The 288,358-nt window shown below is 39.9% G+C and overlaps 1 protein-coding gene and 1 long non-coding RNA gene across 4 annotated transcripts; both read left to right on the top strand.

Moving 5' to 3' along the window:
- Positions 1-66,810: 66,810 nt before the first annotated feature.
- LOC149251347 (pyridoxin (pyrodoxamine) 5'-phosphate oxidase) lies at positions 66,811-239,160 on the top strand. 3 transcript variants are annotated; one of them, XR_016266872.1, is made up of 16 exons: positions 66,811-67,032; positions 67,148-67,281; positions 106,916-107,149; positions 107,381-107,419; positions 135,960-136,127; positions 136,267-136,372; positions 137,036-137,202; positions 137,412-137,654; positions 137,889-137,977; positions 138,216-138,266; positions 138,504-138,594; positions 194,754-194,858; positions 195,002-195,072; positions 238,273-238,368; positions 238,514-238,654; positions 238,813-239,160. XR_016266872.1 is itself a non-coding variant. In XM_089459362.1 (15 exons), exons 1-15 carry the CDS (start codon positions 66,939-66,941, stop codon positions 238,578-238,580), a joined length of 1,755 nt encoding a protein of 584 aa, XP_089315488.1. In that variant the 5' UTR covers positions 66,811-66,938; the 3' UTR covers positions 238,581-238,800. The 3 variants fall into 3 exon arrangements, 2 of the variants coding, with proteins under 2 accessions (XP_089315488.1, XP_089315489.1); XM_089459362.1 differs by lacking the exon at positions 238,813-239,160 and having other exon boundaries at positions 238,514-238,800; XM_089459363.1 differs by lacking the exon at positions 238,813-239,160 and having other exon boundaries at positions 66,880-67,032; positions 67,155-67,281; positions 238,514-238,800.
- An 809-nt stretch (positions 239,161-239,969) lies between these two features.
- LOC149251346 (uncharacterized) lies at positions 239,970-241,384 on the top strand. Its single transcript, XR_016265980.1, has 2 exons — positions 239,970-240,819; positions 241,049-241,384. It is a non-coding gene; the product is annotated as an uncharacterized LOC149251346 (long non-coding RNA).
- Positions 241,385-288,358: the final 46,974 nt, after the last annotated feature.

Raw genomic sequence — 288,358 nt, 5'->3', positions numbered from 1 at the left:
AAGAAAGCCCCTGACAACCTGCAAAATAAATGCTAGTCTATCTTGCGTTTTAATCTCATCAATAAATGAAATCCTGCACTAAAGAGAATTCAAGAAAACATCAATCCACACAATTAAATCATGCGGGAAATAAAAGGCAATTAACAATGCGAAAGGAAATTCTAATTACAAGCGAACAAAAGGAAAACTGAACTAGAAATCAAGCAGTGTTGGCATAATAACAAAAAGACTGTAAATGCTGGAATAAATTCAAAAGCAATTCAAAACCATTCTGCTTGCACTAATTCTACCTGCACTAATTCTGTGTAAGGTTAACTTGAAAGCATCGTTAAGTAAATATGTTGCATAAATAACTTATGAAAGCAATTAAATTAATGTAAATCTCTCGCCTTCCTTGCCCTAAAAATAAATCTTGCAAACTCTCCAGAAGTTTAATGGAAAGTAAATGACACAATTTACTTTCATTAATATTGGCTCCGCGACATCCAAATAATATATGGTTTTTGTAAGCAGAGTTTTAAATGGATCTATCAATGCCTCAAAACCACACCCACTCACATCGTTTTCATATTCCAGAGTATAAATCAATTGCAGCTCATCAACGCATAAGCAGATCTTGTCAATAAGAACAACTGGAGGAATATCCCAAGCGTAAGCACAAATAGGAATAATTTCTTAATGCAGCAAATCAATGAAGTTTAAAGCTGAAGGGAAACGCTGCAACAATTTAAATAACGTTAACTTGAAGAAGGAAAAGAGACTTGAAATAGTTAAGTCTTTCACACGGCAAATAATAATTTAGATGCTATTTAATCTAAAAGATGAGAGCAGTGTCAAGCTGGTCTGGTGGCCAACCCAGCCAACTCGCACCCTCTTTGAGTGCCTGGTTCACACAGAAATCGAAGTCATTAGATGCAATAGATAATTAAATAGAACATGCTGGGAAATTGCTTCAATTGATTACTGAAAACAGTGTTACATTATGCAGACATCACTCAACTGCAGCAAGACCAGAGGAGCGATCCATAACTGATGAATTGCGTGAGGCTACATTGGGACAACTCCTCTTCCCTTCTGCGCCTTCCTCTGATGCGCACTATCCTTGGCTGGGTCGATTTCCTTCCTTACTGTAATTAATTGATTAATTTTTGACTATTGCTCCAGACAGTTTATATAGGCATTGATTTACAAATTGGGGCTTTTCAACATCCAATTAAAATACATGAAGATTATTAACAATTTGCCAAATTAGGAATTAATTTGAAACTGAGTGTTGAAAGATTGGAACAATTCTGGTGAATCGTTCCTCTTTTCCTGGAGTCGTTGTTGCTGGAAGGTGCGATTAACTGAGAGACGTGATCTTCAAATATGGTGCTGGAAGATTCGGGAATGAGAGAAATATCTAAGTTGTTATGCTATTGATTGATGCGCTGGGGCTCGATTCATGTTATAAGTCATTGCATTTATTAGCACACCAATTACAGATGTCACCATGTATAACCAAATTGTATATTTGTTGCCAGCCACTGCAGATCCTATTGTCCTTGTTGGATTTGTTGAAGCTCCTGAGATTGGTCGGGATATTGTTGCATTCATTGTGATGGTGGCTCCAATTGTTAATCCCCCCAATTCACCACCACTTTTGTATCAATGCCCACGCGGAAACCACAAACACCAAAAATTTGAAAGTGAAGGACTGCCCAAGGTTGTCTTTCCACTTCGAAAAGTGTGTCAAGGCATGTCTTTGTGCCATCTGCAGTGAGCGAAAGATGTAAACGTGGATGCCCAGGATGTGTTGAACATAGTGGTTTTATTGTTAAGATTATACACGATTTGATGCTTCTAGTTGCAATTCAGTTGAACATCATTCAAAACTAGAGATAATTCTCTTGGTTATTTCACAGATATCAACATTGTCGTGAACCTCTTGGTACGTTTGCCCATGGTAATTACAATCAACTGTCTTGCCCAAAATACAAGATGTACTCCCAACACTCTATCTAACAATCCAAGAATTGTATGCTTCACAATCTTCCTCTTCGAGTAGGGCCCTGGTGAAGCAATTAAGAGCAACAACACAGAATCATTGGACTCATAGTGAAAGAACGTGAATGTAGTTCAGGAATCCCAATGCATGGTGCAGGCAGGTAAGTGCAATGGTGCAGGCATGTGAATGCACTGATGTAGGCACGTCACAAAGTATAATAAAACCAGCTTTAATCCTGCAACATGCAAACCTTAACTAAACTCACATTAATACTATTTTAATCCTGTTAAAACAAAGAAGTAGAAAATACTCTTAAAAAATAATCATTTAGCCAATTGACAACATGAGAGAAATAGATAAAAAAAAATAGGACAAAACGGAGACCTAACATTGTTGTGCTAGGCCGTAGGCCATAGCAAGGAGCTGAAGGTATTCTAGGATTGCGTTGAGGTGGACAGAACCTTCAGAGGTTAGCGTGGCATGGGAGGAGCCTCTCCAAGGTAGGTCGCAGCCCTTGAGGAATAGTTTTGTTGACTGTGTGTTGAGTTAAGGGCTGCATATTGTGCCCTAACCAGAATTGCAGGAGCAGCAAGCAAATAGTGGAGGACAACAGCATTTTGTGGAGGATTGTTGGGTCAAAGTGTTGACTGGATTGGATCGTGATACAGCAACCGGTGAGAGCCAATTAGAAAGGATGACTTGGAGATTTAGAAGCCTTTCTTAGGAGCAGATCTCACAGTGATGTGACTGGGTGACATTGATTTTATTAGAGGGTACTGTGTTGGCTACCCAAAGTATCCCTAGAGCAGAAGACAAGAAGGACATTGTTGGTGCGTGATTGGGTGAATTTTTGTAGCCTTATGAGTAGCTCTTTGATGGACAAAAGAGGCTACCAGAAAGCAGATTGGAGCTCAGGTATTCGCCAGCCTAGAGCAGTTTGATGAGCCTGTGTACATGCAGCAAAAGTGACTTGCAACATTGTTAGGAGGCAGCCCTCTTGGAGTCTCGATGTGTAGTGGCCTTGATGGACTAAGGCACTACTAGTGAGCAGTACGGGAGCGAAGGACCGACAGGACAAGATACAACATCGAATTTGCGAAACAAATTTTGTCATTGTATCTTATATACCATATATTGTTGTATTATTTAGATTTGGTTTAATATAACGAAGATTGGGATTGTACATATTGTACAATTTTGTTAAAAATCATGTATATTTGTGCATACATGATTTACTGCTTTATATTTCCATTGTGAAAAGTAGTTTATGGTTGAGATTCTTGGTTTGGTAGCGTTAGTGATTTTAAGACTCTAACCTAGATCCAAGGTCGTGGAAATTCAACATGGTATCAGAGCGTGTCTGAGCTAATTTGGAAGCAAGTAAATCAGAGTTATGTGCAACGAAGTACAGCGTGAGAGGGAGTTGGTCACATTGTGAGTGAAGGGTTCACTATAATGTCGAAGTTGCAGGCATGGCTATGGTATGAGAACAAGATAGAGGGGTTTTCCAACTATATTCCTTGGAGGGAAAGGATAAAGTTGGTCTTACAGGTCAACATGCTCTGAGAGTTCCCCGAGAAAGAGATATAGAAGCCAACTAACCCTAAGGAGCTGGAAATATATGAAGATTTGGATGCGAGGACGAGATTGATCATCCTAGATGGTGTGAAGGATGCCCTAATACCTCTTTTGTCGAGGAAGAACAATGCACATGAGATGTGGATGGCTCTTAAGAATTTGTTCCAGAATAAGAACGAGAATCGAATACTGGTATTAGAGGATAAGTTGAAGTCCATCAAGATGATAAAGGGTGAAAGTGTGACCTCATATCTGACGAAATTGTCTCAAGTCAAGGATGAGCTTGTTGCCATCGGTGTGTCTACCTCAAATGGAGATATGGTAAGGATTGCCTTGAAAGCATTCGCCGAGGATTGGAAGCCCTTCATCAAAGGGATCGTTTCCAGGGAGAAGCTGCTAGATTGGGATAGGTTGTGGGATGACTTCATTCAAGAAGAGTTGTGAGATGAGGATCTTCATCTGAAGAATAAGGTTTCAGACGACAACATGGCTCTTGCGACACGAATGAAGGGTAAGAAAAAGAAGGACTTGAGTAAAGTAAAGTGTTTCAACTGTGGCGAGATGGATCATTTTTCGTCGATATGTTCAATGAAGAAGAAGGGAAATGATTAAAAGAAGAAAGGAAAGTAGTTCGTCGTTGTTTCCACTTCAGCTGAGATAGATGATCTCTCCAGAAGATTTGAAGAGGAGGACTTTGATATTATTTCTCATTTCTCGTAGGGTGCCATCAATGAGGATGGATGGTACGTGGGCAGTGGAGGGGCGAAGCATATGAAAGGGTCATAGGAGGTTTTTAAGACTCGAGTTGAATGGGACTCAACGTTGCACATGGTGTTGGGTGACAAGAGTCAGTTGGAGATCCAAGGATCGAGTGTTGTGCCATTTAGGATTGAGATAGGATGTATGACACGGGTCCAAGATGTATTATTTGTACCAGGACTCAGATATAGCATGATTTTCGTCTCAATGATTGAGATAAAGGGGTTTGAGGTCTTGTTCCAGGATGGGAAGGCAAGACTCAGGCCTAGAGGCTCTAAGTCTGATGGGATTGTACTTGGAGTTAGAGAGTATGGTATCTACAAGTTGACGAGAAATCATGTGGATCATGGAAAGAAGTAGGTGGAGCAGGTACAGGTTCCAGAGAAGAAAGAGCAAGTGCGGGTGCAAGCTTCAAAGGATCAGGTACAAGTTCTTGAGAAGAAGGTACACCTTCCAGAGAAGGTCCAAGTTCCAGAGACTTAGAGGGAATTTAGTTCGAGAGGGAGACTTTGCAACCCAAGAAGAGCGCGTGGTCAGTGGGGAGAAAGGGTGCTCCTACAACTTCCAAGAAGGAATCATGGAGAGAGTGAAAGACGTTACGGGATAAGAAGAGGAAGCAAGTTGCTTCCAATAGTGATAATGACACTTTCGAGAAGGGCGTAGTTCACTGTACAGGGATTGCTGCGATTGTGAGCACCGGGAGTTGGGAAAGTGTTGCGAGCAATGATGATGATGAAGAGAGGCTTCCTAGTCTTGCAAGTACCTCTCTCACTAAGAAGGAGTGTTTATTTGTGTAGCTTGGGAGGTACCCTAAGCCCTAGGGTTCAGGGTTTGGAGGGCAAAGTACCACAAGGGTCACTTATGGGCTTGGAACCCAAGTATGGGGTTTCGTACCCAATTATGTTTGCGAAAATTTTGAAAGCACATTTCTACATGTGATGGCATAAGATGATAGAGGGCAGAAAGGAGAATCCAACGCTTCGAGAATCGTCAAATTCCAAGTTGTAGAAGTGGAGATACGAATTTTTGAAGTTGACAATTAATTATTGGTTTTCAAGTCATGTAGGCTTGATGTAAAAGTTAGCCAATAGATGTGTCTCTTCATCTATTCGATGGAGCCTATTTATTGGCTATAAATAAAGGGTGATAATGGATTTGTTCAGTCATCCACTTGTGTAACATTCATCCAATATAGCTCTGAAATTTGGAGGTCAGCCGCAACAAGGAGAGGTCAAGGGACAGCGTGGACAAGTTTGTTTCTACGCCGAGTGCTGGACAAGATTGTGGACTGGGTTGAGGGACTATTTTTTGGTCAAAACAAGTCCGAAGTTGGTTGTGTTGAGGGAAAAAGTGTTGGGCTACTAGGCCGAGGAGCTAGGAGGTAATACGTTATTATTTGGGGTTATTGTTTGGTACATTTTGGAGGAGGTTGAAAGCTACAGCAAGTTCTTGTACTAGGCTGCATGCCATAGCAAGCAACTGAAGGTATTCTAGAACTGCATTGAGGTGGACAAAACCTTCAAAGGATAGCTTGGCATGGGAGGAACCTCTCCAAGATAGGCCACAACCCTTGAGGGCTAGTTTTATTGATTGTGTGTTGAGTCAAGGGCTGCATATTGTGCCCTAACTAGAATTGTAGGAGCAGTAAGAAAAGAGTGGAGGACAACAACATTTTGTGGAGTGTTGGGTCAAAGAGTCGACTGGATTGGATCATGTTATAGTGGAATGTGGGGGCCAATTAAAAAGGTTGACATGGAGATTTAGAAGCCTTTCTTAGGAGCAAATCTCGTAGTGACGTGATTAGGTGACATTGATCTAATTAGAGGGCAGTGTGTTAGCTACCCAAAGTAGCCCTAGAGCAGTAGATAAGAAGGACATTGTTGGTGCGTGATTGGGTGAAGTTTTGCAGCCTTATGAGTAGCTCTTTAATGAACGAAAGAGACTACTTGTTATAGACATTTTTGTGCCTTGCAGCTCCAAGCATGAAATGTCCATAAACCAAGGGCTCCTAACTCCCTAAAAGTGTTGTTCTAACCCCTAAAGGAACAAGGTCAACCAATTACAGCTTCTCCCAGAAGTTCTCCACCAGAAACTGCTCAGAATAAGTCAAAACAGGATCATTTCAGCTGCTCCACTGGCTAACTGTGTTGCATAGCACCTAAACACACTAGCTAGGTTCGTTGCAATGCAGTTAAATGCACTATCAGGGTGCGTTGAGCGGGAAATGACAAATGGCAGTGTCATTCCGCGAGGTGGAGAGACAATGGAAGCTTCTAGAATCTTCTCCTATGACACTTGCCTCACTGAATTCGACCAAGGATGAGTCAGAGGCCTTCAGTCTCCAAGTGGAAGCAAGAACTGACAGAGAGAAGCCACTAATCAAATCATAAGCTGACTCATCCTCCTTGCATACATCTATATATGGATCCCTCATCCCAAAGATCCGGAGGCTGGAATTTTGCACATTGTAAGGAATTGTTGTTGGTTTTGAGATAGATATGAGAGTATTGGGTGATTTATGCTTTGTTGGAGGTGAAGAGGGGATTCTTTGCTGGGAGGTTGATGTTGGGTCAGGAATCATCGGTTGTAACTCCTCCTGGATCTTCTTGTTATATCAATAAAAACTATTAGAGTTTTTCCTCCATCCCTGTGTATCATTGATGCTTGTTACATTTGTATGGTTAGCTTAAATCTGATCCTAAGTTGTTTATGAATATAGATCCATGTCTTTGTATAGTTTTCTTCTTCTGTGATCTTACAGGTACTTGGTGAAGCTGGGCAAGTAAGAGAGCAAGTAGCTGGAAGCTGTCAAAGAAGAGAGGGAATGGATCAAAGGATTAGCGCAAGACACAGGTCGGTTCTTTCTATCCCCCTCTATCTTTAATTCATAAAGGAAATACAAAAGTAGTTTTCTCTGTTTGTTTCTAAGGCAGTTGTCACACCTTATTGGGATAGAGCAGTTCTAAATAGACACTTTTCCTGGTAACACTACTAGAAGGCAGATTGGAGCTCAGGTATTGGCCATCCTAGAGAGTAGTTTGACGAGCCCATGCACATGCAGCAGAAGTGACTTGCAACATTGTTAGGAGGCAGCCCTCTTGGAGTCTCGATGTCTAGTGGCCTTGATGGACTAAGGCACTACTAGTGACCAGTATGGGAGTGAAGGACCGACAAATCTGTTATCACCTAGATTGACCTCGGGCTAAAGGAAGGCAATCCTAGGATAACCACAAACCAAGATTAACCTAGTAGCTAGCCCTACCAGGTCGGGAGAGGGCTCTCTCCTTGTGAATCTCAGTCAAGATGATTGGATCAAATTTGGATTTTAGGCTAGGTATAGTAGCTCTAGGGTTTTTGATTGATTTTGTTGGTTTTGTTGCTGGATCAAATGGAGCAAGCAGCTTTGGGTCTGGGAAATCAAGTCAGGATGTAGGGTGTTCTATGGGGCGAGGTAGGTAGGTGCTTTAGCACTTGAAATTGAGTGAGATGGTAGTTCTAAGACTGGTGAGGAGCTGAGGAGGACATGCAAAGATTATGTATCCTTCTCAAATAGTAGAAAACATCAAAAAAACTAAATGGTTTCCCAAGGCAGAGCACTGTAAACAATGTATTCTACCTATTTATCTTGATATCATTCAGCTAGAAGCAATGAATTAGATTGTGGCATACATAAAACATGAGAAAAACTGATAACAGAAGAAGGAACTATGCAAAAACACCATACCACAAGTATCCCATAAAAATAGCTGCAAATCCTGGTTTATTTCCTTGCCAAACTACTGATAAAGGTGTACAATGTAGCTCAGAGCATCCAAGAGAGTCCAACCCTTGTTAATGACAGAAAAAATACATAATATAGACATCAAACCACCTATGCTAGCCATCAGGGTTCGAAACCAAGGGAAAAGGAGTTGTTACAACCATTTCCAAAGAGGGAATAGGAATATAGGCAGTGGAATAGCTTGCCTCTATAAGCATGGAAACTGATTCAATAACCCCCAAACTACCTCAAACTGATGAATCTACCCTCTAATATCATTTCATTATTACATTTACATACCAAGGCATTAATTACAATCATAAATTCATCCATGAAGAGAGAAAAAGTCAACTTGCAGTGAAAATAGGCGAAAACTGGATTTTTTGGCAAACTAGCTCAATGCGCAGCGCCACTGGCCAAATGCGCAATGCCACTTCAGACCCACTTTTGGAGGCCTTCCCCTTAGCCAAATTGAGCCCAAGATAGCTCATTGGAAAGGCCTTCTTGTCTAATTTCCGTAACATCATGAATTTTTGGATTTGGAGGTCATTTGCCCCCTCAAAAGTGAAATCTCCCAAGGCTGCTTCTTTGTGTCCAAAACGAGGCTAAGAGGTCATTTTTTGGTAGTTTTTTTACCTTCTGGTGACCTAGTTTTGCTCCAAAATTGATGAAATTTTATGGGTTTGATGCTCTCATCATGTTGAATCCAAATATGTAAGCCTTTCCTCCAACAAGCTCCCTAGGGAAAAGCGCAGCGCCGCATCTAGGCCAATTTTCTGTTTTCAAAATTTTAAAATTTTAAAAAGACAAAAAATCATCAAAACTTGCCCAGATTTGGCACAAGGCACCACTATTAGTTGCTTTGATGGGCTAGTGAGGCTTCAGCCAAGATTTTCAACTTATCTTGCTCCTTTTTGCTGCTTTAAGGCCTTCCTCAACCTAGCCTTAAGCTTCCTCATCCTTATGTTGCAAATTTTGTTCCGTGTCCTATAGCGATAGGCCATGTGCCTCATCATTTGGTTATCTCTGCTAGCCCTCTGAAATAATAGCTGGTGATATTTCGAAGGTTACTCCGAAAATGATTACTTCATTACTGTGCAAATGAGTCACAAACAACCTAGCCAACTCATGGTGAAACCTGACTCTTTCTATCATTTCACAAAAATCAAAGCATGCCTGATGTTTAAAGCAAGAAATGGCAAGTGGGCAAGCTTGTAACTCCCTCAAACTAGTGGGATCTTCTCTGATAATTCTTCCTCCTTTATGAGGTTTCCTCTGTTGCTTATGTCTCTCCATGGAACTATCACTGAGTGTCTCTTCTTCATAGTCATATTCACTGTCTCTTTCCATTGCTTTTCTGTGGCTGTGAACACTTATGGACAATGATGGGATAGGGTGGATGAATGAAATGAAGATGATGGAATATGTGAGAGTATGTTGTATGAACAAGTTTTAGGGATGAGTAGGGTTTCAGAGAGAGTGGGTAGGGTTTGTAGGGAGAGTGGGTAGGGTTTGAAGGGTTGATAGAGAGTGTAAGTAGGAATTAGGGAAAATGTATGAGGGGAAAGGGATTTGGGAAATGTGGTATGTAGGAATTGGGTTTAGTGAACAATGGAAAGTAGATAGGGTATATAAACACTAGTGATATGAGGAAAACTAGGGTTTCACCCTAGAAGCTAGGGTTTTAGATTTGAAAAATACAAAACTCCAAACTTGGCAACAAAACCCTAAAACATAAGATGTGATAGATGAACTTACTTGTAAGAGAGAGAAACTGAATATTTTAAGGTGAATTAGGAGTTCTAGAGCAATTTGGGTGATTTGGGTTTTAGCTGGGCAGATGCGCAGCGCCTGTGCAAATTTACAAAGGAAAACACTGCCAAGTGCGCAGTGCCTTTTTGTAGACCACCTTTGAAGGCCTTCCCGGTGTCCAAATTGGGCACAGGATAGCTCGTTGGAAAGCTTGTGGAGTCTACTTTCTAGAACATCTTGAATTTTTCAGTTTGGAGTTCATTTTCCCTGTTAAAAGCTCAATATTCCAAGACTAGTCAAAATGTGCAGAATGAGGCTACCAAAATGCATAGTGTTGTTGCAATCAAATTTTGAAGGTCTTCATCAACTCCAAATTGAGCTAATGATAGCTCATTAGAAATATATTTGTGTCTACTTATCAGTAGACTCATCAAGAAAGTCATTTGGCCATTCCATCTAGGAGAGAAATTGATTTTACCAAGGTCACTCCAGAGGTGCAGCAACCCTCCTGAGGCGAATGATGTTTTTGACATTTCTCCCAAACCATGAAACTTGTGTAAAAACTGAAAGATGTTTTCTTCTTGGGTCAATTATGGACAAAAACCTCTCTCACTTTTGTCAAATTCATCTTCTATTTCTCATAAACATAATTTGAAAAAAACTTATCCTGATATGTGGAACAAGGGATTTGTAGAAATGAAGGGAAATGAAGGGGATAAGGGGCTTCTAAATTCTTGAGAAAATTTTGGAAAATAGGGAGGGATGTTAGGAAGCAGGGGAAAGTGGAATTTCAAATATTGAGTGAGGGGAAGGGGTCCAAAAGGGAAAAACACAGGCCTAACCTAGAAAATTGTCAAATTGTAGCAATAAGCTAGGGTTTGTGGAAAAATGATGAATTTGAGGGATATTAGTGATGGGAAGTTCTTAAGAAGGTATATTAAGTATAGGGGAAGGTGTATGAGCATCAAGATACAAGCTTTGTTTATGATTTGACCATCCAAGAAAAATTACCTTCAAAACCCTAGGAGAGGGAAATGAGCCTTACCTAAGCACAACTGAAGCACAAACAAGGTGTAAAATGACCCATTGGAACCTGAAATGATGATGACAACTCTTTGAATGATGGTACACTCAGCTGAATGGTGACATGGACCGACACTTAGAAAACTTTGGAAGGAGTGAAAACAAATCCTAGACCTAATACCTAGTGACCAAATTTTACTTGAAGACTCACTGAAATGACAAAATTTGACTTTGACACCCTAAGACCACTTTGTAAGAGCATGTTTGATCGTTGGTGGAAGGCTTCAAAGACTGACACTAGTTCTTTTTATTGTGTGTTGAGTCAAGGGCTGCATATTGTGCCCTAACCAGAATTGCAGGAGCAGTAAGAAAAGAGTGGAGGACAACAACATTTTGTGGAGTGTTGGGTCAAAGCGTTGACTGGATTGGATCATGTTATAGTGGCATGTGGGAGCCAATTAGAAAGGTTGACATTGAGATTTAGAAGCCTTTCTTAGGAGCAAATCTCGTAGTGACGTGATTGGGTGACATTGATCTAATTAGAGGGTAGTGTGTTAGCTACCCAAAGTAGCCCTAGAGCAGTAGATAAGAAGGACATTGTTGGTGCATGATTGGGCGAACTTTTGCAGTCTTATGAGTAGCTCTTTAATGGAAGAAAGAGGCTACTAGAAGGCAGATTGGAGCTCAGGTATTTTCCAGACTAGAGAGTAGTTTGATGAGCCCATGCACATGCAGCAGAAGTGACTTGCAACATTGTTAGGGGGCAGCCCTCTTGGAGTCTCGATGTGTAGTGGCCTTGATGGACTAAGGCACTACTAGTGAGCAATACGGGAGCGAAGGACCGATAGGACAAGATATGACATCGAAGTTGTGCAACAAAGTTTCTTATTATATATTGTACACCACAGATTGTTGTATTCAAATTTGGTTTAATATAACAAAGATTGGGATTGTACATATTGTACAATTTTGTTAAAAACCGTGTATATTTGTGCATGTGTGATTTACTGCTTTATATTTCCGTTGTGCAAAGTAGTTTATGGTTGAGATTCTTAGTTTGGTAATGTCGGTGATTTTAAGACTCTAACCTAGACCCAAGGTCACAGAAATTCAACACTTGGTAGACGTTCTTCTTATCTATGTCCACAATGTTCTTTGGCAACATTTCTCATGCCTCATAGGCAAAGAATGAGTTGCAGAAGGGGTGGTAGTATTAATATTAGGCACAAGAGGGCTTGTCATTTTGCCTGCGACTCTTTTGCAACGTTTTTCGATGATTCTCCTTTGGAGGTATTGTTGAGGCAAATTAATTACCTATCATTTAATTGTCAACCCGAGGGTTTCGTAAAACTTGCAAAGCGTGTGTGCACTATATATGCTAGAAATTAACTTTCAATTTAGATCAACCTAACTACAAAACCAACTAACGACAAACCAAATTCTCCTATTCTAATTCAACAATCAACTTCAAAAGAAATTATAGTACAACATGCAGGATCGAAATCTTAATCTTTAAATCTTGCAGTAATTGAAAAGCACACCACTCTTTCATAAATGAAAGCAAAAACAATTATTCATAACCTCTCACACAAGAAAAGATATGAAAGCAAATAAAAACAAATGATCTTAACTTCTACGTAGAAAGAAAATAAAGATAATCACTCTTAACCTCTCACACATGAAAAGATATGAAAGAAATAAATCTTAATCTATGAAAGCAATAAATATAAATCTATGAAAAACAATAAATCTCACACATTATAGGTGGCCAATCCAAAAGCATGAGAGATGGCAAGTTGAGAGGCTCCAAATGCAAGCATAACCAAATCAAGGTGAACATCACTCATGAGCATGGTGCCAAATCCAAATTCTATATTCAAAACATGAGCATTTCCCCAACTTTACACATGCCTTTCAAAGGAGAAGGCTCTCCTATTTATACAAAAACATAAGAAGCTACCTCATTAATGGAGGTCCATTATTCTCTCCCTAGATCCCTAGAAAATCTCATAGAGTTACAACTCAAATAGTTAATGATGAGACACATATCCTCTTATCCAAATCTTCTTCCATATCTTGAAGATAATTCGAATTTGAGTATTGGAGGCCACATAAGAGTGCCTTGGAAGCTTCCAAATGACCTAAACATGTCATGAAACTCAAGCCACTTTTAAGTATTAGCAAGTATATGTCATTTTTCTAAATTTTAACCATTTAATTCACTTATAATACTAGAAATAATTAACTTTTGGAAAACACAAAGGTAACCCATATAATTATGAAAATGGAAGCTAATGAAAGGTTATATGGTCATGGAGTTGTGACATGTGAGTGAAATGGTGCTGATAAAGGTGAAAGTGGATGATATTTTGAATACATTTCGGAGACTCTACAGGTATGAAAGGAAATCCTATTACTGGCGATAAAAGAATCTGGGGACTGACCGTATCACTCAGATTCTAAATTAGTATGAGAGGATATGCAATGGGTCCCTAACCCTGGTCTGTTCCAGAAAAGCAGTCTCCATTTTTGAGTTCTTTGGCGCTTCACCAACAAATGGCCACTCTCTTGTGCCTTATTTTTAAGGACAAACAAGTGGAGACCTATGATATTTTTTTCTTCTTTGGAGGACATTAAGTGTATGTTGAGAAACCAACACTTCTGCCTAGATAGTGTAGATCAACGTTTGGCTCATGTGGAAATTTGTTTGGTGAGTGAGTCTGCCTCTGGTGATCTTACAAATTGTTCGGATGATAGCACTCAAACACATGCCTTAGTTTCTTCAGATCATGACTAACGATGGAGGTTTCAGGTATTTTTGTCCTCAATTTTCATATATACTCTACAACTTGGTTTCTTCAGGGCGGTATGCATCTTATCTCTGTTCTGGGGCATGGAGCGATGGTATGTTTTGTTTGCATGTTTGCTCCATCTCTTTTGCATTCTTTGGGAGCCATGTATCTTTGAATTTTTCTATGGGATGTCTCTGGAGGGATTTTAGTCCTTATATCCGTTGGTTTCTCTTAGTAGATGAAGAATTTTATTTTAATATCTATGAAAACTTAAATTATTCTGGCTCTCTTTGGTGATCTAGATATAGTGATTTTGGTGTGAATTTTGGTTTAGTTACAGTGTATGGACTTGGTTTCATTTGCAAAATTATATGTCCTTGATGGAGGTCGTTTTATTGGAGTTGCAGAGATAAAAACTATAGGTATTTTCAAGGAGGGTTGTCTTTTCCCTATGATTATGTGACTGTTGATATATTGTGAACACTCTTCAGGACCCGGGTTTGGTTTTGGATGCCCTCGAGCTAATATGGAGGATAAACCAATGCATCTTTTTCTATCTATTGGTGTCGGTGTGCCCACTATGTGATGTATTGGGCTATAAGTTTTGTGGCAATGTTGAATTGTCTTTTGTAGATCAATTTGTTATTTGTTTGGTCTTGGGCTTTTGCTCTACTATTGTTTGTTTGGGTTAGTTGGTCTAGTCATGATCAATCTTGCTCTGCTACTATTGGATTGGATTTGTGGATCTATATGTGAACTCTGGAAACTAATGTAAACTTCTTTTGATTAGGAATACAATTTGCAGTAGTTTACAAAAAAAACTATCATTTCTATATAGAGTTACATGTTCCTCTACAATGAATGATTTAGCCAAGGCATGACATCATTATACCAACTCCTCTATTTCAATGCCAGTTGCCACATTGGTTCAATAAGGATTTGGCATCTTTGTGTGAATCTTGCTTGAGCCACAAGTGATTTGGTTTAAATTTGTAGCAACATTAGGAAACCTCTTTCTTCTATGTTATTTATCTTTTTCTTGCACATTTAGTATGTAGTCATAACCATGCTCTAAATGGAGTAAATACTAACTTCTATAAAGAGGATAGAATAAGATGTATTGCTTTTAATTTTAAAATATAAATTATAAAACAATTTTGTATTAGTTTTCAATAGATAACTCTAATCTAAATAAAAAAGATAATAATAATTCCTACCAATTATTTAAAATAAATCAATTATATATATATATATATATATATATATATATATATATAAACCATTATTTTGTACATATAATTAAAAAATATAAAAATAAAATATTTCATAATTTTGTATTATTTATAATCTATCATTAGATTTTCTCGAATTAGAATGAAATAGAACATTGTTATATAATGATAATCGAAATAAATAATTGTAAAAATTTATTGATATTTTATAAATTCTACATTATAAAATTTAAAAATACAATTAATTTAAAAATAAAATATATATTTTTTTTCACTAAATTACTTATAATTTATCATTATATTATTTTGTAGTTAAATTAATAATGAGACAGAATATTATTATGTTATACTTAAGTTGGTAATTGTAAGTTATATACATGGTGGTCACGGCGAGAGCTTGACTTAGAATGAAATAGAACATTGTTATATAATGATAATCGAAATAAATAATTGTAAAAATTTATTGATATTTTATAAAATTCTACATTATAAAATTTAAAAATACAATTAATTTAAAAATGAAATATATTTTATTTTTTCACTAAATTACTTATAATTTATCATTATATTATTTTGTAGTTAAATTAATAATGAGACAGAATATTATTATGTTATACTTAAGTTGGTAATTGTAAGTTATATACATGGTGGTCACGGCAAGAGCTTGACTTTTCTTTGAGGTTCTATATTGTTGATGTGTTAGATTATATACACTTATTCATTTTAATCAAAATTCAAAAACTTTGATAGTCTAGTTTTAATTCGTTAACGAAAATATTTCATGCTTTATTAAAATGTTATTTTTGCTCATTTCATATATTCAGATATTCATGGCAAACCTCATTTATGCCTGCTACGTACAACTATTATTTCAAATTATTTATTGAACATTGAAAAAATTATAAGATTAATGCTTTACTTTTCCAACATTGTGAATAGCATCATATAATTTGATCATAACTTTAACGCCTTGTTGTTAAGGAGCTGTAGTGTAATGATTATGTTTTCTTGAATTGATCCATGAATGGGGAGCATGAGCTGACGCCGAAGCCGAAGCTGAAGACAACTGTGGCGAGCATATGCGCACGGCTATGGAGCTGAAACAGCAACAAAATGGAGGTCGACAGATGGCAACTGCATGATACAGGAAGGTCACGTACCCTATTTTGAGACTACCACCTATAGACCATCTGCATTCTTCTCACCCTACACGAATATGTGACACCTATCATTACATCAACCCTATGTCACCTTGCTACTAGATGCGTCATATGCTGCCAAGCACATCCCATGCCCATGAATAGGTAACTAGTTTAGAATTTACGTTTCTTTTCAGAAGGTCCCTGTCCAGGCGGGACGTCACAGTATTCATCTCGGGCTTATTACTCACTGAGACCTCACTACCCAACGTTCCCTGGTTTTTCTGGACTTAACTCTCATCTACTGTCTGATAAAATTTTTGGGTTGCCTTCATATACTAGATTCTGGAGAAGTGAAGTGGAACGTTACTATTTTCACTCGGGAACGTAATGTTTTTCGCTTGGGGTAACTGTGTTAGTATTTTAGTTTTTACCAGAAGGCCCCAGTCCCGAAAGATTGTCGCAATTTCCATCTCAGCCTCATTACTCAACAAGACCTCACTACCTAGTTCTCATATTCTTCCTGACAAAACTTTGGGTCGTCTTCACATTCTGGATTTCGGAGAAGGGAACTGGACGTGGTTGTTTTTGCTCGGGAGACTTGTGTTCAATTCGGAGGAGGCTCAGCTCAGGTGACCATGAAGTGCTCCAATGAGGTAAGGAGACTAACCTGAACCATATTCATCCCTTTGTTTACGATAAGTTTTAAGAATACAAGGAAATTCAGCTCCATATTTTCAAAGATCTTCTGTCTTCTATAGTATGGATTTCTGAATGGATTTTACATACATCATTAGATAATGTTTAAGGGTGTTGTATTCCTCATACGAATTTGATTTTTTAGAGGCTAAGGTCCCGACGTAGAAGTAGCAAATGTCCACTATTGACCTCAACAGTTTTCTGGGGAGTCTTCTCTCTTTCATACTCAAGGTTTCCAGTAATTGCACCTACATCCCATCCAACATCTGCATTATCTCTAGACCATGTGTAGACTTTAGTTTCAGAATTGGTCAATGGTGGTGCACTTGTAAGGGATGCATATGCTGTTGCATAAATTTTCCATAATTTCTCTCAAAGACTGTAGTTTTCCCGGAATATAGTTTTCAAAATCTCAGCCTTCCGAGTGTCGTGTGTTCGCTCTCTTCTGTTACCTAGTTATTCCGGGCCGGAAAACTTTCCCGACACACATTTCTATTATTCCGAGACCAGATTCTGCATTGGATCGGGATTCAAATCTTACGGGTTTTAGTGATGATTGTACCTTAGGAGATTATGTCAGACCTTTTTGATCTGTAGCAGCCGTCGTTTTTTTGAATTTCCTCATTTCTGACTTATCCTTTCCCATGTAAACGTCACTGATCTTTATTACCTAAAGACTGTTGGCTACATTGGAACTCGTTTTTCCTCTTGGAAAGAGAGTTTTCTTATTCTCGAGGCTTCTTTTGTCAATCTTCACGTTATGTGGGACTTTCCCTCCCTCTCTGTGCCATAACTTCTCTGGGTATTATGTTCAGTGGGTGTCAGTTTCTATTTATAACCAGATCCGGAAAAAATCAGTGTTGGATTTCTCAATTCACCAACTAAAACGGGGGGTGGCATGGACTTTTCCCTGGATGCATCGGCCACGAAGTCTATGATATGTGCCACTATACAAGCCGAAGCCTGCCAAGGTGCCGCTATCCTATCAAGTGATTGGCATTCCACGCTAGCAGATGTGGTAGTCCGACCCTATCTGCCAACCAATGACCTGGGCGGTGATGACCTATCACAAGCGCGGAAAGTGCGGGAAGGTAGTCAAAATGATTATCTACAGATGGAAAACATAGATGGTGAACCATCGAACCGCTATAAAAAAAAACTTGAAACCTGTAAAAACCATTCCTCCGCCCGCGACAATCAAACTAGATAGTTCCTATCTGACTGACCGCATTGCGAGTCTTCAGGAGAATGCCCTGGTTGGTCGATGGCACTTTCCAGAGATGGATGACACCAAGATGCGAAAGTGGCTTGGAATTCAATGGAAACCACTGCTGGTTTATATTCCTATAATAGCAAAACTCATGAAAGACTGGTATTGTTTTCATTTTTTGAGTGCTGGAGATTTGGATATCATTCAGAATCTCCCATTGGTATACGAAAAGAGTTTTCTTGCGCTTTACAAGTGGTACATTGGCTACAATCTGTTGAAGAACACTCCTTCAAATAACTTGATATGGATCAAGCTCCCTGGCCTTCCCCTTGAATTGTGGTCAAAGGAAACTCTAACCGAGATAGGAAACGCTATAGGAAGATGTGTCTATGTTGATCCAAAATGTCTCGGGGAAAAAGACAAGCGTGTGGCATGGATCCTCATAGAAAAAAGCTTATAGGGGTGGGTTTCCTGATCACATCGAGCTATCCTGGAGAGACCAAAAGATAAATCAGAGATTGGACTTTTGGGGAGTCCCATTCAGATGCTCGGCATGCCATAGGACAGGCCACTCAATAAAAAACTGCCCTCGACGACCTGTCAATTTTAATGGCCGAATGCATAAAGGAAAATTCCAGCCAACAACAAACAGGCATAAGATGAAGTCTCATATATCAGGCATGTCAAAGATATCACCTTCAAACAGTTTATCTCCAACAAAATTTGGCGGACTGGCAAGGGAAACTATTCTTGGAGAGAAATCCAACCAGACTCCACCTTCTCTATATAAGTTAAATTCACAAGAAATTTCTTTTTCATCATTAAATCCCCCAAGTCACTGTATTTTGCCAAAATTCTCTCTAAGGTCAGCGTCCCCACTCGATAAGAAGGCTTATAATCAGTTTTTCATGCCCCCCCCCGGAAACCCCTGTTGATAAAGAACTTCCTCCTCCTAATCCACTCCCCCATCCATACAATGATTTTATTGCGGGCTCCCACGTTACATTTATTCCATCATCCTCTCCATCACCAAAAAAAATGATGACTCCATCTGAGAAAGGAAAAGAGACTTATGTATCAGCTACTCCTCTAAATTCCCCTGCCTCTTCTCCCACTAACTCGGTAGGTAGCAGAATAGGAGTAAAGTGTTCTCCAAGTCGGGATTTTGGAGCTGGCTGCGCGCGCGATTCAAACTCTCTCCCGCCCTCGCCTGGTTCTGCCCCCCAGGCCTGACTGGCAGGGCTGCCGACAGCCCCTGCCCTCCCTTCTGCCTGCTCCTGACACGGGCCTCCTGCCGGTGCTGCTCTGGGGCCCCTGTGCCTTTGTTTCCTCCATCCTGGCTTCGCAGTTCTAAATGGCTGGGAACGCCATCCCCTCCCCTCCGGACCCTGAAAACCATGAAGTCCTTTTCGCCTCTCTGCTTCCTGAGAGAGCTGCATCAAGACCGCGACCCTCTGAATCGAAGTTTATCAAGCGTCTCGATGAAATTCCTGAGGTATCGCTCCCTCCATCCCTTCCACGAAAATCGGCAATAACACTCGCTGAAAGAGGCCTGGTTGGCCAGTTTACAGGTTTATGGCCATCTCCAAGAACAGTGCAGAAATGGGTGGAGCGCAACTGGAACGCCATGATCCAAGGGAAAATAGCTATCAGATTCTGCGGAAGGGGCTATTACACCTTCATATTCGAATCCAAGGAAGACAGGAACCTCATATTCAGAAATGGACCTTACTTTATGGACTCGAGAGGCCTCTATCTAAACAGATGGACTCCAGACTTCGATCCGGAAATGGACATCCCAAACGCAGTCCCGGTCTGGGTCCGCCTCCCACATTTGCCGCTCCACTGCTGGGGCGACGAATCAGTCAAGGCAATAGGGAATGCAGTAGGTAAATTCATTGACAGATCTGAGCCAAGGGAGAACATGCATGCATGCGCCAGGATTTGCGTTGAAGTAGACCTCGGGAAAGGCCTGCCGGAAGCCATCAAGATTAAAGTCGATCAATGGACGCACATCCAACAACTTGACTACGAACAGCTCCCCTTCAAATGCAAGGTATGTCACGAATATGGACATTTTGCAAATAGATGTAGCAAGCTAAAAATAAATGAATCCACTGAAAATGAAGAACAATCAGAAGGTCAATGGGAACAAGTCAAGAGGAAAAAACCCTCAGTCAACCCAGGAACATCCTCACAGCCCCCTTCAGGAAACCTCCCTCCTCCTCCTCCCCCTCCCCCCTCCACCTCTCCATCCTTCCCATCCTCCTCCAACCCTTTCGAATCTCTGGAAGTCGAAAACCTCCCCTCCCCTCCTCCATCCCCCCGACCTACTCTCGCTGTAATTCCCTCGCCCTCAATCCCTCCTCCCTCCCCCCCTCCAACTATTGAGAGAATTCTCACCAGAAACAAATTGAAAGAAACCAATATTCCATCAGACCCGCCAAGAAAAGTAGGCAGAAAATCAAATAAAGAGCTCAGAGATGAGGCAGCAGTGAAAGACATGGCAACTGGAGCACAGCAACCAATGGATTCCTACTTAGGTCAGCAAAAAGGAAGTGGAGAAAAATCAAAGGAGCGGATCGGGACTCATCCAAAGTCTGGGAAATGATGAATCTGGTCTCTTGGAATTGTAGGGGGATGGGCTCCTCCCCAAAAATAAACGCAGTCCGAGATCTAATAAGCCAGGAGCAGCCAGAAATTTTCCTCATCCAGGAGACCAAGTTATCAGACCAAGAATTCCAAAATCAAATAAAAAGATTCAAAAATTTTGAAGGTTTCTCTACAGGCTCAGAAGGTGCCTCAGGAGGCATAGGAACACTTTGGAACAAAAATAAATGGATCCCCACCAACTTTCAGTCTTGCAACTGGTGGATCAAAACTGATCTCAAAAACAAAGTCTCACAAGAAGTCTTCAGCATCTACAACATCTACGCACCTAATCACTACCGGGACAAAGCATCCTGCTGGGACTCTTTATCCTCTGAATTACTAACCTCTCCGAATAGGAACATAATCCTGGGAGGAGACTTAAACCTCATAAGAAACACGGATGAAAAGTTTGGAGGAAATTTTCATTCGGATCCCTCAAGAGAAGCGCTGGAAGTCATAATACAGACTCACAACCTCATCGACATCCCTCTCTGCAACGGGAAATACACATGGAGTAATAAAAGAACAGGCAGTCATAACATAAAAGAAAGGCTTGACAGATTTCTAATACAGGAAGGAATAGCAGCAAGTCACGCTCTCATTAAAAGCAAAATAATTCAGGCCTCGGCCTCTGACCATGTTGACACCTAATCTGAAACGGATGAGGTGAAGCTGGACAGTCATCTAGAAGATGAACTGATCCGTTTTGTATATGTATAAATAATAATTGTCTAATGAATAAAATCACAAGCTCTGTCTTGCGCTCAATAACCTCTGGAGTTAACCTGGCCTGACATGGTATCAGAGCCCAGGTCCCAGTCCCTAAATAGTTGTAACTCCTCTGCCAGGTTTCTGCTGCCTCATGAAACCTCTGTCCTGAGAGACTGCGCATCCGTTTTCTCTGAGAGACTGCGCATTTTTTCTTTCCCTGAATTCGCTGCCCCTCTCTGCGCTGCCTCTGACTGCCAGAGACTGCACATTATTTTTTATAACGTTTCTACTGTCCCTCTCTGCGCATGAATCCATGAATGCATCCGTTATGAGAACGTTTGTCTGAGCTACCTCTGCGTAATTCTCTGCAGAATCCCTGAAGCTCTGTCACGGCTTTCTCTAAGAGATTCTGGTGCGAAGAATTGGTGAAGTGTTTTTGTGGTTCACACTCGTTCAGCCATCCCTCTGATGCCTCTTCAGACTTGCACATATTTTCAGGCATAAACGTATTGTCATCTGAATCTGAATTTATTACCTGTGTCATTCGAATCTCTCCTGCGTCGTTACGAGATTCGAAAGTAGGGTCTCCTGAATTGCAGAGTTTACTTTCTTGACGGAAAGAAATCTAGATTCATCGTTTGTGAAGAAGGAATGGTGATTGAATCCGATGCCGCTGTGGAGGAATGGTGATTGAATCCGATGCCGCTGTGGAGGAATGGTGATTGAATCCAATGCCGCTGTGGAGGAATGGTGATTGAATCCGGTGCCGCTGTGGAGGAATTTTGGGGGGACTCGCGCCGGGAGACGAAAATAAGGCCATTCAAGAAGGGAGATCCGCATAAGATTGTATGTGGCTCGGTACAGTGAGAGATATTTTTTTCAAAAAAAAAAATTGTGCTTTATTTTATGATCTGTACGTTCCCAATCTTATCGGATATGCAAGGATATTAGCCAACATTGTTGCATTTGGAGAGTGCTTTCCAACAAGAAGCTCTTCACTGCACTTTATTTTGTTAGCTTGTATGTGATGAATTGGATGGACGTTTTGCACGCATGCTGAATCAAGCATCTACTTTTGGAGCTGTCGGTGACCTGGCTGCAAGTGGCCTTTTGAAATTGCGGGAATTGAAATAATAATACAGTGAAGTGAATGCATTTTTTTTCAATTGCATTGATAATATTGTAGCAGTGATATATGAGCGCCCTCTTTTTCAAAACAATATTGTAGCAGTGATATATGAGCGCCCTCTTTTTCAAAACAATATTGTAGCAGTGATATATGAGCGCCCTCTTTTTTCAAAACAATAATGTAGTTGTGATATAGGTTGAAGAGATACCTTGAGCGCCCTTTTTTTTCTCAAAACATAATATTGTGGAAGTGATATAAAGAAATGGTGATATAAGAAATGCTGATGATATGCTGATGAAATGTTAGAAGAAAAATAAAATGCATAAGGCTATCATATAAGGATTTTTTTTTTCTCTCAACAGAAGTTTTTTTGGCAGAGATATTTTTTTACAGAATGCATTCAATCATTTCTATGGTAGGAATAGTTCTCACTGGCAAGGAGAACTATTCAGAATGGTCTCGGATGGTAAAACACACCCTCATCTACAATGAGCTGTGGAAAGGAGTGTGTGTCGGAGAAGAAGACAAAGACCCTGTGAAGCCTACATCAGATAAAGAACTTGTTATTTGGGAAAACAAGAACAGCAAAGCCTATGCATTGATCGCAGAATCTGTAAATGAGGAAGTAAGTCGTCATATTTCATCCTATTCCACTGCCTTTGAAGCTTTACAAAAGCTGAAAGAACTCTATGATACACATTCTGCACTTGAAGTTGTTCAGCTCATGATTAAACTCTTCACTCTTGAACTGAAAAATAATGATCCTCTTGCTCTTGCATCTGAAATAAAGTCTATAATGCATGATATTAAATCCACTAAGGTTGAGCTGGATATCTCTCTTATTGCCTTTCTCAAAGCACTCTATCCTACCTACTCTAATTATCTTGAGTCTTTACAAGCAAATGGAAATCTTAAAGATATAACCTTTGACACTCTTGTGAAAAAGTTTGCTGAAAGAGAGAAAGCCTTTGGAAAGAAAACAGTCCCTGAATCTTCTGAAGAGACAGTTTGCCTTGCTCATAAAGAAAAGCATCCTGCTCAAGATTCTACAAGAGGAAGAGGTGGACGAAGAGGAAGAGGAAGATACTTCAGAGGCAGGGGGGGCAGACATCCTCAAACAGAAAAGGCAGATCTGCATTGCATTCGCTGCAAACGAAATGGATCACATGATGCTTCTACATGCAAGCTACCATGGGACAAAGTTGAGCAGAGAAGAAATCAGCAGAAAGGTAAAACTGATGACACAGACAAAGGTAAAGCACCTGAATCCGCTCACTATATTGAGGCACAATGTAACATTGGAGTAAATGAAGATTTGTTTAATGCTTCACTTGCTTCTTCGAAAAATGACTGGTTGCTTGATTCAGGAGCAACCTGTCATATGACTCATAGGAAAGATTTCTTTGAAGATTTCACTGACAATGTTGATGGAGCAGTATACTTTGCAGATCAGTCAAAAATCAAGCCATCAGGGCTTGGCACAATCAGGCTTAAACTGCCTGGTCTTCCAGACTTTCTTCTGGATCATGTTCTATATCTCCCACAGCTCAAGAGAAACTTGCTATCCCTGGTCCACATCCGCCAGCAAGGTCACTCCATTCATATGTTTGATGGAAAGCTTGAGGTAAGAAAGGCATCTGACCATTCACTTGTCATGAGGGGTATAGAAGAAGAAAGACTTCTTAAACTGCAAGGAACCTCTGCTCATGCACAACATTTTTCATATGTTTCTCATCATGATGAAGGTACACTTCCATCAAGTCTATTATGGCATGCTAGATTTGGACATTTAAACTATGATAGTCTCCGCTTGTTGAAGAAAAATGGTGTTGTTGGTTTGCCTACAATTCCTAGAAAACATAAACAATGTGATGCCTGCATTCTAGGAAAGCACAGCAAACAGTCTTTTCATGATTCACATTCAAGAGCACATAGGAAGCTTGAACTTATTCATTCAGATTTATGTGGTCCAATGCCTGTTCCTTCTGCAAATGGAAATAAATATATCATGACATTTATTGATGATTACACCAGAATGTGTTGGGTTTATTTTTTGAAGAACAAATCTGATGCTTTTCAAACATTCAAGAATTTTCATAAATGGATTGAAAATGATGCACAATCTCATATTGGGTCTATTCGCACTGATAATGGAAAAGAATATACATCAAATGAATTTGAACACTATCTTCGCCAACATGGGATTAAACATCAAACAACTGTGCCTTATAATCCTCAACAGAATGGTGTAGCTGAAAGAATGAACAGAACAATTTTGAATATGGTACGATCCATGCTTTTCTTCAAAAATGTAAAGACAATGTTTTGGGCTGATGCTGTTCTATGTGCTGCATATATAAAGAATAGATGTCCATCTAGTGCTATAAGAAACAAGACTCCTTATGAATTGTGGTATGGACATGTTCCTTCGGTAAAACATCTCAGGATATTTGGTTCCACCTGTTATGCTTTAATACCAAAGGTACATAGAAACAAACTTGGTGCTAGAAGTTGTAAGTGTATATTCCTGGGGTATTCAAACACATCTAAAGCATACCGCCTTTATGATGAAGTAAATAAAAAGTTTGTTTTATCTAGAGATGTCATTTTTCTTGAATCATCCAAATTTGACAGTGTTGTTGAGTGGCAACTTGATCGCTTGGATAGATTCACAAAACCGAAATCATTCCAAGAGTTTGATAATCAGATTCCACATCTTGAAGGGGGGATTCCTATACTAGATCAACATGTGGAATCTCCTTCTGAAGAACAATCTCCCCTGCATGACACTCCAACAACGGATGATGCTTTAAGTGATGTAATTGATAGAATTGGGAGACTTAATCTTGATTCAGTCCCAACTCAATCAACAGAACAGCCTGGACCATCTCAGAAAGGTCCCCCAAAGTGGCTGACAAAGACACTTGAAAGTGTTCATCCCGATGAAATTGGAAAAACAGGAACCAGAAATACAAACCGACAAGATGGAGGTGATGTAGATAACTCTAATTCACCTGTTGATATGGATGTTACTTATGATTGTGAATTGAACTTGTCTACAGATTTTGAACCAACTTCCTTCAAAGAAGTTGCTTCTCATGATGAATGGAAAGAAGCGATGCAGAAGGAGTATGATGCCCTCATAAAGAATGGCACTTGGAAGCTGGTTGATCCTCCATTTGGAACCAAACCAATTGGCTACAAGTGGGTCTACAAGAACAAGTACAAAGCTGATGGCTCACTTGACAAGCACAAAGCTAGGCTTGTGGCAAAAGGTTTTGCACAGAAGGAAGGGGTCGATTATGAGGAAACTTTTGCTCCCACAGCAAAATGGGCCACCATCCGGACACTCTTTGCACTAGCTGCTCAGAACGGTTGGAAAGTCCATCAAATGGATGTAAAAACTACATTCTTGAATGGAGATCTAAAAGAGAATGTTTTTATGTCCCAGCCTGAAGGATTTGCTGTGAAAGGACATGAACACAAAGTATGCAAACTTGTGAAGTCCTTGTATGGCCTCAAACAAGCACCACGAGCCTGGTATGAAAAACTAACTGAGCATCTTCTGAAACTCAACTTCAAACTTTTTGATCTTGATGATGCAACTTTATTTGTCAAGAAAGTTGGCAAAACAGTTGTATATCTTGTGGTATATGTAGATGATCTTTTAATGACAGGGAACAATGAAAGCTATATTGCATCCATAAAGAAAGAATTAGGAAAAATTTTTGAAATGACTGATTTGGGCTATGTTCATTACTATCTTGGCATTGAAGTAACCCAACATCCAAAGTCCATATTTCTTTCTCAAAAGAAATACATTGGAGATTTGTTAAACAGATTTGGCATGACAGAGTGAAATCCCCTTTCTACTCCAATGGAACAAAACTTGAAGCTCACATCTATTGAAGGAAAGGAATTTGAGGATGCAACAAAGTATAGACAGCTTGTAGGAAGTCTCATCTACCTCACTACTACCAGACCAGACATTTCATTTGTTGTTGGAATCCTCTCCAGGTTTATGCAAAAGCCTTGTGAGGGACATTGGTCTGCTGCAAAAAGAATTCTAAGGTACTTGAAGGGAACTCAAGACCTTGGAATCAAGTATACACAGGTGGACGACTTCAACTTGATTGGATACTCTGATTCAGACTTCGATGGAGACAAAGAAACTGGGGTATCTACTTCAGGATATGCTATGAGTCTTGGATCAGGAGCTGTCTCCTGGAGATCACGCAAACAATCAGTACCAGCAAATTCCACAATAGAAGCAGAATACGTGGCAGCAGCTGAAGCAACAAAAGAAATTGTGTGGCTCAGGAAAATTCTTGAAGATTTGCAAGTAAAACAAATACAATCTACTCCACTCATGATTGATAACACATCTGCAATAAAGTTGGCCAAGAATCCAAAGTTCCATGATCGTACTAAGCACATCAATACTAAATATCATCTGATCCGACATCATGTTGAGGCCAAAACAATCCATCTCCGTCATTGTTCCACAAATGAGCAAATTGCAGACATCTTCACCAAAGCGCTTGGAAGAGAAAAGCTTGAAAGATTCAGAACGATGCTTGGACTCACCAACATCCCTTCAGATTAAGGGGGGGAATGTTGACACCTAATCCGAAACGGATGAGGTGAAGCTGGACAGTCATCTAGAAGATGAACTGATCCGTTTTGTATATGTATAAATAATAATTGTCTAATGAATAAAATCACAAGCTCTGTCTTGCGCTCAATAACCTCTGGAGTTAACCTGGCCTGACAGACCACAAACCTGTGGTTTTGTATATGGAAAAAGGGAGAAACCTGGGTCCTCTCCCATTCAAATACAACAAATCGTGGGACCAGAATGAAAAATTCAGTTCTCTCATTCAAACTCAGTGGGCAAAGGAAGTTGTGGGATCCCCAAGCTATGTCTGGGAAACCAAACTAAAAAATCTGAGAACAGTCATTAAAAAGTGGGCCAAGGAAAATGCTGCAATGGAAAAGAAGAAAAAGGAGGATCTCAAAGAGCAGATGGAACAGTGGAACAAAGCAAAAGAAAACAGCCAGCCTACAGCTGAAGACATAAACCATGAAAATGCAATGTACAGAGAATTATACAGGCAAAATAGACTTGAGGAAGAAGATCAAAGGCAGAAATCAAGATGCCTATGGTTAAAGGCTGGAGACAAAAATACATCCTTCTTCCATAATAGCATAAAGCTCAGGCGTGCAAGAAATCAGATTGACAAAATTGTGGTCGATGGGAGAGAGATCAATGAGCAAGAAGAAATCAAAGAGGCAGCTTTCTCCCACTTCAACTCCCTTCTAACAGCAGCCCCTCAGCAGTCGGACAGCTCAGATTTTCTCAATGCGGTAGAGAACAAAATCTCCGACCTTCAAAACCAAGAGCTGGATAAGGAGATCACAGAAGAAGAAATCAGACTCGCAGCATTTAGCATGCAACAGGATAAAGCCCCGGGGCCGGATGGCTTCACGGTGGCCTTCTTTCGAAATCATTGGAACACCATTAAGAAAGATTTTGTAAGGATGGTCAAGAATGTCTTCAAAAACTTCAAGATGGGAGACAACACTAAATCCTCCCACCTTGCCCTTATCCCTAAGGACCCTAATCCCCACTCCTTTGACCGCTTTAGACCAATTTCCCTTTGCAATGTCTCTTACAAGATTGTAACCAAAATCCTAGCCAACAGACTTAAAAAGCTCCTCCCCCATCTTATCTCTGAGAACCAAGGAGGTTTTGTCCCCCACAGGCAGATCACTGACAATGTCATCCTCATCCAAGAGGCAATTCACAGCAGTATCAGCAGAGAGGAAAGAGGCATGATAATTAAACTAGACATGGCAAATGCCTTCGACAGAGTCGATCATCACTTCCTATCAGCTGTCCTCAAAAAATTTGGGATCTCAAACAATTTCATAAATATCATTCTTGGTTGCATCTCCAATCCATGGACTGCCCCACTGATTAATGGCCGCCCGAGCAGATCTTTCAGAAGCACCCGGGGGTTGAGGCAAGGCTGCCCTCTCTCCCCGTTCTTGTACATCATCATGGCAGAAACTTTGAGCGCACAACTGGAAAAACTCCGCAAACAAAAACTGATCACTGGAATCAGCATAGAAAGAGGGACTAAAGAGATTAATCACTCTCTCTTTGCGGATGACACCCTCCTCATCGGGGGTGCCTCAAGCATAATGGCCAAAAGATTTAAGAATATCCTGAACGCCTTCCTAGAGGCCTCAGGAGGATTATTGAATAACAAAAAATGCAAGATTTACACTTGGAATGTCCCTGACCAAATCAAGAAAAGAATCTCCAATATCCTGGACATTCCAATTCAAGGGAACTGGAGCTATTTTTCATATCTTGGCTTGCCTTTAGCCAAAGCAACAATCAAGGCAGAGATCTGGACCAGTCACATTGAAAAAATGAGAGGCTTACTTCTGAGCTGGGGAGTTTCATGGCTCAACCTAGCGGGCAGATCAACCTTAATAAAGGCAATCCTTTCGGCCCTCCCCATCTATCAGTATGCGGTCACCTTGGCTCCAGCTAGCATTCACAAGCATATGGAACTGCTCATGAGAAGTTTTCTGTGGCAAGGGGGGAGGCAAGAATCAAAAAAATTCAGTCTAGTCAAATGGGAGCAGGTCACTCTGCCTTATGAAAAGGGAGGCCTAGCCATAAAAATTCCAAGCCTCTCCAACCGCGCCATGGGACTCAAACTGACCTGGAGATTACTCACTGACAAAGGCGCCTGGTGGGTGGATGTGCTATCAAAGAAATACCTCAATGGAGCAAATTCAAATCTTCTCTCAGAAACAATTGCTGAGCGGCCTTGCACCTCAGTCTGGAAGCTCATTAAAAAGGTCCTCCCTCAGTTCAGGGACAACATATCCAAAGTGCCGGGCAATGGCAAGGAGATTAATATATGGAAGGATAAAATCATGGGCACAAAACCGAGAAACCTCAACCAAAATCTCAGGCCCTTGCAGACTTGGATGGAAACCAAAAACTTACACACTTTGTACGATATTTCTACCTGGGAGCACAATGTTTGGCAGGGCTGGAAGGATATAAAGCCCCCCATAGATATTGAAGATTTGTGGCTCAACCTCAAGGCCTCGCTCTCAGGTGCCGCTCCTACCAATTTAGGGGCTGTTGACAGGTATATATGGGAACCAAGTGGAGGTAAATTCACGGTCAGAGATGGATACAAATTCCTTCAGACTCTCAATCCAACAGAGAATTGGAATCTCTCCACAACGGTATGGAAAACAGAATGCATTCCTAAGGTCAAGCATTTCAACTGGACACTCCTCAAAGGTAAAGTGCTCACAGCTGAAAACTTAAGGAAAAGAGGCATTGTAGGGCCTTCAATCTGTTGTTTCTGTAGAATCGAGGAGGAAAGTAGTCATCACTTGTTCTTCCAATGCCCTCTTGCTCAAAATTGCTGGAAACAGATGACCAGCCCTTTGGAAATCGAAGAAACAAACAACCAGCTTCCATCCCTGCAAAAAAATTGGGCAAGACTCTACCCCTTCTCCAAGAAAGGCAAAGGCATCATTACCCGAGTTTGGAAATGCATCCCAGCCACTCTTTGCTGGCAAATATGGCTTGCCAGAAACAACTGCATCTTCAACGACAAAAAGCCCAATCCTGCCCGAATTTTGGCCAAAACAATTGCCCTCATCTCTGAAACAGTAAGTGCAAATTTAGCAGCTCCCCCAGAGCGAACCAACTGGCACAAAGAAGAGGAGGAATGGCTCAGCAAATTCCATATCAAATTCAGCAAAGTATGCTCAGATTATCCCAAAGGCAGCATGAGAAGAACCCAATGGAAGATCAGGGGCAAAAAGGAAGAAGTAAGTCAGTGGATCTGTGATAAAAAACGCCACACTCTGTTCTTCGACGGTGCCTCCAAGAACAACCCAGGGAAAGCAGGAGCTGGGGGGATCATAAAGGATTGCCAAGGGAAAACCTTAGTGAGCTATGAATGGGGATTGGGACAAATGTCCAACAATTTGGCAGAAGCATACAGTCTTTATATAGGCACCTCCATTTTGAGCAGGTTAAATTTCAGGAACCCTTTAATAATTGGAGATTCGGCCATTGTTATCGCAGCCATGGTGTCGGGGACTCAGTTCAAAAAAGAGGCTCTTAACAACGTGAAAACCAGAATCCTAGACAATCTCAAGGAACTGGGGGATACATTATTCAAACATGTTCTGAGAGACAATAATAAGGAAGCAGATCACTTCGCCTCCATGGCAACATTCAGGCAAATCGGTCAAGTCAAGGAAAACGAGCTCATCTATGGCAAAGCAATCCCGTGATCAATCCAGAGGTCAGTCAAATCCTCAGACAAGTCTAATCAGCCCCTCGGTAAATTCCGACGCAATCTTTCTCTGCAATCCTCCTCGTGATCCCAGGTCTCACTTAATCATGCTGCAAGTAATCCGTCCCGCCTCGAACCAAGCTCCTCCTCCTGCATCGAGCCTCTCCCGAAGGTACTGGTACGCAATCAGGATCCATATCTCTCAAGATTCCCGTGATTTATCCAAGCCATCTCCTGACTTCAGTCATTTCACGATCTTCACAATCTATGACAAAAATCCTTCCCTCGATCTTCATTCAGTGCAAATCCACTCCTTCACATCTCTCCCATCACCCCCCTCCACCTCCGCTCTGATTTATACCCCCCTTAACCCTCCCAACATTGCGCACCTCAGCATTTCGATTGTCTTCTTCCCGGTGATCAGAGATCTTTCTTCACACAGTCGGATCCAGAAGCTCTGCAACAGGCGAGGCAGTTCCCTGAGCATCACTGAAGCGCGCTTCCACTCTAAAGGATACAGGTATAACTTTTGTTATCTTCAGGTTTTTTTGTCGCTGACTCTCCTCTCCTCCACGACTGTCCTCTTCTCTTTTAGCTCCCTAGTCATGGCGGAGACTTCAGAAAACAGAATGCAGAACGAGAACCAGGAAGGCAGAGACCAACCTGAGAATCCGCTGGACCGTGTGCTTGGCAACAACACCTGCACGCTCTGCAAACAGCATTGCTTCATGATTGCTAGGTTCATCAAACATTTCAATGAACTAAAAGAAGACTTCCTGGCTGACAGTCGATCTAAGAGAAAGAAACTGGAAAAGCAAAGAGCTGAGATCGAGAGCCTGAAAGAAAAATGTAATCACATGGAAGAGGCCATATCTCACATCAAAAATATCACTCAGAGTATGCAAGCTGAGGCATCAACCAAAGCAAGCATCAAGAAGGAACCTCAGATCGAAGACTCTGTCAACCAGTTTTGGTAATCAATCAAATGTCCAGTAAATTTTGCTTACTCGCAGGCCTCTTTGTAAGGCAATACAGCCGCTTCTTATTTCAATCTTTCCTTTTTAAGTTTACTCTCAAGAAGTCAGGGTCTGCGCACCCATTTTGGACTTCGCTTCTTCTTCCTCCTTCACTCTCTGTAACAGCACTTGCTATTAGCAGTTTTTTATAATAGAAAAGTATCCGATCGTGTTAAAAAAAAACTCGGTAGGTAGCGACCTAGACTACCTCTTGAGCAAGAAATCGCTTGAACTTCGACCCCTCTATTCATAAACCCCGAAAGCCTTCCCCTCCTCATATTAGCCCAAACTCTACAAATAACATCACTGTGAGGAGAATAAATAACAGGGGTGGCAGACACTTCAGGGGAAGGATGGATTCTGCAGGCAAAGGAGTACGTAATCTTTCTCTTATAGATGTTCCTATCATTGATCTGCCTGAGAATGGGCCTCTTAGAGCAAGTCTACCCGAGAAGAACCCTCAATGACTTTCATCCTTTCTATGAATATAAGAGGTCTCGGGGCAGACCAAAAAAATTTGGCCCTGAAGAATCTATTTTATTCGGCCGAGCCTAAAATCATCTTAATCCAGGAAACCATGCATAGTACTCCTGTCTCTATTTCCTACTTCAGGAAAATGTTCCCTACCTGGCATATAGCTGCTTCTGAGGCCAATGGACTATCTGGGGGTCTGGCGGTATTATGGGACCCCGATTGGATTAGGGCTAAAGCATATAAATGTTTTGTTGGCATACTCATCTTTGCTTCTATTCGGGGCAAGGACTGTCCTATTAACATTTTGAACATTTACGCCCCTTACAAGAACAGGCTCCCATTCTGGGAAAAATTATTTACATCAGAAATTTTTGACATTGAGTCTTTGATGATCGCGGGGGATCTAAATGTTACTCTAAATTCTGAAGAAATCTGGGGGAATAGCAGGAAAAAATACCCACTTGCTGATCACATCAGATATGAGCTGTTACACAGAAATCTTGTTGACATAAACCCACCCAGAATGCAACCTACATGGGACAATGGAAGGATAGAAGGGGCATATATTGCTAAAATACTTGATCGATTTATCCTACATGTTAGCATCATCAACAGACTGGGTATGCCGACATCAACCATTGGAAATTGCTTTACATCGGACCATAGACCAATATTTCTTAGTTGGAGAGAAAAGGGTTTTAGAAAAGGGTACCTGTTTAAGTTTAACAGGTCATGGTTAGAATATCCATAATTCAATGAACTTATAATAAGTTCCTAGAATGATTTATCTTCTAGAGATAACATGACCCCCTTATATGACTTGTAGGGATAAGCTTTCTTCCATTAGAAAGATTGTTAAAGAATGGCAATACAAGAAAAGACAACTTAACAGGATGGCTCTCCGGGAAATACAAATGGAACTGGACAGCTTTTCTGGAGTTTTGGCTGCTCACTTACTTCCATTTAATATGAGATGCCGTATAAAGGAGCTTGAAAGGAAAAAGCAAAGATTCTGGACCAGGAAGAAGCATCATGGAGACTGAAAAGCAGGGCTATTTGGCTGAAAGAAGGTGACAGAAACACTAAATTTTTTCACGGGTTTGCAAATTCCAGACGTGAGAAAAACACTATATGGAAGATAAAAGACAGTTAGGGAGGCTTTCTATACTCACAACAAGACATCTCAAATGAAGCTATGAAATTTTTTGAAAATCAATATAAGCGATCAGGAGATAGCAGGATACAGGAAATTTTATGGGGCATTGATCTTTTCCCACAAATGTTTGATGATGCGCAAAATGAATGCCTTTTCCAGCCAATAACAGAGGAAGAACTGTTAGAATTCATGAAATCCTTCAAGAAGGATAAGTGTCCAGGCCCGGATGGCTGGACGATTGAATTCTTCATCCACTTCTTTGATCTTATTAAACATGATTTGTGAGGATGGTTGAAGGCTCTCGAATATCAGGTAGCATACATCAGCTCACTTCATCCACTCTAATAACACTCATTCCAAAGAAATCGGAAGTTGAATCCTTTCAGGATTTCAGGCCTATATCCCTCTGTAATATTTCCTTCAAATTCATTGCTGAAATAATTAAAGGTACTTTATCTAGATTTTTAACTAAGGATCAACATGGTTTTTCAAAAGGAAGGAATATATTGGATGTTGTTGCGAACACACAGGAAAGCTTGTTCACCATGCATACCAGAAAAGTGAAGCAGTCATATCGAAAATTGATCTTCGAAAGGCATATGATTGCTTAGACTAGGGTTTCATCAGATGTTTACTTGCAAAAATTGGTTTGAACTCTAATATGATAAGTTGGATCATGGAATGCGTTGAGCAAGTTAATTATGCCATCATTATGAATGGGCTTCCTTCCTCTTATTTCTTAGCTGCCAGAGGACTGCATTAAGGTTGTTCCCTATCCCCCTTATTATTTATCTTGGCAATGAATTCATTAAGTCTCAGACCATATTAACAAGGGAGTTAGTGAAAACAGGTGTCGTCCATTAAAGATTTGCATAAACAATTATATATCACATAATTTTTTTGTAGACGACATACTTATATTTGGAATGTTATGCAGAATCACCTGGATATGTTTTCATGACATCCTGAAAAGGTTTCAAAAAGCTACAGGATTACAAATAAATGAATCCAAATCAGCTTTCTACCATAATGATGTTAATTTGAAACTTATAGAATGTATATCCTCTCTGTTCGGGATAGAGGCGTGGTCCATCAAGGATGGAATGAAATATTTAGGATTTTAGTTAAAAGCGAAGGGATATTCTAAATTGGACTGGCAATGGATACTAGACAGATACTATAAAAGGATTTCAGCGTGGGTATACAAATGCCTTTCCTTGGCAGGCAGAGTTATTTTAGCTCAATCAATTCTAACTCAACTTGTTGTATACTAGGCTCACTTATTTTTTCTTCCTGCAAGTATCATTCAGATGATGAACAAGTTAACTGCAAACTTTATATGGGGTGGTCAGTCGGAACAAAGAAAATATCACCTATCTAGACTATCAGATATCTCTTTGCCAAAGAATTTTGGAGGATGGGACGTTCTGAATCTGCGGACCTTTGAAAAGGCATTATTATGCAAGTCTCTTTGGAGAGGGTCCCTGGAGCAATACAATAAAAAAGAAATATATGGCCAAAAAGGATATTTCATACTGGTACAGGTTGGCAAAGATTGGATCCGCTTATGGATCGGCAATATGGATGAGTTTCCGCAAGGTAGAAGCTTATTTCTTAAAAAATTTGGTTTGGAGTTTCCAGTCTGGTAATAGGATACTCATTGGGATTGATCCATTCTTGAGCGGGGGGGAGGATATCATTTTGCCTGAGATGCTTCTAAATTTCTTTCATAGGAATGGTTATTTATCTTGGGACAAACTCATTGCAGCATGGCAGGGCCCTTTCCCTCTTTGGAAAGACGCTGACAATATGGGGATGCCTGATGTATTGGCTCAGCAGTGGAAGAAGATCAAAGACTATTTGAGGAGTTGTGGCATTTTTCGTTCTTTGGAAGATGACGTCCTCATCTGGAAAGACACAAAAGGAATTGTCCCTGTATGTGTAAAGGACATTTACTCAAACCTAATAAGTTTAAAGGCTACTCTTACTAGCCCAATTTTTCCAATAATATTTTGGAAATTGGGATGTCCTTCCAAAACAATATATTTCTCATGGTTGGTCTTCCACAACAAAAACCTGTCATGGGATAATTTGCAGAAGAGGAGTTGGCACGGGCCTGGGTACTGTTTAATGTGCAATTCTGTTGAGGAAAGCAACTACCACATGTTTTTTCAATGTCATAAAACTCGGCAACTATGGCGTGCCCTGGCTAATTTATATGTTTTCCCTCATATTGCTTATACCTCTACAAAAGAGACCTTCAAATGGTGGAGTGGTCAGAAAGGATCCTGGCGGCCTTTAGTTATTATTACCCTCTGGTGCATATGGAGATGGAGGAATCATACAATTTTCAAGAATAGAAAAGATCCTTTCATGGGTATCCTCGATAGTATTGTATCCCTCTATAATACTTTGCCTGCAAAATCTTCCAAGAGAAAAAAGTCCAATCAAAAACAACAAACACATGATCATATAATGCTTCCAAGAGCGTATTTTGACGGAGCAGCTCAAAATAGCTCTTGTGGTTGTGGGGTTCACATCTTTATGGAGGCAAATTTACAATATCTGATTTCCTGGAATGGGGGGAAGGGTACCAATTGCAAAGCCGAGGCGATGGCTCTTGCGGGTCTTCTCTCTTTTTGCCATTTCCTCAACATTCATTCCCTTGCAATTTATGGAGACTCCAAATCATTGTTGATTATGTATCGGGAAAGAACCATATCAATAAAGCACATCTTGCAGGCTGGATGGACAGAGTCATGTATTTTTGGAGGAGGATGGAAGGATGCACCATTCAGCATATCTACAGATCTCAGAACCAGCAAGCTAACATTTTATCCAAGGAAGGTCTTCTATCGGAATCAGGTATCTGGAACATGAAGGTAATATCTGATGCGGAAATTTTCTCCATCCAGGAATTTTCCATCCTTGGTACTTGACTTCAATTTTGCTAAATCCAGGTATGCTCTGTTTTTTGGTTTTTTTGATCTCTACAGTCTACTGAAATTTTCTGTTTATGTTCTGGTCGAAGTTAAAGTGACAAATTTGAACATTGTTGATTATCACATAGGATCCTATATTCCTTCATGAACTGTGTTCTCTCTTCTATCTGCAAGCTAAAATGGCTGACTATCTTGATGGACAAGTTTCCTTTTGTGGAATACCATGTTTCCCATTTTATCTAGATGATTTTGTACATATTGCTCCAGCTTCTTCAAGCTCTCATGATGTACTATATGTTTATTATATATCTTATATAATATAATTAAGCTTTTTTCGCTCTGAAAAAACTTTAACGCTTTACTTTTCCACTATGTTAATACATAGCATGGCATCATATAACCTTTTCTTTTCAGAGCATTCAAATTTTATTTTATTGATGTCTCTTGGGTATGCACATAAGCCCAATATAGAACATTCTTGTCTGCTACACAATTTTCATATTATATAGAAAAAGGTTAACCTGTAAGAGAGGTCAAAAGAATACTAATACATAAAATTCAAAAAGTCGAGTGCATATTAATGTGCATACCACTGTATGCTTCTTTCATAAGTCAATAATAAAAAGTATTTAAGGGTGGCCATGAATTTTTCCTAACTCTTTGAAAAAAGAAAGTCTATAATATTTTTAAAATATAATAATAATAATATAACATTTTAAAATATAATAATAATAGTGTTTAATCTCTTCTATAAAACAATAACAACATAAGTCAATGATCAAAAGTAATTTAAGTATGACAAAGAATGTATGACAAAGAATATTTGTCTTGCTATTGAGAAAAGAAAGTCTATAACATTATAAGAGATATTTCAAATATATATACACAATTTTGATGTTTATTTTATTTATATATATTATATTATATTATATTATAGTATAGTATAGTATAGTATAGTATAGTATAGTGTAGTGTAGTGGGTAAACATTTTAGAGCATTTGAATGGGTGATTTTTTAGTATCGAGTGTTTTAACATAATATTTATTCACTATCAATTCATAAAATGAGGAAAATATATAATATAATAAAAATAATATGTATTAATATAAAATATAGAAAAATATCTTAACTTTATTATTATGTAGATAAGAATTCAAAAGAAAAGATGTGATTTGATAAAAGTTTAAAAATTTTAAAATTAAGAATTTCATTATAAAATATAATATGTATGTTTTAGAATCTCATATATAAAAAATAAAACTAATAATATTTTTTTGGTAGATATGTATATAAACATATTTATTTGTGTATAGTTTATTAATAATGAGTATGTGGATTATATTTAAAAATGAAGATAAAAACGGGGAGTTGAAAAAATGGATGTCTTTTTTTTATGTAGTTTAAACTACTAGGATTATGAATTGAGGTTTTTGTTATCCATATTGTGTATATTGGAATTTTTTTCGATAAAAATCACACGAAAATTTTCGAGTCGACGCGTTTCGAACCATCCAGTGTGATTCATTATTAGCACTAGGTTTTTTAATCCAAACTTAAAACCAAAGCAACCATCTCATTTAACCCATAGAGGAAAAGGGAAAGTCTCTCCAAATCCTTTTGGTGCACATGAAAGGAAACATAAAATATGTTCATATTCTCTTCAAATTGTTTCGATGCACTTGAAAGGAAAGATATGCCTCCTATAATAATCCATGAGAGAAGAATGTGGAGACTCTTATAAAAAGAACACTTGTAAACAAATGGAATAAACAATTAACCATTCATAACATAATATGATGGTGAAACTGTTAGGCCCCTATACTACTAGTGTAACCCCCTATTGCTGTTAGTATAACCCACTTATTATATTGATGTACCCATGTAGTGCCCATATTGTTACTATTGTGCCACATAGAAGCCCACTATTGTTATTATTGTGCCCTTACATTATTATTGTTATGTCGGCTCTGATTATGTTATAACCCCTTAGACTCCTATATATAGAAAGGAGGTCTTTTCATTTGTATCATCCAAGAATTGTTCATTTATGTAATGTAAAGGAGGTTTCCCCTCGAAGAGGCTAAATTCTAAGGCGTTGATCTATCTTTTCTATCTTTTCTTGAGCTGGTTTTATAACATTTGGTATCAGAGCTTTGGATTCTAGGGTTTCGCTGCTCCAAACAGGTCATCATGGCATTTTCGCTATAACTTTTTTTCTGTGACGTTTCAGAAGTCGAAAAAAAAACTCATTTGAGAAGAAATCGTTCTGAACGTTGGGTCCGAATTTTAGATCTTTTCGCGCAATATTTGCGGAGATATGCTCTGAGGAAGTTGGTCTTTTTGCAGACTTCTGAATTACATTCAAAACAGGTGACCTGGGGAAAATCGTCATAACTTTCTCTCTGGGGATCAGATTGAAGTTTCGTAAGAAGGTACAGAAAGAGGACAGATTGTAGTTTCTTGTGGGTGTTTTTCAGATCCAAAGGTCGAAACAGTGACTCGTGGCACGTCGTACAAGTTCGCTCTACTGAACTAGTCTATAATCAAGTCACTGTGGGAGATTTCACATAACTCTTCCTTGGAGAATCCAATTTGGGTCAGACTTGTGGCATTGGAAAGAGGACACAGAGGGCTACTGCAGGTCACAAATTCAGAACTATCTGATTGAAAAGTACAGAGTTACAGTCGTTTCAAGGTCGATCTCCTAAAATCAAGAAAAAGAAAGATGAGGAAGTTTGATGGCAAGGATCCGGTAAATTGGATACTTCAAATGGAGCAATATTTTGATCTACATGGTGTACAACTGTTACAAAAGGTATCTATTGCATCTTCATATTTAGAACCAGATCAATTTTTATGGTATGAAGGGCTTTGTTCTCGTAAAAAACTTGTTACGTGGTCAATTTTCACGGAGGAAATGATAGCACATTATGAGGATACAAAGAGCAACACCTTCTTTAGAGCAACACCACAACAATTGGAAAGAGTAAAAGGGCTTTGTGACATAATGGAAAGAAAAATTATGGAAACCAGGAAGCATACCCCTCACAGCTATAAAGATGGAAGTGTTGTTTCTCCCAGCCTTCCACAACCTACAAGGGTTACACCACAACAATTGGAAGAAAAAAGAGAAAAAGGGCTTTGTTACAATTGTGATAGCAAATGCACTAAAGGTCATAGGTGTGCTGAGAAGAAATTATTTTACATAGAATATGAAGAGGAGGAAGAAAAGGATCAAGAAATATCAAAAGAAGAGGATATACGCCAGGACACCACCCCAGAGAAAGAAGAAATGAATCAGACCATATCTTGTAAAGCATTGGAAAGAATTACCACTCCTCAAATTCTCAAGATAGAAGGACATATCAAGAAGAAAAAGGTGCAAGTAGTGAAATATCACATCGAGAAAGAAGAAATGAATCCAACCATATCTTGTAAGTCAATGGACGAAATTACCACTCCTCAAACTATCAAGATAGAAGGACACATCAAGAAGAAAAATGTTCAAGAAGTGAAAGATCACATTGAGCATCAAGAAATGAATCCGACCATATCTTGTAAAGGACGGGAAGAAATTACCACTTCTCAAAAGATAGAAGGACATATCAAGAAGAAAAAGGTTCAAGCAGAGAAAGATCACATCGAGCATCAACAACAAGTTCTCCAACTTTTAAAGGATAACGCCACTTCGGTGCAAAATCAAACGAAACAACAGGTAGATCAACATCATAGTGAAAAATGTTTTGATGTAGGTGATTGGGTATTTTTACTGCTACATCTCAAGCAAGCTATTTATGAGAAGGAAATGTTGGCAATACTACATGCACTTAAAATATGGCGACCTTACCGAATGAGAATACTCTTCAAGGATGAGGATGTGGAAGCATTGTTTTTTGCTATTTATATTATCCAACCAAATTGGATAAACGAAGCAAGGGATGAATGGAAGAAGGACGAAGAAGTATGGCCACTTATTCAAAAGTTGCAAAAGATCCCAATTCAAGCAATATTGTCAGAAATTGAAGAGGAAGGAAAAATCATATTGGAACCTGGAGCATTCACAGAAACAAGAACCCGACAGCTACGAAATCGATCAATTTCAGAGTATTTCATCAAGTGGAAGAACTTACCCGCTGAATATTCCACATGGGAGGAAAGAATTTTATACAGAAGCATCAAGAACTACTCAAGCGTTGAGGACAACGCTTTTTGAAGGAGAGGGGCATGTTAGGCCCCTATACTACTAGTGTAACCCCCTATTGTTGTTAGTATAACCCACTTATTATATTGATGTACCCATGTAGTGCCCATATTGTTACTATTGTGCCACATAGAAGCCCACTATTGTTATTATTGTGCCCTTACATTATTATTGTTATGTCGGCTCCGATTATGTTATAACCCCTTAGACTCCTATATATAGAAAGGAGGTCTTTTCATTTGTATCATCCAAGAATTGTTCATTTATGTAATGTAAAGGAGGTTTCCCCCTCGAAGAGGCTAAATTCTAAGGCGTTGATCTATCTTTTCTATCTTTTCTTGAGCTGGTTTCATAACAGAAACACACTCTAAAAACACTCAATGTATTATTCAACAACTAAATGGTTACAGTACATAGTGTTTGTGCTCTCAACAATAATATTCAGTGGCAAACACATTTTAGAGAAATCATAATAATAAGTTAAAACTTACACTATTTTTCTCCATTCATAGCATTAAATATATAGGCATAAAAAACCATAAAATATTTATGGTTTCCCAATTCTACAAGACTAGAACCACTAGTAAGTTATTAGCCAACTATGATTGTTTAGCATCGATTGGGTAGTAGTGCTTTATAATTATTCCCTACCACTAGTGATCATTTACTCCCTATATTGCTATGCATTTATTCACTACCAATGTTGTGCATTTATTCCATGGTATGACTAGCAATCATTACCTACACCAATGTATGAATGCATCATGTGTGATACACCTATCCTAACATCACACATAATTTTATTACATAAATTGGTAAATTTTCAAAGCACCCTCATGAGTAACATTAGCACTAGTTTATGATCTATGCTTTGTATGGAGCCACAACACCACTTGAATTGGCCTATGCTCATTGGTTTTGTCACTAAACCTATAACATTCTACAAAGTTTCAAGTTTTTCCAATATAATTGTTCCATTCTCTACCATGTCCCTAACAAAATGTTATTGCATATCTATATGTTTTATCTCTACGTGAAATGTTGGGTTCTTAGTTAGACAAGTAGCATTGTCGGTATCATAGCTATAATATCTCTCTAATGTAGCCCTACTTATGAACATAATTTCATAATTCTTGTAACAAATTAACCTTTTTACCCCTATTTTTATATATGTGATCATAACCATGAAATCCACTATGGAAGCTACGATTGGTTAGGGAAAATCCTATAAACAATTTAAGTATTAAATTATTTTTATTGAAAATAATAGAATGATGTCATGAAGGGAGGGAAACATGGATCCAAGTCTAAAGGAGAGAAGAGAAGTGGGAGAGTGGAGAAGTGAGGAAAGTGCACTCACCCTCGAAGATGGAGAAGGTGGCATAACATATTGAACAACCACCTGACAAATGGAAAAGACGTGATTGGATGGGGTAAAGTGCCCACGTTTTCTTGTTCGGCAATATGAGGGAAGAGCAGGCTTTGGATTCTTGCAAGAAGATGAAGGGATGCAAATAAAAACAGTAAGAGAGAGGAAAAAGAGGAAATAAAAAGGAAGGCTCGTGAAAGGAAGGGTGTTAGTGGAGAAAGATTTGGCTCAGACACTGAGCATGGAGTGCTTGGAGAAATGCTAGAGTTGTAACTTAACTAGGTGGTCTAAAATTGGGGTGTTATCCCCTATATTGATGTCATTGAGACTGTTGGACTATGTGTGTCCAAGCTTGACTAGTTAGTGAGAGCCTTAGTGGATGAAAAAACCACTGTGGTGTTAGTTGTATAGATGTTTACCACCCAGACAAGGAAATCTAAGTCATTGTGGTGCTTGTCGGAGAGAGTTGTTCACCACCTAGACAGTGGACGAAAAACCCCTATGGTGCCTGCTATGAAAAGACAGTTAAGAGATCACCTGGATAGTTGATTCAACTTCTTAAACTGAGCAATGCCCCATTTGGACCTTAGGCAGAGACTTGTAATTAGACTTAAAGAATTAAGTGAGTCATTTTGGTGTTTATTGCGAGAGGGAAGTTGAGGAACCACCTGGACGATGAACTCCATCTCCTGAGTTCCTACCAGGCTTGGAGTGAAATTCTCCTTGACCAAGCATCCCCTCAAACTTTCGATCCAACTCGGGGGTGGTTAGTTATAAGAAAGTTGCAATGTTGTTAACCTATGCTTGGGTGGAGAGTTGAAGTTCGTCCTTCAGTTTCCAACCATCTTTAGACACTCCAATAAGTCAAATGCATTGATATATTGAGTTATGGATTGTGATGTTCGATGAATTTCATATCTTTGTATGAGCTCTTATATGTCCCTGAATGTTAATGAATTCTCGAGCAATAAAGATGGTTGGAATCTTATATTTTATGTTATGGATTTAATGAATGTTTTGTCTGCGTTGTGCAATAAAATTTTCATGGTTGATAAGATAAACTGTGTATTTATGCTCATTCACTCGACTGCTATGGCTAAGAAATGTAATGGTCTAATTTCTCCCTTCCCTTTTCCTTCGTGCATTGTCGAAATCCGAGAGTTTGGGGATCTAAGGGTGGTAAGTGATTGCATAAATGTGCAAGCCCATATCTAACTAAGTCTCGATACACTCGTAGTGTATAGAAGGTTTTGTGGACCCTACATTGTGTTGGCATGGAAGTGCCACGGTAGCTAGGCATGGTACATGTGGATGCTAAGTGATAATATAAGGAGGTATGTGGAACTTGGAGTACCAAAAAATTACCATTGGCTACTGGACCTCAAAACTCAGATTTCGACACTTTTAATAGAGGGAGGTGAGTAACAAACTCTTGGTCTCGAGACCCCAATATCACACGGGCCAGTGGACTCCAATTCGAGATCTCGATGTAGTAGATTGATGCCATAGGAATTAGACCTCGAATCTCGACACTTTTAATAAAGGGAGGCAAGCAGGAAACCCCGATGTTGAGACCACAAGATGGCGTGGCGGGTGATGTGGTGATGATGTGGCAGGTGATGTGGCGAGTGATGTGGCAAGGACATAGAAGGTGACATGGTGATGATGTGGAACTGATGTGGTGATGATGCGGCAGGTGACACATCGATGATGTGTCGATAATATGGAAAGTGGTATCATGTTAGTGGTTTTGCCCCACCCTTGAATCAGGTTAGATATCTTTTCAATAGGGGGAAAATCACTCTGATTAGCCAATAAATATGGAGAATGGTACCACCTTTTCACTTATGGAGTGGGTGTTAAACTTCCTGGAAGTTAATTGGGCAAAGTCCTTGCTCGATCAAGATTGGCAGTCGAGATCGATTGACGGGGGCCCCCTCATATTTGATGTTTAATGAGTAGGGGGGGCACGATTGGGATTAGTGCCAAACCACCCTCCTACGATTGAAATTTTAGATTCATTGTGGATCTCTCCCCTTCCCCAGGTTCAAACCCACCATTGGGGGGGTCCATGTTACTAGTTGTTTTTAGTTAAGATGGAAACATAATGAGCACATGCAAGAAGGAAGAGAGTGGGACAATTATGAAACCCTGGTTATGCCATGCCATTAAGTCATCAGACTTATGGGAGAGGCATAGGAGTCAACCTTTGAAGGGGGTCGATGTCAATGGGACAATATAGGACCTTGTCCATTGGTCATAAGGTTCTCAAGCACGAAGAAGCAAGGAACCTTAATGTAGATCATGGATCTCAAACCTTTGGCTTTAACTTGAGGCCGGAGCAGAGGGAGTTGAGAAGGAAACCCTCGATACTGAGGCATCGACATGATGTAGGCCAATGGGCTCCACCTCAGGCACGTGGGTGCTACATAGCATCCTTGTGATGACATGGCCTTTGTTAATAAGCCAAAACTTCTAATGGGCATAAGTTTTGATCCAAAACTCAGATTGAGGTAAATTTTATATAATTAGAAAGTTATTGACATGTTGGTTGTCATTGTGGTATTAGAATTAAATTATGTAGACTTGCAAAAAAATAATTTTTTGTTACCCCCATATCTATAACAAACCTTGGGGATCGGGTCAAATAGGTAATACCTTCCTCAACCTGAGAATCATTGAGGGGGTGGAAGGGAGGTGTTTACAAGCCCAATGGTCACCTTACATTCATTGGTCATTTCCATATATTTTACCTTTGCAACAGAAAAAGTAACTACATATTTTTGTTTGCTCGTCCAACTTATTACCCAAAAAACGATCAAAATATGAATCTACTAGTATATATATTTCTATCTGCAACCCCTAGTCAATGAAAATCCACATAATCCTCCATATACATTATGTGTATGTCACTTTGAGCATCATTATGATATAAAATTGAATATTAAGAAGTAATTTGCAATTAACTAAAGCCCCTCTTCACTACATCATAATGTTCATCTCCAAGATTAGCCATGGTTCAACTGAAGATTCCCACTACTTGGGTAAAGTATAGTTTAGTACTTATGATAACATACATCAAACTAATAGTTGCACTAGCATAAAGAACATAAGTTTTATCCTCCATCCTTGCTAGTGTTGTAGGACATTGCTCAATTAATGGTCTATAATTTTTCATGGAAAATTTATATAGCATAGAGTTCACATACTTTAGCTCAAACAAAGTTTTTTGTTTCCTTTATCTCTCTTAATCATTCCTAACATATATTTTCTAGCTCTCCAGGTCCTTCCTATGAAAATTGTGTTGAAATATAAGAGATCATATCACAAATCATATCTTTATGATTACCAAAAGATAACATACAATCTACATATAGGATGATATTAAGGAAATGCCCACCATCTTTCTTGTAATACACATAGTGATCTAATTTGATTCTCATAAATCCCAATCCCATCATAAAGGAATGAAGCTTTCAATGCCACACTCTAAGAAATTATTTGATACCATATAAGAACTTTCTTTCCTTATAAATCATTGACATACCACTTTTTTTCAATATAGTGCTTTGATTGTGCCATATAGATCTTCTCATTTAAGTCACCATATAGGAATGTTGTTTTCACATCCATATTTTCTATCTATAAATCATAAGCTACTACTATAAATAATAGGAACCAAATAGATGTTAACTTAGCAACTAGGAAAGATATGTCACCAAAGTCTACCCCTTTAACCGAGTAATATCATTTTACAATGAACCTTGCCTTATGCTTTTCAATATTTCCATCTAAACTTATATTTTTTTTTAATTCCCATTTACAACCAATGGGATTTTGTTCATCAATGAACAATACCATGTCTCATATACCATTCTTTCTGACTAAAAACATTTCGCCATCGATGGAAAATCTTTGGGACTCGATATCTTCCATATCCATTTTGGCCATCTTTCATATTTTTAGGCTAATCAATATTAGAAAATGTAGGAAATAAATATTTGAAATAAAATGAACTATAATTATACCTATTTAGTTGCCTTCTTCACCAAGTGTACCTCCTTAAAGTTTTAGGTGTATTTTCTTCCTCCTCTTCAAAACTCTTTGAATCTTACTCTTCATTATGTCCTTCATGAACTTCTTGTTCATATTTTAGTTAAAATTTCTCATTGTTTTGTAGTAGCTAAAGCATTGACTTATTTTCATCCTTTTATGGTTGCGGCACTATGGGAGAAGACTTAACATCTCCATAAATTACATTTCTAGCCATAGGTTCTCAATGCTCATACCATTTTACTCATTATTGTAGCAAATGAAAATATATTCCACATCCTAGTTCATCAAATTCGATGTCTTCTCCTTAGGCACATGAGCATATGGCATCCAACCAAGACAAAGATGTTGAAGTGTAGAATTTTTTCCATCTAGACCTCCATAGGGGTATTATCCACAAGAGATAATGTTGGATGCCTAATAATCAAGTAACATGTCATAATAATTTATTTTTCTCATAACTTGTTCTATAATGTGACTCCACTAATTGTTTCTTTAATCCATATAGGCCAAAGTGTCTGGATGACAAAGTCTAGAGCTTCCTTCAAAAGGACTTCCCATCCACACTAAATTTTAGTGTTTGGGAAATATATGGTGGGATCATGTGCATCAATGGTGACTCTCCTCTTAACATAGTTAGCTATGGTAAAGTCTTGATTTGATTCCCTAATGGTAGAGTGAAGGGGATTAATGGATGCATATTTGAAGTCTCATATGGATACTATTACGAGTAAGAAAACTTAATGATGTGGATGGGTAGGTTATTTTCTCTATTAGATGGTGTAACATTGTAGAGTTGTCCAAATAGCTATGGTTCTTACTAACAATATTTTTGTGGGCACTTTGTTCCAACTTGATGCATTCAAGTTTTAGTGTAATAGTTCTTCAATTTTTGCTGTGGAGAGATGTTAGAATCGACATGTTTATAATCAAAACCTATATGTGATTTTAATGGTAATTATTTATGGGTACTTGAACAAGAGCTTCCATTGGAAAGAAATTTAATTATAGAGAAGACACTTCTATGGAACCAAATATTGAGCCATATAAGTGAGAAGAACTTACAAATCCTTAAAAAACAAAAATAATGTTTAAAAACCCTTTCATTGGTCACTTTGTTTCTACAAAATATACGATCATATTAGCTCATGGAAAAAGATGACATCGTTTTCCATTTTGTAATATAACAAATCCTCTACTAAATCCAACATGAATTGCTAACCATGCAAGCAAGAAAAGTTATTTGTAAAATTATCTTTGACATTTATCTTAGTATTTACCCATAAATCTAAATCTAAATCTTTTGAATTGGAGCCCTAGATACTCTATTCATCACAATTCTCCCAAAGCGTCACCAAATACATCCATAAGAAAACTATTCACATGGGTTAGGAAACTACTATGAACTACTGAACATGTAAAATATCAGTCTTTACATGCCTTAGTACAAATTTTGAAAACCAGGTGACTTCCTACAATTATTTTTTAAACTAAAGTCCTCAACTTAGAGACAAGTGTATACTTTCTAGATGATATTCAAGTCCTCAACTTAGGGACAAACATATACTTTCTATGTGCTATTGATGTTCTTTCAAAATTTTACTAAGAGGCAATTGTTATTGTTATAGAAAATATTGATTCATTTAAACACATTTATTTATTTCGAATATTTGATCCAACTAATCTCACCTAACCTCATATCAATGCATTATTTTCCCTACAAAACATCATAATATCTAAGAAACATAATTGTTGTCTATAATATCTATTAGTTTGCTTTGAACAATTCCAAATATCAAATTAAAAGAAAAAAAATCACAAAAAATATACTTCAAAAACCTATTTCAGAGGAACATATTTTCTCGATTGTTACATTAGTATGTTAATTAATTATATAAATGGATATATTTCATTTGAAAACCTATTTCATGGGAGAAAATTTCCTTGATAATTTAATTATCATGTGCATTAATTGTATAAATGGATATATTTAACAAAATTATATCATAAATACACTTTATCGTTGTTTGAATACCTATCACACTATAGTGTTTTATTTATTCCGTGAATGGTGTTAAGACATTTTATTAGTCCTTGCCCATACAGAACTCTAGCAACTGATTTGTGGTTTGATTGTTATTAGTTTAACTTTGACTTATGCAAAACCTAATGTATTTTTTATTATAATTAAAAAAATAATAATAATTTGTAAACACTTTCAGACCAAAATTGTGATGCCTTGTTTTAGCCTTAAAACCATATGTTTCAGTCTCACCAATAAAATTTGCTAACTTTGAGAAGTCGTCGATATTCATGACCATCGTATGCCATCATGCTTTGAGATTGAATCTAAGGCAACTGGTGCACTAATTGAAGGCGGCTGGTACGCAACAATTGTTCGAGATTCTCACAGAAAGAACATCCAGGGTCAGATCGATTTCACCTTTGTTCTGCCGAGGGAGGATGTTTTTTTTTTTAAATGGGAGGGGCTAGTTCCCTTTTGACCTTATCATCATGGGCCCTCTTTTTTTTTTCATATATTACATATATTGTACAAATACAAGTCAGCAAGCTGACAGTCAACACATCATATCGAAATCGCCATCATATACGCTGCAGAACGCAGCCTTGCAGGAATCGAACGCGGTCCGCGGGGGAGCAATCAAGCCGCCCACACCGCTGCATCATGCACATCACGCTCATCGCATAGTGCACAAGTGCTCTTGCAACCTCGCCCGGAAGCCATTGTTGGTCATGCTCAACCCCATCATATGAAGGCGAAGAAGAGGTGCGACTTAGTAAAATGTAATCCTTGATTCTTGAGCTATCCCTCTTGCGCCGACAAATCTGGAATGGGACGAAGGCAACTGTCGCGACAATTATTGGCACTAAACTCGTTACAACCCACAAACTAACTGAGAGTGGAAGCCTCTTATTATTCTTCAATGGATTTAATCAACTTAGTTGTGCTGGGTTGTACTGGCTCACTATTGGAAAGCCAATCAACACTATCTTTTGTTTGCATAGGTTGTAAATTTATTTTTGGTTTGTCGACGAGCAATAAGCACTGACACATAGCAAACGATTGTGAGGGTATATGCCTTATCCACCCTCTAATGCAAAGTATGCAGACATATACATTCATATTTCTAGAGGTCGTGTAAGGTTCAATACATATTGTTTTGCTCCTGTATCAAGGAATCTTTCCAAACGCCAAGAGCATTAATTTTACGATAAGTTTTCTACCTTTCTAAATTGATGGGTAATTTCACAATTATGTACCTAATAAGCCTCGACCATTTCAACTAAACAATAGTTTATGTAATATTTTGATTTTTTGCATAGAAAAATCTAGATGCAAATTTATGTGTTATGGTATTTCTTTGACGGACACAGGATTCTTTTACGCTGACTTTATGTTCAAGAATATTGAAAATTGGGTTGCCAAACAATGGAAACAACACAACTAAATAAATTCTAATGTTCCTACTCATATCAAATTTAACAATTTTTGTTTGACTTTTACTTATATATATATGGAGAGAGAGAGATTAATTTTGACTATTCAACTACTTTGCAACACTTTTTTATAAATATTATAATTAATTATAATCTTGGTATGGGAGAGATGTTGTAGTGGCACATTAAATATTAAAAAGATAAAATAAAGCATAATATCAACTCAATTAAAAAGTAATAAAAAAATAAAAATAATAATCGATTCAATTTAATTTATTATATCGTAATTTTGTTTTTATTAATAAAATTCCAAGCAAATCTTTAAAAATAAATCATAACATGTATATCACATTAAAATAAATTCAAATAATAATAATTCATATTCATAACCATGATATTTTAAAACAAATAGTATTTTTTAAACGAGAAAGAGTATTTGTATTTCGCAAGTACATTAGGCATTGCAGAGTTAATTCATCAAATTTTTCCAATTGTTTTCTTCTTTCCAATAGAAATACATGATTTTCCCAAGGAGAATATATTTGAGCAACAAAAAAAGGTTTTGTAAATGAATACCTTAAAAAACTACCCCAATAAAACACAAAAATTACAACACATAATGCTACTAGGGAAAAATTTTAATAGACTTCATTCGCCATTAGGGAATTATGGTAGGCTTGATTTGACCATTAATCTTTAATTCAGCTATCTTCAATTTACACCCCTCATTAGCATACTTGTTTGTTTCTTTGTTGAAATCTATCAGGCTATGGAAATATGCTTTGGATGTGTTATCTTCTACAATTTTCCTAATTTTTTCATGATGTTTTCCATAGATTTCTCCTTTGGGAGGGACCCTTTGACTAGATGATGCAAGGTTAAGAGAGAATCTCCCATAAATGTAATTGTGTTCACCTGATATTATTTGAATAACAAGAGTTCCTAATAGAGAACATATATCTCTAATTGATTATTTATCATATAATCAAGACCTCGTGTGTACCTGAATGCTTTCTCCTCATCGGGGCCATAAAGTTACCTTCCCCCTCCTTCCACCCTTATTTAAAAACACACACACACACAAATATTTAAACAAGAACCAAGGATATTTTGCATTAAAAAATCCCTGAACATATAGCTCAGATATAGTACATACCAAAATTATTTAGAGAGAAAGTTTTGAGAGTTACTATTTCCCTTTTGACCCAATCTATGTTTTCTAGATACATCATGCTTAAACATTCAGTGTTATTGATCTCCTTAAATCGCATATAACAACGCCATAAATGATCTAACAAAAAACAAAAATTGCAATTCATCAAGATGGTTGTGCCTAGTTAGGTGGTTGACAATCCTTGGAGACACTTTTGTCTTCATAATTTACATGGTGTAGCTTCTCCATCTGAGTTTGCATTTGATCCAGTTGAGGGAGCATGACATTCACTTCAATCTTTAGTCTGTAGATGCAAAATTGATTGGGTTTGGGTTGCATTCCTTCCATTGTGGGGGAGCTTTCTTGTTGGACTGTACTGATAGGATTTTCAATGGAGTTACCCATTAGGGTCGTAACCTTCTAGGATACAACTGAAAGTTGAATGTAGTCAACTAAAAGCACACCAAATCTGGTATCTGATACTTTCTCAGCCTTGTGGGAGTTGATACTAAGATCCAACAGAGGTACCATCAATATCACCTCCCCATCAATTAGAGAACTAAGAAGAAACTTCAAAGACTTCAATGAGGCCATGTCAACTCTGGTTCTAAGGTGACTTAAGAGAAAGGGAATAACAAGAGGCACATAGGGAATAAGCAGACACGACAAAGCCTCTAGAGAGTGGTTCCTAATAAGTAGTGAACCTGGGGAGTCGCATACCAAACCATTAAGGGGATACATTAAGAAGTAGCAAACATTTGAATCAAACAGCTTCAAGACGTAGGGAAAATAATACAAGCCGAGAGAAAATTAACCAAACGAATTAAAGCAAGGGATTTACCTATGAAATTGTCTCTCTAAGAGGCGAGCCACATACCTAGGATAGAATGAATCACTATCGAGGATTGAGAGAGATGGCATTCGATTATAGGGACTTCGTAATCCAAGCTAAGCATCTAGGAGGGACTTTCAACCCTCATACTCCACTCACAGGCATAAATTTCATTTGTACCATCCCCAACAGTTGAAATCATGGGTAAGGAATTTCTCCTCCATGAAATACCATCCCACTTCTCTTGTTGATCCGGGCATTTCCCCATGTACGCAATCTACCCTGAAGTCATCACAATCCTCATATGCATGCCCATGATGGCCATGAGCAAGGGATTGAGTACATAAGGAACCTCCTCTAAACATGATTCCCATGTGTCAATTGTGTTTCAAGGCAAAGGTTCTAAAAGTTAACATATGCAAGAGGGGGCATGTGTACACCACACAAAGAAGTGTGAGGTGCATAAGGAGGGGTCTCCATTTTAATAACTGAAGATATTACAAATCCACATAATGCAATTCATATAAAACATTAAGGAAGAAGGGCCTTTTTTATCTGGCCTTGACAAATTAAGTCTCCTTTGGGGAGTGAAGAGCCCAAATTGGCCATTTCATCTGCTACCGAGTTGTTCAACCTTGGGACATGAAAACATTGATTTTTGGGGATAAGGCAGAGTAAATTAAGAGCGTGTTTGATGATTTGACCTAGGTTAAGCTCATTGGAGAGTGTTCTATTTATAATTCTGGAGAGAATGAGGAGTGAACCTCCAATCACAATGATCTCTTGAATTTTTAATTGCACTACTTGTTTTATTCCCTCATAAAGAGCACTAGCTTCCGCAACATTGTTGGTCGCCTCTCCCAATCCCCAAGAAAATTTGAATTCTTGATTATCCTTAGGGTTTATAATCACCCCTCACTCCTACCACACCTATTTTAAAACATATAATTAATAAATATATAATTCAAAATAAGGATATTTCTATATATATATACATATATATATATATATATATATACATATATATATATATATATATATATAATATAAACAATAATTATAAATTAAAATATATTTCACCACATAAATTAAAATAATGACTCATATTAGTAATATTATAAACATGAATCATTATTTTAATTTATATGATAAAATGAATATTATTTTTTATATATATGTAGGATATTTCTAATCATATGTTTATTAATAATATATATATATATATACACACACACACACACAATTTTTTTATTTCTTTTTAAGACATGGGTAATTTGCCTTGATCAATATGGTAAATAGACCAGTACCCTTACATACATGGATTGTTCATCATCTATTGTATTCCAAAATTGTTTAAAAAGATGTCTGCTACTACCCTGCCTATGCCCAATTATGCCTCTGACATGATTTATCTTATATAATCTCCAAAATATGCCACTATATATTATTGTTTTACATAACATTTAATCAAAAAGAGAGTTTCTAACAAAGATCTACATTCTTGGTGGTCTGTTGTCTGCCGACGCATTTCCATTTTCCTCCAGTGACTACATTAGAATTTATGGATTCATTTGCTTCTCAAGCTTGCCTAGAAGATCTGCATCGGGAGAGGATCCTGTAGTCCGAAGACCTCCTTGAGGATGCCTACAATAGTCGATTCAACTATCACCTCTATTCCATCCAACTTCGAACTAAGATTGTCAAATTTGGGGGCCAAATTTTCCACCGTTAACCAGAGTCACTCCACATCCTCCCTCGGTGCCTCATCTCCTGCATTGTGAGAGAGAAATGTGACCGTGCTTCCACCACCATTTACTCCATGACTCTATCCAATTTGGCAAGGTTGTCCTCTAGCATGATCCCAAACTAAACCGACCTAAAATTTTCACCACCTTTAGGGTCTAGAGGCGCCATGCTTGTTGACAGACGAAATTTCCCTGTAATTCTAAGCAGTTCCATCCATATCGCTCACAATTTATAACTAGGAATGTTTCCATTTCCTTTCCCCACTGTCATTGAATTGCATTGAATGTCTTTGAATCACATTTGCCCTCTGATTTCACCTAAGTTTTGCAGCATATTCTCTACCCATTGTTCAGGCACTCTGCATTTACTCCGCAAATAGGGGAACGAGGTACTGAGCTGAAAGGTTTTATATCCCAAGGTGAATTTGCATGTTGGATGACAATATTTGTGTAACACCCTCCTCCCACGTCTACCCAAGTAACCCACCAACTAGGGTAAACATGTGACGAGAAGTTACTATGATATGATTCGACTCCCTATGTGTTAGTTAAGGAAGTGGAACCGACATAAAACATCACACAGACCTTCCACATCAGCAACAAAACTTCGAGGAGCCATCCCAACCACTTAAGTAACCAACCCCTGAGACCAACTGAATTTTTAGTGCATCAAACCTCTGGACGCTCCCTTAATATGGACAAGGGTGCGCTTGGGAGGCTCCAAGATCTCCCACAAAAAGGACAAGGGAGCTTTCGAGCCCTTTTTCCCCAGTGTTGTGCTTATGACTCCGGAATTTATGCCATTTTTTAGGCCCAGAGCCCAAGTCACTGCCCATAACTCAATGATAGGTTTAGAAATGAAATTTCACAACAAAACAAAGATACATTTGAAAAAACATCAACAAGGGCTAGACTAGACCCCTATTAGCCATGATAGGCATTTTGTCAAACATGTCACAAACATGAAAGCTACAAGTCTTAACAACATAAATGAGCATAGGGGTCTCATACTTATCTGAGAATCACTAAGAAGCATTGATGCCTCAACACATTAGCTGCAATTTCATCTATTAAGCCATAGATACATTTTTCATTCATTTACAAGTAAAAACATGATGAGATCCATACATAGCCACTGTCATAATACATGTTCATAACCAACATAATAACAACAAAAATACCAAGGAAACAACAACCATATAATCCACATATAAACCAATATAATACTCATGAATTAACAAGGAGAAATAACCTCATATTAATGAATGCAACGACCAACCAGGTTTGGGACTTCCACGAACCACCCGACCATAGATTGGCTTAACCAAATCTTTCTTTTAGCCAACCATCCTCGTGCCAAATTCCAAGCATGAATATAGGATCTCATGGAACAATCCATCAAAACCGAACCAGGGCTTCCAGATGCCAAACCACCTCAACCCATCAAACACTGATTCCACCTCACGGTCATACAACAAAAACCATCACCAGATTAGTCTCTACCCAAGCCTTCCAGGGCTCCAGAGTGTTTGTTCCAACTAAGGCTTCCAGAGCATTTGTCTAACTAGGGATTCTAGGATTAGTAACTCAACCCACCAAGGGATTTTAGAGCGTTTGTCCAACCAAGGCTTCCAGGACTAGTAACTCAACCCAAATTGTTACAAGGCTTCTAGAGCATTTGTCCAAGCAAGGCTTCCAGGAACTAGTAACTCAACCCAAGCTAAAGGAAACACGAGAACCAACCAGAGAAATTAAGAAATGTACCCACAACACCATGGATATCCCGAAATGGCAAGGCTAGAAAAATCCATTGTCAATCTAGGCATATCCTCCATGCCAATGACATATCATAACCAAGAAACCACATGCATATGCCATGCATGCCAAAAATGAGGAAAACATACATGCAACTCAGTACCAGCAAGCAAAACCCTCTGTAGTTGTTGATCCCTATGTCCTCTTGCACTTTCCTGGTCTTCCTTTACCTACTTTCCCTAAGCATCCAAGCATACCACACTCTCTAAGAGTGCTCCAAGAAAACTCTAAGTGTCCAAGAGTATGAGAGAAAGAATAGAATGAGAGCTCCAAAACTAAACTGACAAAAGCTTACAATGACCAAGCCTGAGCAAAATATTGAGCCAAAAGATTGCCAACTAATCCTCAGAAACCTTTTTATTAATGAGGCCTCTATTTCTTTCATTTTCGATTATTTTCCTTCGATTTCCTCCTCACATGCAACCTGTGACCTTTCACCTTCCTTTTCTCCTAGTTTCCTTTATTTTCATAAATAAAATACCAATAAATGCCTCATGCCTTTCCAAAGCCTTTGCCAATTTTTCTTAGCCATAATAAATCGAAGTGACACCCCACTAGGATGTTTTTTCCCACCATTCAGCTTGGAATACGTGTCCCATGACCATGGTCTTATATTTTTATATTTACATGGATTTTTTTAACCAGGGCTGTTACAAGTTGTCCTTGGAAGTGACGAGATCCTTCTCCGTTAACCACCTAAAGGTGCATTTTTCCCATGTTACCGATATCGAGAGTCATCGCTCCAAGAATATTAATGATGGATCGACTATATTATTAATTATGACCATGACAGGTCTTGGGTCCCATTCATTCCAACTTATCTTGAGGATTAATATATCCCCTGCCTCCATTTTATTATACCATCCAGGCTTCATGGAATATAATGAAATGATGGGTCTCCTCGATCCAGGAGAAGAACACCTTGTTCAAGACATGCCCCTTTGTTGGCTTGCTCATCTGCAATTTTGTTATTCTCTCTTTTAATGTGGAAAAAGGATATGGATTCAAATTTTTGAATTTGTTTCCTAATCCGAGTATCCAAGGGAAGTGAATCTTTCTCAATGGAGTCTTTGAATTTGTGAAATTTTTGAATGATTAACATTGAATCTCCCATTACAAATATTTGGTGAGTGCCTCTTGCTAGTGCTAACTTTAGGCCTTGTCAAAGTGCTATTGCTTTTACTTGGTTATTGGAAGATTTCCCCAACCCCATGCAAATTTGATCTCTATTTCTTCATCGAGGTAATAAATTACCCCTCCCACTCCTGCCTCCCCTGGATTTCCTTTCTATGCTCCATCAAAAAATAACTAATACCTTCCCAAAGTGCTTCGCCATTTTCTAAATTGTTCTTCCTCTAACTTGATTAGAAACGAAGGGACGAAGCTTTGCGACTTGAAGCCACCAACATGATGTTTGGACTTAATAGATTTTGACCATTCCATTTCTTCAAAAGATAGTTCTTCCAGGTTAGCAAGATCAAAACCTCTGGACGATGTTACCTCAAAAAGCAACTAAGATGCCTTCACAGTTGATGATATTGGGTTAGGTTTGATGTTCTGGAAAATGACTTGATTATGCGATAGCCAGATGGAATAACATATATACTTCGACAAGGAAACCCAACTTCGAACCATTACTGAGTCAACTTTGCATTTCCACTGATATTAGTGCCTCCAATTTTCAAACATGTCTATCCAATTATGTGGGATAGATTGGATAAGTTTGATTGGATTTATTGCATAATTCCATACATCAATAGGGAAGGGTCACCTGAAGAAGACATGTTGTATATCCTCCTTTGCTACCTAACATAATACACATCTTAAGGGGCCTTATATCTTCGTTGATTTTAAATTTTCTGTCGGCAATATCTTCTGATGAACTAGCTCCCAACAAAAGGTGTTAACTTTGGGCAATCCATCCTTATACCATATTCCCCCCTAAGGGTAGATGGGGAAGTTGTGAGATTAGTATTTCATATCCTTCCTTCACTGAGTAATATGGCTTCTTTCCCCCAATCCATATTCTATGATCAATTTTGTTAGTTGCCACTGGCCCTAATCCCTTTAAATATTTGGTTAGTTCCTTCCATTTGTTATATAAATGAGCCAAAACGTTAAGACGCTGCCATGTTATCCATGAGCCATCTTGATCCCATTTTGATATGTCTGCTAGCCTTTATATTCCTTGTTCCTCCATTCAAGTTGCCAGTTCTCGACATTCAATTTCATCATAGATATAGGTGGAAGATGGGATATGATCCTTCCATATTTGGATCTGCCTTCCATTAACCCGAGTGCCATCCTAGGAGTTGCAACACAATTGGGGCTGTTGCTTTACATAAATTTCATATTTTGGAGCTATTAGACTCCCAGGTTTTGTCCTTCGGTCTAAGAAGTTTGTTTTTATGCAAGTATTTTCTCAGAAACACAAGCTTCCATGCCACTCTTTGGATTCAATAATAAGTCTCCATACTAAGTTTGCTCCTAATGTGAAATTCATGTATTCTAGATCTTTGATTGCCAACCCTCCATGTTTCTTTAGAAGCCTCACTATATTCCAATTTACTAGATGAAAGCATTTCTCATTCCCTTTCTTCACTTGCCATAAAAACTTTCAAAGCATACTGCTTATTCGTTGAGAGATTCCTTTGGGGGATAACAAACCAGATCTGATATACAGAGGGAGGGAGGATAAGCCTAATTTGATGAGGACTATCTTTCCTACCACATTCAACCATTGTGCTCCCCACGGGAAGATTATTTTCCTAATCTTTTAGATAACTAATTCCCAATCTTCACCACTCGTCAGTCCCAAGGATATTGGGATACCTAAATATGTAAATGATTTCCAATTCCTGACCACTGAGAAATCTAATGTTCGCGAGATCTCTTGCAAAACAACTTTGGAGTTGTTCCATCCAAACAATTGACTCTTTCTTTATTTACTAGCCCTCCAGATAGGAATAAGTAAGAATCCATTTATTTTAAACCTAGTTGCTATAATTTTTAAGGTTCCACCAAGCAAGATCATATCATCTGCAAATTGCGAATGATTTATTTCCTTAACCTTCCTTGCTATGGTCAAGCCCGGAAGGCATCCTTCATTCCTTATTGCTTCCAAGTTTCTGCTAAGACTTTTTGCCATGATGATATATTGAAGGGGAGAAAGCGGGCAACCTTGTCTCAAACCTCGCGATGTTGAGAAGAAAGGGGGGGTCTTCCATTGACTAGCAACACTATCCATGGAGCACCAATACATGCTTGAATCCATTGGATAAACCATTGGAAAAAACCCAAATTCTCAAGAATGAGAATAAAAAAGGAGTGGTTTACTCTGTCAAAGGCATTGTCCATGTCTAGCTTTATAACCATTCCTTCTTCACCTGCTTCTTTACTTGAATGAACCGCCTCTTACACTAGAAGAAAATTATCCATAATATTTCTTTGTTGCATAAATCCTCCTTGATTCTCAGCTATGAAGGAGGGGAGCAACTTCTTCAACCAGTTTTCCATCACCTTTGCTAATATCTTGGATGTCGCATTACATAAGGAGATAGGTCAAAAACAGGATAAATTGACCGAGTTTGAGTCCTTCAGAATGAGGGATAGAAAGGAGGAATTTATACCTCCACCTAGTTTCTTCTTCAGCCTAGAGTTTGTTAGCATTCAATGTAATCCTTTTTATCAAGACCTAGAAGGATCGATAAAAATTGATTATGAATCCATTAGGACTAGGAGTTTTGTCTGGGTCTAGAGCCTAGATTACTTCCAACACTTCTTCTTCTATTAGCTTGATTAACTCCATATTCTTCGAGTGCGTAACTACCCTGGGGATAACTTGGAGGAATTCATTTGCCTAATATATAGGGATTGAATCAAAACTATACAAGGAATGAAAATTATTTGTAGGCCTCCTCTTTGATGTCCTCAAAAGTGGCAATCGTTAGTTTGCCTTCAAGAGCTATTTCCTTGACTCGATTTCTTGTTTCTAGGGCCCGAGCTTGCTTATGAAAGAAGTTGGTGTTCATGTCACCAACCTTCAACAACAAACTTCTTAACTCAAGCTGTCATAATTCTTTTTTTTTTAATTTGTTGAGAATATGTCCTTGGTTAGTTCTAGTTCTTTTTTTTAGATGCTCTTCTTCCACCTTTACCGAGTCCATGAGCCTATGATGCTCTTCTAAATGGCTCACCAACTCTCTTATTTTCTGCCTCGTGGTTTGAATTATTCCTTTAGCCATTTCCGGAGAGCATCTTTGACTAGGCAAAGTTTTCTCTCCCATAAATAAGTCATTGAGCCCCTTACCGTGGAAAGTCAGGCCTGCTTAATCAAGTCCACAACTCCTTCCTCTTGTATCCACATTGGGTTAAATCTGAAGGGAATAGGGCCCCAGTTTTCTAATTTCTCCACATGCAACATGATTGGATGATGGTTTGATTCTCCTTGAGCTTTAATGAATGATAAGCACTCTAATCCTTTTAAGAGTCAACTGTTGTGAACTAGGAATCTATTCAATCGAGTGGTGATATGATTATCCCTTGTTCAATGATTAGACCATGTATATTTTCCAACTTTGGGAACTACATAAAACATATCCCATTCAACTATTACATCCTCCAATCGTTCTCAGAAGGGGTCTCTTACATTGCTTCCTCCTCTCTTTTCATCCATACTTAAAATAGTATTGAAGTTACCCCCGATCACAACATTTTGATGCATTCCTTTGTTTTTGTTTCATCTGTAGAATCCCAAAATTCTACTTCTCACTGTACAAAACTGGGGCATAGACATTTATCACTGGGATGCGGTCTCCAGTTTCCTTAGATTCCAAGAGGACCATTATCCAATGCTAAGTTTTAAAACTATCACTACAAGAGAAGTGTTTCTCTGACCAGAAGGTACATAAACTTCAAGACTCACCTCTTGAGCTTTGGGTTATTCCAACACTTCCTTTCCAAATTGTTTCCACCATCTTTAGAGCCTCAATTTTGTTGAACTTAGTTTCTTGAATAAACAACACCCACGGATTTTCGTGCTTAACAAGATATTTTACTACTAGGGATTTTATGGGACTCCCCAAGCCCCTTACATTCCATGATAATACTTTCATCTGGAAGTAGGGTTTTGCATCCCTCTCCCTTCTATTCCTTTACCCCCTTTCCCTTTAAGATCTCTGAAATTACTAGTTGGCTGCCCAATTTCTTATTCAATTCTGCTTCTCTTTCTCATACAATTTTCCTGAGTGACCTTCCCGACTTTTTTCTTTGTACTATCTTTGTATTTCCCTTCATCATTGCTGCCTTCATCCACCCACACTAGATTTTGGGCCATATGGCGAGTGATCACTCATGTTATTTCTTCTGCAACATTGACACTTGGGGATTTTGTATGTTGGGTTGTGTTATATTCTTTCCACGACTAGCCCACGTAGTTAATCGGGGGGTTAGAGGGGGGGCGGAGCCCCCCTTTGTTGCGTCGATTATGTAGCTGGGGGGGCGATCACAGGGGGTTTGAGGCGTAACCGTAACCCCACTTTATGGGGAAAATTTTGGTTTTGGACCCTATTCTAGGATGGGCGGACCCACCTATGGTTTTGTGCATGATTTTCGCACATGTTTTTGGACGCGATGGTTTTCGGTCCATGGTATTGGACGTGATGGTTTTCGATCCATGGTATTGGATGCTTCGACATGTATAAATATGTATTATAACATTGAAAGGAATATAATGAAAAATCAAGCTGGTACTCCTGGTTTTGGGATCCAGGGGGGAAATCTTTGTGTATATGTGTTTTATGTGTTATGCTCTTGCTATTGTTTATTTTCTGTGTTTTAGAATTCGTATGCAAGTAATTTCTGTATGGGGTTAAAACCTACATTTGGTATCAGAGCAGTTTTGGCTTCAAGGGGATGCCTTTGTTGCTGAGGGGTTTCGCTTGGGCCTGTGGTAGATCCTGTTCAGTGGGAGATCTGCGAGATCGATTTTGGTGGTGAAAGAAGATGGCAAGCAGTGGAAAGATAGAGATCGAGAAATTTAATGGTTAGAGTTTTGAGTTGCGGAAACTCAAGATGGAGCATCTGTTGGTGGATAAAGATCAGCGGATCGTGGTAGATCCAGGTACTAAACCAATGGTAGTGTCCAATGAAGAATGGAAGAAGTTGGATCGGAAGGCAAAAAGCACAATATGATTGTGTGTCTCGGATTCAGTATTGTTGAATGTATCAGGGGAAGCTATGGCGAAGGCTTTGTGGGACAAGTTAGGGACTTTGTACCAATCTAAGTCTCTGGTGAATAAACGGTTCCTACGGAAAAAGCTGTATAACCTGAGGATGAAAGATGGAGACTTGGTGACAGAGCATATGAACGCATTAAATACTGTGGTAAGTCAATTAGCATATGTTGATATTAAAATTTCAGATGAAGATAAGTGCATCAGTTTGTTGTATTCTCTACCAGATTCGTGGGATAGTCTGGTTATTGCAATAGGTAGCAATGCAACTGCCTTGCAGATGAAATAGTCTCATCCTTGTTGACGGAGGAGATGAGATGGAAAAATATGGAAAGCCAGAATGGTGATGCATTGTCTGTACGAGGATGGTCCCAGAATGGAAACAAAAATAAGTCATCGAGTGGGAGATCTAAATCTCCAGGAAAACCTGTAAAGGTGGTCTACTGGAAATGTGGAAAGGAAGGGCACTACAAAAGGGACTGTAAATCTAAAGCTCCTGACAAAGGAAAGGGATCTGATGGTGCTCCTTCTGCAGAGGTGAAAACCACCTCAGATGAAGGTGGGGATGTGTACTTGGCTTCTTCAAGTACACATGTAGATCATGAGGCATGGTTGATTGACTCAGGTGCATCCTTTCAGTTCACTCCCCATAGAGAGTGGTTCTGCGAGTATGAGAAATACGATGGTGGTGATGTCTTCTTGGGGGATGACAGGAAGGCTAGAATCATTGGTCGTGGAAAAGTAAAATTGAAGTTGCAAGGTGGAAGGGTTAGAACACTTCCGGGTGTTTTGCATATTCCTGCATTGGCCAGAAATCTGATTTCTGTAAGCAAGTTGGATGATGTAAGTGTAAAAACAGTGTTCGAGAAGGATACCTGCAATATGGTTCGGGAAGCACTGGTATTGATGCGGGGAGTTCGGATTGGAACTCTGTACAAGCTGCAAGGTAACACAATTATTGATGGGTGCAACAGTTCTGTGGTTCCTGAAAATGGAGCAGAAAATCTAGTGGTCTCTAGAGAAAAGACCATGTTGTGGCATCAAAGGCATGGACATATTGGTGAGAAAGGCCTTCGAATACTTCATGGTAAATGTATGGTAGAAGGTATGAGTAATAGCTCTCTGGATTTTGATTTCTGTGAAAATTGTGTATATGAGAAGCAAAATCGAGTGAGTTTCCCCTCTGGTGGTAAGAGGGCGAAACAAATATTAGACCTTGTGCATAGTGATGTGTTTGGACCTGTGAAGGTTCCATCACTGGGTAAGTCTGTGTACTATGTAGCATTTATAGATGATTTCTCAAGGAATACATGGATATATTTCCTTAAGAAGAAATCTAAAGCCTTTGACAGGTTTAAAGAATTTAAGGCTCTCGTGGAAAATCAGACAGAGAAGAAGATAAAGGTGTTGAGGACAGATAATGGTGGAGAGTTTTGTAGCAAGGAATTTGAAAAATTCTGTAAGAAGTGTGGTATATCAGGGCAGAAGACTACCCCATACACACCTCAGCAAAATGGATTTGCAGAAAGAATGAACAAGACGTTGGTGGAAAGGGCAAGAAGCATGCTCAGCGGTGTCGGGTTAGGACAGGAATTCTGGGCATGGGCAGTGGATACTGCATGTTACTTGGTCAATAGGTCACCTTCATTAGCGTTGGAGGATAAAACTCCACAAGAGGTATGGACTAGTAAGAAACCCTCTCTTTCACATCTAAGGGTATTTGGATGTGATGCATGTGTACATGTTCCAAAGGAAAAACGAACCAAGTTGGATAGTAAATCTGAAAAGTGCATCTTTATTGGGTATAAGGATGGTTTAAAGGGTTATAAGCTTTGGAACCCAGTAACAAAGAAGGTTGTGTACAACCGAGATGTGGTGTTCAGAAAGGTGAAAGATGTTATTAAACATGAAGTCCAACTAAAGGAACTTGAGAAAATAGAGTTTGAGCTAAAGGAGGAAGAATCAGACTCTACAACAGAGGAGGAATCAGAAGACGAAGAGCCACAAACTTTGGTTGTGAGAAGATCAGTTCGAGAAAGAAGGTAGCCAGAAAGGTATAGTCCATCTGCTTTTTGTTCAAATTTTGCTTTGTCTGTTACCGATGATGATCCCAGAACTGTGAAGGAAGCAGTGGATTCAGAGGATGGAAAACTCTAGAAAGAGGCCATGGTTGATGAAATGGCATCTTTGCACAAAAATGAGGCTTGGGATCTAGTGGAGTTGCCGGCTGGAAGGAAACCCATTGGCAGCAAATGGGTGTTCAAGAAGAAGACAAATGCAAGAGGAAAGGTGGAGAAATACAAAGCTTGGTTGGTAGCAAAAGGTTATTCCCAGATGCCGGGAATTGATTTTGGTGATATTTTTTCTCCTGTTGCCAAGACAACTTCTATTAGATTACTTTTATCTGTTGCTGTTGCTTTTGATTTTGAGGTAGAACAGATGGATGTGAAGACAACATTTCTTCATGGGGATCTAGAAGAGGAGATCTACATGAAGCAACCTGAAGGCTTTGCAATGAAGGGTAAGAAAGAACTGGTATGCAAGTTAAAGAAGTCTCTGTATGGGTTAAAACAGTCACCAAGGATGTGGTATCAGAAATTGGATACATTTATATGGGGACTTGGCTTCACCAGAAGCAAAGCAAATCACTATGTGTATTTTAAATTAATTAGCGACCGTGTTATTTATCTGGTCTTGTATGTGGATGATATGTTGCTGGTGGGAAATGGCAAAGAAATTATCCAGGATTTGAAGACCAAATTGTCCTCCAAATTCGACGTGAAAGATCTTGGGGCTGTAAACTATATTTTGGGCATGGAAATTAAAAGAGATCAGGCAAAGAGGAAGCTCTGGTTAAACCAGAGGAAGTATGTCGAGACAATACTGCAGAGGTTTAATATGCAGGATAGTAAACCAATGAAGGTTCCTATCCCTGTAGGTGTAAAGTTATCTGCTGAACAGTGTCCGAAGACACAAGAAGAGGAAGAGGACATGCCCTGTGTTCCATATGCAAGTGCAGTCGATAGCCTGATGTATGCAATGGTCTGTACTAGAGCAGACATTGCACATGCAGTGGGAGTATTGAGCAGGTTTATGTCAAAACTAGGAAAGAAGCATTGGACAATAGTGAAGCGGGTTTTCAGGTATTTGCGTGGCACTGGTGATTATGGTTTGTGCTACCAAGGAAGACCAGGATTGGAGAGAGTGTTGGATATCCGTGGCTTTGTTGATGCAGACTGGGCTGGAGATCTGGATCAGAGAAGATCTGCAAGTGGGTATGTGTTTAACCTATTGGAGGTGCAGTCAATTGGATGAGTAAGAAACAATCTGTAGTGGCACTACCAACTACAGAGGCAGAATACATGGCAGCCACTCATGCAAGAAAGGAAGCAGTTTGGTTGCAGAGATTGTGTTCAAGTATGGGGTTAGTGTAGGAAGCTATAAGGATAGACTGTGACAGCCAAAGTGCAATTTTCTTGGCAAAGAACCCCACATATTATTCAAAGATAAAGCACATTGATGTTCAATATCACTTTGTGAGGGATATGATAGAAGACAAAAAGGTGTTGCTTTTAAAGGTGGACACTTTGAAGAATACTGCAGATGCATTGACAAAATCTGTGAGCTCTGAGAAGTTCTCTTGGTGTAGAGAGACAATGGGTGTTTAAGGACTGGAAAAATGACTAAGCTCTCTTGTGGCCCCCTGTGGAAAGAAAACAACAAGTGGGAGAATGTTGGGTTGTGTTATATTCTTTCCACGACTAGCCCACGTAGTTAACCGGGGGGTTAGAGGGGGGGGGGGGGGGGGGGGGGGCGGAGCCCCCTTTCGTTGTGCCGATTGTGTAGCACGAGGGGGGGGGGGGGTCGCAGGGGGTTTGAGGCATACCCGTAACCCCACTTTATGGGGTCTGGGGCAGCGCCCCGAAAATTTTTGGTTTTGGACCCTATGTTAGGATGGACAGACCCACCTATGGTTTTGTGCATGATTTTCGCACATGTTTTTGGACGTGATGGTTTTCGGTCCATGGTATTGGACGTGATGGTTTTCGGTCCATGGTATTGGACGTGATGGTTTTCGGTCCATGGTATTGGATGCTTCGGCATGTATAAATATGTATTATAACATTGAAAGGAATATAATGAAAAATCAAGCTGGTAATCCCAGTTTTGGGATCCAGGGGAAAATCTCTTTGTATATGTGTTTTATGTGTTATGCTCTTGCTATTGTTTATTTTATGTGTTTTAGAATTCGTATGCAGGTAATTTCTGTACGGGGTTAAAACCTACATTGTAGGGATTCGAGGCTGCGAAGGGCCCAAAATCCCTTTTGGGGAAGCCGATCTTGGCAGGTCTGATCCTTGAGGAGGGATTCCTTCCTTAATCACCGCTTCTTCAGATTCCTTGTTCTCTTCTTCGTTCCCTTGTTCTTCATTATTTTCCACAACAATTGGATCGACTATTCATTCCTCGTCTTGATTTCTTAAAGTGTTGAAAGGATTTGAAGAGGTTGAAGCCACATTATTGCCACAACTGGGTTGGGGTTTTGAAGATGCATTTTTTCCTTTTCCACCTTTCTTTTGTGTTTGCCATTGTTCCTCAGAAGGGCCAGATGGATCTGGACCTTTGTTGCTTGGAATCTTACTGTAGTCACAAGCAAAGTGACCATATTCATGACAATATCAACATTTGAAGGGGATCTGCTCATAGTCTAGGATTTGTCGATGCTTCCAATCTCCTAGGGTTAGATTTATTTCCACAGGTAACCCTTTTTCTAGATCCACTTCCACACAGATTTTCACACAAGCAAACTGGGAACCTTTGGGCTTTGCTTTATCAATGTAGCGTCTTACTCCATTTCTAATTGTCTGAAGACAATTGTCGCTCCAACAGGACAATGGAAGGTTGAACAACTCAACCCGCACTGTGATTTCTATTGGGACATCCTCATCTGGGTTGAAATCCAACGTCCATATGTTCAAATACATTTCCCGCAAGCCAAAAAAATACGACCCATTACGAAAGACCACATCCCTATCCTCTTTTAACTCAAATAAGAAAGTAAAGAAACCATTTCCCACTGCATACATGGCAATATTTCCCTTCATCATTGACCTCTAGTGTTTTTCAATCCATATTTCCATGGATCTCGGGGAGGGACACATACTTGTAAATTTTTCGATTAGCGCTCTTTCAGAATACGCGAGGGAAGTTCTTTGAGCTCCAACCGGAAGAGCAATATCACAGATTTCATCATTATGTTTAATGAATCTCGTTTGCGGTGCTATAGTCTTCGCACATTTTGGCAACAAAGCCACCGATGCTTGAAAGGCAATCACTTCTTACTCATACAAAGGAGGAGAGGATAATAACCATATCTAACTTATATTTAAATTCACCATATTTTTAATTTAATATTAACATTATCCACCCCCTCCATCTTATTTGCAAATATCCTTTTACATTGGCGTTACCCAAAAAACATTTCAAAACAAAACAAACAACTTAAAACATATTTTTGACCGAACAATACTTAACTACCATTTCCAATCAAAATAAAACGTACAACTTAAATAAAGTATTTTAGGTGCTATTGAATACTGGTCGGCCAATATGGCGCTTATATGATAAAAATAAATGACGCGGAAGCGAGTGAAGGATCGCTGGGGAAACGCACATACAGGCGCAGGGTAGGGAAGGAAGGCATGAGTATTGTGTGGGTATGGCTATTGGAGGGCTCATCGGTTCCCACAGCCTTCCCTGTCTTCTACGTGCTCCACACCGACTCCTAGTCTTCTCTTCTTCCATTATTATCGGTAAGTATTATTAACATTAAAAATAACCAGCTCTCTTCTCTGCTGCTTGGTCCTCCAATTTGAGTTGTATTCACTCTAGTGTTTTCCCATTTGCAAACCAACAATGGGTCATAAGGACGCAGGTGCGATTGCAATATCATTGGAACGCGAGATCGTCCTTCAGTATCAGCAGGGACTGGGCCTCCGAGTTCAGGACCCTCATCAACAAATCATCATCTATATGCTATTCAAGACCACCTATCTCTAAAGGTGGGTGTGTAAGAAAGATATGGTTTCACTGCTATTTTTTCATTTTGTTCTTAGATGTTTTTCTGGCTGTCGATGAACATTTGTTCAAATGGATCAAATAGGAAATTAAACATTTGTTCAAATGGATCAATATCTGTAAACTTTGCTTTATGTGGATGATTTACGCGCCTTGGATTTTTTATTGCTATAGTGGAGCGTATTTGGACCATGAATTCCTGCGAGGGTTTTCAAGTGTGATCGCAATGGCACATACTAACATTAATACAAAAACTGGGCTTTAGGATGGATCATGTCAAGCTGCACAATTAAGTGTTAAGCATTCACAAGTAATATGCCCCAGTGTTTCGAGAACCAAATTGACATTGTGTTTTTCAGGCCTTTATAAATTAGATATTTGTCAGTTGGTCATTAAGAGACAATCTACTTTCAAAAACAAAATGCACTCCTGAATCCTTATTCTATGATGCTTAGTTGGGTATGATGGCTGTAAGGCAAATATGCTTCTGAAATAGTTCAACATTACGGAATGTTGTTTCCCCGTTGAATCTTGGGAGGTAGTGATCATACCAGTGATCTGACATTGAACTAACCTAGTTCCAATTTCTGGTCACACAGTCAGTGAGCAGTACACCATATTGTAATATAGAAGAAATATTAATAGTCTTCGTGTCGTACGGAGCGAAAATGCATTTCAATTTTCCATAACTGGGGGTCATATGATTGCATGCAAGCTCTCACTATGCAGCAGGGACCTTTTGTGGTTTGTTGACATAAATTATGATACTGTCCATACAACAGTTAGTATAAGTCAACATCTGAAACCTAGTATATCGATATACTAACTTCCTTTCCCACTCTTCATATTTTTTCTCTTAGAAATTCTGCAACCAGGGAAGGCACATTTAACTTTAAGGTGGTTTTCTTTTTGAATTATGAAATAGACATATCTTCAGTTTATTTGCAAGTGACTTATGCCAACTGCAAGTTTTTGCAATCACGTGGTCTGTGCACTGTCTTCTCTGGAAACTTCAGCATTATTGCTTAAATTCCTCTCCCCCAACTCAATTTTTTGTAAAATAACTTTTTAACTGAGAAAAGTAACATACAGACAAGGGATTCTCTTGGCTTCTCTTAGTAGAAAACTATGTGGCTGCCATTTCTGTTTTTCTGCTCATCATTGCTCAGTAGGCATTTCTGGTATGGAACCGTGGGAAGAACTCCATGGAAATGTCTCTAAGGCGTTTCTGTTTCTCCTTTTTTTTTTCTTTTTGTTTTTCATTGTTAGGGCACTAGATAAGTAGAAATAATTCCAAAAAGGAAAAATTTCCTTTTAATTAAAGGCTTATTGGTCTGTGCAGACCTTATATACATAAAAAATTTACAGATCTGTACAGCCATGTGCAGATCCATATGTGTGTCTGCGTCTGCTGTTTCCTCATTTCCTGAAAATTTGAAAGTTCCATTTCCAGAACCTGTACCGTTTCAGAAACTCATATCCATTTCCCTGTTTCAGTGACACAGGTAGAAAAACATCAATTAAAGAAACTAGTACAATTTCTCAATTTTTCATAACATAATGAGTCATTTCATTTTTTTAAAGTCCTTTTGCTTGATAAAAGTGGAATTTAGTTCAAATTCTGTGGTGATCTCTTAAACCACCAAATTACCATACTCAAATATTCTCACTCTATTTTTTGTAAATATTATGATTTCACACATATGGCATTCCCATTCTGCACTGAGCACCGACCAAATGGCATCTAGTAGCGGACTAATAAGCTTCCTGGATGAGTATTGAGAGTTTGTACAGGTAGAAGTGCGGATGTTAACAGGTTTTTCCTTCCGACACATGTTATGTTAGGGTCCCACCCTAATTCCCCTAGTCTCTTAATGTACTGGGCCATCTTTATTAATAAAGATAAGATAATTTTATTAATGTTAGACAAATGACCATAAATAGGTCAATGGAACTGCTAAGTACATCCGTTAGAATAGAAAGTGGGAGCGCCAAAGCAACTCTTGTTAAATGATGATATGTCTAGCTGATGCTGAGATTCAAGAAAGATCCAAAGTCTAAGACCTAACAACACAGAGTAGTGAATAAAGCAATGATGCAGATACATGCAGGTACTGTGGAGAACCAAAGGTCCAAGAAGCATTAGATTTCCGGGGGTGATGTCTTGCATGGGGGAGATCAACATCCCATTATGTTCTCACTTAAATTTTTAACATTACCATGAAATGACTCAGGATGTTTGAGAGTGGTTCCGGCCTCATTGGATTTCATATGGAGAAAGTAGAATTTTAGATTTCATTCAAAATCCAGCAGACTTATCAGTTTTTCAGGATTTTAGGATTGGGGGATTGCAATGTTTCCATTGAATTTTGTCATGTATTAGGGTATGGAACTCGTATTTAATCAAGAGCACCAATCCCTTTATGTACCTTGATGTTAGTGACATTGGTTGTCGAACTCCTGTATCATGACCCTCCTAAAAATGTACGCATCACTCAAACAAAATCTTGACTTGACATGTTATGCTTGTTCTATCTTATGTTAATGCTTAAAGGGTGATATTAATGACAAAGATCCCTATACAGATACAGAGGGAATGACAAAGATACCTCTGGATATTAATGCTTAGAAGGTGATATTAATGACAAAGATCCTGATTTTCCAACAAGACTAAAAAATTAGACATTTCTCGTGGTGGCAAGAGGGCCAAGCATAAGAAATAGGTAATAGATTGACATGTATTTGAATTTTGTATGTACTATGCATGCTAATAGCTATAGATGAAGATCTATGTTTGAAATCAATAAATTTGTATCATTAGAAAAAAGCTGTGTAAGAAATATGCTAATATCTAATTTTTAATATATATATATATATATTTTTTAATAAAATAATATATAACATGTCCTAACGTGTCCTGTTCCGGGGGGTCAGCGTGTCTGAATCCGACACCACGAATCTCGAATCCTACGTGTCCCGAATCCCCGTGTCAGGTGACTTAGCATTTGAGGCTGAAGGGAAGACACTCTTGATAGATGACTTGTCGGTCTGATGCTCTCGAAAAGTAGGAAAATATGGTATGAGAAATGTCTTGTATATTGGATTCTGAGCCCTTGGTCGAGACTTGGATGAAGTACCCTGACTGCTTGTTGTGGCGTGAACTGTCTTGGGATTTAAGAAGACATTCACATGACCACAAAAGGTCTACCTGGTTGAGTGCTGATCACGTTCAGGGACTCATAGATTAGATATCTGACGTAATGCTCCTATATACTTGCCTATTGATGCTTCTATATGCTGAAGCACCAAAAGAAATCTGTAATTTGTTGGACTAGGTCTAGATGGGATTGGGAAGGGCAAACTGAGTGAGATCTAATCCAAGGGCCAACCTCTTGACCAAATATCTCCGGTCCAAGAAATGGAAGAACCTAGATAGAGAGTTCTAAGACTCCTTGAAAAAGCAGTAAAATTGTCCTCTAATCTTATACCTGAATTTGAAGTGCATGGAAGAAGAAGAACCTAGGTAGAGAGTTCTAAGACTCCTTGAAAAAGCAGTAAAATTGTCCTCTAATATTATACCTGAATTTGAAGTGCTCCTTTGTCTCGATCTCATGAATATGGTAGAGCTGGTAGACTGTGTCCTCTTGGACAATGTGTCGTTGGTTTGGACTCAAAGACAATAAGAACCAACTCAAAATTGTCGAAAGGGGTTCTAGAGAGCGTGCATAAGGTGTTGAAGGCTTGAAACATGGGGGGCATACAATAAGTTTTTCTCCCAGCCCTAGAAGGTGCTCTGCATAGAAGGTCATCTTGGGGCTTCACCCATTCGAGGATCGATCCAAATAATATGAATAAATTATGTGATGATGTCCTCTTTGATGATCCCATTCAACTCCTGCTTATCCATAGAATATCTGAATGTGGAGAGGTGGTTGATCGAGATACCAATTGACTGAAGTAGATAGTTGATCTCCGCAAACCAACAATGAGCCTGACCAAAAATACTAGAAGTGGCTATGATTTCCGAAGAGTAGTAGGTGACATAAGGGTGGCTGTCATTGGCTGTTGAAGAGTCCATACAACGTTTAACTTGGTGAAAATGGGAAACCAATCCAAAGATGGTGTCAATCCTAATGAGGGGGGAACAAACTTTGCTTAAATAATTGCCTAGGGAGTTGTCCTATTAAATCAAGCTTGAACTTTCTCTATCATGGCCTAGTCTGACTGTTAATTTTAGTTAACAATGGTATTTCTATGCTTAGCACAATTACTTCAATGTTCTTTAGCAGCCCAATGACAATTGCCAATTTAGTATTCCAATAGCAATCACATTAACCATAAATCACATTGACAATAACTATAGATAGAACATGAGTAACAAAAATACAGAAGACAAGTGAAGACAAGAGGACACCAGATTTCGCGGATGCAAGGGAAAAACCCTTTGATCAAATCTTCTTATTATTATATCAAAATTTCAGAAGAGAGAGAGAGAGTACAAAAAGTCAAAGTTGACTTGCCAAATCAAAGTTGAAACAACCCAGTCAAATTTGTAGTCAACTGCAGTAAATTTAGCCCTAACCAGAAAGTCAAAGATGGTCAACGGAGCAACAAAACTTCCCCTTTGAATCTCGGTCAAAGGCAGTCAAACTCGGCCTCTTTAGCTGGTCAAATAGCAGTCAAAATAGTCCACAAAACAACAGTGAACTTGGTCAACTGATGTCAACTTTTGCGGTCAAACATGCCTGTTGTCAACACAGGTCAAAGTGCTTAGAATTTCTCGATTCCTGTGCCAATCTGTACGGCCTGCCAAAAGCGAATTTTTCCCACCAAAATTGCAGTCAAATGATGAGTCAAAGTGTCTGGTCAACGCTGGTCAAATCCCTTGTCCCAATGTGAGAGAGAAGATCTGCCCAATAGTTGTACGAACCAATGAAGGAAGGAGAGAGAATAAAATGTGTTGAGTGATGATGCCAAATGAGGTGAGAGGTCACTTATATTTATACAAGTTGTTGAGAGTGAAGTGACATGTCCATTGGGCTTCATGAGCCTACACGATGATGTGGCCGACCTTGACATTTTACATATGTGTGGGCATAAATTCAAAAACACATTTTTGCTCGTCCAAATTTGATGATCTTTAGATCAATTTTGGTCCTCTCGAAAAGAGGAATTCAATGCAATCATCATCTTCATCAAATGAGCTGTCTAAAGTGGAATTTGGCCCTAGTTGCCAATTTTAACACTCCCTCTCAACTAGGGAGAATTCCACCTACCAAAACTTCCATCATCATTGATCATAATGCCATCTTGTTGTCATATACCGTCTCTCTATCTCATCTAATCTTTGCTCTGCTGAAAACTGATATGAATAATGAAGAAGAATCGATTGAGAGTGAGTCACAAGACTTTACCACTCTCCATTGACAAAAATTAGTCCAGAGGTAGAACCTATTTGAAATAGGGCCTCTCTGGGGACAGAGTCAAGTGCCTTTTGAAAGTCAAAAAAGCAACAAAAGACTCTCAAAGTGTAATGTCTTGCCTCTTTAATAATGTATAGGACCCCTCTACAGGTGGCCTCAAAATTTTCACTCAATAATATATATATGTTTTTTTCCTTGGAAAACATTATAATTTTATTGCAACTTAAAAAGGAATGAAATTACATTTTGTAGATGCTTGAAAACATTCAAGACATGCAAGACCAAAGTCTTCTGAGAGTAGATAACAACCTCTCGGCTCTAAAAGTAAAATAATATGGAAGAGAAGTTAAGTGTTATAATAGTCACTTAACCTCTCTTTCTTTCCTTTCTTTCTTTTCTTTCTTTGGAGCTTTTGCCGTACCCCTTTAGATGAGTCAACAAGAAGAACTGCCAGCTTAGACATAGTCACCACAGGGGGGGTGCCTTTATCAGAATATGAACTTTCCGATACATGGACTCTCTTTGTTCCCTCCAACTCCTCCTCTTTTAGCGCCCTAGTTCCAGTGTATTTAGATGCATGGATTGGTTTTGTTTCTTGTACATTTTGCATGGGTTGTGCATGCTCATCGGGATTTTGAGTGTTCACAAAATTTTGTATTGGAGGGTCCTCCTTGATTTCCTCTTCTTCATCCTCCAAAAAAGTGGGATCAAAAGGCTACCAACCATATGTTTTTTGGGCCTGCCCCTTTTTCTTTTTTGGGGTTTTTTTTAGCCCGTGAACAAGAATCTCATAAATGTCCTGTTTGAAAGCATGTACAACATCTAAAGGCCCTATTTTCATAATCCAAAGTTTGGATCCATTGGAAGGATCTATGTTTTCTACCATCGTTTCATAGGGTTGGATTTAAGGGCTACGTGGCAAATGACATATGAAAGATGAAGGGATAATTACACCAATAGAAAGAACCTTAACGATGTAACTAACATTCATCCATGATGTTATGCCTTTCCCTTTCTTACTTTTTGTAGAAATTTGTAACTAGGGTGCAACAAATAACGTCATAGAACCTCTAAAAGGCATACTAAGATGACATACAAATAATAATTTTCACACCCACCAACTAAGATCGGTCCAAACATAATTGCTAATGCATAGGTTGGCTCTAAAAAGGTGTCAAAACAGGATGACCCTTCATGAAATATGGTTGTTTTTGACACTAAGGTGTTGAGTTAGGGCTTCTCCTTAGTAAAATTTGTTGAGAAATCAATATGGGTAGAAATTAGGGTTTTGATTCCTCTTTTCTTGATAATTACTTGTGATTTTGTGTTGGCCTTTAATTCTTTATTATTTCTTCTTTCATCAAGCAATTACCAAATCATAAATGTATGAAGATCACAAGAACAAAAGACACAAGATGTAGGCTCTCAGTTAGGGAAAAACCCCTCTCCTAGGGGAAAACCCAGTCAAACTCTTCTTCTTCTTATAGAACCAAGTCAAAATGAGACATCCAAGACCTCTAGACCAAGACCAAGACCAAGAACTTCTCCAATCACCAAGTCAGCCCTCCAAAAGATCCTCCTTCAAATGAGTCAAAGTCTCCAGTCAAGGTTTTGACCCTCTTGAACAGGTCTTCAACCTGGCCTACAATTCTCGGCCACACAACTCGCACAGCAACCCCAAAAACTTCGCATGTGGGAGAGAGAGGAGGCTAAAAAAAACTTGGATTTCTTCTTCTCCTTAACTTTTGCTCTTTTTCTTCACCTTTGCACTTGTCTTTCTCTTCTTCTTGTTGTAGATTGAACTTGTGATAGATGGATGCCAAAGAGGTCGAAGTCATCATCAATATATAGCCTTTTCATGGGGTCGAATAGCCCTCCACAAGGCCGACTTGGTGATGGAGGTCTTTTTGACTTCTTGACTCAAAATAAATTTTCTTTCATGATACAAATGCCCAAGAAGGGTCTTATACATATGATAAGGACTCTTTTGACTCAAGTAAACCCTAGAAGCATGAAGAACATGCTTGACCTAGTTGACAAATAAAAAGAGCATGAAACCCATGCTTCAAAAATAATTTTCTTTTTCTTCTTTTTTCACTTTTACAATAAATATATAATGATATAAGTACAATAACAATTATGAAGACCGAGCATAGTTACATTTTCAAAAAAATTAGCATGTTAAACTAGCACACTTCCCAACTATAGATAATAAGGCGAATTAGGGTCACATCAAACATGCAAAGGAGGTCAAAATAGCTTTTTTGTTTGACAATTTTAGCAAAGCAATTTGTCTTAAGTTTTTTTACTTGGTAGAATTAGCATGATTTGCCAATAATGGAATGGGAGTCGATTAAAGCTGTTTGGAATAACCCCCATGTGAATATGGGAAAAAACATTGGATAGGATTAGTTATATTTCAATTATGAAAAGGGGGTCAAATTGGGCTTCGAGAAGTATAAAGCTAGTAAGTAGAATAAGAGCTTGCAGTTGGAAAAGATGGTAAGAGGAATTAAGATATTAAGAAAGTCAAAATTTGGAGGAAGTGGCATGTCAACCTAGTAATAAAGGTACGCCAACCTAGCAATGTGAATTATAAGCAATTTTATAACCTTATGCTAATGGAAACCCTCTGACTGTTGATTTTTCAAGTTTTTCTAGACTGATAATTACTTCACTAATTTGTCTTGTATCACATTCATCTTTAAGCAATTACACATAGAAAATCTCAACAATAAAACAATAAAGACAGTAGGATGATGAAGAGACAACCAATCACAAGAGACACAAATTATCTTGGGAAAACCCCAAAACCAGGGGAAAAACCCAACAACCTTTTCTTAGAGAAATTTGTCCAATTCAACAAGGAATACAATTCTGAAATTTCCAGTCAAATCAAGTCAAACGGTTTAGTAACTGTTGATTTGGGGTAGCATCGGATGTGCTCTAGCCACAAAATTTGGTGGAGAGGTTGGGGCACATGAGATCTCCAATACTCAGAAAGGGTTTGGGCGGATTCTAAACAGTTCAAGAGATATTAAAATAATTAATATTTTTAATGGAGTCCCTAAGTCTAAATTTAGGGAAAATAAAATATTAATGTGTATTAATATGAAACTGTGTTAGAATGGTCCAAAAGACATGGATCAAGCCAGATCTAATCTTAGTCGTTGATTAGGGACTTAATCTCGGCCGTTGATATGTCAACGAGAAAGGTATAAGAGGGGGCTTGAGGGTCACTTGGAGAGTACACCAGATGATCAGTGATTCTATTCTCTAGAGCAGGGTTTGCTAAGAGAGATAGAATCAGTGATCGGAGTTGCAGTTGAGGGGCATTGAGTACAGAGAGACAGAGAGGCAGAGATAGTGCCGGGAGAGCAGCGCAGGAGCCAGAGAGAGTGACGCAGTAGTAGGCAGGGCTCATGCAGGGTCACGCAGAGGCAACCAGGAGTTGCGTAGTGCTTTAGAGAGGCCAGCGTTGCTGACGTAGAGGGCCAGAAGGCTGACGTAGGGCCTCCTGAGGCTGATGCAGACCCATTTAGGGTGATGCAGGGCTAGCGCTGGGCAGAGAGGGGCTGACGCAGTCCAAAAAGGTAGACGCTGGGGTTTCTGGGGCAGATTGGAGCTGAGGAGCTGCCAGAAGGATTATCCGGGGTTTCAGCCGGGAAATTTGTCTCAAACTAAGAGGTATTACTGCCAAGGAAATTCTTTGACACCCAGATTGTACTCTGATATTGCTTAATAAGAAAACCCTCAGATTGCTGCACTAGTTTTCCCACACTGGGTTTTTCTGGGGACATTGGTCCAAAAATAACGGTGTCATTTGGTGTGATTGTTTCCGTTTCCTTCAGTTGTTGATCTGTAATATGTTGAGCATGCACTAGTGTTTATTTTCAGTATTTACATTGTAAATAACTTGTTAAGTAACAGAACAAGTAGGTAGGAATAAATCAGATAAAGTACATGGAGGGTTTCTAACTGGTAGACTTAGAAACTTCAACAGTAACCAAACCTAGGTCAAACCTAGTCAAACTGCCCTCAATTAGCCTTAGAAATTCGGTTTGCTGCACCACAGAGATTTCGGTCTGCCTCAGAGAATTCGACCTTCAGATCTCCCATAGATTCATCCGTTATGCCTCAAAAATCTCTCTCTCACATGTGTGGACAAAGACAAATGATGATCTGAATTGGATGCCCAAATGGAGAGGTCGAATGCCAATATATAGATGTTGAATGAGCCAAATTGGTGTGTCCCTTCACTGGGGCTTACTTGACAAATTTTGGAGGTAATATTTAAATTTATTTAAAGTTCAGAATTTGACTTTCCCTCTTTTGAAGCCGACTTGAAACACAATTTATGTTTGTCATTTTCTTTTATTTCGAAGGGCTAAAACTAGTTATGAAGACTGGCCATAGCTACAAAAATTCAACACTGACAAATAGACACGTGTCACATTGAGAGGACAATCCTCTTGTGTAATACTTTACTTGCGCCATCATTTGTCACCTATTAGAATCTCAGAACCATTCCACCACTGTGTCCTTGGAACCATATCATCGCCACCTTTACCTACTGCAATTAGAAACTATTAAATATAGACATGCCCATAAAAGTAGTGGAGTTGAAAAATTGCAAAAGAGAAAAATGGAAGGGAAGACAAAAAATGAAGGTAACATCAGTGAAACTATTGCAAAATATAAAAAATCTAAAATTAGATGTTGCTAAATATAACAACATCTCTCATGGGGTTGAAAGAAGTCTCATTTGACTCACTTTTTTATAAGGATTTCAAATATGTTTTAGAAATTATATGCAAGTGTTGAAAAGAAAATTGCTAAAAATAGAAAGTGTTGTGAAAATATTTGCATGTCACCAAAAAAAAGGCTCATTGACATCGTGAGGATCAATAATATGTGAAATCTTTTACATGCAAGCCCTATTGTTGCACATATTAGCAGACTTGCAAAGGTCTGGCAAGGTGTTAGAGTGGCATGACACTGGACAAGTGCCCACTATCACCTTGGCATGAGTCCCCATTCTTTAGGCCAACTCCTAAAATGCCACGGAGGCTTCCCAACACAATCAAAACATTCCACCACAAGATTAGTGGACTAGTACCTCTAAATCTCTATTAGGTGATGGGGTTTAGGAGTTAGTTTAGAATCTAGATTAGTGTAGCACCACTCGTAGAGGACACGCAGGTCTTGGCGGGTTTTATAGCGAGACAGGTCACTCGCATAGAACCCGTGACCTAAACCCGTACCTGTGCAAACTCGTATTGAACATGCCTACTCATATAGGACCCACGAGTTTTTCATTCGACATGTGTCAGACCCTTATTCGACCTGTCGAGACCCTCAATTTTCATTTTTTTTGGAGATGAGGTGGAAGGAAAGGGAAATTGGAGGGAAAAAATGCTTTATAAGCACCTCTCTCCCTTCCATTTGTCATTCACTTGTCATTTGAGTGTTTGACTCATTTCTATGAGTGTTGAGTGACTCCATTGCACAGTGAAGGAGCTCTTGGAGGAGGCTAAAGGAGGCTTCATCAGATCAGACCTAGCTTCATCACAAATAGGGAGGCTTCATTAACAAACTTTTGATTGCTTGTTTGAATGTTTTTGGGTTTCCATGTAATTTTTTTTTTTTGGTTTTTTATTTTATTTTACAATTTACAAATGTTTTTGGGCTGTCAATTATTTATTTATTTATTTTGCTAGATTCTGTCACCATGCCACCAAAGGGTACTAGAAAGTCTCATGATCTGGCATGGGCACATGGTCAACGACTCATTGCCGATAATGACCACCATGTCAAGTACAATTATTGCAATGCCACAATGCATGCATGCATAAACAGACTAAAATACTACCTAGCTAGAATTCCTGGGAATGTTGTGGGATGTTGTGAACATTTCCCTGATGAAGTCACTGCTGAAATGGTAGCTGCTTTGGAAGCCATTAAAGAAGAAAGTTTTAAGAGGGCAAAAACGAAGGTTGCGATTGTTGGGATATGTAGATCTTCATCTTAGAGTGAACCACAAATTCAAAGTGCAGGTATTGGTAACTCCTCTTCAAGTGTTGTGGCAAACAGGAGTATAACCTCTTCTTTCTTCAGTCCTTGTACAACTCCAGGATCTCAACCAACCTTGGAGAGTTTTAATGAAAAAAAGAGGAAGGAGGCAGATACAGTGAGGAGCTTTTGGTACCATAACAGTGTTTCATTCAATTATGCAAAGCCTTATTTTTATTAACCCATGGTGTATGCCATTGCAAGTGCTGCCCCTAGATACAAAGCCCCATCTTATAATGCACGTAGGGGGAAAGAGCTAGATGAAGAGCTTGAGTGTGTCAAGGAACAATTGGATAGCATTAAAAGCACATGGGAATTTACAGGTTGTACAATTATATCTGATGGGTGGACAAATTAGAGGGGTAGAACAATATTGAATTGTTGTAGGTTGCCCTAAAGGAACCATGTTCCTAAAATCCATTGATGCATCTGCACATGTAAAAGATACACATTTGGTTTTTACATTGATGTGGTGGAGGAAGTTGGGGTTGCAAATGTTGTCCAAATAATCATGGACAATGCAATAAATTATGTAGCAGCTGGAAGGTTGCTTTGTGTCAATTATCCCACCAGTTTTTGGACTCCATGCGCTGCCCATTGCATAGACTTGATACTAGAGGACATTGGGAAGTTGGAGTGGGTGTGTCATGTCCCCATTTTTATTCTTCTTCATAGTACAACCAGGGTGGATTTCTAGGGCAGGGGATGGCCAGGTCCGTGGAGCAGGTTATGTCATTAGGGGTCCCGATGGAGTTTTGAGGAGTTTCTATGAGGTCCGACGACATTCGCTTGGTATATTCCATCATCCGCACAGTTTGCTTTTCGTTCCGGCGCATTTTGACAACTTTCAAAAAACTGAATTATTAGTGCAGTTGACTCAATTAATTACGCTTAAGGTGGCATTCTGGGAGGAATACGTGGCAGAACACCTTAGTGTAATAGCTTGTTGGAATCGGAACGAGAAGATCTACATGATGGGATGGTTAGATGAGAGTTTTCGTGACTTGGGAAGAAATGATAGCCAATTTACCATTTTCCCACATTAAAAAGAATATTTTAATTGAAATAAAAGAGGAAAAAGTGCTCCATGATTAAAATAATAATAAAATAGAAGGTTCTAAAGGAGTCCATCAAATCTATAAAAGAGGAGGAGGAGACCATTGGAGGACATCTTGGTTTTGATATTGTTTCTTGTATGAGAGGTTGAGAACCCGATTCTCTACTCCATTGGTAGCCCTAGGACGAAAACCCTCGGGTGATATAGAGAGATTGGGCGAGCACCCATCTCTTCCCTTGGTGAATCCATTCAGGGTTCACAGGTTGCAGTGTATTGTTTTTCAGTTGTTTGGAGGCCGATTTGTGGCATTGTTGTAGATCTGTTTGAGGCTAGATTATCTCAGCTGTATGGGTTGTATGTGCATGTAAAACCCTAGTTATCTAATATAATAAAGCTGAGAGTTTTCTTATTTATTATGTTATGAGATTGTAGTGCTCTATTTGTCTATTTTTACATGGCAATCTTCTGTTAAATGCATGATTAGTTTATGTGAAGTGTTTGTTCCAAATTTTCTGCATTTGGGACATTACAGTGGTATGAGAGCATCAAGCTTGGCTCAACATGCGGGTTTGGGTTTTTCAGTTTATTTTAGTTGCAGCTATTATGATTTGAGGGTTTTTAGGTCATTTGCAGTGATTCTGCGAAGTATAAAACTCTTGCTTGATTATCTCGACAATTTGGGAGAAATTTTCTTGGCCATCCCACAAAAAGTTCTTTTATTAAGGATCAAAGAAGTTTTGTCGAATTTGTCTCTCACTTAAACGATGAGTTGATAGAAGCTGTCAGTCAAAATTTGTCAAATCTTAAAGGGCCCATTGTTAAATTGCAGGTTGATGAAAATTTAATTTGAGAGCCGTGAAAATACTTTGGAAGCCACAGGTCAAAGTTGATGTTGCTGTGCCTATGCCTAGGATCTGAAGCGTACGTGTTGCTTGGGTGCGACGATTGTGAAGATCAAACACTGTTCATTCTTGTTGTGTAGCAAATTGGTCAATTGCAAGGGCCGAGAGAAAATGTGACAGGGACAAACTTCGACTCATTTCGTGGCTACGTAGACCATTCTCATCAACGCTAAATTCAAAGCGCATATCACTCATTTTGAAGATCATCGAGTGGGTAGTGACGTAGTTTGGGCAGAGTTCATAGCTCAGAATCTCAATCAGCAGAGTTAAATTAGATGGAAGCCCGATTTTGAATTATATGCAGGGCTGATATTTTTATTAACGCAGTCACACAAATTCTGTGTTGTCACAAGCCAGTCGGAGGGCCAGTTCGTGAGCTAGGGTCATCCTCAGGTGATAAGAATCCGACTGTCGAGCCCGCAAATTTATTTTGAGAAAATCAGTGAAGCAGACTTGTGAGGTTAAAGCCGCCATTGTCTCGTTTGTGAAGTGTATGTGCTTGGCTGAAGAGAATCGTGCATTCGTCAAGTGGCTTACACTGATTGGAAGGGCAATATCAAGGGGCTGACTACTCTCGGCAACTCACTACATGACAGAGGGGCATTTATCGATCGGGTGAATGTGATTGAGCCATAGGTTGTTGTTCGATCATGGTGCAATTATCAGAAACATGGCTCACGGTGCGCATGAAGAAAGGGGCCCTGTACACATGAAGAACGTGTGATCTGTTGCACCATCATTTGCATGTGGAAGCTTGAAGCGGTTGACGCATGCGGCCGAGTCAGTTTGGTACCTATAGCAACACATTCAGGGAGAACGAGATTGGTTTTAGAGTGTCTTCAAATCAAGACTACCATCACCTGCGGAAGTCCACGGAAATGGAAGCATAAATGATGTCGTTCGTATTACTACGGTAGAGGACAGGGATTTTGGTGGTCGGAACGATTACGTGAAGAATCTTGTGGAGACAGTGTATTAGTAAAAACAATCCAGTCGCAAGAGCCGCATACCCGTGCAGGGGCCGAGTGAATTAATAAGCTCGTGCCTAATGACTTGGCGTATTTATGGTCCGCAGGGTGTGCCTCTGCCCACATATATTTGGCGTTCATTCTGTCAATTCTTTTTGCCATGAATTCTTTGACTGGAGAACGAGTCATGACCGAATATTTCTTGTGCATTGGCGGTGCATTTTATAAGTCAAATCATGAGGTATTGTCAATGGTTCGATATCCCTAGTTTATAAAGTCAAATTATTGCAATTTTGGAAGGGCCGAATATTTACAATCGATTCCAAATTTAATACACTGTGAGCTGCAGCGGACTGTTGATCTCCATCTCGGTCTTTTGAAAAGGGAAGAATTTATGGTGTCTTCGACACTTGTTTCTCAGGAAAATCAAATAATTTTGCTGCTTGTAGCTCACTGTTCAATTCTAGAAGGAGGTTGTTTAGTCAGTTCCTATCAGAAGAGAGGTCGTATGCCATTACTAGCAGTATCATTGGGTTGAAATCACCTCATCAATAACTGGTTAAGTGGAAAGGCATTGCTAAAAGCACCTGGGAGCTGGTCCATGTCTTAAAAAATGCCTTGCAGACTTGAATATCAGGTTCCTTAGTATTGTGTCATTATTGTTTTTCAATTAATGGAATAACTACACGCTAGTTTTAAATGTCCAGTTGCTGCCAATATATCATTGTACTTGTTGCCTGTCACAGAGGATAGGTTGAGAGGTTTTTCATTGGCTATGTACTGTTAAGTTATGGTATGTTGTATGCTTATAACAATTACTTCTTTTTCTTATTATATTCCACAGATTAGCAATCACATGTACATAAAGTAAAGCGCAGATAGAACATTAAACGATCGACAGAAAACAAGCCAAGACAAGAGACACAAGATGTTTCCCCCTTGTGATGTAAAAATATGAAAATTATGATGTAAAGTGTCTTGAGGGTTGGAAAAAATAATTTATCCCCTCATAGGTTAATTAATTAAATTTTCTGGCCAAAAAATTAATTAAAATCTTAAGCCAGAAATTTAATTAATTCTAGGTCCTAGGTAAATTTAAATTCTCCAAAGGCAAAATTCGTCGGTCCTTAAAAATTAATTTTCAAGAGATCTTGGGACTAAAGTAAATTAATTATTTTGCTAAATTTTAAGCCTTTGGTCTCCGGGGTTAAGTCAAAGTCAAAATTTTGAGGAAATTAATTCAAAAATTTAATTTTTGAATTAATTAAAATGCATTTAATTGAAAAATTCGAATTTCCTCAAGAATTTAAAATTTCGACAGATGAGATTAAAATAAATTTTGATCCTCATCAACGGTCGAGATTGCTTTGACAAGGATCACTCGAACTAGCCGTTGGAGGATTTATCTTTAAATAGGAAGTCATTTGTCAGTGAATTCATTCGATCTTTGAATCGTGTACTAAGCTCTCAAGCTCTCTTGTATACTTTTTTGAATTAATGCAAAAGTCTTTGGGATTTCAATGTGCTGTAGTGTTCCTCTTCATGAATTTACGGTAACATTGTTTTAATTTCTGCTTAATATTATGTGAAAACTATCAATCAGTAACTCTCTTAGAATAATCTGAATATAGGTATCTTATTCAGTTTGTTGGATCTAGGGTAACATTTTTAATTTTGATTGAAGTAGCAGGTATCTCTATTTCTTCAGAATTTTATTGTTGTTCTATTTCTCTACTTGATTTGATGGTTGATCTAGTGTTTGCAGAAGATCTCTCAGGTTCTCATTGAGCGTTTGAGGATAGTCTTTGGTTGGACCAGCCAACTCTCAACACATATTTTTCTGAAGAACCTACTTCATATAAGCCTCAGGATTTATCTAATGATAATCCTTTTTTCTGCAGGGTGTTTTTGGGCTAGTAGCTCTCTAAAATTTCAAAATCTTTTAAATATTTTGTGGAAATTTTGATAGATCTGGCTATTAAGAGCCTTAGATAATCAGATCTGGGAGCGGATTTGAACTCATACTCCTCAAATCTGATAGATTTGTAAATTATTTGTATAGATCTGTAAATTATTTGTATAGATCTGTTATTTGCTTTTGTAGATCTGAAATTTTGTAACATAATTTTGAATTTTAACACTTGGGTTTTTGAGATTTTCTCTATTTTTGTAGATATTGGGTATTGGGTTTTTCTCTTATCACCTGTGCAGGAATAGATTTGAGAAATCAGCCAAGAAAATTTTCATATTTGAGCTAAATTTAGACCCTGGAGAGCAAGATCTGGGCTCAAAATTTGTTTGCAGGAATAGATATGAGAAATCAGCCAATAAAATCTTGAGATCTGAGCTAGATCTAGACTCTGGAGGGCAAGATCTGGGCTCAAAGACTGTTTGCAGGGATAAATCTAAAATTTTATCCAAAGAGATCTTCAGATCTAGGCCAGATCTAGACCTTGGAGGGCAAGGTCTGGATTTAGAAATTTGTTTGCAGGGCTAGCCATTAAATATTTTGCAATAAATTTGAAGATCTGAAGCAAAATGATTTTTTTTCAGAACAAGGGTTTCAAGTTTTGGGGCTCCTAAGCCTAGATTTGCCTTCTCCTAGCCCAACGCTAGTTCTATTAGCCCTGTGCTAGCTCTCATTGGCCCTAGATTCCCCTTGCTCCATTTCTGATTTGAATATTTAATTTTCTGAAGCTAATCATTGGTGGGTTTTTGCAGAAAATTTGGTAAAAATTTGTGTTTTAGGTATTGAATTTTTTTTTGGGCAACTTGGGCAAGTGATCTTCAAGGCCTAGGGCCTAAGGGTTTGATCTCTAAACCATCTTTTTCCTCACTGTTTGCTACAACAGTCATATACCTTTCTAATAGTGGTGAAAACACATCTAAGTGGTTTGAAATTAACTAAAAAAATTGCTAAATACATTAATAAGTCATTTATGTTTGATGTGTATCAAAAATTTGGCCTAGATCTACATTTTGGGTGACTGTTATCTCTGAATAATTCTGTTTCTGAAGTCTGAAATATAATAGTGGCAAAATTTCATGTGGGTTAGCCTAAAATCAGTTCCTAAGTTGTCTAATACATTAAGGAATTATTTTCTTGAGTTGGGCATTCATCATTAGACTTATTTTATGTTTTAATTGCTGGTTGTAATCTATGTCAAAGGGTTCGGCGAACCTGAAGGTTTAGGTTCGAAATTCGGCGAACCTGATTTTTTTTTTTGAAATTCATTCAGGTTCGCCGAACTTGAAATTTGAACCTCAAGTCGAACCTGAACGCGAATCTAAACAAATTTTTTAAGGTTCGATTTAGGGTTCACCGGTTTTCTTGACGGTTTTATTTTGCTGTTTAGAAGAAAAGCAGGGGCCGCATACCGCTTTTCTACAACGCTTCCCGCCAAATAATTCTTTATAAACAATGGCTATCTAACGTTTTGGCACACGCTGTCGGGACCAGGGAGTATTGAGTGAGCGTTTGTTTGTATTGAGTTGATTGCGTTGTGCAGTTTACAGACGTGCAGGCACGCAGTGTGAGCCTGAGGGCCGAGGCTTGTCGCTTGAGCAATGAGCGTTGATGTAGTGTTGTGAATCGTGATTCAACACCCTCACCATTCACACAGTCGCAGGCCACCGACGCACTAGTGTGCACGCAGCACCCGTAGCCTTCAAGTATGTATGTTAATGTAGTTGCTTTCATAGTTTTGCTTTCAAGTATAAGTCAGTATCCTTTTATAAATTTGGCAGGAGAAAAATGCCTACATCTTTTCAATGACGATTATAGATCACACTTAGTGCAGCTCTGTAGTCTTTATGAATTATTCCTGGTTAAATTTATTAATCCATTTGCAAATCAACATTGGCAGAAAAAATTATTCAAGGGCCCACTAACTTCCACGACTTATAAACTAGCAAAAAATATAGTATTCCTTCGTTTGACTTTGATGGTCACCTTGGTTTAAACTTAGCACGGATAATGCTTTTCAAAAATTACAATTTCTGCAGCAGTTTCGTCTTATCTTCTCCTTTTTTAATTCAAAACTATTAAATAGAAGAGGACACTGAACATCACCCTGTGTTAGATCCCGGTTTAGATCTGGAAAATGATTATCTTATTAAAAATTAAAAATCATGTCGGAGTCTCGTCTTATCATCTCTACTTTTAGAATCTGTAAAGGATTCGTAGTCATATATCTTCCATATTTCCATAGGTCTTCCATATTTACAAGATTTATGTGCTTTTAGTAAAATATAGTGCTTCCTTATGTGCCGTATTTCATTATTCTTAAGGTATCTTGGATAACAAACTTTGCCCGTAGGGTTCCATGCTTTTGCTAGTTTTGGAATTCCAGGTTTTAAATTTAATGGTTTTATTGTTAGGTTTTAGATTTAAAATTCCAGGCTTTAATAGATTCGCATGAAGCAAAATTACCAAACATAGCTTATAACGTGAATCACAATTCATAGACAAAAAGGAAGAACTGAGATAATGTCTTTTGTGATTCCTGAGTTATTGTCGAGTTTGTCGAGTTGTTGCTGAGTTTTTGTTTGATTTTATGTTCCCTGATTTTTTAAGTTTATGTTTCTTAATTTGTTAATAAGCCTATTATTGGTGAGTTTTGCCAACTCGTCTAGGTGAATCCATTTTGGCTTTATTAAGTTGTTGAATCTGAGTTGTGTGAGTTTGAGGTGAACAATGTTAGACGTTCAGTGTTTGTTTTAAACTTTTACTGAATATCCTCCTCATCAAGTTGTTTTGAATCCTTTGCATCAATATCCCTATAAGTTGCTGGGCCTTGCAAAGTGCAAACAATAGTCGTAGGTTTCTTTGTATTTAAAGTTATGACATATCACTTTCAAAGTTTCACTGGAACTATCCACATGTGACATCTCTATCACTTTGCAAATTATCAGGTTGTTTGCTTGCTTGTGTAGAGAAGTGATCCATATTAAAAGATAAGTCAAACACCCTATCAGGGTTCTAGGACCTAGTATGATTCAATAGATTTTTTTACTTCTTACTTTTTAATCAAAATATAAAGTTTTATTTGTATTTGAAAATTGAATTTCACTATTTTATCATTTATTTAAATTCGAATCTTAATATGCTATTGCCAACAAAAATGCAGACATATTTGTCATGGCACCTCCAAAGTCAATCGCAGAAGGATGGAAATATGTGGAGAAATTGGACGGGCCTCATGGGAGGCATTTGAAATGCAAGTTATGTAATAATGAGTTTTTTGGATCTTTAACTAGAGTCATGGACCACTTATTTTCTGTCACTAATGGCAAAGGGGGTGGGGTTGAAGGTTGCAAGAATGTGTCTGCAGAGCTCAAGGAGACACTTCAGAAAGATTATGACAATATACAAAAGGCTAAGAAAGTGAATGAAAACAAAAGACAACGTGTTCAAACAGAAATTGCAATGAATTACAATTCATTATTTGCACTTTCTTCAAGCACGGTTGGTGTTGGGAGTTCATTTCAGTCAAAGATTGGTAAATCAGGTGGGACAACTACATTAAATACTCTTTGGAAGCCCATGCAGAAACAAGAAGTTGATGATGCTGTAGCTGATATGTTTTTTGAATCTGCAATTCCATTTAATGTGGCAAGAAGCCCTTACTTCATCAATGCGTGTAAGATGATGGCAGGTTTTGGTAAAGGATATGTCCCTCCTAGTTCTGAGACTATAAGGACCACTCTTTTGAAGAGGTCAAAAGAAAGAGTTACAAACAATTTGCAGAAGATCAAAGACTCTTGGAAGGAAACAGGGTGCACAATTTTATCAGATGGCTGGTCAGATATGAATCATAGACCTCTTATTAATGTGTTGGTTTCTTGCCCTAAAGGGGTGCTTTTTCTGAAAGTAGTTGATGCATCAGGGAATAAGAAGACCTCTGAATTTATTTTCAAGATTTTAGAGGAAGCTATTCTTGAGGTTGGAGAAGAAAATGTGGTCCAGGTTATAACTGATAGTGCTTCAAATTGTGTCGGAGCAGGAAAAATGATCATGGATAAATACAGAAAAATATATTGGACACCTTGTGCTGCTCATTGTCTTGACTTATTGTTACATGACTTGGCAAAGTTTCCATGGATTAACGAGACAGTTCGGAGGGGGAAACAAATTTCTCACTTAATATTTAACCATCAACTCACATTGAGCTTGTACAGGAATAATGCATCTGGAGAGTTGCTCAGGGCTTGTGACACCAGGTTTGCCACATATTATATTACTATCAAAAGGCTAGTTGAAGAAAAAGGAAGTTTAAGAGGTGTTTTTGCAACAATGAGTGGGAAAAGTCTCATCTTTCAAAGGAAGCTAAAGGAAAGGAGTTGGAACAGGTGATTTTAGGGAATGCTTTTTGGGACAATGCTCAGAAGGTCTTAAAAGTATGTGAACCAATTGTTGATATGCTTCACATGGTTGATAGTGATACCCCTTCCATGGGTTTTGTTTATGAGGGCATGGATCATGCTAAAGAAGCCATTGCAAAATCTTTTAATAATGAGGAAAATGAGTACATTGCAATATGGGAGATGATTGATGAAAGATGGAAGATGTTGCATAGTCCTTTACATGCAGCAGCTTGTTATTTGGATCCTAGACTCTTTGGGATAGAAAGAACAAATGGTGCAGAAGTCATGAATGGCCTTTATGATGCAGTTGAACGGTTGGTCCTTGATCTAGAAGAATGCAGGAGAATTAGAGAGTAGCTCCGAGCATACAGGTTGGAAGAGGGAATATTTGCAAGGTCTAGTGCAATACAAGATAGGCCCAATATTCCTCCAGGGAGATGGTGGCAGTTTTAAGGATCAGAGACTCCTAAATTGCAACGTTTTGCAGTTCGTATTTTGAGCCAGGAGTGTCTCTACTTGTGAAAGGAACTGGAGTAGCTTTAACCATATCCAGTCCAAGAAAAGAAACAAATTATTGTCTACAAGGTTGGAAGACCTTGTTTATGTTCGCAGTAATTTGAAGTTGGCCTTGAGTAGTGTGGCCAAAGATGCATCTAGTTCCTCCCAGCCATGGTTTGATGTTGATCTAGAGCCAAAAGAAGATGATATTAGCACTGATGGTGACTCACTAGATGAGCCAAATGTTGGAATTCCATCTATTGATGACTTTGATGATCACCATTCTAGTGCCTTTACTATGCCATCTGCACATGATGATTGAGAGCTTTTTGATCATACTAGTAGGCCATAAGTATAGATTATCTATGTTTTTTGAATTTCCTAGAACAATTTTATGGATTATAACTACTTGGCAATGGTCCTTATGACTTCCTTATTATATTAGCATTGATGATGACTCACTAGATGAGCCAAATGATGGAATTCCATGTGTTGATGACTTTGATGATATTTAATATTTTGAAATTTGAAGATGTCCTACAATGATGTGTATGTTTAAATTTTGATCATGTTTTGGTTATGTGATTTTTTAAAAGATTACTGTATTTGACATTCATTTAAATTTTGAAGATTGAAAATTATGTCTTTTCTTTTTGCAAACTATTATTGTGTATGTTTACATTTAACTAGATGTTAGGATGATTACATTATTCATGTATGTTTACTAATAAGAATTTGTATTCATGTGTTTATGGATTGATTTTGAATTTTCTATTATTTTGTCATATATATATATATATTGAAAAATATGTATAGTCGAACCTTATGCCGAACCTCATTCGAACCTGATCGGAAAATTCGAATTCGAATCGAACTTAATCGTTGTCGAACTCGAACCATGTGACATAGGTTGTAATAAGTATATCAGATCTGATATAATTATGGAAATCACATCATAACAGACTGAAATTTTTTGATAATTCATGTGGGCAAGTTTGGAAAAAATTCGGTAAATTTTTGACATAAAGATATCATTGATAGTTTACTGTTTTCATTGTCATATTGTTGCTGTCATAAAGTTTTTTTTACTGCTATCCTAAAAACTAAATTCTGAAAATTAAGTACTCTGTCATGGAATTGTGATAAAATGCATATCTTTTGTTTCATAAACTGAGTTTTTGAGCATCTGATATTAATTTGTGAAGACGCTTTTGTTCTCTTTGAGCTATAATTGCATTTGAAAGAATCTAAAAGATTTGAAGTAAGCTTGCGGTTTAATTATGATATTGCTAAGAAGTTTATCTTTCAATCTTTGTCTAGTGAAGTGAACATTCATTTTGACAATTAAGGGCTTTGATATATAACTCTGATTCTAGAAGATTTGAAGTAAGCTTGTGGTCTAATTATGATATTGCTAAGAAGTTTATCTTTCAATCTTTGTCTAGTGAAGTGAACATTCATTTTGACAATTAAGGGCTTTGATATATAACTCTGAATCAGATCGTAGCATAAACACTTTTCATCCTTGAATCTAACTTCATCTCATTTTCTAATCATCTCGTACGTTTGCATATTAAGTTAGTTCTGCATAACTAAAATTTACTTCCAAGCATAAGCTTGGTCGGTAAAGAGATAGATACCCATCAATATTTGCTTGAGAAGCTTTTTTTAATAGTACTTAAAATGGTGACCTTGCAGTGGTCAGAGCCACAGGTCTCTGTAGTGCCGAAGGCACCGGGTATGTTAGATTTTTAGGAGAGGTATCGTTAATCACACCTAGTGTGCTTCACCTTATCTTCTTTCTGCCAATTACTACGAAATCAGGCTCGATATACAAAGGATCGAAGGCTTAAAACTTAGATAGGCATTTAACTAAAATTAACCAAGATTCTTGCATCTCATATTATCTTTAGGATCTGCACTTCATTTAAGATAGTCATTCATCCAAGCAGCAGTTGCAAATCAATTACTTGGTCCTAAATTTCCTAGCAAGTTGACTCCATAAGGCACTGACATCAATTGCTTAAAATCTAATCAAATCCTATAAGTCTTGCTAAATCTTAATCAAGTACTTGATCGCTTCACTATGTTTCCCGAATTTGGTTCCCAACTAGTTCTTCTTCATTCCATTTTTCCATACAGTCTACTCCCTTTAGCCTGCTGTATGGAGACAATTTAAACAGAGAGATTGGGATCAGGGTGACAGCTCTCGATCTGAGCTGTTGTCGCGGTTCCTAGACATTCTGTGCGACAACAGTGTCAAAACACATCTAAGACTCATGCCAAGTATGCTACTAGTAAATATGAGAGGTCGATAGTCAGCTGGTCATTATTGTATGGTGTTGTTATGCTGTTAGTCTAAGTCTTGTATGAGTCAGCTTGACATATTTTGCATCATTGAGCAAAACATGGATCAAACTTTTACTCAATCCCTTAATAAACTAGTAGCAGAAATCAGCAGACCCTTCTTAAAGGGACTCTATGCCAACCTTCTGAAAGAACAACCAAGAGATATGCAGGAAGGGCAGGAAATAGGACACAAGATTTTCACACTTGGGACAGATTTAAAACACATGAGGGTCACATGGAAGATTCTCTTCAAACTTGAAGAACTCGATGCCCTCCTTTCCAAAGTGAGTCAGTTAGAAGGGAAGAAATTAACTTGGGCCCTAAAACCATCTATGCTTGCTCTCATACAACACAAGTTCTTGGAGGAACTTTGTGGAGGGGTTAGACTTCCAGTTGCATCTTGTCTCAGTCACATCATGAGACTAATTGCTCCTAGAGCTCCTTACAATGATGATATTATGAGGAGAGTTTTCAAGCTGATAGTGGATACTTTCCAAGATTTGGACAACCTTTGGAAAGAAGCTTGAGATTTTAGGAGTTATGGCCATGACTAAGACTAATGAAGTCATGTTTGATCTAGACTGTGATGGTTTGATCTTGTAGAGGTTCCAATGCTTCTTCAGCATTAGGAAACATCATCTTGACAGAGTCATAGCACACATGCAGTCCATCTTGTCCTCATGTATGAGAGGCCGTGATGCCATCTGTCGGGAGTTGCAGTCTCGATTGTTGTCTATTTGGAGGAGAGAGCAGTTGGTCTCACCTGTCGCTTATGGTCTAGTTGAGGGGTTGGTTGAGCAGAACATTTGGTTGTTTAGGAGACAGTTGACTAGGGAGGAGCAACTCAGGTTTGAGGGCTCATGTAGCAGGAATGAGATGAGGAGGAAGGGACTTTGCTTCATCTGCAAAGGACCTTGGGGATCTGACCACTCATGCTTGAGTGACACTGAGGAGATGACAGCGGTAGAACAGGGAGATATTCTTCATGTCTGTCAGGATGAGGACTCTTCGTTGGACGAGTCCATGGGTTCATACGATGATATCTTAGAGGAGCACGAGCAGTCATATGGAGTTGATGACAGTAGCCCAGATCTACATCCATGTGTGGTAGAGGAGTATGAGGAGCAGCTGATTGTTCCCATGTGGGAAAGAGATCAAGGCGCAGATAAGTGACTAATGATTCAACATAGAGAGCACATAGAGGAGCAAGAGTCATGGCTAGTGATTGACGTCAGGCTAGATTCATATGATGAGCAATCCGTGGGTCCTAGGAGAGACATTTAGGATAGTGCGTTACCGGTTATGAGTCAACATGAGCAGCATATGATGGAGCGTGAGTTAGCTGAGGAGGATGAGGCACACAGTATGCATGATGAGCATTTTTTGGAGAGCTAATTGGAGGTTCATATTGAACCCATGATGATGGAGGATGAGCAACCACCCTTGGGGTTAGTCGTTGATGAGGAGTAGATAGATGTTCAGGCAGCCTCCAGGGAGGTAGTATTCGCAGACATCTGTCGTCAGGAGGTTTTGGAGGTTGACGGGGTAGTTTTGCAGGACGTTAGTAGGTGGCAGGAGTTGTTGGAGATGGCGGTGCATCCATCTTTGGGTCTACCCATTAATGAGGTGCAAACAAATATGGTGGCAACTAGCAAAGCTGCAACATATTCAGGCAACAACCCTCTCCAGGAGTTCATAGACAGGGCTTGCAACACAGTTTGCCCACTTTTTCCCATTAGAGGGAGAGAGGCAGGATTTCTTGGACATGTTTTGATTGTCCAAGTGGAGCATTAGGAGTTGAGCATGGATCAATATCAGCATAGCAGATGTATTCCTTGCACAAGAATCCATGCATTGGATTGGCGAGAGATCATGAGCTGGTACCCTACTGATGGAGTATCATTTTTAGTCAGAGGCATTGTATTGCAGGAGCCCTTAGAGGTGAGGGATGTTACATGCTTCAGTTGGCAGCAGGATGTAGGTTGGCCACTCATCAGTATCTCAGCACAGCATCAACATGATGAGATTGACCTTGGTTTATGCCGAGAGTTGGATTGGAGAGAAGTGATGAGCTAGTACGCAATTGGTGGGGCAACATTCATAGCCGAAGCTATTGCACAACAGGAGCTAGGGAGCATTGATTCTCCTTCTTGGTGGCATTGGGATCCTGGTGGATCTAGTAGTAGCAGGTTGAGTCAGAGACGAACATGGGATCCAGGTATTGGAGGATCCAGTCATGTTTCGATAGCTTGGAGGCGTGATGTGGACCAGTGGTTCGTATGGGATCCAGGCATTGAGTCTCAGTTGCGTTGGGCCACCAGATTGGTCCACATGTTTGGATTGCTTGAGGGCAACCAATCTTGGGGTGGGAGGACTGTCATGTCCCCATTTTTATTCTTCTTCATAGTACAACCAGGGTGGATTTCCAGGGCAGAGGATGGCCAGGTCCGTGGAGCAGGTTATGTCATCAGGGGTCCCGATGGAGTTTTGAGGAGTTTCTATGAGGTCCAACGACATTCGCTTGGTATATTCCATCATCTGCACAGTTTGCCTTTCGTTCCGGCACATTTTGACAACTTTCAGAAAACTGAGTTATTAGTGGGCTTGACTCAATTAATTACGCTTAAGGTGGCATTCTGGGAGGAATACGTGGCATAACACCTTAGTGTAATAGCTCGTTGGAATTAGAACGAGAAGATCTACATGATGGGATGGTTAGATGAGAGTTTCAGTGACCTGGGGAGACATGATGGCCAATTTACCATTTTCCCACATTAAAAATAATATTTTAATTGAAATAAAAGAGGGAAAAGTGCTCCATGATTAAAATAATAATAAAATAGAAGGTTCTAGAGGAGTCCATCAAATCTATAAAAGAGGAGGAGACCATTGGAGGACATCTTGGTTTTGATATTGTTTCTTGTATGAGAGGTTGAGAACCCGGTTCTCTACTCCATTGGTAGCCCCAGGACGAAAACCCTCAGGTGATATAGAGAGATTGGTCAAGCACCCATCTCTTCCCTTGGTGAATCCATTCAGGGTTCACAGGTTGCAGTGTATTGTTTTTCAATTGTTTGGAGGCCGATTTGTGGCATTGTTGTAGATCTGTTTGAGGCCAAATTATCTCAGCTGGATGGGTTGTATGTGCATGTAAAACCCCAGTTATCTAATATAATAAAGCTGAGAGTTTTCTTATTTATTATGTTACGAGATTGTGTTGCTCATCATCATCTGTTAAATGCATGATTAGTTTATGTGAAGTGTTTGTTCCAAATTTTCTGCATTTGGGACATTACAAGGTGAAAGATGTTGTGCAAGAGTGCAAGCAAATTACCAAGTATATTTATAACCAGGCTTGGGTGTTGAACCTTATGAGGAAATTCACACAGGGTGAGCTTAGTCTCCCAGCTGTCACATGGTTTGTTACAAACTTTCTTTCCCTCCAAAGCCTTTTGTATGAGTACCAAGCTTTGAGAAGAATGTTTTGTAGCCAGCAATGGGTATTTTGGAAATATAGCACAAAACCAGAAGCATTGTTTGTGAAAGCATTTGTCTTTGGTGATATTTTGTGGGACAAAGTCATTGAGATTGTCAGCTTCACTGAGCCCCTTGTGAAAGTCTTGAGATTGATGGATGGAGAGAAACCTGCAATGGGATATATTTATGAGGGCATGGGCAGGGTCAAAAAGGTGAAATGAATCTAAATATCTTCTTTTATGGCAAATTATTAGTTCCAGGTGGGATAGGAAACTACGTTCACCATTGCATGCAGTAGGATCATATCCCAATCCGAGCATATTCTATAATGAGGGGTCTAACATTCAAAGAGATCCGAGGTGATGAGAGGTGCCATGATATGCTTTGAGAAGATGTTCCCCGATCAAGATATTCAAGACAAGATTAACATACAACGAGATATGTACAAGGAAGCATATGGCATGTTTGGATTCAAATCAAGCCAACGTCTCAAGGACAAGAAAATGCCTTGTAAGTGAAAATTGTTAGAACTTAGCTTGTAATTTTGTTAGTTCTCTTTTATATGTTTGGCATTGCAAATTGATAATCTTTGTTGTTATTTTTTTACAGCTCATTGGTGGATAGAGTGTGGCACTGAGGCACCACTATTACAAGAATTCGCCATCAGAGTTTTGAGTCAACCCTGCAGCGCTTCTTCTTGTGAGCACACTTGGTCAGTGTTTGAGCACATCCACAACAAAAATAGAAACAAGTTGGAGCATGAGAGGTTGGAGAAGTTGGTTTTCATCTACTACAACCTTCGAATACTCACAAAACAAGTGCAGCCAAAGGATACAGATCCAATTTTATTGGATACTATTGATTTAGAGTGATGTGTCATCAGAGACAACATGTTGTAGACATAGAGGGCTTTCAACAACCAACTACATGATAGCTTTTGATGCCTTTTTGATGTATCTTTTTAAACAAAATAGGAAACTTTGTATCTTGGTAGGATATTTTAATAGTCGTGTTTTCTTACTTTCATAGCTTGGAATTGAATTTTTCTAGCTACTTGATGATTTGTGACCATAAAAGCCATCCTTGAGCTAATCCTTGCCTTTAGATAGGTCATTGTTCCTATGTGCATAGTTTGGTCTAAAGCATCTCCCACTGCTTTTTTGCAGCTATGGAGCTCAAAATTATATTCTGTCAGCTCCATGATGCCTAATGAGCCCCAAACTCCATTTAAGCCTCTCTCTGTGTACCCAACTTCCTCATTTGGCTAGTAAGCATAATTGCACCCAAGGTAGGCCCCACAAGGAAAAGCTAATTTTAATATTTTGGAGCTCAGAATTGGATTTTGTCAGCTCCATGATGCTCTATGACCCATTAAACATGTCTTATCCACTTCTTGCATTCCAATGTGTCTTTTGGCCGGCTTGCATAATTTGGCCCAGGGTGGGTCCTATGGGCAAAAAACAGATTTTGGTAATGAGCTTTTTTATGCGACAACAAACCCCAAAAACCAGAACCAGTAAATAACTAGAGACAAAAGTGGTTGACAAAAAATACTTAAAGTATCTAAAGTTTTATTAAAAATATATTCATGTACATCCATTCAAGCTCAACCACTTAGACACATAATATGTGAAGTTCCTTATGTATATAGCAAGGGTAAATATAAATAAATAGCACCAAGTGCAATCTATATCTTAAGTTCTTATCCTAAAATACATAAACAAAGAGTCTTTAATTAGCCTATACAGTCCAAAAATAATCATAATAAAACTATCAATTATAGCCTAGACACTGGAGCCTAGACTCTACAATCTAGCCCAAGAAACTCTTTGTTTTAAAACACCAAATCAGCCCAAGACTCACTTCAAATCAACAAATAAGAATGATGCCGAATGACGCTGAGTACTTGTCAAGTTTTTCACAAGCTGAAAAATTCAAACTCCTTCAAGTGAAGGGTGTAAGAAAAATGGTAGGGGCATCATTAAATAGATAGGGGAGGGTTTAGAATTAGGTTTAGGGTTCTAGTTTTTCTTATGTTTTCTCTGAATTTGAGTTATTTTAATAGGCCAACATCATGCTTGTATGGAATTAGCTGGTTTAGACGGTTCTATATGGAATTGGTGATTTCTTGTGTGAGGGGCCACTTACACCCAAAAAACCTCCTAGAATTGGTTTAGCTGGATGGTTTATCCTGGTTTTGATAACATTGTTAGTGACAACTTGGATTACTTTGTCTTCTCATATGGATTGGATGGTGTTCCTCAATATCTCAAACAAATATTTCGCTGTCTTGTCTTGTTCATAAAATCAATGCCCTACAAATGAATAACTCCCTCAAGACAATAAGAAAGGGTATTCACAAGGGGTCTATACTGACAATTGGTCCAATTATCACTCACTATAGTGCATCTAGTGATGGCCTACATTTGTCTTATATGTTTAACTCTATGTTGCAGGAAATGGATCCAAAGTTGGTGTACCCATATAGGAAATGTCGTCAAAACGCAACCGAATTGGGTCCGAAAAACCTTGGTAGTGTTTCTTGATTTGGAAATGCAATCAAAACGCCATTGAAACATGATTGAACTATGGCCAAAATGCTTGGGTTGCGTTTCTTGATTTGGAAACACCATTGAAATGCTGCTAAATTGTTTCAGTGGCGTTCGAGCCAAATTTGCCTTGTTTTTGTCTAATTTTGCCTTGTTTCCATGACATTTTTGCTTTTGCGGGCTCGCTCAAGCACCCAAGAAGGGTGTCGGGCCGTTCTATGTCCAAAAAAATGTTAATCTACCACTAAAATTTATCTCTAATCACTCTACAAACTAATTTATCTCTAATCAATCTGTGCACTAGTTCTGCTAAAAAAGCACCGTGTTCTATTTTTGTTAATCAATATGATTATAAGATTTGTAATTGTACTTGTCATTATCTCATGTTTTATTTCATTTTCAGCACATATAGCCATAAATAAAGGCTGGTTTTGGATGTAAAGCCTCATGTATAAAGGCTGATTTTCAAATCTTGGATGTACAACCTCATCTATAAAGGATAATTTCGGATTTTGAATCATGTAATCATTTAGGAGAGTTAATATAGACCGGGTTTTCCTTCTGAAATGTTATTTATGTGTCTCATTCTTTTTTTCTTGCAAGATAATGCATTATTAACTAATTTGAAAAAAAATGACATACATACATACATATCTGCCGAGTTTTCCATTGGGGGGGGCTCGTGTTTCCATTCATACCTATTTCAAAAACTTCTAGACATTCTGGCATTTCATGCAACTTAGGATTAACTCTTTCCTACATGCTAAGTTTGCTCCTCTCAACTCCTGTGGTCCTAAGCGTTTCATAGCTAGGAGGATCATATGTCGGACCAAAAATTGCATCCTTAACGTGTATTAAAATAAATGGTTTCTAATGATATTAAATGAGGTATTAGGGTTGATGAAGTAATAAAAAACAACATCAACTACCTCCTTTTGCTCCAATCGTTGATGAAATGATAAAAGAGCATCATCTACCTGCTTTTGCTCGAATTGTTTACAAACTTTCCATAATGCTTGTTGGGTCACATCTGGATCTAGCAATGAAGGATTTCCTTGCAAATGTGGCGTAGATGACCCTCTTGATGCCATGCCTAATGGGGTGGAACTGAATGTTCGTGATGAACTCAAGAAAGCCTCTTATCCCATGAGTGTATCTTGCACTCTCGAGTCTTTTCCTTTCTGCTTCATTGGCTTCATTTCATTATGAGATTCAGATTCTTTGCTAAATTCTTCCTCATTTTCGACTCTTATCTTTTTGCTTTTCACTCTGACTCCACCAACAATATTCAGTAAATGATTTCTTCCTCTTGTTAATCTCACCCCACAATTATCATTGCATAGTTTGAAAAACATTTTGACATCCCCTTTTAAAAGGATATTTTTACTCAGGAGCTTTTGATTAAGAGGTTGGGAAGTCATTAAGTTTCACTGGAGGGCTGTGGCATTTCTCTTGGAGGAAAGTGTTGAAAATGTAGTGAGCAAGGTCTTTTGGCTTGTGCCTTAGCTAGTGAAGTCCTCGAGTTGTCCTCATCTATAAAGGATAATTTCAGATTTTGAATCATGTAATCATCTAGGAGAGTTAATATAGACTGGGTTTTCCTTTTGAAATGTCATTTATGTGTCTCATTTTTTTTCTTGCAAGATAATGCGTTATTAGCTTATTTGAAAAAATGACATACATACATACATATCAGCCGAGTTTTCCATTTTCGGGCGGGGGGGGGGGGAGGGGTGTCGTGTTTCCATTCATACCTATTTCGAAAACTTCTAGACATTTTGGCGTTTCCTGATCGTGTAACATTGCCTTTACACTTTCTTCAATGGATCTATTCTTTCTTTCTGCAACTCCATTTTGTTCGGGATTATATGGGACTATCAACTCCCTCTTAATCCCAGATTCCTTACAAAATGCTATAATCTCTTTGGATGTATATTCTCCTTCATTATTAGATCTTAGAATCTTGATTCTTCTTTCAGTAAGGTTCTCTAATTCAACTTAGAATTCGTGAAATTTTGTGAATACTTCATCCTTGGTTTTCATTAAGTAAACCTAGGTCTTCCTTGAATGATCATCTATGAATGTCACATAATATAGATGTTCTCCAAGAGATTTAGGAGTCATATGGTCACATACATCGGAATGAATGAGATCCAAGATTTCTTTTTGACCGCAAAGCACTGCTTCCAAATGGTCTCTTGGTATTCTTACCCAATGCACATCCCTTGCAGACACCTTCATGATCTTCCTTCAAATTAGGAATTCCATCTACTATGGAGCTTAGAGTTGGAAGGATTTTGAAATGTAGATGACCAAATCTTCGATGCCAAAGTTCACATGGGCTAATTTCAATGTGAACTAGGGCTTGGGCCACAGGAGATATTAATTTGTAGAGTCTTCCTTCTCGGATGCCAATGACCTTGGCTTGATTTATATTTGAGTCTTTTCCCCAAACAACGACCTTTCCATCAATGAAGGCTATTCTATCACCCTTATCTTCTAGACTTGAAATAGAAAGTAAATTCTTATGCAAACCTGGAACAAATAGAATGTTGTTGAGGTGTATGTTGCTTCCATCTTCTAGCTTTATGGAGGTTGATCCAATGCCTTTCACGGGATAGCTTTTGTTATCTCCAAGTTCCATCGAGTAAGCGGATTTTCCTTTTGATAAGGTCTTCAATCGATTTGAATGGCCAGTGATGTGCCTTGATGCACCACTGTCGATTACACAAATGTCTTCATCTTGAAATGTGCTAGAGAGAGTTGAGAAGAGACCTTCATTTGTTTCTTTGATTGATACCTTCTTTGTAGAGAATAAGAGACTCCATGTTTTCTTGATACCTTCCTTGAGATGGATTTCTATCTTGGAACACTTCTTGATGAGCTTCTTCATTGTAGAGGAGATCTTCATGATGCCCTTTGCTAATGTTAGCTTTGATACCACGTTGAGAATTCAACTTTGTTCCTTATTATTATAGTGTGAGATACATCAAACAACTACCAAAACAATAAGAACAGTGACATAGTATATAGGTTGCAGGCTAGGGCCAAAAATCTTCCTCTTGAGGGGAAAACCATTAAATCTCTTCTCTGCTTATAGATCTTTCAATTGACGAATACCATGACCTAGAGACTCAAACAAATACCCTCCAAGATCAAGATCAATTCGACCTCCTGCTACACTAACTTCGACCTCCCACTGTAGATTCGAAATTTTATCTCTCGACAATTGTTGCTGCTTCTCTTGGAGAAATATCCTTCTCCTCCCTTCGCTTGCTTTTCCTCGAGTCTTAGGGCTAATGGGACACCCTAAGAGACCTTAGCTTGCCTTCCCTTCTCTTCTTCTTCCAAGATCGAACTGTTGAAATTTCTATGTCTATCCGTTAGAAATTTAATTTGTATTCTTCTGGTTTATTTCTTCTACTTGTTAATTTGAACAAGTTATTTAAAATATATAAATAGCGAAATAAACACAATACAGTCTCAACATCTACATATCATCAGCTGAAGGAAAACAAACACACAAGTGACAACGTTATTTTTGGACAAATGTCCCTGGGAAAACCCATTGTGGAAAAACCGATGCAGCTATTCTGAGGGATTATTATTATGAAGTATTTCCTTGAGTACAACTGTGTGCCAAACTGGTCCACCCGACAGAAAAAAACAACCGATAGTAATACCTCTCTATTTGGAAACAGGTATTTAGAAAACCTGTCCCACGAAACCCTCTCTAGAAACTCTGAAGCACAGCATCAGCCTCCTGCTGCTATGTGTCACCCTCAGAACCCTCTGCGTCAGCCCTCTGAGGCATTGCGTAGCCTCTGGGACCCTCTGCGCCACTCCTGCTGCCCTCTGCGTGGATGACGCAGGCCCTTTGGCCTCTGTGCTGTCTCTGCTGGGCTCTGCGTGGCCTGCGCTGGCTGCTGCTTCTCGCTCTCTGCTTTTGTGCTGGTCTCTCGACACTATCTCTGCCTCTCTGCCCAATACTAACTGCCTTTTGTGCTGGTCTCTTGGCACTATCTCTGCCTCTCTGCCCAATACCCACTGCCCCTCGCTTCTGATCACTGATTCGATTTTGCTTAGCAACCCCGCTCTAGCAAATCGAATGACTGATCACTTTGGTGTGTTCTCCAACTGACCCTTAAGCCTCCTCTTATACTTTTCCTGTTGGTCCTTCAATGACCAAGATTACATCTCTAATCAACGACTAAGATTAGGTTTGGCTTGATCCATGACTTTTGGAACCTTCTAACCTAGTTTTATATTAATACCCATTAATATTTTATTTTTCCTAAGTTTAGACTTAGGAACTCCATTAAAAATATTAATTATTTTAATATCTCCCAAACCTGTTAGAATCTGCCCAAACCATTTCTGGGTCTTGGAGATCTCATGTGCTTTAGCCTCTCCACCAATTTTCATGGCTAGAGCACATCTGATGCTACCCCAAATCAACACTCCCTCTTAGCGAGGACTGTGCTCTAGTAATACTCCTCACTGAGCATCACTTTGATTATCCGGCACTGGTACTTGTGCTGATGCTAGGCCTTCCCGCCCAACATCCTCTGCACTATTGCATCCTGTACGGCTGCCCATGGCTCTGCCACTGCCACTGCTACATCCGTACGACAACTCCCTCTGCATTCGTGCTGCTGCTGGTCCATCATCCAAACACTGCATCTGCACTGCATCCCCCTCTCATTATGCTGCATCGTGCTACTGCCAACTGCTACTGCACTACAACTCAGTGATTGAGAAGTAAGTAACTGATCCACCCAACTTCTGACATCCCTGTCAGGCTAGAAACACTCCCGATGCTGAAGCTCTCTCTGTCACTAACAAGTGCTCCCTCTACTGACCTCTGCGCTGCTGCAACAACTTCCTGCATCTCGAACCGCTGCAAACCTCTCCGTGCCATCCTGCACTGTTGCAAAACTCTTCGTGTCTCTCGCATTGCTGCAGCTTGCTAGCCTCGCGCTGCTCGCGGACTCCGACACTGTAGCACTCTCTGCCGCTTCATCTGCATTTGTCTCTACCGACATCTGCCAGTCTTGCTACTTCTCTCTTCGGGACTCCCGTGGCAAGGTATAATCCAAGAGGTTGGGTACCTCAAGGATCCTGCCCCTCATCGCCTGTAGTCATTCTGACTACAACTCGATGTCTCCCCACCTCTTTTCTAGAGGTACATGATTACTCATGGCACAATCGTCATCCTCCTCTACCTCCTCCTTTGTCTTCGCTGGCGCTGCCTTAGAGTCAGACGCCTCTCCCTTGTTCTTCTTCCTCAGACACTGGTTCGCATAATGACCAAGTTCCCCATAGTTGAAGCACTTGACTTGGAGAGGTCCTTTTTCTTCCTCTTCTCCTGCTTTCCTGTAGATGCTAAAGCTGCATCCTCTTCCTCTTCCTTCTTGATCAAGACTCCTTTGCTCCTACTTCCCGTCTTGCTCAACCGCCTGATCTCCTCTTGGCGAAGAGCCACCCACAATTCTTCTCAATTTGGAAGATCCGCCCTGCCTAGTATGCTCTGGGCAAATGTCTCCCACTCCTCGTAGATTGCGTTAAGTGCGGTCCTTACCAACATCTCCTCATCCGGCGTGGCCCCTATGGAAGTCAGCTGGTCCTGGATCTCATTCAACCGACCGAGGAAGTGATCTATATGCTCCCCCTTCTACATCTGGTATGGCCACAACTAATTTTACATTTCATTTGCCGTGTCCTTCTCGGCAATATGTTGGACCACATGATCCTTGACCCCATCAAGGATTATGCACTTCGCCCTGGCCATTGCCTCCTCGTACTTTTCATTTTCAGCTGGGTCAACTGGGATCGCCACTATTCTCAAGGCGAAGGCCTTGATGCGATGTCTATCTAGAATGGACAGGATCCTGGCCTTCCAGACCACAAAGTTGGACGCCCTGTCCAGCCTGTCCTGATCCCTTCGCCCATTCATGGCCATCCCTCTGCTCTTTCTGCTGACTCCTCCGAGTCTCTCTACTTCCCTCTGGAAGTTCTCGTTTCGACTCCTGCTGAGTCTCTCTACTTCCCGCCTGGAAGTTCTCCTTTCGACTCCTGCTAAGTCTCTCTACTTCCCGCTTGGAAGTTTTCTACTAGACTCCCTTTGAGTCCCGATTTCCCTTCTGGAAATCCTCCTGCCAATCATCAAGTTGCACCTCTACGATCCTTTGTGCACCCACAACGCTGATCCAGATTCCTTGGCTAGAAATCCGCCTGGGTAGCAACTCCCTCTACCTTGGTTTTGCCTTGTTAGGTACTGTTTTGCCCACAGTACCCCACCAGCTTCGTTCTCGTAAACTGCCCACAACTTCCTATGCCCTAGCAACTGAAGGACTGAGCCTCTAGGCTCTGTGCAATCTCGGCACTGGCAAAACAACTCCCTCAACCAACTGCGTCAACCCTCCTGGTCTTTGCGTGGCTCTGCGTGAGCCTCTTTCTGCCCTCCTCAGCCTCTGTGCTGGCCTCTCTCTGGCTCGGACTGATGACGCAGTCCCTCTGCGTCAACCCTTCCTCTGTCACTTTCTGCAAGGATCAACTTCTGTCACTTGGGACAACTGATTCTGCTGCAAATGCTCTGCTTAGCTGATGCCTTCAGCTCTCCTGTGATCTGCAACCACGCTCTGATACCATGTTGAAATTTCTAAGTCTATCCGTTAGAAATTTAATCTGTATTCTTCTGGTTTTTTTCTTCTACTTGTTAATTTCAAACAAGTTATTTTAAACATATAAATAACGAAGTAAACACAATATAGTCTCAACATCTACAGATCATCAGCTGAAAGAAAACAAACACACTAGTGACACCATTATTTTTGGACAAATGTCCCCAGAAAAACCCAATGCAGGAAAACCGATGCAGCTATTCTGAGGGTTTATTATTATGCAGTTTTTCCTTGAGTACAACTGGGTGTCAAATTGGCTCACCCGACAGAGGAAAACAACTGGTAGTAATACGTCTATATTCGGAAACAGGTATTCAGAAAACTTGTCCCAGGAAACCCTCTCCAACAACTCTGAAGCACTGCGTTAGCCTCCTGTTGCTCTACGTCAGCCTCAGAATCCTCTGCGTCAGCCCTCTGAGGCGCTGCGCAGCCTATGGAACCCTCTGCGTCACTCCTGCTGCCCTCTGCGTGGATGACGTGGGCACTCTAGCCTCTATGCTGTCTGTGCTGCGATTTGTGTAGCTTGCTCTAGCTGCTGCTTCTTGATCTCTGCCTCTGTGCTAGTCTCTCGATACTATCTCTCCCTCTCTGCCCAATACTCACTGCCCCTCGCTGTTGATCACTGATTCGACTTTGCTTAGCAACTCTGCTTTAGCGAATTGAATGACCGATCACTCTGGTGTGTTCTCCAACTAACCCTCAAGCCTCCTCTTATACTTTTCCTGTTGGTCCTTCAACGATTGAGATTACATCTCTAATCAATGGCTAAGATTAGATTTGTCTTGATCCATGACTTTTGGAACCTTCTAACTCAGTTTTATATTAATACCCATTAATATTTTATTTTTCCTAAAGTTAGACTTAGGAGCTCTATTAAAAATATTAACTATTTTAATATCTCCCAAACTAGTTAGAATCTGCCCAAACCATTTATGGGTCTTTGTGATCTCATATGCTTTAGCCTCTCGAGTCTCCACCAATTTTCATGGCTAGAGCACATCCGATGCTACCCCAAATCAACATGAACTAGAGATAGTCCCAACGCAGAAACCCTAACTTCGACCTTCACAAGAGAGAGAGAACTAGCTCAATCACTTCAACGTCTTCGACTTCCTCTTCGTTGCTCTTTCTTTGGCCTTCTTTCTTCCTTTTCTTCACATAGAGAATGAGATGAGTGAGTATGTCTAATGAAGGACAAGTTCCTCTCTATATATAGGCTCTTCCAAGGGTGATCGTGGCTCTTCATGTAGGCCGACTTGACAACTCTTTTAGGCCGACTTGATCTTGGAGGTATTTCGACACTTTAAAGACAATAAATTTTTCTTTACAATATACAATGTGCCCATAGGGTCTTCAATATATGACAATGACTCTTTAAACCTAGGGCAAACCCTAGAAGCACTCAATGGGTGCTTGAATAATAATAATTCCTTTTTCATTATATTATTTACAAGAGTACATTTCATACTTACGAAGACGGAACCTGGTTACACATTTTTCAACACACGGGTGGCAAGATGTCAGCCATAATGCAAACCAGGGAGTTGGGGGCAAAACGCAGGCGCAGGGACTGATAAGACTGTGAAAGATAGGCATGAGCAGGTCGTGTTATAGAGGTGGCTGAAAGTTGCAGAGCCAACAGAGTAGTAGGTAGGCCTGCACTAGTAGAACCACGTTTGGGGCTTGCGAATTCGTGGCAGGTGGAGAGCGCAGAGAGCTTGTGTCCTAAGTAATAGGAGATCATAAGTGCGCAAGTATTTAGGAGCTGGGATCAAGGGTTGGCAGGGAAAGTCTAGGCTGGATCAGCAGGAGAACAACTTTGTTCTCAAGAGACAGATTGCTTTGTATTTGATCTATTTTCTCAATCAATAAATACCACATCAAGAAGAGGGTTTTCCCAAGAAAAATAATTGTGTGACTGTTCTTTATCTCTGTGATTATTCCACTGCTTAAATTTCTGTGTCTTGATGAAAAGAAACTAGTTTTCATGTTTCAGATTTTTCATTATAGCGGTTGCAGAATTTCAAGGAAATTCTACAGAAAGAAAACTTTAAAATGAATAATTAAAAAATTAGCCTCTCGTACAACATAAAATTGGATAATCAAGTTTGAAGAATCAAAACTGAATTGAAAACAGAAAACAGAAAGAGAAAAAGAAGAATGGAAGATCTCTGTATGATTAAAAACAAAATATGCCATTTCATTTAATATAAGGCAAAATAGTCTTAAATTTTATTTTATATGAAGGTACAATGAGATTGAAACATAGATAAACAGAAGTTTTATAGAAAAAAACGCTAGCACAGAAGAAAAATGAAGATCGACTCATGAGAACGAGGGCTGAGGCTTTTCATTAGCAACCTCCAGCAATCTATGTTTCTCATCAAAGGAGAAGAATGGAGACAGAAAAATGCCTCAAGGATCATGTACACAGGAATGAGCTTGAGCCTTGCCTCACGGGTAGAAAAATGGCTGACAATGGTCAAATTGATGCTTTGGTTCTTGGAAACAGAAATGGCAAGGAGCACACACTTTCGCAGCATGCAGCAAAATACCCCATTCAGGTAGGAATGAACTTGCCTCGCAGAGGAACTTCAATGCAGGTGTATGACAGGATTTGTGGGACCTTAGAAAGGACTTGGATAAACTAGGGAAAAATGAAAAATTATTGCCTTCTGCGGGGGTTAAGTTTTTTACCATATCGGATGAAGTTTTGGCTGTTATATTTAACTTGCTTTTGTATGCCTCTAATGCCTGTGAAAAAAATTGCAATACATTTTCTGATTATGTCAGATACATTATATTAAATGTTGTATCCCTAAATATTTGATCCCATTGTTTTTGTATCTTTCAAAACACTGCAATTCAACTCTGTTATGGTGAGTGGTTCACATATTCTAAAAAGCATTTTTTGCTAGGGATGAAAGCCATACCCATACAATTCAAAAGTAACTGGACAGCAGTAAAAATCTATGCTTAAAAATGTTATTAGCATGTGATCCATTAGTTTTCCTTGCTTGCTAATGGACTAATGGCAGAATTCTACAATTATGGATGGCTTCTTGAATCTGTGGATAAGTAGCACTGTCTTTTTGTAAATATAAATTTTCTTTCTCTGCTAATGCCAAAATTCTACAATTGTATGGACACCTCCTTGAATCTGGGGTTATATTGCACTGCCTTTTTGAAACTATGAATTTTCTTTCTCAGTTATAGAGAGGGTATTGAGGCACTCTTCAAGGAATTCTTTCCTAATTCATTGTGGTCTTTGTAGTCATCTAGCTGTCTCTGGAACTCTGAGGTGCAACACATATTCTCAAAATTTTCCTTTATCAAAAGTAGGAGTCATCAAAGAATCAGAGGATCAGAAGCAATGGGTACCGATGTTGTTCATCCTCTAGAGCATATGCATGATCCAGAAACTATATCATATCTTTCGCAGGAAGATGCAATAGCTATAGATGAACTTCTTATGGGTCCTCTTGGATTTAGTGTGGACCAATTGATGGTAATTGCTTTTTATTATTGTTGTTGCACAGTGGTGCTGATAAATTTCTATTGGGTCTGACTAAAGTTTAGTGTATATATTTTGGTACCTACTGTTTAGTTATTTACCCTTTGTCTCAAGGTTATATATTGCTCCTTGTGTAATACTAGGGTAAACAAATGGACGTTAGCCAATGAAAGATTGCAATCAAGGGTGATACTAATTATCTCACAGAAATATTTTTGAATGCAGGAGCTTGCTGGCCTTAGTGTTGCAACCTCCATAGCAGAGGTATGTTAGCATGAGTAGGTACTAGGGATTGATCAAATATATTGTTGATTGTATTAATTTGTTATGTACTCGTGAGGCTGTTGTCACCTCTAGTAATGTTTGTAAAATTTTAATTTGGCCCAATCACCAGTTTTCAATTTCAATAAGTTTTTCACAGCTTAATGCTTATTCATAAGTGCATATTCATCGGAACTTATAAATGAAAAAACATTGAATTATTTACTTAGAAAATCAATCACACAAAAGACAAATTTTTGGGCAATGCCCTGGAAAAACCAGCAGAGAGACTAAATTTTATTACGAGCTCACAAAAAAAAATGAGTTTACAGCAAACTTTTTCCAGCAATAAATGACTGTACTTATCTAAAAAAACTGCGCCTTTTCACCACATCAAAAACTGTGACAAGACCCTTGAAATCTGTGCCTGATTTCTGCTGCATGGCTGTACTGTCTGACAGCAATAAATGCTCTTCTTTTTCTGTGCCCATTTTCCTGTAATGACTGTACAGTTCTGAGTCTCAAAACCCGTGCAAACAGTGCCTCAATTTCTGTGCAGGTTTCTGTACTGTCTGTACAGTTCTGTGCCTTGAAATCTGTGCAAATGGTGCCTCAGTTTCTGTGCAGATTAAGTTTTAACAGCTATAGTGCCTGCAATAAATGCTGAAACTTTTCTTGGTTTGCGTGCAACTGAATGCCCTTGGTAAATGTGCTATCTTGCTGCACCTTCTCTCCTCATTCTCCAGCTCTTCTCATCTCTCTCTCCCCTCAATAAGTGAGTAATAATAAATGGTGCCTTTTCCCTAGAATCTCCTTTTATGTCTCATTATAATGGTTGTAACTTAAACTTAAGATCTAATGGCTCAGATTAAATCTTTGGCCAATAGGATCTACAGTTGTGATATAGTTTCTCATTATCGCAACTAAAATTACTTAAGTCACTTTATTCATTAATAATGCACAAAAGTCACTTTAACTTTATAAAATAAAGTTATTGTTCTAGAGACCACTTTTGGACATTCTCCCACATGCTAGACAAGAAGGCATTGTGGAAGACACTTGCTAAAATTTCAACAATATCTTCATATTGAAATTATGCATTATTCTAAATTTTTGTGTATAGTCTGTGATATTAATGCATAATGTAAAGATTATAAACAGCAGGGCCTATATGCTAAAGTTTATAAAACAACATGTCTGTCATGTTTGGTGCTCTGTGATTAAAGGTGAGCAAATTTTGGAAAAATAATGTTATGACCTCTGTTAATTTTAGATAACAATGGTTTGTTCTATGCTTTAGCACAATTTACTTCAATGTTTCTTAAGCATCCCAATGACAATTTCCAATTATATCTAGTAGCAATCACAATATCTTAAATACATTGATAGTAAATGCAGATAGAACATAAAAACATGTGCAAAAGACAAGCCAAGACAAGAGGACACAAGATATGGCGGATGGCAGAGAAAAACCCCAATGTGGGGAAGCCCTTTGATCAAATCTTCTTATTATTCTTCAATAGTTCAGCAGAGAGAGAGAGAGAGTACAAATATCAAATTAACTTGCCCAAAGCAGTCCTGTCAAATCAACAGTCAACAGCAGTCAACTGCATCCCTAAACAGAAAGTCAACGCTGGTCAAAGCAGCTCCAAAATGTCATCCAAGCAGCTTGGTCAACAGCAGATAAATTCAGCCTTTCAAGAGAGTCAAAGTCAGCCCAAAACAGTTCGGTCAAACCAATCAAAGGAGAGAGAAAACACAGCTGTAAATTCTGCAGTGAAATCTGAAGTCAATGCTGAAGTCAACCCTGGTAAAACTATCCCAAACTCCTAAAAAATTGTTCCAAAAATACGGCCTTCAAAAATCGGATTTCTGCCCACAAAAACAAAGTCAACTCTAATCAAAAGCACCCTGGTCAACACTGTTATGTTTTCCTGAAATTTTCGGCCAGCAAACAAACCGAGAAATTCGTCCTCCTTTCACACGTGCGAAGTAGAGAACGTTGCCTCCAAGTTGTACGGACCAATCAAGAGAGGAGAGAGAGAGATACGTGATGAGATGAGTGATGTCGAAATAAGAGAGAGATCACTCCTATTTTTCCACTTTGTTGAGGGTGAGGAGACATGTCTATTGGGCTTCATGAGCCTACATTTGACTGAGGCCGACCTTGACAATTTGTGCATGAGAGAGAATAAATTCAAAATTCCATTTCTGCTTGTCAGAATGAGATGATCTTTATCTCAAAATTGGAAAGAGGAATCCAATGCAATAATCATCTCCATCATATGAGCTGTCCTAAGGTGGAATTTGGCCCTAGTTGCCAATTTTAACAACCTCACTAAAGATGGCCTTAGCTTGTGATTGCAAAATCATTAGAAGGCTAGAAGACACATGGTTCCGTCATACTCCGTGGTTTTGAGAATTAGAAAATAGAAAGTTGCAATAAGAGGGTCATAGAAAACTGTAAGTTGGAGTGAATTAAATTATTGTAGTTTGTAGAGGTGAACCTTAAAAAGATGCACTTTAAATATTTAAGAGAAAGGGTCAAGGAAGATTTAGTTTCCTTGACCTTACATTAAATTTTCTTTGTAGAAATTGAAAGCTATGTGATAAGAAGTTTTATATACTTTGTGTTTGTGCTAGCGTTATCCATGTAGATATGCATTAATTTTTTTATTGATGCATTGAAACCTACTTTTTTGCCTGGGAAAGAATTCAGCCTCCCTCTCAGCTCCAATAAAAGATAGAGGTTGCTGGTACATGGCCACCCCACAGTATATACTCAATTAAGAGCACCACATAGTTATTCTATTCTAGAACTTAAACATGTCAACTTACGAGACTTGAACTGGGGTGGTGAAGATTACAATGATTCTGCCCAACCACCTAGGCTAAACTCAATTCATGCATAGAAACCTACATATTCTTCTGCATTTTTATTAATTCTCAATCTCAAGCTACACATATAGGGAATCAGGATACACAAACTTTACACAAAAGAGCGACAAACTAGGAAATGATTCATTCATTGGCAACTGAAGTCAGAATGATCTATTTCTGTTGGTAATTGTATCTCAGTTATTAGAGGTTTGCATTAAATAAGTCTCATCCTAATTGCATACAGATTCTGCAAATAGGTTGCTTGCCAGTGCATCGGCCTTATGATCTAGAAAAGGATGGTTCCTGTAAGAGTGGAAGCACTGCTCTACAGCTTGTTAGTTTTGGGTAGCAACAAACATGTGTTCTAGTCTCTATGGTGTCTAAGAGGCCAAGGAATACGAGATCTCCGAAACCCATAAAAGGTTTTGCAAGAAACACCTTAGAAACACCTCAATTTGATTAATTACCCAATAATTAAATATTTCCTAAGTCTAACTTAGGAAAACTGATCAATTAAATTAGAGTAATTGACGGAAGTCGACTTTGCTCTAGAAACTTCTGGAAAATTAACTTGATGGAATCAAGATGATCTTAGCCATTGATTGAGATGTGATCATGGCCGTTGGTTGGCTAACAAGAGATTATAAGAGCAAGTCGATGGGGTTTGGAGAAGACAACACAAAGTGCTTGAGTAGTTCGACTTACCCATGTTAGTTTTTGTAGCATCGAATGGTTTTCTAGTCTCGACAGTTGTTAAACAGGCTAAGAAACACTAGAACTTAAAAACCCATAAAAGTTTTCAGGAAAATCCACCTAGAAATACCTTAATTAAGTTAATTAATTGGTACTTAAATTTTTACTAAGTCTAACTTAGGGAAAATGATTAATTAACAACAATTAATTGAGGAAGGTTTCTTTAGAAACTCACTTGGATCGAATAGGAAATGATCTCAACCATTGATTAAGGTTTAATCTTGGCAGTTGGAGTCCCAACTGGAGGTTATAAGAAGTTGACGGGTAAATGGAGAAACACTCTTGAGGTCGAGTTTCCTTGGGCAGTTCAACTTTTCAGAGAGCAGCAACATTCTTCCAGAAGAGTTCAAGCCAGAGAGGGGACACAGGGACAGAGAAGGGCAAAGACAGTGAGTCTGAAGGAAGTCTTCCAGTTCTGGACAGTTAGCTACAGGAGGGTCGAGTTTCCTCAGTGACGTTGTGCAGTGCTGGCGCAGAAGCTTTAGATGCAAAGCTCGATCTGGCCAATCAGAGGGTTGATTTAGTTGCTGGAGACCAAGAGAATTTCCGAAGAGGGTCGGTGAGTCATTCTCATAGGTCGAGTTGGGCAGACGACTTGATCAGTTGCAGTTTTTAGGTAGAGTGTACCAGTGCTTGTGTAGGAGTGACGCAGAGGTTGATGCAAGGGTTTTGTGGAGCCTAGTATTTGCCAGCTTTGGAGATGGATTAGTGCCATGTGAGACAATTTGTCTCACTAATTTTTGTGGCCAATTTCTTTTGTAGAGGATTGCCAGTTTGGGCATCTAGTTGTATTCATAATTTTCTCACTGTTGCTTAATAATAAAAAACCTCAACTGTTGCATCGTTTTTCCCACATTGGGGTTTTTTGGGGACTTATGTCCAAAAATAACGGTGTTATATTTTTGTGTGTGTGTGTTAGTATTTTCTCAGTTTCGGGTATATCTTCTGCAGTATTTATTTTTGGTGAAAATTGCAGTTGTGAATTATTCGTTGTTTGCTGTAGCAAATAAACTGCAAAATTAATTTACAATTAGAAGAATATTTCCAGTTGCTGCAACAGTTGAAAATTTTCAGATGGTATCATAGCAAATTTGATTAGACAAGAAGCTCGGAAGTGGAAGGAAGAAATCTTCCAGATTCAGAGGGAGTCTGGCAGATCGATTTCCATATTTGTGCAGAGGCTGGCTAGGTAGTTCGAACTGCGGGGCAAAAGGTTCGATTTTTATAGTGTAGGTGGCAAGAAAAATTCGTAGAGCCTAGTAGTAGTTCCAATAGACAGTAGTGAAGCCGGGAAGTAATTCCGGTGAAGCAAATCAATATTTTTGCTGACCAGATTTCTTGTTTGGGCGAAAAAGGGTTTTGTAGCAGATTTGCTAGTGCAGAATCAATGCAGGGTGGAAGAGAAAGTGCACACACAGAGGGAGAAATTTCTAGATTTTCCTAGCGGGTTTCTAGTTCTAGTTTTCTGGAGGAAATCCATACTTTTCCAGTTGCAGAAGACCATACAAATTTGCCAGACTAGCCAGTTCGAGTTGTGTTGTGCTCTACAACAACCCCCCATTTCATATCATTATTTATTTAGGAAAACTATCATATGAAATGGGTCCCTTTAGTTTTGATTGGTATCAACATTGTATTATTCAAAAAAGGTCCGAAAACAAAATGAAAAACATTATGAAAACCTTTTCGATAAACCCATTTTGATCTTAATAATACAAATAATCAATCTTTTATCATTGCGATAAAGCGATCGCAAGATCGCATATCGCAATGACATAGGAAGCATACTTTAACGGCCCATTGGTTTTCCCCGATGCGAAATCGCTATCGGCGATCGGCAATATACTATGCATATTCTTAAAAGCACCCCAGGTAATTCACCCCGATGCGATATCGCTATCGGCGATATGCTATCCATGTTTTCGTAGAGTGCCCATACCCCGATGCGATGCGATATCGCTATCGGCGATCGGGGATTTCAAAAGGTGTCAACATAAGGAGTTAAGTTTTCCCGGACGCTCGATTGCGATAAAGCCAAAAGCGCAGATTTCAAAAAAAGCCGTTAAAACGGAGGGATATTACGATCAATTCATATTAAAAGCTTGATCTGCCGAACAATGATTTATCTGCGTTCAACCGCCAAAACATCCAAGGCACGCTTAAATAAATCATTCGGCCGATTAATAATATGATGGGCATTTAAAGGATTGGCATGTTTTAAACGGCCATTTAATGTAATAATAAGTCCTAAAATCTTCCCATAGATTGTATCCGCGGCCACTTTAAAAGTTAATCCCTCATCATGCACTGATCAATATATCTTTCTCATATTGGATTTTCATTACCAATTCTCTGCGTTACGTTTATTTTCACTCCTGTGCAGAATTCATCCAAAGCAGAAAACTCAAGCAGAATGGGGAAGAAATCTAAGAAAACCATAGTCGCTTCCACTGCGCCAGCCACAGGACAAGCCGTCGCGGATCCAACAAATAAAAAGAAAGGATTGATATCTGATACTACATGTTCTGGTCTCGGCAAAACTACTTGGCAAAGTACTTACAATTTGATTGAAGCCGAAGAACCCGAAGTGACAACAGTACAAGCCTCTGCAGATTCAACTCGGAAATCTGATGGTACTTTGAAGGACTTAGCTGACTCCTTCCTTCATCGGATAGCAGCTCGGGAACAAATTCTTCCGTATACGGATGTAGTGCGGTGGGCAATTGAGGAAATCCCAATCATGGACAGAACCTTCTGCACCAGAGACGGGAGAATTTTCGGGTCATTCAAGGCTGATGATTTAAGGCAAATGTATCATTTGCCTGAGCCAGAGAAGAAGTACAATAAGGCGTTCTTGGAGAAATTCCGAAAAGAGAATGAAATTGAATCCGAACCCATCCGGGATTGGAGACAAAATCCGGCAAAACACAAACATGAATCTTCCGGTAAGTACTCGGTTGATTCCCTATGTTCTCCTTATTGTTATGCTGGAATAATGATGTGTAGATTGTGGGGGTTACACGATTCCGCTAATTTCACTATAGAAATGGTTCCCTTGATGGAAGCGGCGTGTAACAGTGAAATAATGGATTGGGCAACTATACTCTCAGATAAACTAGCAACAACTGTTCTTGAGTTTAGAAATAAGACCCGTGTTACTGAAAGGTTAATTCCCCCATTCTACTATAGTGCCTATATTTTAGATACCTTGTGTTTTAATTCTGAATTTCCTGTGCTCGGCTGGAGGTGGACATCACAAGACCCCATGCCTATTCACATATACCATCAGAAATTATGGAAATCCTCTTATAAGCACCATTTATACCAAGTCTGCAATGGCTTTATGTTACCCATTCATTACTCTATTTTTGATAAACCTGCTCCCAAGATTTCCTACCAAGCCGGGATTGACTTAACATCAGTAGGAAGATGGTTCGGGGAGGAAAAGTTCACTTATATAAGATTTTTCGGTAGCCAAGCCGAACCTCATGTCCTTCCCTTGTACATACCTGACAAACTGCTGGCGAGGGAAATAGCTTATCAGATCATTGCGGAGGGAGTCACACAGACCCTCAAGAAAAACAAGAAGCAGGGCTGGCCCTCTTTTCCTTTTAGATGCGGTGTCTACACGTTGCATGATTTCAAACATGCAGAGAAGGAAGCTACAAAGATAAAATCATTAACTCTAGCAACTCTCCCTAATAGGCAATTTGATCCCAACAAAGTTGCCTACAATGCACTTGAACAGGCCAAATTGGCAAAGTTTGATCATAAAGAAGATATGTTCGATGACCTGTTCTCCTCAGCCGAGTCAATAATGCAGGTTAAGGCATTTGCCCGAATGAAATATCAAGATGAAGGGTTGGTTGAATTCAACAGGCTTAGAGAACAGAGGTTGCAAACTCTGCCTCTAGATTTGTTAGCAACAACCCCAACAACATCATCAAGCGAGCCTGAACGGGAACAGTCAAAGGAACCTCCAGTTACAACAAAAGAACAAGAAAAACCACAGGAGGAAACTCAGACTAAAGAGCAGGAGAAAGTGCGGGAGGAGACCCAGACTCAAGAGCAAAAACAGACCAACATTGAAGTAAATGTGGATACTCATATTGATCCTAAATTGCTCCAGGAATGGCAGCAATTTGATTCTATTATCAGCAGTCTGGAATGTTCAAAGAACACTGAAACTTCGAAAGCAGCAGACACACAGGAAACCACTTCACAACAGGTTCAAAGTGGAACCAGCGGCCCACCCATTTCAAAGGAAGTAGAAATAATACCAAAGGACCCCTCCGATCAAATTATTTTGCAGGTAGAAGAGATTCCTCCCTTGGATGTCTTCTACAGCCCAAGGCATAAAGCTGTAGTAAAACGACAGAGGAAGAGAAGAAGGACTGATCAACCTTCCCTTTTCCCAGAACAGACGGTCACGGGCAATGTGGTTTGGAAGGAGGAATTTGACCCCTCTGATGACCTGACAAAACTGTCACAATATGCTGGAGCCTATTCAGCAGCAACAATAGACAAGGCATCAGAGGTGAGTCTTTTATTGAAAACAAAAGACCAGGAAATCTTCTTATTACAGGCACAGCTAACTGAAGCAAAGCAGAAAGCGGAGCAGGCAGAACAGCAATTGTTGACACAACAACAAGTGAACAATCAACTAACTCAACAATTGCAGGCAGAGAAACAAAGGATTGACCACAGCGCAATCCAAAAGCAGAAAGAATTGTCAGAGGCCTTGGCACAACTGAAGGCAGCAAATGAGAAAATGCTGAAAACAAAAGATGAGCAGATTGCTCAACTATCAGCACAGCTTGAGAAGACAAAGGGCGTTCCACAAATAACTGAATTCAGAGTAGAAGCACTACAGATAAATACTGCATTGATAGCCCAAATTAAGCTTCTATGTCAACAAATCGCCCAGGCGGAGCCACTATGTGAATTAACGGCATCAATAAGTGAGAAAATAGAAAAGGCTAGGACGGAATTGGATCAAGCTGAAGAAACGATAGCTGCATTTCTTGACTGGCAAGATACTGATCAGGGACAAGCGGCGAATTTACCAAGAATTTTAGAGTCACATAAAGATATACTATTTACAGAATGGCAGTCCCAGTTAATGAAAGCGGAGAGGGCAGTTTCAAGATGCAAATCAACTTCAAGCAATTTGGTTGAATTAGTTAATAACACTCTCTACTTGTCAAACATGATTTCCCAATGCACACCAGGAAAATTGACAGCGATGAAAACATTGGAGCAGTCATGCTATCCAGATCTAGAGGAAAAGGGGAGATTAATTGCTGGAATTAACAGTTTAACATGGGACACCTATTGGTTCTTCTTGGTAAAACCACACACTCAAAGAGCCGCCCTCAAGTGCCTTACAGATGCAATCGAGTATATCATCCCCGATATTCAGGATGCCACCTATGCCGCTCAGCTTAGCTCGCGCCTCAACAGACCACCCGAAGTGGAGCCGATGCTCGCGATAAGTCAACTCAGATTTAAAGGCAAACAACCTACTTGATGATTCATGCCGCCGACTGCCAGGTTGCTGAGGAAATTATAATCAAAATTAATTGATACCAATTAAGTAGGATTTCAGTTTCATAGATAGTTAGCTTAATTAGGTATTTATAGACCCTTTCATGTTTTTAGAAAGGGTTGTAAAGTTTTGTACTTGACTTAAAGACTGAAGTTGCACTATTGTGCTTCATCCATATTCTTTTATAAAACTGGACCAGTTATTCTAATTTTGACAAGGAAACTTTTATGCAAATGTGCACTACTGTCTTTGTTTGAAAGTATTCCTGCGTTGGAAGAAGAATCTCAAATAGCGATTGATATTGGGAGTGTTTAGCAGCTCATATGGTACTATTATCTATGTCTGAATCCATTCTTTTCATATGAATTGTTATTTGATTGCCTTTGCTATTATCGAATATATGTATGTGTTTTAACAGCATTTCTCTATTCCTTCCACTATTGGATGTTTATGGGATGCTTTTCCTTTGATCATATATGTATCGATGATATATGAAGTGTAGCAATATTGCGCTAATCCTTTGTTTAACGATTTAAGCAGAGTAATTCCTGAATGAATAAAAGTCCATGTTTATTGAATAGAGTCATCTACATGCCTGTTTATAAACATAGATCATCAAGCGCTACACTTTAAAAAATACAATAGTTCCCGGGATTAGTAGTATTTCTTTTACTTCGCCGATAGATTAAGTTATTCGCCTATCATTAGATTAGTCAACCAATCATTCATTCATCCCGTTTATCCATTACTGGGAAACTGGTCCCATTATCCCCAGTCGGAGCCACCATTCCAAACGGAAAAGGAGCTGTACTAAGGTCCGGACTGGGTGGTTATCCCCCAATGTTGATACAACGATTTTCGGGGTATCAACAAGTTGTTGAGGTTACAATTCGTGTGCTAGTTTTTCAGAGAAGGGCAGTCGAAAAAGCTGAGTGAATAGTTCTAGGAAGAATCTAAAGGAAGTGCAAGGTAGACAAAGTAGTTCTATGCATTCAGAAAGGAGTGCGAGTTTCAAAACAGGCAACCAAGCAGGAAAACAGGAGGAGATTTCGAGTTTTTGAGTTATTGTACAGATGGCCATAATCGGGCTAAGAGATCAAGTTAGATTGGACAGTGCCTCCAACGATGTCATTTGGAAAGCTAGGATGTCCTTTCTCCTTGATGAGCATGGTCTAAAGACTTATGCAAAGAACGCTGTGGCAGAACCTACTGATGCATATCATCTGAAGAAATTCAAGAAGGAGATGGCTAAGGCGAAGCAGATGATCCTGGATGGAGTCTGGGACCATATAGTCTCACATATATTGGCCAAGAATACAACCAAGGAGATGTGGGATGCTCTTGCACAACTATACCATAATCCTTCTGAGCAGTGGAAGATGTTTTTGAAAGAGAAGCTAAGGAACATCAGGATGCATAAGGGTGATGACATTGATCCCTTTCTCACCAGAATTCAGGAAATCTAGGATCAACTTGTCGCTGTTGGGGAAGCACCTCAAGATACAGAGCTTGTGCGTTTGGCCCTGAACAATGTCTTAAAGGATTGGGAAATCTTTGTCCAAGACATTTTGGGACGATATACTCAGGTGGGACAGGATGTGGTAGGACATACAACAGGAGGAGATGAGGCGAGCACTTGTGAAGACCTCCATCAACGGAAGCAACAGTAAGGGATCGAAAGGTGAGAAGGAGGAAGATAATGTGGTCCTTGCATCAAAGGGCCCCGTTACCCTCAGCGCAACTCTGATCACTCCTTCGATTTCCTTAGCAAGCCCTGCCCCAGAAAATCAAATTCTTGATCAACTCCATGTATTCTCCAAGTGACCCTCAAGCCTCCTATACTTTTCTTGTTGAGAATTCAACGACCGAGATTAAGCCCCTAATCAACGACTAAGATTAGATCTGGCTTGATACATGACTTTTGGACCATTCTAACTCAGTTTTATATTAATTCACATTAATATTTTATTTTACCTAAGTTTAGACTTAGGGATTCCATTAAAAATATTAATTATTTTAATATCTCCCAAATTAGTTAGATTCTGCCCAAACCATTTTTGGGTATTGGAGATTTCATGTGCTTTAGCCTCTCCACCAATTTTTGTGGCTAGAGCACATTCGATGCTACCCCAAATCAACAATACGGAGAAGGAGGGAGCTTGAAATGGTCCATTTGTCTGAATTTTTACACATTAGAATTGAAAATGTAGTCGTCGGGGTGAATGTAGGTGTCATATAGATGCTTGCTTCACCCTACAAGCATTAACATTGAAGTTGAATGAAGAACCAAGGCTTCGTTCTTCCAATGGAGTCGCCAATAAGAATATGTCAATGTGTCATATGGGGAACAAAACACACGTTTCGTGTCCTCGACAATAGCGCCAAAATGTTATCGCTCAACCTAGCAGGGGTCAGAAAAGGGATTCCTAAAGGGCAACTGCTAGATCAAAGGGAAACGATGGAGGCTTAGCCCACTGTCACCTCAGCTAATACTCCCTAGTCTTTATGAACTTTCACTGATGGGAGGAGACCCGGTATATATAGAAGGTCACTTGTAAAGGATAAATCGACCAATGGATATGAAGTGACACTTATAATCCTTTTCCTAGAGGGGGCTTTAAGAATAGAGCTTTCTTGCTTGTCAAGCAAGGTACGAAGATTTCTAGGAGAATGAGGTGATGACTCGAGGGTTAGGTTTAGAGGAATATGCCCTATCAAGGAATCTCCAAGTCCTCCTAGAGTAGTCATCAATGAATGTAACATAATATTCATAACCACCCAAAGACACATGAGACGTATGGCCACTAACATCAGTATGAATCAAGTCTAGTATACCTATAGATCTACTGTCGCTCGCTGGGAATGGGAACTTGGTCTACTTGCCCAAAGCACACCCTCTGCAGACCTCATAATGCTCGACACTGAAATTAGGAACTCCAGTAGTGATCTCCCTCAGTACTCTCAAAGCTCCATGATGCATATGCGCCATCCTCCGGTGCCATAACTCGCACAAGTCTCTACAATTGGTCGTACTAGTGTGAGTGCCACCAGATGTGCTACCCACCAATGCTCCTACTGACTGAAAAGTGAACCTGTATAGTTTCCCAGAGCGGACTCCAATCACTTTGGCTGAAGTGATGGAAGCTCCCCTGATATGCATCAATACCTGCCCTCCTAAGAAGGTGACGTCAAACCCCTTCTCCTCCATAGCAGACACTGAAATCAAGTTCTTCTTCATCCCCAGAACATACAAAACATCCATGACCTTCAAAGGAGGCAAAGGCTCCCTTTCAAAGGTCACAGTCCCCACACCAACAACTCTCACAGTGTGGTCATCTCCTAGTACAATCTCAATATCAAGTGGCCTCTCTGCAAGCTCTGAAAAGAACTCCCGTGCACTTGTCATATGGCAGGAAGCCCTGCTATTTGTGTACCACACATCAGATGATGTACTCCTACTAAATGTGGAAGTAATAAATGAAAAGTCCTGGTCAAACTGTGAAGCAAACTGCTCCAACTCTGCTGAAGCTGCAATGCCCTTCTTCCCCTTGTTCTTCCTCTCAGGAGACGTAGCAGCATAGTGTCCCATCTTCTGACATGCCTAACATTTGAGTTTGGACATATCCATATCTTTTTTCTTCTTCTTCTCTTTTCCCTTAGTCCCATATGATGAGGACCCTTTCTTGGCCTTCCCTTTGTTCTTCCCCCTGGCTGTCAAGGCTACATCCTCCTCATCTGCTATCTTCACCCCACCACTGCTAGTCTTCCATATCTCATGTTGCACACAATCATTCTAGAATCTGTCCCAATTGGGAAGATTCTCCCTAGAGGTAACAACATCTCCAAAGACCTCCCAAGACTTAGGAAGTCCCACTACAGCGATCTTGACTAACTCTGTGGGTGCAACTGCCTCACCAATAGCAGTGAAATCATCACGTACTTGTTTGACCCTGCCAAGATAATGAACTACACTTTCAACTTTTGTCATCCTGATGTTCTTCAATTGTTCTTTGAGTACCATCTCCTTGCTCTCATTGGTACTTTGATAGAGAGTGGTTAGAGCTGTCCACATCTGATATGCATATGTGTTTCCTCCCACCTGAGGAACCACATGATCCTTTAGACTGTCCATCAACCTTAACATTATTTTTTGTGAATTCAACAAGTGGGACATCTTGGATTGAGTATTGTTTCTTGTATGAGAAGTTGAGAACCCGATTTTCTACTCCAACAATAGCCCTAGGACGGAAACCTAGGTTGCACGAAACGGGGAAACGGGTACGAGTTTCCGAAACGGAAACTGATACAAAACGCGACCTCCCCAAATTTTGGAAACGGGGAAACGCGAATATATATATATATATATATATATATATATATATATATAGATAAGGATATTTAAGAAATATGTGCAATCATAAAGCATATATGATACATTCTAATTTATTACATTATGATAAAATTGTCAATTGTCAATGCATAAACTATAAGTCTCTAAATTTATATCACATTTACTTATGAATGATCACATAATGAAAATAGAAATATCCAAAATCAGGCACGAGAAATTTCTAATTTCTTGTCTCGTGCTTGATTGGGAGTCTCCTCCTACATAGTCGAACGACCTTAGTGCTCTTGATTAAATACAAGTTTCATACCCTAGTACCCTACATGATCTTCATTATTGGGAGTCTACCCTGCATAGAGGGCTTGATTCTCTTGATTAAATACAAGTTCCATACCCTAGTACATGATAAAATCCAATGGAAACATTGCAATCCTGAAATTCTGAAAAACAGATAAGTTTGCTGGATTTTGAGTGAGATCTAAAATTCTACTTTCTCCATATGAAATCCAATGAGGGCAAAACCACTTTCAAACATCTTGAGTCATTTCATGGTAATGTTAAAATTTAAATAAAATGATGAAAATGAAAAATAAAGGAGAATATCACTTTTACTTTTATAACTTTAGATAGGCATCTAGAAGCAACTAGAAGTCACTAGGATAACCTAAAAAAAAAACACTAGTAAAACGCTGAAATGTGAGTCGTACGGCCCTGAAACGCGTTTCAGGCCGTACTGGCCACGTTTCAGTTTTGTGAAACGTGGCAGTATGGCGTGAAACACGTTTCAGGGCCGTACTACACGCGTTTCAGCGTTTCGTACCCGTTTCTGTACGGAAACACCCCCTTGCCCTATGTTTCCTGCAACATAGACGGAAACCCTCGGGTGATTCAGTGAGAGTGGGCGAGCACCCATCTCTACCCCTTTGGTGGATCCATTCAGGGTTCACAGGTTGCAGGGTATTGTTTTTCAGTTTGTTTTTGGAGGCCCATTTTGGCATTATTCCAGATCTGTTGAGGCCAGCTATCTCAACTATTTTTCTAGTATTTAAAACTCCAATTCTGATATTATAATAAAGTTGAGATTGTTTCTGCTTATCATATTATCAAATTTTATGCCTTTTATATGTTATATTTTACATGGCAATCTTATGTTTATGAGTAGAAATTTTATGTGAAGGGAATGTTCCAAATTTATTTTGTTTGGGACAATACAATGGTATCAGAGCTTTGAACTTGGGTCAACCTGCGGGTTTTTCAAGTTTTAATTGAGGATGTTCGAAGGTTTCTTTGGTAAATCGATAGCCAGATTCATCAGCGACAGAACCAAATTATTGACACCAAGTTGATATTTGTTGTTGTTGGAATCACCATTGCATATAGAGGCTGAAAGATCAAAGGATCCGACTATATTAAGTAAGGGCCAACTGTGTTCTTAGAGAGACCAAACATTTCATTCAAATTTGAAATGTGCTAACGGCATCGTCTACGGTTGTATTAGAATATTCCTAATTAGTATTTAATACTCATTCTTTTAGCTGTTGCTATTTTTTCGTTTAAGCAGTTTCTTAGATGAAACTGAGTGTTTCCATATTCTACATAGAAACTTGATGTTTCTATTATTGTAAATATCTCTGTATTATCATTGAGCTTCTTGCTCATTCTGAATGAATTCATTCGACATTCTTTTATGGTATCAGAGCGAGGTTAAGAGATTTCTTGAACAGTTATTCTCTCTGCATTCTAATCTCTTGAGTTCTTTCTTTCAATCCTTTCTAAGGTCGAGCCCTCTGTAAGCCAGGTAGCCTTCACTGAGTCTTAGCCTCGGCTTTGCTCACTGTGATAAAAGCTTACAGTCGTCTATCTCGATACAGAAATGGATTCTTCTCCTGCATTATCATTTCTCTGAGGAATTAAAAGTTGAAGAAACTCTTGGATCTGATTTAGAACAAAATTCCCTTGCTGGTATACCGATTCTGTTTGGATACTCGCTACAGTTCTTTGTGGCGGTGACCGTCTAGTGGGCGCGGGATTCACTGCATCTTCCTCACACTTCCAACGCAGCATCACCAGTTTGCATCACAACCCCAGGAGCTGGATCGTGGTGTTATGAGCAGCAGTCTATTTGTCGTTTGAAGCCTTGTGTCGCTGGACGTGAAAATTTGAGACGACGGCATTCTCCGACAGTGGAACCACAAAACAACGGCAGCGTGGATTTATCAAAAACGACAGCTCACGTGACGGCATTCTCCGACCGAAAAGGTTTTGGCCCTTCGTTGATATGATACAATCGTGGACGGCTCACGTGGTTTCATTTTTTAAGTCTACGTATTTATTTGGCAACTGACCGCAGCGAGCTGGAATTTAATCGTCGCATCAAGGTTTCGGGACCCTATGCCCTCTCATTTGCGTCAGAAATTACCGTTTTTTTTTTTTAGTTCAATTTTGGACGAGATCCAAGATCGCGTCGGAGCTTCAGCTGGAGGGGCGTGAACAGCCGTTCGGAAGAACGGATTTGAAAGGTTTCGAAATCTGGAATTTGTTGGAATCGAAATCCCCGTCTTAGATTCGGAGTCACTGGTGCGTAAATTATCAGGGGGCAGCTGCCACGTCGGTCTGACATTTGCACATACTCTTTCAAGGCAGAATTTGTTAAAGTTCTGTGTCTCATACAGTCATCTTGATATTTTCTTGGAATTTATTTGCGGTTTCTTCATTTGAAAAGGCATCACCTGAAACTTGATCTCTGAAGTTTGGCATTTGTTTGCTCAAGGCTGCCTGTGGAGAATTTGTTCTGCAGCCTGTGTTAAATCAGCAGCTGTATAGTCAATACAATCACTTCAAGCAGACTTGTGAAAGAAGCGTACAACTACAGCAGTGGAATCTGCTCTATTGCTATTTTTTTAGACTGTGGAGATATATTTTTGCTTATTGTAGATGATTTCAGTAGAAAGATGTGGGTGTATTTTCTAAAAAATAAATCTGATGCTCTTAGTACCTTTCAGAAATTTAAAACCTTAGTTGAAAAAGAATCTGGTTGTAACATCATGACCCTTAGGACCGACAATGGGGGGGAATTTTGTTCCTCAGCTTTTGCCAACTTCTGTGATATTCATGGCATCAAACGTCAATTAACCACTCCTTACACTCCTCAGCAGAACAGTGTTGTCGAGCGTCGCAACCGCATGGTTGTTGAAATGGCTCGTTCCATGTTACAACACAGGAGTGTTCCAAAAAAATTCTGGGCTGAAGCAGTATTTACTGCTGTTTATCTTCTTAACCGATCACCTACTCAGGCTGTTAAAGGGAAGACTCCTGAAGAGGTTTGGTCTGGCCGTAAGCCTAAGATCAGTGACCTCAAAGTATTTGGCTCAGTTGCATATGTTTGGATTCCACCTGCTAAGCGCTCTAAGTTGGATTCCAAAAGCCAGAAACTCATGATGACAGGTTACAATGATCATCACAAGGCCTATAGGCTGATAGATATAGCCACCGGTCGTCTTAGCTTCAGTCGGGATGTAGTATTTGATGAAGACAGAGGATTCTTTCAGTCTTCTTCTTCTGAGCAGTGTTCTGAGGATCAACCTCACAGTGTTCTTCTTCCGGTCGGTCCACCTGATGGGAGGGATGATATAGCATCGGTATTTGATAATACTCTATCTGAGCTTCCTCCAGAAAACAACCCTCCTCTTGATGCCCCTATTGCTCTTGAGTCTTCTTCACCTCCTCCTGATATTGGTTCCTCTACTCTTCGGCCTAAATGGTGGGCTAAAACCATTGGTGATCTCCGAGATGATGAGCTTCTTGAAGGTAGAACTTCTAGACATAAGAACAAACAACAGTCTACAGTCAATTTTGCTCTTATGGCTAACCTTCACAGTATTTTTGAGCCTCAAACCTATTCAGAGGCTAAGGGTACATCTGAGTGGGAACAGGCTAAGGAAGCCGAATTCCAGAGTCTTCTGAAGAATCACACCTGGACACTTTCTGATCTTCCTGCAGGGAAAAAGCCCATAGGCTGCAAATGGGTGTATAAAGTGAAATACAAAGCTGATGGAACCATAGACAAGTATAAAGCTCGTCTTGTGGCTCGAGGGTTCTCACAGAAGGAAGGCATCGACTATGAAGAGACTTTTGCTCCTACAACCAAGATGAGTACCATAAGGCTTGTCCTTGCCCTAGCAACTCAGTTCAATTGGAAAGTTCATCAGATGGATGTAAAGAGTGCTTTCCTAAATGGTGATCTCCAAGAAGAAGTCTACATGACGCAGCCTTCAGGATTCAAGGTTGCTGGTCAAGAACAGAAAGTGTGTCGATTAGCTAAAGCCATTTATGGATTGAAGCAAGCTCCTCGGGCTTGGTACATGAAAATTGATCAGTACCTGACAGATCAGGGTTTTCAGCGGAGCCCATCTGATGCAAACCTGTATATCAAGCATACTGCTGATGATATCTTGCTTGTGGTTGTCTATGTGGATGACCTTATCATTACTGGCAGCTCTGCACATTTGATCCATGGGATCAAACAAGATTTATGCAGAACTTTTGAGATGACAGACTTGGGACTTCTTCATTACTGTCTGGGGATTGAAGTTTGGCAGACTGAAAATCATATTTTTCTCTCTCAGTCCAAGTATGCAAAAAATCTTGTGGATAGGTTCAGAATGCAGGATTGCAAACCAGCCACGACTCCTATGGAACCAGGGCTCAAATTTTCATCGCAGTCATCCTCTCCCCTTGTGGATGAAACTTTATTCAGGCAACTAGTGGGCAGTCTCATCTATCTTACTGCCACCAGACCTGACATCAGTTTTGCAGTAAGCTATATCTCCCGCTTTATGTCAGCTCCTAAAGCTGATCATTGGATAGCAGCAAAGCGTGTGCTACGATATGTGTGTGGTACTTCTGATTATGGCCTCTTATATACTCGCAGTTCCAATCCTATTCTCAGTGGCTACACTGACTCTGACTGGGCCGGTTCGGTTGATGACCGTAAATCTACAGCTGGGTATGTGTTTAGTCTAGGATCTGGTGCTGTTACTTGGACTAGTAAGAAGCAACAGGCAGTGGCTCTCTCCTCAACAGAAGCAGAGTATCAGGGAGCAGTTAAGGCATCCTGTGAGGTAGTTTGGCTTCGACGTATGCTTGCAGATATGCATGTTTCCCAGACCGGGCCTACTTCTTTGTTTTGTGATAATCAGGGAGTTCTCAAACTTGCCAAAAATCCAGTCTTTCATGAAAGAACAAAGCATGTGGAAACTCATTGCCACTACATTCGCCAGCTTGTTGAAGATGGCTCAGTTCAGTTGCAATATGTTCCCACAACAGAGCAGCCCGCCGACATCTTCACCAAGCCTCTTGGTCCTGATAAATTTGTAAAATTCAGAGGGTCTATTGGTGTTGTAAATAGATTGAGTATTAAGGGAGGGTATTAGAATATTCCTAATTGGTATTTAATACTCATTCTTTTAGCTGTTGCTATTTTTTCGTTTAAGCAGTTTCTTAGATGAAACTGAGTGTTTCCATATTCTACATAGAAACTTGATGTTTCTATTATTGTAAATATCTCTGTATTATCATTGAGCTTCTTGCTCATTCTGAATGAATTCATTCGACATTCTTTTAGGTTGAATATGCTGTGAACATCATTATACGAAGTCAATTGCTCGTCCGCACTGATTGAATCAAGTATGAATCTTGTTGCAAATTCATGATGGCACGTAGAGGTCGAATCATTTGACCATTCAGGCCATCAGTTGCTTGGGCACTGTTAAAATGAAGAGGGCCGAATTTTCTGTTGAAGCCGTTGAATTTCTGCATGTGGATGAAGAGGTGCTTGGTCGAAATTAAAGTTGTTATTTAAACTTTCATGGTTGGTGCATACACACTCTGACTGGTCTCCATGGTGGTAAAAATTTGTTGTTTGGTGGGGACTCATTGTTGTAGCAAGTCTTAGGGCCATACAATGCGATATCCATGCATAAGAATCCTGTACGTAGGACGTGGGTTGAGGCACGACATTAACACGAAAGAGCATTGACCCACTGTGACTGGCGATGGCGACAATTGAGTCAAATTTCTCTGCCACGTCAAATAAACAACGTCATATAGCTAAGAGGAGTGCAATCATTGTTCGTCTCTCGAGTGACCACATGATCAATCGCTGTTGATTGAGATGTCTGAATTTTCCTTCACGTCGGGCAATGTTCACCTTTGTGATCTTGTCATGAGCCGTCAATGTGGAAGGAAGCCGCAATTCTAAATTGACCCTTGCACATGTCAAACCCAGGGGTTGCGACAGGCATTCGTGATCTTTCAGGAGGCCGATATTATTATTATCAGTGAATCTCTAGTTTGAAGAGCTGAATATCAAAATTTACATTGCCAGAATGGAGGTCGAATTTGTGTTTTAAGGGTCTACTCACATTTGGTGTCTAGCTATATGTGCTAGTGGCTCGATTTACATTGTAAACAAGTGGCTCCAACTTCTAGTCAAGACCAACCTTCACATTCCATCGCTGGAGTCTCGGTCGAATCAACACCAGCGAGAAACATTTGTTGGGAAGACAAGTGTGAGCCTAATATCACCATCGTAGTTGAGTTCTCTCTAATGAATCGAACTCTGGAGAAGAGATTAAGGCCGACATATTTCTTTGGGGGCAATTGCACCACGTCAAAAACAAGCCCTGAAGCGGTGTTCCAAGTTTCAACGGAGTTATCATTGACCAGAGTCGTTGAGTGTATTGGGCTTGCCAACATAAAAAATTAGCAGCCACCTATGAAGGGAAAGACAATGTGCAATATATACACCTATAGTAGACATTGTATCTTTGTTGATTCAAATTTAAAGAAGGGCCGAGTTGGGGTCTTTCCTTGAAGGTACTCAGTCTATTAATCACAATTGATTCCAATAATTGCACAAGAAGCCATGCCAAGTTCTACAGAAGTATATATTGCCATGTGAAAGCTTGCTCAAAGGGGTCACATTTGATAGGTCATCAGAGACATCTCCAATAGTCAAAGCTATTTCTCAAATTTAATTTACATCTGGGAAGTGCTATCATTCCAAGAGGATGAGACTCATAAGGGTCCAATTTTAATCTTCATCAGAGGTCGAGAGCCAACGAGGATTGCATGCCAAATAAAAGGAGGTTGAGCTTTCAACCTACAAGCCTGAAGATTACACTATGGGATCTCTCATTACAAAGTCTGGATGTTGAAGTCTGCATAATGGGATTGTTCCAGGTTCTTCTGGTCCTGTACCCAGTTCATGAAATATTTGTTTGTTTAAAGTCCTTTGCTATGCAAATTTATGTCAATATTGTGTAAGTTTTGGGCATAAGGTTTGTAATATTTAGAGCATTTGTAGTGTCCACTGGAAGTACATATTCAAACATCAAATTAATGCTACAACGAAACCCTCCACACTTATCACTTAAAATTCCATTATACTCAAATTTGAAGTAAGGTTTAGGGGTTATCCACTTCTGCCATGTTTTTGAGTCCTTAAAAGTCAGCGTTATTATAAACTGCTGAGTCTCATTTGAGTCTGTCTGGTGTCATAAGCAGAGTTTCTGTTAGCTAAATCTACCTTGATGCCATTGATGAAATTGTAAACTCTTGTCTTATTAGCCTCATAAATATTGTTAAAGTTGTGTTGTGAGTCCAAGCATGTATAAAACAACTTGATAAACTTACTGTCATTAAACTAAAACATGGATCAAACCTTTATAAACTCCCTTGATAAACCAATAGTTGCAAACAAAAAACCCTTCTCAAAAGGGGTCTATGCCATTCTTCAGAGAGAACAACCAAAGAATGTGCAGAAGGGGCAGGAATCAGGCCACAAAATTTATGCACTTGGGACAGATTTGAAGCACATGAGGGTCACATGGAAAATTCTCTTCAAACTTGATGAACTAGATGCCCTCCTTTCCAAAATCATTTAGCAAAATGGGAAGAAATCAATGTGGGCTCTAAGGCCAGCTATGCTTGCTCTCATACAACCCAAGTTTTTGGAGGAACCTTGTGAAGGGGTTAGACTTCCAATTGCATCTTGTCTCAGTCACATCATGAGACTGACTGCACCTATACCTCCTTTCAATGATGAAGTTATGAGAAGAGTTTTCAAGTTGATAGTAGAGACTTTTCAAGACTTGGACAACAATGCAGGTCCTACATTTGGGAAGAAGCTTCAGGTTCTGAAAATTATGGCCATGACTAGGACATATGAAATCATGTTAGATCTAGAGTGTGATGGTTTGATCTTGCAGATGTTCCAATGCTTCTTCAGCATTAGGAAACATCATCCTGACACAATCATAACACACATGCAGTCCATCCTGTCATCATGTATGAGAGGCCGTGATGCCATTTGCTGAGAGTTGCAGTCTCGATTGTTGTCCGTTTGGAGGAGAGAACAGTTGGTCTCATTTGCTGCTTATGAACTAGCCAAGAGGTTGGTTGAGCAGAACATTGGGTTGTTTAGGAGAAAGTTGACCAGGGAGGAGTTGCTCAGGTTTGGGAGATCATGCAACAAGAATTAGATGAGGAGGAAGGGACTTTGCTTTATCTGCAAAGGACTGTGGGGACTTGACCACTCATGCTTGAGTGACGCCGAGGAGATGACAGAGGTAGAGTAGGAGGAGATTCCTTCTGGCTTTCAGGGAGAGGATTCTTCTTTAGATGAGTCCATGGGTTCATACAATGATACCCCTGAGGAGCACGAGTAGTCATGTGGATTTGATGATAGTAGCCCAGATATGCATCCATGTGTGGTAGAGGAGTATGATGAGCAGTCGATTGTTTCCATGAGGGAAAGAGATCCAGGAGTAGATGAGCAACTGATGATTCAACATAGAGAGCACATAGAGGAACATGAGTCATGGCGAGTCATTGACATCAGGCCAGATTCATATGATGAACAGTCCGTGGGTCCAGGAGAGACATTCAGGATTGTGTGTCACCAGTGATGAGTCAACATGAGCAGCATATGATGGAGCGTGAGTCAGCTGAGGAGGATGAGGCGCACAGTATGTATGATGAGCCTTTTTGGGAGAAACAATTGGAGATTCATCTTGAATCCGTGATGATGGAGGATGAGCAGCCACCCTTGGGGTCAGTCGTTGATGAGGAGTAGACAAATGTACAAATAGCTGGCAGGGTGATGATGTTCACTGACACTTGTCCTTAGGAGATGTTGGAGTATGACAGGACAGTTTGGCAGGAGATTGGTGGATTGGAAGAGCGTGGAGTTTCCTATCAGGCGAGGGAGATGGCAGTGCATCCATCTTTGGGTCTACCCATTGATGAGGTGCAAACAGGTGTAGTGGCAGCTAGCCGAGCTGCAACATTTTCAGGCAGCAACCCTCTCCAGGAGTACATAGACAGGGCTTGCAGCATAGTTTGGCTACTTGTACCCATTACAGGGAGAGAGGCAGGACTTTCTCGATGGATATTGTTGACCAACCAGATAGGGAAGCATGAGTTGAGCATGGACCAACATCAACCAGTGTTGCACACATCGCGATAAAATCGCGATAAAATCGTAAAATCGCGATTTTTTAATTTTGCCGATTCAAAGTGCGATTTTTATCGAAAAAATCGCCCCTTTTTTTTATAGCGATTTTTATCGAAAAAATCGCGATTTTTTGAAAAAATCGGGAAAAAATCGGAAAAATCGGGAAAAAATCGAAAAAAGCGGTTTGGCACAAAAATATTCATTTTTTTTCAATTTTTTTTCAATTTGTGCCAAACGATTTTTTCCGTTTTTTTCCGATTTTTTCCCGATTTTAACGATTTTTTCCGCTTTTTTCCCGGCGCCGATTAAATCCCGATCGCGATGTGTGCAACACTGACATCAACATAGTAGACTTGTTTCTTACACAGGAGTCCATGACTTAGATTGGCGAGAGATCATGAGTTGGTATCCTATTGATGGAGTATCATTCTTAGTCCGGAGCAGTGTATTGCAGGAGCCCTTAGAGGTGGGGAATATTACATGTTCCAGTCGGCAGTAGAATATGGGTTGGCCACTCATCAGTATCTTAGCGCAACATGAGTATGGTGAGACTGAACTTGGGGTATGCGAAGGATTGGATTGGAGAGACGTGATGAGTTGGTACACAGTGGGTAGGGCAACATTCACAGTCGGAGCTACAACACAGCAGGAGCCATGTAGCATTAACGCTCCTTCTTGGTGGCATTGGGATCTAAGTGGATCTACTAGCAGCAGGTTGAGTTAGAGATGGACAAGCGATCTAGGTATTGGAGGATCCAGTCATGTTTCAATTGCTTGGAGAAGTGATGTGGACCAGTGGTTCGTATGGGATTCGGGCATTGGGTCTCAATGGCATTGGGCCACTAGATTGGTTCACAGATTTGGATTGCTTGAGGGCAAGCAATCTTGGGGCTGGAGGGTTGCCATGACCCCATTTTTATTCTTCTTCATAGTATAGACAAGGGATGGTCAGGTCAATGGAGCAGGTTTATGTCATCAGGGGTCCCGATGGAGTTTTGAGAAGTTTTTATGGGATTTGATGGCATTCACTTGGCATATTCCATCATCAACACAATTTGCCTTTCGTTTCGTTGCATTCCAACAACTTTAAAAAAATCAGCATTATTATTGGGCATAACTTAATTAATTATGCTCGAGGTGGCATTCTGGGGAGATTAATTGATGGAACACCTCAGTGTAATAGCTCATTGGAACCGGAACGAGAAGATCTACATGATGGGACTTTTGGATGGGAGTTTCAGTGACCTGAGGAGACATGGTGGCCAATTTACCCTTTTCCCGCATTAAAAAGAATATTTTAATTAAAATAAAAGAGGGAAAAGTGCTCCATGATTAAAATAATAATAAAATAGAAGATTCTAGAGGGGTCCATCAGATCTATAAAAGAGGAGGAGGAGGCCATTGGAGGACATCTTGGATTGAGTATTGTTTCTTGTATGAGAGGTTGAGAACCCGGTTCTCTACTGCAGTAGTAGCCCCATGACAGAAACCCTCGGGTGATTCAGTGAGAATGGGCGAGAACCCATCTCTTCCCTTGGTGGATCCATTCAGGGTTCACAGGTTGCAGGGTATTGTTTTTCAGTTTGTTTTGGGAGGCCCATTGTGGCATTATTCTAGATCTGTTGAGGCCAACTATCTCAACTATTTTTCTAGCATGTAAAACCCCAGTTCTAATATTATAATAAAGATGAGATTGTTTCTACTTATCGTATTATCAAATTGCATGCATTTTATATGTTATATTTTACATGGCAATTTTTTGTTTATGAGTAGAAATTTTATGTGAAGGGAATGTTCCAAATTTATTTCGTTTGGGACATTACAAAAGTAGACATTTAGAAGATAAAATCATAAAACATTCAAATAACTTATCTAGCAAGTGAGCAGCTGTCAACACGAGTCATAACCAAAATTCAAATAATAATGTCTACAAAATGGGCCACTTGGCCACCACCAACCACACACTAAACTAGGAAGAGTAAGACAGAAAAGTTCAAATTCACAACACTAAAGTCTAACATTCTAGAATCTAATCTATGACAATAGTAGTGAACTGTGAATATATCTACTAATCTCTCGTCCTTATACCACGACCACTATGTGAGCCTCGACATGGTGGCCGTGAAGAAGATGTTGGCCGTGATAGTTGTGGAATGTCGAAGATGAAGCCCCTACTACTGGTGTTGAAGAATGGAACTTGGGGACCATGGGACTGGATGGGGGTGCCGTCTCATATCGATTATCATCATCTTGGATAAGAGCATCCCCCAATTGCTCTAATTGCAACACTCTATCCTCCAAATTGGCCTCCTTTGGATTTTTTTCCCAACGCTTAAGGTCTTTATTATTCTTTGCCTCCTCACAGTAATAAGACAACAATCACAAGTTGTAATGAACATAAACCAAGCTCTTTTCCTGATCTACATTTAACCTATTCCTTTTAACACTGTGGATGAAACTATAGGTGCTCCAATATCTCTCTACAGAAGAAGTGTTTACTAATCGTGATAACACTCATATTGCCAAAGATTGTAGAAGTGGAGTAGCACCTCCATGCATGTTCCACCACTCAAGAGAAGACAAATTCCCTCAATCTCTAATTGCATGATTGGTCCCAAATGCACCAGTGCCAAGGATATAATTGCTCAATTGTTTCCGTAGCATGTCACACTCCTCATTAGGGACTAATTTATCCAATGCTTTCATATAACTAGACTGAACCTCTGGATCTTGGTGTGGTTTTTTCTTGGTTCCCCCACTAGTTGTTGGTGTTGAAAGCCATGATGGATGATAATATTTAGGTGTTAGAACATATGCTAATGCATGCAATAGAATGTTTAGCAGTTTCCATCGTTTTTCAACCTCTGCATGAATAAAATTGTACAAGGTGATATCTCTAGGCTCAATAATGTCTTTAATATGCCCCAACATGCTATCCATCTGCTATACACCTCCCCAATTATTGTCTGATCTAAATCTGCATACTTGATCATGTAATAAATAGGTTTGGTGAATTGCAAGACATATTTAGTTTGTGACCAAAAGTATTTGTCAAGAACAATGCCCTTGAGTATATTAGCACCATCACTCTCAACGCTCATGTCATCCCATGAATCACATGTCACCATAGCAGTTAAAGCTTGTCTCACCTTCACTAGCCACTTAAAGGTGAGGTAATAGCTTGCAAATCTAGTTTTTGAAAGTTTAAGCAACTGCAACTTGGAGTAAGTGCCATAAAAGTAATTTACCTTTGTATGCCCTATGACATATTTAATGGGTTGCTTCCCTTTCTTGTAAAGCTGATTAATCGATCGACATTCTTTATGCTTCACAATATCATGCATCAAAAGGTTCAATGTGTGCACCAAGCACCTGGACCAAAAGATGTGTGGATGAGTATGCTCAATGATTTTTCTTGCTCCCTTACAATTTGCTGTATTATCAGTGATCACTTGAACCACATTAGTAGGACCAACATCTTTGATTGTTTTCAATCGGAGATCTGCAATGTTTTCAGAAGACGCAGTGATGGAGAAGGATTCATGACTTGAAAGAAACGCTGCATCACTAGAAAAACACCAAGAACATTTGTCCAGCCATTTGATACAATGGATACCCCACAATCCACCCACTCATTTGTAAAACGTGTCAAAGTTCTTTGAACCTTTGATTTTTCTCTTTCTAATAACACAATTCTAGCTTTTTTTGGGGCTTCATTGATGGCATTAACCAAATCATGCTAATAGGTAGAGCGAAGCACATTGAATATTATGCCGCAAGCACAAAGAAACCAGACCACTGTTCTATCCACATCATCCCTCCCAGCAACATTCAGGAAATCTGTGATTGTTCTTTTAGATTCAGAGGTTGCAGAAGTACCGTGAGGAGATGAGCCACCAAATCTAGAGGTTGCACTTGATTTACACTGAATTTTTTGTTTCTTGTTTTTCTTTTGTGCAGCCTCCTCTGTTTGGATGTATTTTTTCTTTTTTCCATTGAAACATTAGGGAAAACTTATATCCCTATGAAACCCTTATTGTCCTCACTATTCAACACCCCACAAAGATGCTTCTTCACACGGATATATGAACCACTAGGTTTTCCTCCATGGAAATCATGAGGTCACAAAAACTTCTAGCTTCCACCACCTCTCCCCCCCTCAAGTTGTCACATAATTCCACAAGGGTGTCAATGCAACTTTTCCCCCTTGCATTCCAATGCCCTCTTCATCTCCTTCCTCTTCAAACCCTTCCCCCTCATCATACATTGGGTCACTCATAGTGCGACCACTATCCTCTTCTTCTTCCCTTCTATGCCTACTCCCCACCAACACCATGAAAGCCAAAAGTGGAATGATACAGATAATCCAAAAGAACACCAGTTTGGAATATAGATGAACAACTTGCATTAAAATGAGCAAGAAGAAAGAATGGGAAATAGTAGAAGAGGGAGGAGAAAAAATTTACAAACAAGAATGACAAGAAAATGAGGGAGTTTGCGGTTTGCACTTACCTCTTTAGCTCTTGTAGATGGCATCCCTTCTTTACTCTTCCAAGCTCCTCCTCCTTCACTCCTCCAAGCTCTCCTCAAACCTCTCGAAAATCTGATCTCAAAAGTTGGGCATCTCCTCTCTTCTCTTCTCTTTTCCAAGCTCTTCAAAGATGCAAGAATGAGGAAAAGAGGGGGGAAATGCCTTTTAATCTCATCCTCTCGTTTCCCTAACTCACCCTTAACTCATTTGAACTCCAAGACGAAAATTGGTTAGGTTAAAAAAGAAAATAAATGAATAAATAAATAAAAAAACATTTCCCGTATAACTGTTTGCTCCTCTCCTGAACTGGCTGGATCTGCGGAAGATATGTGCTGGAACTGCAGTTCAGGCCTACGGAACCGTTGCGGTTCCATTTTTCTAGGAAATGTGAAAAATGGCAGAACTGCGGTTGCACCTGGGGATCGGGGGCGGATCCATCTGGGATGTGAATCTGCCTCCTGAACCGGGGGGGGGGTCGGTTCCTACAACTCTGAGTGGAACACTTCTGCACCAGATTCTCCATTAAACATACAAACATGTATATACAACTCCACATATGAAATACATTTAGGATAGCCAACAACACAGTGATCAAGAAACTTTCAGCTACTGATAATCTAAATAATCTAGGAAAGTTCACACTAGTGATCTTGAGCTTGCACTTATGATAATTAATACTTTTTATATTCTTATGGATCAGAATTACTATAGTCGGAATGGATGGGGCAAGAGGGAAAAATACTTTTATACCTGATTTTCTTAAGAAATTGCTATCACTTGGTGAAATTGGCAGACTAAAGAATTGACACGGGATTTGTGTATCTACCTATGGATGATTTTTATTTTGTTAAATTTAGAAGTAATAGTTGAAGCTATAAGAGCTTTGTTTGTATTAGCTTTATGTAAACCAGATGCTTTTTCTGAAAAGAAGATGAAATTCTTCTGCTTGGTCTCTTCTTATCACAGGTTTACAAGCCAGATGACTACAGTCGGGTTCTAATCATTTGTGGTCCTGGAAACAATGGTGGTGATGGACTTGTGGCTACACGCCACCTTCATCATTTTGGATACACACCATTTGTTTGTTATCCAAAACGTACAAATAAACCTCTTTATCATGGCCTTGTTACTCAGGTTTGTTTTATCTTTCTTAAAGACAATGCTCATAAAAGGCATTCAACAATTCTCTCAGCAAACTAACATCATACTAGGAAGCCCAACTTTGGAATTGATGCTCAAACGGCTCTGAAAGGTGCTTTGCCTCTGTTTTTAGCTAGAAGCACTTGCTGTTCCATTCTTGTCACCGGAGGAGTTACCAACACAACTGGCCAACAATTTTGACATTGTAGTGGATGCAATGTTTGGGTTTTCATTCCATGGTAAGTTATTTTTTAGTGTCTTTTTTGTGTTGGATGATCTTGCAGTCTTACAGGTTGCAATATTATACATTACGTGCTGAAGCGAAATGAACAATACATGGCAGCAACTTGGTTCAGAAAATGTCCAAATTTCACAATGAAGACACTAAATATAGTGTAATGCAGTTCTAAATATATACTGTTTATCAAGAAAGATTCTTGTAAAGCTATATACATTGCAGGCTTATATTGCAACATACATAAATATTGAAAATGAAAATGCGGAGATGCAACATTAGCCATAGGAGCTTCATTACAGGAGATCAGAATATATTATTCTTGGCTTCATACATCATTCATAGAGCTTGTGGAGATGGTGTTTTCAAGCTGTCATAGAGGTTGTATTTTTAGCATACTACAGTATATCAACAGTTTCTTGAAGATTGTCGTTGGATTGCTGAAGCTTGTTGAAATGGAGAGCTAATCTTCACATCATTCTTGAAATATGATAATTTTGATGCAGGTAGCACTTCTGAAGGAGATGAGACTAGTGATAGTATTCTGATTTATAAAAGGAGAACAAACTAGAAACTAACAATTGGCTTGAAAGTTGCCTCTCCTTAACATTTATTGTCATAATATTATATGTAGTATGATGTAGTGCATATTGCCAAACATTTGTAGGTACACCAAGGCCTCCTTTTGATGCTCTTATCCGCCAACTATTGGTACCATCTGGTTTCACTCGAGAAAATTGTGGACTACCTATCATTGTGTCTATAGACATTCCTTCAGGATGGCATGTTGAACAAGGAGACATTGAAGGGACAGGTCTTAGACCAGACATGCTGGTTCGTCCTGTATTCTATCTGTTACTATCTTTTTTCCTCAAGATAATTACTGTTTGTTGCTAGGCCAGCGTTAATCAGAATTTTATTCAGTTTCTCATGGTACAAACCTCCAATGCTTTTGGAGACAGTTTTCAAAAATTGGTGTGCTATGGCAGTTGTTTTATAGTCATTGCCACCACTAACGGCAGATATGACCTTTGCTTCTTTAGGTGTCTTTAACTGCACCAAAACTCTGTGCTAGAAAATTGACAGGCTCACATCACTTTCTAGGGGGTAGGTTTGTGCCACCGGAAGTTGCAGATAGGTACTCGTTACGGCTTCCTAAATATCCAGGTACTGCGATGTGTGTGCGCATTGGAAAGCCCCTGTCAGTTGATGTGGCTTCTCTTCGAGAAAACTATGTTTCTCCAGATTTTCTTGAGGAGAACGTGAAGGATAATCCAATTAAGCAAGTATGCTCCTAAAAACTTCAAAACATTTTTTGTTGTTATCGAAATTATAGCTTTCTTTAATGAAGCAAGATGGAAACAGAACATAAACAGTAGACATAATCTGTATTGTAGTCTTCTGTTGCACATCATCTCTTTATGGAATCTGGAAGCTTGCTCGTAACTAGATCCTGCATGGATGTAATAGGGAAAATGCTAAAAAAATTAAAACATAGGTTGACTGCTGTTAATTTGCAGTTTCAAGAATGGTTTGATGATGCAGTAGCTGCTGGTTTGCGTGAACCAAATGCAATGGGCTTGGCAACTGCCGATAAAGATGGTCATCCGTATGTTGCTTTATAATATCTAACTCTTTTATCTTTTAGTTTTCTTTCAGAGATTATATAATAAAATAAGATATTCTCAGGTTTTGCTGATTATTTAATTCATCTTTTAAATCTTAAGGAATCGTTGATACACTCAAGGATTCTTTCACACTTGAAATATGCAACATCTTGATGTTTTGAGATTATATTCTGTCAGATCTGTGACATTATTAACTGTTAATACTGATTTCTTTGGCAGTTCTGTACGCATGGTCCTGCTCAAAGGTTTTGATGAGCGTGGATTTGTTTGGTAGAAACCTTTTGATATTCTAAGCAATGATATTTCTCCTTCGACAACTACACAATTGCTTTTTTGTCCCTAGCAACATCTGTTCTATCCATCACTGTTATTATTGTTATATGGCATTGTTTATCAGTGTGCTGTGTGATTGTTATTTAGTACTTTGTAAAGCATTGATCATTTGACTGCCAGTGATAGGTGCTAATTTAACCTTTGGATCATCTTATTTTCTTGGTCATGGAACAGGTATACAAACTATGGAAGTCGGAAGGCACATGAAATACTTGAAAATCCTCATGCTTCTCTTCTTTTCTTTTGGGAAGCCCTTCATCGCCAGGTAATACTTTTGTTATAAATAGTGGTTTAGCTAGTTTAAATTGGCTGATGGCATATTTACTGTCATATTATGGCCCTCATTGCTTTGATTAGTCATTTCTTATGAACAATCCAACAAAATGATAAGACCTTTTTTCTAATAAATAGAAACTTATGTTGTAGCATCTTATTATAATAAAAGGGGATTGATCTGTTTTAAAGTAATGTGTAATGCTCTGTCCCACCCCCTAGCTCCTTGTAGACCGAAGCGGCGGTGTTACTTAGCTTTAACCCTACCTCCATAGTCACATTCTGGAAATGGGGTTACAAAATTCCTCCTTCCCGAAGGTTAGCGGAATTAACCTTGGATAACACCATCACATTCAGCTCGTAAGATCTTTCTGATGATATATATTTTATCCCGATCTAATACCCAGATTAAAAGTTATGCTCAATTAAAGTTAGTCACTTAAATCTGCCACATAGTTGAGAACTTGCCACATGGCATCTCCAACTCACCCAGGTGGCTCCATGTCATCTTAGGATGCCAACATGACCGTGCCTAGGTCCATGCGGTGCTCACCGCATCACCTAGCCTTTTGGGCATACGAGTCTGACCCTTAGTGCATGAATCCATTTATTCATGTATCATAAGAAAGTCTGACGCTCCCATAAGTTCTCACTTGGCAGAGGTCCTGGACCTTCGGACTAGCTCCTCTCCTCATGCGTGTCTGGGCTTGGCCCACATTCGGGCCTCCCATACGTGTGTCCCTGTACGCAGCAATGGTTTCCTTGGATACCAGGATGCATTTGCCCAACTCCGGTTAGGTTTGGTTGCACGCCACTTTTTGTTGCAAGGGTCCCACCCCAGATTTCCATTAGAATCCGATTTGTGATGGGATTGGCCTTGAACACCACAATGTACCACCCATCGAGGACTCCACGCCTGATATGGCTTATCTGGTTCATTTAACATCTACATTGGACTCTATTCTGCTCATCCAGAATTCGGTCCGATAGCGGCTTATCGCTTATCATTTCTTTTGAACATTCGAACTCTCAGACATATCCAGACTACTTGTGACCACCCTGGGTACAAAGGCAATTTCCGCCTTATCTATATAGAACAACTGTTTGGGTTTTCTTCAAGTGTTTCAAGGATTTAACTGAGGTTCTCCCGAGAGCCTAGTTCTGCCTGAAACATGCACTATCCCAAGAATATATCCCTAACTCAAACACAACAATTTCAAGCGTTGAACATTAATAAAATACACCCACGAAAAGGCAAGTCCAACTATTAACAGACCTAATAACCAACCAATCCATGGCTACAACATTGTGATTTTAACCACAACAATACTAGATACCTCTTTTATATATATATATATAATGCCCTATTCATTCCATCACTCCATGAGTAAGGAAGGCTGTAATCAATCATGCACAACTGAGATCCATGCAATTCATAGCAAGCCATGCACAACTCTTCTACAACAAAACTCTTTAATTTTCAAACACAAAGACCCTTTAATAGTCACAACAGTCAAACCATGGAATTTCACACACCATAGCAGTTTAATTGGATTCTTAAACAATCATCAACAATCATGCATGAACCTAAGAATATATCAGTAGTTACAGGGATCTACAAGTCCCCCTTCCCAAGAAAATAACAAAATAAGCTCCTCATTGCAACACACACAGATACAAATTCCTTCATTAAAGGTGTTGATACACCTGTACCATATATTAACATTAATCATCATTTGCATTACACAATATGCACAGATATATAAGTAAGCAACTTGTCAATTAAATGACCGAGAATTGAGAGAGGGACTTCAACTCTGCTTCCTATAGTAGGCGAACTACATTGCTTGTTCTTTCTTGCAGTTGACGAACCCTGAGCCAGATTTAGAGGTTTCTGGATGCACAGTGATGTCTGATGGTGTAGAAAATCCATGAAATTCTAATCTGCAAATATGAACAATCTGAAAGACACTTTTTTTCATATAAACACAATTTCTCTACAAAATCTGTTGCGGAATAGAACAAAAATAAATGTTGGAAAATAAAAAAGGCAAAAAGATTTTCTTTAAGTTGATAATTACTTGTGATATTCTTATGTTCTTATTAACTTATGTTCTTCTTTCATCTTAGTTCATCAAGCAATTACCAAAACCATAACACGAAGAACAAGGACACCAAATGTAGGCGGACAACCAGGGAAAAACCCCTATCTAGGGGAAAACCCTATCAACAACTCCTCCTTTAATAGTTCCACGAGATGATCCAAGACTCCTTGACTTAGACACAGAGTTCCTCTAATCACCAAGTCAACCCTTCCTTTCTTCTGCAGATGATAACCAACAACAACTTCGATCTAGAACAACAACAACAGTAGCAACAACACTTCTAATAATAGTAGAAAGTTTGATCTAGTAGTAGTAACAACCTCAACCTTGATGCAGTAGCAACTTCGATCTTAGCAACAACAACTTCGACTTTAGCAGCAATAACTTCGACCCTAGCAGTAGCAACTTCGACCTAGAAGCAACAACAAAATTTCGACCTATATAGCAGCAGAATTTCAACCCCAACAACTTCAGAACTTCGACCTCAACAACTTCATAGGAAAGAGAGAGAGATAGCCCAAAACTTCAATTTTATTCTTCTCCTGCAATTCTCCTTCTAATCTTGGAACTTGGCACTTTTTCCTGCACTTCTTCTTGTGTATGTCGAACTTGTGGAGAGGATGAAAAAATGGATCGAACTGCACTTCTATATATAGCTTTCTTGCTATGTTGCAGGAAACGTGGTATAGAGGTCTGTTTCTGTAAGGAAACGGGTACAAAACGCGGAAACGCGTTTGGTAGGGCCGTGAAACGCGTTTTCGGCCGTACCGGCCACGTTTCCGTTTCTGGAAACGTGGCAGTACGGCCGGAAACGCGTTTCAGGGCCGTACGACCTACGTTTCCTCATTAACTTGTGTTTTTTTTAATTTTTTTTTTAAATTTGTTTTTAATTTACTTTTAGGGTATGTTAGTGACTTCTTGTTGCTTCTAAATGCGTGGCTAAAGTTATAAAAGTGAATTTTTTCCCTAGTGTTGATATGTAGTTCGTCAGGAAGTTTGAGGGATATGCAGTTCATGGTAATGTTAAATTCTTAAAGTAAAAGTGATATTCTCCTTTATTTTTCATTTTCATCCTTTTACTTAAATTTTTAACATTACCATGAAATGACTCCGGATGTTTGAGAGTGGTTTCGCCCTCATTGGATTTCATATGGAGAAAGTAGAATTTTAGATCTCACTCAAAATCCAGCAGACTTATTTGTTTTTCAGGATTTCAGGATTGGAGGGATTGCAATGTTTCCATTGGATTTTATCATGTACTAGGGTATGGAACTTGTATTTAATCAAGAGAACCAAGCCCTCTATGTAGGGGAAACTCCCAATAATCAAGATCATGTAGGGTACTAGGGTATGAAACGTGTATTTAATTAAGAGCACTAAGGTCGTTTGACTATGTAGGAGGAGACTCCCAATACAACAGTGGTCTTTCTAAAGAATGGGATGTGGATGCAGAAAATCCTGATTTGGATCTCTCTCTTGCAGCCTTATAGTCTTTATTGTACTTGCAGCCTCATATATTAATATAAATAAAGGTTGATTTTGAGATTTGGATATATAATAAAGGTTGCTTTTGGATATTCCAATATTTTTATTTTCATTATGTGATCATTCATGAGTAAATGTGATGTAAATTAAATCTTAATGTTTAAGTGTAATAAATTATAATGTATCATTTATGCTTTATGATTGCACATATATATATATATATATATATATATATATATATATTTTCAATATATATATATATATATTCGTGTTTCCCTGTTTCCAAAATTTGGGAGGTCGCGTTTCGTATCGCTTCCCGTTTCGGAAACTCGTACCCGTTTCCCCGTTTCGTGCAACTTAGCTTTCTTGTGGGTCAAATTGCTCTTATGTAGGCCGACTTCGTCAGGCTAGGGCCGACTTGGTATGGAGGTGACAAATGACTTATTTGACTCAATATAAATTCTTTTTACATGATTCAAAAGCCCAAGAAGGGTCTCACAAAAATGGACAATGATTCTAATGACTCGATATAAAACCTAGCAGTCCTCAATGGAAACTGACCTATAACATGATGACCCAAGCATGAAACCCATGCTTTAATAAGTCATTTAATAAGTCATAATAATAATAATAAAAATTTCATTTTCTTTCTTTTGATAAATACATTTCATTATGACTCAAATACAATTTATGAAGACCGATCTTAGTTACATTCTTCAACACTCCCTCTTAACTAGGGAGGTATTCATACTTACACAAGTACATGGAAGATCTCAAAATAGATGAACCATGAAGAGTTTAGGCACTCACGGTGCCACAGACTAGATTCCTGACCAAGGCAATCTATCTGAGTGGGGACTAAGATGGACTAAAGCTTTCAACCTCTCGAGGTACCATCAAGCTTACTTACTAACCATCAACCCAAGGAACTAGGTGCGTAATGCAAGGTCAAAGCTCTATGACCAACGCCACCCTCGCTACTTTGGGAACTAGACATCAACACACAGGCTGGCGAGATGTCCTCCTAGGCATACACAATGCCTCAACATAACAACTCTTTCCCGATCAAATAGATCGGTAACATCAAGTATGCTTCCTGTTGTCGCACAACATGTGTAGGTGCAGCGACAGCGACTTAGATCGGGGGCTGTCACATTGGTCCCCAATCACTTCGTTTGAGTTGTCTTCCAATAGCAGACTAAGAGGGGTAGACCCTATGGAAATGGAAAAATGAAAGATTAGTTGGGAACCAACCAACCTGGGAGACACAACTAAGAAACCAATACTTGTTTTAGATTGCGCAAGAATTTAAGGATTCAAAATGATTTGAAGAAAGTGATGCCAGTGCCTTGTGGAGTCAACTATCTTGCGAAGAAGATAAGGTTCAAGTAAAGGATGAGAAACTGCTGCTGAAAAGATGCGACTGTCTCATATGAAAATGCAAAACTTAAAACTATGTGAAATGCAAGGACTTGGTTAATTTTAGTTAAATGAGGGCCTAAAATTATTTCTGAAATATGTTGTAAATGTTATTTAACTTAAGGCTCAGAAAGGTGGTGATCTAAATGTGATAGCAAGTACTTATACTAGCACTTCAAAATGTAAAATCTGCACAAGTAATTATTGAAATGCATAATGGACTGAAATGTAAAATGCTGGAATAAAACAAAATTAAAAAATTCATTTGTATGAAATACTCAATCAAGATCATTAAATGCATAAGTAAAACTAGATTAGTCCTACTTGCATAAACATGTAAAAACAAATGAACTTCAGAAATTAAACTAAATGTTTTAAACTTAGATCACATTAATGAAATATCAGTGTAGTAATTTGCTCTTACATCAAATGTTAAAACCAACAATATATTCTAAAACAAATCAGAAATCGGATCCAAATAATGGAGAGAGGCCTTTCATTTATAGGAAAATTCTCCAACAGCTAGTTGGCTTGATTCTTGTCAAAGCAATCTCAACCGTTGATGAAGATCAAATGATCTTTTAATCATCACCGTTGAAATAAAGTTATTTTTTGAGGAAATTCGAATTTCACTTTTAATTAACTCAAAAATGATTATTTTGAGTTAATTGCCGCAAAAAGTTGACTTTGACTTAACTACTATGGCCCAAGGGTTCAAAATATCTTGAAATTTTCAATATTCCCTTGGTCGTGGGACTTCCAAAAATTAAAAACTTTAAAACCCATGAATTTTAAATGTTGGAGAATTTAATTTTTCCTAGGACCTAAATTAATTAAATTTCTGGCTTTAGCATTTTAATTTATTTTAGCCAGAAATTTTAATTAATTGACTCATGAGGGGATTATTAATTTTTCCAACCCTCTAATATTTAGCCATGGTGTCTAACTATGAAGGACCATGCACTAAATATTTTTTATATGAAATATTACATTTCTAACCCATGAAGGGGGAACACCCGTTCGTTATAGACCCTCAATAATTACCCATTTCTGCGACACAAAATATGATCTAGTAGATTAAGTGACTTGTAATAAAATAATCTAACCAAATAGTTAGAATTATTTCCAAATCACTTTTATAGAGACTTGATAAATAACACTAGGACTCATTTAAAATCCTAACGACAAAATCCACCCTAGCTTTGGGGTGAGGCTGGAGGGAAAAACTCTGCCGATCATCCGTGTTTAGAAACACACATGAATCAGTGAGACTAAAAACCTCCTAGGATAGAAATCATCATCAGAAAAATAAATTTACCTAGGTTGTTACATACATTTGTCTTACTAGGATCATTTACATTACAAAATGCAGAATGGGTTTACAAAACTCCAGTGTACATATAGCTAATAATGATGAATCTATGGATCATTTGAGTGCTCGGACATGATAGAAGTCCATGCACGAAAAGATGTATAGCTACGGGGTAGTTGACATGGAGTGGTCAACATTTGGCTCTTCTTGGGGACATGTTGCTTCATCGAAGGATTATGAGAATCTAGAATCTGCACCCAAAGAAAACACATAATGACATAAGTAGCATCCATCCAAATATAATCCAAAAATCATCATATAACATTATATAAAATAGAAGCTCTGTAACAATTCTACAAACATGAAATGTAAACTTAATCTAAGAACAAAAATAAAATGCTAAAATGACAAGGTGTAAGGTTAGAGATACAATACAAAGGACGCCCTTGTGGCATCAGATGTGTTCAATATAGTGCATACTGACCTCTTCCTTCTTCTCTTCCGCTTTGTGCGTTTGCTTTCGTTAGGATGTGATGTTGATGATGGTGTGGGCGACGCACAACTTCCTTCTTGATCTGAAAAACGCTCATATGGAAAATTTGGAATGTTCAAGACTTCTGTGACTTGCACTTCTTTATTTTCATGAACCTGATCTGTTATGACTGGTGGATCAACCTCGTAAGCATCAACCTGATTCTTATCAATTTCCATTTTATTCAGGTCACCTTCAATTAGCCACTTTCTAATGGAACAAATGACCTCGTAATAAGATGGAGCTTGTTGCAGCAGGCAGGGACGCTTATGACTTGTTGACATTTCCTTGTTTCTTTCATCTTCTGACCCATGCTGAAATTCCTGTATCTGTATCTTTTCCATTACTTGCAACTTATTCTGAAGAGTGATATTTTCAATTGTTATGGCATCCATTTGGTTAGAGTGTTCAACCTTCATAGCACTGACTTCCTTGGCATGGTTTTCCTCCATGGTCAATAAGTTATTCTGAAGACATATCTGACCAGCTTCTATATCTTTTATTATTTTGTCATTATCTGTTTTTATGGTCATCAGACGATTTTGCATAGAGCTCATTTCTCTGTCATGATTAGCTTTCATGGTTTCCATTTACTTAGCAGGTTTTTTTCTCATGACAAGTAAACAATTTTGCATGGAAGTCCTTTCTTTGTCATGATCTGCTTCCATGGCTTCTATCCTATTTTGAATATTGATCTGGTTAACTTCAATGTTCTGAATCATTTGTGTATAATTGAGTTTCATGTCCTTAATCGTCTGAGGATGTTCATAATCTTCTATAGCCAAATGATATTCCTTGCCAACAACATTAATTTGATTTCTTGTCCCTACCATTCTACTATCTATGATTCTTTTGACAACATGGCAAGTAGCCTCTTCATGAAGAGCATCACAGGCCCTACAATAAGGCAAAGCCTCATCCAGAAGATTGGCAAACTCAAGTGGATTTGGTGGTCCCTGCTCATTAGATGGGCCTTTCTTATGCCAAGGCATTATCATTATTTCTATGTTGGAAGCTCTGTGCTTGAGATCTTTCCATTTGGACCAACCTAGCCTGCATGGCACTCATTTCCTTAGCATTATTAGATATTAACTTTCTTTGATTAAGTTCCATGCTTTCAATTTTCTGCATCAGTATTTGCATAGGGTCATCATTAGATTCATTGGATTCTTTCGATTTACTTAGATCCTCATCAAAACCTGAAATTTCAATCTTCCCAGATGCTTTCTTATCCTTTTCAATTTCCTCAGCTAAAACTTGGGCAACCTTATAAGGTCCAACCTAGCCTGCATAGCACTCATTTGCTTAGCATTATTAGATATTAACTTTGTTTGATTAAGTTCCATGCTTTCAAGTTTCTGCGTCAGTGTTTGCATAGGGTCATCATCAGATTCATTGGATTCTTTCGATTTACTTAGACCCTCATCAAAACCTGAAATTTCAATCTTCCCAGATGCTTTCTTATCCTTTTCAATTTCCTCAGCTAAAACCTGGGCAACCTTATAATCATTAGTTTTAGCTCGCCTCAACTCATAAGAAGTATCAACATCAAAGGTCCAACATAAAAATCAAAAAGAGACCTGGTAGGAGGTTTATAATCTTGAGGTAATTCTTTAATAATACCATTAAACCTCTTATTAAATTCCTCTACGGTTTCATTTTCTTTCTTCTCTATGACGCTGATAGATTTAACCAGATGTCTTTCTTCTCTTTTGTCTTTGTACTTGTCCTTAAAGGCATTAGTAACCAATTGCAATGAATTAAACGAATTATCAGGGTTTTCTAAAAACCAATCCAAAGCATCTTCCTCTAAGGAAAGAACAAAGAGGCTCATTTTCACATCTTCATGATTATAGTAAGCACCTCCAACATGTTTTCCCAACCAAGAGCTAAAAGCTTTTAGATGAGCTGTAGCACTAACTGCATTATTTCCTTGGAAAGAAGGCAACTTGTCAAGGCCATCGTTAGGAAGGTCATTTGGATAACCTTGAATGTTAGCAAAGTTACAAGCGGTGAACAAGTCCATGATGTCTTTCTCAAAGGGAAAAGGAGGGGCCACCTCAAGAAAATCAATAGATCCACAAGAAGCAACCTTCTAGTAGAAATTCTTGAAAAAAATGAGAGAAGTGGAGTTGCCACTTGAACATGAATCTAGCTCCAAGATCTAAAAGGCAAAAATCGAAAGGTTAGTAAGGGAGAAGCAACTGGATATCAAGGAAGGCTTTTTGTTTGAGAAATAATGGATGACTAAGTGGAGTCGCCACCCAAACAAGAAACCAATTGAAATTTCCAGGTGCTAAAGGTGCAGATAGAGAAGATGAAAGGGTTAGTGAGAGGAAAAAGATAAGGCGATAAGAAGATGAAGAGATGAAATGGTGCTCGAAAACGTGGCGTTGATGGGATAAGAAATGTTGAAAGATTAGATGATTAGAAAAATGTCGTGAGGACCAAGGACAGAAAAACTCTGTCCCCGACAACGACGCTAAAAACTGTTGTCGCACAGACTATCTAGGCACTGCGATGACATCTCAGGTCGGGGGCCGTCACTTTGATCCCCATCACTCCGTTTGAGTTGTCTCCCAATAGCAAACTAAGGGGGGTAGACCCTATGGAAATGGAAAAATGAAAGATTAGTTGGGAACCAACCAACCTGGGAGACACAACTAAGCAACCAATACTTGTTTTAGATTGCGCAAGATTTTAAGGATTCAAAGTGATTTGAAAAAGTGATACCAGTGCCTTGTGGAGTCAACTATCTTGTGAAGAAAATAAGGTTCAAGTAAAGGATGAGAAACTGCTGCTGAAAAGACTCGACTGTCTCATATGCAAATGCAAAACTTAAAACTATGTGAAATGCAGGGACTTGGTTAATTTTAGTTAAATGAGGGCCTAAAATTATTTTTGAAATATGTCTTAAATGTTACTTGCTATTTTTAAAACCAACAATATATTCTAAAACAACAGTCTTGTAACCATGCAATATTCAGAAATTTTTATGTATAACAAAAAAAATTTAAATGACAAACTGATAACTACAATTCAGAATTTTTTTGAGTTTAATTATTTCTGGTCTATTAATGTATTTGATCTAAAAACTCAGAAATAAACTACCGAACAGTAGTAAAACAATTTTCAGAAATTTGTTTGCAAAAGTTACTGAAACTAACTTCTATTTCAACAATTAAAATGTAAATTAAATCTATTGCTAAATTCAGAAAATTTCCGAGTTTAATTCTTTCTGATCTATTGATGTATTTGATCTAAAAACTCATAAAATTACTGAAAAAACAATGAAATAATATTCAAAAAATAGCATGCAAAAGTTTATGAAAGTAGTTATATTTCTGAAATGTAATGCAGTGAAAGATGCAAACTAATTTGCTGCTAAATTTCAGATAACTAAAATTTTATGCCAGTATTAATCTTTTTTTCAATTAGATCAATGAAAGAGGTAAGGGTTTAGAAGATGTGCACCAGTCAGCCCCTAGGGGCTTGAAGACACTTGAAGATGGGCTGCCTAAGTCATTGAAAATTCTCCAATGCAAATGCCAAACTCAGAAAATTTTGAGAAAAAATTGTTAAATGTTTTTGGGAAATTTTAAGAAAAATTTAGTGAGAAAATTATGGTGAAGAAGGTTGCAAAGATGAGAGGGCTGAGGGTGGAATGATAGAGGCTGAGAATGACGCTGGAGATGGCCAACGCTAGGCCTCAAGGCCCTAAAAAAAATTGCCCACGATCCTTTTGAAATTTCTCCTCAACCTGCAAACAAAATGGAGATGCCTTCTGGGGCTCAGATCTCTCTCCGGAATCCACAAAAATCACCTGCAATTTTCAGATTTTTTCCTGCACAAATAAAATACAGAAAACCCCCAAGCATGTATATATAAAAATATGAAATATCCAGAACCCCAATGAATTAGAAATTTGCTATTTACAAATCTGCAATAATATTCTACAGATCTAGCAAATCTGCAGATCAAAGCTCTCTATTAGCCAAATTTAAACAAATTTTTGCACAATATTTAGAAATAAATTTGAATTTTTAAAGAGGCACAAGCCCAAGAAAAACCCCACAAGTAAAATATTTTATAAAATGACTTCAGAAATTAAAAAGATAGTGGGCTCTTTTAGATTTTGTAAACTGAGAGTCAGTTGGTCCAGTTGAGGATTTCCCCAAACGCCCAAATTCTGAATGATAACTTCTGCACACTTAAATCTGCTTGTTAGATTAATAGGGATCTAAAAAATGATCATAAAATTATCAAAAAATAAAGATATTTGCTACTTCTATCAAATTAAAATGATATTCTAAAAACCCATAAATCTGTGCAAGATACCTGTACACAGATCAATCCTCAAAGGTTATTAACCAACAAATGCAAATAAAAGCAACAAAGTATTAAGAACAATATTACCACATAAATCTAAAAGAGGAACACCACGATCTGAAATCCCAAATTCTTTGTGTTTTATTAACCAGAAAAAGTTACAAGAGCTTTCTTAGAGCAAGTACACGATTTAGAAATCGGATCCAAATAATGGAGAGAGGCCTCTCATTTATAGGAAAATTCTCTAACGGCTAGTTGGCTTGATCCTCGTCAAAGCAATCTCAACTGTTGATGAAGATCAAATGATCTTTTAATCATCACCGTTGAAATAAAGTTACTTTTTGAGGAAATTCGAATTTCACTTTTAATTAACTCAAAAATGATTATTTTGAGTTAATTGCCGCAAAAAGTTGACTTTGACTTAACTACTATGGCCCAAGGGTTCAAAATATCTTGAAATTTTCAATATTCCCTTGGCCGGGGACCTCCAAAAATTAAAAACTTTAAAACCCACGAATTTTAAATGTTGGAGAATTTATTTTTTCTTAGGACCTAAATTAATTAAATTTCTGGTTTTAGCATTTTAATTTATTTTAGCCAGAAATTTTAATTAATTGATTCATGAGGGGATTATTAATTTTTCCAACCCTCTAATATTTAGCCATGGTGTCTAACTATGAGGGACCATGCACTAAATATTTTTTATATGAAATATTACATTTCTAACCCATGAAGGGGGAACACCCGTTCGTTATAGACCCTCAATAATTACCCATTTTTGCGACACAAAATATGATCTAGTAGACTAAGTGACTTGTAATAAAATAATCTAACCAAATAGTTAGAATTATTCCCAAATCACTTTTACAGAGACTCGATAAATAACACTAGGACTCATTTAAAATCCCGACGACAAAATCCACCCTAGCTTTGGGGTGAGGCTGGAGGGAAAAAATCTACCGATCATCTGTGTTTAGAAACACACATGAATCAATGAGACTAAAAACCTTCTAGGATAGAAATCATCATCAGAAAAATAAATTTATCTAGGTTGTTACATACATTTGTCTTACTAGGATTATTTACATTACAAAATGCAGAAGGGGTTTACAAAACTCCGGTGTACATATAGCTGATAATGTTGAATTTGTGGATCATCTGAGTGCTTGGACATGATGGAAATCCATGCACCAAAAGATGTATAACTACGGGGTAGTTGACATGGAGCGGTCAACACTTCCAAAACTTTGAGAGATTTACCTGAACAATCACAACCCCAATCAAACAACCTTTCAAATACACTTAAGTAAACACAAACCTTTGGGGTCTTCAAAAATCTTGACGCTGCTTCACAATTTATCACAGTAGGACTTAGAGGCTTCCCAAACAAATCTTGACAGAAGTTTCCTCAATCATACAACTTCTTTTCCTAGTTCACATGCAACAACATATTTTACAACTGGATCCTGCTTTCCTTCTTTCAACAACACCTCAATATACATTCTCCAATTTCTTCTTTAAGGTCATGACTATAACATGCTAACCCTCTCACTTGGGATTTATGCCCTTTCTTTTATCCCGACTCCCTCTTAACTTAGGGAGATCAACTTCTTTTCCATAACATCGGAGAATCTTTCATGGCTTCCATTCTTCTTATCAAATTCATCTTGATCATCATCATTCATATAACTTTCTTCATCATTCTTATCAATCAAATCAACTTTACTTATGGACATCTTCATCATCTTGAAGATTATGTACCTGCACAACTTAGACAACAAGTACAACCAAATACATATATATAGAAGCATGAAGTTAACTATATCAGAATCATACAATAACAGAAGCATTAGATTTTAGACATTAAACACCTAAACTTAGTTAGGTCCATAATCAGAAAGAGACACATACTTCTATACTTCAACTTTTTGCTAGGGTTTTGTCATAAACCCTAGAATTCATCATCAAGACTTCGAGCAACTCAATCAAGATATCAGTCTTCATTATATCTAGGGCCTCAATATTTCTTTTAGAGATATGACAGACTCTTTTAGGACATATTGCAAACCCTAGAAGCAATTTAAACAAATACAATTCAACAATGCATCTAACAATTTTCAGAATTCATATGTTAGACTTCTACTAGAATTTAATACAAACCCTAGATACCATCTTTGAGACACAAAGCCTTAGATATCAATGATCAAAACCAATTACAGCGCAATCTAAGGTTTCAACAACATGACCAACTTCTACTAGGGTTCGTTGTAAACCCTAGATTCATCATTAAGGCTAAACAATATCATTATATCCTAGAATCTCAAACTTCGACTAGGGCTCAGTGATAAGCCCTAGAACTATCAACAATTAGGTTAGCACATATACATATCTTAGGATTTCATAATCATGCACAATCATATAACATATATCAGATAAACCTAATGACACAAACATTGATATATTAGACATATAACAACCTTGATTAGGTTAGGGTTTCGATCAGACGGACAAACATACACTTAGGGTTTCATTCCTAGGAACTTACTCTAAATATTATAAGGGTTTTGCTCATAAACCCTAATTTACCAAACCTCTAAAGGTTCTAGATTTCAATACATAGATATTACCATTCAACCTTAAAGGACTAGGATTTCAATACACAACAAACCCTAAAGGACTAGGGTTTCTATGATAGTATCAAAGCCCAAACGTGTCATTACCATAAAAACCTCAAATATCAAATGAACAATATTTTTTAGATTTCATCAATAACCTCAAGTAGACTAGGTTTTTCAAATTATCATTGACATACCCTTAGGTTAGGGTTTTACGGAAAACCTTTTTAGGGTTCCACAAAATGATGAATGAGTTAATGAGGGTAGATTCAATCTAATGATTAATCACCCAACTAAGAATCTTTATGATTCAAGGTCCTAGACATAACACTTGTTAGTAAAGTAGATTTATGAAAAATGAATGAATATATATTTATCACGAAGAGAACAAAGCTTATGGTCTAAAACATACCTTTGAGTTGTTTTCTAGACAAACCTTGTACGACATCAATTCCAATAGAACTTTTATCATGCTTTGTGCGGTCTTCTCCACAACCCTTGACCAGATCAACATGCTTTCCTAAACAAGGAAATATAAAATAAATGTTATTAGCATCTAATACAAATACATCTACATAAGAGAGGGAAACCAAATATAAAAATACAAGGAGTAAGATACTTATCTTTGGAAAAATGGTGAGGCTTCCCTCTTAATCCAATCTCGAGGGATACCTATAACTTTATCAAAACAATTCAAAAATGCTTTTCCATAGCATGTTAAACCTATGAATACTAGAAATCAAAGCATAGAGGAAAACAATTCAAAACTTAGAGTAGAAGGATGTGTAAGGGATAGAGTCCCTAGCAGATAGGTTTTTGACTTCGAATCCTTCCATCTTTTTCTTCTTTGGTGAACCCTCATTGGCAATGTTTGCTTGATCCCTATCTCTTCTTGGATTCTTAGGAAAATTACTTCTATGGTGACCCATCTTGTGACAATTGTAGCATTCATTCTTGGATAGGTCTATTTTCTTCCTTGTGACAAGCCTAAAGGTGTTCAAAAGGCTATGAGGTAGAACAATGAGCTTCAGAACACACTAGGGAAAGTGTCTATTCTATGTTTTGATGGGTCATCAAAATGTTCAACTGGGTCATGGGTTTAAAAGCTGGACATATACTTCCATCTACATTAGATGATAGAGGCTAATGCCATTAAGTTGGCTAAATTACATCTGGATGGGGAGGCCCATGAGTGGTGGTACAATGGGTTAGTGACCTTAAATCATGCCAGCATAACCTCATATTCTGAGTTTACTCAAAGACTCATAGAGCACTTTGACAAGAAGGATTCAAAGATTCATTTCAGAGAGCGAGCACAACTCAAACAGGTTGGTAGCCCGAAGGCATATATTTTAGAGTTTCAGAGGTGGTCAGTTATCATCACAGACATATATGAGGCACAATTGGTGATGTTATTTGTGAAGGGGCTATCTGAGCCTCTACGTGGTTGGGTTAAGCGTTATCAACCCGCCACTTTATTGGATGCAGTTAATAGAGCCAAAGATATGTAGGATGTTGCTCCTAATAGCAGATTTCCTCCCAAGCCATCTGTTAAAATTGGCAACTAGGGCCAAACTCCATGTGGGTCATCTTATTAATGGAAGCTGATATTTTTCTTGGATCCCTCTCATCAAGAGGTGTAGGATTGATCTAGAGATCATCCGATTCCGATAAGTATTCATGGAGAAATGAATTTATTTGTGTTATAAGACAATTCGTCAAGGTCGGCCAACAACCAAATAAACCCCACATGTGCTCAACGTTTTAGTATAAATAGAAGTGGCCTTCAAGTCATTTCAACACACACTTGGGATCTCTTCCTCTCTCTACTTGTCTTTGGGTTTTAGTAGGAGGAGAGATCCTAAGGGATAACATTGCCCTGATTCAAAGGGCAGAAAGCCGGAAAAGCCGGAACTGCTGGAAAAGTCGGAAATGTCGGAAAAGCGGAAATTGCTGGAACTGTCGGAAAAGCCGGAAAAGCTAGAATTGCCAGAAAAGCGGGAACTGCCGGAAAAGTCGGAATTGCTGGAGAAGCTGAAACTGCCGGAAACACAGGAAAAGCCGGAACTGCCGGAAAAGCCGGAAATGCTGGAATTGTCGGGAAAAGCCGAAACTGCCAGAAAAGCCGGAAAAGCCGGAAAAGCTGGAAAAGCCGGAACAACCAAGAATTGCCGGAACAGCCAGAGCATCTGCCTCCAAAGGAGAGCAGCATGCAAGGGACAACTAACTAACATTGGGACAATTGTATGGTACTTAGCAGCAAATACACCAAGCATGCAAGGGATAGCTAGCATGCAAAGGACAACAAGCATGCTAGGGACAACAAGCATGCTAGGGACAACAAGCAAGCAAGATGCAGCCATCGCATACGTTAGTACGGCAACATGGTGCAACAATGGCACATAATGCAGTATAGTGATGGGTACAGTCATGATTAATGAAGCATGATGAGATGCAGCATAGTGATGATGGGTGCAACATGGTGCAACACAGTGAGGTGCAGCATGATGACGAATGTAGCACAACGATAGGTGAAGGAGTCACCTTGGAGAATCAGTTGAAGCATCGTGTCTTCAACTAATCTCACGTATCATCTTCTTAGAGATGATCTATGCTCTTATCTAGATAAGTCAAAGTGTTGACTTCTGTTGTAAACGTACTATCTCTCTCTCTCTTTGCTGAACTATTGAAGAACATATAAGAAGAATTGATCAAGGGTTTCCCCACATTAGGGTTTGTCCTTGGCTAGCACCACATCTTGTGTCCTCTTGTCTTGGCTTGTCTTCTGCGATTTATGTTTATGTTCTATCTGTAGTTTACTTTATGCTGATGTGATTGCTAATCTGGAAAAGTTATGGAGCTAACTGTGAAAATTGAAATAAATTACTCTAAGCATAGAACATACCTAAAAGTAACACCATCCTTCCCTCAAAAGGGTAAAGAGGATAAACCTTTTCAAAGGGAGTACACCAAGAAATCAAAGTTGGATGAGTAGACCCAGAAGGAGCCGAGGAAGAGGTTTTGTTTCAACTATCAGGAACCTTGGGTGCCAAGACACAGATGTGTAGGAAAGGACAAGCCAAGCAAAGTGCACTACACTGAGGTCTAGTGAGACAGTGATAGTGATGAGGAGGATGAGGAGTCAAGAGAGGAACAAATATAGGAGGAGGGACATCTGACAATAGACGAGGAGTCATCGTAAGCTGGGGCTAAAGGCCCTTTTATTGCATCTATGTCAGAACTTCCCAGGTATCATGTATTCAGAGTTAGGGGGGTCATGTTGGGGAAGAAGGTGATAGTGTTGATTGACAGTGGGGCATCCCACAACTTCATTGATGCAGCGTTGGTGGATCAGAGGGAGATTCTGAAGGAGTTTGATGGATTCACGGTGGTCATATCGGGTGGTCATCAAATGGAAAGCATTAGATGGGTCCCCAAAATGAAAATATCCATGGGGGACTACACATTGATGGCTGATTTCTTTGTGGTAGATGTACCACACACCAATGTGGTACTTGATGTTTAGTGGCTTTACTCCATCGGGGGGTACACTACTGATCAAAGGAATATGGAGATGGAGTTTACAGATCATGATGACCGAAAGGTAGTTTTATGGGCCATGCATTGATATCCACCCAAGATCGTATCATGTTAGAATATGGAGGTAGTGTTGTGGGACAAAGATAGAGTGGGTAGTAGAGTGCTACATTTATGGTAGAAGACAGATGGAACAACACAATCTCAAGATGATATTCAGGTATTATTCCGCAAGCATCAAATTTTTTTCACTGATATTCCTCTAGGTAGACCTCCAGATAGGGGATTTGAGCATGTGATAGAGTTGGAAGAGGAGGTGCAAGCTGTTATAACCAACTCTTATCATCCCAAGGTCTATAAGGACGAAATTGGGAATGCCATCAAGGAATCGCTGAGATTGGGCCACATTCGCCCTATTTCTAGCCCCTTTGCTTCTTCGCTTGTGATGGCTAAGAAGAAGGATGGGACCGTGAGGAAGTGCATTGATTACCGGGCACTCAATAAAAGAACAATAAAAAAGCAATACCCTATTTCAAGGATTGACGAGCTAATGGATGAATTGAAGGGGGCAAAGTATTTTTTGAAGATAGATGTTCGCTCGGGATACCATCAGATTTAAGTTCGGCAGCAGGATATCTTGAAGATTGCTTTCAAGTGCCACTATGGGCACTATGAGTTTTTGGTTATGCCATTTGGGCTAACTAATGCACCCGGAACATTTTAGTGTTGTGTGAACCATGCGTTCAACAAATAGTTGCGGAAGTATTTGCTGGTTCTTTTTGATGACATTCATCTACAACAAAACTTGGGAGGATCACCTCAGGCATTAGGATGGAGTGTTGAGGATTTTGGAGGAACAACAACTCTATGCAAAAGGGTCCAAGTGTGAGCTTGGTATGATTGAGATGCTCTATTTGGGGTATGTGATCGTGGAGAATGGGGTTTAGGTGCACCAAGAAAAGGCAATCATTGAGTGGCCAACCCCAAAGAATGTGACTGAACTGAGGAGCTTCTTGGGCCTTTGCACATACTACAAAATGTTTGTTAAGGCGTTCTCACAACGGGCAACACCTCTTATGAACCTCATAAAGAAAGGGGCTTTTAGTTGGTTTGATAAGACATAGAAAACCTTCGAGAGAATGAAGTGGGTAATGAGTTCATGCCTTGTGTTGGCACTACCTGTTTATTAGTTTTTGTAGCATTGTATGGGTGTTTTAGTCTTGATTTGTTTCTAAGAGACTAAGGAGCAGGAGATCTTAAAAACCCATAAAAATTTTCACGAGATAAGCATGCGAGATGCCTTAATTAAATTAATTAACCATCATTCAAAATTTTCCTAAGTCTAACTTAAGAAAATTGGTTAATTAATAGTAATTAATTAAGAACATTTGAGAAAGCTCTAGAAACCCACACAGATCGAGTTTGAGATAATCTTAGCAGTTGATAACGATTTAATTGTGGTTTTTGGTGATCCAACGATGGATTATAAGAGCAGGTCGATGGAGATGAAGAACATACACTTGAGTATAGTTGTGAGTCACAGGGAGAGCAAGTTCCTTGGCAGATCGAGCTATCCAATTGCAGAGATCGAGCAAGGAAAAAGCGTTTGAGCTAGAAGGAGAGTAGAAGTAAGAGGGAGTAGAAGAAAGAAATTTCGGAGGAATTTCCAAGTGCTTTCCAATGCCGGAGAGCTAGTAGAGAGGAGGTCGAAATATTCTGCAAAGAAGCCATCCAGGTAGTGAGAGTTAGCTAGATTAGCAAAGGGATTTGTCAGGAAGAGGTTGGATCAACTGCAGGAGGTTGGAAAGTCATTTTGAAAGGCAAAGCGAAATTTTCCAGTGGCAGGAGAAGGCTAGACAACCAGTTATCGAGTAGTTCCAAAGGCCATATGAACTATGCATGCTAGGAGTGTGAGTAGCCAGTTTGGCAGTGCGAGCGGGTCAAAAGGAGGCTTAGTGACTTTACAGAAGGGAACATTTTTTTCTCCAAATTATTTTGCTAGGAGATTGCTGGAGCATATACAGTTTGGGCATCCAGATATTGTACTCAAATTTTACTTCTACATAATGAAAATAAACCCTCATCTGTTGCATCGGTTTTCCCTTTGGGGTTTTTTCGGGGACTATTGTCCAAAAACATTGGTGTCATTTTTATTGTGTGTGCATCTATTTTTTCAATTCTAGTTTATTTTCCATAGCATAATTTTATTGTGAAGAATTGCAGTGTGATTTATTCGTTCTTTGCCGTAACAAATAAACTGCATAATTAATCAGTTAGAAGAATAAATTTCCAGTTGCTGCAATTTCAAGGAATTTTCACATGGTATCAAAGCAACATTGAAGATCACATTAGAGGCTTAGTAGCGAGAGGGAGAAATTTTGCAGTTTCTGAGGGAGTTTTGAGCAGAATTTCTTAGATCTGTGTAGACCACTGGGAAGTGTGAATTGCAGAGGCAGAGGGTTCAATTTTCAGTTGCAGATAGCAGAAAAATTTGATCAGCCTCGGTTGAAGAGATTTGCAGGTGTTGTTTTGTAGGATAGAGGGTTCCAATGAGCAGATCAGTAATTTTGTTGAGTAGATCTGGGCGCAGTTGATTTGTAGCAACAAATCAACACCGGGTGGAAGAGAAAAGGTACACGAAATATAATCAGGGTGTCTTCAGTAGATTTCTCAGATTTCTCCAGTATGGTTGTAGAAAGATTTGATATGCAAGAGGCTACAAAATTGTCTTCTATATTGGAGGATGAATTTGCTTAGATAGCTTGTCTCTCTAGCTCAACTTCACAGGGAGTTTGGGATATACACAGTGGAGTGTCAACCCATATGACAAGAGTTAGAGAATATTTCTCCAACTAAAAAGAGTAGATGGACTTTCAGATTCAGATGGGAAACAAGAGTAAATATACTCCAATTGGAGCAGGTATGTTAAAATTGGCAACTAGGGCCAAACTCCATGCGGGTCACCTTATTCATGGCTGATAATATTTTTCCTAGACTCCTCTCGTCGAGAGGTGTAGGATTGATCTAAAGATCATCCGATTCCGATAAGTATTTATGGAGATATGAATTTATTTTGATTATTGACAAATTATCAAAGTCGGCCAGCAACTTATGTAGGTTCAGGCGCCCAACAGACACATGTATTCACCTACAACGTTTGGATATAAATACAAGATGACTCCTCCTCATTTGGTCACTCACTACTCATCATATCTCTCTCTCCCCTGCGCAGAAAAAGAGTCTCTTCTCTCTCCTGCACAGAAAGGCTCTCTCTCTCACCCGATCCGAAACAGGTCGTTCGAAGTCTTGGACTGGTGCACGGCGAAATCTTGGATTGGTGCACAGCAAAATCTTGAACTGGTGCACAACGAAATCTTGAACTGGTGCACGACGAAGTCTTGGACTAATGCACAGCGAAGGAACTGGTGCACGACGAAGTCTTGGACTGGTGCACGACGAAGTGTTGGACTGGTGCACGACGAAGTGTTGGACTGATGCGCGGCGAAGTCTTGGACTGGTGCACGACGAAGTCTTGGACTAGTGCACGGTGAACGACTCACCGGTGGAGACTTGACGAGTTTGATCTATGGTTTGCTGCTACTGATATAAATCAGATCTTTGTACTATTTCTCTCTGCTGAATTATTGAGCATAAAAGAAGATTTGATCAAAGGGTTTCCCCATATTGGGGTTTGTCCCTTACTAGCCGCCACATCTTTTGTCTCTTGTCTTGGCTTGTTTTCTGTTGATCGTTTAAATGTTCTATCTGCACTTCACTTAATGTACATGTGATTGTTAATCTGTGGATAATAATAAGAAAGATAAGTAAACCGCTCTAAGCCTAGAACATTCCATAACTTAACCAGGTACCATCGAGATTCAGAGGGAGGCAGGAGCAAGCACCAGTGTTACAGATATGTTGCAACTTATATGTGTGCAGTTTGGGTCTGAACCTTATGTTGATCAGCGGTTGTCATTGATGTCAACCCAAGCAGCACCAGGGGCTACCTCGATCTTTCATGGGCATTTTGACTTGACAACTTACTCTATTTTGAGTCAAGGATCTTTTAGCAAGAGAATGATGCAACAATAAGTAATAGCAAGACAGGAAAAAGGGACAGCGAGGTAGAGAATAACGAAACAACGAGTGCAACAAAATACGAGACAGGGTGACAACAAGGCCTATTTCATGACAATGCAACTCCATTAAGGATCAGATCATCAATGTAATGCAGCAAAATAAGCACCAACAGCTCAATTCAGGTCCATATTTTCTCATTATTTCTATCTTTGTAATTGATGGTTAACAATTTCAGTAATTGTTATTTTTAGGCTTTTGAGTTCTATTTTTGAAAGCAATTGTGAATAAATCTTGCATTTTGTTACACGATATTTAGATGTAAACATTATAAATACTTTGAATCTCAAAGTAATGTGTGTGGGCTTTTGATGCCCAGGCGCTTCACTTTGTAATCGCTGCTATTATAGGATTTCTAATGAAAGCCTTCCGACTCCAGTTTGACAAAATTTTGTGTTTTCTAGTATGTCTTTCTAGTACTTTCATACTCTCTTTCTGCACATGTTCAAGTTTGCATAGAAGGTCTGGGTAAGTGTAGATTAAGTCTTAATCTCTCTGAAATCCTCTGCAAATTCATAACCTTTAGAAAGAGATTAGCTTATTGGACCGTTTGTCCAAGATACCTCCTCTTTGACTGGTTTTTGCTTTATGCCTTCTGATAGCCATTAAAAGAGGTTAGCTTATTGGACTACCTGTCCAAATAGCTCCTTGTAGAATTGGTTTCAGTTTGGCCTTCTGTCATCCTCTGCAATTAAAAGAATGTTGAATGAATTGATTTCGAATGAGCAAACAGCTCAATCATAATACAGAGATATTTACAATAATAGAAACATCAGGTTTCTATGTAGAATATAGAAACACTCAGTTTCATCAACGAAACTGCTAAAAGAATATAAATAGCAACAGCTAAAAGGAATGAGCATTAAATGCTAAATAGGGATATTCTAATATATTCTAATACCCTCCCTTAATGCTCAATCTATTTACAACACCAATAGACCCTCTGAATTTTACAAATTTATCAGGACCAAGAGGCTTGGTGAAGATGTCGGCGGGCTGCTCTGTTGTGGGAACATATTGCAACTGAACTGAGCCGTTTTCAACAAGCTGGCGAATGTAGTGGCAATGAGTTTCCACATGCTTTGTTCGTTCATGAAAGACAGGATTCTTGGCAAGTTTGAGCACTCTCTGATTATCACAAAACAAAGAAGTAGGCCCTGTCTGGGAAACATGCATATCTGCCAGCATACGTCGAAGCCAAACTGCCTCACAGGATGCCTTAACTGCTCCTCGATACTCGGCTTCTGTTGAGGAGAGAGCCACTGCCTGTTGCTTCTTACTAGTCCAAGTAACAGCACCGGATCCTAGATTAAACACATACCCGGCTGTAGATTTACGGTCATCAACCGAACCGGCCCAGTCAGAATCAGTGTAACCACTGAGAATAGGATTGGAACTTCGAGTGTATAGGAGGCCATAATCAGAAGTGCCACGCACATATCGTAGCACACGCTTTGCTGCTTGCCAATGATCAGCTTTAGGAGCGGACATGAAGCGAGAAATGTAGCTTACTGCAAAACTGATGTCAGGTCTGGTAGCAGTAAGATAGATGAGACTGCCCACTAATTGCCTGAATAAAGTTTCATCCACAAGGGGAGAGGATGACTGAGCTGAAAGTTTGAGCCCTGGTTCCATAGGAGTCGTGGCCGGTTTGCAATCCTGCATTCTGAATCTGTCCACAAGATTTTTGGCATACTTGGACTGAGAGAGAAAGATCTGATTTTCAGTCTGCCAAACTTCAACCCCCAGACAATAATGAAGAAGCCCCAAGTCTGTCATCTCAAAAGTTATGCATAAATCTTGTTTGATCCCATGGATCAAATGTGCAGAGCTGCCAGTAATGATAAGATCATCCACATAGACAACCACAAACAAGATATCATCACCAGTATGCTTGATGTACAGGTTTGCATCAGAAGGGCTCCGCTGAAAACCCTGATCTGTCAGGTACTGATCAATTTTCATGTACCAAGCCCGAGGAGCTTGTTTCAATCCATAAATTGCTTTAGCTAACCGACACACTTTCTGTTCTTGACCAGCAACCTTGAATCCTGGAGGCTGCGTCATGTAGACTTCTTCTTGGAGATCACCATTTAGGAAAGCACTTTTTACATCCATCTGATGAACTTTCCAATTGAACTGAGCTGCTAGGGCAAGAACACGCCTTATGGTACTCATCTTGGCTGTAGGAGCAAAAGTCTCCTCATAGTCGATGCCTTCCTTCTGTGAAAATCCTCGAGCCACAAGCCGAGCTTTATACTTGTCTATGGTTCCATCAGCTTTGTATTTCACTTTATACACCCATTTGCAGCCTATGGGCTTTTTGTCTGCAGGAAGATCAGAAAGTGTCCATGTGTGATTCTTCTGAAGACTCTGGAATTCGGCTTCCATAGCCTGTTCCCACTCAGATGTACCCTTAGCCTCTGAATAGGTTTGAGGCTCAAAAGTACTGTGCAGGTTAGCCATAAGAGCAAAATTGACTGTAGACTGTTGTCTGTTCTTATGTCTAGAAGTTCTGCCTTCAAGGAGCTCATCATCCCGGAGATCACCAATGGTTTTAGCCCACCATTTTGGCCGAAGAGTAGAAGAAGCAATAGCAGAAGTAGAGGAACCAATATCAGGAGCTGGAGAAGACTCAAGAGCAATAGGGGCCGCAAGAGGAGGGTTATTTTCTGGAGGAAGCTCAGATAGAGTATGATCAAATACTGATGCTACATCATCCCTCCCATCAGGTGGACCGACCGGAAGAAGAACACTGTGAGGCTGATCCTCAGAACACTGCTTAGAAGAAGAAGACTGAAAAAATCCTCTGTCTTCATCAAATACTACATCCCGACTGAAGCTAAGACGACCAGTGGCTATATCTATCAGCCTATAGGCCTTGTGATGATCACTGTACCCTGTCATCATGAGTTTCTGGCTTTTGGAATCCAACTTAGATCGCTTAGCAGCTGGAATCCAAACATATGCAACTGAGCCAAATACTTTGAGATGACTGATCTTAGGCTTTCGGCCAGACCAAACCTCTTCAGGAGTCTTCCCTGTAACAACCTGAGTGGGTGATCTGTTAAGAAGATAAACAACAGTAAATACTGCTTCAGCCTAGAATTTGTTTGGAACACTCCTGTGTTGTAGCATGGAACGAGCCATTTCAACAACCGTGCGATTGCGACGCTCGACAACACTATTTTGCTGAGGAGTGTAAGGAGTGGTTAATTGACGTTTGATGCCATGAATATCACAGAAGTTGGCAAACGCTGAAGAACAAAATTCCCCCCCATTGTCGGTCCTAAGGGTCATGATGTTACAACCAGATTCTTTTTCCACTAAGGTTTTAAACTTCTGAAAGGTACTAAGAGCATCAGATTTATTTTTTAAAAAATATACCCACATCTTTCTACTGAAATCATCTACAATAAGTAAAAAATATTTGCAAGCAGTGATAGAAGCTGTATTCATAGGACCGCAAATATCAGCATGAAGTAATTGAAGTACCTTAGATGCGCGCCAAGATTCTCCATTTTTGAATGAAGACCGATGTTGCTTTCCCGCTTGACAGGCGCTGCATACCCCCAACTGCTGAGTCTGAATATCAAGTAATCCAGACACAAGTCCCTCCCGAGAGAGCTGAGAGAGATACTGCATATTGGGATGCCCATATCGCTGATGCCATAGAGTGCTGATAGGAGAGATACGTGCTGCTAGAGTCACTTCTGGAGAGTCACCGGTGTCAAGTAGCCTGTATAGACCATGATCCTCTAGGCCAACAGCAACTGTTAAACTAGTCTCCCTGTCAATAATGGAGCACTTGTGGGTACTGAACACTACATCAAGTTGAGGAGAATTCCTCATAATCTGGCTGACAGATAGCAGATTAATTTCCATACCAGGAACATAGTATACATTCAGAAATATAAGTGTGCGCCCACCAGACTGAATTTGAACTGTCCCTCTGCCAACTACTGTGTACTTTTCACCTCCGCCAAATACCACGGAATCACTGAAAGGTGAGAAGTCAATAAACCAGTCACGCCTGTGAGAAAAATGACGTGATGCGCCAGAGTCAATGTACCATGCAGAGGAAGGAACAGGATCTGAAGCTCTTTTAGCCATAAAGGCGTAAAAGGCAGACTCTGTCTGCTCGGAATGTTCTGCAACATTAGCTGTCTGATGTGGCCCTCCCTGTTTCCTCTGTTCAGAAGCAATCCTCTGTCGACAATCTTTCTTCATGTGACCGAACCTGTGACAGTAATTACACTGCACACTTTTCTTCCGAGCAGGGTCAAAAAGCTGAGAGGAGCCTTTCTGCTGAAAGGACTGAGAGGACTGATATTTTGCAGAAAATGCATTTTCCGAGGACACTGATGAAGCACTATTACCAAACTGCTGTTTCCACCGATCCTGCTGCAGAAGTTTGGTACATAAATCTGGAAACTTCAGATCAACATTTGTGGTGGTAATGTTGAGTGTTTCTATGAAGTGTTCATAGGATTTCGGTAGACTTTTCAAAGTAATAACTACCATATCTTCCTCCTCCATGGTCCGACCAATGGCTTCGAGTTGATCTCGAATGCCTTTAATTTTGTTGAGATGTTCCTGTAAAGACATATGTTCGTCCATCATGATGGAGAACAACTGATTTTTGAGAAAAAAAGCTCTGCTTTTGTCAGATGTCTCATGCAGTTCTTTCAACTGTTGCCAGATTTCAGCAGCTGTCTTGCCAGAAGGGATTTGTGGTAACTGATCATCAGCGACAGAGAGCTTGAGAAGCATAACAGCCTCTCGATTTCGATCATCAAATTTATCTTGATCGGTCCCAACTGTACCGGGACGAAGCTCTTTGCCCAAAATGAGTTGATCAAGACGCCTGTACTCAAAAATGGTCAACATTCTTTGTTTCCAAATGTTATAGTTGCTGCCATTAAAGCGTTGATTTCCTTCTAACATCAGATTGGTGAGCGTGGCCATTTTCCCAAAGAAAATACAGAAGTCAGCAAAAATATCTCTCCAGTCTAAAAACAATAGTAATACTGCTGAAACTGTCCCCTTTAATCCTGCTGCAAAAATCCCCTTCTTTAATAAATGTGACAGGTCCAAATCATAAAATAAAGTTTGAGGTTCCTTTCTCTGTCCAGATCTGAGTTTTGTCCTAAGATAAGCACAGGTCTGAGAATACAGTTTCCCACAGGTTTGCTTCAGGTCCGTGGAGCTCCACCATAATCCGACCCCACAGCTAGCACCATAATCCGAGTGGCAACAGATAAATTCAGGTCTGAGTTTGTAATGGGAACACACTGCTGATTTGGAACAGATAAGAGAAAAAAAAAACGCTGATTGGGAACACACTGAGCAACAACAGATAAAACACGCTGATTGAGAACACACTGCCGGCAAACACTGCTGATTGGGAACGCTGATAAAGCAAATACGAAGATCTAAAAAATTGGCCCACGTGAGCTATCAAAGCTTCACGTCACGTCTCAGCTACGTGGTATAGTTCCACAGGTGTATACGCTTTATATATATACACGTTTGAAATATATCCACGGGTTTGATAACACACGCGTATGACTGAAATATATCAGCGTTTGAAATATACACGGGTTTGAAATATATCAGAAATATAACGCTTGAAATACAATGAACCACGGGTTTCAAATATATATCCACGGGTTTGAAATATATATCCACGGGTTTCAAATGTATATCCACGGGTTTCAAATGTATATCCACGGGTTTGAAATTACACGCGTATCCACAGATATCCACGGGTTTGACAGCGTTTGAAAATAAAAAAATAGACAGTTGCCCGCAGATCGAATTTTCAAACCACGACTCCGATTTTCAAAAAAACAAATGAGTTTTGAGAGAAAACACCTGGATCACGATTGCTGAGGAATTCCACGTTGTGGTCGAAGAAAATAGCTGGATTCAATTCACAATAGAAGAATTCCACGTTGAGTTCGAGTAGCCGCCAGGCGAAGAAGAAGATAGCCGGATTCACGATTCCAAGCAAACTGGCCAGCCAAAAAAAATTCCGCTCCCACGAAAACAGTCACCGCCACAAAGTTATTTCCTTAAAAAAATGATCATGCAAGGGAAGAATCCATTTCTGTATCGAGATGGACGACTGTAAGCTTTTATCACAGCGAGCAAAGCCGAGGCTAAGACTCAGTGAAGGCTGCCTGGCTTACAGAGGGCTCGACCTTAGAAAGGACTCAAGAGATTACGATGCAGAGAGAATTACTGTTCAAGAAATCTCTTAACCTTGCTCTGATACCATAAAAGAATGTTGAATGAATTAATTTCGAATGAGCAAACAGCTCAATCATAATACAGAGATATTTACAATAATAGAAACATCAGGTTTCTATGTAGAATATAGAAACACTCAGTTTCATCAAAGAAACTGCTAAAAGAATATAAATAGCAACAGCTAAAAGGAATGAGCATTGAATGCTAAATAGGTATATTCTAATATATTCTAATAGCAATGTGTTTTGTTGGGTTGTAGAAATCTTCTGCACGCATTTAAATTTCTCTAGTTGTTAAGAAGTCTGTCTGACTGCTTAATTATTAGGAATCTCCTTACATTCTTCTATCATAATGCTTGAAAACCTAAGTCATTCTGTCAGGTTGTAAGTTGACACGTTCTGAAGGGACCCTGTGATAGATGCCTTTAATCATGGATAGGGATTGTCATTGATTGCCAACCACCCCCAATTAAAACCATAAATTTGGCCATTGTGCTTCAAAGGCTGCTGTTCAGTGACAGGTGAACAACGTTAAACAAAGCCTTGTATCCACTGAGGGAGCCCCCTTTGGTTCAAGGGCCAACTTGAACCTAAAGGCTGGTTGAGTTGGTTTTCTGACATAGTTTTTGCAGCCAAGGACTGCCTACAGGAAACATGTACAACACCTTGGTCAAGGGAGATATGCTATAGAGATTTTGAAGAGGTTTAGGATGCAAGATTGTAGTCCTATGTCTACGCTTATGATTACAAACTGGAAGAAGATAGATGCATCAGAGGACGAGGAAGTTGATCCCACCTTGTGTAGACAACTTATCAGTTTCCTCATGTATTTGGTCAACACTAGGCCAAATATTTGCTTCGCGGTTAATACTCTTAGTCAATTTATGGTGGGACCTAAGAGAGTGCATTGGACAAAAACGAGGCACATTTTGAGGTATTTGCGCCACACGGTCAAGTATGGGTGGAGGTATACTCGTGGTGATGGTATCAAGTTATGTGGATTCACAAATGTAGATTGGGCAGACACTTTGGTAGACAGAAAGAGCACACTAGGGTGTTGCTTTACCGTATGTTCTATGCTTTAGCACAATTTACTTCAATGTTCCTTTAGCAACCCAATGACAATTTCTAATTATATCCAGTAGCAATCACATTAACTTAAACACATTGATAGTAAATGCAAATAGAACATAAAAACATGTGCAGAAGATAAGCCATGACAAGATGACACAAGATGTGGCGGATGTTAGGGAAAACCCCAATGTGGGGAACCTTTTGATCAAATCTTCTTATTATTCTTCAATAGTTCAACAGAGGGAGAGAGTACAAATATAAAATTAGCTTGCCCAAAACAATCTTGACAAAATCAGCAGTGAACAACAACCCTAACCAGAAAGTCAACGCTGGTCAAAGCAACTCCAAAATGTCCTCCAAGCAGCTCGGTCAACAATAGATAAATTCAGCCTTCCAAGAGAGTCAGCCCAAAACAGTTTGGTCAAACCAGTCAAAGGAGAGAGAAAAAACTGTTGTAATTTCTGTGGTCAAATTTGAAGTCAATGCTAAAGTCAACCTTGGTCAAACTATCCCAATCACCTTGATTTCTGTGGCTAGTGAGTGCGGCCTCCATAATTGGAATTCAGCCCAAGAAAACACAATCAACATTGGTCAAAAAGCGCCCTGGTCAACGCTCTTTTGATTTCCTGTGATTCGGCCAACAAACAAACCCAGAAATTCGTCCTTTCACACGTGTGAAGTAGAGAAGGTTGCCTCCAAGTTGTACGAACCAATCAAGAAAGGAGAGAGATATGTGATGAGATGAGTGATGTCCAAATGAGAGAGAGGTCACGCCTATCTATACACTTCATTGAGGGTGAGGAGACACATGTATTGGGCTTCATGAGCCTACATTTCACTGAGGCTGACCTTGACAAGTTGTGAATGAGAGAATAAATTCAAAAATCATTTCTGCTTGTCGGAATGAGATGATCTTTATATCAAAATTGTACCTCTCAAAAAGAGGAATCCAATGCAATAATCATCTCCATCATATGAGCTATCCTAATGTGGAATTTGGCCCTAGTTGCCAATTTTAACACTCTCTCAATTAGGGAGAATTCCACCTGCCAATCCATCTGTCATCATGCCATCCTGTCATTCTGTACCATCCCTGTCATCATTGCCCTGCTCTGCTCTATTGAACCATGAAGTAAAAATGAAGAGGAAGTGATCGAGATTGAGTCATAAGATCATACCACTCTCCACTGACAAAAGTCAGTCCTTGATCCTAGATCAAGTTGCTAAACACTAGGTATTCTAGTCATAGGGAGTACGACAGTACATGATGTGTCCATCGGTGGTGCTCTGGTTCCTAACCTTCTTTTCCCAACTCATTGGCCAGATGAGAAGTACTTTCCATGAGTACTGGACTTTATGGGTAGGATGTGTGCTAGGGCATCGACAGGAGAAGGTGAACCACCCATCCTGCTTATATTCTATAGGAGAAGGTGAACCACTCATCTTATGCATATGTCAATCGTAGGGGAAGGTGAACCACTCACCCTACATACATGTGTCTCGGTAGGGGAAGGTGAACTACTCACCTTACACACATGTCAACCATCATGGGGTATCACAGGGGAAGGTGAACCATTCACCCTGTACATAGACCACCACTAGGGGAAGGTGAACCACTCACCCTATGGTCGCTCATAGCTCCAAGAAGTACCCCAAGCCCCCAACAGCTCCCAAAGCTTAGTGTCCAACTCATACGGGACCCTCATAGGAGGGTTGGTCCACGACTCCAAGTCTCTCTCAGAATGTTAAGAATTTGACCTTCCCCAAAGGCTTCGTGAGAATGTATGCGACCTGCTCATCCATCCTGATGTGTTGGAGCCTTATTGCTCCCCCTTGTACCATATCCCGGATAAAGTGGTCCCTGATATCAATGTGCTTGCAGCGGTCGTGGGACATGGGATTCTTTGATAGGCGAATCCCACTTTGGTTGTCGCAGAACATTACGGTGGTATCTAGCACGTGCTCAAATAGCTCACTTAAGAACTTCCTCAACCAAACTGCTTCATAACAGGCCATACTCGCAACAATGTATTCGGCCTCGGCGGTGCTTAAAGCAACTGATTTCTCCCTCCTGCTCATCCAATAAAGAGAAGCAACACCCAGATGTGCTCTTACGATCCACCACACTGCCAGCCCAGTCAGCATCTGAATATCCATGTAGCCTTAAATTTTCGATAGTGTATCTCAGCTCATAGTGGATTGTGACTCGGAGATATACCAAGAGATTCTTAGCAGCAATCCAATGAATGTGATGAGGCTCGACCAAAAACTAACTCAACGTGTTCACAACAAAGCATATGTCAAGACGGGAGTTGACCAAGAACATCAGGTCCCCCACAAATTGGTGATACTCGAAAGTGTTCGCTAATCCAGGCCCAACAACACTTCCACATAGCTTCTTAAAGTTGAGTTCCATCAGAGTAGTCATGGACTTGCAATCCACCATCCCACATCTCTTAAGTAGCTTCACAATGTATTTCCCTTTGGAAAGGAAAATATCACTTGGATTTTGCCAGACCTCCAGCCCTAGGAAGTAATGCATCAGTCCTAGGTCCTTCATCTCGAATTTGGAAGCCAACTCTCTCTTGCATTGATGAATAAGAGGGTCATCACCTGTTAGAAAGAGATCATCCACATAAAGGACCAGAATGAGGGGTCTGTCCTTTTCAACCTTGAAGTATAGGTTTGGGTTAGCATCACTCCTTGTCAATCCCAACTTCATAAGATAACTATCGATCCTCTCAGACCAAGCCCCAGGGGCTTGCTTCAACCCATAGAGGGCTTTCTTCAACCTGCATAAATGTGTCTCATGATCTTGAACTTCGAATCCCTCGGGTTGTTCCACATAAACTTCCTCATTAAGCGAGCCATGCAAGAAGGCAGTTTTGACATCCATCTGGTGTAGGTTCCATCCTTGCGAGGCGACAAGGGCTATGATCAAACAGATGGTGGTATAATGGGCAACCGGTGCAAATATTTCATTATAGTCTACTCCTTCATTTTGGGAGAAGCCTCGAGCAACAAATCTGGCCTTGAACTTTTCAACACTCCCATCATCTCCATGTTTGAACTTGTATAGCCATTTTGAAGTGACCACTGACTTATCCTTGGGACTAGGAACCACATCCCAGACATCATTCTTCACGATAGACTCATACTTCTCTTCATCGCATCCTTTCGAACTTGGTGTTTCACGACTTCTTCGAATGTGCAAGCTCAAATTGTACAATGGTAATCATGGTAGCTAAGTACCCTTGGTACCTATTCGGCTTCTTTCTTTCACGAAATGTCCCCCTCGGTGCAATATGTTTCTCAGCATCTTCAAGAGTATCTTTGAGCCACAAAGGTCCTTTTCTTGAATTAGTGGGCTTACTAGGAGGTGGATCAATGGGATCCATCGGACCTTCAACATCGGGTATCAGTTCATTAGAGGGAGGTTCATCTTGCTTTTTTGCATCAATATCATCATTGTCCGTCCTAGGGATAGGAAGATCTCAGACTTTCCCAAGAGAAAAATCTTCATCGAAAGTGATATCATGACTTAATTCCACTTCCCTTTGACCAGGCACATAGATTCTATATGCCTTCGAAGTTTCACTGTAGCCCACAAACATTGTTTTTTTCCTAGATGCATCTAGTTTGTTTCTTTTCTCTTTTGGCACATGAACATATACGGGACAACCAAAAATTCTAAAATTAGAAACATCAGGTTTCTTACTGGTGAAAACTTCTTCGGGTGTCTTGAAGTCCAATGCTTGATGTGGGCATCTATTTTGAACATACACAACGGTGTTGGCAAATTCTCCCTATAAGAACTTCGGTAGGCATTGGTGATGAAGCATGGCATGGGTGGCTTCTATGATAGTTCGATTCTTCCTTTCAGCAACACCATTTTGTTCTGGTGTATATGTAGTAGTGGTCTCCTTCTTAATGCTGGCTTTTCTGCAATAGTCTTGGAATTCATTTGACTCATATTTGGTCCCATTGTCGGTCCTCAATATTTTGGTCTTCTTCCTTGTTTGATTCTCGACCAAGGCTTTGAAAGAGTGGAACCATTTAAACACTTCATCCTTCTTCTTTAAGAAATAGATCCACGTTTTGTGAGAGAAGTCATCCACAAAAATAGCATAGTACAAATATCCACCCAAAGATGTCACGAGCAACATACCTGATAGATCAGAATGGACCAATTGAAGAATATCGGTGGTTTGAGTTTCACTTGAGGGGAATGGTCCCCTTGTATGTTTTCCAGCTTCACAACCTTGACAAACACCTTCATGATCTAAGTTGAATTCGGGCATACCTGTGACCATCTTCCTTACATCAGGTAAGGCTTTGAAATCAAGGTGAGCAAATCTCTGGTGCCATAATTCAAATTGAAGAGAAGTATCACAAATCATTGCTCCCATCGGAATTCCTCCAACGTGATTGAGACCTTCAACTCTGAATCCAAGAGTGAATGCATCTCTTGGGTTCCTTTGCCAAACACGAACCTTCCCATCAGTGAATGTCACCTTGAAACCTTTATCTTCCATTGCAGAAATAGAGACCAAGTTCTTGTTCAGATTAGGTACATATAGTACTTCTTGTAAGTGAAGAGTTTGACCTTGATTTAAGTGGAGAGTAACGGTCCCAATTCTTTTCACGGGATAAGTAGCATTATTCCCAAGTATAATCTCCATATTTGTCTTCTTTTGAATCAAGTTAGAGAGAGCTTCTTTGCACGCAGCGCCTTGAGGTACCACTATCAATCAACCAATGATCCAATGTATCCAAAGGAGAGGCGGTGGTGAGGGCAGAAATAAAATAAAATTATTTTTGCTTTACAATATTAACTTCTTCATACCTGGATTTTCTCGACTTCTTGGGAGGACGACCATTTCCATTTCGAGTAGCGGGAGCATTCCTCTTTCCTTTGTTGTTGAACCTGTTGTTCCTTTGATTGCCATTGCCCTTGAAGTTGTTATTATTGTTGTCATCATCTCTTGGAGTATCCTTCTTGTGAGGACACTCTCTAGCGAAGTGGCCAAACCTGTTACAATTGAAGCATCTTCCTTTTCTTCCTTCTTTGAATCCTGGTTTGAACCCTTGACCTTGATTTCTTGGACCAACATTGTTCTTTTTCTTAAAATGAGTGGAGAAGGTGGTAGGATTGTTTCCATTTGAGGGCTTGTCTCTTTCCATCATCCTTATTTCTTCTAGAGTGCATCTAGCCAATAATTCATTAAATCCTGGAATCTTGTCAAGAGGATGGTAGTGTTGAACACATCCTATTCTCTTGTAAGGTCTCCAAGTGCAATGAGTGAGCTCCCTGTCACCAATGACTTCTCCAATAGTTAGGAGATCATTCTTGATCTCGGTAATCCTCATGAAGTAGGATTGGATGGATTCTTCTCTATACATCTTGATGTCTTTCAACTTGTTCTTGAGAAAGAGAACATTTGCGTTGTTTACTTTGAACATCCCAACCGGCTTGTCATACATCTCCTTAGATGTTTCTAAATTAGAAATCTAGGCAACCGAAGGCTTGTGAATGTAATCAACAATAATTTTCTTAGCTTTAACCTCACTTTTCTTGTACTTGGTTTGTGCAGCTGCGGATGCATTGGAAGGAGGCTCCACTATTCTTCCTTTGACATATTCCATGGAATCATTTTCTTCCAATGTCAAATCTAGAGACATCTTCCATGCATGATAGTCAGATTTGTCCTTGGATTTGAAATAAGATGTAGTCGTCATTGGGACTAGTTCCTTGTCCAACAACTTCCCTTAGTGATTGCTTTTCCTCACTCTTGTTTGGGCTTTGTCTTCACCCGAGCTCTAATACCATGTTAATTTTAGATAACAATGGTATGTTCTATGCTTTAGCACAAGTTACTTCAATGTTCCTTTAGTAGCCCAATGACAATTTCCAATTATATCCAGTAGCAATCACATTAACTTAAACACATTGATAGTAGATGCAGATAGAACATAAAAACATGTGGAAAAGACAAGCCAAGACAAGTTGACACAAGATATGGTGGATGCCAGGGAAAAACCCCAATGTGGGGAAACCCTTTGATCAAATCTTCCTATTATTCTTCAATAGTTCAAGAGAGAGAGAGAGAGAGAGTACAAATATCAAATTAACTTGCCCAAAACAGTGCTGACAAAATCAACAGTCAACTGTAGACCTAACCAGAAAGTCAATGCAGGTCGAAACAACTCCAAAATGTTCTCCAAGTAGCTCAGTCAACAACAGATAAATTCGGCCTTCCAAGAGAGTCAAAGTCAGCGCAAAATAGTTCAATCAAACTAGTCAAAGGAGAGAGAAAACACTGTTGTAATTTCTGCAACCAAATTTGAAGTCAACACTGAAGTCAACCCTAGTCAAACTGTCCCAATCACCTCGATTTCTATGGCCATGAGTGCAGCCTCCAAAAATCGGAATTTTGCCTAAGAAAACGCAGTCAACGCTGGTCAACACTGTTCTGATTTCCTGTGATTTAGCCAACAAACAAAACCAGAAATTCGGCCTCCTTTCTCAAGTGTGAAGTAGAGAACGCTGCCTGCAAGTTGTATGAACCAATCAAGAGAGAGGAGAGAGAGAGATATGTGATAAGATGAGTGATGTCCAAATGAGAGAGAGGTCACTCCTATTTGTACACTTCGTTGAGGGTGAGGAGACATATCTATTGGGCTTCATGAGCCTACATTTGACTGAGGCCGACCTTGACAATTTGTGCATGAGAGAGAATAAATTCAAATTTCCATTTCTATTTGTCAGAATGAGATGATCTTTATATCAAAATTGTACCTCTCGAAAGGAGGAATCCAATGCAATAATCATCTCTGTCATATGAGCTGTCCTAAGGTGGAATTTGGCCCTAGTTGCCAATTTTAACAAAGATACTAAATTACTAATAGACTAACCCAAAATAGATCTAAACTCCAAGCCTTGCCTCCTTTGCTACTCGCCTGCCTCAGGGATGCATATGATGCATAACCAACCCAAAAACATGCTCTTCGTCCTCCTTCTTGATCTCTTAGGGCAACAGTCAATTTCAGAGAGAAGAATATGAGATGTGAATGTGTCCAATGAGGTAGGAGGACACTTCCTTTTATAGGAGTGGAAGAGGGGTTTAACTTGGTTAGATTAACCCCAAGCCGACCTTGATGAGTTACACATGAGAGGCCTTGCTTCCAAAAATATATTTTCCCTTATCCAATTTTAGTGATCTTTAGGTCGATTTTGGTCCTCTCATAAAGAGGAAATCATTGCCACAACTATCTTCTTCAAAAGAGCTGCCCAAAGTGGAAGTTGGCCCTAGTTGCAAATTTTAACATTGTGCCATCATGAAGTGTCCACTTGGTTCCATGATTTGTAAGCTCATTTACTCAATTGCACTAATGATTCGGTGTACTGGAAGGTGAGGAGATGCATTTGATCTTATACAAGGTTGCAGGTGGGTCTTCATCTAGGGTTTCTTTTCCCTATATGGGGTCCAAGCCCTCAAGAGCGTCATATTGGCATTTGTAGGGTGAGTGTTGAGAGCCATGGGCCTCCACATAGCGAAAAGCAGATTGCCACATCATGGGATCCATCAATACTATCCATTACTTGCTCGTGTTCTACTTATTTGATGATGATGATGATGCACCTGGACCACCTTGCCTAGCTGGCTACACTCTTGCACCATACACTTGGTAGCTGATCTAGGGCCCAGATGAGTTTCTGTCTCGCCGTGGGAGACAAAGGGAGGGCTTGCATCATTCTCCCAGCCATTACAGATGGGACACAAGCTAGCTCTATCCATTTGGAGACCCATGAGGATATTTTGTGCCCCCACAACCACTAGGGAGCACCTCAGGTCATTTGCTTGGAGAAGGGGCGATCCTTTTATCACTATATTTGGAGCCTGTCCACTCATTTTGGCACATATTGGACTCCAATAGGCCTTTCAATTGCCCTTCAACCTATTGTATCTATCATCTTAGCCCTCTTGATAGGCTTATTTTCATGTTTTGGAGCTATCTTGGTGGGCTTTTCACAAGTAATGTTATTTTGTACATTATTTTATTAGTTGGGGCATGATTAGGCCTAATTAGGAAAATCGAACACTCAGAGGATGATATAAATAGATGAGAGGCTTATTCTCTTCTCATCATCACTTGGATTTGGACCTTTATCTCTTCTTGAGAATTTCGCTATAGCTATTGGAGGACGAATTGGATATCTTTGATGCACTTTGATGTTTGGAAATCTACTCTTGGTCTTGGAGTTTCGTTTTTTGTCTCTCTTGATGATTGGATATATTTGCTATACTTGTAAGTGCCCTTTTCATTATCTATTTGTCTATTTCATGTCACATGCATAATTTATGAAATTTTCGCTCATGAAACTAGAGTTGTTGCTCTAATGGAAATGCAAATTTGTTGAATCTGGTTTTTGTGAGGGTTTTTCATATGTTTCATGCTTGGTATAGTGAATGAATTTTCCTAGGGGTATATGATCTTCATAATTACCTTGATAAGTCATCAATTGCAACATAAGGAAGTGTAAATTTCCTTGGTAACCTAGTTGTTGCCTTTAGGGCCATGCAAAATTGCTAGGGAACTCCTTGATTGGGTAGAAGAATCTTCAAACATCGAAATCTCATTGACTCCATTCTCCCAATAAGTTAGGGACCAAATGAAAATCTTTTTCACCTTTCTCTCTCCTTTTTTAAGCCCTAACCCTAGTGTCTTGTAGGGCATCACACGAAATCCATTGTAGCCATCCTTTTTGGTGAGCGAGTTGGTCCATAGCTGCGTTGGGGTGTCCTCTAGGCCTCCACGAAATTTGAGATCAATCCCGTGGCTAGATTTGGAATTATCCAAAGCCGTAGCTCCAACTCCGTTCTTGATCCTAGGTTTCACTAGTTATTGGCTTCATCAAGGATCATTGCATTGAAAATTTAAGTTAAATTTCATCTCTTTGATCCTTGTCTTCTCCCTCACTTGGTCAAGCCCTTTTGTTTGAAGTTTCACCCTAAACCGTTGACCTCGTTTGGGTCCACTAGGGTTTCTTTGTGGTCCCGCAACCTTCTCACTCTAATTTCACGAGGATTAGTTAGAAAACCATATTCTCCTAAGATTTTTGGATTGAGGGCACTTCATATTAAGAAACACTCCTCATCCCTATGTCTAGATTTCCCTTTAGCCTTCTTGGAGAGCCATTCATCTTGCTTCTTGAGCAAGTAAACCCTATCACTAGAGTCTCTCCTTTGAGATGGCAAGAATTTTTCTTGAAAGTCTTGACGTTACATAACACGTTTGCCAGTGTTGGATTAAATACATTACTAACATAAAACTGATATTTTTAACACTTCCATCGCCCCTCTATCCAACTTGGTCACGATTGTGCACTTACAACCACCATCCGTTGTACATTTTTGAAACTCCAAATTGCAACGACTATTTTCTCATGCACATCACCGCAGGAGTTTGCCCTTCTGCCGGTTAGAACGCTATCCGCTGTCAATATCCTCTTCCGCTGTCGTTTTGGTGACCGCGGGCCAACAGTGACGTTTGGCACAGAAACGGTGTGACTGTGGTGGAATAGTCTCACCCTTTTGAATAATAATTTGATACATATTAAAGTTAATTAACTAATTTAATTAATTTAAATAAAAAAATATTATTATTATTTGAAAAAAATTATATTAAAAAAATAAAATAATAAGTTATATATATATATATATATATATAAAAATTTGAAACCAAAAAAAATTAATTTTCAAAAAAATAAAATTAATTAATAAAAAAAGGGGAGATAAAATAAGTGAAAAAAATATGGAATCTCTAAGTAATGAACAAAAACAATAATTCGCAAGAGATGTAGAACAATTAATGGGAATACTTGAGCGACAACATGCTAATTTTAATGAGGAGAGAGAAAATGGAATCCATATTCCAAGTTGAACGTCCATCATCACTCCCACAAAACAATGTAATCCAGTGTATCGAGAAAGTGTAGCTAAAAGATCAAGAGAAAGACAAAATAACCAAACCTCGACAAAACAAGAAAGCGTTACAACAGGAATATGAAGATCTTGTGAATGTGCGTTACAAAAAGGTAATGGAAAAGGATGAAGAAATTTCTTACCTCAAAGATCACGTTGAAAAATTAATTGCACAAGTCAAGAAGACTAAGGTCACAAAGAAGGAACTCAAGAAGCACCTATCTGAACAAGAGGAGGAAAATTTACGTTTAAAGAACCTTAATAAAAATTTATTAGAACAAATCAAAGATCTAAAAGATGAAAAGCTTAAAATTCAAACACTGAAAATAAGGTTGATAAATTAGAAATCAAAGAACTTTTACGTTTGAGAAATCATAATCAAAGTCTACTCACTCAAATTAAGAAACTTAAGGATGATAAGAAAGCATTAAAAGACAAGTTGGAACAATTCACTCAAGAAGAAGTATCGAAATCAACAGTCGTAACAGTCCAAGTTGAAGATAAGGGAGCGAATGCCGATCCAGGAAATATGACAACTCAAGAAGACAAGTCAGTTGAAGAAACGACACACTTAGATGTTGCAATTCAGATGATTAACATCCCAAGTGAAGGTTTTGTAACCAACTCAACAACATCGTCCCCTGAAGTAAATCAAAAAATTTCCACACACCTAATAAGGGGAAGTCAAACTAAAAAGGTTCCCTATCGACATTCGAATCATGAGAGTAGACAACTCAACCAAGCTACGTATCGAGACCATTCAGAACAGAAACAACAAATTGATGTTCCAGAGAATAGTGATGTAACCTCAATCCAGTCCTATAATGACAAGTCATTACAAAATTCCAGTGATCAGAATATTCCACAGAAGATTAATCTAAGATGGTCTGATCCCTTCTCAATGCGACAATTTTGTTTGTCACTTAGAAGATCATATCAACATGTATCGACAAAGATGATAGTTTCGAGACAAAAAGACATTCGAAGTCGAAAAAGAGATCAAGCTGTTATGAATAAATATATAGGAAATAATGTAAAATAATGTAAATGATAATAATCATAAATAATGGTGAGGATAATAAAACGATGCAGCTATTTGAGGGTTTTCTTATTAAGCAACATCAGAGTACAATTTGGGTGCCAAAACTGGCCTACTCAACAGAGAATTTCCTTAGTAGCTATGCCTCACAGTTTGAGAGAAATGTCCTGGTTGAAACCCCGGAAATTCCTTTCGGCAGCTCTTTAGCACAAAACTGCTCCTACAACCCCACTGCCTGCCCAATCAGGACTGCGTCAGCCCCTCTCTGTCTCATGTTGGCACTGCGGCAACCTTTCTTAGCCTGCGTTAGCCCCAGGAGGCCCTGCGTCAGCTGTAGGAGCCTCTGCTTCAACTGCGTTGGCCCCTCTGGTGCTCTGCACAACACATGGCTGCCTCTGCGTGGCCCTGCGTGAGCCCTTGCTGGCTCTGCATCACCTTGCTTGGCTGTCGCGCTACTCTCCCGACACAATCTCTGCCTCTCTGTTTCTCTGTACTCAATGCCCCTCAGCTGCTCTCCCGATCACTGATTCTATCTCTCTTAGCAAACTTCGCTCTAGAGAATAGAATGACTGATCACTCTAGTGTGTTCTCCAAGTGACCCTCAAGCCTCCTCTTATACTTTTCCTGTTGACATATCAACGACCGAGATTAAGTCCCTAATCAATGATTAAGATTAGATTTGGCTTGATCCATGTCTTTTGGACCATTCTAACACAGATTCATACTAATACACATTAATATTTTATTTTCCCTAAGTTTAGACTTAGGGACTCCATTAAAAATATTAATTATTTTAATATCTCCTGATCTGCTTAGAATACGCCCAAACCCTTTCTGGGTATTGGAGATCTCATGTACCCCAACCTCTCCACCAAATTTCGTGGCTAAAGCACATCCAATGCTACCCCAAATCAACACTTGTCCACTGCTCTAGGGCTACTTTGAAGTTTGGACACCTACACGCTGCCCTCCAACAATCCAAAGGTGCCCAATACCTCTGTCCAATCCCTAACATCCAATTCAACACAAATACATATACCTTGCATATTTAAGGGTTGATGTCACTGCTGTAGGTCTGGTGCTCTGGTTAGGGCTTGTTGACAAACTGAAACAAGCCTGTTTCACATCTCCAAGACCCCTTCCTTGATTGCGACCTCCTGTTGATTTGGGGTAGCATCGGGTGTGCTCTAGCCACGCAAATTGGTGGAGAGGCTAAAGCACATGAGATCTCCAATACCCAGAAATGGTTTGGGCAGATTCTAAACAATTTGGGAGATATGAAAATAATTAATATTTTGAATGGAGTCCCTAAGTCTAAACTTAAGGAAAATAAAATATTAATGTGAATTAATATAAAACTGTGTTAGAAGGGTCCAAAAGTCATGGATCCAGCGAGAGTTAATCTTAGCCGTTGATTAGGGACTTAATCTCGGTCGTTGAATTGTCAACGAGAAAAGTATAAGAGGAGGCTTGAGGGTCACTTGGAGAACACATCGATTTGATCAAGAATTCAATTTTTTGGGACAGGACTTGTTGAGGAAATCGAAGGAGTGATCAAAGTTTTAGTTGAGGGGCAGTGAATATAGAAGCAGAGAGGTAGAGAGGGTACTAAGAGCATCAGTGCAGAAGCCGGGAGAGAGGGAGGTAGAGCCAGCTAGAGGCCACGTAGAGAGCTAGTCAGGGCCCAAGCAGAGGCAGCTAGGAGCTGCGCAGTGCTAGAGAGAGCCAACGTGGGTGACGCAGAGGCTCTAGAGGCTGACGCAGGGCGAGTTGGGGTGACGCTGGGCCAGAGAGGTTGATGCAGTCCCTAGAGGCAGACGCTAGAGAATTCGTGGGGTAGATTGGAGTTGAGAGTTGTGGGATTGTTCATCTAGAGTTTTTGCCGGAATCTCTGTCTCCTACTGAGAGGTACTACTGCCGAGATCATTCTCTGTTGGGTGAGCCAGTTTGGCACCCAGATTGTATTATGAAACTGCTTAATAATAAAACCCTTAGATAGCTACACCGGTTTTCCCGCATTGGGTTTTTTTAGGGACATTGGTCCAAAAACAATGATGTCACTTGTGTGCTTGTTTTTTACTTCAGTTGATGATCTATAATGTGTTGAGCATGTACTTGTATTTATTTTCAATATTTACATGGTAAATAACTTGTTAATCAAACAGAAGAAGTAGGCAAAACTAAATCAGAAAGTACATGAAGGATTTCTAACAGTTAGAATTAGAAATTCCAGCATGGTATCAAAGTGTGGTTGCAGATCACAGGAGAACTAAGGGCATCAGCTGAGCAAAGCAGCAACAACAGAAACAGCTGTTCCGAGTGAAAAAAGTTGTTCCTAGCGGAGAAGCAGCAAGGAAGGGGTGACGCAGTGCCTGCGTCATCAAGTTTGAGCCGGGAGGAGGATCAACGCAGTGGTAGAAGGGAGCAGACCTGACCTACGCAGTGCCGGTCATCTTTCTCAGTCAGGAAGGATTGACGCTCGTGGCCAGGAGGTGTGGATTTTGCTGGTGCCGAGATTGCGTAGAGCCTAAAAGCTCTAACCTTCAGTTTGTTGAGGCATAGGAGGCTGTGGGTAAGTTGCAGAGTGAAGCTGGTGGGGTATTGTGGTCAGAACAGTACCTAACAGGGCAAGACCAAGGAGGAGGGAGTTGCTGCCGAGGATTTCTAGCCAAGAAATCCAGATCAGTGGTGCAATTGCACTAACGATCGGAGTGGGGGCATCTCGACATTGGCAGAGGGGTTTCCAGGAGGGAAATCGAGGCTCAGAGGGAGTCACACCGAGAACTTCCAGAAGGGAATTAAAGGAGCAACGAAATGGCATTGAACGGGGTAAGAGATCAAGACAGACTGGACGGAGCCTCAAACTTTGTAGTCTGGAAGGCCAGAATCTTATTTGTTCTAGAAAGGAATTGTCTCAAGCAATTCGCCTTGAAGACGAATTGATCCCAGTTGACCCGGTTGAGAATGACAAGTACGAGGAGGCAATGGCGAGGGCCAAGAGCATCATCCTTGACGGGGTCAAGGACCATGTAGTACCACATATTGCCGAAAAGGAAACGACAAATGCGATGTGGGAGGCCCTGATGAAATTGTATTAGCATACTTCCATGCAGAGGAAGATGCTACTAGAAAATCAGCTGCGGTCATACCAGATGCAGAAGGGAGAACAGATCGACACCTTCCTCAGTCGATTGAAGGAGATCCGGGATCAACTGACTTCCATAGGGGCCATGCCGGATCAAGAATTGATGGTGAGGACAACCCTGAACGCAGTCTCAGAAGACTGGGAGGTGTTTGTCCAAAGCATACTGGGTAGGTCGACCCTTTTAGATTGGGAGGAATTGTGGGCGGCTCTTCGCCAAGAAGAGATCAGAACGCTGACCAAGGTGGGAAGCAGCGACAAGGGGGTCAGAATCAAGGAGGAAGAGGAGGATGCTGCCCTAGCATCTAAGGGAAAGCAAAAGAAACGGAAGAAGAAGGACCTCTCTAAGGTCAAATGCTTCCATTGTGGGGAACTGGGTCACTATGCGAGCTAGTGTTCGAGGAAGAAGAGCAAGGGAGAGGCTTCCGAGACCAAGGCTGCGCCAGCAAGGGCGGAGAAGGAAGTGGAGACAGATGATGACTGTGCCATGAGTGATCACACGCCACTTGAGAGGAAGTGAGGAGACATCGAGCTGTAGTCAGATGGACTACAGGTGATGAGGGGCAGGATCCTTGAGGTACCTAGCCTCTTGGATTATACCTTGTTACGGGATCTTCGAAGAGGAGTAGTAGTACTGGCAGATGTTAGTAGAGACGGATGCGGATGGAGCGACAAAGGGAGCTACAGTGCAGGAGTCCCAGGACAGCGTGAGGCAGCAGTGCGAGATGCATGGAGTTGTTGCAGCAGCACAAAGGTTAGAGAAGGGGAACTTGTCAGCGACAGAGGGAGTTTCAGCATCGAGGGTGTCTCTAGCCTGACAAAGATGTCAGAGTTGGGAGATCAGTTACTTACTTCTCAGTGACTAAGTTGCAGTGCAGCAGTTAGCAGTGGCAGTGCTATGGGTAGCACGATGCAACATGATGAGAGGGGCTGCCGTACAGATGCAGCAGTGACAGTGGCAGGGCCATGGGTAGCAGTACATGATGCTGCAGTGATGTTGGGTAGCAGGCCTAGCATTAGCACCAGGATCGATGTCGGATGATCAAGGTGATGCTTAGTGAGGAGTATTACTAGAGCACAGTCCTCTCTAAGAGGTAGTGTTGATTTGGGGTAGCATTGGATGTGCTCTAGCCACGAAAGTTGGTGGAGAGGCTAAAGCACACGAGATCTCCAATAACCAGAAATGGTTTGGGCATATTCTAAATAGTTTGGGAGATATTAAAATAATTAATATTTTTAATGGAGTCCCTAACTCTAAACTTAGGGAAAATAAAATATTAATGTGAATTAATATAAAACTGCGTTAGAAGGGTCCAAAAGTCATGGATCAAGCCAGAGTTATTTTTAGCTGTTGATTAGGGACTTAATCTCGACCGTTGAATTGTCAACGAGAAAAGTATAAGAGGAGGCTTGCGGGTCACTTGGAGAACACATTGAGTTGATCAAGAATTCAAATTTCTGGGGCAGGCCTTGCTGAGGAAATCGAAGGAGTGATCAGAGTTATAGTTGAGGGGCAGTGAATAAAGAAACAGAGAGGTAGAGAGGGTACTAGGAGCATCAACGTAGAAGCCGGGAGAGAGGGACGCAGAGCCAGCTAGAGGCCACGCAGAGCTAGTCAGGGCCCACGCAGAGGCAGCCAGACGCTATGTAGTGCCAGAGAGAGCCAACGTGGGTGACGCAATGGCTCTAGAGGTTGATGCAGTGCCTCCAGAGGTTGACGCAATGCCTCAAGAGGTTGACGCAATGCCTCCAAAGGCTGATGTAGGCGAGTTGGGGTGACGCTATCCTAGATAGGCTGACGCAGTCTCTAGAGACAAACGCTGGGCCTGATAGGCTGACACAGTCTCTAGAGACAAACGCTGGAGAATTCGTGGGGTAGATTGGAGCTGAGAGCTGTGGGATTGTTCATCCAAGGTTTTAGCTGGAATATTTATCTTGGACTGAGAGGTACTACTGCCGAGATCATTCTTTGTTGGGTGAGCCAGTTTGGCACCCAGATTGTATTATGAAACTGCTTAATAATAAAACCCTCAGATAGCTGCACCGGTTTTCCCGCATTGTGATTTTCAAGGGACAGTGGTCCAAAAACAATGGTGTCACTTGTGTGCTTGTTTTTTCCTTCAGTTGATGATTTGTAATGTGTTGAGCATGTACTTGTATTTATTTTTAGTATTTACATGGTAAATAACTTGTTAATAAAACAGAACAAGTAGACAAAAATAAATCAGAAAGTACATGAAGGATTTCTAACAGTTAGAATTAAAAATTCTAACACCTCCCTCCAAGCTAATATGTCATCACTCCTTTGCTGTCCTGGGCTATTTCTAGCCCTCTTTTATGCCTCACGACCTACCTGCTTCAAGGGAATTAGGCCTGTGACCCTTCATGTAACCACAACAGCCTTTCGACCCCTTGTTCTGAAGAAGATAAGGCCTGCGTCCCACTTGTAGGTGCTGCTGAGGAATGCGGCCTGCTTCTAGGAGGAAGATCCCACCTCAAACTGTCCCGAAACATTAACAAAACTGCCCTTAACAACTGCGACAACCTCCTATAGTACTTCGGCCTTGTAAGAGACAAACAAACCCACATAAACAGTGCCAAACAAGTTCGATCTGCCTTCTCTAATTCTATTGCGTTAGAGATGTATCTTCTATGAATGGATGCACTTGGATGGGTGAGGAATGAACTCCAATGTCACTCGTATTTATACAAATTCATGTGGTGTCTCCAACATACTCGTGGCACACAAATACACTAGGCCGAGTCCCAACTTGCTCTAGGTGCCACAAAACCCACCAACTATCTTCAAAAATTCATATCTCAAGTTCTAGACCTCAGATTTGAGTGATTTTCAATGCTCTTGGTTGCTCTCAGAATGCTCTATCACCTCAAATCATCACATGTCCAAAACTCCTCATGGAATCACACCCTCATGCTTGGGTGCACAACTCATAGGCTTGGGTTTCATGCCCACAAGCCACACTTGTGTGCCAACTCCTCCATAACCCTCAAGACTAGGGTTTGGAGTACCTCCCAAGCTACAAACCTCAACACTCCCTCTTAGTGAGCGAGGTACTTCCAACGCTAGGAAGTCTCCATCAACATCTCCGGCGACACTAGCCCATATGGTGTCCCTCACTGCAGCATACTTTGTAGAATGAACCCTGCAATCTTTGTAGTGCCTCTGCCTTATCATATCTGAACCTGAAGATCACAAACCCCCATAGGGTTGCTCCCTCTGAGGCTAGACTCTCTCTGAGCCTACATGATCTCCACTGGCTCAGTCCTGCAAGCACTCATCCTCCTGGATCAAATAACGCTCGTGCAAATCCCTCCAATCTCGGATATGCAGCATCACGATTTGATGAAGACTCGAGCTTGCCTATTTGCAGTCCATCACATGAATCCATCTCAATCAATCGAATCTCGTCCATGCCAAAGCAATCCTCGAGTTGTCCTAACAATCCATGGCAAGTCAACGAAAGTCCATGATCAACAGTCTCTCCTACAACAAACTATTGTTCACCAGGCTCTCCACCAATCCACTAGGACATCCAACCAATCTCGCTGCCAACCCAGTTAAGACCACATCTCCATGTCTTCAGCTGAAACCTCTGCTCCATGATCTAGACACCCACAACTCCCTATGAGTTGCTTCACTGTGCACACTCTGATTCACTATCCCTCAAAGTAGCTCAGACGCTCTGATACCATGTTGTTTTTCCACGGTGCTGGAAACTAGGTTAGGGTCTTAGAATCACTGACACTACCAATCCAAATACCACAACAAAGCTACTTTGCACAACGAAATATAAACAACAGTAAATCTACTAGTGCACAAAATATAGACAACTTTTTACAATTTTCAACCCAACTTCGTTATATTAATCCAACTGAATAATACAACAGTCTAGGGCTTTTGTACCAGAGGTAATGGCCCTCATACATCCATTGATACAAGGTATACAACAACTAGGGCTTGGTGTCAGTCCATCGATAACCAATTTGCCCATACAAGATACTCTGATTGTCTAGCTGATGTAGAGCTCCTCACATCTGCCTTGGTCTGTAATATCCCGTTACTGAGATATTCCCCAAACCCCAATAAACTCCAACCAAATATGTATAAATGATATAATAACTAGGAAGCTCAAAGTGATGAAAATAACAATGATGCAACATATAACAATATAACCATGAGATATAAGCAGATACTCAAGAAATGCAGAGAGAAATGCTAAGCCATTTTATTATACTGAGTAATAGAATGAGTACAGGAGGTGATCAGGAAGATGGCACCTCGACTTGCACAAGGCAAGTGAAGAAATACACTCAGAATAGCAAAGGAATGGCCTCTCTCTAAACTGCGTCCAAGCTGCTGGAGAACTGCCGTGCTGCTGCAAATCAAATGAGGATTTGGGGCTATTCCCCTCCTCAGAAAATGCTTAAACTTTGGAATCAGATTCTACTCAAGAAACCCAGAAAAACCCAGAAAGCTTTTCTGAAATGGCCGACCCCCGAAAATCGCCCCCTTGAGGACCCACACAATCCCTTAAGGCTCTCCCTGTCACTGAATAAACCCACCACAACTCTGCCTGAAACTCAACCAAAATCCTCCAATATGCAAGGGCTGATCCCCTGCTCAACCTCCCAGCACAAATCCCCCTGCAAAACCTCAATCCTGCTAGAAAGAACTGCGTCATCCCTCTTAAGACTGCGCAGTCATCCAAGATGCTCAATCCTCTTGCCAAAATGCTGATGAAACTACTGCAAGAATACTGATGGAAATACCTTGCCCGAGTAGGCACTCGAAGTCCCCTGGGGCTAAGGGTGAGATCTCCGAACAGAGACACTCGATGCACTAAACAGTGCTGCAGACTAGCTAAATAGCCAACATGCTCTAAGTCGAAGTGACTAACTCAAATGCACATAATCGAATGCCAAAATGAGGAAGCTCCTCTATCCTTTATAGTGTTGGCTTCTCTCAATCACAAGGCTCAGCTCCTCAACGTAGCTTTCCTCTTGCCACGTGTTTCTCACCATCTGCGCAGTTACTCCAAGTGTCTACGTGGGTCCCTCCGCTACGTGGTTCTTTGGCCCCCCTTGGCTCACCTTTTAAGTTACAATGTTGTGCTACTAGGGAGTTCTTTATTCATGAAGTGAGTATGTCTCCCTCTCCTCACCTTTTTATTTATAAATAGCTATAGAAGGCAAAATTGAGCAAAACCGAATATTCCAATTAGCTATGGCTAATTAGGAATATTACAGTCTCCCCCGACAAAATGTTGCTTGTCCTCAAGCAACTGAAGTGATGGATGCTGCAAGATCTTCACTCTCCCAAGTGGCATCCTCATCCGGTAAATTCTTCCACCTCACCAAGAATTCCCGGACTCTCCTGCTCCGCAGTCGCCTCTCCCTGGTATCAATAATAGCCTCTAGCTGCAACACTAAATGTCCCTCATCATTCGTGGGTGGTAGCTCATCTGTCACTATCACACGCTGCCCCAATGCCTTCTTCAGGCATGATACATGAAAAATGTTATGAATCTTGCTGCCTTGGGGTAGCTCCAACTCATATGCAACCTGTCCAATCCTGCCTATCACCCTGTATGGCCCATAAAAGCGGGGCTTGAGCTTCTTAGCCCCCTTCTGCTTCAGTGATGACTGTCGGTATGGCTTAATCGTAGGTAGACTTGGTCCCTTACCTCAAACTGTCTCTCTACCCGACCCCTGTCAGCATACAGCTTCTACTGGTTCTGTGCTGTAGCCATATTATCCTTGAGAGCTCGGAGAATATCCTGACTCTCTTGGATCCAAATCTTGGCTCTCGAAGCCTTGTTAGCACCAAACATCACGTCAGCGAAAGATAAAGGATGATACCCATACAAAGCATAAAATGGTGACATACCGATGGACATGTGATGAGTAGTGTTGTAGCAGTACTCCCCCAATTGCAGCCACTTCAACCATGCTCGCTGCTGTCCACTGACATAGTTATGCAAGTAGCCCTCTGGCCACTTGTTCACTATCTCTGTTTGCCCGTCCGTCTGTGGGTGATAACTGGTACTCAGTGTCAACTCCGTCCCCACCAATCGGAAAAGCTCCTGCCACAATCCGCCCATGAAACGACTGTTGCTGTCACTAGTGATGGTCTTGGGAAGACCATGTAACCTGAAAATCTCTCTGAAGAACAGCTCGGCCACCTGCGCTGCTGTGTAGTGTGCAGATATGGCGAAAAAGTGTGAGTACTTTGTCAGCCGATCAACGACGACAAAGATGCAATCCTTGCCCTGTACCATGGGCAACCCTGTGATGAAGTCCATCGAAATACACTCCCATTTCCCCTCTGGAATGGGAAGAGGCTGCAATAGTCCTGCTGGATGGTTCATCTCCCCCTTGTTCCTCTGGCAAACATCGCACTCCCGGACATGCTGGAGTACGTCCTCCTTGAGGCCCTTCCATGAGAACCTCTCTCTAATGGCCCTGTAGGTTTTGGTAAACCCCTGATGACCTGCCAATGGTGAATCATGTGACGCCTGAAGTATCTTCTTCTTGAGCTGAGACCCCTCAGTCAAGAAGATCCGGTCCCTATAGTAGATGATCTCATCGACCATCCTGTACCTATCATCTGCCATCTGCCCATCCAGAACCTCGCATGCAAATCTGTCCTTAGAGTACTCTACTAAGAGTCGAGCCCTCCAGTCTGTGTCCAAGCTCATAAAAGACAACATGGTTGGCCTACGTGAAAGGGCATCTGCTACCACATTGTTCTTACCCTTGACATACTCAATGTCAAAGTCATATGCTTGGATCTTGCTGATCCACTTCTGCTACCTCTCCTGTAGCTGCTTCTGCTCCAAAAAGAACTTGAGGCTGTTGTGATCAGTCCTCACCCTGAACCTGTTACCCACCAAATACTGCCGGTACTTAGCCAATGCATGCATGATGGCCAGCATCTCCTTGTCGTATATAGAATACAACCTCTCGTGCGGAAGGAGCTTCCGGCTCTCAAAGGCTATAGGGTGACCTCCCTGCATCAACACTGTGCCGATCCCCTCTCCCGACGCATCACACTCCAAAACAAATGGCTACGTAAAATCTGGCAACACAAGCACTAGGCAGCTGCTCATAACCTCCTTGAGCCTGTTGAAGGCTCGCTGCGCTGTATCCGACCAATTGAATGCCCCCTTCCTCGTCAAATCTGTCAAGGGTGCAGCAAGCTGTGAGAAACCTTTGACGAACTTCCAGTAGTAAGTACAAATGCCAATGAATCCTCGAAGTTCCGTCACGTTTCTCGGCTCCGGCCAATCTCTGATGGCCCTGATCTTCTCCTCGTGGACCCTCACTCCATCCACTCTTATGATGTGTCCCAAGTATAACATCTTCGTCAACCCGAACTCACATTTGGAGAGCTTGGCATAGAACTGCTGCTCATCCAAGATGTGTAATACTGTCTCAATGTGCTGGAGATGCTCCTCCCAAGTCCTGCTCTAAATGAGGATATCATCAAAGAACACCAACACAAACTTCCTTAAGTGACTGCGGAAGATGTGATTCATGCAAGACTGAAATGTAGCTGGGGCGTTGGTTAGCCCGAAGGGCATCACCAAAAACTCAAAGTGCCCATAGTGACACTTGAAAGCGGTCTCGGGAATGTCCTGCTCCCTCACGCGAATTTGATGGTACCCAGATCTCCAATCAATCTTTGAGAAGAACCGTGCTCGTCTCAACTCGTCCATCAAGATCCTGGGTATGGGGTATCTGTTCTTTAGGGTCTTCTTGTTCAGGGCCCTATAGTCAATGCACATCCTCAATGTGCCGTCCTTCTTCTTCACCAACACCACGAAAGAAGCAAAAGGACTTGTGCTTGGCCGAATGTGCACAAGAGCCAGCAACTCCTGAATGGCTGGCTCAATCTCATCCCGATAAGCCTTGGGATGCCTATAGGGGGTAGTACTCACTGCCTGTATGCCTTGCTCAAGCTCAATGGTGTGCTCAAACCCCCGGTCCGTGGCTGTCCCAGTGGAATCTCCCCAAACACTATGGCATACTAGTCAAGGATGGCCTGTATCTCTGGGTGCACCATTTGCCCTGTAGTCCCTGCCTCTGATGCATGCAACTCCACTGCCCACTCTACGTCTCCCTTCCGGAAGACTGCCTCCATCCGATGAGCTGAAACAGTCTGAGGCGGGTATGTGTGCTGCCCCCGTATCTTCTCATGCCTCCCTGTCTTCTCATCATCCCACTCCATCTCTAGGGCCTTCCAATCTGTAGTGACCTTCCCTAGAGTGATGAGCCACTGAACACCCGTACTATTTTGGTGTCCGGAATATTAACCACGAAGAAGTGGTTAGTCAGTGTGTAGGTGCCCATCGTCACTGATAACTTTGGAACATAATGAGCACACACCATGCTCTGATCTCCTGGGACCAAAACTGAAAATCCATCGAAGCTCTCTGTCGGTATACCTCTCCGCTCAACCATCTGTGCATCGATGAAGTTGTGGGTGGCCCCACTGTCAACCAAAACTGATACTCGTTGGCCACATACTGTCTCCCGTACGCGCAACGTTAAATACTTGGGAACTCGCAATGCTGCAAGGGCTCCTCCGGTAGGTGCAAAAGCTGCACCACCTGCTGCTGGTGGTGGAGGCGGCAAGGGACCCTGCATGGCATGACTATCTCCTACCTCCACATCATCCTCCTCATCCTCTTCCCGCTGCTCTCGGAAAAGACCTCAATAAAATGTGCTTTGCCTGCAGCACATCTATGTCCTGGTGCCCACGGCCCTTGACAGGTGAAGCACAACCGCTTCTTCTTCAACTCCCTCCTGGCATCATCATTAATCTGTACTCGTCCTGGATTCCCCTTCGGAGGCGGAATCCTCACATCCTTCCCCTTAGGCTGAAAAGCCTGTCGCTGGGGGTAAGGTGTCCGGGTCCTAGGTAAGACATCCTGTAAGTCTCGGGTCCTGCTAATAGCATCTTGAAGGGTGGTTGGTCTAGCGGATCTGACTAGACCCCGAAGTGGCTCTGCTAACCCCTCAACATACATGTAGATCCTCCGTGCCGTGGATAGATCTGGCACCATCATTGAAACCCTCAAAAAGTCCACAATGTAGGTCTCTGGGCTCCCTGTCTGTTGAGCTTCGTCAGCTCAACAAAGTGTTGTTCTGAATCCCTTCGGTCAAACCTCTTCATCAATCTCCTGGTGAACTCGGCATACGTTGTCACTGTGGAATGCCCGAGTGTAACCATCCCATGGAACCACCAATCCTAGGCCTCACCATCCAAATGTAATGTCACCACCTTGATGGCCTCTGTCTCTGACATCTGGTTAAGCTGGAAATAGATGTCCAGCTTCTCCACCCAAGACCTTGCCGAACTGTCAAATGTAGGCAAGTGAAATCTACTAGCAGTGCGGTGGGTGTCTCCATCATGATAATGCCGGTATCCTCTGTGATGGTCGCGGCGTCTACTGTCCCGCTGGAGCTGAACAAAGTCTCTGAATGAGAGGGCATCCCTAAACTCCTGCCCATAGGCCTGGTACTGCGCAAAATAATCACCCATATGACTGGGTTCTGCCTCTTGCTGTGCTCTGACCCCCATATCTGCTCCTAGGAAAGTGCGCATGGTAGAGCGTATAGGGGCATGTGAGGCCACTTGCTAAGTAGTATCACACTGAGTGGCACCCTGCTCTAGCAAATGGTGAGATGCACCCGATCCCTCTCCAACTTGGAAAACTCGTGGGCTCTCATGCTGTCTAGCCTCCACTGCTGCGAATCTCTGCCCCATCACCTTGATCTGCCTCGACAGGTACTGCACTGATTTGAGGAGCATGTCCGCAAATTTCTTCCCGTCATCATCTGCCATCAGATCCTCCTGCTTTACGTCCACCACAGGCTCCTCCTGTCCTGCGTCCACCACAGGCTCGTCTTGTTCTGCATCCACTACTGGAACACAGTCTCCCTTTCCGTAGGTGTTCTCCAACCTACGCCCAGTGTCTCTGTATCTCCTACCTCTGTAACAGATGTAGGGCTTTTCCCCCGGTGTCATAGATTGCTAGCTCCACAGGCTGAGCCAGGTCTATGCTCTGATACCACTATAATATCCTATTATCGAGATATTCCCCAAACCCCAGTAAACTCCACCAAATACGTATAAATGATATAATAACCGGGAAGCTCAAAATGATGAAAATAACAATGATGCAACATATAACAATATAACCATTAGATATAAGCAGATACTCAAGAAATGCAGAGAGAAATGCTAAGCCATTTTATTATACTGAGTAATAGAATGAGTACAGGAGGTGATCAGGAAGATGGCACCTCGACTTGCCCAAGGCAAGTGAAGAAATACACTCAGAATAACAAAGGAATGGCCTCTCTCTAAACTGCATCCAGATTCCAAGCTGCTGGAGAACTGCCGTGCTGCTGCTGCTGCTTGAAATCAAATGAGGATTTGGGGTTGTTCCCCTCCTCAGAAAATGCTGAAACTCTGGAATCGGATTCTACTCAAGAAACCCAGAAAACCCAGAAAGCTTTTCTGAAATGGCCGAACCCCGAAAATCGCCCCCTTGAGGACCCACGCAATCCCTCAAGGCTCTGCGCTGCCACTGAAATAAACCCACCACAACTCTGCTTGAAACTCAACCAAAATCCTCCAATATGCAAGGGTTGATCCCCTGCTCAACCTCCCAGCACAAATCCCCTTGCAAAACCTCAATCCTGCTAGAAAGAACTGCGTCATCCCTCTCAAGACTGCGAAGTCATCCAAGATGCTCAATCCTCTTGCCAAAATGCTGATGAAACTACTGCAAAAATACTGATGGAAATACAGTGCCCGAGCAGGCACTCGAAGTCCCTCGGGGCTAAGGGTGAGATCTCCGAACGGAGACACTCAATGCATTAAATAGTGTTGCAAACTAGCTAAACAACCAACGTGCTCTAAGTCGAAGTGACTAGCTGAAATGCACATAATCGAATGCCAAAATGAGGAGGCTCCTCTCTCCTTTATAGCGTTGGCCTCTCTCAATCCCAAGGCTCACCTCCTCCAACGTAGCTTTCCTCTTTCCACGTGTTTCTCACCATCTGTGCAGTACTCCAAGTGTCTACGTGGGCCCCCCCTCTACGTGGTTCTTTGGCCCCCCTTGGCTCACCTTTTAAGTTACAACGTTGTGCTACTAGGGAGTGTCTTTATTCATGAAGTGAGTATGTCCCCCTCTCCTCACCTTTTTATTTATAAATAGCTATAGAAGGCAAAATTGAGCAAAATCGAATATTCCAATTAGCCATGGCTAATTGGGAATATTACATGGTCGTACCTTGTACCTGCTCGGTGACTCCCGATCTGTAGCACTGCCTTTACCAATGATCCAAGTCCATCTAACCATTGAACCTCGGCTCAACAATCTGCTCTCTCGTTGATCGTTTGTCCATCAATACATCAACACATTGAGACACCTATTGAGTTGTTCACAATTCTGTTTGTGAACAACTCACAACTGCTCACTGCTGCTGCTCAGCTACTCAGGGACTTCAGCCCACTATAATCTTCCTATGCCGCTCCAATGAAGAATAACATAGGGCACAAAGGGCTGCCACCTCTCACTGCTGCAAGTCTCTTTTACAACAATGAACATGGGCTACAACAACTGCTCCTCTGGCTGATCAGACCTGAGCTCAAAACTGCCTTTCCTAGTGGTCACCTTAGTCCATCAAGGTGCCACATAGGCTATCAACCCTTCACCCAATCATGCAACAGTCCAAAGTCCTTGTCCACTGCTCTAGGGCTACTTTGGACACCTACACGCTGCCCTCCAACAATCCAAAGGTGTCCAATCCCTAGCATCCAATTCAACACAAATACATCAATAATGTCACATACCTTGCAAGGGCTGATGTCACTGCTGTAGGTCTGGTGCTTTGGTTAGGGCTTGTTGGCAAACTGCAACAACCCTCTTTCACTGCTCCAGGACCCCTTCCTTGATGGCGGCCTCCCTCCAAGCTAGTATGCCCACACTCCTTTGCTGTCCTGGGCTACTTCCAGCCCTCTTTTATGCCTCACGGCCTACCTGCTTCCAGAGTATTAGGCCTGTGGCCCTTCCTGTAACCACAACAGCCTTTCAGCCCCCTGTTCTGAAGAAGATAAGGCCTGTGGCCCACCTGTAGGTGCTGCTGAGGAATGTGGCCTGCTTCTAGGAGGAAGATCCCACCTCAAACTGTCCCGAAACATCAACAAAACTGCCCTTGATAGCCACGGAAACCTCCTGTAGTACTTCGGCTCTGTAAGAGACAAACAAACCCACGCAAATAGTCCCAAACAAGTTCGATCTGCCTTCTCTAACTCGGCTGCCTCAGAGATGCATCTTCTATGAATGGATGCACTTGGATGGGTGAGGAATGACCTCCAATGTCACTCCTATTTATACAAATTCATGTGGTGTCTCCAACATGCCTTGTGGCACACAAATACACTAGGCCAACTTACTCTAGGTGCCATAAAACCCACCAGCTGTCTTAAAAAATTCATATCTCAAGTTCTAGACTTCAGATTTGAGTGATTTTCGATGCTCCCAGTTGCTTTCGGGACGCTTTATCACCTCAAATCATCACATGTGCAAAACTCTTCATGGAATCACACCCTCATGCTCGGGTGCAAAGCCCACAGGCTTGGGGTTCATGCCCCCAAGCCACACTTGTGTGCCAACTCCTCCACAACCCTCAAGCCTAGGATTTGGAGTACCTCCCAAGCTACAAATATCAACAGTAAGTCCTCATATTGGTATTTTTGTAATGCTTGTAGACTTTTATGAGTTCTATTTTATCGAGATGGTGTGACTTCATAGTTATGATAAGCTCATGTAGTTCTACCTTGTCTTTATTTTGTTAAGCTCGAACAGGCTAGAAGGTGCATGCAGATTCCTTTGCGGATTAATATCAGTTTAATCAATATATGCATTTTACTGACCCCTTAACTGCACTTGGTCATTTGGATATTAACATGGTTTGTCTTTTCTAAATATTCTCTAATATTTGGCTACTGGGACATAGATTTGGTTTCTTTGTGATTTTCTCTGTTATGTTTTATTAACTCCATCCATTGACATGTCATTCTCTTCAATACATGAAATATTTACCTTTCCATTTGAGTTAATTCCGTAATATTGTGATGCTATGCAGGTAAGAATAGAGGGATCTGTAGAGAAAGTTCCTGAAGAAGAATCAGATGAGTACTTTCATAGCCGCCCACGTGGAAGTCAAATAGGTGCACTAGTCAGTAACCAGGTATATTGTTCTGTTTTAGATATTGAAAATAGATTCTTCCTGCTTCCCTGATTCAGGATTACACAAATTGCAGCTGTTGTTTTTGTAGAATGATTGTCAATATTTGGAGTATAATGGTGACATATCCCTTTACATTAGTGCAGAGCTCAGTGATACCTGGGAGACATGTCCTCCATCAAGCGTACAGTGAGCTGCAAGCCAAATATACAGATGGGTTTGTCTCTACTGTGCCAATTCTTTTGAATATAATGTCATTATGTAAAAACCATAGATGTTTTCAGGCACAAGTATTATGTTGATTGGAGAAAACTGTCTCCCAACTGTGTAAGAATTTCATTAGAAACAAGCAATCTAGGCCCTTGAATTTTCCTCATGGATTTTGTTTAAAGCAGGGAAATAAAGCTAATAGATTTTACACAACAAAAGAAAACTGCAGTTGTCCCGTTTTTTATAAATTCCCAGATAGTTGAACCTTGGGATGACATGTAACTAGTGCATTCAAACCATTGTACCATGATTTCTTCTATCCTGCATCTCTATCTGCCAAAAATTTGTAAACAACTTCCTGCTTTACAAAGAAATATAAGTATTGCTGCACCATTGCACTGATAGTTTAGAAGTTTTAACCTTGCTTACCATGCTCCTATAACTTTACTTCTGCTTGTAGCGACACCCTTACACCACTTTCTCAAACTTATTAGAACATTTGCTATTAATGTAAAGTCCCGACATTGTTCCTTTAATTAAAACAATAGCTGACCATGTGAAGTTTTTACACTTGCCTTCAGAGATGTAGAAATCCATTTAGGACACAGGATCATTAAATGTCCTAGTGATTTCAGATTTTATCTACAAATGAAAAAGTGCATAACAGATAAATCCTGTGCTGATGTAATAAAGTGAGCACCACTTTGAAGATTTTGATAAATCCATGCAAGAGAAGCAATGCCAACAAAATCTAAGACACAGAAGAAAACAATGATACATTTAGGACAGAGGATCATCAAAAATCCTTGTAATCTCAAATTTTATCTAGAAATGGAAAAATGTATAACAGAGAAGTCCTGTGTTGATGCAATAAAGTGAGGCCCACTTTGACGATTTTGATAAACCTGTGCACAAGAAGCAATACCAACAAAATCTAAAACAGAGAAAAAAATGGTACATTCACATAGTATACACATGATTCACAGGAAGCCTTTAACTGGGAAAACTAGATGAGAGTCACACCTCTCTCTCTCTTATTCCATTAATTCAACTGTTCACCATACAATATTTTAGGGATTCTGTAGCTTAATTTCACCCTAATATGTTAATCCAGAATAGATTAAAATCTTATTCCCTTAACCACTATGAAATTACATTGGGCCAAAACCATTAGCTGAAAATACACAAAATGGATGCCCTTCGGGTGCCAGCTCCAAACCCTCGCCTTGATGTGGTTAAGTCCACATGCAATGAATAGAATACATATCCAACATTAACTTCGACTATGTAGCAACTTACGGCAACAGGCAGCTTCTGGCAACAGTGGAAACAGAGAGAGAGGGACACCAAAATTTCGATTTTCCTTGTCTCCTTAGACTTCCCCAAACTTGTACTCATTTTGGCTTCCCAGCAACAAACTTTCCCAGCTACAAGAGAACTTCGCACTTCTGCCCAACAACAAGAGACTTTCACACTTCTTCCCAACTACAAGAGAATTCGAACTTGATGAGAGAGTGATGCTCCAAATGAATTTGTTGTGCTTCCTTTTATACGCTTCTTGTGGGGTCGAATAAGGTCCTTAGGCCGACTTGACATTCGCTTCGGCCGACATGGTGTGGAAGTTACATAATTCATATTTGACTCAATAATTAACCTTTTTACATGATTCAAAATCCCAAGAAGGGTCTTTTTTAGTGTACAATAATTCTAGAGACTGAGAATAAATCCTAGAAGTCCTCAATGGGGACATTGACCTAAAATATGGTGACCCAAGCATGAAACCCATGCTTTAATAAGTCACAATGATAATAATAAAAATTATTTTCTGTATTCTTTTGACAAGTACATTACATGATGACTCAAGCACATTATTGAAGACCAAACATAGTTACATTTTTGAACACACCCTCTGAACTAGGGAGGTATTCATAATGTACAAATACAATGGAAGATCTCAAACTATTTGAACCATGAAGAACTTTAGGCATCGCAATGCCATGGACTAGATTCTTGACCAGGGCAATCTATCCAAACAGTTACTCAATAGTTTAGGCACCGCAACGCCAAGGACTAGATTCCTGACCAGGGCAATCTATCCATGTGGGACTAAGATGGACTCAAGCTTTCAGCCCCATTAGGTACCCTCAGGCTTACTTGCTAACCGTCAACCAAAAATCCAGGTGTGTATCCAAAACAATGCTCTTTTATCATCACCACCTTTCCAACTTTAGGACTCAGACATCAACACAAAGTGTCAGCCAGATGTCTTACTAGGCGATGCTTCACTCACAAAGCCTCAACGCCCCTTAATTCGACAGATCAAGAATGGCCAATCTCTCCCAATCAAACTTGATTGGTAACCAGCATGCTATCAAATCTTTCAAGACCTGTTCAAGCACAACCCCAATCAATAATATACTTTCACATGTACATAATCAAATACAAACCTCCGGGGTCTTTCAAACAACTTGATGTTGCTTCTTAACTTTCCATAGTAGGACTATCAATCGAATCTTTGATAGAAGATTCCTCAATCATATGTTTTCATTCCTACTTTTCATGCAGCAACATGTCCTTCGAAATTCATTCTTTAATTAACATCAAGCTAAGTCCTCCCTCTCAACTAGGAAGCACCTCAGTATCCGGAATCCCTCTTAATCTTAGGGAGATATTTTCTATTCATGCTTTCTCCGATAGATCAACTTCTTCTTTTTCGACATTAGAGAATCTTACATGGATTCCAACCATTTCATCGGAGTTATCATCAACCTCATCATGCTTATCACATCAACGAGCATCTTCACCAAGTTGAAGATTGTGTACCTGCACGTCTTAAATAGTAAGTACAACCAAATCTATAGAAGCATGATGCTAGCCATATCAAAAACACAGAAGCATTTCATCTTTATCCATATCAGATACTCAAACTCAATAAACAAGAGACATATACTCTTCAACATCTTGCTAGGGACTTTGTTATATACCCTAGACTACTTCATAACCACATTCATTCCATCTAGGGTTTCAATATGTCTTCCAAAGGTATGACATACCTTACTACAACATATAACAAACCCTAGAAACAATTCACACTAATATAGATCTACAAAGTATCTAACAACCTTTCAAACACATATGTTAGACTTCTCATTAGGGATTCATACAAATCCTAGATTTCATACAAACAAAACAATCAAAGTCAATCACAACATGACCAACTTCCATTAGGGCTAGTTCTAACCCCTAGATTTTCAATCAACCATCAAACAATCACTAACATGACCAACTATCACTAGGGTTAGTTTGCAAACCCTAGATTTCCCAGCAATCATCAGACTTAGCCAAAAATTCAGATTTCAACAATCTCTTCACAAATCTCAAATTATCATATAGTCAACACTCATAAGAGATTTCTACTTCAACTAAGATTCAACTCCAAAACCCTAGAATTCCATTTTCACAAATTCAACAATCTTACACAAATCTCAAATCATCATATTTCAAAGATTTTACTTTGACTAGGGTTTAACTCCAAAACCCTAGAATTTCATTTTCAACAATTGCTTAATAGATTCCAAATTGTTATATCACACATTCTAGACAATTTAACTTCACTAGGGTTTAGCGAGAACACCCTAGATTTCTAGATATCATCGTTCTAGAATCTCAGACAAAGGCTTCCATTAAATCCCAAGGGTTATGACCATCAATGACTAGGTCCACACACATATCTAGGAATTCATAACCATACATGAGCATATCATATGTCCAACAATATTAATACATTTGTCCTAGACCAAGCTAATGTTTCCAACCAAAAAGGACATATCTATACATGCCTAAAAGACATTTCATGTGTATGAGATAATCAAACCCAACATCACAAACATCAATAAGAGTTAGACACACAATCATCTTGATTACACTTAAGGTTTGTTCAAACAAACATACACATACCAAAGGAAACATTTTTAAGACAATATAAAGGTCTTGCTCACACATTCCACCAAACCCTAATGAGCTATATTACATGTAGAAACATAGAAAACCCTATATTACCAAAACTTCAAAGGTTCTGGGATTTTAGACCTTATCATTCAACCCTAACAAGTTAGGATTTCCCGATCACACCAAAATCCCAAACAAGACATCATCAATAAAACCTTCAACTAACATTTCACAATATCCTAAGCAGCTTAGGTTTCCAAACATTTACATTAGCATACCCTTTGGTTAGGGTTTTCCAAAACCTATCTAGGGTTCTACATAATCAATCAAGAATATGAGTGGGGTGGGTAGATTTATCAAGAGATGAATCACCCAAATAAGAATCACTAAGATTCAATACAGCTAGTCACAACAAAGTTAGTAGTAGATCATAAAATGAATAATCCTTTCAATCACTGTATTTAAAGCATACCTTCGATTCTTGACTAACCTTGTCTTGAGAGATCCTCCTCCTTGCAGATGTTTTCCTTAGTAAAGACAACAGAGGGAGAAAGGTGATCAGTATTTAATATAATCACAACTAAACGAGTGCATGAACCCAAAATTGAAGAGCCATGAGATTCTTATCTTTGGGAGTTGTTGGGGGCTCCCTCCAAAGCTTGAGGGAAACCTACAAACTTAAAACAATACAAAAAGGTCTTTTCCAAAATATGTTAAAAACCTATAAATTCTAAAACATTTAAAACAAGATATATAAAGCAAGGACTTAATAGTGTAAGTCCCTAATGTTGGGTTCTTCGGTCTTGACTTTCATTGAGTCTCCTTCTATAGCAAGGTTGGCCTGATCTCTTCCTCTCTTCTTATTCTTTGGATTTTCAGGATAGTCACTTTTATAGTGACCCTTCTTCTGACATTGATAGCATTCTATCTTGGATGTGTCAACTTTCTTCCTCGATCCCTTTGATCTCTTTCCTTTATGATGAGCAACATAAGCATTTGATACTCCTTCAGGGTTGACAACCATTGAGATCCTTAATTCTTCTTGACTACAGGCGGTTCATAATTCTTCAAAGGTGGGAGCTACCTTCCAACTATTGAGACCTGCAACAAATGTACCCCAAGAGGGTGGCAATCCTAATAGGGCAGTGATAACAAGTTCTTTGTCTGGAACAATCTCATCGATGGCCAAGAGATCATCCCCGAGTCTAGTTATCTTACAAAGAAGGTTGTCACAATATCTTCTTTAGTCATCTTTGTAGTCCTCAGCTCATTCTTCAAACTTGCTACTTGATCAATGTTCTTAATAGTGAATAGCTTCGACAAGACTTCATACATCTCCTGGGCATGATCGATGTTAGCTATGAATGGGACAAGATTGTCTTTTATCCCTTCTACCATCAGAGTCATAGCCACCAATTCTAAATCCCTGAATTTCGCTTTGTCAACATCACTGGCTTCTTCAATAGGATTCTTTACATTTTCTTTTACCAAATCCAACACCTTGCTCTTCTCAAGGATTAGGTCAATCCTCTTCTTCCAAGATCTGAAGTTAGATGCTTCTGCAAGTTTGTTCTCACTCTTGATTGAGTTAGACATCTTATTTGAATATAATAGACTCCTTCCCTGAGATAGTTGTTGAGAAATCTAGGGCATGTAATGTTAGCAATTTCTCTGCTTGATAATTGCTTGTGATATGTTTGTTCTTCTTTACTTATGATCTTTCACTTTGTTAGCTTATTAGTGTGTTCTTTTCATCAAGACAATTATCAAAATAAATAACGACAAGTGACATAGTATATAGGCTTCTTCAGCCAGGGCCAAAACCTCTCACCTCTTGAGAGGAAAACCCAATCAAAATTCTTCTTCTAGATCTTCAATTGATAAGTACCAAGACCATGACATTGACCCTTGACTCTAGTATCCTCTTCAAGAACCTTGTCACCAACTTGGTCTTCCTAGTTCTTCCTTCTCTGCTTCTTCTAGAGAAACTCGGTCTCTATTTCTTATACTGCACTTTCACAACTACCCTAGAGAATCTCGGTCTCTAGGTCTTCTAGAGAAACTCGGTCTCTACTTCTCTGTCCCAGAAGATTCCTTCCTTCGCTATCTAAAAGAGACCTATTCATTGCCTCCCAGAAGATCCCTTCTTCGCTGCCCCAGAAGATATCTCTTTGCTGCCCAAAAGATCCTACTTCGCTGCCCCGGAAGATTTTACTTTGTTTTCCCCAGAAGATTCTTTCTTTGTTACCCTAGAAGAGTGTCCTTTTAGCTTTAGAGAAAACCCTTTTTCACTGCCTCTTTTTCGCACTTCTTTCTGCACTTTTCTTCGTTGGAATGAGTTCGAACTTGATGCTTAGAATGGAGGCCAAGTTCCTCTATTTATACCCCTCTTCACTAGGTCTTTAGGCCGACTTGACAGCTGGATGTAGGCCGACTTGTTCTAGCAGCTTCTTCAATGTTTGTAGGTCGACTTGAAGAGGTTAGGTGACAAGTTCTTTGGAGGATACTTTACATAGACAAGATGACCTTTTACAAAGTGTAACATGATTTCATTTACATGACATTGACCCTTATATTTTATGACTAGATGACAAATAAATCCTAAAGACTCTCAATGGGAGTCTTGACTCAAAAGCAAAATCCCTTGCTCATGAAACCCATGAAGCAAGTCAATATAATAATTTCATTTTTCTTATTTACATCTCTTTACATAAAATCATAATTACATTTCATTATGAAGACCGAACCTAGTTATACCTTTCAACAATAGTTCCTATGAATGGATCTGCCTTTTTCTTCATTTTTCACCAAAGCTCTGATACCATGTTAGAAAATCGGAAAGGAAGTAAAGCTTTTCTTGATCTTGATAATTACTTGTGATGTTTCTTATTATTACAATTCTTTATATCTTCTTTCTTTAGTTCATCAAGCAATTACCAAAAGCAGCAACACATAAAACAATAAACACTAGATGTAGGCACATTCCAGGGCAAAACCCCTCTCGAGGGGATAACCCAGTCAAGACAATTCTTCCTTTCAATAGTCTTCTTTGAGACTCTTCACCCTAGACCAAGACCAGACCTTCCCTCCACACCAAGTCAACCTCCTAGAATTTCGTCCTCTTCCCAGCAACTTCGACTATGTAGCAACTTACGGCAATAGGCAGCTTCTGTCAATAGTGGAATTTGGAAGACTTCGATCTCCCAATCCAGGACACGAAACAGAGAGAGGGAGACACCAAAATTTCGATTTTCCTTGTCTCCTTGGACTTACCCAAACTTGCACTCACTTCAGCTTCCCGACTGCAGACTTTCCTTGTTACAAGAGAACTTAGCACTTCTGCCCAACAACAAGAGACTTTCGCACTTCTTCCCAACTAGAAGAGAATTCGAACTTGATGAGAGAGTGATTTTCCAAACGAATTCTATGTGCTTCCTTTTATAGGCTTCTTGTGGGGTCGAATAGGGTCCTTAGGTCGACTTGACATTCCCTTAGGCTGACATGGTGTGGAGGTTACATAATTCATATTTGACTCAATAATTAACCTTTTTACTTGATTCAAAAGCCCAAGAAGGGTCTCTTTTAATGTACAATAATTCTATAGACTGAGAATAAATCCTAGAAGTCCTCAGTGGGGACTTTGACCTAAAACATGGTGACCTAAACATGAAATCCATGCTTTAATAAGTCACAGTAATAATAAAAAAATTTCTTTTCTTTATTCTTTTGACAAGTACATTACATGATGATTCAAGTACATTATTGAAGACCGAACATAGTTACATTTTGCAACAAAGAGGACACGAAATATAGGCTGCTAGCCAGGGCCAAAACCTCTCCCTTTGAGAGGAAAACCCACATGAATTATTCTCTTTTTATAGAATCTCCAAATGACGAATTCCAAGACCTAAGACCCAAGACCCAAGACAAAGACCCCTCCAAGACCAAGTCAACCTTCCTTCTTGATGAATTTTCCTTACACAACTTCCAACAACAAACTTCGACCTTCCAATAACCTCTCCAGCTACTTCGACCCCCAACACCAATTTCTGTAACATTGACCTAGCAGCTTCACAACTTTGACCTTGATGCAGCGTCACAACTTTGTTCTTGACGCAACTTCAGAATTTCGACCTAGAAGCTTCAAAATTTCATTGCACATGAGAGAGAGAGACCTAAAAACTTTGATTCCAACTCCCTTCTTGAACTTCACTTGCCTTTAGGACTTCTTCTTCTTATGATTGAACTTCCTTTCTTGCTTCTTCGCATGTCTTGGATGTATGCTTCAAATGAGGTCAAATGTCTCTTTTATATAGGCTTCCTAGGGGTAAGAATTGCCTTCATGCAGCCGACTTGATCTCTTGTAGGCCGACTTGATTTTGGAGGGTCTTTTGACACAATTTTGACTTAAATAAATTCTTTTAACTTGTTACAAGATGCCCATTGCGGTCTTTTATATATGCCATTGACTCTATCGACTTCTTGACTCTATGACAAACCATAGAAGCAAAAAATGGGTGCTTGACGTATAAATAAATTGACCTTGAGCATGAAACCCATGCTATAAATTAATAATAATTTTTCTTTGTCTTTACATCAAATCCATAATATCAAAGATTAGATAAGACATGATGAAGACTAAACCTAGTTACATTTTCCAACACTCCCTCTTAAGTAGGGAGGTATTCATAAAACATACGAGGTAGATGGACATTCTCATACTGAAGAATTTTCATAAGAAGAGTTGGATTGGTAAGCCATTTCATAAGCTATCTTATCAGCTTATCAATGCATCTCATCATATCAACCAACATTGTGATATAGCAAGGCCTTGACCAACAAATCTATCTTTCCACAAGATTAGAACACAATGTTGGGGAGACCAATGATTTATAGACACCTTCATCATTGTCTCTCAAGGCACATACCCCATCCAAATGTTCACAAGGTATGTCCTTTTAGGACCATTCTTGTCTTGGATTAACACATCCTCAAGGAATTTCCTCTTTGACTACTCTTATCTATTAGATGCTCTACCTCATCCTCAAAGAGTATTGGAAACAAGATTCTTACCCAATCCTCCATTCTTTCTTCATAACATGAAGACAAGAATGATGTGTCGATCTCTCCCTTTCAATTAGGGAGGATCTGCTCATTCCTATACAAGGAGTATACCCAAGCTCCCTCTTAACTAGGGACTTGTTACCAACAACTACTATCTGCTTTTCGGTGGAGATCATGGTACTATCAACTGCTTGTAGGGCTCCTTTACGCATCATCATTTCATGGATGAACTTCAACTTCTTCATTATGGAGCCTTCTTTATCACTTCTTTGTAGGGCATCGACCATCTTCTACATCACTTCCCTTCAATGAAACATAGTGTCGAACCAATAGTCATGTCATCCTTTTCTTGATCAGGAAGTGACCTTCTTTGTCAGCATCTGGCTATCCTTCGTACTACTACCTCTTTCCAAGTCATGTTCATTTAAGGATTTTCCATCCAAGTCTATGTGTACTAATTGTAGGTAAATTTCTACAACCTTCTTCCAATAGCCCTATTTCAACCCAACCAGATGCTTGCTTTCAAAAATCAAAAGTGAACTTCAAAAATATAGTTACCTCTTCATGATGTCCTTTCATCATAACATTAGCGTCTGCAACATCAACATCTTGCATATTATACAAGTCCATCTCCAAGACATTCATTACCAAGGTTCTCTTCTTCATCATTTTATCAGGGTCTTCATACCTTCTTTATGGAGATGTCATAGCTAATCCTTCTAATAAGATGTTGATTACTATAGATACATCTTTCACGAACTCTTTTTTCACCTTCTTCACATATTGTTTCCTCAGGATCTTCTATACATAGTTCCTTCATCGTAGGAACCATAGTTTCCAACCACCTCATATTTTTCATGAGGTCATATAATATTGATTCTATCATGTAGAAGAGTTCAAGGCACATTGTATTTATGTCTTCATGCATCTTTCTTATGGAAGAGTTTCTTTTTCTTTCATCATGCTCATGAGATATAGCATTCTAATCATTCTATCTGCAACTATGTGATGACATGACTTTATCTATCTATTACCAAAGATATACATAGCTCTTCCTTCATGTGGTCATCTGGACTTCCTTTGGCAGCTTCCTTTCCTTGCTTGAAGATGAGAATGCTTCAACCAACTTGACATGCTGCAATTCTTTGTCATCATACCTTCATCCTTTTTAAACTATGGATTCCACATTAGGTGGAATGTGATACTTGCTTCTTCAAATAGTGATGAACTCTTTTAACAAGGATTCCATTGGAGGATGTTGATGATCTTCACTCTGCAAATGCTCCTTTCTAATGATGATGATGTATGATGATCTATCATTCTTATCTTGCTTGATGACTTGCTTCAACCATTCAAACTGCTGCTTTGGTTATCCTTCAATGATTCTAATGATGATGAGCTACTTCCTTTCTATCATGTAATATCACTGCTTCAACCATGCTTCTAGAATGATGCCGTATCAATTCTGCTATAATGCATCCTACCATGGCTTGCTAACTTCTATATACTGAAAATAAGGTAAATGTATGTGAAAGACCTTATTTCACTTTCTTCTTTGTCTTCTTCTCTTCCGGTTCTTCTACTTCTTCAGTCACATTGGCTTCATTTCTTTCTTTTCTCTTCTTGTTGCCCTTCTTGAGTTTAGGACAATTTCTTTTGAAGTGTCCATATTCATTACACTCACAGCATTGAATCTTAGCCATATCAATTTTCTTTTGAAACTTCTTTTGAGGTTCAAACTTCCCATAGATGCTTGATACAAAGTTCCCCCATATATTTATATGATAGTGAAAGACTGACTGTCTCAGCATAAAAAGAATAACAGTACGGACATACTCTCTTGACTTATGATCAGTAAGGTATGATGATGATCCTAGTACTCATGGAAACGTGGTGAGACTGTCATAATGAAAGCATTGAATAAAGAACACAGTGAAGATCTCAATAGATCTCAGTGATATGAGAAAGATGCAGCAGTAAGGACTTCATAGATGCATCAATCATGAAGCAGTGATGGAGCAGAGGATTAATTTCTTGGTCTTGGAGAGGCAGAATATGTCAAGGGTCATGGTATTGGTATTCGTCAATGGAATCTCTATAAGAAGAATTTATGCATGGGTTTTTCTCTCCAAGAGGGAGAGGTTTTGGCCCTGGCAGAAAGCCAAACATTTGTGTTCTTGTCTCTTTTGTTTTGGTAGCAGTTTGATAAGGTAAACACATACACTAATAATGAATGGAACAACAAGCTAAGATAAATTGTTTAAATACTTCACAAATTGTTATCATGTAACGAAGAATCAACTTAATTATGCATGCCCTAGATTCTTCAACATGGTATCAGAGGGTTTGGTTCAACAGTCAAGGAAAGGGGCAGAAAAGAGACATTCAAAGGTCAAGGCATCAATCTAGCTGAAGGATCTACAATCAAAGAACGAGACCTAGATTCAAGAAGCAGTCTACATCATCAAATCTACAGCAAAGGGTTTGAAGGACAACAGTCAAAGGATGAAGCATTCATGGCAATGACTTTGGTGACTTCCACAATTTTGATCTATGCCACAATGATCTCAATCTTACTTCTATAGTCTTGACAACTCGGATTGTCAAAAGCCTGATGTTCAAGGGCATACAGAATCAGATCACATACAACATAGTAATGGGTCTCACTACACTTCAGTCACAAGTTGTATGGATAGAACTCGATGAAGAATGAAAGTGTTCGTTGACACATCCATAATAACTCTATCTAATGAGTCTCTCAAGGATCAGATGTTCAAGTCAATTATTTTGAAGGCTTGAAGATAAGCTTCAGCAAGGATCCTATCCGGGGTAGCATCAATGCATCTACCTCATCAACTGCCAACATGATCAAGGTGAAGATCTCATCTTCACATATCAAGTAAGTATCTTTTATTTTATAATCAAGTTTGGTTTAATGACTTCATCATTGCAAGAAGATCTATGGGTTAGACAGGTCATCAAAAGGTCTTGCAGTAGGATTGACAGAATCTGTATGAAGAAATGAAGTCAACACATCAAGGTCTCCTTTAAAGTCATAAGAACTCTTAAGGTTCTATGAAGTAAGAAAGGAGACACAAGAAGGGTACATGAAATGCTAGAGGATATACTCCTTGAAATGAAGTACAAAAAGGTGCCAAAGAATGAAGAAATATCTTCATGAGATTTCAATTGAGAGATCTGGGAAAATGATGAATAGACAATCATCATCGATAAGCAAAGTGGCAAATGTCTATGAACAAGAAGGTCACCTCGATCAACAGTTTTGTGGTCTCTATGTTAGATAGAGAAAGACAAGTTGATAGGACTCAAATAAGTGCAGATAAGTAAAGGAAGGTTAACAAGACAAAATAGTACTATGGAACTCATATCGCCGGAGGTAGCTAAAGAAAGATCAGAGAAAGAGGGAATAATGGATCTCCATTATGAATGAGATGGTGTCCCTCTCAAAAGAATTCTATCAGAAGTCCCTGCAAATATGAACATAGTAAGAAGATGCATCGTGGCATCATGAAAGCAAGAGCTCGTATGGAATCATGAAGAACATAGCTCTTGGGAATCTCATTGTACATTGAAGGAAAGGAAGAAGTCATCCAGGTCAAAGGAAACATTTGCCAGATGGGGATATACTAGATCCTGAAGGATCTCTGATAGAGATCTCAGCGGAGGATCTCCTAGTCCGGGAAGGCAGCAAATGTCTCATCAGGAATTCCAACCTTTGGAACTCATGAGATGATGATTCAATGATATGAAAAATGAAGCAGACCAAGGGATTGAAGATCTTTTCAATCAAGGAGACTATTGTAAGATACCTGAAGGAAAAATGAGGTATGTATGATTGTATTTGTATTTGCATTTGATATTGTAATGTCATGATATATGGTTGCAGATAAAATGGATCGAGCATGATCAAAAGGGAAAGGATATCCTCCTCTGAAAGGATGTAGAAAGACATAAGTCCAACTAGATGAAATCAACATAATATTTCCTCATATGAAGTATGAGGTAGTTGAGTACAATTGAAGAACTCTGAGAGCTCCTGGGAATGAAAGACATGAGGATGAAAGAGATCGTGAAACATGCAACCATGATGAAGGCAGTGAACATCTAGAGGATCAGGAAGACTTGACTAGGAAACCTCCCGAATGATGTGAAGACTCTGATGGAAGTTTGAAAAGATGAGGACCCTTGACAATAGATATCATTGGGAGATGTGTCAACATGTATGTAGGATGATTGATACCTACAAGAAGATGTCACTGGAAGAAGGCCATCACCAAAAGGTAATATGTGATTTGTTTTTGGTGTCTGACCTCTTGGAAAAGTTTGGGTATGTGTGTAGGATCAAGGAAAGGAGAGTTGTGAAGGATGTCACAACTATGTACCTTGTGATCTAGAGCAATCACTGTTGAAGAAAAGTGAAGACATATGAGCTTATGAAGGAAGCCCCATATGTAAAGCCAAGGAGGATACTTTTCGGGAAAGAAGGAATGACATGACAGAGGAAAGTGATGGATGGTTGAACCCTACATGTGAAGAAATTGATGACATCGAAGTCTTGAATCGTCAGTCAACTAGAAGACCCTATAAAGCACTAATGATAGAGTCCCTGGGTAAGAGGGAGCTCTGGGAAGTTCCTATGAGCAAAGGAACTCGAGCAAGTTTCTGAAAAGAGAAACTTGGAACTCGTCCTTGATCAAGAGGGAGAGTTAGACACGACATTCTTGTCTTCAGTTTGGAAGAAATAATGGAGGATTGTGTAATCATATGGCATCCGACACTCTTTGAGGATGTGGTAGGGCATTCAAGACAAGAGTGGGCAAGAGGACTGATATTCTTGAGGGCTGGGAACCCAATATGAGAATAGTCCTAGTAGGGCATACTTAGAGAACACCCGGGTGGGTATGACCCTAAGAGAGACAATGATGATGCGTGTCTATCAGTGATTGGTCTCGCCAACATTGTGTGTTCTGATCTAAGTGAGAGATAGAGTTGTTAGTCAAGGCCTTGCTAAATGGAAACAATGTTGGTTGAAATGATGCTATAACAGATGGATTGCAAATCCGATTCTTCTTATGAGAAATTCTTCAGATTGAGAATGACCAAGTACCATTATGAATACCTCCCTAGTTAAGAGGGAGTGTTGAAGAAAGTGTAACTAGGTTCGGTCTTCATAATGACATGATCTTTGTATTTGATGTAATAAAAGGAAATAATTTATTTTTGTAATCTTGCTACATGGGTTTCATGAGCAAGAAGTGTCTCTAAGTAAAAGACTTCTTCTTGATGTCTTTAGGATTTATTTAAATGTCAAAGAGTCATGTCATGTGTGTTATGTGTGTAGAAACTCTTTATGAGTTCAGGTAAATATGTACAAGTCTTCCAAGTTTTGTAACAGCCCTCTAAGACCAAGATCAATGCCTTAGAACAAGCACATCGAAGTCTACAATCTAGACAACGAAGAAATCCTCATGTCGGCTCCAAAATAAATTAAAAGGGAACTATTGAATAAATGGATGACACTAATGTCATCTGGCCCCATGGCCCTGAGGAGTTGGATCGTTTCTTTAATCACCTCAACAGCCGATCCTCAGCCATCAAGTTCACCATGGAAAAAGAGGTCAATGGTTGCCTCCCTTTCCTGGATATTCTTTTATCTCGGAATAAGGATGGCTTTCTCTCCCATTCTGTGTTCCGTAAGAAAACGCATACTGAGCAGTATCTTCATGCCGATTCCCATCATTTCCCTGCTCAAAAGTTGGGTGTTCTTAACACCCTCGCTACTCGTGCCCTTAGGATCTCCGATTGTGAGAGCTTTGATAAGGAGAGATCCCATCTCCTTAATGTCTTTGTGGAGAATGGATATAGCAGGCGCCTGGGTCAGAAGGCTTTCCAGAGAGCCTCAAAAAACACATTAATTAAGAAAGAGCCAAAAGAGCGTCGTCCAGGTGTCCACCTTCCCTATGTTCAAGGAACCACGGACAGGATTGCTCGGATCCTTAAAAGGTATGATATTCCCTCAACCTTTAGGCCCCTCAACACCATTCACAATTCCCTCCGATTGGTGAAAGATCCCGTTAACCCTAAGGACATGAAGGGTGTCTACTTGATCCCTTGTTCTTATGGGACCCCTTATATTGGGGAAACAGGACGCTCCATCCATCAAAGGATCTGCGAGCATGCAGCCGACCGAAGACATGGGAGATCCAAGTCTTCTGCATTAGCAGAGCATGTGGAAAAGACCAAGCATCAAGTGTGTATTGAGGAGGCCAAGGTTATTGCCAAAGTCGCTCAGTTTCACCATCGTAAATTGAGGGAAGCTATTGAGATTGAGAAGAGGCCGAGCAATCTCAATAGAGACAATTTTGTTTTTGTTTTTTTTTTTTTAAGCATCCTAAGATTATAATATATATAATATTAGCAATAATTAATTAAATAAATTACCTTTTTAAACTAACCTTACATTATTTATTCTAACCTAATTAATTAATTAATTTTATTTGATTTATTTTTTATTTTTTTAATAAATATATTAATAAATTATTGTTTAAATTATATATATATTTGATTATTAATAAATAAATTATTTAATTACTTTCTCAACCTATGATTAACTTTTATATATATATATATATTTATATATATATATATATTTTAATAATAATTATTAAATAATTTAAATAAATAAATAAATGATCTTTTTAATCTAACCATTAATCCTAACTTTTACCTTAATAACCGAATATTATAACTTTAATTATAGAATATATATATAAAATTGTTAATAAATAGGTTAAATAAATAAATAATTACATATTTAACCTTATTTTATTTTTATATTTTAACTAACTTCCATAAAATAAACTAACCATTGAATTATTATTGAATAAAAATGCTAGTCAACTTATGATATATATATATATATATATATATATATATAATGTAGAATACCAATAATAATTATTTAATAATTTGAATAAATAAATAAATTATCAAACCAACCATTAAAATTATTAATCCTAACTTTTACCTTAATAACCTAATATTATTATATATATTATATATATATATATATATATATCAATTTAAATTTAAATAAATAAATAAATTCCCTTTTTAAAACCAACCATTTTACCTAATTTAACTTATTTCCATAAGAAAAATAATAATAATAATAATTATAATAATAACATTAAATTAATAAATAAGAATTTCACCTGGGTCCTAAGTTCAAAATTAGTCGTAGTCAATTTAGCCGTTGGAGACTCTGCTCAGACTATTTATCATGCTAAACTGGATCTGTTTCTTCAACTTGTCCTGACGATGAACCACACTAGTTGGTTCGAAACGCGTCGACAAATGTATGTCTACATGTGATTTACGCCGAAGTTATTTTTTCAAATGGAAGTCATGTTGGCTTGGTTAAAATGACATGTAGGTTCATGGTTCACATCGGCTCAAATAAATGACGCAAACCACTATAAATACCCATGAAGGGTCAATGCAAAAAATACAAGGAACTCACATTTTTCTCTGAAATGTCGTGGGTGCAGAGGATCTGAAAAAATGAAGGACAGAACGTGCAATCCCTTCCGTGATCATGGAGCAGATCTGCATTAGGGCAAGGAGAGTCTAATTGCACCTTGGATGGGTTTAAGGTGCAAGAAGACTAGCCCTCGAATGGAAGCAAGAAGATTGGTTTTTGGATGGAAGGAGGATGACCTTGCACTATAGGAAGACTGGCTCTTGGATGACCTCGCATTACAATGAGGCAACCGATCAGGTCTACAGATGGAATATCATCACTGTAATCTTTGAATGTCTCAGCATTACAGTGAGTAACACTCAACATTCGGGCAACCCTAGATCATGTACATCAATGCCTTTGTTACAACACTCACTCCATACGCTGTCAATAGATAAGTCTTGGCATTTATATATATAGAGATACTATATCAGTCATATGGTCTTGTCATAATTATTAAAGTATTGAAGATACAGTCTTGACAACATTAATCTCAATATTCTTCACAATCTTGGCATTAATAAAAAGGATAAGGAACTAGATCACTATCTCAACCTTTAAGGATGTATTTATATGATAGTGAAAGACCGACTGTCTCAACATAAAAAGAATCACAGTACTAACATACTCTCTTGACATATGATCAGTAAGGTATGATGATGATCCTAGTACTCATTGAAACATGGTGAGACTGTCATAATGAAAGCATTGAATAAAGAACACAGTGAAGATCTCAATAGATCTCAGTGATATGAGAAAGATGCAGCAGTAAGGACTTCATAGATGCAATAATCATGAAGTAGTGATGGAGCAGAGGATTAATGTCTTGGTCTTAGAGAGGCAGAATATGTCAAGGGTCATGGTATTGGTGTTCGTCAATGTAATCTCTATAAGAAGAATTCATGCATGGGTTTTTGTTAAAATTGGCAACTAGGGCCAAACTCCATGTGGGTCATCTTATTTATGGAGATTCTTTTTGATGGTCAAAAACTTTGAAAACCTTTTTTTTCCCTCTCTTATCTTTTTCATCCCTTCAAGGCAAGCCACTAGGTCTAGGGCAAGGGTTGATTTCAACTAGGGCTTGTCCAAGTGTAATGTTCGGGTTGATTTGGCATCTTTTCACCTTGTTGGACTTCATCAACTCAATATCTAGCTTCTGCCTTGGTGGAAATTGCCTTATTAGGGTTGACGCCATCAAACCTAGGCAATTTAGGGCCCCTTGAAACCCTAGTTCAGAAAAAAGGCTTCAGCTTAGGGCTTGTTGAAGATTTTCCTTTCCCGATTGTTTATCATAACCTTAAAGCAAACCTTTTCCTTATGCTTGTATGCCTAGATTCTCCCTCATTGAATCATATTTTGAAACCCTAGGCCACAAGTGCTATCCTGTAGGTTTTTTCTGTGGTACATTGTTCCTTGACATAAAGAATTGTGCCCTAATCCAAGTAACAAGTACCTTGGTCAAGCCTTTCTTTTACATCACCTTGTACCTATTGAGTTAGAATACCTTTTTGGGTGATATATATTGGGAAGCCTCTCCTATGGTGAAAATCCACTAAAGAGCAGGAGGTGGAGTGCTAAGGTGACAGTGGCAACCACCTCATTGTTGTATCTTAGTCTAGTTCTTGCCTTGTGGGGCATTTCACAAGGCCCGCTAGATTTTGAGGCAACATGGTTGACCTTCATCTGATAAATAGATAAGATATCACAAAGCACTAACCAGAGTAAAGATGGAGGGCTTTTGAGGCTAGCTATTGTAAATCTCATAGGGTCGCTGGTTGGCAAGCTTAATGGAATGGGCAAAATAGTTTTCTCTTGGGGTCACCCACTTTGATGGGTAACATATTTCAACTGCATTTCATTCCTATGTTGGATATTCTTTCGCATATGAATTATTGTTCATTACACATTACTATGCCACCACTGCTACAAAGTGAATTACCACATTGTAAGTAAAGTCACAACACATGATTTTTTAGGTTCTTTGGTTCTTGCAGTTGGACCACACATCTCTCGACATTTTTTCATTGTTATTTTCTGTTATTTTTTCATAGGGCTATATTGTTCTTTGCGTTGATAATTGCATTTCTTCATTAATACATTACGTTAACCCCATATCATTATTACATTATTCAGATCTGCACCATTATTCATTAGCATATGCAATTATATAGAAAGAACAACATCATCATCTTCAATGCAGCGAAACATAAAGGAACAATAGAAGAAAAATATGCACGCATAGAGACACCAGAATTGGTTGGAGACCAGGGCAAAACCATTGTAAATCTTCTTCTAATAGATTGTCATCAAATGATTCAGCGAAAGAGAGTACAATGATCCATATCTTCACAACAACTAGAATATCCATGAAATGCATCTAAGCATCAAAACTCTGATTCAGATAACTGTAATGTACTGTCATTGCCTGTAGTCTGTTGCCGAACACTTTTGTCACTGAGCGAAATCTTCGGAACACTGAAATCTCATCTTGGAGTCCCGGACGCAGGGAGGAGGAGCTGTGCGAGTGACTATGACAGACATGGTCGCTCTCTGTGAACTGCATGATAGCGACTATGGCAGCTCGGTTGCTCCCATACCATTCTGTGCGGACGACCGGGGACTAAACTGACCCAAACTCTCGCCCACTTTCATGAAGACTCTGTGCTAGTGTTCAAGGGTCCCTGGTCGCTTTCATGACCATTGTGTGCCAGTTTCCATGGACTCAAATGCTCAGTTCTGTGCCAGCGACTTGGACTCAGAAAACCCTAGTTGATTGCGAGCTTCATCATGAAGTTTCGGGCCCTTGAGCGAGCCGCCTCTGTCAGACCTGTGTGAGCCAAGACCAAATAGAAGAGGAGAAGAGAGCTTGATTAATGTGTCCAAATGAGCTTGAGGTCTCTTCTATTTATAGGCTTCCATGAGGGTCCACTTGACCTGTCCATTGGTACATGTGCATAGGGCCGACCTGATCCATAATATATGTATGAATAAAATAATTCATAACTCAACTTTCGCTTGTCCAAATGAGGTGATCTATAGGTCGATTTTGGTCCTCTCGAAAGAGGAATCTGATGCCATCATCATCTCCATCAAATGAGTAATCCAAAGTGGAATTTAACTGCAGTTGCATATTTTTAACAATCCCTCTCAACTAGGGAAAATTCCACCTGCCAATATCGGACGATCAACATGACATACGTCCCATCTCAAGTATCTCATCATCTCGGATCATCAATGTACATCTCTTGCTAATTCCTACTTATCTCTTGATTGTTCCTGCTCAAAGTCGGAATATTCTCGAATCTAGAAGAAGAAGAATTTTCCATCGGAGGGGAGCTTAAGCTACCACCCTCTATTCATTGGGCTACAACCCGGAATCTCTATCAACGGGCTACCACCTGGAATATGTGTTAGCGGGCTAGTACCCGACATATCATTCGACGGGCTACTACCCCGAAATGTCTGTCAACGGGCTACAACTCGAAAATATGTCATCAGGCTACTACTTGGAAATGTCATCGGGTTACTACCGTAAATAACATCGGGCTACTACCCAGAAATATCAGTGGGGAGTCAGATCTACAACCTGCATCATCATAGGAGAGCATATCATCAGGGAGCACATCTCAAACTGGAACCACATCAGGGAGCTACTACTCAACCCGAAATCTCATGGGGGAGCTACTACTATGACCCCATATCGAGCAATAGGTGATATAGGGGAGCTAGTACTCAACCCGAAATCTCATGGGGGAGCTACTACTACGACCCCATATCAAGCAATGGGTGATATAAGGGAGCTACTACTCAACCCATCCTATTGCCTACTGATCTTCCCATCAATGACCTTGAATAGTCAAGTGGTTGAACACCTGCATCATAATCCTATCTTGGGTGAGATACCCGACTTACCAAATGTAAGTATCTCACATCCCCAAGCCTCCTCAACCGTTGGCCAGAGGAGAGGGATAATCCCATCAAGCCCAGCTTGGGGGTATGATGCCAACTGGGGTATGCTATGCAAAGACCAAGATAGGGTGAGCTACTACTCCAACCCAATGGGTAACAGATAGGGGTGATACCCTATTGTCCAAAGTTCACTCTACCCCAGGAGCCCTCTATCTCAATTCCATACCCTGGGAGCTCAGACAGGGGAGGAAGATCTTGGCATAGTGTCCTCGATCAACACTACTCTCATCATACTCATAACATTGTACTTGTATTAAGAAATCATCATCTATCAATAGTAGTTGTCTCTTGTTTATACATGACATCAAATCAAATATCATGTTAGAGCATAAATAATCATATAAATCACAAAATGATACCATAATCATCCTCCTTCTCAAGGAGGTGCCAACCACAAGCCTAAGCTTGTTTCGTACAGCTGCACTGACCCAATATATGAGAGTGTCGTGGTCCCAACTATATATATATATATATATATATATATATGAGATTCTCTGCCAATCGGATCCCACTCTTCATTATCGCAAAGTATCCATGTCATATCCAGATCATGCTTAGACAACTCTCTAAGGAGCTTCTTCATCTTGCTCATAGCTAGTTATGCTAGTAACATCATACTCAACCTCGGTTGCGTCACAAACCTCTCATCATGTCATATCTCATACTAAGGTTGTTAAAATTGGCAACTAGGGCCAAACTTGTTAAGTTTAGGTATGTTCTATGCTAGAGCAATTTATTTAAATTTTCACAGTTAGCAATCACATCAGCATTACGATAAACTGCAGATAGAACATAAATATAGAACGCAGAAGACAAGCCAAGACAAGAGGACACAAGATATGGCACGAGCCAAGGACAAACCCCACAATGTGTGGGGAAACCCTTTGATCAAATCTTCTTTTATCTTCAAAGTTCAGCAGAGAGAGAGAGAGAGAGAGAGAGAGAGAGAGAGAGAGAGAAGTACATTTACAACAGAAGTCAACACTTTGACTTATCTAGATCTAGCATAGATCATTTCGTATAATGATGAGATCAGTTGAAGACATTCTGCTTCAACTTATTCTCAAGGTGACTCCTTCACCTATCATCGAGCTGCATCTCGTCCATTTGCTGCGCCTTACTGTGTAGCACCGTCATGCTGCTCATGATCACACTTATCATGAAGCTGCCTGTTGCATCATTCATCACAGTTGCACCATTCTCATGATTACATTTACTATGATGTTGTCCATGCTCCCCGCATCATTGTGCTGCCCATGCACATGATCTTATTCATCATGATGCTCATGATATATGAATTATGCTGCTCATACTACCCATATGCATCATACTGCTCATACTGCCCATGCTGCTCATACTACCCATATGCATCATACTGCCCATGCTGCCCATGCTGCTCATACTGCCATATGCTTATATATTTTCATTTGCAGTGGATGCGTTATATATATCAGTCTCAGTGTATTGCCATGACTGTGTTGTATACATGACATGCGTATACATAACAGCGTTGAGTTTTCTACATATACATAACAGCGTACGAGATTCCATCATAGAACAGTGTATCAATTCTCTGCTCAACGTGTAGAGACTGCGTGGTAAGGTTTTATTGAACAGCGTATAGATAATGTGGATAAGGTCCAGCGTATCGATTGTCTGCTCAACATGTATTCATTTCCTTGATTGCCCAGCGTGCATTCATTGCCTGCATGTTATATCATGTCCTGCGTATATGATCCGTAATGAACAGCGAGAATATAGCCTTGACTGCCCAGTGTGTGTTCATTGCCTCCACTACCCAGCGTGTATCTACCTTACCTTGCTTGACTGCGTCACTTATTGTATGTATCTGCGTTCCATAATATCATGACTGCATTCCATAATGAATTCCATGAACTGGCCTACGTTGTTCAGTTGTTCCTTATGACAACGGCATTATTTATGAACGTATTCCTTCATAACTGCGATGAGATTGTTGTGCGTGTTATATATATGTGCCATGACTGCGTGTAGAGCATAGGGTTTCCAGCGTATAAGGTAATGCGTTGTATAGCCTGTATGGTCTGATCATCATACCACATCCCGCATGAACTGCTTATATGAACCATCCAGCGTATAGAGTAGTATGTCCACCGTATCACCAGACAATGTATAGAATTTATATGATTTTCTGCGTATCCACCTGATAGCCCAGCGTTGACTTCCCAGCGTATGTCTGCCTGTGTGTTCATAACAACGTATAATGCCACTGCGTTAACCACAATGCCAATGCCTTGCGTTCACCATGACTGCGTATCACCTGCGTTCACCATGGTGCCACTGCGTTCACCATAATATAATAATTGCGTTTCATTATAATGCTACGGCTATCACCATAACAACGTTTCACTATAATGCTACGGCTACCCAGATTAATGCTACTACAGTTAGGGCATCATAGCAAGTACTCTTAGCGTTTTCTCCTTCTCCAAAAACCCAGACGTGTAAAGAAGATCACCTAAAGAGTGTGTTTAAATGACATCAAATCCTCTTATATTTATACTAAAGTGAGGATGATGAATAGACACGTCGGTTGGGCTTCTAGAGCCTACATAAGAGCTGGTCGGCTTGATAATAATTACATAAACAAAATAAATTCATATCTCCATAAATACTTATCGGAATCGGATGATCTTTGGATCAATCCTACACCTCTCGACGAGAGGGATCCAATAAAAATATCAGCTGCCATAAATAAGCCGACCCACATGGACTTTGGCCCTAGTTGCCAATTTAACACTCCCTCTCAACTAGGGAGAACTCCATCCATTGATCCATAAGTCCGACTGTACTATCTCTGCTATCAGTGCCCTGCACTGTTCTGCCCAACTCTGCTTAGCTCTGCTGGCTCTGCTCTATTCTACTCAGCTCAGCTCTGTTGGCTCTGCTTGCTCTGCTGGCTTCGCTAGCTCTGCTCTGCTCAGCTTTGCTCTGCTGAACTATGAAGAAGAAGAATTGATCGAGAATGAGTCATATCATTCTCCACTAACTTGAAGTTAGTCTCAGAGTGCGTACAACTGGTCCCAGACCAGTCTCAACCGACCCGAAGTCAGCGTCATATTATGTACGACTTTCACTGGTCCCAGACTAGTACTGCACTGACACGAAGTCAGTCTCGGAGTATGTACCACTGATCCCAGATCAGTCTTAGCCGACCCGAAGTCAGCGTCATAGTATGTACAACTCCTACCACTGGTCCTAGACCAGTATCATTGATCCAAAATCAATGGAGGTCATCCTAGCGTAGGGAGTACGGTAGATACAACGATACGTCCATCGATACTACTATGGTCCCTAACTTCATTTCCCTACTCATTGATCAGATGAGAGGTACTTCCCATGAGTCCCAAACTGCATGGGTAGGATGCCTCGACAGGAGAACTTAATCAATCCTGTCCTCACAGGAGAACACATCAATCCTGCTACAATCGCCATGGAGAACACATCAATCCAGGCCTCACAGAAGAACACATCAATCCTGCTACAATCGCCATGGAGAACACATCAATCCAGGCCTCACAGGAGAACACACCAATCCTGCTATAATCGCCATGGAGAACACATCAATCCAGGCCTCACAGGAGAACTAATCATCCTGCTACACAAGAGAGCGAATCATCTTGTTCCAGTGCGCACCACCAGGGGAGGGTGAGTCACCCTGTGGTCGTATGTTGCTCCAGTAGAACTGTAAGCCCCCCAGAGCTCCCAGAGCTCAATGTATGCAACATGCAGGACCCTTTTACAAAGGTCTCTCGATGACTCGAAGTCGTAAGGGAAAATCACAGATTTGATCTTTCCCTAGGGCTTTGTCAAAATGTCAGCGACCTGTACATCAGTCTCAATGCGATGGAGCCTCCTTGCTCATCGACTTACCATATCCCAGATAAGGCAGTATTTGATGTCTATCTGCTGGAGCAATCGTCGAATACGAGATTTCTCAATAATCGAATCCCACCTCTGGTTGTCACGGAGAATCATAGTGGTATTCATCATGCATACAAACAGCTCACTGAAGAGCTTCAGCAACCAGACTGCCTCACAGAAGGCCATACTAGCAGCAATGTATTCTGCCTTGGTGGTGCTCAGAGTCACCGACTTCTGCTTCCTGCTCATCCAGGATATCGAGGCAGATTCCAAAGAGAACCAGCACTGAGAAGTGCTCACACTGCCTGCCCATTCAACATTCGAATAATCATGTGGTTTCATATTTCCGGCAGTGTATCTCAATTCATGAGAGATTGTGCCCCGAAGATATCTCAGAAGATTCTTGGCACCAATCCAGTGAGGCTCAACCAAATATGAGTTCACTATGCTAACTGCAACACATATGTTCGGACGGAGGTTCTCCAAGAACATCAACGCGAATGAGTTTATGAAACTCAGAGGCATTTCCCAAATCTGGTCCGACATCATTACCATATAACTTCTGAAAGTTCAGATCCTCGAGGTAGTCACAGGCTTGCAGCTTATCTTTCCACATTCAGAATCCAACTCCCTCTATCTCCCATAAATGAGAGGGTCTGTACCTGTTAGACATAGGTTCCGGTATGAGAGGTTTATCATCCACAACCTTTGAGTAATGGTTTGGATCGGTTTCACTCCTAGTGAATCTCAGCTGCATTAGATAGCTATCAATCCTCTCATACTACGCCTGAGGTGTTTTGCTTCAAGCCATAGAGGGCTTTCTTCCACCTGTATACATGAGATTCCTTGATCATGATTCTCAAACTCCTCGGGTTGTTCCAAACCTGTGGACCTGCTGCATGAGGGGAATGGTCCCCTTATAATATTTTCCTTTGGTACATTTCGTACATGTACCTTCATGCTCCTTTTTGAATTCAGGCATCCAAGTCACCATTTGACTCACAGACCTCCAGTGCTGAGTCAATGGACATGGTCCCCAGTGGACTTCCTGCAACTTGATACAACCCTGAACTCAAAAACATCTTTGAAAGATCTATTTTCAAATACGTACCTTTCCATTGATAAGTGCCATCCTGTAACCTTTGACTTCCATTTCCAAGATGGACATCAGGTTCTTCTTGTGATTAGGTACATAAAAGAGATTCTGGGGTTCCTTGCTTTCGTGGAAGAGTCGACCATTTCCTTGATGACCTGCATTACCAGTCATTCCTTTGATCATTGAAGATGTCCCAAGAATGATTGTTATCTTCATCAAGATATGTGCCTTTGCCATTTGGATGCTCCTTTGCATAACGACCGAACTTATTTCAATAAGGCATCCACCTTTCCTTCCACCCTTAGATCCGAACTTCCCAATGAAGTGATCTTTAGATGGGCCATCAGAAACTTCCGCTGTGCCATTCTGATAACATTCTCTGCTTCGACTTCACCCTAGGTGAATTATGAGGAACCCATTAATCCTTCTGTCTTGTCCCAACTGCCTTTGGTGATTGCTCTTTCACTCTTGCTTGGGCATTGTCTTCACCTCAGCTCTGATACCATGTTAAGTTTAGGTATGTTCTATGCTAGAGCAATTTATTTAAATTTTCACAGTTAGCAATCACATCAGCATTACGATAAACTGCAGATAGAACATAAATATAGAACGCAGAAGACAAGCCAAGACAAGAGGACACAAGATATGGCACGAGCCAGGGACAAACCCCACAATGTGTGGGGAAACCCTTTGATCAAATCTTCTTTTATCTTGAAAGTTCAGCAGAGAGAGAGAGAGAGAGAGAGAGAGTACATTTACAACAGAAGTCAACACTTTGACTTATCTAGATCTAACATAGATCATTTCGTATAATGATGAGATCAGTTGAAGACATTCTGCTTCAACTTATTCTCAAGGTGACTCCTTCACCTATCATCGAGCTGCATCTCGTCCATTTGCTGCGCCTTACTGTGTAGCACCGTCATGCTGCTCATGATCACACTTATCATGAAGCTGCCTGTTGCATCATTCATCACAGTTGCACCATTCTCATGATTACATTTACTATGATGTTGTCCATGCTCCCTGCATCATTGTGCTGCCCATGCACATGATCTTATTCATCATGATGCTCATGATATATGAATTATGCTGCTCATACTACCCATATGCATCATACTGCTCATACTGCCCATGCTGCTCATACTACCCATATGCATCATACTGCCCATGCTGCTCATACTGCCATATGCGTATATATTTTCATTTGCAGTGGATGCGTTATATATATCAGTCTCAGTGTATTGCCATGACTGTGTTGTATACATGACATGTGTATACATAACAGCGTACGAGATTCCATCATAGAACAGTGTATCAATTCTCTGCTCAACGTGTAGAGACTGCGTGGTAAGGTTTTATTGAACAACGTATAGATAATGTGGATAAGGTCCAGCGTACCAATTGTCTGCTCAACATGTATTCATTTCCTTGATTGCCCAGCGTGCATTCATTGCCTGCATGTTATATCATGTCCTGCGTATATGATCCGTAATGAACAACGAGAATATAGCCTTGACTGCCCAGCGTGTGTTCATTGCCTCCACTACCCAGCGTGTATCTACCTTACCTTGCTTGACTGCGTTCCATAATATCATGACTGCATTCCATAATGAATTCCATGAACTGGCCTACGTTGTTCAGTTGTTCCTTATGACAATGGCATTATTTATGAACGTATTCCTTCATAACTGCGATGAGATTGTTGTGCGTGTTATATATATACGCCATGACTGCGTGTAGAGCATAGGGTTTCCAGCGTATAAGGTAATGCGTTGTATAGCCTGTATGGTCTGATCATCATACCACATCCCGCATGAACTGCTTATATGAACCATCCAGCGTATAGAGTAGTATGTCCACCGTATCACCAGACAGTGTATAGAATTTATATGATTTTCTGCATATCCACCTGACAGCGCAGCGTTGACTTCCCAGCGTATGTCTGCCTGTGTGTTCATAACAGCGTATAATGCCGCTGCGTTAACCACAATGCCAATGCCTTGCGTTCACCATGACTGCGTATCACCTGCGTTCACCATGGTGCCACTGCGTTCACCATAATATAATAATTGCGTTTCATTATAATGCTACAGCTATCACCATAACAACGTTTCACTATAATGCTACGGCTACCCAGATTAATGCTACTACAGTTAGGGCATCATAGCAAGTACTCTTAGCGTTTTCTCCGTCTCCAAAAACCCAGACGTGGAAAGGAGATCACCTAAAGAGTGTGTTTAAATGACATCAAATCCTCTTATATTTATACTAAAGTGAGGATGATGAATAGACACGTCGGTTGGGCTTCTAGAGCCTACATAAGAGCTAGTCGGCTTGATAATAATTACATAAACAAAATAAATTCATATCTCCATAAATACTTATCGGAATCGGATGATCTTTGGATCAATCCTACACCTCTCGACGAGAGGGATCCAATAAAAATATCAGCTGCCATAAATAAGCCGACCCACATGGAGTTTGGCCCTAGTTGCCAATTTAACAAAACTCCATGTGGGTCATCTTATCTATGGCAGCTGATATTTTTCTTGGATCCCTTTCATCGAGAGGTGTAGGATTGATCTAAAGATCATCTAATTTCGATAAGTACTCATGGAGTTATGAATTTATTTGTGTTATAAGACAATTCGTCAATGTCGGCCAACAACTGAATAACACCCACATGTGCTCAATGTTTTAGTATAAAAGGAGATGACTTGAGAGTCATTTCACACTCACTTCTCTCTTGATTTATCTCCACTTGTCTTGGGTTTTTGTGTGAGAGCAATCTAGGAGGAAGAAGCCCTAGATGTTGGAGGAAAGGAGGTTGCCCTAGCCACAACAAAGAAGACAGGCCATCAAAGCCATGGAAGGAACCTCTACGCTGCCCTATCACAGTCCTAAAGAAGCCCTAACCGCAGTCCTAAGGAAGCCCTAGTCGCAGTCCTAAGGAAGCCCTAGCCGCAATCCTAAGGAATCCCTAGTCGTAGTCCTAAGGACGCCCTAGTCGCAGTCCTGTGGATGCCCTAGACGCAATCCAATGAAGTGCATCACATACCTTGGAGAGCAACTCGTTAAAAGGGGGGAGAAGTTTGTTTTGGGCCGCAACAAGGGAGGCAAGACCAACGAAGAATTCAGGGACTGTTTGGCCGCAGCAAAAGGAGGTAGGCCGAAGTTGTTGGTGAGGGCTAGACTGCCCAGAAATTGCAGCGTAGGGTCTCCTCCCCTCTTAGAAGGGCAACTGCAGTAAAGGAGGGCACTTCTGGGCAGATTGAAAGGTTGTTAGGGACTATGTTTGAGTACCCTAATCAGTCCTGAATTGCAACAGTCAAAGGACCCTAGAACAGTGAGTTGTAGCATGCATTTTAGGTGCCTGGTGTGTGTGCAGCAAAGGTCTGTGGTAGGCCACAGGCCTAGCCACTCCTAAATAGGCCAACATGGAAGTGTTAGGGGCTGCCATATGCCCAGAACAACAGCATGAGGAGGCAGCCATGTTCAAGGTATGTTTTGGGCATGATTGTTGGGTTGCTGTAGGTTAATGGGACAACAAGAAATCATAGGAGCAACCATGACTAACAATGGGACAACAAGCAATCATAGGAGCAACCATGACTAACAATGGGACAACAAGAAATCATAGGAGCAACCATGACTAACAATGGGACAACAAGAAATCATAGGTACAACAGTGCTAAACATTGGGACAACATGTGTGACAACAAGGTACAACAGTGCTAAACATTGGGACACCATGTGTGATAGGAAGGTACAACAATGCTAAACATTGGGACAACATGTGGGGCAACAGCAAGGTACAACGTGCCAAATGGGACAACTAGGCAATGGTGCTTGGTAATGGGACAACAAGGCTATGATGTTTGATGGAGCATGGCAAATGGGACAGCAATATGCCAAACATGGAATGGCAATGTCACTAACAGTGGGACAACAGTATGACACATGGGATAGCAATGGCTATCATGGTGCAACTATGGCACATGGGACAGTTGTGGCAGCATGGTGCAACAATGACCCATGGGACAACAGTGGCAGCATAAGGTGCAACAGTATGATGTGTGCAACATGGTTATGAGGTCCAACATAGTGATGATGGGTGCAACATGGTGCAGCACGGTGAGGTGTAGCATGATGATGAGGAGCAACACAATGATAGGTGCAGCATGGTGATGGAGTCACTTGGGAGAATCAGTTGAAGCAACTTGTCTTCAACTGAGTTCAACTACCTCATGTATCATCTACTTAGAGACGATCTATGCTCTTATTTAGATAAGTCAAAGTGTTGACCTCTGTTGTAAATGTATTATGTCTCTCTCTCTCTCTCTCTGTTGAACTATTGAAGAACATATAAGAAGAATTGATCAAGGGTTTCCCCACATTGGGGTTTGTCCCTGGCTAGCGCCACATCTTGTGTCCTCTTGTCTTGGCTTGTCTTCTGCGATCTATGTTTATGTTCTATCTGCAATTTACTTTAACGTTGATGTGATTGCTAATCTGGAAAAGATATTGAGCTAACTGTGAAAATTGAAATAAATTGCTCTAAGCATAGAACATACCTAAAATTAACAAAGGTAGCACTCATATGTGCTCATCAATAATCAACATCAACATCTCCATACAATGATATATCATAAGAATATCTCAGACCAAGAATAGATCATATCATGCAAACATCTCGAAGGATTCTTGGCAGCAATGTGTATGAAGTGGCTCAATCATGAACTTATTCAGGTTTTATTCATATCATATATATACATATGGATGTTCAAAACGAAACATCAATGCTTCATTCAACTGTCGGATGCCATGTCAAGTTCTACATCTTTAACTTCAAATTGGAGTGTCCAAGGATTTCCGCTTTTCAAAGCTTCTTCCGTAGATTCACAATATAGATTATGTTTTCCAAATTGCATAATTCAATTCATCATGCCATGATACATTATTACGATTTTCAGAAGCCATCTCCCTCTTACTTACATCATTAGAGGCTCTTTACCTGACAATAGTAGATGGTCAGTTTATAAAACCAAAATCAAAATCAAAGTCATACCTTGGAACACTTACGAGGTAAAGGCTTGGATCAACACATCATCCTAGCTTCAACAGATAACTGTTAATTCAGACATATCTGGATTGGGGGAGCTTGCTTCATGCAATGCTCACTGCAACCATAACACTTTACCAAACCATCAACCCTTCATAAATCCTTATTGTGCAATCAAACCAACTAAATCAACTCATCAATGTTTAGAAGCCGGATCAATACTAGTACCAAAAGTCATCAATATCTCAGTGTCAATTCTTTGAACCAGATGACAGGTAGGGCTTTCCTAGAGTTATGACATCATCTATTATCATGCCAACAGGTTGTCATCATCCATACAATATCAATCAAGTTATTCCCATAATACAAGTCATAGGAAGTCACTATGCTCATATATCATTGTCATCAAGACAAATCATCAGTCGTCAAGTCAAAACATTAGACATCATGTCAATATCCAAGTTTGCTATCATAAAACATATCTCAATCATTGAGTCAGAGATCTAGGTCATCATCAGACATCATACAACTCATATATATCAATCAGCCAAAATATGTCAAACTCTTGTAGCACAAACTTCAAACATAATGACATATCTATATGTATGTCATGGTCACCTGCAAACATTAAAACTTCCCTGCTTTCAAATCTTTCGGATATCTGCTACTTATCTGTGGAACTAACATCCTCCAGGTGAACATCTTGATTCAGAGTTCAGACAACTTCAAAAATCTTCAGATGATGGTCAACTGTAGTCAAACCCTTGGATGCTCCCTTCAGGTTAGCATGGGAGCATCTTTAGCTGCCTGGACGCTACCTAGGCCTTAGCATGCGTGCGTCCAGGGACGAGAATTCCCGGTTCTATACCTGCAATCGGAGTAGAAACCCCAATTTCTGAACAAGCTTCAAATGTAAGACCTTGCTGTAGATCAATAATGTCAGATGCACATAAATCATATTTCAACAGTACAAAATGCAAATAGTAATAAGAGTAAGAATCTTGAGAAGAGATTCTCCCTCTGACTGGGAATCTACTTCATTCGTATTCTTTCATGTCATCACCCTCTCTTTACTAGAGTCACGCAATAGCGGATCTGTTAGATCATAGAATAAAACATATATCCATCATGGTCATAACATGCTTACACCAACTACTACATCATGACATCAATCTTTCATCAAAGGTTAGATTCACATGATAGAAACGACAGACAGGTGTGACAACATACTTTAAAGATCATGAACACAATATCACTTCTATCAAGTCAATCCATCAGGTTAGGGCATTCAGTTTTACCATATGCCATAATTACTATCAAAGACATGACCATAGTTAATAAGAGATCTAGAGTATCAATCTCATAGTTCTATCATCAAGGTTACCATAGGACCAAGTCAGGTCATTCAATAAAACTTTACCAAAACAACAAGAGTGTCAACATACTTTCATCATACTTATCACAAGCATTATCAGTATCAATGAGGTAACCTTCTATAAGAGATCCATCATGTCAAGTGCATGTCAAGTATCAAGAGTATCATTTACTAGAGTCAAGGTACTAGCCTTCTTCACAGAATCAGGATCTCCAAGAACAACAGATGTTAGCCAAACATCAAGTTATGCCACTATATCCAAGATCAACAATAAGTAACCTCATAGAATCAAGAAGATCAACATGATCAAAATATTCAATACCAAGTGCACCATTTCATCATAAGAAACATAAGTCCAAATCTCTTTCATATGCAAGCATGAGCCATTTGTGAAGGAGACATTCTCAACATACCATAAGGCTTACCTAGTCATCCAATTATAGCTGAAACATAACATTGAAGCAATATACCTTTCATACCTGTAGTGTTCAAGTACCTGTGCACCTTCTCATAGGCAACTTGTGGTTCTTGTCACCTTTTCATCAAGTGCCTCTTTACCTCTTTCCAGATCTAGCTTTTCTTTCCTGCATCTCAAATGATCCTCAAGAGGGATCTACTTATCACATCTCATCAAGGAGGTTAGATACATCCATATACTCAAATATACATGCAGGAAGTATAAGCAATGATCAAAACAATAATTATAATAATCAGATCCATAAGTCTAAACAAGAGTAAAGGCACAAAGAAACATCATAAGTCAAGGAGTACTTATCTTAAATGATAGGTGATCCTCTCCCTCTTGAACCAGCCTTCAAGAGACATCACTATCCATAGTTCACATAAGATGTTGCCTTCAATCAATTTTATTAGCAACCCGCCATCTAGGGCTTCATCAAATCTGTCCCAAGTGCTTGAGCATCTTTACATAGATCATGCTATAGCTTCGTACATCAAATCTCAAATCTTTGCCATAAACCAGGGTTTCTCTCAAACCCTAATCATCAAATCCTTGTGCACTAACTAGCTAGGGTTTCCTTCATACTCTAGAATTCTTTTAGGTCTCTACTATCCTCTATTTGCTTCCATCAAAAGTGTCTCCTTCGAGTTGATCACCATGGCTTTTCTTCAGCCCACCTATGATGCCATTTTAATTTTTCATAGGGCTATATTGTTCTTTGCTTTGATAATTGCATTTCTTCATTAATACATTAAGTTCACCCCATATCATTATTACATTATTCAGATCTACACCATTATTCATTAGCATATGCAATTATTTAGAAATAACAACATCACCATCATCAATGCAGCGGAACATAAAGCAACAATAGAAGAAAAGCATGCACACATAGAGACACTAGGATTGGTCGGAGACCAAGGCAAAACCCACTGTGTGGAAATCCCTTGCAAATCTTCTTCTAATAGATTGTCATCAAATGATTCAGCGAAAGATGGTATGATGATCCATATTTTCACAACAACTAGAATATCCATGAAATGCATCTAAACATCAAAACTCTGATTCAGAAAACTGTAATGTACTGTTATTCCCTGTAGCTTGCTGTCGAACACTTCTGTCATTGAGCGAAATCTTCGAAACACTGAAATCTCATCTGGGAGTCTCGGACACAGGGAGGAGCTATGCAGGCAACTATGACAGACATGGTCGCTCTTTGTGAACTGCATGATAGCGACTATGGAAGCTCCGTTGCTCCCATACCATTTTGTGCAAGCGACCGGGGTATAAATTGACCCAGACTCCCGGTCACTCATGAAGACTTTGTGCCAGCGTTCAAGGGTCCCTAGTCACTCTCATGACCACTGTGTGCCAGCGTCCAGGGACTCAAATGCTCAGTTCTATGCCAGCGACCTGGAATTAGAAAACCCTAGTTAAATGCGAGCTTCATCTTGAAATTTTGGACCCTTGAGCAAGCTTCCTCCGTCAGACCTGTGTGAGCCAAGACCAACTAGAAGAGGAGAAGAGAGCTTGATTAATGTGTCCAAATGAGCTTGAGGTCTTTTCTATTTATAGGCTTCCATAAGGGTCCCCTTGACCTGTCCATTGGTACATGTGCATAGAGCTGACTTGATCCAGAATATCTGTATGAATAAAATAATTCATAACTCCTACTCGTCCAAATGAGGTGATCTTTAGGTCAATTTTGGTCCTCTTGAGAAGAGGAATCTGATGCCATCATCATCTCCATCAAATGAGTAGTCCAAAGTGGAATTTTACCGCAGTTGCATATTTTTAACATTTTCTAATCTATATTTTACTTTTGTGCCAGAATAATGGTACACCTGCACATGATGAATTGAACTTCCAAGTGTTGAAAAATCTAGGGCATAGTAGTGTAGTGTGATTCTTTGTTACTTGATAACAATTTGTGGAGTCTTTTTACTCATCTTGTTAGCTTATGCTTCTTCTTCTTATTAGTGCATATGTGTGTGCTTCATCAAACTGCTACCAAAACATAAAAACAAGAACACAAGACGTTGGCTCTTTGCCAGGACCAAAACCTCTCTTCTCTTGGGAGGAAAAACCTTTGATGGATTTCTCTTATTGAATCTTCTATTGATCAATGCCAAACCCTAGACCCCTGACAAAGAGATCCTCCAAGCACAAGTCAAGTCTTCACTCCTTTCTGCACCATGTACTTTGACACTTATTCTGGGACTTCGTCGTCCTTCCTCTGGCACTTCGTTCTTCTTTCAACTTCTTAGTAACCTTGTTGTACTTGCTCTAGAGTAGGTGTCTTTCACTTATGATGATCCCTCACTCTCCAACCAAAGAACCTTTTCTTGACTGTCGAGGGAGGGTTGTTATGACAATAGAGATAGCCTCCTATTTCCTCGCATGTGTGACTGTAATGGCTTTTAGGACAACCCTATTTCCTTCGTTCTTCTTTCTTACTTCTTTGCTTGAGTGAGAGGCACTCTAGATGAATGTACTTGGCCCAAACGATGAAGTTTATAGGACTGTGGTAGAGGGCTGCTATAACAGCAAAAATACCCTCTCTTCCTTCGCACGTGTGACTATTTTTTGCCCTAGAAAACAATCCTGCACCTTCGCTGCCCCTCCTTTCTTCGTTGCACCCTTGGACCTTTTCCTTAACTTCCTTCGTTCCTTTTTCACTTCTTTCACTTGCGGATTTCAGAGCTCAAGTTATGCGTTGTATGAGGAGTGGACAACCTCTATAAATAGAGGTATGTCCCTCCTCTTTAGGCCGACTTATCTGTTGTTTGTAGGCCGACTTGATTGTCTCTTAGGCCAACTTGTCTGCTGCTTGTAGGCCGACTTGTAGAGTAGACTTCAGATGGAGTTGTATGCTTGAATGAGCTTCTTGATGGTGCCATTGCTTGGAGGAGACTTGTGACTTTGCTTGGAGATATTCTCTTGACCATAATACATATACATACAAGGTATAACATGCCCTTAATGTCTTCAACTTATTCTTTTGACTATTTGACTCACCTATAACACTTTAAATAGTGCTGAACCTATTTCAATGAGCAAGAAACTCATTGACATATATTATAAAAATAATATTTCTTTTTCTTGAATAAATACAAATATCAAAAGTACATTTATGAAGACCGAACCTAGTTACCTTTCCTTCAACACTCCCTCTTAACTAGGGAGGTATTCATACAATATTACAAGGTGTTTGGCTATTATCAATCTTGAAGAATTCACATAAGAGAAACCGGATTAGCAATCCATCTGTTATAGCATCATATCCATCAGCGTTGTCATAGTGCAAGGCCTTGACTAACAACGCCATCTCTTTACGAGACCATGAGCTGCAATGCTGGCGAGACCATTGATTTATAGACACCTTCATCATTGTCTCTCAAGGTACATACCCACCCTGGTGTTTTTCGAGTATGACCTTCTAGGACTATTCTTATCTTGGATTCCCAGCCCTCAAAGAATATTGGTCCTCTTGCCTACTCTTGTCTTGGATGCCTTACACATCCTCAAAGAGTATTAGATGCCAGATGATTACCTAATCCTCCCATTCTTTCTTCCCAAATGAAGACAAGAATGTTGTGTCTACATTTCCATTCATGGCCTTCATCTAGACTTACAACTGTTAGTCCTGGTCTAGTGCATGACCCATGAAATGGAAAACACAATTGTCACTCCTTTGTAACCAAGGGTGATTCAAAACTCTCCCTTGATCAGGACCCTGTCAAAGCTCTCTCTTAATTGGGGACTCTTTCCTTCATCAACAACTTCTTCTTTGTGGGTCCTTCAGCTGCTTGATCTCCTTGCTTTCTTGATGTCGTGAAGTCTTTGTTCAACCTTCTTCTAGGTAGGGCACCATCCATCGATCACTTTCCTTCTTGGTTTGTCATGTCATTGCTTCGTGGAAAATGACTATCAGGTTTTCTTGTCATCTTGGCTACTCCTTTGTCATCTTGTCCATACTTCAGAATATTCTTCTCATGGATGCTTCGATGTACTTGCTAGGTTACATGCTTTGACCTAGTAGCCCATCATGACTTCATCCTGATATTGCTTCAACATTGAGTTTTCTTTTGTTGGATGGCTTCTTCATCACGACATCTTTGTAGAGTAGAATCAATTATCTGCACCTTTTGTATCTCAAAGGTTGGCCTTTATAGGTGTCAAGGGTCCTTTCTTCCTTTATCAGAGTTGTCCTATCTTCTTTCGGGAGATATCTTCAAGGCATCTTGTCAGATAGTGATTCTCGGTGATCATGGTGTTCTTCACATGCTTGATCTCTTTCTTCATTTGTTTCTTCTTAGATAGATAGGTCAACCATCTAATGCTTCTTGTGAGAGCATTCCTTCATTGCTTTCTTTCTGGACTTGTTAGCATCTCTTCTTGCTTTTTAGTCAACAATCTGATGCTCCTTCTTGGTATGTCCCTCCTCTTTAGGCCGACTTGCCTGTTGTTTGTAGGCTGACTTGATTGTCTCTTAGGCCAACTTGTCTGCTGCTTGTAGGCCGACTTGTGGAGTAGACTTCAAATGGAGTTGTATGCTTGAATGAGCTTCTTGACGGTGCCATTGCTTGGAGGTGACTTGTGACTTTGCTTGGAGATATTCTCTTGACCATAATACTTATACATACAAGGTATAACATGCCCTTAATGTCTTCAACTTATTCTTTTGACTATTTGACTCACCTATAACACTTTAAATAGTGCTGAACCTATTTCAATGAGCAAGAAACTCATTGACATATATTATAAAAATAATATTTCTTTTTCTTGAATAAATACAAATATCAAAATTACATTTATGAAGACCGAACCTAGTTACCTTTCCTTCAACACTCCCTCTTAACTAGGGAGGTATTCATACAATATTGCAAGGTGTTTGGCTATTATCAATCTTGAAGAATTCACTTAAGAGAAACCGGATTAGCAATCCATCTGTTATAGCATCATATCCATCAACGTTGTCATAGTGCAAGGCCTTGACTAACAACGCCATCTCTTTACGAGACCATGAGCTACAATGCTGGCGAGACCATTGATTTATAGACACCTTCATCATTGTCTCTCAAGGTACATACCCACCCGGGTTTTCTTCGAGTATGACCTTCTAGGACTATTCTTATCTTGGATTCCCAGCCCTCAAAGAATATCGGTCCTCTTGCCTACTCTTGTCTTGGATGCCTTACACATCCTCAAAGAGTATTAGATGCCAGATGATTACCTAATCCTTCCATTCTTTCTTCCCAAATGAAGACAAGAATGTTGTGTCTACATTTCCATTCATGGCCTTCATCTAGACTTACAACTGTTAGTCCTGGTCTAGTGCATGACCCATGAAATGGAAAACACAATTGTCACTCCTTTGTAACCAAGGGTGATTCAAAACTCTCCCTTGATCAGGACCCTGTCAGAGCTCTCTCTTAATTGGGGACTCTTTCCTTCATCAACAACTTCTTCTTTGTGGGTCCTTCAGCTGCTTGATCTCCTTGCTTTCTTGATGTCATGAAGTCTTTGTTCAACCTTCTTCTAGGTAGGGCACCATCCATCGATCACTTTCCTTCTTGGTTTGTCATGTCATTGCTTCGTGGAAAATGACTATCAGGTTTTCTTGTCATCTTGGCTACTCCTTTGTCATCTTGTCCATACTTCAGAATATTCTTCTCATGGATGCTTCGATGTACTTGCTAGGTTACATGCTTTGACCTAGTAGCCCATCATGACTTCATCCTGATATTGCTTCAACATTGCTTTTTCTTTTGTTGGATGGCTTCTTCATCACGACATCTTTGTAGAGTAGAATCAATTATCTGCACCTTTTGTATCTCAAAGGCCGACCTTTATAGGTGTCAAGGGTCCTTTCTTCCTTTATCAGAGTTGTCCTATCTTCTTTCGGGAGATATCTTCAAGGCATCTTGTCAGATAGTGATTCTCGGTGATCATGGTGTTCTTCACATGCTTGATCTCTTTCTTCATTTGCTTCTTCTTAGATAGATAGGTCAACCATCTAATGCTTCTTGTGAGAGCATTCCTTCATTGCTTGCTTTCTGGACTTGTTAGCATCTCTTCTTGCTTTTTAGTCAACAATCTGATGCTCCTTATGTGAGCATATTCTTTTGTTGACCTTCATAGCAGTGTGGTACATGCATTCGAGCATGTTCTTGGTGAAAGAGATTCTTTCATGCTTGATCATGTTATAGAACTATACCCATGACTCAATAATATACAAATGATAATATGACTAAACTTTAATGCATACATACCTCATCTTAATTCTCCTTTGATCATCCTTTGGTGTGGCCCTTCTTGCTTCATCTTAGCTTGCCTACATATCATTCTTTTCTTGAAACCCATGAATGGGATTCCCAATGAGACATTTGCTTTGGTCCATGAACCTTCTTTTTGAAGATTCCATCATAGAATCTTAAAGATCTTTTCCTTGCAAATGTTTCCTTTCTTTTGATGATGTAGGTCTTCTAATATTCTTGTCATGATCAGATTTTCTTTCATCATATATGAGGGCCTATACTAGGTATGCTTCTTTTGCATGAATATCTTGAGCTATATCTGCCATGCTCCTATATTCTAGAAGATATTTTCACCCATGCATGATTTATTCTTATTCTAAATGCTACATCTTCATGAGTATCTAGAATTCTATGTACATCATGCTGCTAGATTCTAGAGGGTGTTTCTAGCCATGCAATTTTAATTTATTTCTACATGCTCCTATCCTACTCAAAACTTTGATAGAAGTCTAGAAGTAAAGAGTTTGACCTAGTCATAGTAGAGATCTGAAGGATCTTCCTTCTTTTGCTTCTTTCCTTCCTCTTTCATCTCTAGAGTTATGTGAGCTTCTTCCCTCTTCCTTTTGTTGTTGTCTTTTTTAAGCTTAGGACAATTTCTTTTGTAGTGTCCATATTCTTCGTGGACCAAATTTTCCAAATTCACCATTTTTTTTTGCCATGGTAGCAAATGCTTGCTCCTTTGCTCCCACATCTTCTTTTGCCTTAAGTCTAGTTTTCTCTGTCCTGCATAGAGACCACATTTCACTAAGAGTGGTTGCTTCCTTCTTGGCATATATGCTTGATGTGAAGTTTCCCCACTCCTCAGGTAGAGCATTGAGTACAACAGTTGTCATCTCTCTATCAGACATGACTTCCCCAAGCTCTTGAAGTTGACCTCTCATTTCAGAGATTGTCATGAAGTAGGGAGCTATTCCTTCTTTTGTTATTCCTCAGAGATATTACTTCTCTGGTTGTGGATACCGAGAATAACTCTACTAGCTTATCATAAATTTCTTTTGATGTCTCAAACTTGGAGACATAAGGAATGAGAGAGTCTTTGATTGATTCTATCAGAATCCTTTGAGCTCTTGTGTCATCCTTATTGTACTTGGCTAAGGCTTGAGTCTGTTCCTTAGCAGGGATATTGATATTCCCTTTGACTTGTTCTAGGAGTTCATTCTCCTTGAGTAGTAGATCGGTCCTCTTCCTCCATGCAAGAAAGTTATTGGTAACTACCAATTTATTGCTTTCTTGGCAAAAAGACATTGAAATATATTCAGAAGGGGACATGTACTTACTTGATTGATTTTGAGATGTAATGGATTTGCTTCCTCCTTGAAGACTTGATGGCTTGTCTTCCCTGGATCTTGATGATCTTCAAGTTGCCTTCTCCAAGTGGACTTGCTTGGTAATGAGGTTCGCTTAAAGACTTATAGCTTGATGTAGGTCTTGCTTCAATCTGCTCTTCTTTGTAGGTGCCTTTATACAAGGCTCTTCTTCTAGCTTTGTAGACCTCCTTGATGATTGATGGATTGTAGACCCTTATTGTCTTTGAAGTGATTGAGTCTTTTAGGCTTGAATCTTGATGCTTCAACTTTGTGGATGCTTCTTCTTGATGAGTGTTCTTGAGTTGCCCTTTCCTTGATGTGTCACCTACGCTCTGAAACCATGTTGAAGAATCTAGGGCATAGTAATGTACTGTGATTCTTCGTTACTTGATAACAATTTGTGGAGTCTTTTTAGTTATCTTGTTAGCTTATGCTTCTTTTTCTTCTTCTTATTAGTGCATATGTGTGTGCTTCATCAAACTACTACCAAAACATAAAAACAAGAACACAAGATGTTGGCTCTCTGCCAGGGCCAAAACATCTCTTCTCTTGAGAGGAAAACCCTTTGATGAATTTCTCTTATTGAAGCTTCTATTGATCAATGCCAAACCCTAGACCCCTGACAAAGAGATCCTCCAAGCACAAGTCAAGTCTTCACTCCTTTCTGCACCATGTACTTTGGCACTTCTTTCGGCACTTTGTTTCCCGGCACTTCGTCCTCCTTCCTCCGGCACTTCGTTCTTCTTTCAACTTCTTAGTAACCTTGTTGTACTTGCTCTAGAGAAGGTGTCTTTCACTTATGATGATCCCTCACTCTCCAACCAAAGAACCTTTTCTTGACTGTCAAGGGAGGGCTGTTATGACAACAGAGGCAGCCTCCTATTTCCTCGCACGTGTGACTGTAATGGCTTTTAGGACAGCCCTATTTCCTTCGTTCTTCTTTCTTACTTCTTCGCTTGAGTGAGAGGCACTCTAGATGAATGTACTTGGCCCAAATGATGAAGTTTATAAGACTGTGGTAGAGGGCTGCTATAACAGCAGAAAGACCCTCTCTTCCTTCACATTTGTTCTGCCCTAGAAAGCAGTCCTGCACCTTCGCTGTCCCTCCTTTCTTCGCTGCACCCTTAGACCTTTTCCTTAACTTCCTTCGTTGTTATTCACTTCTTTCACTTGCGGATTTCAGAGCTCAAGTTATGCGTTGTATGAGGAGTGGACAACTTCTATAAATAGAGGTCTGTCCCTCCTCTTTAGGCCGACTTGACTGTCTCTTAGGCCGACTTGTCTGCTGCTTGTAGGCCGACTTTTAGTGTAGATTTCGGATGGAGTTGTATGTTTGAATCATAGTTTTAAAATTCGGCCGTTTCGAAACCGAAACGGCTGAGTTGATCCGTTTCGTTGCCCTGAGAAGTGACTCGGTAGAAGAAACGGTTCGTTTGGCTGAGTCAGCCATGGCTGACTCGGCCAACTCGGCCGTTTCCATACTGACTCGGCCGAGTCACAAACAGCGGCCCTTAACCCCAGTGAAACATCGATTTAACAATTTTTTAATGATTTTTTAAGGTGTTTGCTGATTGGTTTGGACTCCAATGTGTTTTATGAATTAGTTAAATGTTATTTGAGGTCCATTTCCCCCTCCCAAACCCTATTTAACACACTCAAATGCTCTGTACTATTGATATGCTATTCAAATTTCATGGTAATGTTAAATTCTTAAAGTAAAAGTGACATTCTCTTTAATCTTCATTTTCATCCTTTTACTTAAATTTTTAACATTACCATGAAATGACTCAGGATGTTTGAGAGTGGTTTCAACCTCATTGGATTTCATATGGAGAAAGTAGAATTTTAGATTTCATTCAAAATCCAGCAGACTTATCAGTTTTTCAGGATTTCAGGATTGGAGGATTGCAATGTTTCCATTGAATTTTGTCATGTATTAGGGTATGGAACTCGTATTTAATCAAGAGCACCAATCCCTCTATGTACCTTGATGTTAGTGACATTGGTTGTCGAACTCCTCTGGGATTTGCTCCCAAAGGAGGAGCTTTTGAGAATGTCGCTCCCTCTCTCGTTTTCGCTCTTGCTCCCCACTTTCGCTCCTGCTCCCAAGTAACACTGAGCCAGATGATGTTGGCAACTCTAGCAGTAGCCACTAGCCAGTAGTACTGGTCACAAACTTTTGTTGTAGAGGCCATTTATAGCCTCTTGGTTGTGTGTTTTTGTTTTGATCTCTATATCATCATCGTGTATGTATTGGACAATGCATTGGGTGCCATTTTGATATAATGGATATATTCATGAGCCTACTTTGATCAATATATTGTCTTCTATCTATATTCTAACGCTGTGTGTTTGGGAACATGAATGAAAATCTTTAAAATTATGTTTTTATAAAAAATAAATATTTAATGTATTTTTTACAACGACGGAGTCATTGAAATCGCGCTGGCCGAGTCGGAGTCGGAGTCGGAGTCGACCCTTGGCCGAGTCGGAATTTTAAAACTATGGTTTGAATGAGCTTCTTGATGGTGCCATTGCTTGGAGGAGACTTGTGACTTTGCTTGGAGATATTCTCTTGACCATAATACATATACATTCAAGGTATAACATGCCCTTAATGTGTTCAACTTATTCTTTTGACTATTTGACTCACCTAGAGCACTTTAAATAGCGCTGGACCTATTTCAATGAGCAAAAAACTCGTTGACATATATTATAAAAATAATATTTATTTTTCTTGAATAAATACAAATATCAAAAGTACATTTATGAAGACTGAACCTAGTTACCTTTCCTTCAACACCAAGAAGGCTGCACTTGCACATTCTATTGTGTCTTCTCCTGCACCTCTTGTTATATTTGATTATTTTCTGTGTGTGCAACTGCAGTTTTAATTGTTTATAAAAGTGTGGCTGATTGTGATAAGTGCTAAGATTTTCATTAATATTTTGATATATATTATCAAACACATCCCTGATTATTCCCTTTCCCCTCATTTTTAGAACTCCATTTTCCTTGAAGACATTGTGATGTGTTTTGACCGCTTTCTTCCTAAAATATGATTTATTGGCTAATAGTCTCCCAGTTAAATGAATACCAGAGATGAGCGACTCTATAACTATCTTATTTCACTAAATCTTGTTTTTGGGATATGCAGAAAGCTGATTCCAAGGCCTGAGCACTGGGGTGGTTACCGGTTAAAACCAAAAGCTATTGAATTTTGGCAAGGACAACCGTCACGGCTACATGATAGGTAACATAGATTTGTCAAAATTTTGATATTGAAAATCTTTTACTCCTAACGGATTAATTTGTTCCTTACTTCGGCTGTCGTTTTTGTTCTGTGGATTTTGAATAAATGTTTTCTTCTGAGGACGATGAATACTACTGAACTACAGGTTGCTCTACTCAAGAACTGAGATCAACGGAAAGCAAAATTGGAAGATTGAACGGTTGGCTCCATAGCTTGACTCTCCTAGTTTTTTCTGCAGCAAGAGTTCATCAAAATCTTTGTCTAAGCGTAGACTTTAATGTTGAATGTGAGTGATAAAACATATTTTAACATTCCCTCTAGTTCAGTGTATATATTTTTTAGGCAAAATAATTATTATCATTAATTTCTGATGTTGAACTGTGGCGTAAACATGATTTTGAGAATTTATAGCGATGAAATCTTTGTGTTAAATATCTTTTGCAGCTATGGAGCTCTATCAAGCTGTTGTAAGCTATTTTCTGATGCTTCAAAACTTTGACATGAAACTGTACTTATATATATATATATATAGTACTAATTACTGTGGCTTCATAAGCCTGCTAAAACCGCTTCTCCTTTGAGATAAGTTCAGTTTGCAGCCAAGATTTCACTGGCTGGAATGGTTGATTGATTGATTTTAATGCTGACTAAGCTGAACAGCCTAAGGGACCAAGGGAACAACAGTCCTAACGCATTTTAGATGTTGGACTTTCTGTTATAGATATTAACTAAAAAGCTAACAGTCTGATTGATGTTATCCTTATCAAATAAATGATGCATATTGTTAACTTATCCCCATCAAATAAATGATACATATTGTCAACTTAGTATTTATTTCAACCTTTAATCTATTTTCATACTAAATCTTATCCACAAATTTGATGTACTGTGTGTTTCTTTCTCCATCTACCTTGGGAAATTTTATAACCACGTATGCAGATGAATGTAAAGGCAAAATATGTTGGAGATAATTATAATGCCAAATGTCATTAACAATCTTGCGGTAATATGCCACAGGTTCGTTTGTGTTAGGCTACTCGTGCTGAATACACGTACCACCCCCTGAACTATCCTATCATACATTACATCATTGATAGTACTGTAAGACATAAGGTTGTCTAACCATCTAACTTTATCACTAACTGTTATCGTTATCTTTGATTTTTTAATGCCATGTGACTCTACTTGCACGTTATTATGATGTTCACTTAATACATTAATACTTCTGTATATGAGTTTTGTTTATTTGTTTTTTGAAATTGTAGGAATGTTACATGAGTTTCTTTAATATAGGAATGTTGCAAACATGGATAGGAATGTATTGAATGGTTAAAAGTTCTGTTTAAATGTGCATGGGAAGGAGCGATAGAATATATTAAAAACAAAAAATGTTAAAAATAATTAAAAAAAAATGTTAAAAAAAATTAAAAAAGATATTGGTTATATATATATAATTATTGCTATTTTTTAAAATTATTTTTACAATAGAAATTATTTACCTTGTTAACATATACTTATGTTTATGTGCAGAATGTTATTATTTTTATAATAGAAATTACTTACCTTGTTAACATATACTTATGTTTATGTGCACAATGTTTCTAAGGTAGGTGACTTTATATTATAATTATCTTTTTCATTAATAAATGTTGAAAACCAACTTATCTTTATTCATGAATACCATGAAACTCTTGCCACGTGGACAACAAAGATTTGTGATTACATTAGCTATCTTTCAGTGCATTAATCAATGTTCCAAGGGGACATGTCCCCTGGGATAGGGGGTGTGCCCCCAACATTTCCCAGACTCTTGTAATTGGTCAAGGGGGGTACCTGGGGAATTGCGGAGAACGTTTCATCAGTGTGATCTTTATTCATGAATACCATGAAACTCTTGCCACGTGGACAACAAAGATTTGTGATTACATTAGCTATCTTTTAGGGCATTAATCAATGTTCCAAGTTTTAGATGATCCAAAATAAAATATTATCATAGGTTATAAAGTTAGAATAAAATAATTATTAATTTAAGATATTAAATTAATAATTATTAATCTAGAATATTTAATTATTAAGTGTAGACATTTAGAATTAGAATATTGTTGTAAAAGATATGACTCTACAAATGTGTCCTATCTTAGACTCTAATTTAGGAGAATTGTTAGTAAATTGTTTGAATATTTTTATTGTAAATGGACACTTGTTATTTTATAAGTGATCCATAATTAGAGGTAGTTAGGACATTGAGCTTATAAATAGCTCATTGCAAGAGTGTTTGGTTGTTCGGGTGTAAACTCTTGCAAAATTCCAGATGTAATTGCTTTTCTTATTAATAAAATTACGTGTCTGAGGACACTTCTGCTATCATTGTGGTATCAGAGCTCCAGTAATGCTGCAGCTGATATGAGGAGATTCCAACTCTACAGGCACATGGAAAAATCCATTAATTTGGTCAGTTAATATTTGGTATTTAATTTTTTGTTTTTTTTGGAAAATAAATTTAATTATATCTTTGATTTTAGATTGAGTTGAAATCAATGGATTGCCTGTCACAGTAGGCATTCATAAGTTTGAGCAATTGAGTGCTCCTCTTAATCTGAAAAAAATATACCTTTGCATTCATTTAGGTACTGTAAAGTACCACTTTTTTTTCGATTGGAGCCCCCATTTTTTCTTGCAGCTGTGCTTGAATACCTAGCAGCTGAGGTTTTTTGCGTTTGACATCCATCCCGACACTCAAAGTGGCAAGGCGTTCTACTTGGCGATGGAACAGATGTTCTGGGCGATATCAGTGCCCTGATATTCTTTTTAGTCCCCACGAGGAAATCGACAAAAGTCTCCTCAGATGTATCTCTTGCAATGCTTGAAACCTTCTCTGTATTCTAGGCAAGCCACTAGAAATCCCAAATGAAGTAGAAGTCTTCAGAGAAGGCCGAACGTGGTTTGAGATGTGAAGGAACTGCCTACATGCTAGTGATATGGATCTCCAATGACCTGGTTGCGTAAGATGCTTGAACACGGTCCCCCAACATTCCTCTAGTAGTTATTTGGATTGCCCTTCCATGTTGATATATAAAGCCTACCGGCGTGAACCAAGGCTTCGATGATCGCCAAATATGACCCAATCGAATGCTCATGCCTCTTTTCCTTCCCTACTCAATCAAAGAATCTAACCGCCAAATCAACATCATTGAGCAAATGTTGCAATACCCCAGTAACAAGGCGGGCATTCAGTTGGGCTGCAAACTGTTGAAGAGAGTCCCAGCGGCTTTGCATTATTGCAGAACAAACATTGTGGATGAATCCCTCTTCTTCTATGGTTAATGGTGAAATGCGTCTTCTGGAATTGAAAGGAATGTGTGTCTTCTCAAATTCACTGGTAGGAGGCATATTCCACGAGGCGGCCAGACGATCAGGACCGACATGAGCTTTGTGTACTAGATGTTTGAAGCAGATCAGGACCGAAATGGGGCATATTCCAAAGTGCAGTTTGAATGGTTATTTAGAAATTTAAAGAACATATCTCTGCTAAAGATATTTTACAAATGATGAAGTTAGAAAAGCCCCAGAATGTGTTGCGGAAAGGTTGCATTTTTAATGTTCTGTGTATCCATGCTTTTATAATTTGCTTATCTTCTGTTGACCTTTGAGTTCGCCTAACATAAAACAAGCCCCCCATGTCTAATGGAGAAATGAAGCAGGGCATCGAGTGCTCCAATTTGTGGACTTTTCCAAGCAAATCATTTCTTTTTTGTAATGGGGCGATAAATGGTTTTTTTTGAAATGGGGCGATAAATGGTTTTTTTTGAAATGGGGCGATAAATGTTTTTTATGGTTTTTTTTGAAATGGGGCGATAAATGTTTTTTTTTGTAATGGAGAAATAAGGTGAGTTGGGTTTTTTTATTTAAAATCTGTAAATTTGGGTTCATCACATTGTAACTCAAAGTAATTTTACTTTGAGGGGGGGTGACATTTTTTTACCAGGATTTGCAAAAGCATTGTGAAAGTCAAATTTCGAAAGTTACTTTGTAAATATTTGAGAAATTGACTAGAGCTAAGTGCAAAGCTTAGTCATTTTTCTCCTGTTTCAACGACTATATGAGGGTCAAGGCCAAGCCCCGATATATCGTTTTTTCATAGCGTGTCGCATGTTGTGTTGCCCATCTTTTTTTTTTTTGAGCCTGATTCTTGGTGTGAAGCTTCAACACTACAATGTCAAAGTTGATTAATTTGTTTTCTGATTCTGATAAACTTGAAGGCACAAAATCTTACAAAACATGGCAACGCTTCATCGAAAACACTCTCATTTATAATGAACTTTGGCATGATATATGTGATGGTGATATTACGCCAAATAAACCCACAGATGCAGCTGCACTAGCAAAATGGGAAGTTAAGAATGCCAAAGCATTAGCTCTCATTAAATCTTCTGTTAATGATGAAATGTATGTCCATATAGCAAATACTACAGATGCATGGTTTGCTTTGCGAATTTTTAAAGACTTCTTTGATACTCAGCCTCAATCAAAGAAAGTTGATCTACAATTAAACTTGTTGCAACAGAAATTCATTGAAGGAGGTGATGTCCTTGAATACATCTCTAGACTTAAGAATATTAAGCATGAAATCATTAACGCTAGTTTTCAAGCAATAGATGATAGTTTTATGGTCACAATTTTAATTGTTGGACTTCCTTCTTCCTACACACATTTTTTGGAAACTCTACAATTAACTGGAAAGTTAGAGAAGCTAAAGTTTGATGAGCTCTGCGAAATGTTGACCCAACATGATAAAACCTTTGGGAAGAAGAAGAAAATTGGTGAAGATGTTTTTTTCACAGAGGCCAGCACTAGTAAGTCATCAACTGATAGTTCTAGAAGTAGAGGTAGAGGGAATTTCAATCAGAATCAAGCAGCACATAATGTACAAAGTCGTGGTCGAAGCCAAAGTCAAGGAAACAACTTTAATAGTGGAAACAGTTCAGGCAGGAGTAATTTTCAAGGCAGAGGAAACAGTGAAGGAAGAGGATTTTTTCAAGGAAGAGGCTATTTTCAAGGAGGAAATAATAATCAAGGTAGAGGACAACCTCAAAATAGAAGTTAAAGTAGAGGCAGAGGACAATCTCCAGGAAGAGGAAGAGACTTAAGTAAAATTGTGTGTCGAAGATGTAACAAAGTTGGACATTATGCTGAAGATTTTTGAACTTCTATTGATAAAATCCCCAAGTTTCATCAGCACTCAGCACAATTTGCAAATGATCAAGATGATGATAGTTCAAAATATGTCTTTACTTCTTCGTCGGCATTACAACTTTCCTCCCATCTTAAAAGTGATTATGAAGATGCTTGGATCTTGGATTCAGGGGCAACTCAACACATGACTTGTTGACGTGACTTCTTTTGGAATTTTCAAGATTGCCAACTTAATTCCATCTTTCTTGCAGATGATACAAAACATACTCCTTATGGAAAAGGTGCAGTTAAAGTTTCTCTCCCTGGTATTGGAGAAAAAATGATTTGAAATGTATGGTATGCACCAACCTTTAAGAAAAAATTGTTATCTTTAGTCACGATTCGATAAGCAGGACATCGGGTAATTATGGAAGATGGCTTAGTTAAGATTAATTCAGTCAAACAGAGCTTGTAAACTGTGATGACAGGTTATGAAGATGGAAAATTGTTAAGGATGAAAGGGACAATTATCCCAAGGCATTCTGACTTTGCAGGGGCAATGACAACAGGAATTTCACCTATAAGATTGTAGCATGTAAGATATGGACATTTAAATTTTGATAGTCTTTCTCAATTGCAAAAACAAGGGATGGTTAAGGGACTTCCAACTTTCAAAAAGGAAAATGCAAAATGTGAAGCTTGCATTTATGGAAAACAACGTCGAGTAAGTTTTCCAACAAGTTCATGGCGTGCAAACACGCTGCTGCAACTAGTTCACAGTGATGTTTGTGGACCACTACAAACTTCATTCGGTGGTTGCAAATAATTCTTACTATGCATTGATGATTTCAGTAGAATGACTTGGGTTTATTTCTTGAAGCAAAAGTCAGAAGCATTTGAAAAGTTTAAATTTTTTTGCCAACTTGTTGAAAATGAAGTCAAAGAAAAGATAGGCACTCTTAGGACAAATAATGGGGGCGAATTCACTTCAAATGAATTCAAAACATATTGCAACAATAATGGCATAAGAAGACATCTTACAAATGTTTACACTCCACATCGAAATGTAGTAGAAAGAATGAATCACACTTTGTTAGGAATGGCGAGATCTATGTTAACTTTCAAAAAGTTAACTCCAACATATTGGGCAGAAGTAATTCATACAACAGTCTACTTAAGAAACAGATCTCCAACTGCTTCTTTAGACGGAATCACACCTTATGAAGCTTGGTTTGGTTTCAAACCTCGAGTTAAACATCTTAGGGTTTTTGGATCAGTATGTTATGTCTTAGTTCCGAAAGAAAAAAGAACTAAGCTTGACTCAAGAAGTTTGAAATGCACAATGATTGGATATTCTGATGAGAAGAAAGGGTACTGTCTTTTGACCAATGGAAAATTTATTGTGAGCAGGGATGTAATTTTTGATGAAACAGAGAGTAAGAGTGCTGAAGAAATAGAAAATCTTCTTGAAAAATTAGAAACTAAAGGCAGTCAAAGAAAAGGAGATATGCAAAGTCAACCAAATTCACCAAATTGGTATGAACTTGATTTTTCTTCATCTGAAGATGATTCATCCAGTCCATCTACTTCAACAACACCCTCTGCATCTTCTAGCAGTTCATCTGCATCTCTCAGCATCAACAGTTCTTCAGAGAGTGATTCTCCACCTCTAGAATCTTCAACTGATCGACGAACATCAGTTTACATTAATTCTCTTTACAATGATGGTGACTTTTCAGAATCTCAAACAAGTGAGCATCAACTACCAAAATGGGTAGTTCAACTTTTGAAAGATGTAAGGCCTTATGAGCAACATAAAACATAACTAGGAAGTCACACAGAAGTGAAGGAAATTTTGCCTTGATAGCCAATGATTTCACTGAACCTTCCACGTACAATGAAGCAATAAAACATAAAGAATGGCAACAGGCTATGATTGAAGAATATCGAGCAGTAATTGATAACAACACTTGGAAACTTTTTGATTGTCCTCAATATGTTAAACCCATAGGATGCAAATGGGTTTACAGAATTAAGTACAACCAAAAGGGAGAACTTGAAAAGTATAAAGCAAGACTTGTGGCTAAAGGTTTTGCACAGCAGGAAGGAATAGATTATGAAGAAACTTTTGCTCCTACAACTAAATGGAACACCATCCGTTTAACACTTGCATTGGCTGCTCAGAAAGGATGGAAAGTTCATCAAATGGATGTAAAAAGTGCTTTTCTCAACGGGGATTTACAGGAAGAAGTATATGGGACACAACCACCAGGTTTTGAAATTGAAGGGCAGAAACATAAAGTCTGCAAATTGATCAAGGCTTTATATGGGTTAAAACAAGCTCCCCGAGCTTGGTATGCAAAAATGGATGAATACCTTAGGAAAGTTGGTTTTCAACGAAGTGAATCTGATGATACTTTGTATGTGCAACGACAGGGTAAATATCTAGTGATTCTTGTTATGTATGTAGATGATTTGATCATTACTGGAAACAATGATGATCATATTGCACAGGTGAAAACGGAGTTACATGCAGGTTTTAAAATGACAGATTTGGGATTACTTCACTACCATCTTGGAGTTGAAGTCTTCCAACATCCACATCATATTTTCATTTCTTAGAGTAAGTATGCAGCAGAGGTTCTTCAACGATTTGGAATGCAGGATTGCAAGCCCGTTCTTACCCCCATGGAGAAAAACTTGAAACTTTCAAAATTTGAAGGGGGGGAAATGGTGGACATCACTACTTATAGACAATTGATTGGCAGCTTGATTTATTTGACAAACACTCGCCCTGATCTCTCTTATGCAGTCAATATTCTTTCACGTTTATGCAGGAACCACGAGACAACCATTGGAATGCAGCCAAAAGAGTTCTTCGATATATCCAAGGAACAAAAGTTTTTTGTCTTCTTTACACAAAGACTAAAAACTTTGTACTTGGTGGATTTTCAGATGCCGACTTTGTCAGAAGTATTGATGATCGAGCATCAACATCAAGTTATTTAATGAGCATGGGGTCAACAACGGTGTCTTGGAGTTGTAAGAAACAAGCTACAATGGCCACTTCTTCAGCAGAAGCAGAGTACATTTCAGCATGGGAAGCAACATGTGAAATTGTTTGGTTGTGCGAAATCTTGCAGGACTTGGGCATTTCTCAGGCAGAAGCTACGTCATTATTCATTGACAACCAGTCAGCGATTAAGCTTGCCAAGAACCCAGTTTTTCATTCAAAGACAAAGCATGTGGACACCAAGTATCATCATATTAGATCTCTCATTGCCAAGGATGTCCTCAAGCCAATTTGTTGTCCTTCAGAAGATCAGATCTCCGGCATTTTCACGAAACCTCTTGGCGCAATAAAATTTACTAAGTTCAGGGATGAACTTGGTATTTGTTGTAATGTATCTTTGGATCATAGGGGGGAATATTAGATAATTCAAAATAAAATATTATCATAGGTTATAAAGTTAGAATAAAATAATTATTAATTTAAGATATTAAATTAATAATTAATAATTTAGAATATTTAATTATTAAATGTAGACATTTAGAATTAGAATATTGTTGTAAAAGATATGACTCTACAAATCTGTCGTATCTTAGGCTCTAATTTAGGAGAATTGTTAGTAAATTGTTTGAATAACTTTATTGTAAATGGACACTTGTTATTTTATAAGTGATCCATAATTAGAGGTAGTTAGGACATTGAGCTTATAAATAACTCTTTGCAAGGGTGTTTGGTTGTTCGGGTGTAAACTTTTACAAAATTCCAGATGTAATTGCTCTTCTTATTAATAAATTACGTGTCTGAGGACACTTCTGCTATTACTAAGGGGATATGTCCCCTGAGATAGCGAGTGTGCCCCCAACATTTCTCAGACCCTTATAATTGGTCAAGGGGGGTGCCCGGGGAATTGCGAAGAATGTTTCATTAGTGTGGGGGACACATTTCCCCAAAAGGACTTTTGGTCCCCCCACCCCCCAAGAAAAGAGGTGCTTTTGAGCATCCCACACCAGAAATAGGGTGCTTCTAGGCAAGGGATGCACGCCCTCCACTCCCTCCCCCAAGAAAAGAGGTGCTTTTGAGCATCCCACACCAAAAATAGGGTGCTTCTAGGCAAGGGATGCTCCCGCTCCCACCCCCTCCCCGTCGCCAACCTGAGAGAACCACCCCCCCCCCCCCAACCCGAGAGAGATTTTCCCATAATGGCTTGAAAAAATGAAAAAATAAAAAGAAGAAAAAAATAGAAACCCTACCTCACTTAATTTTCGTTTATCGTTTATTCACTTTCACTCTGTGATGCTCATTTATTTTAGTGTTCATTATCCATTGTTAATTTTCATTTTTAACTTTTGAGTCTTGATTCTACATATGGATGAGTCGAGCGTTTGACTCATGACTCTTTATTTCCAGTTTGAGTAATTTCAATTAACTAATTCAAACTTTAATATCTATTATTTTTCTTAGTACTAATTAGATTCTAGAATGATGAAGTTAAATCAATGTATTAATGTTTTACTATTTTTGTTTCTTATGAACCAATATATTTCATTGTTGAATTTGAATCTAAATCTTGTTTAAATCATTTATAAATTTGAATTCAATACTATTTTCATGTTTATTGTCTACTGTTTAGATTGCACAATGAGGAATTTGCATGGATGAATTGTTATTATTGAGATTTCATCATTATCATTATTTTTATATTTTTAGAGACAAAACCCTTATGTCAAGGACCTTGATGTCGCCCCATTCCCTTTGAATTTCCCCAAAATTTGAGGGGGCTTCCACATGTCCCTCATACACATCTCCTCATTCCCACACTCCCCCACCCCAAAAAGTTGGTGGAACATTGACATCAACTACCGCCTAAAAAAATCCATATCCACAAGCTAATAGACAATGCACACTGCTCATAGCACCATAAACAATAGAACAACAAGTTATGGCTTGACCGTTGTCATACACTTACCAATTAATCACCTTTCTTTATTATCAGTGTTAAGTAAACACACCTTCCATTCAAACTCGAAGTAGAGGAATGAAGCAAGGTGAACAAAATCATGCTAGGTGTTGGATGGCTACATATGAATTATGACTCACTATGATATGCCCGACAATATATGCTGGAATAGACCCATTGCAGTTTATCTCCATTCCAAACTTCCACGACTTCAAATTATATAGGGTGTACTGTATAAACTTTGGTTGAACCCCATGTGGAATATAAAGCATCAACATATATGCACTATGCCTCAAGGTTATTACTTTGACAAGTTTATTGATTATCTTTTTATTGCATGATTCTCATGTCAATGGATAAGAATTGAATCTATGGGTGAAGAGGTTTCTCACTTGTCAAAGAGCATGTGGGGACATTCGAAAAATTGAGAGCCTTTATGTGCTCTAGAAGATAGGGGATGCATAATAAGGAGTACTAGGGGTTACCATTCTAAATTTCAAACATTTCCAAAATGTTCCACACACTTGAGATTCATTCCCACCAATTTGGAGATGTTTCATTTCCATTCTAAAACTCCCTAAAATGTGGAAACTTCATGGATGGGTTATGAAAATCCCTTGAATTTGTAGCAATTGGAAATTTATTCTTTTAATTGATTAATTGTGCAGTTTCTTTGCTACAGAAAACAACAAATAAATCATGTTACAATTCTTCACAAGTAAAATGTTACGGAAAATAAAATGTTGGAATTGAAAAATATAGAGCACACAATAAAATTGATAGTTATTTTTGGACAAATGTCCCTTAGAAAAACCCATTATGGGAAAACCGGTGCAACAGATGAGGATTTTATTGTTATTATTATTATGTAGTGAAATTTTTTAGTATAATACAGACGCCAAACTGGCAATCCTCTGTAAGATAATATGGGCAAAATTAGTGAGACAAATTTTGTCTCACCTGACACTGATCCTACTCCAAATCTGATACAAACTGGGTGTTCAAACTGTCTGAGCTTCAACTTTTGCGCTACCTCTACATAGGCCAAACTCGCACTGCTTGGATGTTGCTATGATCAAGATGTCCAATCCAACTCAGTGTTTGATCATGATTCACTTGGTTTTCAAGAATTTCTCTTGGCGTCCAGAATCGACCCTCTCTTTGTTCAAGAAAAGTGTAACTAGGTTCGGTATTTGTAAATGTAATTTTGATCTTTGTAATTGTCAAGAAAAAGAAATATTATTTTGTAAATTATGGGAATGAATTTCTTGTTGTTGACACCTAATCCGAAACGGATGGGTGAACTGGACAGTCATCAGGAAGATGAACTGATCCGTTGTATTTATGTATATAAATATGAGTTAGCTAATGAATAATAATATCAGTTTTCTCTCCCGCTCATTCTGGAGTTACCCTGGCCTGACATGGTATCAGAGCACAGGTCCTAGTCCTCAGAATAGTCGTAACTCCTTTTCTCTGGCGCACCAGCGCTGCCTTTGTAACGCCAGTCTGTCCATGATGTTCTCTGGCGCACCAGCGCTGCCTTTGTAACGCCTGTCTGTCCATAAACGTTGGCCTGACACCTGAGAAAGCTTCCTCCGGCTTAGGGATCTCCACCCTCGCTCCTGCCACCGGCGTTCTTTTCTCTACGCTCGCTTCCGTTTCCCTCGCTGGAGACGAAGATATTGCCCGCATACACAATCCAGTTGTGTCCCAACGCCTCTCGCTATGAAATGAAGGATTGCAGTGAACACTTTTGTGGTTTTCATTAGTTTTCTAGGTCCCAACGCCTCTCGCTGCTGCTGCTGCACAGCCCATAAGCGGATTTTGATCTCTTTGCCGCCTGAAATGCGAGCATTCCAATTCCCATTTTGGCCGTCTCTTCCTGCCCTTTGCAGTGTAGCCCAGTGACCTGAGATATACTGAGTTACAACTCGCCACTTGATTATCCTCGATAGAAGACGCTACCAATGGTCATTGCAAATGGCCATCAACGCCCCTCCGAGCATTTCAACATCTAATGTGTGGCTCTGTTGAGCTTTGAGCTCTCAATGTCGTGCGGGAGATCCGTCAGAAAACTTGGCGCCCATGGAAGTTTTGAGGGCTCCGGGCTCTTCAACCCGCGGCAGGCACAACGGATTTTGGACAGAAATTTTTTGAAGCAGCTAAAGCGAATCAGAAATAAGTTTTGAGTTATTTGCACAAGAGGAGCGATGTTCGATCTGCGGTTTGCAGTTTGGGTCGTTGAGGAGACCATCAATTTTTTTGAAATAATTTCAATTCTGTGTCACTGCATTCATTAGTTTTAGTTGGGAGATTGTGAAAATATTCATGGCATTGACCTTTTTGTGGCTGGTAGGTCGTTGAGGAGGCCATCCATTTTGTTTGAAATAATTTGAGTTGAGAGATTGTGAAAATTTCTATGGGATTGACCTTTTGTGCCAGGTAGTTGAGGAGACCATAATTTTTTTTTTTCCATGATGCAAGCTTCAAATGCTTTGTCTCTACTCTATTAATGGTTGGTGATTAGATCTTTCCTGTTAGGAAATTTAATGGATGGTCTAGACACAGCTCACAGTGTCTTTCCTGGAAGTTCAGATCAATTGTAACAGATTTTGGACTGCAAATCTGAAGATGGCATATTCAATTCTCTGTCACCACATTCATTAGTTTCAGTCGGGAGATTGTGAAAATATTTATGAATTGACCTTTTTGTGGCTGGCATAGATTCATTTAAGCAAGGGAAAGACATCGAGTACACTGTCTCTGCGCTTGCAAGAGACTCAATCTGCTAAAACAGTGAAGATTGAAAGTTTAAAACGCGCAGTATCATTCAAAATTTTTACAAATTGCGCTGCTGTCATAATAGTAATGCATTGATATATATTGAAGTGATCCTTGAGAAATTTTTTTTCTCTCAAAACATAGTAATATTGCTGATATAAGAAATGCTGATGCAAATGTTAGAAGAAAATAAAGTGCATAAGGCTGTGGCATAAGGATTTTTTTTTTCTCAGAAGAAATTTTTTCTATCAACAAAAGTTTTTTTAGCAGAGATATTTTTTACAGAATGCATTCAATCATTTCTATGGTAGGAATAGTTCTCATTGGCAAGGAGAACTATTCAGAATGGTCTCGGATGGTAAAACACACCCTCATCTACAATGAGCTGTGGAAAGGAGTGTGTGTCGAAGAAGAAGACAAAGACCCTGTGCAGCCTACATCAGATAAAGAACTTGTCATCTGGGAAAACAAGAACAGCAAAGCCTATGCATTGATCGCAACATCTGTAAATGAAGAAGTAAGTCGTCATATTTTATCCTATTCCACTGCCTTTGAAGCTTTACAAAAGCTGAAAGAACTCTATGATTCACATTCTGCACTTGAAGTTGTTCAGCTCATGATTAAACTCTTCACTCTTGAACTGAAAAATAATGATCCCCTTGCTCTTGCATCTGAAATAAAGTCTATAATGCATGATATTAAATCCACTAAGGTTGAGCTGGATATCTCTCTTATTGCCTTTCTCAAAGCACTCTATCCTACCTACTCCAATTATCTTGCGTCTTTACGAGCAAATGGAAATCTTAAAGACATAACCTTTGAGTCTCTTGTGAAAAAGTTTGCTGAAAGAGGGAAAGCCTTTGGAAAGAAAACAGTCCCTGAATCTTCTGAAGAGACTGTTTGCCTTGCTCATAAAGAAAAGCATCCTGCTCAAGATTCTACAAGAGGAAGAGGTGGACGAAGAGGAAGAGGAAGATACTTCAGAGGCAGGGGGTGCAGACATTCTCAAGCAGAAAAGGCAGATCTGCATTGCATTCGCTGCAAACGAAATGGATCACATGATGCTTCTACATGCAAGCTACCATGGGACAAGATTGAGCAGAGAAGAAATCAACAGAAAGGTAAAACTGATGACACAGACAAAGGTAAAGCACCTGAATCCGCTGACTATATTGAGGCACAATGTAACATTGGAGTAAATGAAGATTTGTTTAATGCTTCATTTACTTCTTCGAAAAATGACTGGTTGCTTGATTCAGGAGCAACCTGTCATATGACTCATAGGAAAGATTTTTTTGAAGATTTCACTGATAATGTTGATGGAGCAGTATACTTTGCAGATCAGTCAAAAATCAAGCCATCAGGGCTTGGCACAATCAGGCTTAAACTGCCTGGTCTTCCAGATTTTCTTCTGGATCATGTTCTATATCTCCCACAGCTCAAGAGAAACTTGCTGTCCCTGGTCCACATCCGCCAGCAAGGTCACTCCATTCATATGTTTGATGGAAAGCTTGAGGTAAGAAAGGCATCTGACCATTCACTTGTCATGAGGGGTATAGAAGAAGAAAGACTTCTTAAATTGCAAGGAACTCCTGCTTATGCACAACATTTTTCATATATTTCTCATCATGAAGAAGGTACACTTCCATCAAGTTTATTATGGCATGCTAGATTTGGACATTTAAACTATGATAGTCTCCGCTTGTTGAAGAAAAATGGTGTTGCTGGTTTGCCTACAATTCCTAGAAAACATAAGCAATGTGATGCTTGCATCCTAGGAAAGCATAGCAAATAGTCTTTTCATGATTCACATTCAAGAGCACATAAGAAGCTTGAACTCATTCATTCAGATTTATGTGGTCCAATGCCTGTTTCTTCTGCAAATGGAAATAAATATATCATGACATTTATTTATGATTACACCAGAATGTGTTGGGTTTATTTATTGAAGAACAAATCTGATTCTTTTCAAACATTCAAGAATTTTCATAAATGGATTGAAAATGATGCACAATCTCATATTGGGTCTATTCGCATTGATAATGGAAAAGAATATACATCAAATGAATTTGAACACTATCTTCGCCAACATGGGATTAAACATCAAACAACTTTGCCTTATAATCCTCAACAGAATGGTGTAGCTGAAAGAATGAACAGAACAATTTTGAATATGGTACGATCCATGCTTTTCTTCAAAAATGTAAAGACAATGTTTTGGGCTGATGTTGTTCTATGTGCTGCATATATAAAGAATAGATGTCCATCTAGTGCTATAAGAAACAAGACTCCTTATGAATTGTGGTATGGACATGTTCCTTCAGTAAAACATCTCAGGATTTTTGGTTCCACCTGTTATGCTTTAATACCAAAGGTACATAGAAACAAACTTGGTGCTAGAAGTCATAAGTGTATCTTCCTGGGGTATTCAAACACATCTAAAGCATACCGCCTCTATGATGAAGTAAATAAAAATTTTGTTTTATCTAGAGATGTCATTTTTCTTGAATCATCCAAATCTGACAGTGTTGTTGAGCGGCAACTTGATCGCTTGGATAGATTCACAAAACCGAAATCATTTCAAGAGTTTGATAATCAGATTCCACATCTTGAAGGGGGGATTCCTATACTAGATCAACATGTGGAATCTCCTTCTCCCCTGCATGACACTCCAACAACGGATGATGCTTTAGGTGATGTAATTGATAGAATTGGGAGACTCAATCTTGATTCAGACCCAACTCAATCAACAGAGCAGCCTGGACCATCTCAGAAAGGTCCCCCAAAGTGGCTGACAAAGACACTTGAAAGTGTTCATCCTGATGAAATTGGAAAAACAGGAACCAGAAATACAAACCGACAAGATGGAGGTGATGTAGATAACTCTAATTCACATGTTGATATGGATGTTACTTATGATTGTGAATTGATCTTGTTTACAGATTGTGAACCAACTTCCTTCAAAGAAGCTGATTCTCATGATGAATGGAAAGAAGCGATGCAGAAGGAGTATGATGCCCTCATAAAGAATGGCACTTGGAAGCTGGTTGATCCTCCATTTGGAACCAAACCAATTGGCTGCAAGTGGGTCTACAAGAACAAGTACAAAGCTGATGGCTCACTTGACAAGCACAAAGCTAGGCTTGTGGCAAAAGGTTTTGCACAGAAGGAAGGGGTCGATTATGAGGAAATTTTTGCCCCCACAGCAAAATGGGCAACCATCCAGACACTCTTTGCACTAGCTGCTCAGAACGGTTGGAAAGTCCATCAAATGGATGTAAAAACTGCATTCTTGAATGGAGATCTAAAAGAGAATGTTTTTATGTCCCAGCCTGAAGGATTTGCTGTGAAAGGACATGAACACAAAGTACGCAAACTTTTGAAGTCCTTGTATGGCCTCAAACAAGCACCACGAGCCTTGTATGAAAAACTAACTGAGCATCTTTTGAAACTCAACTTCAATCATTTTGATCTTGATGATGCAACTTTATTTGTCAAGAAAGTTGGAAAAACAATTGTATATCTTGTGGTATATGTAGATGATCTTTTAATGATAGGGAACAATGAAAGCTATATTGCATCCATAAAGAAAGAATTAGGAATTTTTTTTGAAATGACTGATTTGGGCTATGTTCATTACTATCTTGGCATTGAAGTAACCCAACATCCAAAGTCCATATTTCTTTCTCAAAAGAAATACATTGGAGATTTGTTAAACAGATTTGGCATGACATAGTGCAATCCCCTTTGTACTCCAATGGAACAAAACTTGAAGCTCACATCTATTGAAGGAAAGGAATTTGAGGATGCAACAAAGTATAGACAGCTTGTAGGAAGTCTCATCTACCTCACTACTACCAGACCAGACATTTCATTTGCTGTTGGAATCCTCTCCAGGTTCATGCAAAAGCCTTGTGAGGGACATTGGTCTGCTGCAAAAAGAGTTCTAAGGTACTTGAAGGGAACTCAAGACCTTGGAATCAAGTATACACAGGTGGACGACTTCAATTTGATTGGATACTTTGATTCAGACTTCGATGGAGACAAAGAAACTGGGGTATCTACTTCAGGATATGCTATGAGTCTTGGATCAGGAGCTGTCTCCTGGAGATCACGCAAACAATCAGTACCAGCAGATTCCACAACAGAAGCAGAATATGTGGCAGCAGCTGAAGCAACGAAAGAAATTGTGTGGCTCAGGAAAATTCTTGAAGATTTGCAGGTAAAACAAATACAATCAACTCCACTCATGATTGATAACACATCTGCAATAAAGTTGGCCAAGAACCCAAAGTTCCATGATCGTACTAAGCACATCAATACTAAATATCATCTGATCCGACATCATGTTGAGGCCAAAACAATCCATCTCCGTCATTGTTCCACAAACGAGCAAATTGCAGACATCTTCACCAAAGCGCTTGGAAGAGAAAAGCTTGAAAGATTCAGAACGATGCTTGGACTCACCAACATCCCTTCAGATTAAGGGGGGGAAAGTTGACACCTAATCCGAAATGGATGGGTGAACTGGACAGTCATCAGGAAGATGAACTGATCCGTTGTATTTATGTATATAAATATGAGTTAGCTAATGAATAATAATATCAATTTTCTCTCCCGCTCATTCTGGAGTTACCTTGGCCTGACACTTGTCATATGAACGCAAGTAAGAATATCTATTTACGTGAAGATAATAATAGTAAAAGTTGAAGTTAACTAATACTTAAGTTAGTCTGGGTAGACACATAAGTAAGGGTAATTATAGAGGTGCGTAAGCATCTTAATTGACTAGTTAGGGGCCGCGAAGGATGATCAGAGGCTTTCGCGAAGGTTTTAAATCCGAATAAGAGAAGTACTTTGATAAGACCTAAAGATCTTATAGGTCTGCGTGAAGGAAGGGTTAGGGTATAAAAACAAGATCAAAACCATCTCAGGGTGCAGAAACTTGGTTCCTGCATCCCCCCATACTGCTTTGGATGAGATTTCAGTCTGCACTCTGCGGATTGATGCTGAAGGGCCAGTAGTGTAGGTATTTTTTTGGCTACTTAATGCTAAACTTGGGTCAGGGCCCCTTAAGCAAACAAATGGTTCTGTTGTTGGGACCGGGATCTGCATAAAAAGATGTGTGATGTCGCATCGTTGGAATCAAACTAAGAAAGAGATTGAAGACGGTTAGATAGAAAGATCCACGAATTCGCGGCGTAGGAAAAATGGAATCTGTGATTGACGAAAGAACACTGGTTGGACAGATATCTGTACACAGAGATACACGAAACCTTCTTCTGTTCTTTCCTGGTTGAATTTTACGAGTGGATCACAAAGTTGGCAGACGACCAAGGGAGGTGGAGGCTTGACGGTCTGATTGTTTGGACCCCGGAGTTAGTGCGGAAATTGAAAGCCTCTGAAGATGAGATTGCGCACGCTATCGATCATTGGTTCGATCGTATCATAGGAGGATTGGTGACAGAGTTCGCGGTCGATACTTTGGTCAGTTACAACAAAGCAGAGCGACGCTTCTTCAAAGGACCGCGAGGTAAGTATTTAAGGTCTTTAAATACTCGGATTAAGATGCTATTGTGTGAATAGCGGGTTATGCAGTTACCTTGATGCTTGGGGCTACGCGAAGTGGAAGGAATTTTAGGAATGGAGGGAAAAAAGGCCCTGAATATAGCCTGTAGATTGAACCTCCTCTTAGTGACGACGAGGGAGCAACACAGGCTTCTCCGCAGAGCATTGTTCAGTTAATAAGATAGGGGTTCTCGCAAATACCTTATCCACCCACACTGCCTCCATATTCACCTCCACGGCTTACACCCTCACCCACACCACCACCACCTCCACCACCATTCAGTATGGCGAATTCAGTAAAGCTGCTCGTGTTCAAGGGATTGCGGAATGAGGACCCGGACCAGTTTTGGTTCTTCGCGAAGGCTGTATGGGAAGCTCAGGGTATCACAGATGATTAAATGAAGAAGGCAATGTTGGTTAGTGCTTTGCAAGAACGCACGCTAACATGGTACATTAAGTACTGCACTGCTAACCTGATGGTTGCGTTGGCAGATATCTAGACCGCGCTGAATAAGGAATTCAGTAGACCTAAGTCTGAAGCGCAATCAATTGTGGGATTCAAAAAGATCATGACGAAGCCTGGTGAGACACCCTGGGATTTGGATCAAATATTGAAGTGTACGATTCGCGAGGCTAACATGAATTTGATAGATAGGCAACACCATGAATGGTTTGTGGCTTTGCTCCTACCTCACCTAAGGGTTGCGCTATCACAACAGAGGATTGGGACCCAGGCGGAAGCCCTAGAGATTGCAATGAGACTGCATGAAACACTAATGCAAGATCCAAACCTGGGAGTTCAGTAGATCCATGCGCAGTTATAGAACCTTTGCTTAGAATTAATGAGCTTGAAGAACGATAGGACAATTCGGCCAGAGGTGCGCGAAGAGATTTGGTGCTTGAAATGCAAAGGTCAGGGGCATGATCGAGATCACTGTCGAGTCTTTGCGAATTATGTTGCAACAGGAGAACCAATGCCTCTGAGGCTGGAAGCTGAAGCAGGGTTAAGTACAATGCCTGCGCTATGGTGTGTTATCTGTCAAGTCGCTGGAAAACATGTGACTGACAATTGCCATTTGCTGTAGAAATTTGTACAAACACCGCAACAATTGTCGTAGCTACGAGTTGATGATGGAAAGAACACCCTCATATGGAGTTGAGGGAGAAACGAGGCCTCCTGATCAGGGTGCTGGGGGAGCGCGAGGAGGATATCAGGGGTGCGGATGAGGCCGAGGTGGAGGAGGACCTGACAGTAGTCGGGGAAAGGTGATTTGTTATAATTGCGGAGGACCGGGACACTACGCACGAGAATGCACAAACCCGACGTGTCTGTCATGTTGATATTGTACGCAGTTTGATCATGTGACTGAGGATTGCCCTCTACTATTAGCAAAGATCCGTGGGAAGGGGGCGCATCCTCAGCAACCGACTTAGAACTTGCAGATGATGAGGGCTGTGCCTCACGAAGAGGATCCAAATGTGAATATAGTGCTACGAAGTGGAGTTAACATTGGCGAAGATAAGGGGAAGCACCCTGAAGAGAGTATGTGAGTCCACAAAGCCGTAGAAAAGGAAGCTAAATTTGATCTGGAGCGCACATGTGAAATGTTTATGGAAGCAAAGAAAAGTTTTGTTGAGGCCTCTACCTTAGGAAGTCGGGAGAAGCCGACTAAAGAAATGGATCCTTCTATGCTTACTACTTTCTTGGAGACCTGCATGAAACTGTTACGTGATAGCAAGATTGTGAAGGGACTGCAGGAGCTGATCAATAGGTGCGTTGGGAAGTAAAACAATACTGACAGACCACACGTAGTCAGAAAGATTGGCAGGCATAAGATGAGAATGAGGCATGAGATGAGGCTTATTGCGTAGATAGGCGAATACGAAATGGACCAAGTTATCTTGGACCTAGGATCTGACGTGAACGTTTTGCCCAAATAGACATGGGAGAGAATGGGGAGACCTGCGCTACAGTGGTCTCCGATTCAGTTAAGGATGGTGTATCAACAGAGAATCATCCCAATGAGGAGGTTGCAGGGGGTAACCGTTGATATTGAAGGCGCAAGCGCACTAACTGATTTTGAAGTGATAGAGATTGTGGATGACAAAAATCCCTACACTGCAGTCCTTGGGATTGATTGGGCCACTGACATGAATGGGGTAATCAATCTAAAGAAGCGGAAGATGATATTTGAGAACAAATCACTCTGCGTAGTAGTGCCCCTGGACCCTGCAGAAGGACTGTGTTATACTGAACTAGTCCGCGATTATGAAAGTGATGACGATTTGGACCAGATTTACAAGATAACGCCGCGAGATCAATTGGGTGAATCTAACAGCAGACGAACGCATTGCATGGGACCACGAGAGTTCCTGCGCATCAGATTCAGATGAATAACTAGAGCACTGACAAAATTGATTGCATGAAGTATCTACGCTGTGCTGTAATATGATGACCAAGTCGTTGCGCTGTGTATCATCAGAGGTAAGAAATCTTCCTTACTATGATGGTTTAACTGATGTTGATCACTTTTTGGATGAATTTGAGAGAGAAGTGCCAGAGAAACATCACTTCCAGGCCCTGGAGTGGGTGTTGCACGCTACACCTGTGAGATGGTGGGGCACATACAAGGACAATTTTGATGATTGGCACGTATATAGAAAAATGATGATAGTGTGGTTTGGTCACCCACAAGTGCGGCTAACAGAAAAGTATGATGGGAGAAATGATCCGCGCGACCATTTGGCCAAATGGACTGAAGTGTATGGAGCAAAGCCTCAGCCAGAGTGGGTCCATCTGTTTTGTCATACCTTGGATGTTATACCAATGAATTGGTACTTGGAGACAGAACTCCGCCATGGAACTGAAGAATGGGATGTTTTGCGCCAAGGATTTTTGATGACGTTTAGCTTTGAGGATGGGTTTGAATGTATTGATGAAGCGTTGTATGAGGATAAGGCAGCGATCTTCAGGATACCACAGGATCATCTAGATTTGATTCAACCTGATTGGACTACCGAGCATTGGAGTGCTACAATGTAACAACGGAAGAAGAAGATGAAGACCTGAGGAAGACTAATATTCCAGAGACTGAGGGTCACTACGAAGTTGAGGGACCGCAACTAGAGAACCCAGACATAACCGAGCCGCTCAAAACCAGACAGGTGAAAATTGGCAAGGAGGCAGAGTCGAAGTTTAAAAATATTAGGGACTACTGGGACGACACGACAATGGATAAGGTCGCCAAATTACTCCGTGAATATCAAGATCTGTTCCCCACGAAGTTTTCAGATCTGAAAGGGATAATAGGGGACTTGGATGTCAAGAAGAGCACTCTAAAATCAGACGTGAAGCTAGTTAAGCAGTGACCTTACCGCCTCAATCCGAAGTATAAAGAAAGGGTCCATTCGGAGTTGGATAAAATGCTTGTAGCATGTATCATTGAACCAGTTGAGGAGTTTGATTGGGTAAACCTAATGGTAGTTCAGGACAAGAAGCAAAAGGATGGGATACAGATATGCGTAGATCTCAGGAAGTTGAATGATGCTTGTGTGCATGATCCCTTCTCAACTCTGTTCACCGATGAGGTGCTGGATAATGTTGGCGGCTAAGAAGCATTTTCGTTTATTGATGGGTTCTCACGGTACCATCATATCAAGATCGCGCTGGAGGATAGGGGTAAGACAACCTTCACGACTGAATGGGGATGCTTCCAATATACTATGATGCCTTTTGGGCTGAAGAATGCGCCAACAATCTTCTCGCGTGTTGTCATCATAACATTCAAAGATTTCATTCACAAATTTCTAGAGGTATATTTTGATGATTGGATAGTGTTTGGACTGGTAAAGCGCCACATAGCAAGTCTGCCCTTGATGCTAGATACATGCCGGAGGTACCATATTGCACTCAATTTGAAGGAATGTTTGTTTTGCATCCCTTTTGGGATCTTGCTGGGTTACGTGGTATGTAGACAAGGCTTGATGGTAGACCCTACGAAGATCGTGGTTATAATCAATTTGGAGGCACCAAGAAGTGTGAAACAGTTGCGCACAACATTGGGTTATACATGGTACTAGAGAAAGTTCATCAAAAGATATGCTCGGATCACCGCGCTGATGGAGAAACTGTTAAAAAGGGATGCTACATTCTGTTGGAATGAGGTATGTCAGAAGAGATTGGATGTACTCAAAGAGAAGATGGTCACTGCGCCGATCCTAGTCTTCCCAGATTGAAAGAAGGAATTCCATGTGCATGTGGATGCATCATGTATTGTGCTGGGAGCAGTACTGACATAGGCATGTGAGGGGGAATTGGATCATCCCATACCGTTCACAAGTAGGAAGCTATCTAAAGTCGAGAAGAATTATTTGACGATAGAGCACGAAGTTCTGGCTATGGTATGCACGCTCCAGAAGTTTAGTCGCTACTTGCTAGGCAGACACTTTAAGATGTATACAAACCATTCTGCATTGAAGTACTTGGTGAACAAGCTTGTGTTGGGGGGGAAATATGAAAATGGCTATTATTGTTTCAAGAATATGATTTTGAAGTTATTGTAAAACTAGGACGATTGAATGTTGGACCGGATCATCTGTCGCGCATTGAAACAGGAGAGGAGCCTACTAATTTCGAGGAAGGACTAGCTGACGTTCAACATTTTGTGGTGTGCATCACAGACAATCACTTTGAAGATATTATACACTTCCTGATGACGGGAATGACTCCAGAAGGATATACTAGCCAATAAAAGAAGGAATTGGTGGTGCACGCAACAAACTTTTCTGTCATTGCAGGGCACTTATATAAAATGGGATCAAATGAAATATTGCGATGTTATGTGCCAGAATTTGAACCAAACAACATCTTCGCTGAGGCTCATGGAGGAGCCGCGGGAGGACATTATGCAGGCAAAGAAACAATGCAGAATATTCTACGCGCTAGGTTGTAGTGGCCGACACTGCATAAGGATTCAAAGATGTATTGTCAGGCATGTGATGCATGCCAAAGGACTGCCAGACCCTCGTGGAGGGATGAGCTGCTGCTGAAATCACAGATATCGTTACAACCCTTTGAGCAATGGGCGATTGACATTGTGAGACCAAGTCAGCCTCCAGGAAAGAAGACAGGTGCGCGGTACATCATCACCGCGACTGAGTATTTAACTAGATGGGCAGAGGCACAACCTGTGAAAGACTGTACAATTGCGATAGCAAAAACATTCATCTTTGAGTACGTGCTGACAAGGTTTGGTTGTCCAAAAATTTTAATGAGCGATCATGATACGCATTTTCTTAATGAGACGATCAGCGCGATGACAGAGGAATTTCATTTTTACCATCAGAAGAGAATGCCATATCACCCATAGGCTAATGGAACGGTAGAAGCATTTAATAAAATACTGGAAAACACGCTGACGAAGGTTTTGCATTACACAAAGAAATTACTGGGATGTGCACGTACCCGCGGTGATATGGGCTTATAGAAAAACTTGTAAGAAGCTGATTAGACAAACACCTTTCAGGCTGGTTTGGTGTTGAAGCTGTGATGCTAATGGAATACATTGTACCTAGTTTGTGCATAGCGGCATTCACAAGAATGGCGGATTGTGGAGCAATGGCAGCTGAGGAAGCTGCCCTAGAGATAAAAAGTGTCGAAGTACCTGCAGAGGTACAAAAATCACCAAGGTCGCCCAGGCTGAGGCCTACGCCAACCAAAGAGGGTTCGAAAACGAAGAAAGATAAGCAGAAAGTGACACCGTCAGTGCATGCGTCACCCAAAAAACACCCGCAGAAGGAAAATCCCACCGCGTAGGAGAAGGGCAAGGTAGTTGACCTGGAACCTGAAGAAGACATTGAAGATATCAATATGGGTGGGGAAGACATTGACATGGGGGCAGAGGACGTTGACGTTGAAGGGTCCGACCCTATCTCTAAACTGCTTGAATACATTCCTTCATGCTGAGGCAAGGCAAAGGTCCCAAAGGACATTGATGAGAGAAAAGTCACACTGCATACACCATTGCTGCCGAACAAGATCGCATTTGAAGGACTGCACCTGGCACGCGTCCCCCATTTAAAGCTGGAGGATTGGGATTTGGCCGATATGGAGCACTTTCCCCACTTAGCGACCGATCAATTCATGCACCGTGTCTTCTATAAGGACTCTGGTGTGACTGTGCTGGAGCCAAGGAAGTGGATAAAAGGGGTGGACAAGGCAGGACTGCTAAACATGCTATGGGTGCTGCATTACAACTGCGCATCCATAACCATGATAGTGATCAAACAACTGCTATGCTTGGTGCATGATGGGTGCTTGTGGTTATAAGAACCAATACCAATCATTGACATGCTAATCCATAGGATCACTCAGATGCTACATTCAGGATTAAATCCGGCCATGGAATTTGGCGAAAAGACACATGAGCGTGACCTCGCCGAGCAAATGAAGGACAAATTTAAGCTCACGAAGAAGCCGCGTGGCTACTCGATTTCTAGTATAACTGACCCCGCGGTCAAAGTAGCCACCCAGATCCTGGCTAGGAAAATTATGAGGAAGTGTCGGAACTAGTCGTATCATTAGTGGCCCAGTGCATGGAGGGTGTACAATTCAACTGGGCATGCTACCTCTGTAGCGAGTTCCTCGTGAACTGCAGAGAGGCATAGGATCAGAGCAAAACTTTTCACTATGCATGGTTGCTGCTATCCATAGTACTGGTCGCATGGGAGTTACCAGAGGATAGTCAGTTTCCTTCGGTTGCGCAAGATTTACCAGAAGCAGCAAAGTTCACTTCACTCTGGGCCACCAAGGACCCCCAAAGGGTCAAGGATAGCAAGATATTTTGGATCTTGATGGAGATGAGTATCAACATGGCCATCAACCGCAAACTGCGGTTATCACCGACTATCTTCGAACAATTGGCAGGGTATGTGGAGTTCAAGGCAGACTTCCACTATGTCTCCATGCGAGCGTGGAAGGACCCTGATCAAAAGTGGTATGACCTTCCATACCTGGCCACAGATGACGCAATTGCGGCGGTCCTCGACCGCTGGCCAACAGAGTGGCGCACAGCCTCAGACTTGACAACTGGGTCTAGCAAGTTTGCAGCGAAGCATAAGAAGGAAGAGGCTAGACTAAAGATGGAACAATTGGCCGAAAAGAGGAAGAAAGAGGCTGAGGACAAAGCCAAAGTGGAGCGCACTACCAAAAAGCAGACAAAAGGGCAGGAAGAAGAGGAGGAGTGCGACTCTGACAGGAGTCAGAAATCTCCTTCCCCAGAGACAGAAGAGGAAGAGTAGCGATCCGAACAGGGAGGAGCAGACCCATATACTACTCTGTTTTGGGTTAGGCATAATAGGGAGCAGGAGAAATTAGGGCTGTGAAATAAGTCCAAGGTGAGCAAAACATCCCTCGACCCAATCACCTTAACAGAAGGTGATTTGAATGAAATTGACAATATGGTAATGGATGCGACTATGGAACTGCTGCAACAGTTCGAGCAGCAACAGAAACAAGCCTTGGGTGCTATTCGAACGGGTTTGTGCGAGCTATAGATCCGGGCATCACAGGTACAAACCAGTGTTGGGCGAAGTGGCACGACGTCAACTAGTTTGGCACCTAGAACTTTAGAGGCAGCAAAAATGGTGTGCACGCTGGATCCCTGGGCCATAGCGTTGCTGGATGGAGCGCTAACTACAGAAGAAGAAGCTGACAGGGCCAATGTCAGTGCCCTCAAGAGGGTTGGGCTAAATTTGGTCGCACTTACAAGTGAAGCCCTTCACACCTTGCAAGATGGTGTGATCTTGGAACTTTGGGCTCGGGAACAGCGCACCTTGAACGTTATCAGTGAGAAAAAGGTGAAAAACTCTCAAATGGCTATACAAAAGAATTTTGCCATTGATCTTCTTAAGGCCATCACGAAAAATAATGAACACACGACCAAGGTGGTGGATGAAGCATGCAGGACTGTTCTAGAACTGGATATGCCTGAAAATGCAGCAGTGGATGTGAGAATTCAGAAGCTCGCTACCGGAGTGCGCGAAGCGAGAACAGAGCTGGCTAAGGTTCAGTTTGAACTAGACCTTAAAATTATAGAGCTCGAGTTGAGGGCCCAGACTTTGACTCCACCAGAGGTTAAAGAGCAGTGCGCGATCGCTGTCAAAGATGCAGTAGCAACTGTAGATGCTGCAGTGAAGGATTGCACTGCGCTCTTCGAGCAGTCACTCGAAGTAGTCACCAACCTACAGGAGGATCCTAATGTGCAGAGGCGGGAAATAGAGGCGCGAGAGCTGCAACAGAGATATGATGAGGTTAAAGCGACAACACGCGCCATTGCCATTACACAAAGGATAGTGAAGCTGCAAGAGGAAAAGGCGCTTAAAGAATAGGTGGATGCATCACAACACAAGGAGGCAGTACTGAAGGCTCGATTGAAGCCTTGGCTAGATGAAACATATGTGCTCATGGCCAACATTGAAGGCACACTGGCTACTTTGCAGGAAACACAGTAGAAAGTGTAGGCAAACAACGCGCGGCCAGCGACAGAGTAGCTGGTCGAGCAGGCGGCACTACAGTGCACCGCCGAAGTCGCAGTGGTACAGGTGATTCGAGTGGACTCAACTCCCAGATTTAACTAAGATCTTTTACTTTCGTGATGTTGTTAGAATTGAATTTAAAAGAGCATAAAGGAACATATATGCATGTTGTGAAGAAGAGGGAACATGACAAGAGTCAACAACATAAAAGAAAAGACGTTGATAATGGAGTTCGTCCAGGAGGGACTACCTCTCCAGGCCCCGGTGTCAAAATGGTGTAGGTCGCAACATTGAGTGCTGGAAAGAGTGATGATGTACATGCATGTGTTTTTTCTATCATACAAGGAATATGCCCTCACATAGGAGTGGCTCCAAGAGATGTTCCGCTGCGAGAACTCTCATTCAAAAAAGGACTCCTATAAGCATGACATAATTTCATGTATGTTAATGACGAGCATCCTGCCAACATGGCATCAAAGAGATCTCAATTCAAACATACATGGTGACACGTGAGTATCCCATCAACATGATGACAAAGGGATCTCAATCAAAACATGACAATAAGTATGTCTCACATCAAGAACAAAACAAGATCCCACATCAAACATCAAACATGGATCTATATAGCACAATGCATCTCAAGAAAAGAGACAATAAGTACATGATCACACTACATATACCTCACATCAAGGAGTCAGCTGAAGAAGAGGATGATAAACTGCTGGATCTAGCTGCACCATCAATCTTGTGGTGTCGAATCTCATGGAAATGACTGCTCGCACATTAAACGCTGACACCTGCACTTTACTTTGAAAAGTGGATGAAAAATAGAATGATCAAATGGAAAATATAATTACACCATCATATTTGAGGCATCGAATAGTGTAAAATCGACTGTCAAATTTCTGAATTCTGATAAAGTGAAAATCTGGGGCTACAAGAATCTTTTAGATTCCCCTTAGATTCCTCAAAGATTCCCTCTTCTGGGTCATCTGAATATCTGTTTCTTAGATCAAAATTCTGTCTGTGCCATCAGGTTCGTGTTGCTGAGAGGTGTAGGATCGACATAAAGTTTGTCCAATTTGGACACTGGCAAAATTTTGCCCTCTTGAAAATTGGGCTCAATCATGGTTCCACTTGCCTCTTTTCCCTGCTCATGGTTCCACTTGCAATTCATTAAAAAAAATTTGCCTCAAAAACACGCTCTGTCTTGGCCTCCGTGCATTGAAGAAATGTGGGTTTTTATAATGTTGGGCCAGCAGATCTCCCAATGGATTCTGTTCGGCGCGTTGGAAATTTAAGAAAATGGTTGAGGGGGGGTCGGGGGATCAAATCCCGCCCCTCAAATTTTAATATAATACATATCGTTTTTTGTTAATTTGGGTGGCGGGTCCACTGGTCCAGTGGCCCGCTCCCCCATCCTATGACATGTTATGTGGTTGTATTGATGTTTTTGGGTTGGCGTATTAAATGGGTTGGTTGGGCCACCCGTGGAGCGGGCCGGCCATGTGGCTGGGTGGGTTCGGTTCTTTCCGGCCCATAAATATATATATGGCACATGGGTGGGGGCATGGGCCAGGTCCATCGGAGGTGGCCTGCCCATCGCCATATAAACATAATGTAATATCTAATGAGGGTTGGTGGTTGTGGGTCCGACGGAGTCATGGCCGCTGACCCATTTTTTTAAGAAAAAATTGTTTATATATATTTGTCGTTTGGGTCCGATGGAGGTGGCGGGGGTCATGGCCTGCCAACCTTTATATTTTATTTTTATTTTTACAACTAATAAGTCATTTTTTTATTTTGTCTAATATAAGGGTTATTAGACAAATTATGCATCCAACAAATTTCCCGCTCTCGTGAGCTAGGTTCCCATGCTGGTTGGTGGTGAATTTGTAGGACACTTAAAACCTGGCCCACTGCCCAACTTTGACCAAAACTTTGACTGGCTCTTTATCCCTCATACGAGCTCAGATTTGAGTGTTGTTCGCACCGTTGGAATCAAGGCGATGAGCACTTCGATTTGGTGCTGGTTTGGGAACAATCTGACCACTTTGAATTTTGACCCTTTCTGAGTCCTCTGGGACTTCTGCTTGTGTCTGGAGCCACCTGGATCAATCCTCCCCACTGAGGAGCTTTTGGTCTTCCAAAAGCATGAAAATAATCTTCCACTTCTTTGCACCCTATCTGCACTTGCAAGTATCTGTATGTCACCCTTCCTTCTTTTTCACCTTTGTCCTTCGGAGCCATAAGCGATGAGCCGACACCTGCAACCTCTACAAACCTGTAGTACATTCTTTTGCAAATTACATGCTTGAATTACATGACCAAATAAAGACCCAAGCTTCCCATACTTGCCACATGTTTATAACACATACTCGGTGGTGAAGTTTACATCAAAATGGAAACAATACCCCAACTATGAAAACAAGGCCAAAATATCATTATTGCTTTAACAAGTGATGAAAAATTTATCATCATTGCAACACATGATCTACAAAAATAAGGCCAAACACTATTGTTGCTTTGACAAGTGATGGAAACACAACATCACTTTTAGAGTGTAAAATGCAACACAAAATAAGACCAGACATCATTGTTGCTTAGCAAGTGATGGAAAACACATCATCACTTTTACGTTTTAAAATGCAACACATGATTGGAAAAGAAATAAGACCATGACATTCTATCATGCATAGAAGATCCATTTCTCACGTATCAATGTGAATGGGTCGTTTCCTTGTGGTGCATTCGCTAGTCGAATAGTCGTTTCATTTGGTTCATGCACCGACACTTTGTCTTTAAGGCGTTGCTCTGGATGGAGCCTCCAACAAGTGGCTCTTTAATGGCCACTTCTGTTGCAATCACTGCAATATGCCTTCTTCCTCCAGATCTTCTTAACATGTTTCTTTACCTATTTTTGAGAGGGTATTTTACGCCTTCTCCTTTTGCGTGCTGCTATTCTTTTCCAACACTTAGCAAATGTATGGTTATGTAATCCACAAAAGGTACATGCTTTTCGATGCCATGTTTTACGTTCATCATTAACAACATGATTATAATCGAAATGAACATTTGCATATTGAGATTTGTTATACCTTTCCTTGCCGTCTTTGGTGTAAGTATGGCAACGAGAGCTTGCCTCAACTCTTTCCCTACAATGGGCAATGCCATGGGATGATGGTGATGTGTTCCTATCATTCTCTTCCCTTGATGATTTCATCGGTGTCTCGGAAGCATCTAACACCTTCGAGCATTCTCCTTCAGTGTATCCTAAGCTTGTAAATCGAGGTCTCTGCACAACCTCCAATGGTTGAGTTATGCCTTGGTTATTAACACCAAGTTCTTTTTCCTCCTTGTACCTCATCCTGGTAAGGAGCCTCATGTTTGTCCCTGTAATTGGGATCTCCAAATCTCCAACATAAATCATACTATGTGAAGACGAAACTGAAAGGAAATCAACATCTTTTACCTCCACTGTCAAGTTGGAAAGAACTGATGAGGGCTTCTCATCATTTGTTGTTGGTGGTTCGCTAGCAGTCATGGCACATTCCCCAACTTCCTTTCCGACATACCCAAGTCCTCTACTTTGATGAGATTGGCAATGCCTTGGCCATTAATGCCCAAGCCTTTTTCTTCATACCCCATTTTCTTCAACAGTTTGGAGCCAATTCCTGTGGTATGATTTTCAAAAATAGCGAAATCATCATTAGGAGACATACATGAAACTGAAGAGTTACTTCTTACCTCACATGGATCACGATGCAGCTTCTCCAAGGCCTCGTCCTTAGCATGCAGCTATCGTAGCAAACTATGTTTCTCCTTTGTCTCTTCTTGTAGAAGCATATTCAATTCAACGTTCTCTGTTTGAAGATTCTGGTTGTTGTGCTTCAGTTCTTCGAGGGCCTCTTCTGTGGCTTGCAACTGAAGTTGCACTTGTTGCTTTTCCTTTGTCCCTTTTTGTAGAGCTTCATACATTATTTCCACCTTTTGGGAAATTCTGAGCATGGTCTCGTACTTCATTTTGTCATCCTCCATCGTTGCACGTTCCATTGTTCACGCTCGCAATCCACATCCACGCAAAGACCACTCTGATACCAAACTTGATCCGTGTCGACTCAACTCCCAGATTTAACCAAGATCTTTTACATTCACGATGTTGTTAGAATTGCATTTAAAATAGCATAAAGGAACATATATGCATGTTGTAAAGAAGAGGGAACATGACAAAAGTCAGCAACATAAAACAAAAGATGTTGATATCAGAGTTCGTTCAGGAGGGACTACGTCTCCGGGCCCTGGTGTCAAAATGGTGTAGGCCACTGCATTGAGTGATGGAAAGAGTGATGATGTACAGGTGTGTGTTTACTCTATCATACAAGGAATATGCCCTCACGCAGGAGTGGCTCCAAGATATGTTCCACTGCGGGAACTCATTCAAAAAATGCCTCCTATCAGCATGACATAATTTCACGTATGTTAATGACAAGCATCCCGCCAATATGACATCAAAGGGATCTCAATTCAAACATACATGGCGACAGATGACTATCCCATCAACATGACGACAAAGGGATTTTAATCAAAACATGACAATAAGTACATCTAAGGCAAGATACGTGGAAGAATTTGCGAACATGACTTGTCTCCGGAAGGCTTAAGCCATATGAAACTTGGCTAATCTTTTTGTTGATTTGATAAGGTCCATAAAACTTTGGTGCCAATTTGTTTTTTCCTTCTTGTTTTAAAGATAATTGTTTGTATGGTTGGAGCTTAACAAATACCCATTCTCCAACTTCAAACTCTCCTTCAGTTCTGTTACGGTCTTCTTGTTGCTTCATACGATTCCTTGCATTATTCAGGTTTTCTTTTAATATTTGGACGATTTTTTGGGTTTCTTCTAGTTGATCTTTAACAACAGGTAGATTTGTCTAGACAATAGCTAGATCCTTCATTTCGGGGGTTCATACCCATATAGAGCTTGAAATGGCGTCATTTTTGCTAATGTATGATAAGTGGAATTATACCACCACTCAACAAGATGTAACCATTGAGCCCACTTATTTTGTTTTTCTGTAGCGTAGCAACGCAGGTAGGCCTCCAAACACATATTGACAACCTCTGTTTGGCCATCTGTTTGAGGGTGATAAGCGGAACTCATATTTAGGTAGGTTCCTATATGCCTGAACAATTCCTTCCAGAAATTACCTTTGAACTTGGCATCTCTATCACTCACAATGACTTTCGGAAAACCGTGTAACTTATATATATTTTTGCGAAATATTTCAGCGATTTCTTTTGTTGAGTATGACTTCTTTATTGCCATAAAGTGAGCATATTTGGTGAGTCTGTCGACTACTACGAAAATCTTGTCCTTGCCTTCAGATACTGGTAATCCTTCGATAAAGTCCATCGAGATTTCTTCCCATTTCTTATTTGGAATGTTTAAAGGGTGAAGTAATCCTAGAGTCATAATATTTTCACTTTTATTCCTTCGACATGTGTCACATTTTGCTACGTACTTCTGAATAGCACAATTCATTCCCTTCCAAAAGAAGGATTGACGTGAATCGTAGTAAGTCTTAAAGAAACCTATGTGTCCAGCTGACGGTGAGTCATGTGATTCCTTGAGTATCTTAAACTTAAACTTGGAATTTGTATTTAGATGGATTCTTCCCTTGTACCATAGGATATCATTCTTCCACTCAAATTTTGAGTTGTTGGGAAGGTTATTAATTATTGCCGTTATTTCTGGATCCTTGGCATACTCACTTCGAATTTCATTAAGCCACTCGGGGACAACAACCGAAATTGCAAGTAGTGTTGGTTATTCATCTTTCCTGGATAAGGCATCTGCTACTACATTGTCTTTACCTCTTTCATGTAGTATTTCCAAGTCAAAAGCAGCAATTTTTTCAATCCATTTTTGTTGTTCTTCGGAAAGTGTTTTTTGTTGAAGGAGATGCTGGAGACTGTTATGTTCTGTTCGAATAGAAAACTTACTTCCCAAAAGATATTTCCTCCACTTAGATAGTGCATGCATGATAGCGAGCATTTCTTCGTTTTATGTGGATTTGAGGCGTTCTCTTTTGTTGAGCTTCCTACTTTCAAAAGCTATTGGTTGTCCTTGTTGCATTAATATTGCACCTATACTGAATTCAAAAGCATCACACTCAATGATAAATGGTTTAGAAAAATCTATTGTTGCTAATACAGGAGCATTAGACATAATTTATTTTAATTTTTCAAAACACCTTCCTGCTTCCTCATCCCATAGAAACGAATTCTTCTTTAAAAGATTTGTTAGAGGTGCAGTTATATGTGCATAGTTTTTAACAAATCTTTGGTAATATCTAGTCAAACCTAATAACCCTCTTATCTTGGATATATTAGCAGGTTTGGTCCATTCTTTTATAGCTTTGATTTTGTTAGGGTCCAACTTTACGCCTTCATGGGATATAATGTGTCCAAGGTATTCTACTTCTTCCTTTCCGAAGGTGCATTTGGATTTTTTTGCATAAAATTGGTGTTCTTTAAGTAGTGTAAGAACTTTGTCCAAATGTTGCAAGTGCTCCTTCCAAGTTTTACTGTAAATTAGAATATCGTCAAAAAATACTAATACAAACTTTCTAAGATGTGGGCAAAATAATCCGTTCATAGTTGCTTGAAACGTTGCTGGTGCATTGGTTAATCCAAATGGAATTACTTTAAATTCATAGTGACCTTTGTGTGTTCGAAATGTCGTTTTTGGTATATCCTCTAATCTGATTCTAATTTGACAGTAGCCTGATCTTAAGTCCAATATTGAGAAATACCTTGCGCCATGTAGCTCATCCAACATTTCGTCGATAAATGGGATTGGGAACTTTTTTTTAGCTGTTATTTTGTTTAATCCCCTATAGTCAATACATAGCCTGAATGACCCATCTTTCTTCCTTACCAACACCACTGGAGCAACGTAAGGACTTTTACTTTTCGAGATGATTCCACACTTTAAGAGGTCTTGGATTAATCTCTCGATTTCTGTTTTTTGGTGATGTGGATATCGGTATGGCTTGATGTTAACTGGGTCTGATCCTGCCTTGACTTCTATTGTATGCTCAATTTCCCTATTAGGCGGCATCTTCGTAGGTAGGTCTTGAAATGATTTTTCTTGTTTCCTAATTAGATCTTGTATCTCTGGTGACTCTTCACTGGTCATATTTACAGATAACATTCCTAAATGATGACATTGTACTACATAAGCGTGTGCTCCTTTTCGAATCAGCTTCATCATCTGAGATGATGATACAACTTGATTTTCTAGTGCTTGGAATCTGTGTAATTTGTACTTATGACCTCCCCATTTGAATTTTATAAATTGTACTTGGTGGTTTGCGGCATAAGTACCTAAAGTTCGTAACCACTGAATACCTAAGACTACATCTACTCCTCCTAATGGTACTGTGAAAAACGGAGACTCTAAACTGAAGTCTTGAATCTGTAATTTAACCTAATGGCATTTCCCCACATTTTCAATCTTCTTACCATTAGCTACCATCACTTTCATGTTTGGTAAGGGAAATGAAAAGATATTGAGTCTCTTTGCCATGGTTGCATCTAAAAAATTGTGTGTGCTACCATAGTTGATGAGAACCACCACGTTGTTCTTCTTTATGTGTCCTTTTAACTTTAAAGTCTGAGGTTGTGATATACCTGTCATAGCTGATAATGACACTTGTTGAATACTTCCGTCATCTAATTCTAGTGAGAATTCTGGGGCATCTTCTGTTTCTTCTATCTCAGAATCTTTACTGTTTGACTCGTCGGTTGCTTCACAATTATATAGGTTCTTGGGTTCTTTTCCTTTAGCACACCTATGTTTGGGGTCCCACTTCTCACCACAACGCTTGCATTTACCCTCTTTTATCCTTTGCATTTCCACATTAGATTTTTCATCTTCACGACGATGTGGTGGAACATATCTCGTATTATTTGAGTCCACGTACTGGGGTATCCTTCGTCTTGAATATGTTTTTTCCGCTTTTGACCAAAATATTGGTTTGGATTTCTTTTCGGCTATTTTTGCTTTTCATCTTGCTACTTCTATTGATGTAATGTCATGCATCTCAAGTTCTGCTTGTAAATGGGTTTTGAGTCCCGAGGTGTATGACTGAATTAAACAAGATTTTGATAAGGTCTCCCATTCTTGAGTGTATTCGTCCACACTTCCTTTTTGTCGTAATTTGATGAGTTTTGAAAAGAACTCTTCTTCCTTTACACCTTGGAATCTTTTAAAGAATGCATCTTTAAATTTCCTCCAGCTAATGACGTGTGTTGTCTTTTTCCACCACATATACTAGTTATATGCTTCTCCTTCCATTTTCATGGATGCATGCCTGAGCTTTTCGTCATCGTCATTGATGTCATGTATCTCAAAATATTCTTCTGCTTTATTTATCCATGCAACATTGTTTTTTTTCGTTTCCATCGAATTTAGGCTTCTCGACTTTTTACCTTTGCTGGTATGTTGCTAATGGTTGAGCGAAAAAAGGGTGTTGATTGGTAAAGTTATCCCAGAGTTGCTTGTTTGTAAAGGCTGTGTTACTCACTTCTTGGTGGGGTGTCACTGATTTTCTTGGGGATTCAAATTTTTCATGAGAGTTTGTTGACTTTGTTGAATGTGATGAGATGTGTTCTTGATTCTCTTCATTTTCTTTTAGTAGTTGTTCGGGTGTACAATTCATATTTTTATACAGAAGTTTCAGCATTGTTAAGGCATCCTTGATGTTTACTTCTGTTTGGACATGTTGATTTTCCATCTTTATTTCTATTCGATTTGTCGTATCATGAAGATTTTTGATTTCGTTAGCTTGCTCCCCAAGCTTGATTTGGAATTCATTTAATCTTTTATTGACCTCATCGTGGTTGCTATTTATCTTATGCTCCGAATCCAACAATTTTTTTTTAAAATCCACCATTGTCATTGTCGACATCGAGCGGGTTTGCGGGGGGTGTATTTATCTGCCAGCGTAAATAATTTTTTTTTTTTTAATTTTTTATAATAGAATTAAATTAAATTAATTAATTTAATTATATGACATAAGTTTTTTTTTTTAATTTATTAATTTTTTGATTAATTAATTAAATCAAACTTATATATATATATATATATATATATATATATATATATATATATATAATCCGTGTTATAATTATATGTGTAACGTTATAAATGTATTATATACTTTTAACCCAAATAGTCACCAACTACGAACAGTCATGTCTACTCTTTTGACTGTTCAGAAGCTTATCGATTTTTATTTTTTTTTCCTGTGGGGGACAGTTACGCTGAAGACTATGGACGGGAGTTTGTATGGCAGCGGCGGGTGACACTGCAGGTGGCAGTGGAATGTTGAGCGGATGATACAGCAAGAGCAACAGAGAACTATGGTATTAATACAACGAGGACGTGCAGATCGATCGCAGCGGAACAACGAGGGGTTGCAGACCGAGGCTCGTAGGCTCTGATACCAAATGAAGCAGAACTTCTAGATAACAGATTTATTTATATATAAATATTTGATTAAAAGATGAATTACAGATGATGATGATTACAAGTGGGGTTCCTGGCTTGTATACCGCCATGGGCACCCTTTGGGGAAAGGGCATGATCTTATGATCGTGCCCTTTCGTCTAATTTAACTGAAAATTTAAATAATAAACCTAATCTAACTATTTTTTTGCATAACAATATTTTGAAAACTGAAAGTTGTTGTGTGTTTGCAGGTTATGTAAACTTGAGGGAAAACAAACAATTGCTGGAAACTGTTATATTAACAGGTGAAGAGATGACTACTCATAGTCATATGAGGAATAAGGAGAGAAGTTACAATCAAGTGAAGGAAGGTGTCCAGTCAGATGACAACCAAAGGATAAGTCAAAAGGAGGATAGAAAAAGAATTTTTGAGATCAAAGGAATGTTTGGAACAAAGAGTTTTCTCAGGAAAACTAATGAAGCTAATACAAAGCAAATGGAGAATCTTATGAAGATCTTGATATCTCATAGTTTTGAAACTAATATTTTGTGTGTAAATGTAAAATACACTAAGGTAAGGCAACTGGTTAAGGTTATCATCAGGGAAAAGAAAAGAAAAGAAATGATTTTTCAAAAGTTAGAAGAAGGAAATTCACATAGTATTATGATGGAGAGGAAAGGGCAGTTGTTAAACATAGCTATAGTGAGTTATGCAGATATTAGACAACTATTGAAAATTGAAGCCAAAGGAGAACAACTACTAAAGGTCGATATAGAGGACTTTGTAGATATTAAACGATTATTGAAGATTATTTACCTTGAAGGAAGCCAGAGTAAAGAAGGACTATATGGAAAAGAAGTTGACAGAAAGGTTGGCATAATGAGGAAACAAGTTAAAGCATTTGTGTTTACTGAATTGATTGATTCTGGTTAAGATTTGTATGCAGGAACAAGGCAATGTGAAGCCAATTTGAAACAAGGAGTTGATTCCGAAGATCAGATCGAAGTAAGGGAGGATGAGATCAGAATGTCTCAGAAAGATGGAATGATGTTGAATTTACAGTATGGAATTGTTGAACTAGAGATGAGTTCAAGGGATGATAGTAACAAGAATAATATTGTACAACAGGGAGGTATTGATGAAGAAGAGGTTGAAGATGACATTTCAGAAATAGACAAATATGATGCCATGATCCTCAAGGGTGCAGAAATTAAGTTACTAGAAAAAGAGGTATTCCAAGTATCTAAGCAAGCAGGAAGAATTCTTAGTTTTCAAGAAATTTGTGGAATTGCAAGTATACTAGAAATTGAACTAAAATGTGGTGAAGACATGAATGATAACCCAGAAGAAGGAACTGGAATTGTTGCAAGGGGTCAATGGAGAAGGTATTTATACATTTCAGAAATGTATATCGGAAAAATTTGGCACATGGATTATGATGTTCTTATGCAAGAACACAATCAGTTGCAGGAGGATAGTATTCATCATCTGAGAAGTGAGGTAGACAAAGAAATTGATGAGTTGTGGAAACTCATAAAACAACATTCCAATAAACTGAATAGAGGACAAAAGAAGGAAGGACGATTGGTTGGAAAGAATGATACAAGTAAATGTAATGGTAGACTGCAAAGTGAAGTGTGGAAGCTTGACATAAATTGTGATGATGAGCAAAAATCAGTAAGATACATGGAAAAGATAGCAGCAGACAATGAGAGCATAGCTAATGGAACAATGCAGCATAAAGTATGGAGACCTGGAGAAAAACAAACAACAACAACAGCGACCAAGGACAAACTACCAAACCAAGTATGCGATCTAGGAGGACACTGATCCAGGTGGATATTGGTGGCCACCTGCCAGGTCCACCTGGACCCCCACCATTGTCTTTCTCAGCATTTTCAGTTTTCTTAATTGTAGCACAGTTTACTATTTTTAGCAGTTTTTCGGGTCCTGAACTTCCGGAGCCGTTTTGAGGCCCTAAACGACGTTTTTTTGGAATTCTGGGGCGACCGAGCCCTATGTTGCCTCCCAAAGTGGTAGTACTCGGATAGATCTTTCTAACGAGCTATCGTACGCGTCAAACGGAGATCCTAGCTAGTTTATTGCCATTTCTGTTTGTAAGCATATGTCAGTATTTTCCATTAATGAAATGAAGTATTATTTCCGCTGCATCTTTGTGTATATGGTTATCTCTGTAATTTGTTGCGTTCCTGCTTAAATCTAGATCAGTGGTATCAGAGCGGTCTGCTTTTTCTCTGTTTTTCTTTGCATGTCCCCAACAAGGTCGGGATATAAGGAGTTAGGGCTTGAACTGGTTGAACCTTTGCAAGACCAGCCTCGCAAATCCGGACGGCCTCCCATGGCGGACGAGAAGAAAGACGAGGGGGCAGGAGATCCCATCAAAATCTTGCTCGAAGAAGCGCTCGAGCGACAACGGAACGCGATGATGGACAGATTTGCGCAGATCCTTTAGCGGCTACCCAGAAGCGGCGCATCGGCTTCCAGCAGCTCCTCTGGAAACGCCACACCCTTTAAGGTACAAGTTAATTTTGAAATCCCCATATTCGAGGGTCAGATAGACGCCGATGCCGTAGATAAATGGTTAAATCTGCTAGAGGGTTATTTTTCTGTTCATGAATTTTCGAGTCGGGAAAAGATTGTTTTTTCTCTTCTCAAAGCAGCCCCCCACGTCAAGGACTGGTGGGAAACCTACTGCGAGCAGAAGGATGAAAGTACTGGCTCACTATTTTCAGCCGCACCCACCTGGGATTCGTTCCGGGATGCCATCAAGGAGCAGTACTACCCTGTCGGAAGCTATGAGGATGAATACATAAAGTGGACCACGCTGCGGCAGGGAAGGGACCAAGATGTGCCGGAGTTCACCAATCTTTTCCATACCCTTCGCACAAAGTTGGGTATCAAGGATTCGGAGCAACATTTGATACTCAAATACCGTGGCTGCCTGCACAAGTACATCCAGGAAGAAATACAGTTCCTAAACATCCCCTCGCTCGGCGCAGCATACCGGTATGCCGTCAAAGTCGAGCATAAGTTTAAACAAAATAAGCGAGACTTTGGATCTGCGAATCCAAAGCAGGGGAAAGGTGCCCCTAAACCACAGAACAAAGGACAAAGCCAAGGCGGGACAACCCAAGACAACCAGCTGAAGCTGCAAGCAAAGAGCAACGCCGCGAAGCCGAGAAAGGACACTGGAAAATGGTGCGAGTTCCATAAGAGCTCCACTCACAACACAAGTGAGTGTCGGGCCAAACAGTCACTGGTGGCTGAGCTAAAGGTTTCAGAATCAGATGCATGTTCCGACTCTGAGTCAGAACCCGATAAGGGGTATGAAAAAGGGAAGCAGATCATTGATGCGGATCCCAGCGCCACTGTTGCTACCGCAAAGATCCAGAAAAATGAACCCGAAGATCCAGAGGAGGAGGAGCGTCTCTTCCACTCCCAGATGTGGGTCAAGGGCTCCCCGATACAGTTCATTGTTGATAGCGGGAGTCAAAAGAACCTCATTTCGGCAGAGGCCGTGAAGCGGTTGGGCTTACCGACCACAGCACATCCACAACCATACACCATTGGGTGGCTTTACCAAGGGCGAGATCTTCGCGTGAGCCAGCAGTGTCGCCTTCCATACAACATCAAGCCCTTCACGGATGAGGTATTGTGTGACATTGCTCCCCTTGAAGTTTGTGATGTATTACTAGGACAACCATACTTGTGGAAGCGACATGCTGTGTATGAATCAAGGCCCCGTGCTGTTATTATTACATTGGGAAATAAGTTGTTCAGGATACCAGAGGTACCACCACCTGCCGCCATCTCTTTGATTACTGCAAAACAATGCAGTAAGATCATTTCCAAAACCAGGAAATTTGTTTTCCTGATGATACGCCCTCAAGGGAAGAAGAAGACAGTGGCCACGGCCTCCAAACGAGGTCCCTCTGCACGGCAGCTACAAATGGACAAGATTGTGGAGGAGTACAAAGACATCTTCACCTCCCCGGCAGGGGTTCCTCTGCACTGTCAAGTCAAGCACTCCATTGATCTGACCCCAGGTGCGCCGCTACCCAATGGACCAATATATCGGCGCTCCGTTCTGGAGAACAATGAAATCAAGAGGCAGATTCAGGAGCTCCTACAGAAAGGTCACATCCGTCTGAGTTCTTCGCCCTGTGGGAGCCCGATAGTGTTGGTACAGAAGAAGGATGGGACGTGGAGACTCTGTATTGACTATCGGGCGCTGAACAAGATCACTGTCCGTAATAGGTACCCGATCCCGCGGATTGATGACCTCCTAGACCAACTAAAGGGGGCGAAATATTTCAGCAAGATCGATCTGAAGTCAGGATATCACCAGGTACCAATTGAACCCTCAGATGTGTGGAAGACTGCCTTCAAATCCAAGGAGGGCCTCTTCGAATGGTTGGTCATGCCTTTCGGATTGACGAATGCTCCTGCAACCTTTATGAGGCTAATGGATGACATCTTGCGGCCATTCACCAACTCCTTTGAAGTAGTATACTTGGATGACATTCTGATCTTCAGCCAGAGTTGGGAAGAGCACCTCCACCACATCCGACAGGTTCTCCAAACACTGCGGCAACACAAGCTATGTGCCAATTTGGAGAAATGCACTTTTGGCATGACCGAGGTCCAGTATCTGGGATACATCATTGATGAACAGGGGGTGCATGTCGATCCAGCCAAGGTCCAAGTCATTCGGGATTGGCCCTCTCCAACCACTCTAACAGAGCTCCGCAACTTTCTAGGTCTTGCCAACTTCTACCGCAGGTTTGTGTTGGGATTTTCTCATATTTCTTGGCCCTTGAGTCAAGTCACCAAGGGCGGGGCGAAAGCAAAATTCTTTTGGTCTGAATCTCAACAGAAGGCATTCAGGGAGTTGAAGGATCGCCTCTGCACGGCACCAGTGCTCGCGTTACCAGATTTACAACAACCATTTGAGGTCGAGACAGATGCCTCTGACTATGCTATTGGGGCAGTCCTTACTCAACATGGACATCCAGTGGCATATCACAGTGAAACACTTTCAGACACAGTCCGGAAGTACCCCACTTATGATAAAGAGATGTATTCCATTGTACAGGCCTGCCGACAATGGAAGCATTACATTTTGGGGAAGGAAACGGTCATCCACACAGACCACCGACCTCTGCAATTCATACAGACCCAAGGGAAATTGCAGAATGATCGCCATCAGAAGTGGTCTACATACCTGCAACAGTTTCACTTGAATATCAAGTATAAAAAGGGCAGCACCAATAATGTTGCAGATTGCCTCAGTCGACCACCGATCATGGCGCTAACCACCGTGCTCAACTCTTGCGGGCACGAGACTTCTGATTGGCCACTTCTCTACAAAAGCGACCCAGAATTCGGCCACACATACCAGACACTCTTGGAGGGTCGGCAGGTTGCAGATTTTCACCTCCAGGATGCCCTATTATGCCACCTCGGTCACCTTTGTGTTCCTTCAAGCGAGCGTGCCAAGATGATTTGGGAAGCACACTACAGTCGGGCTGCTGGGCATTTCGGGGTCGAGAAAACAGTGGCAGTACTGCAAAACTATTTCTATTGGCCGAATCTTCGACAGGATGTTGGGAAGTACATCCGATCATGTACTGCCTGTGCCATTGCCAAACCGACCATTAAGAAGCAAGGCCTCTATACCCCGTTGCCTACCCCTAGTCGACCTTGGGAATCCATCTCCATGGATTACATGTCAGGCCTTCCTTCCACTAAGCATGGAAATGACTGTGTTTTTGTGGTCGTCGACAGGTTCTCAAAGATGGCCATTATGATGGCCTGCAAGAAGAATATCACAGCAGAAGCCACTGCTAAACTCTTCTTTGAACGAGTGTGGGTGCACTTTGGGATCCCACAGTCTATCATCTCAGATCGGGACAGTCGGTTTCTCAGCACATTTTGGTCCAGTCTCTGGTCAATGCTGGACACCAAACTCACGAAGTCCACAGCCTTCCATCCTCAAACTGATGGCCAGACAGAGGTTGTCAACAGGATGATTGTGCACATTCTGCGCATGTATAACTCAAAGCATCCACGCACATGGGATGAGAGCCTCCCCTATGTTCAGCACAGCTACAACCGAGCTCTTCACAGCTCCACTGGCCATAGCCCTTTTCAGGTGGGTTTAGGATTCCAGCCACTATGCCCCATTGATGTGGCCATGCCACTTGCAGCTACTCACATGAATTCAGCTCATGTCCAGTCCGAAACAGATAAGGCCACCAGCTTCATTGAGCACATCCAACATATTCGCCAGCAGGTCCATGACATTCTTGAGAAATCAAATGCCAAGTACAAGCAGCGACATGATCAACACCGGGTGCCACACAAGTTTCAGGTGGGCGACAAAGTCTGGTTGCATTTGCAAAAGGAACGCCTTACTGGAGCCTATCGGAAATTGAGACCACTTCGATATGGTCCTTACACCATTACTAAGGCTATGGGAGACAATGCATTTGAGCTCAACATTCCCCCATTCCTTGGCCTGCACCCAGTGTTCAATGTGGACCGCCTTCAGCCATACTTTCCACCATTGCTAGACACATCCGACATTGCAGAACAGCTCAAACCCACAGAATTAAATCCAGATTGCATGGAACAAGCTGCAACTGATCGGATCATGGACACACAGATCAAGAACACTCGCCAACAGCATATCCAACTGTATCGAGTTGTCAAAGCAGGCCAACTCCTTCAGCAGGGCAAGTGGCTCACCAGGGAACAAGTTCAGCAGAGGTTTCCTCATCTCATGGAGGAGCTCAACGCAATGGGGACCATTGCTTCTTAAGGGGGGAGGAATGATCCAGGTGGATATTGGTGGCCACCTGCCAGGTCCACCTGGACCCCCACCATGGTCTTTCTCAGCATTTTCAGTTTCCTTAATTGTAGCACAGTTTACTATTTTTAGCAGTTTTTCGGGTCCTGAACTTCCGGAGCCGTTTTGAGGCCCTAAACGACGTTTTTTTGGAATTCTGGGGCAACCGAGCCCTATGTTGCCTCCCAAAGTGGTAGTACTCGGATAGATCTTTCTAACGAGCTATCGTACGCGTCAAACGGAGATCGTATGCCAAAGTTACGACCCCGGGAAATTGATGTACCAATTTACCCAAACGGGGCCCACAATTCGGCGTTTCATCTTCTAGGGTTAGGTTTCGGTATGTGAAGGGTTTTCCATTGTTTCTCAACAATAAATAGGCCTTCGAGCCTCATTTTAATACAGTTCAGAACAGTTCAGAGGCATGTAGCCATCACATCTCTTCTCAGAGATAAGCTACCATCGCCCTAGCTAGTTTATTGCCATTTCTGTTTGTAAGCATATGTCAGTATTTTCCATTAATGAAATGAAGTATTATTTCCGCTGCATCTTTGTGTATATGGTTATCTCTGTAATTTGTTGCGTTCCTGCTTAAATCTGGATCAGACACAGATTAGAAGCACATGATCAGGAGATCATGATTATTTTTAACCTTGGGAGTCTGATGCAAGAGCATCTAGGCCTAGCCAGCAATGTGATGGTGTGGTCACATGTTGTGGCTAATGAAAGTTTGGAAGAAGAATTGGTTGGTTAATTTGTATTAATTTCAAATAAATGTAAGTAGTTAATGGTTGCCTAATTCTGAACAGAATTGGGAATAATTGGCAAGTGATCCTCCCTGCGTGGAGATCAAGCCAAGTAGTTAGAATTGTTCAGATTAGGATAGGATTTGATTTCTAAATATGTAGTCTATCCCTTCAATTGTGAAGGAAACTGTTAGATAGGACATATATGTAATTCCCTTTCTTTTTTGAAGAGGGATTCGAGACAGAGAGACAGAAAGAGAGGATTCACGGAATTGTAAGCCTACGGGCAGATTAGGAACAGAGGCCACTAATTTGTAGAATCGGGCCAAAGAGGAAATATTTAGGTGAGGATTGAGTAGAGCGAGAGTAAATTTAGTGTGTGGATTGTATTTTGATATCAGAGATCTTTCACTTGTGTAATTGGGTCAAGGTGAGACTCTGTAATTGTTTCAAGTCGAGTGAATGATATTGTTGTGTTTACGATTGATTATTAGGCCTGTGGAACCCTTTGTTTGCTTTCAGATTATTTACATTCAGGCCGGATGATTTTCCTTTAGTTTTGTTGTGTTTAATGCCTAAATCGTGTATTTGATGGAAGTCAAGGGCTTTCTTTTAAATATCAGTGTTTGAGATGGGTCGGCGAGTTTTTTTACATGGTTTTGGTCTTGCAGGAGAAAAACACAGTTTACACTAAAAACGGATGTAAAACACAGTCGAATTTGAAATCCAGACTTGAAGTTTTATAAAGTTTGGCTTATTTCCTTATCGGGTCCGAAAGAGTGATCAGATCGGCGCATTGGAGTGCGAGGAGTCAACCAAGTGGATGTTGCAATTGTGATCGTGTGATTGAATCGTGGTTGTTGGATCGCGATCAACCATGATCGTTGGATCACGGAAACGGTTTCATAACAGTGAAGCAGTTTTCGAGCGAATGAACAGCCATAAGTTGTATTGAAGGACATTCGAGAAATTCCATTCAACATTTGACATGTGGCAAGGAGGAGAGAGAGAAAGCCGTTTATCGAGCGGTTAAACCCCGGGTTAATTGTTTGGCCAAAAAAGATATGAACCATCTGATCTAATACGCGCAAATTGATGGTGGAGAATCTACACGCCAGTTTAAATGTTCAGGATCAATTTTGACCGTTAGATCAGAAAGGGGAATGGACGGTGGAGATTAGCCAATTTGGGATTGGTGATTGGAACGCACATAGGAAGGCAATATTCCAAAGGACGAACCCACCAATATTTATAGAATCAGGCTCATAAAATTTGAGATCCTGATATATGTGTATGGCGGGGTTTTTCTTTGTATATCCTTTGATTCTGTGTATTTCCGAATATTGCATGGAAGCATGGTTTTAAAGGGATAAACGCATATTTACATGCTCCCAATAGAGTAATGGCTCCGATAAAGTGTAAGTCCATAGTTTAAAGGTTTAAAGCCTCAATAAACACTTTTGATATTGTTGTGGAGTCCCGATAGTTTAAATGGTTCCGATATTAAAAAAAAAAACACCAAGAACTACGTTTCCGATATATATTTGTGGGCATGAACTTTAAAGGTTTATAAGGGGGAGAATAGTCTCGGTAAGGTGTTAGGGTGTGGTAGCCTTAAGGTTGCATCAAGAGGATTCAAAGCACGATGTCTTGATCACGAGGAATCCAATAAGCAACATGGCAAGTTAAATCTCCTCTAACGTTGGCGCAATATTTGATGAATGTTTTCTACTACATAAAGGAAAAGTGATATCTACAAGGACAACACAAATTAATCAATATTTATATAAGTGCATAGAGGCAGATTTGCACGGAGCTACATGAAGGAAAGGATGGAGCTGCAGCGCCTGTCTGAAAAGGGTTAGGGTTCTGAAATCTAACAGTGCCACGCCTGCATCCTACCTGTACCATACCTACCTTAGATGTCACCATGTAGTTCTACCGGCTACCTACACCGTGGTGGTTCTCGTAACCTGACCAAGCATACCATAATGGTGTTGTAAACCCCATCCTCCACCCTATTTATTGCATACTTTCCAATTCCCGACATACCATTGTGGCTACAGTTACGATAGTCCTGGAGGCAGCTAGCAGAGAACTTCTCGGAATAAGCATGGAGCTTGACCTAGTGGATTACTCGGAGGACCCGTTGGAGGACGTTAACATCTAGAAAACTCCTTGCTCCTCCGCAAAAGACCTCCTCCCCTTCTGTTGCGATCTAATGGCTACCATTGCTGGACTACCCTCGATCTCGGGACCCTCCTGCTCCACCGTAACCTTCTCCAAGCCTCCTTCGGTATGGCGAGTACCATCCTCCCCGCCACAGTCACCTTCTGCTGTTAACTTTGTGTATGCCTGCTTTCACCCTAACCCTGTGGTTGATTCTTCACATAGCCCCCTCCCCCCCCAATCTAACAGCACTCTAAGCTACCCCCTGGGACACCTGAATCTGGCTCAAGGAAACCCTCAAGCCACAACATCTGCGGCACCTCCATCAGGTAGCTACTCAGCAGTCCCCCCGCTTTCGAAACCTATCCCTGCAGATGATCATTTCTACACTGAAAACCATCCCTCAAACCCTTCACAGCTAGAGGAATGAACGGACACTCCCGAAGACATTGTTAGACCAAACAAGAAGCGTAAGTGCCTCAAATCCAAAGGCGAAGATGTAATTATCAGGCTAGGGGAAGATATCCAGTGGGGAAACACCATGGAAACGGAGGACCATGTGCTGGTGGGAAGGATCCATGGAAAAAGCTACACAGTGGCTCAACTAAAGTTGTGGACCTCTGAGGTATGGGGATAGCACCTGGCCGACCTTCCCTTTGTTCAAACATTTATTAGGGGTTGGTTCGCTCTATGCTTGTCCAGAGCCGAGCACACAAATTGGGTCTTGTCTTCCTTCTGGCACTTTGAACACACTTCAGTCCTCCTCCATCGATGGAACCCTCTTTTTGATCTAGAAAAAGAATAGATAGGAGTTGGGCATATTTGGGTTCGGCTCCCCGGATTACCCCTCCAATTCTGGTTGGAGTACATTTTTTGTGGCATCAGCAACACTCTTGGAACTTATCTAGAGCATGATAGATCATATCTGGCTACTGGCATGATGGCTTGTGCCAGGATTCTGGTTCATCTAGACACTAGTGGGGACCTCCAGGAGCATATCACATTGTAATGGAGAACTTTCTCCCGGAAACAAACCCTGGATTACGAAGGAGTCCCGTTTTGCTGCAGACGATGCCACAAGGTGGGACATCTTTTCAAGGACTGCCCTTTGTATAGGAAGGCGAGAGACGGAACAAAGGAGAAGGTAATTCCACAGAAAATCTCACAATCACAGGGTAGCCCCCCCTTGGATGAAGAAGCAACAAACCTGGCACAGGCGGATGTAGAGAAGGCACCTTCAAAGGAGGCCAGGAAGAAGCGTGGGAAAGCACCTTTCGGTCCACCCTCTCCACCCCTGACCAAAGCAAGGGCGGTTGTCGAGGCTGCATTCTCCACGGGTATGTTGAATTCAACTTCCTCCTCTGCTTATTTTAATGCTTCATCACATTGCATTGATTCAAATAATGTTCAACCCTCTGTACACAACAATAACTCTCCCACATCTCTGGCATGCCCCATTAAACCCTCCTCCCCCACCAACTCCCGCACCCTGCCATCAATTCCCGAGGACCCCCAAGTCATCTCCTCCATCCCTGCTTCCACCCCTCCACCTATCCCTCCATCCACCAAATACCCCCTTCGCTCTTGGATTCGATCATAGGCTCCTGATACCCTGGGTATTGGCCTGATTTCCTCTCCCCCACCTCTCAAGCAGCGTCAAGGTAGACCCTCCTCATTATCAAAAGCCAAGCTACAATTTGGGGAAGATATCACTGGTGGCAGACAACATTCCATTAATTGGGTACTTAGAGCCATGAATACCCTAGTGCACCCCCTCCATGAAGCTTCTATCTTTCAACTGTAGAGGGTTGGCTAGCCCTGACAAAAAATTAGCCATGAGAAGACTATTTATATATGAACCCTTTGATATCCTTTTCCTACAAGAAACCCTAGGATAGGCTAGTGTCATCACTCACCTTCTCGAATCATGGCTACCTGGATGGACTTTTCACGCTCTAGATGCAATTGGTCGATCTGGGGGATTGGCTCTGGGAGTAAACACCCGCTCCATCAGAATCTGCAACATTTGGGGAAGCTTAGGACACATAGGAGTAGACATATACTCTTCTGAACTCAATACAGAGCTTAGGATTATTAACATCTATGGCCCCTGTCACAATAGGGAAGAATACTGGAACAGGCTGCTAAAATATCACATCCTTCAAAAGGATAAGATCATCTTGGGGGGGGGGGACCTAAACTTCTCCATTGGATTTGCGGAATCATGGGGGATTAATGCACAAAGAGATAACCTCTCAGAATTCTTTGAGACTAGACTGGAGGAACATAATCTTATTGATATCCCCTCCAAAATTCAACCTACATGGAAAAACAATAGATCAGGCGAGGACAGCCTCTCCAAGAGGCTAGATCGATTTCTCATCAAGGAGCACCTGTTGAACATGGGCCAAGGAGTTAGACAGTGGGTTCGTTCAAGGGGCTTATCGGATCATAGGCCAATCTATCTAGAAATAACGGGTGGTATGTACAAACCAAAATCTCCCTTCAAATTCAACTCTGCATGGCTAAGAGACATAGATTACATCAAACTAGTCACTGAATTCTGGAAAGCTCAACCACCTGTGGTAGGAAGGACAATCTCAGAAGGTTTTGTACAACATATGAGAGAACTAAAGAATCTCTCTAAAATATGGGCACAGAAAAATAGAACCCTGGAAGACCTTATCCTTAAGATGACTAAAGAGGAAATAGAGGATTTTGAGAATGAACATGATGGGATATACTCTTCCCCAGAACATAAATACCATCTAACCTCCCTTCTAGCTAAGAGGAGTCAAATACTCAAGGATAGGGAGGAAAGATGGTGATTAAGAAGCAAAGCCATTTGGCTAAAGGAAGGGGATGACAAATACCAAGTTCTACCACAAATTAGCAAATGGGTGTAAAGCAATAAATACAATTTGGTAGCTAACAGATGAACAAGGTGAAACAGTGAATGCCTTCCCCAGATTAGCAGCCTTGGTTACAACTCATTTCAAGAAAATATACAATGCCCCTCCAAATGCTACTCTAGCTAAAATCATGAGAACAGCTCATTTGTTTCCAAGGTTCGTTGACCAGGAGGATGCTTTGGAATTGACAAAGGAAGTCACCTTGGGAGAACTGGAAGCCACCGTAAAATGGTTCAAACAAGACAAAAGCCCAGGTCCGAATGGATGGAATGTGGAATTCTATCTAGATTTCTTTGAAATTCTGGGAGGGTACCTCCTAAAAGTTATTGAAGAGTGCAGATCCAGCGAAAGAATGTATGAGGCCTACAACTCAACCTTCATCGCTCTCATACCCAAATATGACAAACCCACCTCTTTCAATGAATTTCGGCCCATTTCCTTGTGTAACTGTATCTACAAGATCATTTCCAAGATCATAGCCAATCGCCTCCGACCGATCCTATCCAACCACATCTCAGCTGAACAATTCACCTTCCTACAGAACAGACAGATCCATGAGGCTGTTGGAACCACACAAGAAATCCTACACTTGATTCAGACTCAAAAACTTAAAGGTATGGTCCTTAAAGTAGATCTCTCGAAAGCCTTTGACAGATTAAATTGGCTATATATTAGAATGATCTTAACACACTTAGGTTTTCCATATGAGTTCATAAGGTGGATTATGTGTTGCATTACTAATGTATCA

Source organism: Pinus tabuliformis, chromosome 7 (genome assembly GCF_031772625.1).
Source record: "Pinus tabuliformis cultivar Carrire ecotype Pingquan chromosome 7, CPIR1, whole genome shotgun sequence".
NCBI classification, from domain to species: Eukaryota; Viridiplantae; Streptophyta; class Pinopsida; order Pinales; family Pinaceae; genus Pinus; species Pinus tabuliformis.
This window is presented reverse-complemented; position numbering and strand designations above follow the sequence as displayed.

Coding starts and splice junctions, on each gene's coding strand:
- LOC149251347 (XM_089459362.1), top strand. CDS start 66,939: ATGGCTATTGGAGGGCTCATCGGTTCCCACAGCCTTCCCTGTCTTCTA. Junction 67,282..106,915: donor AAGACCACCTATCTCTAAAG/GTGGGTGTGTAA, acceptor TGGTCTTTGTAG/TCATCTAGCTGTCTCTGGAA. Junction 238,369..238,513: donor CCGTCACGGCTACATGATAG/GTAACATAGATT, acceptor ACTGAACTACAG/GTTGCTCTACTCAAGAACTG.